The sequence below is a fragment of the Pholis gunnellus genome (genome assembly GCF_910591455.1).
Source record: "Pholis gunnellus genome assembly, chromosome: 14".
In the NCBI taxonomy this organism is placed as follows: Eukaryota; Metazoa; Chordata; class Actinopteri; order Perciformes; family Pholidae; genus Pholis; species Pholis gunnellus.
Window position 1 is genome coordinate 15,352,890 of NC_136541.1, and position 242,705 is coordinate 15,595,594.

General features: G+C 44.0%; 3 protein-coding genes across 5 annotated transcripts in view; all 3 read right to left on the minus strand.

Annotated features, from left to right (window-relative positions):
* ephb1 (EPH receptor B1) overlaps positions 1-60,701 on the minus strand; it is a gene marked incomplete at both ends in the record, with an annotated part of 137,100 nt that extends 76,399 nt beyond the window's left edge. Inside the window, 3 exons of one of the 2 annotated variants that reach the window (XM_079173575.1) lie at positions 1,051-1,732; positions 16,033-16,097; positions 60,641-60,701. In XM_079173575.1, coding sequence (XP_079029701.1) covers positions 1,051-1,732; positions 16,033-16,097; positions 60,641-60,701 — 808 coding nt within the window. Of the gene's footprint in view, positions 1-1,050; positions 1,733-16,032; positions 16,098-60,640 lie in introns of those variants that run through there. The other variant, XM_079173576.1, reaches the window with a different exon arrangement.
* Positions 60,702-74,312: 13,611 nt separating this feature from the next.
* gpc1b (glypican 1b) lies at positions 74,313-136,715 on the minus strand. Its single transcript, XM_079173159.1, has 11 exons — positions 136,612-136,715; positions 135,926-136,475; positions 101,919-102,077; positions 88,955-89,182; positions 88,544-88,707; positions 82,106-82,271; positions 81,796-81,926; positions 79,505-79,630; positions 79,040-79,173; positions 78,455-78,630; positions 74,313-77,945 (listed from the first exon to the last, which is right to left on the minus strand). Exons 2-11 carry the CDS (start codon positions 136,086-136,088, stop codon positions 77,740-77,742), a joined length of 1,653 nt encoding a protein of 550 aa, XP_079029285.1. The 5' UTR covers positions 136,089-136,475; positions 136,612-136,715; the 3' UTR covers positions 74,313-77,739.
* Positions 136,716-151,224: 14,509 nt separating this feature from the next.
* On the minus strand, positions 151,225-238,563 carry gpc5c (glypican 5c). Of its 2 annotated transcripts, XM_079172696.1 has the most exons (9): positions 238,146-238,563; positions 229,753-229,914; positions 216,160-216,863; positions 202,770-202,933; positions 201,502-201,558; positions 200,722-200,844; positions 179,951-180,071; positions 166,902-167,043; positions 151,225-151,607 (listed from the first exon to the last, which is right to left on the minus strand). In XM_079172696.1, the coding sequence occupies exons 1-9, from the start codon at positions 238,324-238,326 to the stop codon at positions 151,420-151,422; spliced, it is 1,842 nt and encodes a 613-aa protein (XP_079028822.1). In that variant the 5' UTR covers positions 238,327-238,563; the 3' UTR covers positions 151,225-151,419. The 2 variants fall into 2 exon arrangements, with proteins under 2 accessions (XP_079028822.1, XP_079028823.1); XM_079172697.1 differs by lacking the exon at positions 201,502-201,558.
* Between the last annotated feature and the right edge of the window lie 4,142 nt (positions 238,564-242,705).

Genomic DNA, 242,705 nt, shown 5'->3' on the forward strand with positions numbered 1-242,705 from the left:
TGTGATGAGATGAGATGGCAAAGTTAGATGTGAAATGAAAACTTCCAGTAATGAGCTAACGGAAGGCAAGCAACCTTTACCTCGTCATTTTCATTTGATAGTCATTCCACCTTAGCCACGGAGTGAGTGAGAGTGTGTGTGTGTGTGTGTGTGTGTGTGTGTGTGTGTGTGTGTGTGTGTGGGTGTGGGTGTGGGTGTGTTCTGCAATGTGAGAAGGATCCAGTTAGCGAAGTCGCACACAGTGTGCTTTGTAGATTATGTGGCACTCTCATATCGGTTTTTTGATCAGAGCAGATGTGCGTCAATCAATCTTATCTGGGCTCCACACACTCTCGAGCTAACCTCCAGAGGTAGGCCAACCAATACTGCGCCATACTGAGAGCCCTGAGCCACTCATATTATCATTAGACACCTTGAGCAAATTTTCTCTTTGTGTGTGTGTGTGTGTGTGTGTGTATGTGTGTGTGAATAACACGGTGCAGAGCGTAAAAGGTGCATTAGAGGACAGACAGAATAAGAGAGAGAGAAAGTGACAGCTTGCACTGAAAACCCAGATTAACCTCGTCTTTATGTGTGCGCCATTATCTATTCCTTAGAACTTAGTCTTCCGCACATCATGCTGAGGCAGAATCAAACCTCTCGCCATCTGTAAAGTAGGCTGCACAGAAGGCTGGCATTCGCTGCAGATTAAGAATCAATGCTAATATGCCTTTCGAGTACGCCGGAGGTGGATGTGATCAAGGAAGAGGTATGGCACATCATGCTCAGCAAAACGCATGAAACAAAATCAATTCAAACGTCGCAATGATGCGAAAAAACCTGTGATCCAAGGTACGCTGACGCCTTGTTATATGCAAGCCTAAAATAGCACAATTTCCTGTCACCTGTCTTCAATGAAGTGATTTGTTCTAGTATGAGTAGTCCCTCACTTAAAAACAAAAAAAGGGAGAATGATAAAAAGCGAAGAATTGCATCTATCAGAGGTGACACTCTCAAATAGCAACTAAAGGACGTTAATGACAAATGTATGTCGTTCTACTTATTACTTACCTCGGCATACGTTGCCATTGTCAGGTTCAAAGCCAGCCTTGCATGTGCAGCTACCGATGGGAACCATCCACTCTCCGTCTCCATTGCAGTACAGCTTTATGGGGACATCTACTTCCTCCGAGTTGGGAATGCAGATTCCTCTTGCAATTACCAGGGAGGTGCTCTCAGCCCCTGTCATGGTCTCTGGAAAGATGGCAAAGTTCTGGACCACACTCGGGCACTTCTTATAAAACACCCTGACTGACAGCAGAGACATGCAGGCGCCATAGTCCTGAAACGCCAGGTAGAAGCCATTTTTCGACAATGGACCAAAGCTCCGCACTTCTGTGTTGACCTTCATCAGGCGTCCGCCAAAGTCCACCTGCGAGAAGCTTTCATCCGCAGCAATGGTGTCCACCTTGAGGTAAGGGGCCTCCATCCAGAAGGCGGTGCCTTTGGTGGCAATGACAGCGTCCGTTTCGTAGTAATAGAGATTGAACGTCTCCTTGCATGAGCCGGGGACGTTGGGGATGGAGCTGCAGTCGCGCACGGTGAAGCGGATCTCCACGTAGATGCGCTGCGATCCCCGCCGGTCGATGAAGGTGGTGAGGAGCCAGTTGTTTTGACTGGGCTCGAAGACATTACACACCTGGTAGGTCCTGATTGTGTTAAGGTTTTCATCATAGCCACTCACCTCCTCCCACTGCAGAAAGAGAAGGAGAGATAAGAGTGCACATGGTTGATTAGTAATCAGTGGCGGTAAGGCTGTGGTGCTTTCTCATTTTTTGATAGAGAATGCTAATATTGGCTAAGCCACAGATCATTTTTACACATATCAGTAATCTCCCTAAGGCACTAACTTGGAGTCTACTTCCTGGATTAACAGAAGGGAATCAGCTGTGTCGAGCTGTGGGGTTTATTGAGCCATTGAGAATACACACATCCTTCTTTTTTGGAATTATAAACAATTCTTGAAGTGCAGCAACAACAAAAACACCACGTCTTGTTCTCTGAATACGCTCAACTGCTGCAGTACGTGTACTGCCACTGTGTAAACCCCGTAATTACTTTGGATGTGCTGCTATTCGCCATCGAGGCCGAAATAGGCGAGGCGCGCAGTCGATGCGTTACAAAATATGGTTTTGTAACTAATTCAAGATTATGCACTGTTGAATTACAATTAGAAAGATGGGCACTGCTACGTGGCAGCCACGAGCCGGTCTGATGGAAAGGCATTTGCCTGCAGACCGAACTGAAATACACTGCAGGCCATTTCTTGCAGGTGTGACCCAGAAAGTATGTTGGATGAGAATCAGAGGCTCCTTCGGGTATTAACTCAGTGCACAAAATCATGATGAAAATGTGCCATTACCATTTGGCTGGAATCAGTGCGAATCGGAAAGACAAATTACTGAAATGAAAACACGGTTGCCTAGAAGCTTGCTTTCAGATAAACATTTTTGAATACCTGTCCAGCTGCACAAAAGTTGGACAGGCTCTAATATATTCTAAATGTGATATTCTAATTTGTAAAGCTATTTTGATGTGTGACGTGTGTGTGTTACACTTTTGGCATACAGCTGTAGAGCAGACAGGAGGAAAAGAAATACAAAAGCAGAATGCATTACGACAGTCACATAAAAGCCACACTGACTTGAAATGAATATTTTGTGGAGCAGAGTGATTTGAAACAGGTTTTTTTTTTACATTTCCTCCTCAGATCACTTCCACTGTCTGTAATAATACCATTCTTTTTACTCCTATTTGAAGAGACAGCTTGGCACACAGATTTATTCCTCCGACCCCACCAATGCCACAAACAGCTGTAGGCCGGGAGGAGTTAATGAGGTCTATAGGTGTGTAGGAGGGCGTCCAGTTAGTTCACGTTTCTTGTGAGCATATATTTATTGGTGCTTCCTCCTCCTTCTGACCTTTAAAGCCTCAGCTGCCCAATCAGACCTAAAGGAGAGGTGAACACATCAACAGCCCCGACAACCGGTCAAACCACGGAAAGGCTTCTTCAGAGAATCTTGACAGATGAGTCAATAAAAACAACGTGAGACGAGAAACAGGGGATAGTGGGCCGTCAAATTTAGGGTTAGAAAATGAACCGAAAACAATTAAGATCATAAAACTATTTGGCCCGAGGAATACGTGGCAATATCTGGAGGAAAAAAAAACAAGAAGGTTTGGGTCAGGTGGGGGCAGGGAGAAGACGAGTGGAGAACAGTGACACCGCTGACATGATAAACGAGTTTACAGGAATCTGAGGTGCAAATTAAAGCCTTTTTCCACCGCTGCTCCCTCAGTGCCCACTCTGTTGTACTCTCCTCACCCTCTCCTCTCTTCCCCTTCTGTTCTCTCCCCTCGTCTCTGCTCTGTAATGACCATTCATCAGCATTACAGGAACCTGTCCCTTTCAGCACTGCCTGTTCATTAATACAGCTAGCCCTAGGCTCCTCTGCACCCGTCTGCTCCAGCCGAGGAGGGGGTCCTCACCGCCCCTCGTCTAGCCAAATGACCACCATCTTTCACGCCAAAGAGATGCCCGAGGCAAATCTGTCCAGATATTCATTGGCCCATATAATAATGAGCTGCAATTTTCTTTGTCTTTATTTCCTCCTCGGTAGATATTCGGTGTCACCATTGTGTCAAAGACAAGGAAAACTATTACAGGTGCATCAGTTACTTAGCAGAAATCAAACTTCCGCATCCCTCCAGCGCTTTGTATTCAGCTGCTATTTACGCTCGTGTGTGTGCACTCAGGGATTCGTGCTGTTCATAATTTGATGGTTTACCGACCACATATTGATTTGCTGGCCGTTGTTTTGCTGCTGAAGAGCTTGAGGCAACGCAACACATTTCTGCTTCTGTAGGTGCAAAACATTTGATTACTCTGAGTATTAACATCAGTGTGAAGTCTTAAGCATTGTTAGCATTCCTCCCTGTTTTAACAACATTGAAATGCGTGTGACACATGCATTTAAATAGCAAGGACACTATCCACGAAAAAGCAGCCACACGCCCTGCAGTCACATCAATACTGCCTAGGCTTCCTATTTCTACTTTTATTTCTTTGCTCTTCCTTGTACATCATTTAAATCAAATCTTTTTCCAGCACTTCTCCATGACATCTCTCTGACCTTGCCCAAGGAGAGGGAGAAGAGAAGGCATCATCACCTGTCACCTTACTGATAATGGAATTCCCTGGTCCTTGCATCCATTTGCTCTTCGAGGACTTGTGTTTAATATGACACTGTTAGTCCTGCACTGCGTATATTTAGTCCATGCAATGCGGACATAAGCGCAGATGTATGTTCGAGCCATGTATCATTCATATCGGCTCAAGATGAACAAGGTGTGGAAGACTGGAGACTGGAGTGTGATCTCTGTGTTCCAGAGTCCTCGTTTGTACTACTCCAACACATGTTCTCCCTGCTGTAGTTGTCGTTTAAGTTCAGATGATAAGAGATAATGGTCTCTGACAGGGAGGACACCACAGAGCGGTAGCGGATGTGGATTGCATCTTAATGAAATTTAAATAAAAAACAAAATGAATACAGTTGGTAGAGAGATGAGACGGATCAACATCACTTCCGAGAGTCTATTATGTGCCTTTATAAAGTCAGCTCTCTCCTAATCAGTTTTACTGTACACATTTCTACATCGCTATGTCTATTTTATCATTACCGATCTCACTGAACACAAACTTTCTTGCTGATGAAAGACCAGACACAAATTCAAAGCCTTTTTACACAACACTTATTTTTTACGCCAACCAAATGTACCCTTTGGCTCCACTCTAATAGCTTTACATTTGCCAGTAATATAGGAGACTCTCTTCCCTACCCCTGATTGTCAAGTGTGGCCATTGTGTGTGTCATTATGCCTTCACTGTTTTATGGGCAGTAGCGAGGAGATGGAGGAGCTATGGATTCACGGAGCACTTAATGTTTGTTTTAATGACCAGTCACAGCTAGCTGAGCTAGAAGCTGAGCAAGAAGAGAGGGCAGAGGAAAGAAAAGGACAGAGTGACGGATAAAAGAAAAACACAAGGAATCTAGTAGAATGGGGGTAATATATTCAGGCTGATGTTCCCCTTCGCACAGCCTCAGCTCGCTGCCATCAAGCCATCAATACTCTGCCCTCATAAAAGCCATTCATCACATTGATCTCCTGCCATTACCTTCAAAGGGTAAAATAACACAGAGCAGCTCGGATGGCCATAGTCTTGCTCTACCACAGGACCACAGCATCCAACAGTGAGCTCACGTAGGGATGTAACACCTGTGGACAATAATAGGAGAAATGGACTGGACTAATGCGTTATTTAGAGCAGGCATGGTGGCAACAGGACAGGAGCCACCAGCACACATGCTGTAATATTCCAGCCGAGCTTGATACAGATATAACAAAAGCTATGGAGAGGAGGTCTGGCCTGCGAATAGTACAAAAGCTTATATAGCCCATTACACCACGTTCATCTTTTGTTTTAGAAAAACAGACATTTTCAGAAACCTTTTTCGGACCTCAGAATTTGTACTTGCTTTTCAACTCAAGGAACCTAGATCCTAATGTAGTTATTGAGCCATACTTCCTATCCCCCAAAAGTCCCTGCTCTGGGGATTTTGCAGAGCTGACCATTGTATATTGGTCAAACGCAACTACATGGGTGCCAGTGGTATCAATGTTTCGATGCCGTCACTATTTGGGAGACTCTATTAAGTGTTGAACCTTTTTTTTTTTAGTTGTTGCCATTTTCCCCAATTTTGTTCGTGGGGCTCCATTTTTCCAGCAATTATTTGGTGTCATATAAACCAGCCAAAACTCTTGGCAGCCAATAGGTCTGGTTGTGGCTCAGGCTTAACTACACATACTCAAAGACGGTTCTTGACTACTTTAAGCTCATAAACTAATGGCAGTCAATTTACACGAGATGGAGAAAGAGAAGCATCTACTGGGCTGATCTGTCAGTCTACGGTCTGATTCTCAGTAGAGTCCCACTAACTCACTGCTTTTAAAATCCATCAGCACCAGTTAATACAGCTACATGCTCAGACATACTGAACACAGATGGACGACGAGCAGCTCAGAGCATTTCCCCATTAAAAGCTCCTCTGCCTAGAAAGGTCTACAAAATGCCATCGTAAATAGCAGATGATCGCCTGGAAATTGTTTCTTGAACGGCCAGCAAAACTCCCATTATTCAGTCTGATGATGGGCTTTTACAGCAGGACCCAAGGCAAGAGGTGTACTTAACAGTGGACAGCAATGGCCAAATGTAACTGCTCCACCACCATCATGTTCCCCTCAACTTTGTCCCAGACTACGCTCTGCTGGTGCAGTTTACACCTGAATGATGTGTTCCCTTTTCAGTTAAAGCACTCAACTTTGAGTTTATAGCCTTCAAAAGGTTGCTTCTTTTTTTGGGGGGGATCCCCAAAGAATTCCAGGACTAGATTGTATTTATATAGTTTTTCTGCCAATAGTACTATAGCTGGAATAAAATGGCTGGCACATTTGTGAACACTTTCTACCCAAGACTTGTCTGTTCATCTATCAATGCAGGACTAAAACATGTGGGTGGAGGCAAGCAGGAGATTGCTTTTCATACACCAAGCTTAGGATGAATATTTCAATAATGAACCTATTTGTTATTCATGGCAACACAACATTGTACTATGGCAGGGAAAGTATACCTTCATAGAATTCATTTTTTAAATAATTAAGCATGAATAAATCAGCATTTAAAGAGCTGGCTTTTGATAAAAGGAGAAAGGAAAAGAACAGGGAAGGGTGCACATGCAGGTGGAATTCACGTTGACATATTTGCAAAGGCCAAGGTCTCTGAAGGACGGTGGATTACAGCTGCACATGAAAAGCTGAGATAGGGATTGAACTCTTTATGCCCCCGCTGAAAGATGCTCATCTCATTTTGCAAAGCTCACCGCTGACGGTAGTCACAAGACAGTTTTTTTTCTTTACAGGGCTCCCTCTGGCTTAGTGGGAATATTTGCATTTCAACCTTTGCATCTGTTCTTTGAAGTCAAATGAATGGACATGTCATGTAGAGCAACAGTTGGTTTGCTTTGGCAACAATAACTGCAGCTACATTTACTCACGTCCTCTTACAAGCTTTGAGACACATGCTGGTCTTGTGAATTCACCTATTCTGAAAGCTACGCCTCCTCCTCCTCCTCACACACACACACACACACACACACACACACACACACACAATCAGACTTGGGCCTCTAAAATATGCAGCGGCATGATTGCTATTATCATTTCTGATCAGCTGTGTTATTGAATGAGGGCTGCTGTCAGACCAGTTGCATGGGAATGATTATTTTGCGCGGCATCTGTGGCCTAGTTCCGCCCGGCTGAATGTGATGGATGGGGAGGAAATGGTGATGTCTGAAACACTCCCAGTCCTGCCAGATCCCAGCCACTCTATAATTACAGTCCCACAGTTTGACTGAGCCCAAATAGAACTCCGTCCGTCTGCATCAGAATGAGACACACTGGAGATCTGCTCCCCGGCCACGCCCAGGTCCCCGATCAATACATTTAGTGAACTGAGGTGTTAGGCAAGCGAGATCATGTTGATGTTGCTAAGTATAAATAAAAACTATCCGAGGCTTTTTTTGCTTCATTGGGGCTTTTATACCAAATTTGTGTTTATAGCGAGTGTGAAATATGCCGTGTTGACACATTATGTGCAATTTCGTCTCCATGCTTCCAGAAGTCTTTGATATGCCTTTTTTTTTTCAGATCCTGTACGAGATGCACATAATGTGGCATCACGCTGCGCCATTCAAGTGAACAATCCACTCAGGCGCCCCACTACCCCACTCCTCTTTCCAACTTTTGTAATATCATTACGCTCGCTTTTTCAATTACGTGCTGGTTGCTTTGAAGCGCCAGTCGATCTGCTGAGCTAAAGATGTTTTTAGACTGAGCCGCCAGGGAACACATCCCTCACAGATATTGTCGTAGTAGTTGCTACTGTAGTTATTCAGTGAAGGCTTAGAATGAACACAAATGCTCTTTTTTTCCAGCCAAGAAGAATGACATTTAAATGTTAACCACAGGCAATTTAGCCTCATCATTCCTACAGAAGATTTAAAATATGAAGGTCTTATTATTAACGTAAACATAATTCACAGAGAATGATGGCGGTGGTGGAGCTTTTAAAAGGTTACTTTGTATGTATGTGGGTGGAAAAACCGAAACAAGTGACTTATACAGTAGCTGGTGTTTAAAATAGAAACAATGTCTACTGGACGACTTCTATTTCATCACTTCTTACCATTGAAACATCTGGCAATGAAAATGAATGACGATGGTTCTAACTCTAAATTAGAAATTCTACCTCCCATTTCACATATTGTTACATCTACATGAACATTTTCTACTACAGAAGTCATTCTAAGTGTCAGCAGACTCCAATTATTAATTTAACGTGGTAATTTGCGCAGGTCTTTACACAATTATCTTATAAGGCCCAAATGAGTGTGCCTAAAAATAAAAAGCTTCATCCACTTAACGATGCATTTAAAAGGGACAAAAACAAGGTAATGTAATTGTGTTGAAACAGAGAACTGTTTCCTGAAGACTTTTATTACAGGATGACCTGGTAACACCCACTCAAGTACCTTCACAGAAAGCATGCAGCTCACAATGCCTCAGCGGGGCTTTCAGTTTGCAGAGGCAACATTACCTGGAGTCGCCCTGTGTAAAAGAATCAACCTTATGGATCTGTTGTGGAGGATCATAAGGACGACTTAATGATTCATCACAACTGTGTGTCTATGTTGAAACTGGAGATGTGCCCACGCACCAGCAGGTATGCAAAGAGAAGAAAATGAAAATTCTAAAAGTGGATGACGAAGGGCAGGAGAGAGAAAAATTCACAGATGGAGCAGAATAAGAGTAAGAGTTTAAATAATTCAGAGTGGACGAGAGGTGTATAAATGATGAACAAAGATGGAGTGTATTAACAAGGGGTGAAGGGAGTGAAATAAATGCAGAAAGGGAGTGAAAGAGTGAAAGCTGTCGCTCTGCAGGATCCCTGGCCCCCTATGGCCCAAGGCGAGGCCATTTAGGGACAAACCATAAAGAACGTGTCAGCAGGGGACAGGAGAATGGCAAGGTATCAAGGCTTTCGGTTGCAAAGAGGCCCCAGCCTGTCTATGTGCGCATGTGTGTATGTGTATAAAAATCCTTCAAAGCAGGACACCTGACAGCCCTATATCCTCCAGACACAAAGACATGGAGAGGGAGTGAGGGTGAGGGATGTTGGTTAGGTAAATATAGAGCAAAAAGGCAGTCTTAGCTTTGAGACTGACGAGCTGGAGTAAAGAAAAGCAGGATATAAAAAAAAAAGGACACGGAAAAAGTCGGTGAGGGTGAAATAAATGGAGGATTTCTGCCAGCTCTGTAGGGCTGCCGAAATAGCAGGTACTACAGGTACCGCAGCAGAAACACAATCACTCCCACACACATAAGTCAGCCTCCAGCCACTCCTTCGCACTCCTCCGAATTCATGCCAAATTAAAGATAGACTCATTTCCTCCATTCTTTTTTTGCCCTAGTTCTATCACTTTGTTCTTTTATTCATCTCTGACGCAAAATCTGTCCTTGGCTCCTAATACATCCAAGAGAATTCTTGTGTGTGAAATATGGAGGGGAAATCCACGGGAAGGAAATAAATATTTGAGGTCGTCACATGTTATCTCATTTTCAAAGAGGCGAGTAAAAAAAATGCGGAAAAGAAAAGGTTAAAAAGAAATGATGATGATGAAGCCTGATTTAGCTTGTGACTATATTCTGTTTGTGTTGCACACATACTGTAATGGTCTGCTCTGTATGTAGATGCTGCTGTGAATGAAATCCAACAAAAATACAAATGTTCAGAGCTAAAATATGATATGGGAGTGGTTCTACACACAGATTAACAAAATTACATAGGCATACAAACAGACACACACACACACCCAAACACAGAGCCACACATGCACAAACACACTCACACACACACACACACACACACACACACACACACACACACACACACACACACAGGACAGAAAGCCGTGGTTGCATTGTGATCTAAGTGATTCGTTACTATTCTGATCTTCATCCTGAGCAGAGATGTCCGTGTCTGAAGTCCAGGCAAATTTTGCAGTCTGGCTTCACTCCTAAATCACACTCAATAACCATGGAGGCAAAATGAAACAGGTCTCACTGATATGACAATGACAGTGTGTACGTGCTTGCCTGGATATAGTTTAAACTTCCCTTTAACCGTACAGTAATTCCTGAAGAGTTTACAGGGAGTTATGTATTAATATGTGAATATATGCATGTGCTAAATTCTCACATACACACTTTATACATGTGTGCAGTTTCCATCCGTCTGTGTGTGTGTGTGTGTGTGTGTGCATGTAATGAAGGCACTCTTCTCACCTGGCCGCTGAAGCGCAGCCAGCATGACTCACTGTCGTTTTTCTCCTCTCATTCCATTTCAGCTCGAACTCTGCAGGTTCAGAGTTCACCTCCATCCCTCTCCCTCTCCCTCTCCCTCTCCCTCTCTCCCTCTCCCTCTCTCTCTCTTTGTGACTCCATCTCTCCGACTCTTATTATCTACTTCCAATCAGCCTCTTTCTCCCTACTCTCCACCTTTCGCTCTTTTTTTTTTTTTCTTCTTCACTTTCCTCATTTTACTTTTCCCTCCCATGTTCCCTGATGCCCGTTGCCTGCCTGCCTGTCTGTCTGTCACGATATGAATAATTGAGGTGTATTGAGTCGGGTCAGCAGATGGGGAGATGGCTGTTAAGGATCTATCTGTGCTCTTTAGGAATCGCTGAGTGTATGCTGACACCTGTCCAGTCAAGGCCCACAGGAGCTTTGCTTAAGCCAAGGCCGGACCCACCCCAAAAAACACCTATCCAGCAACACCTGCTCTTATGCACGCTCACATATGCCGGTGGAGATATGCAACGGCGAACTCAGGCACTTGAAATATGCGCGAGCACACACAAGTCCTCATGTGGAAATACAAGGGAGTGTAAATACTAACAAACATGTCAGGGTGAGATCCATTCTGTCTCCTTCCCTTATTTTGCACCTGCTTCAACCAAATGACAGGGGGATTTCTCCAAAATCTCATCATCTTTCTGCTGGCGTCTCACTCCACTAGCCGTTTCCTGTCCGTTGTGTCCCCCAGCATTTATCCTCCACACCCCTCCTCCCTCTGCTCACTTAGCTGACTCTTTACCCCTCTTCTCCCCAAGCCCCTTATAACCACACCAACCTGCTCTATTTCTACATGCTTGACAGCACCCACAGCCTCTGACGGCGCAGCCCCTGCCACCCCGCTGACCCCTCAACCCCCCCCCCCCCCCTCTCTCACCGAACTCTGTCTATGACCTCTCAGAGTCACATGCGTTAACCCAAGCTCTCTTCCACAGGCACACCCACAGCTGGATGTTGCAGTTCTACAGGGTTGCCTTTTTTCTCTCACTCCAGTTTCTCCATATCCCCGTCCCTCCTCACACCCCTTTGCTGATCCTGGAACCCTTTTCAGCTCCTCCGCCATTACTCCCGTTTTTCTTCTTCTCCCAGCTCCTCTCATCCCTCACTCTCTTCCTCACTCCTCACTCCCCTAATCCCGTCCGCTCCCTCTCAAAACGAAAGCATTTTTTTTAATCTCAATCCCCATTTATCAAAATGAAGGAAAAGCATCAAGATTTTCTTTCTATTTTCCTACAGTTTCGATCACCATCAACATTTTTGTGGGTTTTTCAGGGAACATTCTCCAGTTACAACAGGGGTCTTATTAAGTTGTCGTCACTGCTTATAATGGCAAAGAAGGGAGAAAAGCTCGTAGAAAATGTGACAGCAGAGACATAAAGAATAATATATTGGAGCATATGGGCTAAACGCTGGCTCTTCATGGTATATGACTGTGCCTTTATGGTTCTAGTATCTCTATATTTCCCTGTGGTATACCATAGTGATACAGGCTAGTTAACATTACGAGCCTCACAGCGTCTCGAAGCATTTCTATCCTGCTCTTCGAAACACATAGTCCTGCTCTTCTGCTGTTCTTCATTCCCACTTTTCCCTCCTTTCCTCATAAAATTCCCTTAAAGGATTGTAATACGAGACCCAGATTTGTCGCCTTCCTTATTTGCTTCTCTGCAGTGTCTATGCTCACATCATGCACACAGGAAACCAGATTACTGTGAGGAATCAAGCAGGAAATCAGATAACACAATTACAAATTTTGACAGCTATAAAACTCACATTGAATTGGCGAGTAATCAGATTTCTGCCTGTGCACTACCATGTCTAGAGAGATATTGTTTAATTGTATTTAAATTAACATGGTATGTAGGGAATGGTGTTTGGACTGTTAAGCAATGGCTCTGTAGTGGGAGCACTTATTTTGTCATGTTCTATACACCCAACATAAAATTCTCTTTTGCAAACTAAATTATGCAATGGTTCAACTTTTTAATTGCTCTAAGTTATACTTCAAGACCGACCCTGGATTTAATCATTTTGGTTCAAAGGATGAGCTGTTTCGTTATTTTTGCAGATATTTCTTTTCACCTCGCTGTAGGACTTTTTATGTGGTCTTCATCATGCCCATGTACACATATAAAAACCCTTTAGAAATCTGTATACATGACAAGGAAATCATTATTTTCCTAGAATAAATAGGTTGCGTTAAAGGGGACACATCATGAACAGGTTCAGTGCTTTTGGGTATCTGGAGTGCCTACCAAGCCACAAACTATGAAATAAGACAACCCGGTCAGTTTTTGTGGGCTGCCTGGATCTAAAAGCACGTGATTCAACAAGCCATTCAGATTTTGCTGCCCTTCCTATGTCACATGCAGCTCATTAGAATATAGAATACATATTAGAATATACGTGAGTATCTCCGCAAAGGTGCACCAAGAGGAGACTAGGACTTTTCTAAAGGGGGTCCTAAAGAGATAGGCGCTAAAATGGAGCGTTCAGACAGACAGAATGAATATTAAAGCATCAAAATGTTTTCTAGTAGAAAGTTAAAATGAGCATATCTGTCCCCTTTAACTTATCTTCTTTTAAATCGGTTAACCTGATGAAGAAACCCAGGTTTGAGTGTCTTTATTTATTATTTCTTACCTATTTAATTTGTCATAAAGTCGTAAAGATGTGCGTAAGACAGCGTCAGAGAGAGACAGAGAGAGAACGAGAGGACTGACTCACAAGGATGGAGGTCAAACAGAAACAGAGAAACATATACATTGGAGGTGAAAGTCCACAGAGGGGAAAGAAAGAATATATCCAACTGAAATGCAACAATAAAAGCTGGAGCAAGAGAGCACATATCATAATTTTGTTTCTATCTGTTTTCCTTCTGAGCCCTCCTCTCTAGCAGATGCTATCACAAGGGTGTGCATTCGCATACTGTCGCTCCATTATACATTCATGTGGCCAACCCTAATATGTCCTCGTGTTTACACCACTGGAACTAATGATGCTGCTTCTGCAATCCTTCAAAATTAACCCTTCTGGTCAGCCACACACAAACACACACACACACCTCTTATGAACTCCTGAAGGAGAAGTTACTGAAGGAAAATTAATGAGATGTATCGAATAGCACAGGGACAACACTAGTGTGTGTGTGCCTTTTCTCCTGTTGTGTGCGTTAGAGAGGCATTTATCAGGTTCGCAAGGAGATCAGTTGACCATATAGATACTGGCTATACCAACAAATACACATGATCAATGAAATAAGCATGTGTAGTCATACAAGTACTGTACATTATGTATCTTTACATTGACACCGCCATAGGGCTACAGTCATTCTTATGAGATTTACCTTCAGCTGACCATTACATTAAATACCTACGCTGAGATGGAATACACATGTCAAATATATCTGATTATCGATTAAATACTGGATTTCCAAATCGGGGGGGGGGGGGGCTCATGGAAATGATCAGATATTGCAGGTTTGAAATAATTACATATTTGAATCTCACGCAACAGAAAAATCCACCAATTAAAAACCTGCAGAATGCTGTGTGTGTATTGAAGTGCACATATGTGTGTGTGTGAGACAGTGTGCATTTCTATGCACCATGCTGCATCACTCACACACTACCAGTAAGGTCAAGGCAGCCGTGTAAAAGTGGTACGTTCTTCCAGTGAGCGGTATGAGTGTATTCTCCCTACAGAGGGTCTCGCTGCCTAAAACCTTTACACCAGGAGTATCTTAAAAAACTATGCTCAACACAGACAGGAGGCTCTGTGTGCCTGGAGGCTTGCTGAACTGAACAGGCTCTGGTGGAAATACCACCGGAGAAGTCTCTACTCAGTGGGTCTTAAATGGATATTCTCTCGTCACGGAGAAAAGGATGTGACAGTGTGAGGCTGATCCATGGGGGGAAAGAATATGTATTTATTATATATCTATTCCATTGCATATTATGTAAGTGCGTAACTGTCGACCCAACTGATCCTTTCACAGTAGTCAGGGTGAACAGCACCGGGGTGTAAGACCAACATGCCCCTAAAGAAGAAACTCAGAATCTCCGGGTTTGGTGCAAAGACTGATGTTGCGCAAAAAAGTGTGGAATTCTTAAAAGAGCAAAGAAATGAAACGATTCAAAGGCCACTAAACAATTCATTTGCGGTGAGGTGACAAGCTATGCATCCTCACTATAACAAAGTACGACTTTTGAAATCAAAATACAATTTAACATTCATTTTAACCATTGGTTGGCTCACCTGCAACATACTCGGTTGCTTAACTTTAAGTTTTCTTCTGGTGAGGACAGTCTGCTCACAAGCTCCTCATCTTATCTTAAATTGAATCCAGTTGTATTTCGATACAGTGAAATAAAAATGCATTTAAAGTAGTTCCCTTACTGATTCTAGAAAACTATGTAACTATATTTGGTATGTAGCATGTATCTATATATCTTCATTAGGATGAATGTTATTCATACAAGCAACACAGGAGCAGACATAAGCAAGACCTCCGCCGCTGTAAGATCCTGTTAGGATTCTGCACCCACACACACACGCACACTTACGTACATAAAATGAACACACAAGGTTATTCCAGGGTCCAGGTTGTTTTAGTTAGTACTCCTTTAGGGAGAGAAGAAAAAGCGTGGACTGCCACACTCTCCAATGTTTAAACAGAGCCAAAGCTCTGTTCAAAAGCAATAAAAGCCTCATTTACACGTGTGTAAAATGCCTCATAAAGACCCAAAGACCCAGAAAATGCAGGAAACAGTGATTGTCTGTTCTGGATGACTCCTGCAAGATCCATGCTATCAATGTTGGTCTATGGAGCTTTTCATTGAATTATAGAATTACAGCACAGAGAACAAGGCCTTAGAATTATCTTTAAGCCCATTAGTGTAATAGGGCAATCATACGTCTGATAGTGTGATTCTTTCAGGGAAAAAAAACGAACACTGTCCCCATTCTGATGACTTTGCACTTTCCTCCTTTTAACTCCTTTTATGTGCATGAAACTACCGGAAAGTTGAAAATAGTTCCCCTAAAATCTGTAAAAGCCCTGAGCGCTTCCATCCTCTTAGCTCCTCCTTCCCCGTTTCATCCTAATACCTTCACTGCCCTGCATAAATGTATCATTACAGTATCATTATGTCTATGGTATCCCCCCAGCCTCCATTTACAGGGACTTAGGTACTGTGTCTGGGGCTTACGTGGAGCCATTATATCATTAAGTCATTATGAGCTGGGACAGAGAGAAAATAATACCCATAATAGGAGCTTCATTGGGCACTACTTAAGTCTATACTCCCATCCTGCCTGCCTTCCTGTCTATTTGTCTGGCTGACCGTAGATCTCTATGCGCACACTGGGTTTCTTTCTCCCAACAGAAAGAGTTTGAACAGAAACGTCTGAAACCATTTTTTTTCAGTCAGGATGCGTATGTGTTGACAGTAACTGACTCACCCCAGAATTAGGATACGCCGTCCAGCCCAGTTCAGCTGTGGCCACCCGAGTGTCCATCACGGTCTCTGCATAGAAGAAAGAAAAAGAGAGGAAGAGAGAGACAAAGACAGCGGTTAGCCTCAGAAGAGCTATTTTGAGTATCATTCCACAGAGTTGAACCGCATTCAAGCCCCAGCGATCACTTGACACAATCATTGATGAACAGAGAGGAGATGAATCTTTCAGAGCGTTTCATCCATCTCCCCGAGACTTCTGGTAAGACAAGAGACATGGAAACAAAGCTTTGGCACTTTGCTGGAAGGAATGTCTGAGAGCCTCTGTCATGCTGTTAAATGCTGAGCTTTGTATTGTGTTCTCTCTGTGACAGCCTGAAACTACACTATGTGCATCCTGCCTTTGTTTGTGTGAGTGCATGCATTTTGCACGGTGTGCAGTCATTTGTGGGAAAAACAAAAAAAACGAGTGGATATTTTTGTATGTCTGTGTGCACATGAGAAACACTGTGTGGGTTTTTCATGTGGTTGTGTGTGAGTGCTGCACTTTGTCACATTGTTAACGCAAAGGAAGCGGCTTCCCAGACGCAGAGGGAGCCCTCCAAGGCGAGGCCATTGCTGAAAAAAAACTGAAAAATAGTTTTGCCCTGTACTCTTGAGTCAGTTCTTCTAAACCCACAGCAACGTACTACATTTCCAAAGCATGCAGTGTGAGCGAGAGCTTTAATGAGAAGACGTCTCGAGTTTTCTGCATAAAATCTCAAGATGCACCAATATACCGTGTAGGTATATAACCCACTGGCTGCAAACAAAAATGAGACGATGAAATGCTACGACCTCAAAAAGGAAAATTTGCCATAGGGGAAGAGTTCAGAGGAGATTTTAGTTTGTCTACCACATTTTGGACTTGCATTACACAAGGTATCTTATAGTCCCATACCTATGAAATATAAGACAAAGATTGCCTCTAGCTAATCCGCAGTGACACACCGCAGACAAATAATTCTGGCAGCTCACCCAAGACGTTTGTCAGCCCCGTTTTGATTAATATCTGCCTTGTTGGCACACTGACATCTTGAAACCCGATATACCTCCAGGAAAGAAGAGAGAAGCATGACAGTTATTATGAACCTGTCTCTCTCTCTCACACACACACACACACACACACACACACACACACAGATCTATAGAGTGATGGACTGGGTGAGATGTTGGCCTTAGCAGTGTAATGATAGATTCATAATTTCCCCAGTAACAGATAGTTTATTATCTGGCCTAACCCTTCCATCTTACAGAGAGGGAACCGGGGCATGTTTCATGTTTTTCATGAGCAACTGCGGTTGCTGCGTCTTTGGCTTGGCCATCTTCCACTGTCACAGCACAAGGTTGGCTAGCAACTCACACGCGCGTTGTCGATAAGGGAGACGTCTCACTCTGACTGAATGCAAAGACGTAACCAGCAGACGCTGTCCTCGTTCAAGAAGAGGTTGCAGCCCTCTCAGCACCCTCCCTTTACCCACTCCTCCACAGGAAGCACAAACCCCGCAGCTGTTGCTTATTTGGAATCTGACTGAACTTGCAGTGATTCAGAAATCATTCCAAATGATGGAGCACTCAAAGAACCGTCTTCTGCAGTTCAAGTGGTCTTGGTAAAAAAAAAAACAAGTACACGATGAGTGACAAGGCACCAGTAGGAAAGAAAAAGGCCTTTCATTCTCAATCTCTACTTAGTGGAAGAAACTGTCCTCAGACATGAAACCAATTAGCCCAGGTAATTCAGCTGCACACACAAGCCTCTCACACAGATACACATTAACCCACACACAAGCTGTACGCACACACACACACACACACACTCACTCACATTCACCAGCCAACACAGAGAGCAATTTTCTGTGTACACCTACGGTGACAGCCTTGTTCACACCCGGCTTCCATCAGAGTATTTCAATTTCCCTAAGATCAGCCTTGTCTTGTCTAGTTTCCACAGCCAGCCAGCCAGCCAGCTCCAGCCCGCCTGCCTGCCCGCCTGCATGACTTGCTGTCAGCTGGGGAGATAGGAGCATGAAACAGCCCTCAGCGCCAGCCAGCGTTGTGGGGACTGCCAACCCTTTCTCAGGGGAAATCACAGAAGCTTTAGTCAAATCACACAGGCATTGGTTGGCCATTTCCCATTTCCTTTTAAAAAGGAATGGATGGGGTGAAGGAGGCACAAGATGGTGTAGGAAGGAGACAAAAAAAAAGGTCAAAAGTCCATGGGAGGGGGATGGGTGACTGCGTGACCTAATGTCTACCATTAGCAGAATATCAGAGTAGCAGATGAGTAAATGGAGTATGCTAAGTGGTTATTAGCAACAGGGTGGGGCTCACACAGCCGTCATGCTGTAGCTCGCGCACCTGTCTGCCGCTGGCACTCGGGATTTGGAAAGTGTCCCTTGTGTACGTGTGTGCGTGTGCATTTTAAATGACCTGTTTTTTGGACCACTCATCCATTTAATCATAAGTGGATTTGAAGAGTTTTATTTTAAAACGAGTAACCCGCGTTGATTAGAAAAGACGGCTCTTTCAAAATTACAAGAGGTTTAGTTTATTATTGAAATTATAATTCATCCTATGACCTGGGCTTGGGAAACAATTAGGTTTCTATATAAAGAAAGGGTACAGAAACAAAATATTATGTTTATATTATTGGGATTCGACATTTCTGTTTGGGTAACTGTACATTTAAAAGCATTTTAAGACACCTATTTCCTCGTGTCATCTCTCGTCGCTGTATGTGGGTTCCAGTAGCTAAACGCTGGGTTACTCCTCAGCTTAAGACCATAAAACCCTCGTAAAAACTATTAGTCCTCCTTTCCATGGCTCCTGATTCTGATCGCAGTTATATCTGACCGGACCTCCCGTTACCCTCTTTCAGTTTTTACCAAGTCATTTGGAAGACAAGGAAAGACAACAGCTCGCTGTAGTCCCTCATGTTTGGAGGGTAGCCCAGAGTGTTTTCTCCTGCATTTATATTCTGCTATGTCAGCTCCACCTGCAAGCGCCAATAAATTAAACACAGCCAGGTTCACTAGCAGTTCAGTCTGTGGGAAAATTATTAATATAGAGAGCCTAATGTTGGCTATGTCATAAATCAATTGGAAAACAATAGCTTGTAGTTGTCAGGGTAGCTTGCCTTGAATGGATTCAAAGAGCCGCAAGGCTAGGGGATGTATTGAGTACATTGCAGAATATTAGTTACTCTAAAACCTACAGCGAAAGTGGGTTGGCTCATTGTGTAAGGCTCACTCAAGCTGATACATTACCAGCGTACCAGTCAAAAAATCCAGAAGTCTCAAGCCGAGCCAACACAAAGGCTCGACCGAAGGCCTACAACTTCCAATGCCAGAAAGCACAGCTCCTTCTCATTAGTAGCAAGTGGTAGATCAATACCAAATGGTAGTCTGTTTCCACAGATACAAAGGGAGGGAGGGAGGGAGAGAAAAGAGGGAGCGAGAGAGACTGCATTAAACATTGATGGGGCCTTGCGCTACAGATCGATAAAGGCAGCCCTCTTCACACAATTACACGTCAGCAAGCAGTCACATGATACATCACGGACACATGGATGCTCGCATTTGGGCCAAAGAACATCTATAGAAATAGAAATAAAGAGCAGCATGTCTAGATTGGCCAATCTCTCCATCCTCTATGAGTCTTTACGTACGACTTGTATTCTATGGGTTGCAAGTGAGAACGGCAACATGTTTGGGTGATTGTATGGCTGCTGGTCGATAGAACATGTGCTGAAGCGCCTCTCTGAAGCTCCTTAGTCAATATGGCAAAACAATTCTCTGCAGATTTCCCTTCCCAACCCATTGCACATTTTTTCCATTCATCTGACCTTTAACCCCCCCCCCCCCCCTTCTCTCTCTCTCTCTCTCCTCCCCCTCTTCTATGTCCTCCTGTTCAAGGATGCTGGCACACTTTGTAATTCAACGAGACAATCATGTCCAGATGCTGGATGCAAGGCTGAGAGGGGCTTGTCTTTGAGATTGTAGCAACAAACTGAAATAAGATCCAAAGGGCCTTGAACGACATTATTTAAGAGGGGTTTATCTTTTCTCCGCAACTGATTCAAGATGGGAGGACCAAGAGAGGGAGATACGGAAGGGAATGGACAGGCAGAAGGAGAGACAGAGATGATAAACCGAAAGACGAAATCAGCGGGATTGAAATGAGCACTTAACAATGATGAAGCCCCACGGTAGCCTGCTGAGCCTGGCATCTTAATACAGGGGCTGAAAACAAAGTGACAAACAAACATGAGAAAAGGCTGCTGCGTCTCCAAACTAATCAGCCGTCCACTCGAGGGATTTATGAATAAAAAGGGAACATTTTTGACAGAGCGAAGTGTTTTCGAAACAAATCGGGTGGAAATTTGTCACACAGACAGACACTGTTCACTCACTTCAACTTGGGAAATCGCCCAAAAGAGATTGTTTATTGATGGATAAGATCGGCTCAAGTCCAACATGGTCAAGAGCATTGAGCTGATTTGAAAACGGCAACTGGGTTTATGGCACAGCACTGCTTCAGGGTGAAAATCATATGAAAGAAGTGATGCCTTTGATTGAGTCACCGTGTTCAACAGAGAAGACGATCCTTGCGAACATAGATGTGAGACTTTTATAATCCGCGTCGCACCAAAGCTGTGTCACTCATACTGAAGGCTTTTTCGCTTTAAATAGGAGATACAGAACAGTCAACAGAAATACATCAAAAGAAATACGTTACGTGTATGTCTCCCTGAAGACAGCAATGACAATGTGGCTGATTTGAAAATTGAACAGAAAATAATCTGCCAACCTCGAAGACATTAGCTGGGAGTGATGGGATACACAAGTCCCGCTTCGGTGAGCCACAGACAGAATAAATGAGCAGGCTCACAAATCACAGATCGCACACACACACACACACACACACACACAAATGTATTAACAGTGTTCTAAACTCGCTCTGGCTGAGTGAAAATAAAATTTTCGGCATGAAAGAAGACCGGGTCTCGGGGACAACAGAACAAGCAGAGAGATGAGAGGAGATACAGAAGAGGGGGACTCACAGAAGCCAAAGTGAGATCAGCAGCAGATGTTAGGAAGAATGCCTGGCAAGACAGAAAAATGATTATACATGCAGCATCTGCAGAACCTGATGAAATTATCCTGTCATCACAGCAAGGTGACATTCTCTTGGCCTGACACATCTGGGCTGCCACGTCGCATAAAAGTTAAGATTCAACCTTGCGGCACTGGGTGAGCAGCCACACTCTCTTTCGCCACTATTACCGGCTTGTAAAAGAGTCGCTTTGGAAGGGAAGCAGGAAAAGCCAGAGGCTGGGTTCGGCAAACACAAGACAGGGACACAACCAACGCACACCCAGAGGTTGGTGACAACAGACTTACGCATCTAATCACTTCCGCGTGGTCAGTCACTCATTCAGCTATAGGCCTGAGACTGAAACAGCACATTTTGTACATAATGTGCCCCCCCCCCCCACACACACACACACACACACACACACACACACCTTACACCTCTCCATCTCTCTCTCCTTCTCCCTCATTCTCTCTCTCCCCTTCCCTCTCCTGGTCAGGGGAGAGAGGTTAGGCACATCATTTGCATACATTAACATTGCATTAGCAGACAGAGTGATCTTTAGAAACCAGGCTGCCGGTGAGTGTCATCTTTAATTCATCATAACCCCACCACCCACCCTCCTCTCGCTCTCTCTTTACCTCCACCTTCTTCTTCTCCTCCCTCTTTCCTCTCCCACGCATCCATCCCTCTACCTCCCTCACTCTCTCTCCCCCCTTAATCCCAGTGCATCCTTTCTCCTCCTCGTCTCTGCGTGCCTCTTCTATTTACTGCCGTCTTTCATCTCCTTCACTCCCCCCCCCCCCCCGTCAATTTTTTTGCCTTCTCTCTTCCTTTCCTTCCCCTTATCTTTCTTTATCTCTGCCTCCTGTTAATGACAGGCTACGGGGGGGGTTGATTTCTCTTCATATTTGAGCTCTATGCAGGAGAAGAAGGAGAAGGGACACACCCCAAAAAACACACAAACACTCCTTGTGAGCATCGGTCTGGGAGGCGGAAAAGAGGATCTCTAGGCTTCATACGGGGATCTCTGATGTGACACATTGGCCTGTGCTTATTCCAAAATAAATCTCCCAATCAAAAACTCTATCTCTTCTTCTAATGCTTGCAAATTACAAGTCATTTTCTAGCTCACTGGATGTAAAGGAGAATGAAAGCAATGTTCTTCTATATTGTAACCATTACCAGAGACCGAGATAGGAAGAATCTAACCAAGAATTAGTCCCATCCTATGGGTCAATTAAAACTAACAGCCTAATTACTTTTAGCGTAAGTGCAAAAGACTTTCAATTAATCCTCCTTCTATACAAAATAAGAAGGCAATAAGGAGCAACGATGGATAATAGCTAAACTACATAATGGTAGGGCTGTAGAGTTTATGTGAGCTAACCAAAATATTTCATAACGTGTATCAGTTTCAGGCCAAATAGTAGGGATATTAACGCCTCCGTGAAAAGGTTAAATTATATCAACATAATCTGGTGAACCACAGTGTTCAGCATTCTGACAAAAGATATACCATTTCAAATGTCTCGTTTTCCCTCTGCTCATGACGCACACAGCAGAAATATGATCGCCCCTCATGTAGACCTTTGGAGTGAGTCTGGCAGTGATGACACCGCTTGGGGAATTCTGCAGTTACTTTAGTAGACCGTCATTTAATGCATCCTCGTAGGGACCAATCAAAAGCAAACATTTTTTGTTGCTGTCCCCCACACCCCCTACGGTGAAGATAATGCTTCTCACCATCCTTTTGCAAAGGAAAGCAGACAACGTTGCATGTGTTTACACATATACAGCACAGAAAAGAACATTCATTATTTGTATCCGCACTGACATGCAGCTCATTGACAGCTCATTTGTGAAGAAGTGCTAATTTTAGAAAATGTGAACATAAAATGTCTCTTTGTTGGAAAAAATGTGTCTACGTGGGGAAAAAAATGAGTATATGTTATCTTACTATGCAAGGTTAATGCTTACATACACACTTATTGGACTGCCAAACACGTAGTGCAGAGAAACTCAATATGAAACCATTTATACCTTCCAGTAATGAGCCCGGGATCGGCTAAGGCTTGCTGTAGCAGCAGACCAGCAGCAGTGACCAAGCAATAATCCAGATGGAAGCAGCGCTAGCCTCCCACAACCATCACAATACTCATTACTGCTGATATTACCTCTGCCAGCCTGTCTGCTTTTAAGAAACCTAGCAATTTGCTGCAGTAAAATGAGGTAATTACAACTCTTATCAGGCTCCTCACCTTACAAAACAGAATCCAGGGAGAGGGAGACGACTCCCCAATGGTTCACTGGCTGTAGAACAAGGCTTTGGCTGGCTTCCCAATCACTCAGCCACACCCACCCACTGTCATTCATTCTCTTTGCGACTCCTCCCACTCCCCTTTCTTTCCAATAAATGCGTTAAAAGCTGAAATTTGATCACTTTAATGACACGACGAAAAGAATTTCTCAATTAATGCCCCAAATTAAAAGCGCAGAGTGGGTGACGTGAACCATAAGGGACCAAGGAGTATCATTTTACAGCGCAACAACTGTGCCAAAAAAACGCTCCCCTGCTCCCACAGAGGTGAATAAGAAAATGACTGATAAACTCTGTTTTTGTTGGAGAGCTACCATGGAAGGGGCAAAAATGGCAATGTAATTTAACCTTTTCCCATAAGGAGAATGGCTTTATAATGAAAGTCTATCCACTATAGGTTTGACATTTCTAAACTTCACAAATGAAAGCTAAGGTTTAGCCATGACTTGGCCCTATCATCACTTCTGCTGGCTAGAGACACAAGAAGGCTGACGGAGAAGAACTGTGCGCGTGTCGCGCTGGGATTGTGTGAGGCTGACATTTAGAAGTATAAGCTATAGCTAATGGGCTATACGCGGGGCTGAGTTAAAGCATCTTTGTTTATCAACCAGACCAGGAAATAGAGCTGAGTGCACACAATGATGTCACTCGATTAGCTCCCACTGCAGTCCTTCACTCTAATTAAGACAGTAGGAATAGTCATTAGCGCAAGCCGTGTGTGAGTACGCATGCTGTTGAAGAGCGAGGGGTGAAGGATCACAAAACCAAGTGCAAAAAAAAATAGAGAGAAATAAAGGAATCAATAAAGTGAATGTCAAATATGTGCACAGCGTGTCTGACGGCATCTCGCCGCGACTCGCCTGGTTGCATTTCATGGCAAAGAAATAGAACTGACTGTCCTTTTCTTTCACACAATTGAACTGAGACAATATGTGGAGCCAGTATGGAGCAAAGAGAGAAGCCGAGAGCGATAGAGAGATAAAGTAAAAGAGAAGGACAGGACTGAGATAGAGGGAGAGGGAGAGGGAAGAAGGTCTGTAGCTCTATAAAGCAGAGATATGGAGGGATTAATCAGAGAGACACTGCGATGGAGAGGGCATCATGTGGCAGCGGCCTGCGTTATCTTATACAGAAATGGATCTAACCTTAGCTGAACGCAAAGAGTCACATCATTTCCTCGAAGCCACCTGACCCCATTTCTGTCCTGCCGCTTGAACGTACAAAAAGATACACTCTGCTCCATGTGTGGCACTTGCAATATTTATGAACAGTAAAACAGGAACAAAACTGTCTCGCACTCACACGAACATGAACATCACGCCAACAGCAGGAGAAAAAGGAAGGCACAGAGGGATAAAAGAAAGTCTCACGTGTGCATGCACAAAAAGAAAGGCACGAGGTATATATGCATGCTCACAAGAGCCATCAAACACAGCGCAGCGCAGCTGCACCTCCTATATCAACTCCATTGGGACACCCTCAGAGTCCGGCTGAACTTTGGGTGGCATTGATCAGGGCCGTAGAAAAAAACAATAACTTGATACGGATTAACCTCTGTCCCTGCTAGTTTCTCCTCAGGAATAAGGCAATGCACCCCTGGAAAGTAATAAAGAAGACTGTGTTCAAGGGGTAGAGGCAAACACAGAGCTATATATCCAATCTCATTAAACGCTGTTGTTAACCATGTCTGGATGCATCCAGAATAATCCCCCCATCGGCAGAGATGGGGGGGGACAAGATGGAGCCTTGGACGGTTTGATGCCGTGCTCTCTCCCTCCATCTCATCTGTGGCAGTAAAAGAACAACCTTCAACCACCTTGAACCCACTGGAGCTGAATTTCAATAAAAGTCAAATTATCACCCGCGCCCATGGGGCTCGGGGAAAGGCACTAAGCCCGAATTGACTGTGCGTATAAGACGATTTAACAGTCATATGGAAGTGTGAGCGAGTCAATCATATGACGCACGTCTATTTCTCACTTGGGAGGAAATCTCAGCGGTGAGCAGCGGTTAGTGTACCCTGTCGAGAGAAGGTGCCACTGGGATGGATCGCTGATTGTTTTCCATGAGAGTGAGCGCGCGTGTGTGTGTGTGTGTGTGTGTGTGTGTGTGTGTGTGTGTGTGCGGGCCAGCACTTGCATGTGCGTGAATGCACATATGCGAACATGCGATTGGGAAAGTGTTATTCAATTTAGCTGCCGTTCTCCCTTGACCGGCGTAGTGAGATCCAGGTAATTGATGCCTCAGTTCGGTATTCCCCAACCACGTGCTCTTCACCATGAGGGACATTGCTGGCTAAGCCGGTGTGAATGAGAGGAAACGCGTGGTGTGATCTCACTCCCTTAACTGCGAATGAGGTGTTCTTCTGGGATCTCGTTAGTGCAGCTCCACCACACACATAAGCGCCACTTCACCAACAACACACACACACACACACACACATAAGCGGCGAATACATCCCAGGAGTCTGGCTAAACTATTGGCGACCGCAGACATTCTTAAGGTGAGATCACCTCTCATTCCTCGCAATCTATCTCCATAAAAAAAAAAAAATGTCTGTGGCCTCTCAAATGCCTCCGAGCAAACACAATGCTTCCATTAAAAGCAAACACTAAATCCACCTTCTTGCAGCATGTGCTCTAATGCCTGGGGAAGTCTATATATTTTTGGAGATGGGCTTTGTTTTTCCTCCGGGGCTTTGCTGGTCCTGCATACAGCAGTGGGGAATAACAGATAGAAAATAGTCCTGCGGCTAAAAGAGAAACTTTCAGCAGAGGATCTTGACCTTCTAGCATCAGGCTGACAGCGGCGGGTGAGACTCTCCAATAAGAATCTATAACAAGAGAGAAGGAAGGAAAGAGAGATAATTTTTACCTCTGGGGAGAAAGAGACAGACCTTTTTTGAGTATATTTGTCTGGAGGACTTCTATCCTGCAGTGAAAAACAGTACATGCCCTCTATGCTTTTCAGCACTTCTTTAGAGTTGGGGAATGGAAACCGTAAAAAGCGGAAACAGGCTGATGGGTTTGGTTTCCAGGAGGAGTTTGTGTTTGATGTCCCTCCATTTGATGCTGCTGTTTTTATTTCCCACCATCAAACTGCCCACTCTTTTCCTTTGCTTCCTCTTTTTAATCAGTCCTTTGTTCTCTTTATCTCTCTGGCTCTCTTCTTTCTCAGAGACAGTCTGCTGGGAGAGCAAATGTCATTTCACACACATTTCATTCGGTCTGCTTTGCCACAGGGAGGGTGTGGGTGATCTTCATCTCGTGCCGGTGCCACCCACCCACCCACACTGTATCTGACCTCATCTGATTTGGCATCCAGGATGCCCGGGCGCTTGATCCCTGGCCCGGTGCGCAGCCCAAAATGTCACAGCTGTCCAGTGACACTAGAGGGGAGCGCTAACATCAGCCATCCCCCCCCCCGGCCCTTTCTGCTCTCTCGACAATAGCTGTGCCGGTACTAGCTGTCATCTTTGAGGAAACATCCACCACACACACACACTTCTCTTTTTCCCCCCCCTTTTTTTTTTTAACCTGACATTTTGAATCTTCCGATCCCTCTGTTGACGGCTGATGTAACGGAGACAACATGGGTGGATCAGAGGGCGAGCCTCTGGATGCAGTAAGACAGCCTGTGGTTACCCTCTCAGTTAAAGAAGTGCCAGCCAGAGGAAAGCAGAGAGCTTCCAGGCATCGCTGTACTCGCGCAGCCCCGCCAGATGAGGCCGTTTGCTGGCGTGATGTGAGGCGTGCTCCCGAAAGTCAAAGTGCGACACTCCGCTCGCTGCTCGACAACGGTGAAGCTAAAGAGCTGAGGCGCCTCGTTAAATATGTAGTGCCGCCGACCCACTTCAAGCTGTTCCTTTACTTCACGCGTAAGAAGCTGTGGCAGACAAACACTCGCTCGCTGCTCACTTTGCTCACTCTTGAGACACACACACACACACACACACACACGCATCCACACGAATGCACAAATACAAGCAGATTACACAGCTGTAAAAGCTGCTCCACGCTGGTAAAGTATTTTTCCAGTTGTATGTCACTGAGTTAGAATAGATGCAGGTGTCTGTCCTGTGTGGGCGCGAGTATTTGCTGCTGGTGTAAATAGCTCTGATGGGAGACACAAGTGGTTCGCAGGTGTTTGGAGAGAACAGCACCCCATCAGGACCTACTGTATTTCAGATGAAATGGCAGGAGTGTCTGCGTTGGCGGGAATAACACCTTTGGGTGTGTTGTGTAGGAGAAATTGTATGCAATACTTCGTATTTGTTTGAAGCCGCTCGGAGGGCAAAGCGAGGATTTACTGCACTTCTGTGTGCCAAACCGTTGAGACAATCGTTATGTAAAACTAAGGCGGTGTTGTCAAGCTGATGCAGTGAACTCCACCCTGTCCTCATGTAAGTTGGGCACTGAAGAAATTCAAAAAAACACTCAGCTCATGAGGATTTAACAATTGTTACGCATATGATTATTCACATAGATATGAATACACAGAAGGAGACACATTTTGCAGCATATTAATATCTTTCATTTGCACATTTTACATAAATTGGACCATTGTTATGTCAACAATGGTAATGATTCATGCGGATCTTGAATAGGTTGAAAAAGCCTCTGGGGCAGTAGATACTAAAAGCTTCCACTGATAATCAACGGCTAAGATCACTTCTCTTCGATGCAATTTATCTAAGTTAATAAAGAATATGGCAGGGCTGTTACTTTTTCCAAAAAAGAAGTGTGAAAATCGACATAGTATATGTTCAAATTCATTGAGTTAAGCCACACACAGCCTAATCTGCTGCAGAATTAACCTCTTCCACTCCTTGCTAACTGTCAGGCTGTAGCAGTCTCAGTTTTAGAGCCACATAAAGGTTCTGGTATCATATTATCTGATGAAAATAGGTTTTATACCCAGGAGTCTCCCCTTTACAGACATGTCCACTTTATGCTTATGCAGTTCGGGGAAAAAATAATTTAAAAATAATTGTCTGCAGTATATATATATATATATATATATATATATATTTTTTTTTTTTTTCCCCTATTCTAAAAATGGTGGTTAAGGGGTCCCTTAACAGAAGTGCTTGCCATCCAATTGTCAAAAATGCAATTCTTGTAGAGATCTGCAAATGTCAGAGTTATTGGCCATAATTATCCATTCATTACAGTTCGTTAATTTTTCTTGATATTGTGTTGGTAAAGAGAACAACAATAGCCTAGTTGATGCAGCAAGGCATGAAACAGAAATACAAGAGGGAGCATTTAAAATGCACTGACAGTGCACTGACATTTTAAATGCTCCCTGATGTATTTCAAGGCAAGGCCTGTTGCACTTTTACACAGCGAATTTTGATTTTGAACACATCAGTACTGATTGAATCTGTTTTTTTCCTCCCGGTAGCTCGAGTTTCAAATAAAACGCCCTAATGCATCTAGGCGATATCAGACTAAGAGATGCTGGTAGGAAACTAACCTACACATACGGTAACTGCAGTATGTGTATGCCAAAATACTGATGAGCGATTGAAAAACAAAACACAATGTACCTTTAGTCATAAGCTCAGTACATACGGCACTTATATAAATGCAATAAAGCACAAAACCCTGAGTGCGACGGTGGAAAGAACAAAGATTTTACACGCTATTATAAAAGGCAATATTCCAAATGTTTGCCAGTATACACAGTACATTTCATGAAATGCTTTTTGCCCAGGCTTACGTGTATGCTCAGCAAATACGACTGCCATTTCATGAAGTGTTTGTTATCTGCGGTTGTGCAGTTATTATGCAGATGGGTGTTGGAATGACTCCCGGAGAGTTTTCACACACTACCTCTCCTCTTTTCTCTTCCCCAGGAGTGCTGTTAGCCTGTGTGTCCCCTGACAGCTCGCTCCACATAATGACGCTGACAGCCCAAAACAAACACAGGTACCAAACATAGACAAAAAAAAAAGAAAAGAAAGTAGAACCAGAGGAGATGAAGGAACGAGGCGGGCAACTCGCAATCTTCGGCAAGACCCATGGCTACTGCTGTGGTGGCTGCGACTGGCTCGGGTAGACTATTGGTCACTGCTTTTTTTTCCCCCTCCCTTTTTGCATCCCCATCCCACTTTTTTTCTCTGCTCAGCTGTACACAGATGCCGTTGGTCATGGTCTCTGTAAAGTCATCGGGCAATGGTAAGATAATGCACTGTGCCATCTCTTCTTTCTTACCCTATTACCCCCTTCTTTCTCTCTGTCCCTCTCTCTTCCTCTCCCCAGGTGTGCTGGGGCTACGTGATGAACAGAGCCACAGTGTCCGCCGCCTCTAATGGGGATGTTATGCAGGAGGCGGGCAGAAGTGCTCGCATCAGGTTCGTAAATCACAAACTCCTGGAGAGAGAGTCGCTGCATGGCCTCACTGCTCCACTAACCATGCAACAGAAATGCACATATAAATGGAGAGGGGGGGGGGGAGCTCCACGTACACACACACACACACGCACATATGCAAACACATATGGAGGATTTGCATACTTAGACAGATGAATACATATATAAACACACACACTCAAATGCACATCTTGCACATGGGCTGCTACTGCACAGCCCATTTCCCTGATCTCCAGTGCGTAGTCAATGTTTGCCATGTAACTACTGGGACACAATTCACCTACACATGTCCGGTGATAGCACCTCTGCCAACAGGACAGTGTGCTACACCAGCGCTTGTGTCAATGTGATTGAAGTTTGACAGAGCAGTTAAAGCATTATTAGCGCTCCCCGTCACAGCCCAGCACACACAGGGGCCTGCCGGTGCCACAGGTGAGGTAAACACAGGCCCCATTTAGCATATTGCCCATCAGTCAACACGACAGGCAAAGGAGATAAAGAAATGCACACCCACTGTGAGTGGGAAAACAAGCACTCCGGCCTGGCCCGTCTCACAAGGAGGGCTATATGAAGGTATTTTGCCTGATGTGTGCACAGGCAACCCACACACACACACTAACCCACAGACATTCCCACCCGCACACATAAAAATACCAAGCAAAGATGCGTGTATGCGCGCACACACACAGGTTGATGACAGAAGAGGCATTATCTGAAGTAAAATCTCTCCAGGAGATGCCTCACATAGCTAATTGACTGTGATGAGCCAGAGCCAGCACGACTTGATGCTTTCTTTTATCCTTTCTTATTTATCCCTGAATTTCCACTTTATCTGCACAAAGATAATCTGGAGGAATCCACAAAATTGGGTATTTCTCCTGTGTGATTTATAAACCCCAAATCCTTGAAAAGATCCCTAACTGCTGATGCATGGCTTATTACTACAAATATGCTAAGCTGAAAAATCCGGGGTGAGGAATTAGATTTATTGTCTGCCTCGAACATATCGCTTCACAACAACATGCTCCATTTGACACTTGGGATGATACAAGTGAAAGAAAATGTCAACTCTTAGTTTCGAGTGGGGAGGGGGGACTTGTCAGTAAAGGTACGAGCAACACGTATAGGAGTTAGCACACACCAACAATGGTAGGCTCTTAATAGTTAGCGTGCTGCCAAAAGGCAGGGGGCCATGATGTGGCAACAGGGGCTTAGCCAACAGAGCTGTTTGGACTAGAAACAGACAGCTGGCACAGTGGTAGGGAGACCCGTTTAAATGCTCTCTCCTCAGGAGGCCGTGAACCAAGTTGACCTTCGCAGACTCAGTCAAATGTAGACATAAATATACAAATATACACTAACAGCGGTGTTCTTAAGTAAATGGCAAACAGCAGCAGCCTTTTGGTTGCATTGTGCTTTTCATTGAGCCGCAATGGCAGACAAGAAGGATGTTTGAAAAAAATAAACAATAAAAAAAGAAGAGAGGTAGGTTAAGGAAACAATGGAGTGAGACAGGCTGACAGCAATTGATACAGCAGACAAATAGCAGACAGCACGCAAACTCTCACAGCAATGTTTACACGGTCTGCTGGTATTTGCCTTGCATCTTTGAAATGGCATGAAACAACCTTTATCCAACGCGATTCTTCCCTGAAGATAATGGATTGTGAACACAAAACCTCCTCCTCAAACCTCGTCGTCTGCCCCTTCCTCACTTCCCATCATTAACAGACACACACACACACACAGAAGCGCAGACACAGCAGACAGAGACAGACACACACACACACACACCTCTGTCAACACTCCCCGAGGCAGTAGTGTTAATTCCTCCCAGCCTATTCTCAGTCACACATGGCCGGGAAGGCAGTCGCCAGCGGAGCCTCACTGCTAGATTAACCTTTGCTCTCGCCACAGATCTGTTTTTCAGTGGGACCGGCAGTCGGACAGGGGCCACTGCTGGCAGATAGTAACTCATTGTCAGAACACTGTCAGCGCTGCATTAGTGGCTTTTGAAGCGAGGGACTGTTGACGTGGGCAGGGTGCCAGCCAAGAGGAAAAGCAGGCCCACCGCCCCACACAGCCACTCAACCTGACCTTTCCCCTCAGGATGTGGGGAGCGGGTGGAAGAGTGTGTGTCGCTGTGTGTATACCTGCGTGGCGGCGGAGAGTTAAAGTGTTTTCTCTGTGCTCGAGCAAGTGTGTATTTTGGCTGCTGATAGATCCCAATGCAAAAGAAAGAAAAACAATGCTGGCATTTTCTGGCCATTTCTCTCAATTTCTCACTGGTGCACAATGTGCGATTCTGTTTCCCCCTGTTCCCCCTTGTGGTCTGTGTTACATTTACCAGAGGAAAAGGTCACATGTCACAGTGAATGTAATGAGCATACTCTGGAGAAATACAGCCACTTGGACTCGAGCTGCACTGTTAAAACAGTAGAAAGTACTTCGAAATTAAGAAAACCTCAAGTACAAAAACTGAACTTGGATTTAATTTAACCCTTTTATTCTTCACACACCTCTGCAGAATTACGTGTGGAACCAAAGGTTTTCACACAGGCTTCAGTTAGTATCTGCGGTTGATCCAACTGTTTGACCCACATGTGCAGCTGCAGAACTATGCAAGTGAGTAAAAACATAAAGAATCAATTGGCTGTGAAGTATTTGTTTTGCTGTAAAAATCAATACTAAATGCCTTTGACAATTATCATTGGAATACACTTACAACACTCACTGGTCTACATTCTTACTTACAGCATTTCACTTAAGTCGAGTGTTGTGTTGCAGTAATGGAGAAACAAATTGCTTCGACTTTCAAACACGTCTTTCAACTTAATTGACTAGAACAGACTTCACCGAGTGGAGAGAGGGAGCGAGACACAATGAGAGGGTGATATATGTGCGATAAAGAGACAACGTGATAGAGCTGCTCAACTGCTTTGCCTCAATTTTGATAAGATATTGGCCCTTTAACCAAGCTGCCGCAGCAAAGGTGCTGTGGTCAACAAAGTCCCTGCAAGCGAAGAATGGTCAGGGCCCTGTGAGCATTCCGGTTCCACTTGCAACAGCTACACAAAACCTTATAAATGGCTTATAATACGGCGGAGGGAGGAGGAGGATGAAGGGGTAGGGGGGCCGGAGTGGGAGCAGCCGCCAGCAGCTTTGTACCTCATTGTGTGGTTTGAATAACACGGAACGGCGAGATAGCTCCAAACAAAAGCGGAACAGGAAAAAGGCCATTGGAGAGTTCCTTTCAACAGCCCCGTGTCGCGCTCGTTCTCTCCCACCCCTCCACCCACCCCCATGTCACACAGGTGAGTCTTCCTTGCTCCGCTGCTAACCAAGTGAAAAGCCATTCCTGCCAAGGGGATGTTCCCAGGTGGGTAATGTACTCTTTACAGCACTTTATTCTCAATAAAAGCAGGCGGGTGCTGCAGAGTCATGGAGCCGAGCTGCTCTTAACAACAGGCCCAGCCCAGGAACTGAGCAGGCAGGATGTGGGAGTTGTCAGGCTGGCGGAGAGAAGGCTGGGACTTAAAAAGCGATTTGGGTTTTAATGAAGCGCTGATGAATGGGTCTCAGACCGCGGCAGCTACAACTCAAAGCCCAGGCGGAGACACGTACCTTGCAGGGATGAGAGCGGCTCACTGCTGGTTCACAGCAGGGTCACAGTACCTTTCCTACCTCTTAAAACTAGACAGACATGACACATATTGTCTAAACTGTGGTTTGTAAAGCAGCAAAAAGGGGGTTTAGTTTTTGTTGTTCAGAGTATAGTTTAGTCTGGAGGAGAGGCCAGAGTGCGCGTCTGAACATATATGTGCAAGAGTGGGTGGGGGGAGTATATTGTGTGTGCGTGTAAAACCCAGGCATGCAGTCAAAAAGCACATTAAATGTTCGGATTGATATGTCAGACCCAGTGAACAAGATCACATAAAACCCTGACCAAGACCTCAGGCCCATTCCACATTACCAAGAATATAGGAAAGTCAAAGCTCATTTTGTTTATTATGCTTCTTGAGTTACGGCATCTTTCATAGTCTTACCAATAAAAACGTCACAACATTGCCCTTAGTCTTATACAGCCACGTACAATGAATTTTCCACTTTTGCTGAGAGTAGCTGTGCACACTGTAAATATGTGGAGGCAGAGGAAATGCCCATTTTATGACAGCATATCCACAGAGTTAAGTGTCTGAATTTGTCTCCGATTTGAACACGAGGGTACATGGGTAACAAGATCAAATCCATCACTGGGTGGCCTTGCCAAATGCAACTTGTAAAACCTGTAAACTCATCAGCTAAAAAAGCTACTGTAATGAAGTAAGACATAAAACAGAAACAACTGCCTCACTGCTTCAAATCCTAATGGATTTTTGAGGAGTGGATTTAGGTACTTTTCCACTTTTGTTGGAATTACTGTACTCCTAAATAAAATGTCCCAGTGAGGAACTTGGTTGTTACCATTCGGCATTATAGCCCATTGGTTTGAGGAATTAACTTCAATGTCTACAATCATAGTATTGCCACTTTTAAGGCTTAATTTTGCTCAGCTGCCTCACTGCCCCCTTGATATCAGCTGTGAGCCATGCAGATTAACACTGTACACAATATAGGCAGCCAGGGAGCTCTTTAGAAAGAAGTGGCATGAATTGATCTCAACAGCAAATCAACAGCAAACAGCTAACTGTAGCTTCCGGGACATTGAGTGTCAAGAAGAGGCCAAAGCTTCCATGTGTAAAATGTACAAAAGAAATAGTGGAGGAACAGTAGACATGGAGAATATTTTTATTCTGTTATGTAACGTGATTTACTTGTGAAATGAACAAGTGGGAAGCCACAAGAGACCGCTAGCAAGAAAAACAAGTTTGCCACTTGGCTGAATTACTTATAGCAAAAAGAAAAAAAAAACACAAAACAATAAAATTGTAGTTTTTTCATGATCGGCTCATGCCTCAGCTGTGATGAAAATAGCAAGAAGGGTGCTGGGAACCCTGTATCAACTGTAAGTGCAATAGTTTTGCCAAAATTATTTTTTTACTTTCCAGGCAGCACGTTTTGTTTAATTTAAATACTATTTAATGAAGTTCAGAGACTCCTCCACAGCTGCAGGTTTTTATTACTTTATTTTATTATATTGTGTTAGTGAAGTTGACAGACAAGTCTGGATTTCTCCACAGCACATCCATAACTGTATGTTATGCATATTATGCAAAGACACACACACACACACACACAGACACACACACAAATACACACTCATGCACTTACTTGCATGAAACTTTCCAGTTTTCCCTTTTAATCATAAGCTACCATATGTCTCCTTTCTGGAGATCCCCTGCGGCCTCGCTCCCAGTCAGGCAGCAGAGCTTTTGGGGAGTCCACCTGTGATGGTTCCAAAATAAATCCAGCAAGCATCTCGGCTGAAGGCGCTGAAAACCTCTCCGCTTGTTTTTTTTTTACAGTGGCCTAAAGCCAATACTGAGAGTCAAGCTCGGTTCAGAGAAGATGCAGAGGACAGCCTCACGAATACTTACGCCTTGGTAATTAAACGTTTATTTTTGCCCATCGCAGCTTCGCAGACTGAAACATACATACACGCCTCTGTCTAAAGGACAGAGCAGACTGGCAAGCAGAAGGAAGGTAGATTGCACCAAGGCTATCAGAGATTAGAGCACAAACCTTGGACACTTTTACTGTGCAGCACCTGTGCCAGCAGCAACACACATCTGCCTTGCATCTGCTCATTACGGGTGATTAGCGAGATGATATGGTGTATTCTCCACCTTCTAAATGCTACCCTGCAGTAAAAGTACCTGGTGTCTCTCTACATTATAAACATCACTTACCTAAAACATACCATTTAGAAGTAAGGGGTCTTCAAAAGATAAAGTGTGCGGAAGAATCATGTTCCCATCTGTCCTGGTGTGCTTTAAAACAACAAAAAGCAAACATATCTTCTTCTTGTTTCTTTTCCAAACTCCTGGGTGGGCTTACAAATAACCTGTCAGACATTACACCTACATCACAGCAGAGATGACCCAACAGGCAGAAAAGCACACACAGGACTGACTCAATAGTCAGCCCACATACCTACGGAAGATGGCATGCCAGGAAACAGCTCCTAGTTTCAGCATTAAAGTGCAAATATGCTAAGCTCCAAACATTATGTATATAGATATATAGATATACATCTATATATCTATATAGATAAAAAATGTATTCAAAAAGTCATGTTTCTGATTCCAGCTTCTTAAATGTGAATATTCTCTGGTTTCTTTACCCCTCTGTGACAGCAAACTGAATACCTTTGAGTTGTGGACACATGATGACGTCATCTTGGTCTTTGGTGAACACTAATAGACATTTATTACCATATTCAGACATTTTGCAGACCAAACAACCAATAAATTAATCGAGAAAATTGTGTTTTGGTGACAGGACAGAGAAAGACAAAGCGATGGTGGCAAATAGCTGAAAAGTCGAAATGTCAAATTCAGTACAATTAAATACATTTAGGGGGCGTGTAAGTGTGCACTAAGGAGACAAAAGCAAACTCTATCAGGGTTCCTGAGGACAGTGAGAATAAACCCTATTAACATAACCATTTACAACAACAAAATAGAACGCATGAGATGAGATATGAACTCATAGGACTCCAAATTGAGAGTCACAGACAACCAATGGCGGGTAATTTGCAAATAATATCAGTAATTGAAGCAATTAACTTTGTTTTGTTGTGGAAAGGAAACCGTTTAGACACTCATAAACACACGCACACACACACACACACACACACACACACACACACACACTTACTCTCAGACACAAACACAGCTACAGCTTCCCAGTGTGTCTTTTATTTAAATACTTGTAGTGCAGGTCTGATACAACACAATGCCGTAATGCTAAAATCAGCATTGCATGCATACAGTGGGTACTGACAAGAGTCCATTTATTATTCACATTACTAATAATTAAAGTGTGTTAAAAGGCATTCCAAAAAAATCACTGTAGTCTCTCTCATTTCAACAGTGTACCAGATGGTGGTCCTCTCACTCCTTTGTTAACACATTTTTCTTTTGTGTTATTTTTGTGTCTGCTATACCTCAGTCTACACAACAGACAGATGACGCCTCGGACACAAAGCGGGCAAAAAGCATCCGCCCCTCTATTCTCCGCAAAGGCTGCTCAGATAACTAGCTCGCAGTCTTTCATGCAGTGACGCAAAATCTCTGCCCAGTCTTTTCAGGGTGCATTTTTCAACACACCTGCTGAGATGGGAAGGCCTACCAGCACAACAATGCGAATGAATTCAGTTCGAATGAATTCTGCTGCGAGACTAAGGGAAGTGGTTGTTTGAAAGCCTTAAGTTATGCATGTGTTTGTCATGGAGGAGTTGCTAGCTTTCCAAAAATAGCTGGCAGTGACAGCACCATTTGTGTCTGCTGTTTTCATGTTGTCTTTTCAAAAGTGAGCGGAATAGAGAAGAGGGAAATGTGTACAAAGTATAATATTCTACAAATATGAATTATATAATGTGTATACAAGGCATCTTTTCCTGGTGTATCTATTATTTAACCGTGTTGGTCTATTAGCCCTTATTCAGGTAATGAAAAGAGTTGTTATGTTATACTTATATTTGAACGGAAGTCCAAATATAATACCAGTGGATAGATGAAGTAGCACCACACAGAGGCAACGAACCACACTGACTGTTATTATAAATATCATCATCCTGATGAAAAGTCCTGCTTTTATCTCACAGTGAGGGAGATCCTCTCCCGTGGGCGTTCAATAGAAATTATCATTGCAGGATACATCTCTAGATGTGAGCAGCTCATGTAGTGCTGCATCACAGACAGGAGGGCAGTTTTACTTACCAGTCTCATTACGTGTGAGCAACACTCAATGAAAGAGATTGGAGACAATTGGAGACGACTCTGCAAATAAAGCCCCCGGACCTCATGTGTTAAGGTTCAGCTTTCAAGGTACATTGTTTAGGTAGCTTGTTCGCATAGCATTTGTTTCCACTGCATTTCATGACGGGCATTCTGACCATTTTGTTGAGCTATCCGAATCCTGAGCAGACTGCTGGGAGAAATTGTCTTTTGAGTTTTTGGAAGTTAAAGAAGGTGCGTGGACAGCGCCTAATCTGCTGATCAATAAGAGGATTTCACTTCATACAAAAGACTGCTCATCTGCATTCACCACAGCAGCCGGGGGAAGAATCCTGCAGAGGTTTCCGGAATACTATCTCTCTATCCCTGTGTTCTTTTCCAGCCCTGCCTTTTCTCCATGTTCACCTTTCGTCTGTTAATCCCCGTCTTTCATGCCAACAGGAATGGGCGGATTAGAGCTGGGAAAGTATTCACACAGCACACAAACCTCTCGCACTCTGGCTACATATCCTATCTCCAACCCACACTCTCTTCAGCAGATTGTCTGCGTGTATGCGCGCGAGAGTACACTGCATGTGCACAGGGTATGCTAACCCCTATTGGACTACCATGTAGGTGTGGGATGCGTGTGGGTGGTACAGTGCTTTACAACGTAGTATAAATTAGGCTGAACAGTCCATCACTACTTCCTCTAATCCTGTTTAAATTAGCTTCTTCTAGAGAGATGCTCAATACACACACACACTGTATACACAGACATGTTCTTTGTCTTTTTTTCTCTATCTCCCTCTCTCTCACACACACACACACACACACACACACACACACACACACACGCTCCACCACAGCTGAATCTTTTGAGCAACTTTGGATAAACACACCTGTTCAGAGCAGACCTGTCTGTCTTAACCACAGTTTTTGTGGAGTTAGCTTTTAATCCTTTTCACTCTCCCCTGTCATTCTTGGGCTTCCTTCATCTGTGGGCCTAGCTAAACCAGACCAGTCACGAACACCCACACACACACACACACACACTCACTCAAGCTCTCACTCACTCAAGCTGAGCCTTTGAGGGACTGAAACAGCAAATAAAGCAGTCTTTCACAGATGACGTGCAAAGACTGGCAGCATCTAATAAAACGGCATTAGATGGTCCAATCTGTCCAATCCATTTAGGGCCGATGCCTCCGCATTCCTTCTCATTGCAGATGGTTTGAGATATGGATTCATTTTCAGATCTCCTGCTGAGGCAAGCACTGCGCAAGAGGAGGATGACCCTCCCTCTCAGGTCACATGCTCGTCACATGCTTGATCAAACACACATTTATTCTGGGGTTGGAGTGGGTGCTATTTCCACCAGCCATTAGTAGTTGTTTAACACTCCAAAATGGCCACCTAACATTTTGAGACCTCAAAGCTTTCAGTGGTCTGGTGAACGATGGGTGCTCTTAAAAGGCACTTAAATCCGCAGACCTTGACACAAATAAACAAGTTCATGTCCATACACACAAAGGCCATTCAATTTTCAGTGTTAGCCACGCAGCAATAAAAAATGGACAAACAAGGCTCCACCACTCTTAACAACATCCAGAATAAAAATATTGAATAAGAGTACAACCCATTCGGGATGAAAGAGCAACACGGTCGCCATCACCAGCACATTTGCGGAAAGAGCAACCACAGCAGGACGAGGCGATCATGCCACGGAGAGCAAGAGGGTATGCAGGCTTCCATTCCAACCGCAGACCCGCACTCGGTTATTTCTGCTCATTACACGGCTCGGTGGAATCATCTGGTGCAGTCGTAGATGGTTGCCTATCTGTGATCTATAGTCTGCTACGGATCCTCAATGACTGAGTAGAGAGCAAGCCCATACTGCACAGCCCCAAATGATGGTTTTGCATTATGTGTCAAGGCGATGCAAGACGGAGCAACATTTAATTAACATTTCTAATTGTGCCTTGAAGGCTGCCTCGATTTAGTGGCGGCTTCATCCGCAGCTGATTACGTCGCAATGATGAGGTAAATGGTGCTGGATATTTGGCTGCTTGGCAAACAATGAGCTCGAGGACGCTGTAGGGTCTGTTGTAGCCCCTGGCAACCCCATATTCAGACGTGAATTAATAGGGGCTGTGTTTAAGTGTGTGATTATTTACATTACAACCTGCGAGTGCGACCTTGACAAAGCCACGCGCTTTATGTGGTGAGCCATGCTCGACTTCGTCAGTTTATTCGACACAGGCTACTTATTTCTGTCCTTCAACGATTGACTTTTAGAGTTGCTGCCCACAACCGCGAGAGGGATTATTCAGGGTAGGGGTACATTCTGGAGTCGTACTGTCTGTATTTAATAGCACCACTTCTATCAGACTGCCACGGTAGATTGAGTCATATTGTAAGTCCCAGGGCCAGTTAGTGGTTCTGTGCGTTAGCCTGGACTTTCTGCTAGATAAAAAAGAAAAAGAAAAAAAGGACACAGAGTTGTTGAGCCACTCATTCGGAGGAAATTCAAGCAAGCCTTCCGTATAGAAAATCATGAGTTGTGCACCAGTCAAAAGCAAACACACACACTAGGAAAGGCACATTGGCGCCCAACACACTCAGCCCGTATTATTCTGCCTCACTGAGCTCACTTGACTCTCTGCCAGTGTAACTGTAAAAGGCACCCCCCCCTCCCCTTCCCTGCTTCTGTCTACACTCCTGTCCTGACTTTCCCTTCCTTGCTCCATCCTTCTCTCCTATTCCCCCCCCCCCATCTTCAATTCCAGTCCTTTCTCCCATTTCAAAATAAACACTGCGACCCTGAAACAAATGAGGGACATATAAATGGGCTCTTGGTTTATTGTTAACAAATGGTCCACAACATAGCAAAGCATTCATTAGGACACAGCAAGGAGCAGCCGTTTATAATGGCCAGTGGAGAAGATGGAATTGGTAGAGCAAAGATAACAGCTGTAAGATAACAAAGACAAACCTGATAACACAGAATGAGTCAGAGAGGCACCCAGAGATCTGAAAGCCATTAACTCTAGTGCTGGCTGAGAGGAATCGGGTCTGTGATGGCCTATTTCTGTAGGCTCTATATCTCATCAGGGGCTATCACCCCAGACTGTTGTGTGATTTATTTGCCCTCAAAGTCCCTTCCTCTTTTTTTTTTTTTTTTTTTTTTAATCAAGTCTGTGCATGTGTAAGCCCAGAAGTACAAGCCCGCTCCATCTAGCTGTTCCATCAGCCAAAGACCTCGAGCCCAGGTGTCATGGAGACGGTGCTCCAATGGCTCCCTCGACACTTGTGATGTGATGGTGGAACAGGAAGAGGAAATAGTTTTGCTCTACATTCCCCTCGCATATAGAACTACTTTTAATCTTAGCCACAACATTGCTGTGACTCAGAAATTTCTGGGTTACCAATCCATGTCATGCTATTGAAACCGTTTCACAGTAGTCCATTCAGTATGCACTGCAGGCCAGCTAGTAGGGTATGGAATCTGCACGCAGCCAAAGACTTTATAATGAGACCTCGAGCCGCAGCTTTCTCAGGCAGGTACTCTATTGATAACATATTATGCTGACAGGGGACCATTGATGATGCTACAAGGGCATGCGCACAAAAGGGCCACCCTGACTGGATCATCCACGTTTGTGCTACATGTTGAATCAGAAGTGTCAAATGATTTGAGCTCATTGAAACCTGATATTCAATAGAAGATTCAATTAAAAAAAAAAAAGTGAAATAATTGTATGTAATTTGATATTTTGCGATCACCTCTCTGTCGCCACATATGCACTCACACAACTGAAGAGCATGGCACTTGGCAGATGAGGAAACCTGGGGTTAATGTCCGCCTGTCCTCAGGTCTCAACTCTGAGGCAGGAAATGAGCTGCTGTGTCCACCAATCACTTTAGATAATGGAGAGATTTATTAGAACGGAGCTGATGCTGCTGTGCCAAGTCTAATTAATTTTCCTGTGTGTGTGTGTGTGTGTGTGTGTGTGTGTGTCTGTGTGTGTCTGTGTGTGTGTGTGAGTGTGAGAGAGAGAGAGAGCGAGCAGGAGAAAGAAAAAAGAAAAATTCGGTGTGAATAAATGTGAATGAAAGACTGTCTGTGTCCAAACATAAGTATTCCAAAATAGCCTCATGGATACCATTGGTTTTGTTGAAAGCATGTAGGTTTGTACTCCATTTGCTGCGAGACAATGTTAAACATGTGGGCTTGGCAAGCCAGAAAAACTATAGATCAGACAGCGAGGCCCAGCCAGATGGCCCCGGCCAAGCAGCCCTCCTCTCTGTCAACCTCATCACTAATTAGGACTTTTGCACTGGGCCTCATGTGTCTGTGTGCACAAGTTTAAGAGCTTCCTAAATGAGAACGGAGATTAGTGAGGTGCTAGTTGAAACTGCAGTGCTGCAGCTTCTGCTGAACCCTCACAACTATAGTAAATGTTTAAAGTGCGACAGGCGTAGCCGGCCAAACAGATGACTGCATCTTGAATGTTTTCGGCGAATGAGAGTGTCACTCTCTGAACTTTTAGTTGTTTCACTTATTTCTATGGAAACATAAACCCATCAGTTTCAGAGCTACATTCATTCTTTGGTCCAAGTTCATCTTAAAAACTACCATGCCAATAAAGCCCCATTGAACTGAGTATAATTATCACACCACTACTTCTATGCTTGAACATAATGAACAGGTTTATGCAGCTTTAGAAAACAACAAAACCCAAGTGGGTCTATCTAAAGAAAAAAGTCCTCTATATATACACTCGGAAAGAACCTCAGACCCAAAAAGTCCCACATCCCCCCTGCTACCTTTATAACAGCTATTCAATGAGAATGGCATTGCCTCATTTCCTCTCTGCTAAATCACTGCCCTCAATTTCTCCATGGGTGACCAGTTCTCTTCTCCCATCAATCTCAACTTCTGCCACCACTTATGTCTTACCCCCCTATTTTAGATCAAGATGCTCTTGGTTTCTCAATTACTCGAACCCTCCTTCCTTTCCCCACACCACCATCTCACTATTTCGCTCTCTGCTCTGTTGCCGAACGAGCCTGGAACCACAGCATGGCTGACAGCGGGGGGAATGTGTTGAGGTTTTACCGAATGGTTTAGCATGCAGTCAGAAACGCCCAGACGGGCACCCGGCCAACAAGCTTGTTTTATTTGCAATAATGGCTTCCTCTTAACAAAATATCTGTTGGCGGAGGCAGTTGATGTCTGTGGCTGTGTGTGAGGGAAATTTATATATGTCAAACATGAGCGGCTATAACTTGTAACTGTGATCATTTAACCTGCTCATCATAGATCTTGTATTATGTGTGTGTGTGTGAGTGATTGTTTTTTGATACTCTGCTACCCCTCACAATACATCTTCTATAATGGCTGGGTGACTGGGCAGCCCCCCCCCCCCCCCCCCCCCCCCTCGTCTAGTAGGTGGGGTGGCGTAAATCAGAGTTGATTTGGCTTCCTGCCACAGATGTGTCAGCTCACCCTGTCCAATGAGGATTCAACAAATAGCATTCCACGTCAGTCACATCACACTCCATAGATCTTCCGGATGTCTACAGCAGGCCTATCCCCCTGCCTTTTTCAGACGGACTCACCCAGACTACTGCTAGTGCCCCCCGACATGTCCCTCCTATGGATTTGTTGCAATACCATGTCATCTCTCTTCCTTTGGCCCCTCAAATAGGCCTGTCAAGATAATTTCCACTGCATCAAAAAGCCCAGAAGGCTACAGTCAGCGGGAGTGAGAGGGAAAGCCTTCAGTACAAAGGCTGGAATGGAATCAGATGACATGGAATATACTGGGTTCAAAATCTCATTGTGGTGCAAGAACATAGGGATAGATCTCTGTTCATTCATGTGCAGCTCAAATACATGTAGCAGGAGATGGGGAGGAAAACATGAGAAACAGTGGGACACACTGAGAATCCCTTTTTTTTCTTCCTCCAAAACATACCTGCTATTCTCATGTCTCAGCTGTTTTTTGAGGGGCAAGCAAGGCATTGGTCCCAGTTGTGAGTGATGGCGAGTCTGTGCATGTGTGCTTCCTGCCATGTCTGCCTGCTGTGTGTAATTTCTCCGGGACCATGACAGAGAAGCAGCTGGACAAAGTGTGCAATGACAGAGCGCGTCTGCGTTCGCGCCGCTGTTCTCTTCCTGCCTCTTGCAGTAGGACAAGCAGATTGATGCTACAGCAGCGAGCACTATTTCGCTAGCATGTCAGGTCACTAGCTGCACTCTGTGCGCCTCAGGAGAGAGCAACAGAAGAACACGGTTCCCCCTTTGTCGATGTCCTCGTCTGCCTTGTTCGTATTCTCTTGCCGAAGGATTTTCCTTCTCCTCGGGTTAACAAGTTTTACAAAGTGACACTCGCCATCTAAAACGTTTGCCTGCCTGCAGACAGACTTTTTCCTCTAGTGTCCAAGTCTGAAGACAACAGCAGACAGTGCACCTCGCTGAAACACGAGAGACTGCATGGGCTCTTTGTATCGTGCCTAAATGTAAACACTGGAGACAAAAGTCACTGTGGAAAATAATTTGCATCGTTGATGTAGCCACCGCAAAAGGCCATTTGGTTTAGAGAGATCTCATTATCAAACGCAACTTTGTTGTTGGAGGATCTATGAACATCAAAAGAATCCAACACTGTGATATGAGAAACCCGAATAAACTAACATGCACACACACACACACACACACACACACGCCAACGATGGCGACAGTGCAGAACATCTGTGATCAGCATTAGTCAGATGGATCTCCTTGAATACGCATGAAAATCTAGTAGACAGCGACAAAGGCAAGACTGCACAGAAAGCAAGAGAGAGAGAAAAAGGGGCAACAGAGATCGGGGATGTAACCAATAGTTTTTCTACTCCCAATGCTGCATGGCTCCGTTTTGTAATTTACTTACAAGGGCAAGGCAGCGCAACTGAGAACATGAATAGTTTCAGCAACTGCCTGAGCGAGAGGGATATTAGAGTGAGAGGAAGGAGAAGAGATGGAGCTCAGAATAAATGGGGAGGGGAGGAAAAATGAGAGAGGCAGACTGGGGAACTCATTAACTTCTCTTTAATAAAGCCCAAGTCACATGGGAACCCTTTCATTCCTTCATCTAGCTAGTCACACACACACACACAAAAGGCACACAATACACTCTAGTGCTACATTGATCACGTCCAGATTACCACACACATTCGCACATCTCCACAATCACTTGACTCACATTAAAAATCACAAACCTACAGACCTTCAATAGTGATGGGATGTCCCTGACAAACCTTTGTGACTCTAAAGTTACTGCAGATCTACAGTGCTGACAATAACCTCTCCACCACTTTATTCTGTGACTAAATTACTGAAGTGCAGACCGTGAAGACGGTGAATGTAATGTTTTGTAGTCTCAATGGGACTCAGTGCCATCAAGAAAGTTGATATCTTAAAGCAACAGCACAGCTTTTGAGGAACACTGCAAATATGAAGGAGAAGCAAAACATTTTCCAGCACTTTTCTATGTGCAAGCCGTCTTCAAAAGACAGAAAAATGGAAAAGTATTTCTCTGATGAATATTGAAAACGGGCCCAGTACCAGATTCCCTTTCTGTCGTTCTCATTTGTTGGATAAGTACGCTCTGACTTGGAGGCACAGGAGCGAGACTAGAATGGTTGGATGCTATAGGGAAGGAAAGTAGGGATTGTAGAATTGAGGCTTCTTCTATATCTGAACATCCATGCCTTCCCCAGGGGCCAGACAGCGAGGCTAATTTAAGAAGCGTGGGCCCTGTCAGCTGCCATTTGCATGCGCGCTGACAGACACGCACAAACACACAAGTGGGCACAACTATCCGAAAACACACATGGCGCGCAAATGCACTCGCTACACAAGGCAAATTCCAGAAATGCGGGCAACTGTCAGAAGTCATCATCCGCAAGTGCAAAGCCAACCAACATGTTACACAACCTGACGTTCTAATGGGTGGAGGCAGAGGGATACAGACAGACACACACAGAGAGAGAGACAAAGAGAAAGAGAAAGAGAGAGAAACAAAGAGAAAGAGAGAGAGACAGAGAGAGAGAGGAAGATTTATTGATTAACGCTGAATAGCAACACATCAAAATGAAACAAAAAGTAAATTGCATGTATGTACTTAACATGGCAACCCATTAATCCATGGCATTGTGTGAAGCAGATGACCCCTTTGCCATGTGAAGGTGTGTTAATCACATCAGTGAGTGTATGGGTTTTCAGGAATAAAGAAACATAACACAAAAAGTAACACAAGCGATGAGCAATCTTGCAGGTTTCGTCGCACGTTTCTATGCAAGATGAGTCCAATTGAAATTGTGTTCAATCCGTGACCGTAATCTCTGTATACAGCATGTACGAGTACTTTTTGGCCAGTTCATGCTTTTTTGAGAGATGACTCTGTGTGTGTGTGTGTGTGTGTGTGTGTGTGTGTGTGTGTGTGTGTGTGTGTGTGTGTGTGTGAGCAACGTCAATCAAAAGAAACAAGTAGAGTAGTGGCCAAACATGAACCCAGACCACACACACACACACACACACACACACACACACACACTCTGTTCCATCACCCTACATAAAATTAAGCGAACGCACAAACACTAGAGACATAATATTCAATTACCGATACCATTAATGCACATTACTGACTTTGCTTCTTCCCGGAGTCTTTGTGCTTTCTCGCCTCAGGTTTCCATGGACCGTGTTTATATCTGGACCCTGGTCCTCCCTCCCACCGTGGCCCTGCTGACTCCCACTGCTAATAACATTTTTATTATTACTCACATTACTATTCTATATTAACGATACCATTAACGCACATTACTGACTTTGCTTCTTCACCAGAGTCTCTGTGCTTTCTCGCCTCGCAGGTTTCCGTGGATCCTGGTTATAGCTGGACCCTGGTCTGGCCTCCTGCCGTGGTTCTGTCATATGCATTGAATGTGTTGTAACTCTGTTATGTTGTTCATTCTGTACACATGACATCTATTGCGCTTCTGTCCATCATGGGAGAGGGATCCCTCCTCTGTTGCTCTCCCTAAGGTCTCTTCCTCTTTTCTCCCCGTTAAAGGGTTTTCGGGGGGAGTTTTTCCTGTTCCGATGTGAGGGTTCCGGGACAAGAGGATGTCACATGTGTACAAATTGTAAAGCCCTCTGAGGCAAATTTGTAATTTCTGATTTTGGGCTATACAAAAATAAATTGAATTGAATTGAATATGAGGAATCTTTTTTCTTTACTGTTCCCTTACTCAAATGATCACACCCAGGTGTTCTGTGATCAAGAGGGATTTCAAAAGCAGGGACTTGCAATTGCCAGTCTCAAGGGGCGACCGCCGGCCTACCAGAGACACCGATTCCCTGTCCGCCTCAATGGGCGGCCGACCATTTTGTGTAACATCAGTTCTTCACCACAGAGATCAAAGCGACTATTAAACTGCGATCAAATAATTCTAACAAACACAGCAAACTGGCTGCCACCTAAGGAATCCTTATACTGCCAGCAGTCGTGCAATAAGGTTTCTCGGTAATCGTGTGCAGGAATTCATTCTCCCTAGATACTGTGTGACATTCCTCAAGCAGATTTCCATCTCAGCGCCACTGTGTGCATGATCGCTCATTCACTCATATGATACAACTTAAGGGTTTGGCACTGAAATACATTAGCATTTTAGAATATATTAGCATACCCATAGGGAGCTGTGGTAGCATTGATTACAAGTAACCACATGCATTTAGATGCTGCTCTGCCTCCGATCACACACACACAATATGCCAACGCTACACCCTGCCCAACCCCCTTGCACACACACACACACACACACACACACACACACACACACACACACCTTTTCTTGGTGAAGCAGTCCCATCCCTGCTGCGAAGCAGGTGCCGTAACATGATTCTACCTCCCTCCATGCTGACACACATGCATGCACACCGACACACACACACACACACACACACACACACACACACACACACACACACACACACACAATGACATGCACGCACATACACGTGTCTTCAAAGACAGAGCTGTGAAGCAGAGGTGACAGGTCCCTGGTTCCATGCCATCCTCAGCAAATGTAGTGCTAATTGGTATTCCCCCACTGTTATCGAGTAGAGTGCCTCCAACATGGCGTCCATATGGACCCCAAGATGGAGTCATCTCCCGCACACTAGAGGATCATGGGAAGAGAAAACAATTAAAAACATGTTTCTGTTCAATTGTCAAGCGAATGTTAGGCAAACTTTTGAAATGTTGCAAAAAAACAAATGCAAATTTGCCGCGTTTCAATATGATGAGGTTGTCATTCAACAGGATATTGGTTTGCCATGCTCATGGTCCTCACATGTCCACGATGACAGAACGATATTCAATCATGCAACACCTGTTGTGAATTTCGAGCCATTTTCTCTTTTTCTTCTACCTTCTCTAGGTTTCAATACATTGTTGTAGCCTATCAAAAAAAGAAACAACCTGCTAGCGTAAGTCTGATTTTGTGTTCTTGTGGTTGAATGCAAATCTGTCTATTTGCCGATGGTTTGGTTTAAAAACCGAATGAAATAGGAAGAGCCAGAGAACGTGAACACAGTGATTTGTAAGCTGTGCGATAAACAAATCGGGACTTAGAATGGAAACACCACAAATCTCCATCTTAAAACTCACCATGCAACAGAATAGGTCTGCCACCGACTCCGTCCACAAAGAGCAGCCGGACAAAAACTGTGATAGCAACAGAATAGGGAAAAAAAATGGTTTGGAAACCGGAAACAGAACGGGTCAACTACCCTTTGTGTATTCAGCTTCAACTCATGAACTCGTACAGTATTTGGCAGCTGGGCACAGGCACATGTAGACGGTTTAGTATGACAGCTGATTAGAGAGATGAGAGATGTGACTGTGACACCTCTAATGATCTCTTCATCAGATTGACGGGCTAGGCAAGGCTCCAATTCACACATTTTGCACTTCACAGAATGTCGCGCACATACAGCAAAGAGGGTCAGCATGTCAGACACACACACACACACCACACACAGACACACTAATACGCCACACACACAGCTCCGCTGAATGTTAGAAAAATACTATTTGCTTTCATAAATCCCTCCTGTGACTTCCAGAATATTCCGCTATTATGTAGGCCCTAGCAGGGCTATTTCCTCCCCCAGTTAGCCTGTCATCAGGGGCATTGTACTCAATTGTCTGGGAGCGAGCCCAAATGGGGCCCTTTCAGGGATATTTTCAGGTACTTTCATGGAAGAATGGAGAGGATATTCGTATCACATTTCAGTTTTTCTATTGCTGAGCTAACACAGTTTTGGACAACACACAAACACACCTGCATTGACACATACACAGACACGCACTCGCAAACACACACCGGCACTTCCGTCAGTGACCCAAACGAGCGAGTCAAGTGCATTCCAGCTCCCAGCGATTTCCTCCATCTTCTCCCAACAGACAGGATCCCATTACAAGCGCCTGGCTGCTATCTCCCACAAAAGGCAGCAGGAAACATTGTAATACGCATTGCAAAAGGGAATGTCCTAAACATTTCCATAAGACATCTACAATTCTGGGACAGATGTACTAAACGTACAACATAAGCATTGGCGACCATCTCATTTGATTGACCTGCTTTACTAAACAAGGGCAAACTGATCAGTCCGGATTTCTTAAAGGAACTGGCGTGCTGGGGGCAAGCTCCTTTAATTGCACTCTCGCTGATCCACCTCATGATTATTGGCAATCATCTGTCAATTAGCAATGTGCTGATGTCACCAAGATGTGAAAGGCAAAACAATCAGGGGGTGTTAGAATAGAAATGGTTGTCCATATTAATGACCCAATCAACTGTCCAGCTCGCACAGAGGACCCTGTGTGTTTGTGTGTGTGTGTGTGTGTGTGTGTGTGTGTGTGTGTGTGTGTGTGTGTGTGTGTGTGTATGGTCCTGTAACTAATCTCCAGTGTGACTGTAGCAATCACAGCATAGCAGGCCTGTCAACACCGCTTCATGTCTACACTGCTCAGTAGTTTCTGGGGCTGCTAAACAGGATACATATGCCACTCAAAACGACCTTGACTGGAACACACTTAACCGCTCCTTCAATAGCCCCCTTACCAACCATCACCCCAGTGAGGTGCCCAATTTATTTGAGTCGTATTGAATCGTAAAAGACTGTTCATGTGATACAACCGCATTCTGGTAATTGCTCTATTAAAATAATCTGTCCTTTGGAAGGTGCTGGATGTAGATCCAAAAGAATATCACAATATGGCAATATTTGACATGCATTTTAAATAGCAATCGTTATTCTATTATGTTGTTTAAACTTTGAATATCCATGCAGTGATATACTTTTAAGTTGTTTTGTAGTTATACATGCTAATATTGAGGCATTGTTCTACATGAGGCAAACCCCTTTGTTCGCCCGGTTAAATGTTCACAAAAAGCAAAAGACGCACAGGAGATGACAAATCATCCTTATATCCACCAAACGCAATCAATCCATCAGACAGACTCTTGCCTCTCAAATAAACAGAGGATGGTTGCTTACGACTTCTGTCATTGCCTCCCCATGCCGTGATCCATGATATGATCGCAACGCTCATACGTCTTGGACGATTCACAATCAATCTTCGGAGTCAAGGCAACAGACAGAGAGTCACAGAGAGAAAGAGCGAGAGGGAGATTCTTGTTTGCTTTTTGTCTTTTCTGCTTTTTCAGAAACACCATCACCATCCATCATGCTTTATCTTTTAGAAGCTGCCGCGTGATGTTTATCAAAGGAAGTAGAATTTCAAAGCATCACCCGAGCCTCAAATTGATTGAAAACACGTGCACAAATTCAAGTCACTCACCGCGCTTTCTCTACGTTTTTAACTGTCAATAATAGCAGATAGAAGGTGTCCTCTTTCAGCCAATCATTGCCAGGTGTCTGAAAGCCCTTTTAGAGCTGGCTGAGTGATTTTTTATTTTTTTTTATAACATGCTAACACAAGTACACACAGACACACTTCACGGACTCCCACAGTGACCTTGTCAGGAGTTATAAGCGTCACATGAACAGAGCATTCGCACACGTGTCTCTTGGGTTGGGTTAGGTAAGTCCACATATCAAGTAGCCTCCATAAATCTGAAAATGGACGGTGTATTTTGGGACTGTTCGAGAAGTAAAAGCACATTTCGAGACTGGGAAGATTTATGTTTTCAAACCTTGAAAGTACAGTAAACACGGCTGGCACCAGGTGGGCTGTTAAGATGTTAATGGAGCTCTTTTATTCATTGGCACACACACACACACAAACACACACACACACACACACACACACTACTTCCCACACTTTATGAAAAAAAGCAGAAGTATCAATACATAGTCACACATACCTGTAGGTGCAAACACACAGAAGCATTTCTCACCATTTCATTAGATGGAAAAACAAAGAAGACGACCTTAGAAGCGTGCGTTTGCAAATCACAGCGGCCTAACGCAGTCACGCACAGCTCTTAAAAAATATACAAATACAAGGCATTGCTCCTTCAACGCCCATACCTGTTTAGTGTTGACTGAGGAAGGACGGACAAAAGCTTTTACATGGAAAACAAAAGCCAGGGAGACTGTCACACAATAGCAAATCCCTGCATGACTCTGCATGGCCAGCTGCTTTTGTCGGGATCTCCGTTTTGTGAATGGTAGTACACAGCATTGACATAAACACAGGTTGGAACATGACACATCTACCTGAAACGGTTGGGAGGAACTGAGTAATTTGCTTCATAGAGATAGAGATCAGTCTTGTTTACAGTGTCTCTGAAATTCACATCTCTCAATAGGCTATTGAAATCTTACATACAAACAATATACTCATAATAAACTGTCGTTTGGGCTCATCCTCGGCATTAAGTCTTAACGTGTTCACATTTTGTGAGAACCTGAAGAGGTAATGAATTGAAGTGGAGAGAACAGAAAAGGACGATTGAAGATGACCATTTCAATAAATGACACACTTTAGCCACGCCTTGCTACGGCTCAGCCGTGTTTTGATTAAATCATGAATCAACGTTGTGTGACGGACAACGTTTGCACAGGACATCATAGTAAGAGACAGTTTTCTTACGTTAGGGACTTTTTTTACATTAGGTCATTTTTAAACCTCACACAAACTTGCAGAAGCAAATTATCGAAAAGATAAGACAGGCGAAGGTAAACGATTCTTAGAACTAAATAGAACCAGACACACACATAATTATGTAATTATGTGTGAGAATTGAGCACAATAGACACATACAGTACACACACACCACAGTCTTCATGTCAAGTTAGGCCTTTAGACATCATTCATCATTTATTACGCCTGTAGTGGAAATCCCAGGCTGTGCCGGCGTGCATTCAGATAGAATAGAATTCATGATAAAAGAGGCGCGCATTAGATATTATGCATTAATAATCTCTCATCTCGTATATGTCAAGGCTGCATCCTTTGATATTGTCTGGATTTCCTCGAAAAACTGATGCGAGGCAGTTGTAAAACACAGCCAAGAAAACCGCTGTACAATTACATTCAGCTCGGCTTAGCGGGAACGTTTGTCATCTTGACATATCATCAGCCGAGTGCAGCCGCACGGCCGCAGCGGAAAACTTCTGCATTTGAACGAGCACATCTGTTCATTCACGTCCACATTCCGCTCCACTTTATCGAGAACTACCTGAGCGCGTGCCATATGCGCGTACAGTGTATTCTCGCAGTTCATTTCCCGAGCTCTCAGAAACGGGCTGACTCCACCCAGACATCAGTGTCAATCTGATGAGTGGGTGTCTAACAGTGTGTGAAGCTCACATCAAAGACACGTCGCTTTAAATGCCTGGCCTGGGGAGAAAGCGGGGAGGGGAGAGACTTCATAGGAATAAAGGATGAGGAGGGAGGCAACAATTGGGGGTTTGAATTTTACACTGTTCAGCGAGCCCCATCGCAGAAGAGGTTTGGGTTTGGACTGTATGACCGAGAACGCTATGCTAACTAGCTCAATCAAGACTTTGTAGATTTAGCGGCGACCTTAACAAACGAGCTCACACTAACAGCACATAGCACAGGCTATGACTCAAACAATCTCTACATCATTCATTATAGCTACGGTTTTTATTCCCAACAGACATCCAAGGACTCTCACGAAGATGCGCGCAGGCATACACACTCTAAAGGGCTGGATGGGCTTAAGGGTTAGCAGCCAGAGCCACCAGCCTCCTCATTAGCACAAATAAGATCTGAGGCAGATACAGGCCCATCCTTCTCTCCCCTCGGTCTCTTTTTTCCTCTTCGCCTCTGTTCTCTTACACAAATGAGTCCTTATCCTTGTCCTCTAGCTCGCCTCTAACAAAAAGAGTTGCACATACAGCCTTAAAAGGACAACACAAAAGGGAGGAATGCTATACCGTCTCTATGCGGGAAATGTTTTACTTGATTTATTTGATGCATCTGCTAGAAATACATGCTCAATAATATAAGGCAAGGTTTATCACCTAAGTGTGTTTGGTTGTGGTGTGACCCTCAGGTTGTATTGCATTGAAATGAGTCCCCTTGGCCCTTACCGTCATAACTATTCATGAGGGGACGGCGAGGTCAACAGGCCAACATGGGCTGGGATCAGTTTGTCATGAATATAATAAAAATGCACATTTAGGAGAATGTATTCAGTAATATTGAATATTAGATAACAGAATCGGACATCTTGAATAATTCCCATGCCGGATTTCCATTTGCTGTTCTACTGCTTTCTTTTTGCCTGAATACACAGAACAGAACTTGAAAGCCAAACAAACCACCTTTGGTTTTTTTTAGGGAAATGTCTCTTTCACCCCATCAGTTTTCTAGTTGTACTCTAGCGAGCCAGGCCACTGTTGCTAGATGGAGACACTGTCCACTCATCTCCCCCATTACCATCTATGCTTCAAATCAATCGTTAATAACCTCCAAAAAGCTCTCTTCTTCAAGCTAGAGAAGTGGACAGCACAGGACAGGCAGACATTTGCCTGGCAGAAGGATTCAGTGTTATGCAGGGTGAAAACTGCCCTCCCACTATTGCTACTTATTGGCCCATCAGTGTCCCTCTCAGAAGCGACCATTCCATTTTGCACTGCGCCGGCACTTCATTTCTCTCCACCACACAATTTTCATTTCTCATAACGCAGACACGCCGCGGTGAGACATAAAAAAAAAAATTCATGCACAATTTCTCTCTATCTGCCCCCTCTCTTGCCAAGAAGCCAATGCTTAATAAGAGATTACATTTATGGTGAGGAGAGGGGCAGGGGAATGGTGAAATATGTCCACATGTCCTGAACCTGGGAGAGGCAATGGCTCTAACTCATTAATAATGGGACAGGCCCCAGGCCCAAGCCCTTAGCTCTCCATCTCTACTCATTTCCTCTCCACACATCAAAGCTGTGTGTGTGTGTATGGCTGCCTATGTGTGAGTGCTGAGGCTCTTGTAGACGCATATCTGTGCTTGTGTGTGTGTGTGTGTGCTTGTCAGTCCCTATGAGAAACAGCCTGTGGAGGAGTCGGCTTTTATTTAATCAGAAGTGGAGCAGCTTCCACCACCATCCGTAATTTCAGCCCTATTAATGTTCTGCCTTTAATTCCTCTGAGCACTGGAGACGCAGCATCCTCTGGGCTGCTGATTCACTTAAAATTCAAAAAGTACCACAAAGTTGTTGTTTTTTCTTCCCTTTACGGTAGCAACTTCACATATTGGATATTTAGACTCCAGAAGCAAGGAATTTGTTGTATAAACACAGCGTGTGGTGTACACCGTGAGCTAAATTGGTATTCTTATCAGTTTGATTGGGGACTTTAAAAGGTTTCCCACACATCGAAAGTCGTAGCACCACTCTACCTGCCTCCTCCCACTCCTTAGTCAGCCTTTGCCCCGCAGCCTTCCTGCCTGCAGCCCTTAAGCCTGAGCCGATGGGCTTAAAAGTCAAATGAAATCATTCTGGGGTTGACTCAAAAACAGATCTCATTATAACAATCATAAATGAAGCCCTTTGTTCCTACAAGCCCACAACCCCAGCAGTCTCTTAACCCCTTTCCTGTTCCTGCCAATGCTGCGTCTATTACCTCTTCAGAAACAGACTCATATTTCACTTCTTTCCCCTTGTATGTCCCCTATAATGCTTCATATATGCATCTGTTTTCCACTAAAAAAAAAATGCGGGGGTAAGAGGCAGGTGAGGGAGGGAGGAGGGGATAAAAGAGGGAGAGAAGCCGCTTGAAACAACCAATTATTCCCGGGCAGGAAGGTTCGGGAGAGGAGGTGGGTGAGAAGGGGGTGTAGCTTGCGACTCTCAGATTTAATTAAAATTCATTGGGGAAAAAAATAACAATCTAGAAGGCAAGGAGAAGTGGCCAGGAAGTCGAATCAAAAACAGGCCTTTGTGGATCTGGCCGAGGCCAATTCAGGGAGGGTTGCGGTGGACAGGGGCTTAAAGGACCGTGGGGTGGAAGAGGCTGCGAGCATAGAGGCCCCCAGGAACCAGGCTGCGTGAACACTGGGAAATAAGACTTGATTAATCAATGCTTTCTCTTCTCGCCAACAACAAATATCGAAGAGGCTCCCGTTTCTTGCTGACTGAACAACGGTCACCCAATCTCTAGGACAGGTGATAATGGAGGGGAAAAAGCCTGAGAGACAGAAAAAGAATGAGAAAAGCGCATTTTTCACACCACCATCCTTGAGTGGTGGGAACGCTGGGTCACTGCTCCCAATCAATTACTCGTATTGCCATTTTCCACTAGGCGTGGCTCGGCGGTTTATGTCTAAGTTTGTGCTCTTGTGCACATTAAGCCACGATGAGTATCTCTGTGTGTGTGTGTGTGTGTGCGTGTGTGTGTTTCTGTGTGTTTGCCATCTGAGAGAACTGGCTTTACCAGGAAACAGATGACTCGCACAGTTTGAGGTTGAACTGTGTCCCGAGCGTCAACGCTTTCACTCCTGTGCTCTAATGTGTTTCGTATGTTGCTGATGCAGTGGGTCCGCTGATCCCCGAGATTGGACTGATAAGTCCCCACAGTCAGTCACCTGCTCTGATAAGGGCCGAAGCACCGAGCAAGACGGGCGGAACCTAACACTGCTGATAGCATCTCCTCGGCAAATCCCAGGACACGGGAATGTGTGGAAGACACAGGAGGACAACATGGTAGAGAACACAAAATATACACTCGGCGAGAGAGAGAAAACAAGACCGAGAAGAGAGGCTGGAACGGACGCACATACAGTACAACACAAGCTGCTCTCCTCCTCTCCTCCTCTCCTCCTCTCCTCCTCTCCTCTCTCTACTCGTTCTCACAAAAATGTGCACATGCATACCAGCCCCCAACCTGCATCCACCATCTGGCCTTCCCAAGGCTCAGATGTCTCTGGGGTAAGGTGAGCAGTGAGGGGGACTTTGTGTGATCGTATGCGTTATGTGCATGTGTGTGTGTGTGTGTGTGTGTGTGTGTGTGTGTGTGTGTGTGTGTGTGTGTGTGTGTGTGTGTGTGTGTGTGTGTGCATGAGAGAGAGAGAAAAAGAGAGATTGAGAATTCAGCGATACTGTCCAACAGAACGTACGCACCACAGTACACTGCAATATGTGGAAAAGAACCTGCACAGACCACAGATTATTGCTACATTGTCTCGTTGACCGCATGCGAGCACAACACTTTCACATTAAAAGGCAGTGCAACGCATTTACAGCACTGCAGGTACATGAGCTGCAGGCAGGGGTTTTCACTAGGGGTCGTCATAGCTGAGTAGGCCGCGTAAGCACACCTTAACACCGACTAGCCTTTTTCACTGTGGACAAAATAAAGCCTCCATTATGGGATGAGGCCACGTCTGCTGCCCCTGCCTGCCATAATGGCTTTAGCACTCTACTGACGACACAGGCACCCAAACGTACAATACACACACTGCGGTAGAAGGAAAAAAAAGTGGAAATTGAATTCTACTTCAGGTTGTCCCAGATCAGCAGTAGGGCCCCGTGGTCAAAATACACTTGTACACTCATGTGAGCGCTCACACACACACACACACACAATCCTTCATGTCTTTTCAGTACTACCACTTCGGCGCGTGGGCCTGTGTTGCACTTACATTTTCATTCTTCTCTTTTCTAACCATTTGAAATAAGAGAGCAGGGGAAAACACATCCATTAGAGACTCAACAGGACTCTTTTCACAGACTGCCTCCTCTGCACAGCTGGTGAGCTTACATGGACGCGCAACTCATAGAGCAGTGAAGAATTCATAACTCAGCACTGAATTAGTCTCGCAAAGTCAATCTTATCACTACGTGCTGAGTTTTCAATACTAGATTTAAGTCTGTGTGGCGATCCATGTCGGACCATCCTGAGCACCTGCAGTGTGTTCCGATGATGATGGGACTTGCCCCTCAGAAAAACAACAAAACATTTTGAACTTGATGTGGAATATATCAAATGAAGGAGGATATTATTCAAAATGATTTTACAATTCCAGCTTCCAGCTGCCCTGCTAGAAAAAACAGAATACCAATAATGTGATACTTTATGAACCGAGGAGTCTGATTGTGACCTCGCCCACAGTGGGGTCAGAGCACTGGCTCAGCGATGAGACAGTGCCTCTGGAGATGAGTCAGCGTGTTGCTCAAGGACACTTCAGCAGGGCAGCCAGTCTCTCACTCGGATGGAGGCTGGAACTTGCTCTTCAACACTAAGTCCTCTAACCTTTCAAATCAATATTCCACTCTCACGCTGACACTCCTTATTAATGTATACCAACGACGTGCGGTTCTGACCTCCATGACTATTATCTGATACTGAAGCAATCATTAATATTGTTTATTCAGGAAGCTACAATATCCTACATTGCATCCCATCGGCCCCTGAGGATGAAGCATTTAGTACAGCACAAGTACTTAACACAACATCCTAAAGGACTGGTTACAGCACATTAGTAGTGATCTGCATGGGACTCTATAGTATCAGACAGCTGAGACAGCCCAGGGATCGTTTTCTTCCGCGGCCTTGTTCAAATTGCAAGTCACTCATTTGTAAAACACAAAAACTCTATCTTTTCTGAAACTCGCTGACCTCCCTCCGTCGGCCTCTCATCTTTTTTTATCTGCCTCCCTACCCAGGTCTACCTTCCAACCGCTGTTTCATCCCTCCCCCAAACCCCTTCCCTCCGTTCCTCTAACCTCCACCACCCAGTTCCAGGTTAAATGCGCGGGCTTATCTAGGTCTAATTGGTTTAAGGGCAAAAAGAAATAAGCAATGGCTCAGTAAGTAGGGGAGAATTACTGCTGCTGCTGGCAAGAACCATCCGCACACCACGAAGAGAGGGAGAGGGAGTAGACGAGGAGCGCGGAGAGACAAGAGAGGAATGGGGGAGATTAGTGACGAGAATTGTGGAAGACAGAGCAGGATGAAGAAATGAATGGGGAAAGGGAGGTGTAGAAATAAGTAGGCAGAGGGAAGATGATGGGGGAAATGTAGAGAGAAGACAAATGAGGGTGAATCAGAGAGCTGCACATGCTTCTCTTTCTATTGGCATGCAAATCCCCATCTTCCCTCTCCTCCTCTCCGTTAGCCCTTTGCTTTCGGTCTGACTGCCCCTCCAATAACTTGTCGGCGAATGCACTTTTGTTTGCAGATATCATGACTTCATGTGTGAGGGATTTTGTGCCAGCGTGTGTGTGTGTGTGTGTGTGTGTGTGTGTGTGTGTGTGTGTGTGTGTGTGCGCGCGCGCTGGCTAGCTGTGCCTAGAGTTTAAATCCAACAACTTTGAAGTCCTATAATTAACTTTACACTCAAACTGTTTTGGTCCATCACCGCATAAACACGCATCTTTACACTCGCCACCGCGTATTTAAGCTTCAATTCTCCATCTCGTTTTTTTCTGTTGCCGCCCATCTATCCAGTCATCCCCCGAGTTCGTCAGGTCATCAATTATGTGTGGGGTGTTTACTGTGAGTGTAAGCATGTGTAAGGAGGTCAAACAATTTGTTCATTTCATGGCAAGTATGTGTCCATATGGTCACGGCTGCTCCTTACTATAAAGTAACAAGCGCGCGCGCACACACACACACAGATCGCTGACACTTTGTGATTATCGGCTGATTTGGGCTCCTAATCAGATTAAGGGTGACTGGAGAGGCAGGGATAATGTGGTCAATGGCTCCACTCTCTGTCACACACACACCCAAACACACACACACACACACACACACACACACACACACAATAAAAGCAACAGATTGGAGTTCAGATCAGTGCAGATTTTAACCAGCCCATGGGACAACCTCCTTTCAATTAGCGACCCAAACAAGGAAATCACTTTCATCCTTGTTACCGAGGTAACTCATGGGCCATCTCTCTGGCCATCTGTTTCTTTCTGATCCCATCTTTAAGAGGAGAAATCCCACACCCCTTTCCTCGCAGGGACACATCTTTCCTCCCTCCCGTCCTCCACTCGTCTCCCCGGATTGACATTCCTGTCTTCATTTCACACAGGGTAAACATTTGAACCTCAAAATATCCATCCTCACAAAAGGGTAGCAATTTAGGCCTGGGCTGGGTATCCATATGGCTGTGTTGAAATGTGACGAGGACAAACAAGAAAGCCACCGCCGAATTACAGAGCAGAGGCGAGGCTGAGAGCAGCGGCGGAGCAGCAGAGTTGTAAATGATTAAAGAGGAAAGCTGCATGTGAAAACTCATTTTATGTGTGCTTCTGATTTACTTATTTATGCCACAGGGAGGGGGCACATACAGCCGTGGGAAGCCGCTGTGTTCCTCTGTATGTTTTATTGGAGAGTGTGAGCTACTGTACAATAAAAAGGAGAAAAGAAACTATATATCCATGATGCTGCCGGGATATCCATCCATCAGCCAACGTCTGAGGCTACAGCCAGTGTTTCGGTCCCCAGGGTCCCACAGCGGAAATGAAAAACATGTTTAACTGACGGGATATTAGCCTATAGTGGCATTGCCGCTTGTTCAGATAGAGCGTGCACAAGAAAGAAATGAGGAAATAGGAGGAGATGCACAAACACAAGAAGTGAGAGAAAGGGAATGGAGATTGATGGAGAAAAAAAACATAAAGGGGACAGTCTGAGAAAAGGGGGTTGAGGCTGAGTGTTTGTTGCTGTTCTTTTTGTTTGTTGTTTAATAGAGTGGTTGATTTCCAAAGATAATAAAAGAGAATTGTACGGCTTCATTAAATCCAGGTTACAGGGAGACTTCTAAATCAGTGCAATCCACAATCTAAGAGAGTTTTTCTCAGCAGTTTAAAATGCCACTGAATGCTGCTCAGGGGCTTCTGGAAATAGTGTTTCATCGGGAGCATTGGAGGTTTGACAGGCTCATAAAATGTAGCCTTCGTTTCCCCACTGTGGAAAAGTAATTGCTCATGGAATAATGCAAATTTCAAATAACAATATCTATAGAGGAGACTCTTCCTGTTCTGCACTCCTGATGTATAGAACGAGGAAGACTTCAGAGTGAGAGAAACACAGCCACTGATAAACTATCGTATGCGATTAAACACATTTTAAAGTCATGTTCTTCACGTGGACCAGCGACACCAGTGACGAGCAGCGGAGTGGGAGGACTGGCGCGCCGAAATAAAGGGATTACCACGGCGATCTGCTGCGATCCACGTGTATTGACATCCCTGTATCCCTATGCCCAGCGGCGCAGCGCTGCCCAACAGAAGAAGAAAACGTTTGCAAGCATCCCCCCCCCAAAAAAAAACGGCGCGTCTTGGAGAGGAGCATTTCAAAACAAGATCTACAACAAGCATTAATCCCAATCTTTTTTAATTACCTTCCATCGCGGAGGATGTGGTGACCAGCACGCATAAAAGCGCAAACAAATCCACTGTCATGGCAGAAAAGGTAGTCTCCACGGCCTGTCCCCAAATTACCAAGACGCACGGCGCGCGTCAAAAAAGACTCCCTCAGTTGTCAGAGCGGTAGTCCAGCAGATAGCCTGTGTTGTGAGTCACATTTCAAGCCGTAGTAAACAATGTGTGACAATCAGCGCCGGGGAAGAGCGGAGTGTAGGGGCTGAGGGGTGCGAGGAGCAGGGGGGGTAGGGGGGGGGGGCTGGAGAGGGGGGAGAAGGAGGTGTGTGTGTGTGTGGGGGGGGGGGGGGGGGGCCTGCTCACAGCCCCATTAGAGCGCTGGGGCCAATCAACGGCCCAGAGCTGAAACTCGCTAGCCAATCACCGGCCCCACCGCTCCGCCCACCTCGCATTGTCAAAACACAAAACTTTTCCTTGACCTATTTGAGGCGGCGTCCGCTTCACCGAAGGGAAATACCGCCACCACTTGGGTGACTTCCGCTACTGCAGAGCAAGCGCGCACGGAGCCAAGTCCATTCCCCACGGGAGACGATCTAAACGACTGTGTGCTGGTCCAGTGGCCTGTCAGCCTGTGGTTCACGATAATGCTGCTGTTGAACAATTGATCAGGCTCCCATATGGCCTGTTCACTTTCCCTATTGAAAGTGTGTGCTGCAAGTGAATATCATCCCGAACTAAGACATCAAAATCAAATTTTACTCTATTTTCATTACTAAAAAGGACCGTTTGCCAACTCCCACACCCCACCCTGTTAACGCCATACATTTTAGACAAATGTCTGAAGTAGCCCATTACACGGTCTGGCCCCCCCTCTCTCTCTCTCCCGTTATGCTCCCACGAGTGCAAACATCATTTGCGGTGAGGATGTTCTTTAATAGCGTTAGTGAATCCAACTGCACATCCTAATGATATTAAACAGGCATTGCACATCAGCCCCCCCCCCCATCCTTGCCCCCGTCACCCCTTTTGTGTGCACGTGTGCTTCAACAGATGGTACACACAATGAGCAATTCCCCTCAGGGACACAGAGGGCCGAGGTCTGCCTGAGCAGTAGAAGGGGGCAGTTGCCGCCCTGTGGCCCAGAAACATACACCTTACCCGGGCTAGATATGCCCCCCCCCCCCCCCCCCCCCACCAGTCCCTGGAGCTGAAGAATTGGGATGGGGTTGTTAATCTACAGCCTGAGTAGACCTGGTTTTTACCCGGGGCCACTGGATGGCCTAATACTTCACTGCTGTCTCTTCTCAGCATACTGGCCCAGATACTTTTTACCTGCTTGGGTTGAACAGTCTGGTTTTCCAAATATGATGTAGCTTATAAAATGAGAGCCTATATCTTATTGCACAGTTGGTGCAATAAGCCCATTATTATCTTATTGCACAGTTAGTGCAATAAGATATAGAAGCAGTGGCAGAAGCCACACTTCCCCCTTCAACAAGCCCGAACTGTATTCTTACTGCATCTATCTTTTGTGTTCCTTTGCGATTCAACTCCTAACCTTTGCGATGACAAAAATCAAACACCTTATAAATCAAAAGTGACTCACTGAATAAATGGTTGTGTCCAACCGTGGCAAAGGCCAGCAGATGAACTGGGGCAGACACAGTGCTTCAGGAGCATCAGGCAGCGTGAAAGTATGCTGATGAGAGCATTTGTCATTTTTAATGGCGTGGCGAGGAGTGGCGCTGTAGTGTGACACGGGACAGTACAGCGCAGCGTGTCCCCCGGTGCTGGCTGGACGCTTATTTTTCACCAGGTCCAGTCGTCATAACCTATGACTCCACGGGTCTTCTTCAAATACAGGAGCAGCACATTGCAATCAGTCCCTGTTTGCTGTCCACACCCTGTGGAGGGGTGGGGTGGGGGGAGGAAGGAAGAGTACGAGGGGAGGTAGGAACAATAGTGCTGCTGCTGTAGCACATCCTCCCTTACAATACACACATGCGGATACAATGCTACAAACGTGCGTGCAGCCGCTCAGCCACACAGCACTCAGATAATGATCCACACAAAGCCACACAAGCACTTGCCTACTTCAGCTCGAGAGCCTCAGCCCAACACCAGCACTGAGCCCAAAAACATTGTAGAGAGCCTCTCATTCTCTCTGTGGCCTGATTTCTTCTGTGTGGTTAAGCCTGCAAGTGCAGCATCCCAGTTCTATTATCTTTGCTCCATTCTTTTGTTCAAGACCAGATTCCAGACAAAATAAAAAAAAGGCAACCTCTCCAGGCGGTCCTCTGACTTCTGTTTGATTTTAATGTTTTTCATTCTCTGCATTCTGTGAGTTGACCCTAAAGTTATTGCGCTTTTGACCTGTAAACATCCAACTGGTATCTTCCTCTCCTTGACCAATGTGCCATGACCTTTACATTTCTCCTCTCGGTCTCCTGTTTCCTGATTCCTGTTCAGCTGCTGGAAAAAATTCTGTTTTTCAGTGGAGTCAGGCAGGAAATACAAAACAACATAAAGAACAGAGAGTACCTGTCGCACACAAGGAAGACATTTTAGGATGAAAAGATGGCATGCATTTTATGGAAACAGCATGTGTTTACTTCACTGCATACTTATTATTTAGATATGTGATATGCAGACTACAGGAGGGCGACATAGTTGGTGACAGTAGGGATTCGCACCAAGAAGAACTGGGTGATTATAATAGCACAGAATGTGAAAGGCAGAAACAGACACAGGGAAAGAGATAGGTGTGACCCAGAGACCACGGGAGCTGGAAAGATTTGTCCGGTGATGAATATGAATGCATGAAAATGAAATGCCTAAGTCAATATGGAGACAGTGCAGGGACCCAGGTGACAGAGGAGCGTAGTGCTACCCCCACCCCGGGGGGCTGGACTGGTTATTAGACTGGGCTTCAGCTTCATCCATCTTCAGGAGTCTGGGCACCGGCCATTGACAATATGAGTGCCGAGCTAGGGCTGAATACAGATGTGCTCTGGACCGGTGTTCCCCAAACAGAGGGTCAGGACTCACGAGTGAGTCCCAGCCACAGTCGTATTTTCTGGGTCGCGGCTCAAGAGGGGCGATGGAAGATATGTTGGTTGCTGGGCGGGGGTTTTAAAAGGCTGTACAGGCGAAGGCCAGCCTCTTTGCCTGTGCTGTGTTTCATACTGCACAGTATAACTCCAAAGACAATGTTCTTCAGTGAACTAAAAGTGTAATACGGCTGTGAAAAACCCAACCAGTCCCATTCAATCAGCCATCCATAAAAAAAATAAAAAGTTTGAAGGTTAGTGTTACGCTTGTGGTCTCACATAGGAAATAAAGAGTTTTCAAGAGCAGAACAACTCTCTGACAGTAGGTCAGACAGAGAGACAGGGCAGGAGCTAAATACAGCACTCTCATTAATCTGCCAATGATGCCAAGACTGATGGCGCCTGTCCCCTGCTATCAGCACACACTTCAGAGACATTCATTGCACTTCTCTGACACGGAGCGACACGCAGAAAAGACACTTCTGTCGACACAAAGACAGGCACTCGGCCCTATACGCGAGCAGACATGGAAGTACCTATTTCCAATATTCTGTTAGCACATACAGAACAGGTTTCATGAATGTTTGTGTTTCTGTATGGGGAAGCGAGAGAGAGAGAGAGAGAAGAGGGATTACACTCCAGCTCTCCTTGCAGCATTCTTTGCTTTAAGTATCGCAGTCTGATTAATAAGTCGTTAGCTCACGTTCATCCTATTCAAGATTCAGGCTCTTTAGTTATCACAGTAACACAATGAGGAGATTCTGCTCGCCATTGAATGAGTAAGAGCATCATTATAGCTTGCCCTTCGTCAAGTGTGCGCGTGCGAGGATGAGAGAGAGAGAGAATGGCTGGGAGTTCAGGCCATGTTCCTCCTTGTATTTACTCTTTTGCGCGCGTGTGCGTGCATCATCATCACCATGTGCAAACTCGCATGTGGCGCGGCTGACTCAAACGGAGAGTGATGGATAATAGAGTGGTGCCTCCCTCCTCCTCAGTCACTCTGCTCTGTCAGCTGCCATAGGGTTTTTCTGTTGCAGACGATGTTCTGGCAGCGAGCACCCAATCTATCTCTCTAAAAAGGTGCCACCGGTCCCGAAAAAAAATCAGAATGGAAGACACACAAAACATAAAAACCCTGCTAAATCCAACATCATCCAAAACCATGCACTAATTTACTGATTAATTATTCTTTACTTGATGGGCATGGTGATTAGGATGTATTCATTTCCTGTGATTGGGGATCTCTAATCACAGAAGAGGTTAATGGGGTTCTCTTGGAGCATTTAAGAAAGCTTCCTATTAACCATGTGGCCTTAGCCCCAATCCGGTGTTATACACCTTTCAATTTATGCACCAACCTTTTTCCACCCACTTCAGAAGAGGCGCTTTGACAAAAAGCATTTGACACATGGCAAATTGTTTTTTGTATCCCTGAGCATGTTTATCATGGGTTAGTTGAGCGGAGAGGCTCATAAAAGTAGTTTCCTGGCTAGAAAAAGAGACATTTAGGAGGTGGACTTGTTAATGAGAAAAAACAAAACTAGCCTGACAGCTCATCACTTCATGTCAGCTCCCAGTGACAGCCTATCCCACTCATTCTCCGTCTCGTTGTTTGTTTCGCAGGGACATCATCAGAATTCATCCCTCCGTCTTCTCCGACCCGTCTTTTTTTTTTTTTCTCTCCCCTCCCCTGGCCTGTGACAGATAGTTCAGTACAATCTATCAACCTCAGCCTAGCTCAGTCAGGGCCATTGCTTTGTTGAGCCACGTATGGACAGAACGCACACACACACACACACACACACACACACAACAGCCCACATCCCCGAGTCCGTCACGCTAAATGGGATAAACATCTGGCGGTGGAGGGGGAGAGAAAAACGGAGGTCAAATCAATCTGCCCTGTGTCTGCCGTACACTGATCCCCTGTCAGAGGCTGACCTCTGCAAAACCCAGCAAATGAAACTCCAGTGCTGCATTTGAATACAAAGAGTGCAGCACTTCAGTTCGTGAGACGGATGAACTCACCGGTGGACTGAAATGTCTGTTCAGGTGATCATTTTAACTTTACAGCTAATCGTGTAATAACCCTTTAAATATGTTAGTCTTCTCACTGTTAGTTAAGTAATACCATTGTCTTCTTTCTTCAATAAACACTAATACTAACTACTATGGGTGGGAATAACCAAAGGCCCCACGATACGATGTTATCATGATTGTCTCATCTGTTCACTCAGTTTATCTCACTTCAATTATTTGAAATTTCAGCAAAATGGTTTCGTCAGTCAAGCAGACAAATCGACTAACACTGTAATGAAAACTTGTCATAAATGTTGCATCATGAAGTGTTTGTATTAGAGTCTACAGATTCCAATCATGCTGAGTTTACCCATGACCACACCAGGAAAAAAAACCTAAGCATCCTCTTGTGGACTGAAAAAAACTATTGTTACCAAAAGATTTAGTTTGCCATTAGGGACGTCACAATATGAAATTGTGATATCATATTCGTGATTATTAACCAGAATACTTCTAATAGGCCTATAGCCAATGAACTAAAATGTATTTTGTAATCAACCATTTCCTTTTACTTTAAGTTGTCAAAAACACACGCTGCTTCGAGCTATTGCGAGGAAGTTCCTAATTCTGTGCCAAATATTTATTCATGTCAAACAACTTGATTTATTTTAGTTTTTCACCAAAACTACATTTTACAAGATCACATTAGAACACATCGTCCAACACTAATGTTCACTGAGTGGAGCTTCTAGAAGCCCTTTAAAAAAAAAAAAAATTCTAATTCATTCATTCATTATATGAGACTGAATAATATAATTTGAGATCCATTTGTTTTGCAATTTTGCATAGCCTTCAATTGCTCTGCCAGTTGTTTGTGATTACCTTTTTTTTTTTTAATTCTTTGTTGCGATTTTGTTTTTCATATTTAGTTTTCCAGTTTGTGGTTTTATACCGCACCACAAGCTAACTAATTTCTAATTAAAAAGGATCCCTTTAGTTTTGGTTACATTTCACGTAAGATGCCACACACACACACACACACACACACACACACACACCTCAATGGTTCAGGATGTGATGGGGGCTGTGACAGCAGAAAAAAACAAAAGGATTCATAAAAAGAATGCACAAGCCATCAATAAATGTCACAATAGCGGTGCTCAAAGCTTTATCCTTGGAGGACGGAAAGTGTAAAATGACACTTGGCCGTGGGACAACAATGCACTTGGACATTTGTTATTTAGATAATAACCACATCGACACAGCAGTTATAGTCATGCACACATGCAGACAAACAATAGCGCAGAGTTAACACACTGACCTTCTGATATTAACATTGACCTTTGAAAGCTATCTCTTCTCCCAGCATGCATCATCAGATCAATAAACATTGTTGCCAGGTGATGCTTGAAGCATTATCGGCCTGTTGCAGGCTCAATTACAGGCCACACACACACACACACAGTCATTCATACGCACACAAAACGTTAACAAAGCCCATGTCAAATCGTAAATGTCAAAACCTTGTTCTGCACACAGAATGTCTGTTGTATTAGTCATTACTACTGTAATACACACTCTCAAAACACTTTGACTCAGCATTGACTTGCTGACCATTACTAATTGTTAATCAGCATTTTGTGTTATGTGGTTAGAAGCAATGAGCACAAGTGAGAAAGCAATTAACATTTCCAATTCCATCGCTCTCACTGTGTCACTCTTTTACATTTTACCGTGTGTGCCTTATTTCTCTCCTTTCGCCCTCTCATTCTGAGTCTACACCTCTACCACATGAATGCAGGTATAGCCCAGTCATCTGCTGTCATCTCCTTATCCAATGAGAAGCAGAGCCCATTACCTCACAGTTTCCCAGTCAATGATTTCTCATTTAGCCCAAACTCCCCAGATCCTCAGCTCATTGAGGGCTTGATAGATGACCTGTCAAATATGCGTGTGTGTGTGTGTGTGTGTGTGTGTGTGTGTGAGAGAGAGAGAGTGTGGAGAGCTTGCCCAGGGCACGAGACAGGTGCAATGAGAAAACAGATTTAAAGCACCACTGGGCGAGAGTCCCCCAGCACTCTCATTCCTAAAAAGTTTAAATCTTTCACAGTGACGGCATCTTCTTAAAGTGCTCAATCTGTTTATTTTGTTTTGCAAAGAAGAAATTGAATGAATAATACAAAGCTTTTGGTAACATTTTTAAATCATCTACTTTATGGAATGTTTCTTTAATGCACACACAATCAGTGACCTGGTATCGCTCTTGTCCATGTGTTAATGTCAGTGCATTATTCCCACTGTGGGCTTGCAGTAGCATGTCAAGCAGAGCAGTCGCACTGGAAAAAAAAGGGACAAAAATGAATATGCTCTATGTCAGTATTCATACGGGGGAAAAAAAAAAGATTGATTTTATTCAACCCCAAAGCATTTCACAGAGGACATGGAAGACCTGCACAAAGCTGGAAAAGAAAATGAAATCATGAGACAGCCCGACGACGTCTTGGCATAACAAAAAGGTGTTAAAGTTATTTTTGTGAGGTCTAATGGTCAGTGGCATTCCAAAGTCGCACGTTGACTGATGCCTTTTAGCACACTTGTTTATTCATTTCCTATTAGTACAAAACATGGTATCGTATTTCTTGTACACAATAATAGTAATGACAGTATATAGAATAGTGCATACTTAATACAATTATGTACGATATTGTGAGCCTGCTGGAGAAAACACGTGAAGCTCTGCCTTTGTACAATTTCCACTATCACTAAACTGAGCACACTTCTACAATGTCATTAGTGCTGGTGGGCACGAAGAAAGCCCAATTCACTGTAATACAGGAACAAATACTTTGTTGATGCCACATAAATCCTGATCACACAATCATGCTTTAGCAGGGAGGGGGTAACCCTGAAACTGTGTGCGCCACAGAGACCACAAGAAGCATCATATAGCCTTTACTTGGGTCTATATGAGATATATGACTACATTGCAGCAGTTCACCATCCTAAGGGCTTACAGGACTTCACATAAGGGATTGTCCTCTTCTTTTGTCCTCCACCAAGATAGACGGAGTGACAAGTTCAGCAGACCGACCTCTCTCCACAGCTCCAGCCATTCCCAGCTGAACTCCTGGAGCAACATGACAACATAGAAGGCCACGGGGTCAGAGGTTCTTATGGATCGGTTGAGGTCACAGTAGACAGCGTGAGTCCCCGTGGGTTGCTCAAACGTCAGCTGGATTCGCAAAATGTGTCACGAGGAATCGTTAGAAGCTGCTGGAGAAGTGTCGACACCGAAGAATTTGTGCTTTTTTTTCTCCCCCTCATGTGTGCAGCATGAGAAAGGTATGCCTGTTGTTAAAGCACTGTCTGCCACTCTTCCCAGCAATGAGCGAAAACACATCCTGTGGCGCCACACAACACTCGACTCACTGCTGGGATCAGCCATGCTGTTGTGCCACAGCGCCACCTGGCCAATCAAGGCGCGCCACTGCAACTAGACGTGGCCACACTTTGGCATTATGAAGCTTACCTTTGGAAGGCTGATGATAATGGAACATGCACCAAAAACAGTGTGCGGCAAAAACAAGGCATTTTCAATGTGGAAAGTATATCATATTTTATTGTATTGCCTATGTGAAGTTATTTCTTTTTTACACCTAAATTAGTTTTTTGAGGCTGAATTATCTTTAAAAGTAGGATTTCATTCAGACATTTCAGTAATCAGGTCACACTCTTTAATTAGCTATTAAACATTTTGCAAGCTAACATTTTGTATCCTTAGTCTGACACAAATAACATGATATTCAAAAAATAAATACATATACATATAATATGTATACAATTTGTTGTCTTTCATTTCTAGATCGACAATATAACGTCTTACACCTGATGTGATGTTTAACGTCTATCAATGCTGGCATGTGTGGGGTGCTAACACTGTAAGATATTGTGTGCCCTCCTCTATTGTTTCACAGTGGCACACACTCAGCTGCTTCTCAGCCATCATTGTTTTGTAATTGTTTACACCTGTGCTTTCCCCCCCGTTATGTTTATCTCACCAACGCCAATGATATGCAATGTGCCAACAAAATGCGTAGAAGAATGAACCAAACGTTTATTTTTCAATTGTTATTGTTTATTGCTTCATGAACTACACAGTAAATACATGATGTATTCAAGGTTGCAAATTAACTCTAAACATCAAATATCAGATGAAATAACCTACAATAAACACATCTGTATCAATAACCTAGATAATTAACAAAGACACAGGTAAATAAAACTAAATCTACGGTTTAAACACACTTATAGTGCCATCTAGTGGAATACATGGTAAACACTTTTACTCTGCGTCTCCTTATACAGTCTTTGCTCTTTTCACTCAAGCGACAGCACAATATGGTGGAAAATTAAATACCAGTGCTAACAGCAACAACTCTGCACACACAACAATTTAATTAAACCATATTACTAACTGTATTGCATCAAACAATACACAGATTAATCGAAAACTAACTCTTGCTGTGTACATGGCGAAATTAATATTAAAATGCATGTAGTCAACTGTTGCGAACATATTTCCATCGGCCCACGTTTATTTATTTAGATTTATTTGTTTCTTCTAACGTTACCCTGGTATGTGCTTGCGTCATAGACTAACAGTTTTCTTGCACGCGCTCATTCTATCGCCTTGACTTTTATTTTGATATATTCTTACTTCCGTACCTGTCTTGCTTTACGTCCTTCTTCAAAAGAAAAAACAAAAGAGGGATTTGCAAAAATGTATAAAATGTATGCCAATTGGGAGACATTAAATAAGTGTGAAGTCCTACTTCAAAATAAAAGCATACACAATGATGGGTAGTACAGAAGAGAGTTAACGTGTCTTACCTTGACATGCTGCGGTTCATGTCTGTTTGTGTCTGCAGTTCTACGGACACAAGTACCTGAAAAAGATCTTCATGTGTTGACTAAATACAAAATAAACCTCTTTCGTTTCTTCTTCTCTGTTTCCATTAGCGGCCTGGAGGCTGATCCACCGCCACCTACTGGAGCAGAAATTGCTGCTGCAGATAAATACAACTGACAATATCTCTTTTGAAAAAAATAAGCAAATTAATAAAAACTCAGCTGCTTCTGTTGCTGTTTAACAAAGGCCTGCAGTGCTCCCTGCTGCGTGGGTATGACAGGATGGGCACAATTCTTCTTCTTCCTCTACAATATACTGTAGATCTGTTTATCTGTGTGTTCTGACCAGCCCCTGCTCCTTTTAGATGCTGGGGCTTTGAGGCTTGAGAGGAAGATAACGTTCTGAAGTTTCTTGAGAGTGATGTAGTGTCATCGCTTGATAGAGCCGTCCCATCACCCTTCTGTCAGCAGCAATCACTTTGAACTGTGAGTGAACTTTGTATGATATCATGTCTCTGTTCAGTTGTATTTCTGTCTTCCAGGAACAATGCTTCCAAGAGACTACAGCCTCATGTGCTTTATAGAGTAAAGTTATCCTAAATATGTGAAACATCTGGAGAATTAGCTTTGGTCAGTGATCCATCACATGTTTTCTCCTGGAGTGCTGTAAATAGCAACAACAATCTGAAGTGCACAGTTGTGGGATTACGTAAATTGAAGAATAATACATACTTTTTCATTTTGTGGATGTTGTTTTAATGAACAGTTTGGATCTAGTCATTTGTCCTGAATCGTTCTCCCTTCAGCCTTATTTGGTGGAACCACTCTCAGGGTTCCAGCATTAATAACATCTGACCTCCATGAAAAAGGTCTACAAGTCCGCCAACTGTTCAACATGAACTACAACCATGGTACAGATGTTCTGGTGCCAAGGACATCTCATTTAACTGTCTCAATACTCCACTTATATTTGTACTTATTTGTATTCAGTCTGAGGTCAATATGCATGTAGCAAACGCCGTGGTAGGCATTCATATCAGCAGCTACAGTAAGTAAGAATGTGTGTGGTAAAACCAAGCTGTTAAAGTTTTTAAGATGTCTGTGTCTCGTAATATTTGCTTGTTGTAACTGCAGTGATTAAACACACTTTGATTGGACACACTAAGCACACCCCTTGGGAAATCACCAGAAGCGTTTCTAAACGAGAAAAACAAAACAACAACCACAAAACCAGTGCAGGCCCCAAATCAACAGAAGTCAAGTAAGAAAAGCAACAATTAAGATGGTAGACAATTGTAATTTTAACAATGCAGTCATTCAAATAAAAGCCACATTTAAACAATAATATAAACCGAGCTAAAAAGTCAGTCAAATTCAGAAACCTCATCTGCTTGCATCTTTTTTACAGACCAAAGCCAGCATCACTAAACCGTTCCTGACAGGTCTACATAGTAGGTGCAGGAACTCGAACCACTCGACAGACACGAGGGTTTAGCTGGTATTACCGTTAGTTATACTTCACAATAAATGTAATAATAAGTACAACAATATATGCATTTAAATCTGTTTTTTTTCTTGTCATGTGTGTCCCTATCGTAATATCTATTTCATGTGTCCATCACTCTCATTTTGAACCATCAAATTCTTTCTTAAATGTACCGAGACCCTTTCCCCACTGGGGGGCAGCATGTGCATCTGCTCTGCGCAAGCTGAGGGAGAACTGCGAGCTATTTTGTAGTTTGACCCAATCTCATATTCAGTCATCTGACAGAGGCAATGATGTGAATCCCTTGATCTCAAATGTAAGTACCGATGTGAAATTATATAACAGCTCAGCTCCATAATGGAGAGAGAAAATCGGAGAGGGGAGCAGCAGGCTTTAGTTCAATTACAAGGCAGATCAAAGAGTGACAAAAAAGGTGACAGAATATGTCTGGTGAGCCAAAAGGCAAAAAGGAGTGAGGCGCACATTTGCAGCCATGTAGGGAGATTTAAATGGAGAACAGCCTCTGCCAGTTCTTTGAGCTGAACTTCCAGATTTGACACTGATGTTAAAAAATTACAGGGGATCTCACTCTTGGAATTGTTTGGGGCATTTTGATGTGAAAACCTGGATGCATTGTTTCTGTAATCCACATAGATGGGATGAAGCAACTAAGACAATAGGATAACTGCTTCAAATACCATGTTTATTTGTTTATTCTATCAAACATTCCAGCGATGAAAGATTAGGTAGGTTTACTATGGCACCTGCTGCCCAGGAGAGAATAAGACAGAAAGAAAAGGTTCTGCACTGCTCCAGGGATTTATTTTGAAACTATTCCAGCGACCCAAAGAGTTGCTGTCATACTGGAATGGAAGTGTATTTAAAATTTTATACAGCACATCATATTTGAATGTGTTTTTCTGAGATATTAAATGAACCGTCCTGGTAGCACAAGCCATGACGGACCCCGGAAGGCAAAGGCAGATCAGGATGAATTAAATTGAGGAGATTATATTGACAAGTGTTTCGCCCTGTTGAGGTGATATTTCAAATACGGAGACCATGTAAGGGGTTTGCGAAGCGGTCGCTCACGAGAGTGCTGGGAACCAAAAGGGCAAGCTGAAAGCTAAACGGAGGAGAAAAACTTGGGTGCAGTTGTGTGTGCTGGTGAGCGAGGGGGGGGGGGGGGGGGAGGTGAAAAGCTTCAGACGTAATCGATAGCTGACAATGTGAGCGTGTCTCCTCCCCGCTTGTGTTCACAGAAGCAGCTGCTGAGGGAAGGGGGACTGCAGAGAGATGAATAATCATTTCAGTGAAATTGAATTAATACAATTGTCTCACTGTAGGGAGAGAATCGCACCCCGGCACTGAGTAGAAATATGTGAAGTACCAGATTGATTATAAAAACTCCGTGAGAGCTGGGATTGTGAAATTTATTCGGACACAGTTTGCCTTCAAATTTGCCCACGGTGTGACATCAAACAGACGCTGGTGTGAAGAAGGTCGACCTATACAAGGACAGACTCTGTGTATTTTAGCCCAGCTGAGAGGCGGACAGGTTGGCACTTGAGAGTCACTGTGACATCCTTTAATATTCATAATCCTGGTTAAAGAGTGCTGCGCTGACTCAACTGCATGTTACATTTGTTTCACTCCTATCATTTGTCGCCTTGTGACGGACACAGACACGTCGCAGCTCTGCACGAGGACCATAAAGTCCTTTAGCTCCTGTTCCCATACCGGAATCACTGTGTACACAGCAGAGCTCGATGTGAAGCGGGGCATTTCAGTCTCCCAAAGGATCATGGTCAAGTACGTACACCTTGTTAAAACCAACCTGAGGAGGGGGGGGGAGATCATCCCATTGTCTACACACAGAAACTAGACAAAGCACTTAGTGTTCTCTGAACATGTGGCAATTTTTTTTCTTCTTCCTGTGTGACAACACCAGACAACAGCTGTCACCTCTGACATCATCACTGGAGTGCATTGGCCCTATTGAGGTGGCAGGGTGCCCTGATGCGCTCTGGGAAACAATTTGGGCAGATGTTATGCGCAAAAAACTTCATTTTCCTTTTTCTCTTTTCCTAAGAAAAGATACATTGTGCAGGAATTTAGAACCTTGTTACGGGATAAAACAATCTATATATATATATATTTCATTTTCTCTGACAAAAACACACACACAAACAAACACACCGACCATTAAAGAAACAGTACACAGGCATGTTGAAAATCTTACAATGTATATAATTGACACAAGATTTCAGGTACAACAGCAAATGAGACATTTGTATTTTTCATCCTCTTTCTGGCATCTATCTCCACCATAAGCACAAACTCTCCATAGATTTCTGAAAACAACAAAAACCAAAGTACATAAAAACAAGAGAATTAAAAGGACTTTTTTTTTCCTCATATATTGGCACCTTTAAGAAATGACTCTCGTATTCAACTCAGTGTAGAATAAAGCCTTCTTTGAATGGTGGTATAACCAGCTTTGCATTTTTGCCACCTTAATGAATGAGAGCAGGATTGAGGTGCGCAAGCTGATTTGAGATCAGCACTCTGGGCAAATCTTCTCCCCTGCCTCCTCTCACTCACAGGGGCTTTGTTTTTTACACTGTTTCACCACAGTTGAACAGGAGACGTCTTGCTGGGCCAGATCTATCTGCATACACACATCCCCCAATCAATAGTCGTTTCTGGAAGGTGTTGACTCGCGCATCGATCGACCATCTTGTGATGTCTTTGTGCAGACAATGCCATTTATTGGCCTCATAAAAGTGCAGGTTTTATAAAAGGGAGGGGGACTTTGAGCAACAAATTAATGAGATCAAAAGGTGGAAGAGGAGAGAAGGGAAGGGAGGGGGGGGGTGGGGGTTGTGCAAATTTCAGCCGATGACATTGTGAGACAGTCATTGAAACTGAAGTTGTGAGTCGTAGTCGTCTTTGAATTGGAATGTCACCATCACAGTTGGAGTCATTTCTCATTCTTTACCGGGCTTAATGTGGACTTTCATATCCATTTTCATATTTTATTCTGGAGGGTCACAAAAAGAAGACCCATGCGGTGCTCTTGCTAATTGTTCTTTGTTCAAAATATGTATCCCCCCCCCCCCTACTGGACCATCTAATATTGTATCTCACTTTCAGAAATCGAAAAAATGGACCCCAACCCTAGACGAAGTGTCAAAGGCAGTCACAGGCAGATTCTTTTCACCGGGAACTAACGGAAGGAAAGACACTCGCACACAGACACTAAGCATTCATTAACTAAGCATGTCAAAAACAGGAAAATATCTCCAAAGTGACATGTCAGGTAACACTCATGACTACAGCCTCACCCATTTTACAGAGCAGTAATTAACCAAGAATCTAACAGATGCGCTTCTCATCCTTTGACAGAGCCGCCAACAACTTAATTGGATCTGCAGTATTATCAACTGTAAGAGGCATATTTTGATTTTTCATGAAATGAATAAAACCTATATGCACCTACCATTTGATAATACCAGTGTACAACTGAAGCAATTGTGTATTTTAAAACATGTGTCCATTTACACATATATACAATACTTTTACAATACCGACAAGCAGAGATACCTCAATCAGATCGGGAGTTATTACGGTGGCAGCTGGAACATCTGGAAAAATGACCTAAAAATGACCTAAATTAACGTTTTATTGCTGACAGTTGAATCGCACTAAATCAGACAATGCTAGTCCAATATATTTCAATATATTTAATTTCCGTGCCTCCATCGTCCGACCATCTTCTCCTCTATATCAATCAAAGATAAATCCACACGTTCACACACACACACACACACACACACATACATATATAAGCGTCTTCCCATCGCCCTGCACACAGCGTTCCTAAATGAGAGCTTTGACATGTCTGTGAATTAAAATGTGGTATGTGTTTCCTCGTCAGGAGCAGCCTTTACACTGTGTTCCCACAACATTCCCAGTAAGCTTGACACATAATGAAGCACTGTGTCATTGTCATATTGGCCTGGCACCACGTAGAAGCATGAGGAACGCTTTAAAGGTCATTATGACTGATGGGCGGGGAGAAGGGTAGCGGTACTAGGGGTTGGGAATTCAGAGGCACTGATAGAGAAAAGTTGCAGAAAAATGGAAGGCAGATATGGATACCCTATGACGGATGATGAATGAAAACAAGAGTTATAGCATACAATGATCCGGCTCTTATAAAATGTTCATACTTAATTGGCTATTTTCTTGCAAGAAAACAGCAAAGAGGAAACAGAAATATGTACACTGCGGTGTCTGCCGTTGAAATAGTGGGACGATACAAAGACGTGCATGGTGTGGCTTTTACCGTGATATGGGTCATTGCAGCGATTAGACAAAAACACATTATATTGCAAGTTGCAATTATGATGCTAATCACAGCAGCACTGGGGCTTTGAAGAGAGCATAAAAAACACATTATTTTTTTTGCTCTGCTGTGCACATGAAATAGAGAAAAAAAAAAGGAAAAAGAAAGCGGTGCTACATGACAGCGGTGCTTCTGCTTGTGCTTTCTGTGTACATTTCTGTTCCGCTACACGCTTCTAAAGTCACGAACTGTCAATCCTTTGCTGTGAAGGCGATCTTAAACCGACACCCCCCCATTCCGCATACGGTGCTCTATAGTGGGAAGCTGCTGTCATCTGAGACCTGGCCCGGCCCAGCATGCATTTTGCTTACACCAGACTCTCGAGTTGATCCTACACGGACAGCAGGGGTCTGGAGAGAGAGTGAGATCTGCCCCAGCATGGGGAGGAAAAGGGGGGCGGGGGAGGCGGGGGGGGTGTAGGGATGAGTGGATGGATGGAGTGGCGGACGGTGTCACGTTACTCCCACATTAGACGATCGTGTTGGTGTGAATGTGATCACGGCTTTTATTACAGCTCACATGATGAAATGGCAAAAAGTGCTGACGCTCGCATCCTCGCTGTGAGAGAGAGAGTGTGTGTGTGTGTGTGTGTGTATGTGTGTGTGTGTGTGTAGGTGAAATGGTATTGTGAAGCTTAATGCATTAAGAGGTCTGCTGGGTCGTGCTGTCCAGATCACCCCCCTTTAAAAGTCATCAATATCGTATTTCATTTTAGTTTGTGGTTTGTGTAGATTGGGGAGTGATTAAAGCACTCTGGGGTCCGTTGTGAGTTATCGATAAATAAATGATTCTACTGAACATAGGTGCTGTTTTTAAAGGAGCGGAATTACAAATCTGAGTGCCGCTGCAAAGCCCATTCTCCCTCTCCCCATGGTGTCAACACCAACATACTGTTAGCCATATAGTCTTACACATGTTTTAGGTACAGATATAATCTCAGAAAACCCAAACACCAGAAATAAAACATTAGAAGATGCGAAAAGACCAGCTCTAATGGTGTCATAATATAGCAAGAAATAAAATAAAAGAGCAGAACCCAAACACTTATGAATACTCGTAAATCCATTTAGTTCTAATCCAAAACCAACACGAAGTCCATCCAAGTGATTTTTTTGTTGTTGTTTCCTTTTACTTATTTAGTTTTGGCAAAGTAACTAACTCCCAACATCTCCTCCCCCCCACTTTCAGACTCTCCCCGACCTCCGTGTCCCAAACTCAGTCCCAGTTGGTAGATTCCTCCGTCAATTATCGCCGGAGCAGCAAAATGAGCAGTGGAAGCAGGTAAATGGTGATGCAGGGGAGGTTCTGGCCGGTGCTGGAGCTTTTTACCTTCTTGTTTTCTGGAGGGTTAGGATAGAATATGGGTCGGTCGGTGACGGGGACAAGGCGCGGGCCACGGGAACACATATTGTCGGCGCACATGCCGCTTCCTGAACCGCTGACATCATCGCCTATAGACAGAGGTTAGGACATGAATTTAACGGTTCGACATGCATGCAAAGTCACAAATGGGGTTGCTTATGTATTCCTAGAATTAACATATTAAGACCACTGCAACACACTCATAAATATTAAACTACCAGCAAGAAATATGAGGTTCACTGCCCTGGTGCTGGCCCCAGAAAATGGATGTGAATTTTAATGCCAGCATCACCTTGTGTTACTTGCATTACGTGGTATGAAATATCACCTCAATAATTCAAAAAGGCACATCGATTTAGGCCATGCATTTTTATACTGACATCTTATTCCAAACATACTGCTTTTGCCCTTTTGCTGGAGTTCCTACCAGCTAAGATAGAAGTGTGCTGTCTCCTCAGATAAACAGAAACAGAGTTACTTCCTATAATCTGCACCTTGTTAAAAAAAAGCTTCTAATTATCAGAAATTCATCCGGAATGTGAAGTTTCCTGTGAATGCTCTTGAGAAACGTCTGAGCTGTGATGGTAAAAGTACTCACTGGTGTCCTGAAAGTCCACATCCTGGCCGTTGAGAGCATTCCTCAGGCGGTGCGTCATGATCTTCAGCTGCATTATCTGCTGGCGTATTGTCATGTCTGGTTTGGTGATGTCGATTTCCACTTCAGGGTTGTTGATCTGGCTGGCAAGGCCATCGCCCATCACCTCGGGAAGGTACCTGGCACACATGAACATTTCATTACACAACGTCTGGAATTTTGCAGCTTCTCACCACAGTTAATGGGACGCAGTGAAACCTTCGCTGAACAGTGGACACTGTGGCCAGAAGTGGCATTGGCAGGATAAAGGCACATTGATTTCCCTTCATTTCCCATGATTCAGTGGAGTTGCTTTAGCGGCATCACTTTAAGGGGACCAGAATGACAGCGGCAACCTTTGCACCTATACTGTAAAATGCTAGCCGCTAACACAAGAGGAAAGTACTACTCATTCAACAGTTCAACAGCACCTCATAGTGCCCATTATACTGTGCATTAAACATCCCCATTTTGAAAGATATCTTGTCAATTCTTTTACTTTTATATCTTATATTGAACTACATTTCTTCATGGGTTTTTGTGCCTTACCTAGCACGATTCATGCCGTTCCAACACTTATCCTCGGCCCCTGTTCCAGTGGCGACTCTGTCACTGCAGAGAATGCTTGGGAGAGAAACCCAGTACGGCTGCATGTCCCTCAGTCTCGCGGTTACATCAGACACCTTGGGCAGAGCAAATTCATGAGCTTTTATACTTTGTTCAAAATCACAGAATGATGGTGCACTCAAACAGGAGAGTAAGAAAAAAAACTCCTGCTTCCTCAGTAAAAGAACTGCAGTGCTCAGTCATATGACTCATCCATCCATCCAAGCATTCATTCTCATCTAATCACCCCATAGTTGTCTGTGTAAAGGTGAAATGAACAGAAAAAAAGGGTTTAATTGCCCATGATGAGCAATGGCTCTTGCCTCATAAACTGTCACTATGAATGGGCCAGACTAAGCCATCAGAGAGCAACAGCAAGGACGCAGACTCAGACAGGTAAATACTCACCAGTTTGTACATTGTGTTAGAGCTGGTTTCCAACCTGTCCTCCACCGTAACCTTCCCTCTCTTCATGTCATCGACTCCCGTGCTGCTGGCTCCTCCCTCTCTGATGTTGCCACATGCCTGGAACAACTGGGGCAAAGAGGAAGTGAAGGAAAGACGATTGATGAACAAAACGTGGAGAGAGGATATACGCGAGTTAACCAAAGGGTCATATGAGGAAATGAAGTTCAATTTTGACAAAAATTGTTTATACTTTTCTCAGCGTTCAAAACAATGCAAGTCCCAAATCAGATCTCTGTGCTTTATCATCTAATTCATCTTCAGAGTAACTTGAAATGAAAGGCTTCAGAGTTCAGACTCTATCTATAAAGTTTATTTTCCTTCCGTGTGCAGTTCTTATTGGTGTTGGTGTTAACTAGACTAAAATGTAATGATGCTGAAACCAGCGCTCTGAATATAAATCTATGAACCCGTTCTCTTAGTGCATCAGCACAACAATGTGTTTGTTATACACGACTGCCTTTGAGAATACAAGTCTCTACCTTTGAAAGCCAACAGCCACAAGTGTGCTGGTTATTTGCATGACCCCAAGAGTCAATCACAGCATCGCTGCGGCAGAATGATTCACAGCTCAGAAAGCACTTGTCCCTATGGGGCTTACAATTTATAAATGGAGCCCAGGGAATACAGAAAGACTCCAGTCAATCTGTCACCCAATCTGGCCTGCTTAGAGGAGCCTCAAGCCTTTGAACCTTCACACATAACTAAAAATTAATCCTGTCTTAAGATTCCCGTCATGTTTGTCAGCATAACTCCTTGGTGTTGTGTTCACAGCGGATTGAATAATGGACATAAAAACACGGCACTGACGCTGTTAAAACAGAGTAGTGGCAAACGGACCTCAAACGCATTTACTCATGCAGAGTGCAGTGTCTGTATTTGGTACGTTTTATGGGGAAAGTACATACAGTAACACAACATATGGCTTTTTGATGTCATCAGATTATGTAAATAGGGGATAATCTGCCCTACGCAGTGTCTACCTTAATAGCAGACTGTAGACATGAACTGACTTCCACGGGATCAACACAGCACTTTCCCCGAGAGATGAAGATCAGAGGCTGAAGCTGTGTGTGATTACCATATTGAACCAGGTCAGAGGCAGTCCGCCAGGCTACGGCTCACCTCAAGCCTGACAGGCTCTTTCACAGCAAACCAGCACAGAGGAAGCTTTGTCTTTCTTCTCACCATCTACACTGTTTTCCACCTTCACCAAACAACCCAGTCAGATTTGTATTGCTGCCAGTGCCCTTTAAGGATCATATAAAAACTGTTGCTCGAACACCATTAAACAGGGAAGTAAATGCTCGGCCTGCAGGATCGGTCATGACTCACATCCTTTTGTTTTCAACCTAGTATATGAAGTATTGCAACAACAAATCAATGTAGCGGATATAGGGTAGCATAGTGAGAGTGGACCCAGTCTCTGAACGGATGGATCGATGGTATGTGTATCATTTTACACAAAGATGTGTTACTTCCTCACTACTACTTCTATTGCTTAGCCAAGTGAAACGGCTTTCTCTTTAACATTAAAGTCATGACTAGATAAGCAGCAGTCAGCTGATTTGGGTGTGCTTTGAACAGATTTGATTGACAGCCGCCTGGCTTCATAAGCAAACAAGGACACAACTGTCATCTCTTTTTGATTCCAATACTGCTAGATTCTGATTGGTGGGTGGAAGTGCGTCACATCACATTTTTTTTCACCCAAAGAGTCCGACTTACTTCAAACCACTGAGTAAAGCACAAACACAAACACAAAATACAGAAATCTCTCTTGTGCAAAAGATAGAACAGTTCTAACTTTGGCTGAATGTATGTGTGTTTTTGTAGGAACACCTGGCTCCTAGAAATAGGCAAAAAGCCTTCAGGGTCTTTTAAAATATAGTGCCAACCATTTTATGGATATGTTTGCAAATCTGACTTTGATTTACTTCCATCAAGCAAGAAAGATCTACCAGTATTGACGTCTAACTAGAGATGAGAAGTGTCCATGCCATGAAGTTGCCATTCACTGGCTGATGGACGTTCTCAACTGTAGCTGGAACACTGTATGTTCCAAAGATGTTGAGGGTTACAGGCCTGCACAGCGCTCTAGTTTGTGTCTTTAACCAAAATAAAAGAATTCACAAGTCACGTCGTTTTCATGAACTCTTCATTGACTTCTGTGCAGTAAAAACAGTTTGGTCAGCAGTAAACGGCTGTATGTGTGTACCAGTGTGTGCTCTGACCTTGCTGTTGGTGGTTTCTATATTCTCCATCATGGTAGCCATGGCGTCCGATATGCGACTGGGGAGGGAGAGGAACATGCTATCTACACCAGATGTGCCATGAAAGCTTCCAGCCACCTGCATCATTGTTTCTACAAAGATGGGGAAGTACAGTTAGCGTACAGAAAGTGTGAAATGTTTAACATGCTGTACACTGGGCAGAACGAGTCCGCTGTATTCATTGCACAAAGTAACATCATGTGTCGGGCGAACCTCAGTGCAAACATAGGGCTGAATTGGATGCATGTGTCAATGTGTGCACGGCCCCCACCTGCCAGATGCCTCCACTCGGTGTTGAGGTCGGCCTGGTTGGCCAGACAGCCCTTCATGACGTTGCTGCAGTAGTTGGCACAAGGTCTGGCAGAGGCCATGCCACGGCAGTGGGGACAGTAAGTCATCCTCATCATGGCCCGCAGGCACTCCTGGCTCAGCTGCACCTGGGGTAGGGCACAGACAAAAATACACATACAGCACCTGGATGAAAACTGTTTCATTAAGCATACATGATCTAATAGTCTAAAAGTTAAAAAACGACAGCAGCAGTTGATCAAACTGTACATTTGACCACTTTCACAGTTAAGAGCCCTGCTGCTACTGTACAGGATAATGAAATATATGATGCACAGTGCACACAAGTCTTATATTTCTATAGCCAGACAATGACAGTCGCAGAACTGTGGGAGGTCACCTCCCTTTTTTGACCTTTTTCTCAGTTTGCGCCATTCAGCACAGTTTCCTTGGAAACCACCAGTTTTCTTTCCGTTTCACATGCGATGAAAAGGCCCTGACATTCATACTAGTATTCTCATACAAGTATTCTCAGTCCCTTACACCTTCCCGCTTCTTCCATTTCACTCTGTATCCCACAAGGCTGTTCCCCCAGGAAAGGGCCCTGGTGCGTGAAAAAGTAAAACTGGGTTAATACCAGTAAGCTCTGTTCACAAGAGAGTACAGCTATGCATACAAAACCTCAGGAAGTGTGTGTGTCTGCGTGAGAGAGAGAGAGAGAATGAGAGCGAGAGAGAGAGAGAGAGAGAGAGAGAGGTGGATCGAGCCCAGCTACGCATACAAAGCTCCTCTAAGCTGACATCTGGGCCATCTTGATGCTTTTCCTGGAAACAGTTCTTCCAACAGGAAAGTTACAGTTAACACCGGCTTTTAACAAATATACAGCGGGATTAGGACAACAATGGGGCTCGGGTGAGAAAACAAATGATAGATACTTTGAACACCCTGCAGACCTGTCAGTAGTTCAGTGAAGATAGCCTGCTCGACATAAATGGACATAGACGTGATCACTCTCAGACCACTTTGTGATCCACACTTTCTCACGCTTTAAATACAGTATTTCATCAGTTCTTGTGTTGGAAATGTAATATTTTAAAGTTTCAAACAACTTTCATTGTGTTCTGTTTTTAGTCTATTTTCCTTGGCTGTATCCAATGACTATTTATGGCTGTATCAACCCAATTTCCCCACAAGGATAATTCAAATTGAATATAATCCTATTTGATCCACACAAGGCAAAAGCAATTTATTTTGACTCTGTTTCAAAATCAAATTAAATCTAAAACCACATTAGAAAAAATATATAATGAGCCAAAATTAGTAAATGGATCTCTGATGTATGAAAGAGATCAATAGAAGTAGGTCATTATTGCCAGTTGCACAAGGAGGACAGTATAAAGTGAAATAAGTGACACAGAAAAGCAATAACCACATTCCCAGGCTTAATCTCAAGTCATATGAGACATGAGTCAGATCCTCACTCCTGCCCTCCTTTTCTCCCCTCCTCCCATCCTTACCCCACCGCTCATTAGCCAGAGATGAGTCAGACGAATGCTTCTTTGGTGAGAGAGAAGAGTGACGGTAGGGAGCGTGCAGGGATGAGCGAAGCAAAAGACTGAAAACCAGAGAGATGGGGGAATGTTTAAAAAGCTACGAGACTCACCGAGGGCGTTGGCAGGGGAGTAAAAAAAAAAAACCTTAGGGTGGTGTTAATGAAATACTTATTAAGGACAGACATGAATCTTGTTTCTGTTACATCATCCATACAGTGTTAATGCCGGGAGTCCCGGGTCGGGCACAACAGACACAAAACAGAATGTAACACTTCCATGGTGCTAATTGGAGGTTGCTGTTGACAACTTCCTCTGTATTGTTGGAGCCGCGGCGCACCAGGCACTGCGAAGGAGGGACCATCAAATTAGAAACAGCAATAAGACTCACATGACCAAGGCTGCACCTAAGGATTATTTTCATTATCTATCAAACGTTTGATTATTTTTCTCATAAACTGAGAAAGACAAATTATTAAAATGCCCATCTCAATTAGCCAGAGCACAAGGGGCCGTCCTGAAATTGTTAAACCAACTGACAGAGATGTAAAATAGGAAAAAAAGGAGCAAATCCTAATTTTTAAGAAACTAGACGAATTTATCGAGCAAAATTGCCAAAACATGCAGTGTAGATATGTTGCTTGATAAATTGATTAATTAGTTAATCGAGACTGTTACAGATACATTTTTAGACGATCAACTGAGCAATTTATCAAATAACTGCTTCAACACGTATAGAGGCACAAGCACACACATTTATACACAGTACACACACACACACTCTCTGACGTGATATAAATCCTCTCATCCAGAAATATCAATAGAAAGTTTTAGGTTTGAAATATTCTCTTTGATGTTTGCACGTTCAGCTCATTGCCACGTCTGCGTTACATTTTAAACACCCATACCCTTTCCTGCCTCTGCCCTCGCTTTCACAACATGCTCGCCGCACCTGTCAGTATCTTCTATAATGCTCATGGCCATCCTGCGCCGGGCTCTTCTGTCTCTCTCTCTCCCTCCCTCTCTCTGCTTGTCTTTCCTTTGTAATTACTAGGGATATATGAGCGACCTCTCCCCCTTGTGTTACAGAGCGAGACAATCCAGACTCCTTGCCTCCAGAGTGAGCCATGTGGCGCGTGGCCTACTTCCTCCACTCCCCTACCCAAGGGAATAAAAAAAGTCCGGAAAAAGTTAAGGACACAGCAACTGGTGCTGCTCGGAGCGAAGCAAGGGAAGAATTAATACCGAACCAGAAAGAAAGAAACTGCATCTTACAGTTGAGGTTTCTCTCACATTCCGCGCATCTTGGTCTTATTCCCAGCCCCCCTTTCAGGATACTCTTTCATCACCTTTCACTACACTTCCATTTTTTCCATCGCTAAAACAACTAAAACATAGTAGGGAATCATGTTGTGTTTCTTCTGAGTTTGTACCAAACACAGACGCTTCCTTGGGAGACAAGGGAAGCAATTAATAGCAAAAATAATTGTATTCTAACCAGCTTCACACTCTACCATTGTGATACCTCCCTGAGCAGCGTGTGGCAAACATCCTCAGTCGCTGGTCCCTTTAAGTGGCGATACATAGCTAAAAATAGGAGCGGTTGTCTCGTTAGAGCCCAATCAATCCAAGGTAGAATTACAGCAGAGAGGAGGGGAAAGCTAAGCTCCAAGTTAGTATACCAAGCTATTCACAGTGAAAGGAGACAGAGGACAGTGCGGGGCACAGCTCTGGGAAATATCAACAGAAATGTTTCAGCACATAAGTATGAGCAGAAGAATAGCGACAAGAGAGGACGCTGGAGTTTGTCACAGCCTTTTTTTTCCTCTCTCACTATTTCTCACTGTCTCATGTGTTCCCATCACAGCACAGTGCAGTTCCAATCTGAATAAGTACGAGCACAGTGCTGATTATGTACGGGGGGAAGACAAGCAACACAGACTGACACGCAAATTATGAATTTGAAACTGAACAGTTGGTTGGAGTCTGAACTTGTTTCAGTCAAATTGCACCAACAGGCCTTGACTCGACTCAAAGAACAACTAGCTATTCTGTCTCATTGCACAGTTCAATGGTCCTTACTTGGAAAATCCCATTAACAGAGATTGACCAAATGTGTCCATAGCGACTACTCTCTTGATACAGTGTGCTTCTTGCCTTCCCTCTTAAGACTTTCGATGAGTGTGTGCCCAGCCCATGACCTTATTCTGAGTGGCAGCGCTCCGGTGCCCTGGTATTAGCGCAGGGATGACATTTTGTAATTTTGTAAAAGCTGTGCTAATTATGAACACGTATCCCCGAGCCAGCCTTGTTAAATTGAACACATCGCTCACTGTCCTTCAGCACCAACAAAATGGCATCGGTCAGGAAATGTGTATGGAGAAGTAGCCACACAGGGGAAATGTTCATCACCGTTGGAGGGAAATGAGGGCATGATGAGGTGTGTGTGTGTGTGTGTGTGTGTTTCCGTAACATTATGCCCTTGAGTGGAGCATGAGTGTTTGTCCAGGAGAGTTGCTTATCAGTTGCAGAGATCACAAGCTATTCTGGCTGGTCCAAGGGTACACAAATCATGAGCAGCAATTCCAACACAGCACGCTGCCCATGCTAATTGCGATCCTTACTTCCCTGTCTGCTGGCTTGAGTCAAAGTTAAGTAGTAACTGTGTGTAGCTCCGTTAGACTAGCTGCATCCCTTAGCTCCGGGTCAGGCTGTTTTAGTTGTCACTGTCACTCCCTGAGTCTAATTATTCACCAGCTTCCTGCTACGCCAGACTAGCTGTGCTCATGGTTATTCCTGATTTTACTCCCCTGTGGCTACGGATGGGCTACTGCTGCGAGCAGCCACTTAATTGAGACATCCTCTGGTCCCTTTGTGTAGGTGTAGGTGTAGGTGTAGAGACGTTGCACCTATTTTCTGGGCCAGAGGTAGACAGAAAGAGAGAGAGAGAGAGAGAGAGATATGCTATAGGCCAAGCTGTCTCACTCTGATGCAAGCAAACGGTACAGTCTGTGCCACCCACAGTGCTAGTCTGAGCACATAGAAGCGTGCAAGGGAGAAGGATCATATACATTCGTTCTTTGACATGCAACCAAATGTGTGGCTTTGTAGTCATGTAGTAGCACCACAGCCGATAATGTCATTATGTATTCATTTATTTTCTCTTGATCTTTGTCTCTTCATGCTCACACACAGTCTGACCTTGTGATATTTTCTTCAGATAATACTGTAATATTCATCTCTGAAGCAGCATTGTTTTCTGAAAGAATTGAGTATATTTCTCATGGGGGCCACTGCTCTCAGCACCCTGCTTGCCAAGTTTCTGACGGGAGATATTTTTCAGCGGTGCATCAGTATTGGCCACCTTCCCTTTCAGGAGCTGACATTATTTCTCAGTCTTGCTCTGATCTTAACCTTACTCTTGTCTTATACACAGAGGGGACCATTTCTCTTGGGAGGTATTAACCCTCCCCGCGGCCCAGCGAGACATTTTTCAGCGTGGAGCTGACATTAACTGTTGTTGCAGGGGCTGATCGTCTGAGCCGGGGGCCATACTTTATGGAGCCTCTCGTTTCCAGCAACATTGATCTGCCACTGCTTTATACTATGTGCACGGACTGGTAAAAACCTGCCTGTGTGTATGTGTGTGTGTGTGTGTTTGAGTGTTCGCATAAAGAAGGGGCAATGGTGTTCACTAACAAGAGAGGAATACAGACCACTCAACACAAGAATACCAATGAACATGTGGGGGGAGCAGAGAATATTAGCTTTGCGGCAGATTAGACACCAGAAAAAAAGGTTTGCGAGGCAATTAGACACTTTCATCCCACGGACCCACGGTGACACATTTTAAATATCCTGGAAAGTTCCATATACAGTTTTATCCTTGATGTTACCCCTTGAAGTCCCTAAGTGACACATATGGAACATCCTGGTGAAGTCATGTGACAGTGAGTTCATTTGTGTACCGATGACATCACTTCCAAAATGGCTGCCTGGCTGGTCAGCAAATTTGGCAGAACTAGCTCATTTCAAAAAGCTTATTTTTGTTGCTTACGGTAAGTTTCAACACATTTGACAATTCTGATGCTTTCATAACATGTCCTACATCTAAACTGTTCTAACCATATTTCACAAACAAATGTATCAAACTTTAAAAGTTAAGAAAATATTGTTGTGACAGATATGTCACATCAGGCTTTTTTAAAACAAATTGTCTCAGAAAAACCAATGTGACATATTTGTCACAATAAGAAAAATACTAATTAGCCGATCAATTGATTTAACTGCTTCAATAATTTGTAATTAAAATATGTTCTTTTGTTGAATTCAAAAGACATTTTAATTAGAAAAATCTAATTGATGAACTTATTAGTCAGTAAATAAAACACACAAACAGACTACATTTAACTATCCAATTTTGGTCCCATTTCAAATTAATTAAATTATTTCTTTTGCAGTGTGGTCTAGAATGAACGATACAGTGTCATCCAAGGAGCAGACATTTTTGTCTTGTAAAACAAATCTTTTTGGTTAAATCTAACCATAAAAGTTACAATTTGTATATGTGTTGTGGATATGCAAATAAAAAGGCATATCTTTGTTAACAAGCAAAAAATGTACGTATACCCCCAATGTGACATATATGTAACATTTCAGATCTTTGGCACTAGGGGGTAGCATTTAAAAAATATTTTCAGAAATGTGTTCCATGTGGTCTGTTTTATATCCCCTATAACTTTCCTTTAAGGAAAAATGGGCTTGGGTTCTTATGGGTTAAGGGAAGGAAAACTAATTGCAGTCACTGGACGGAGGGGATACCATTCAAAATGAAAAGGGGAGAAAATGGGAGAGTAAAGCTTGGGTTTTACCTGGGACACTTTGCGCACCACCTCCCCACTGATCACCAGTCCCTGAACAAAGGAACGTGCTGCCACAAATGTGCGCGTGACCATCGTCTTCATCACACGGGGTGTTTCTCCGAAGGGCCGTAGTGTCTCTATCTGCTTGGACACGCACTCCAGGTAGTCCTCACCTGCAAGCAGCATACACATCCATTAACATCGTCATCGAAGTAGAGAAGACATCTAAAGATTGTGCTTAAATAGAATATAAAGTAATCTCAAAAATCTTTACGAGGTCAAGAAATAGGATATTACCATTGACAGTCAGAGCCATCTGCTCTTTATCACCTTATGTTTGCACTGGTCTCAGGCAATAAACCTGTGTTATGAAGCAGCGCTTGGTTGTTAGTTGGTGTTCTACAGAGAAGCTGGTTGTACCTATGTTATACTGCTTGTTTGCCTGGAAGAAGAGCTTCTCCAGCAGCCTGGCCCAGAATTCGTTCAGCACCTCCTCCAGGTTGACATTGGAGCCTCGGTAGTAGTGCCTCAAATCCGTGTACAGGTCAGAGAAGACCTGGGAATTCTGGGAGTATACTAAGCCCCAATCTGCAGTGAAAGTCTCCTGTAGACTATTCGCAGAGCGGTTCAGCATCTCCAGGAAGTAACCTAAAAACAAATATAGACATAGTTTATGGTTTAAATCTCATGTTTACACTTTCGGCAACCACACACTGGGCAATGTTATTTTGTTCAGTGCCATATTTATTCCTCTTCACATTTTCATCCTGACCCACTGTATATGTAGTGTGTGCTGCTCGATATAGAGTTATTAACGAAGATGTGTCGGCCTTTCAGGGCTATGAAGCTGTCTGGAATATTCCCAGTAAACTATTACCGTAAAAACTTTTTTTTACACAATTTCCCTCTTATTCTTAACGCCTTGTGCTGCATACCAACACTTGCCTCGCACTGTCAGTGAACCTAAAGCTGAAGTATGTGTGAGTGTACCTCTAGGGGATGTCAGAGAATTGACAGCGCTTCATGGTGCAGTATATACTGCTCCGAGTGAGGATTCAGAGATATAGGGTTCAGACAGAGCTAGGCAGGCAGACAGACAAGCAGGAAGGCAGACTGTCAGCATTGGGGGGAAGAAAAAAAAGATGAAGAAAGTTGAAGTCAGACTGAGACAAGAACTAAAAGAGTAAATGGAAACAGGAACGTAAACTGCAAATCCAAACCGTATACTAATGTTTTGTCCCGATCATTTACATTTACATTCATGAGGGGGACAGGATATTACACACATCTAATGCAATAGGATACAACTCCACTAATATCTAAAGCCTCAAAAAAAAAAAAAAAAACAGTGTCTACAGTGCAGAAATTGAACATTTTAAGGTTAAGAAACTTTATTTGATTGCATTAGATTGCAGCTAAAACTGGTGATTCACCAGTGGTTGAGTTTCAGTCAAGGTGCATATACACTCACACATCGAGTTTGTTTTCATGAATCCCAGCTATTCTGTGGCTAGTGGCATAAACATTTTTTCATCCGTCTTGTGTGTAAACAATGTTTATAAATGAGGCCCGTGTTCTGCCAAGTGTGTGGCAGCAACAACAACACTGTCCCCGAACCATGCATCCATTCACAGCCAACATTTGCTCTGCATCTCCACGTACACAATGGGTTCAAACCAGGTGCATGTGTGTGTGTCTGTCTGTGTGTGTGTGTGTGTATACGTTTGTGCTGCAGGGAGATGGGAAACTGGAGTGTGCGGCAGTGTTTACTTTGTAGGTGTCTTATCTCTGCATGCCACCGCCCCTGATAGGGAGGAGACGTGAAAAGGGGTGAGGTTGTGGCCTCCACAGGGGACACCTCGCCTGGAGCATATTCCCCTAACGAAGCGTTTTTTAAAGACATCATAACACACACACACACACACACACACACACACACACACACACACACACACACAATCCAGCATATTTAAATAAAATACAAACACACCCCGTCTTCTAACAGTTTCCCTGACGACAACATATGGAAAAACCAAGTCGAGTTATACAGGAGCAAAAACTCCCAACACCCACACGCGCAGGGCCTGAAGACATTCACAGCACTTGGAGTTACATAACATTTTAATATGCTAAGCTCATCCTGACCCATCTGCGTGGCATTATCTAAGCAGTGGCCTTGTTGGATACTATATCTCTGTTCCTCTTCCCCACTCATGAATAAACACCAACCGGCCTGCTTCACCGCTGCAGTTATTTGCTGCTTTCTTCTGGCATTTTCATAGACTCCCGAGCTAAAAGCTCTACTTTCATTGGAGCCTTTGATTTGAAAAGATGTGTTTAGCTATGAGTTTTATCCAACTTTGTTTTGGTTTGAAAAGCTCTACCCCCTGACACATCAGGTCAAGTTCCTGTCTCCTACAATCACATTCTATTTCAGCGGCAACTGCCCTTTGACGTTTCCCTCAGTTGGGTTCATGCCCAGAACAATATCAGTGTATATTATTTCTAAACCAGAGTCACGGTGATGGCTCAGTTTAATGCACTCAATGTACAATGAGCTCTGGGCATAGATGTTTGCCTCTAAGGGGTTCAAAAATATCTCTACGAATCAAATGAAAAGGCCTTTAGCTGTATTAAGCTGAAAACCTGTGACTGTTCTTCCTCCCCGGTGTGATATAGGCAAATCATCATTTCATTTTTCAGGTTTAGGATTGTATTTTAATGATATGTGGCCGTTATATTGTGTTACTGAATGTCTAAATTATATTTTAAAACTATGGAATAAACAAACCAAACCAAGTAAGTATTTCCTACTGTGAGATGACAAACATGGTGGGGGATCAGGTTCAAAGTGTGTGTTATATATTCTATAAATAAATAAGAATAAAGCAAGACAAGTCCATTTGCTAAAAGGCAGAAACGGCTGATGTAAATGTTTTAAACATGATAGAGAAATCCTCCTCGGTAAGCTGCTCATTATAGCTATAAACCTCAGAATGCACAGCAAATGGCAACTTAATGAACGGTGGTGTATCGCCTACGTCTTTGTGTGTGACGTGAATTGTTTCTTATATTACGTTGCTTGCTGAGATAAATGCTTCTGACATGAAGCGGCCGTACGTCTCTCTGGACTTCCAAAGCTGGATGACACATCATTCCCCTGTTTCCTGACCTTCTGCCACTCAAACTATCTGGACACACAGCTCTGGGCCAGCCTCAAAGAACCAGGAGAGCTGCATTTATGAAGCACACGCATTTGTGCAAGCCAACACACAAAAACATACTTCCAGGAGTCAGCGGAAAAGCACATGCACACACATGTGTGCACAGAGAAACCAACTTCAAAGTGACAGCAGATTCATGTGCGCACACAAACAAACACACACACACACACACACACTATGCAGGGTACACAGTGGCAGTTAGTCAGACAGACAGACAGACAGACAGGGAGCTGCTGTGACTGGTGCAGCTTTGCTTTTAATCCCCATTAGAATTCATTCCTGCTGTGTACTGTCAGCCAGACTGTAAAAATGCCTAAAGTCTGGTTTACCAAAATGAGTTTCAGCAGAAATAGTTTTTTTCGGGTGATGGAGTGAAGTTGTTTTCCCCATTAAATGATTTATCCTCATTTCTGTTTCCTATCTTTACGTGGTTGGGGCATATTTCTAAGCGCTCTGTGATCGCCACACGTGGAGGGCAGATCTTGGTAAATGGTATCATGCTGTCCAGTTCTCCTCTGCCCTTCAGCTCAAGTGAATAATGATCATCATTAGTATGACACAAAGCCCCCTTGTGCACGTGTGTGTGCATGAGCTTTTGTGCGTGGAGATGACCTTTCTCATTCTTCATCTGCTGGTGTCTCCACGATACGGTGGAGCTACAAACTCATCCCTTCCCTCGCCCCTCCTTCCTGTTAATCTCTCCAGCAATCTTCCATCATCCCATGAAGCCTAACCTCCACCTTCGCTCCCCCAGCGTCTGCTCTCCAGGGGAGGAGCCATGGGAGAGGAAGCCTTAATGCTTATGTAGGTGTGTTTGTACTACCTTTCAGTGTAGTAGTCACAAGGAGACTTAATCACTCCTCAATGTATACATTTAAAGTCATAACTAAACCTGAATATAAGTGATGTCAGATAGTTGTGAGGATTGATTATTGATATTTTTCTAGCTACTGTATCTTTCCCGCTAAATCTCTGTCATTTAGAATTGCTACAGGTTACTTAAGTCATTTGATCCAAATATTGTTATAAAATAGGTATAAAAATAGATATAAATGATTGTTATTGACATTTTTTTAATCTATGTTATCCAACCATTGTCTGTCCTCAAGGCATTTTCTGTACGATATGTGCAGCGTATGACATCCTCTGTGTCCACCAAACTGATTCCAACAGTCAACAGAGCAGAACTGGGCTAAAATTAATTATTGTCCTGTCACAAGTTTATTGTGACACTATAATCTCGTCATGATAACATCCTCCCAGTCTGTTGTCAGACTTAATAACAATCATTAAAGAAAGTTGTGTTCAAAAACGAGCAACATGCGCTACTGAGTTTGGTCTGATGCAATGCATTAGAGTGGAACAAAAATGTATTGTTTTGCACATCAGTTTGAGTGTTTTCTTTGCACCTGATTGGCAATATTGTGTCATATATGAATATTGGAGAATATCCTTTTGATATCGTGGAAACACTTCAGGCGTTTGCTCAGCTGCTTAACAGAGACCAACCACATTGACTAAATACTCTCATAATTACCAGCCGTTTCTTTCTTTAATGCGACGGTAGATTAGGAACATCTCTCTCGCCACCCTCTCCCTCTAACACATTCTGCCTTTCCCTCCTTCTCTTCTCTCACACACTTAGAATAAGCTAAGTCAAGCATGTGTGTAGTAATGACTTTCTTCCTGCGGTGAGAGGGGAGTTAATGATTTCATTTGTAATCACTTTGAGCTTCACATCCAGGCCACCTTGACATGTCAGAGGCTTATATTAACTCTATTCCTACGTCCACTTATCCCACTGCCTCTCTACCTAATTAAACACACATATTTAAGTGTACACACAAACCCTCACAAACCTTGGAAATACTCTAGTACTGCACCGTCTTTTACCCTCTCTTGGTCTTATGTCAATCAATACGGTGCTTGAAACCAGATAAGTCGCCTCTACCTCCACGTGCCCTCTGTCTCCCTGGTGTCTCTCCATCTTCAGCCCCCCCCCCCTCCCCCCCTCGCTCTGTCCCCCGTGTCAAGTCGTGTTATTGACAAGAGATTCGGAGTAACACAGAGGTAGCATTGATGTTCCTCCAACTGCCAATCACTCTTGCTGAGGGCTTGGACTGATCCAGAGTTACTTTCTCACACAAAGGTATTAACCGGCCGAGGCTTGTGCTACTCATTCCAGGATAATCCAGATTCAGGGTTCTCATACAGAGGGCTTAGCGGGTCTGGCAACATTTGCCACTGTCTACTAAAGTTGCAACTAACACCAGCTGATTGAATAATCTGATGTAATACGGGTTGGTGATTAAGCAATCACAGGCTGACAAGAAATCCCTGAATCTTTCACAACTTAGCCCACCTAACTCTCTGGTCTCCCGAGAACCATTTAGTTTTTGTTTCCTCCAAATTGGCAGTTAGCATTATCTTGCATGTGCAGGAACTGCTTCAAAGCACACGGGACCATATGCTGGAGGACTGAAAAAAACGTTGTCAAATATACAATCCAAATTCTGGGAAGAGCTCGGTTTTTTTTGCAGGAGAAGGACACTTCCCACAAATGAAAGTAGATTTTGACACGAACGCTTAAGCATACTGAAGATTCATACACTTACTAACCTACAATTAATGACCTTATGCAGAAAACTCGTTGAGAAACATGTCAGCTCAACGGAGTTTTGGCAGTGTGCCCGAGACCGACATGGGAGAATTAGATAGAGAAGGAAGATTAGTGAACGAATGAGAGGGAGTAAGACAGGAAAAAGCAGCAATTGTATATCTCTTTCATATCTGACAGCCTTAATTCTATTTGTCCATTTTGCAAGTGCTGAATGATCATATTAACCGGTTGGTTCTTTCGCAGGGAGGAGCGAGGCAGAGAGACAGAGAGCAAAAGATGAGACACATGCCAAGAGGAGGAGGAGAAAAACAGGTGTCATTGGTGCATAAAAAAATAAAACTAGTACAGTACCTCTGCCAAGCCTGTACACTCCTCTAAATTTGTTTTTTTTAATGATGGAACATTTTAAGCTGCATCTGGATCTGATCTGCAACAAAATACACAATCATGTTGATTGTGTGGTGGCTGCCATGACTTTTGGGGAATATCCAAATCCTGTCTGGGAACATCAGGTGTTTGTACAAGAATAAATTGTGCAACATTCGCGTGACTACTGAGTTACAGCCATTTAACTTCATCATGTTGCCACCTGTAAGCTAAATGCCGTCACATTTTTCCGGTTGGCTTGAACTGACACCTGCACTTGGTATAAAGTACACAATGTATTCAAGGGGCATTTCGGCCATGCATGAATCGTGGAACTGGTGAACGGTTTGGCATAAAAATGACAATTGCTGAAAACAATTGTTTGCCTATACAGATGTAACCAATATAAATATAACTCTTCAAGCAAGGAATCCTGTTTCCATAGCATCCCTCATTAAGGAATTATCAATCAAAATTTGATCTGTTTTATAAAAAGGCTATTATAACTACTTTCCCCAAAACAATCTGAAACATCTCCTGTACATTTGAAGTAACTTGATCTTCAAGAGAAGGAAAGAAAGGGAGACTGGCAGAGCTGTAATATTGCAGGCACAGCCAGGCTAGTCTGTACTCTGTATCCCACCCATTGTCTCGTCAGCAGGCCCCACATGGTTTTGTGATCTCTACTTTTTCTACCAGGAGCACTCCCCAGGATCCTCAGCCTTTCCCTTTGTTAGTTCCCCCACCTGTGCAAGGACAATGAAAAAAATGAACACAACAGGCACAAAACAAATACTGCTGTCCTGGGCGCCCTGAATGTACAAAAGATGACATGGGAGCAGTTAGACTGTTTATGTGTCAGTCTGACTCTCCATCAATAACAACACTTATCACACACATACTGTGCCCCAAGAACCCTGCAAGCCCCTTAGCCAGCATTTAGATGCTATTAAAAGCTCGCTCATAATAAACACGCCGACACATCAGATAATGCATGTAATTTACCAACAGGCTCTCTGTGGAAGCTTTTATTCCACTCTCTCTCCTCTGACTTTCCCTTTCTAGCAGTATGCACCATTTACCCATGCCCGTTTCATTTTCTATCCATCTGGTTCTCTTTTTCAGCTGCTTGTTTCCTCCCAAACTCCATACTGTTCCTTACCCTCACTATCATTTAGTTCTCCTTTTCCCTCTCATCTCATCTTACTTTCCACTGCTAACCATCCGTTCTAACACCCAATTCCTCTTTCCTTTTTCCCGCCGTCTTGTTTTTTTTCTCTCTTTCATTTTATCCATCCAAGGCACCGTCGCTCCTGGTGAGTAATGTGTTTGGCATAATTAGGCCAGTGTACTCCAGGTCCCTGCCGACGTGATTTGCATGAAGATAAAATGAGCCAATCAAGCACCACAATGGGAGCAGATGTCCTTGTCTCTCATGACATCATCAGAGGTGACCCTGAAAGCAGGAAATTAGAGGATGGGTGGCGGGAGGTGGGAGTGAATCAAATCTGTTGCTTGATTGTAGGAATACTGCAGTACAGACTGTGCCACCAGTGTCCAATCTAAGGAAGCACAGGTTTAGTGATGTGGAGGGGGAAATCAGTATTGGGTACAACTAGCTAAAACTAAAGCCACAGTATCATTTTCCACGTCCGTGAGTACGCAAAGGTCCGCTAGGATCTGCCTGATGCAAATTTCGTCATCAGCGGTTGTGTCGCCGGCAACGTGTTGTGACCACTACGCTACGAGTGGCAGCGTTGGGATCTACTGAGCATGTAGTGGACAGCATAAACTGAACTACTATGAGGACTGTGGTGTCTGTAGCTGTACGCGTATGCGTCCCTTTGGGAGTATAACCGTGTTTTAATGCAATCAAATACAACAGCCCGCAATTAGTCTCACCGTATAGCGTTATGAAGGGCGTCCTTTTGGTGGCTGTAGTTTGTGGCGCTGTTAAATTATTCTGCCTTATTCTGAGGGGTGTTTCTAAAATGTTGTCCGTGCCATGTGTAGACTTCAGTGTATCGGATCTCAACTACATATTGAAATGTTGTCACATACTCAAATGCATTCCAGTTTTAACCTAGAAATGCATGGCTTTTCACTTGAAAAATTACCAAATTCTCATATGGATTGCATTACAGTGTTTTCTCTGTATCAGAACTCCCGATGAGCTGCCAGACTATTCACTGAAAAGAATACAGCAGGGCTGCCGCTTGCTATCAGCTGCTGGCGATACAGACTTGTCCTTTGATCCAAGTTTAGGGCCCGTTTCCTAAATCTGATAGGATACAATTGAGAGTGCTTGATGTCATACTCGTGGATTGCTCCCCCTCATTCTGTCTCCCCGGGAGGAGATGAATTACTTAACAGTCCAGCGGGGAGATGTTCGGAGCTCTACTTAAATGAATAAATAAGCGAGTCCTGCTTGGTCATCTAGAAATGGGAGTACCCATAAACCGGCCAATCTTCAAATCAGATTAAGCTCTATGACCACTGATCTGCCTTGAAATGAAATGGGCTGGAAAACACTGGCCAATAAGTATTTGGCTGCTCATAAATACTGTGTGCCAGTGCATGAATGTGCATGTGTGTGTGTGTGTGTGTGTTGAAGATTCAAGACCTGAGTTAAGAGTTGGGATGCACCAATCCGACTTATTCAGGCCCGGTACAGATACCGATACCTGGGCTCTGTGTATTGGCTGATACCGAGTACTGATCCTGTACCAGTGTTTGATTAATGTATGTCTCACGGACCGCAATCCAATATCAGTATCGCTATAGGTGCCTCTCTAGGTAAGAATTACGTTTCTTTGACCCGCGCTCTCTTTTTTCCAAATATTCATCCATTTAGTAAAAAACAGCAAGAAACGAAACGCTGGAATTGTCTTAATAAATCATTTGATGTATTAAACGTCCCCAAGATATTACATTATACATCTAATAGTTAAGTCAATTGTCTTCAGCCCTTCTCTGATTTCTCTATTTCAGCCATATACACATTTAAAACAAGAGGTCAGGCACAGTTATAATGTTGTAGGAGCTATCTACTTGATTTTAGTATTTAGTTATTTGATTCATAAGTAGTATTGTTTGATTATTCTAGATCTTTGCTTTTTTATGTTAGATTTGTTGATGTATTAAGAAAGCTTGTTCTTTTGATAATCACTGGGGTGGACTTATGGTATTTTAGAGCAGGAGAGGAGTTCCTGTGTTCATACGTATGGACAATGCATTCTTTTGCCTGCGTAGACCACAAACCCATGGTGCGTCAATGGGCCTTTGATTTATGTTTGCTTTTGGATTTATCGGCCACTACAAAAGCATTAGGAATTGTTTCTTAACATCAAAGGACTGAGGAAATCAAATAGAAGCAGAGAAAAAATGCTGTCCCAATTTAACCTTTTTGTCCAATCAAGGCACAGACACGAGCCTGGTGTTCGGAGGATCTTAAGTTTTGTAAGAAGTGAGATCAGGACAGCAGTATGCAGCTGTATGTAGAACCCTTCAGGGCCAAGGAGTCCCTCACATACTGTGCAAACCAAATCTGAAATGTGAAAGATAACAGCTATGACTTTTGTGAATGATATTATCTTTTCTTTTGATCTTGGTATTATATAGACTAAATAAGTATTCTTTTGTACAAAGTAAAAACATGTGCTTTTGCATGAAGCTATATGTGGCAGCAGTACAAGTGAACACACACACACACACACACACACAGACACACAGACAGTGAATCAGATGCTAGTGATGGCACCATTAGGCCAAACACCACCTGCCAGTCTGTCTAACACACCTGGTTGCTATCTAACACGCAGCTCCCTTTGGTGCCATCACTCTCTGTGTCCTCTCTGACCTTTTCCCTCTCACTTTCACATGTAACCCCATCTCTCTTTCTCCGTTCATCCCTTTCACTCTCTCTCTCTAGCTACCACTCTTCATTTCCACCAGTATATCTCTTACCTTCTCCCTTGCTCTGACGACATGTCCCCTTTTCTCTGGATCTTTTATCCTTCCATCCGTCTCAGTTTCATTCTGTCCCCTCCTCCCCCTCCTTTTTTCCTCCTCTGCATTATACGCTGTATATTTGTTTAACATGATATTCCATTTAGTTTGTACCTCTCTGCACAGAATGAATGAAAGTGAAGAGATTGGGAGTGCAAACCACGGACACACATGCTGTATACAAACACCCATCAAATCTCGACTGTGACACACACTAAATCACAAGCTTACAAACATGTGCAAACAAACACACATTGGCATGCTCACATATATACAGTGTAGGCTACACACTCGCAGGCCCAGAGCCAGCTGTATGTGAGCATGCTGGTCCTCTAATCTGTGGCTTGGTTGGGGCTTCTTCCAAAGTCCCTGGACCTAAAAAGTCCAAGACTGCCTGGAACAGTAACACCCTACACTTAGCCACATGGCGCTAGCTAGCCCACACCCTGCTAAACACAGCCAGATGTGCAGGGACTGGCAGCATGGTACAATGTCACTGAACTCGCTTTCAGCCATAAAAAAAAAAAACGTAAAGAAATTCTGCTCTGGACGTGGTTAGGAATCATCAGCCTCACTTAATATGTTTATAAGATTCAACAACCAAACTACTTCTGAAATGGTTAAACCCTGAAACAGAAGTACATCATCTTTGACTTTTTCCCTTTTCCACAGCTAAGGATAACAAAAGGATGTCTTTTGTAACAATGGGTGGATCCTCACAAAATTTCGCCGATCATGTGGCAGCAAATGTAACACGTTATGGTCCAATTAACCCCAGTCTATGGCTCAGCTCTTGCCTTCCGAGGACACCGTCAACAACAGATGGTTTTAAGACCTCAAGGTCTCAGCACACATATATTTCTCTCCTCCCTCTGTCAGCTCTGCCATCCCCGTCTGATGCTGATTGGGGTGAGATAAGGGGACACAAGAAACAGGGACTTTAGGCGGTAGATTTACCGTCTCCCGGTCGTATGCCTCCGCCAACCAGTCAAGTAGCAGTTTACATCCATGTCTTATAATACTGTATATGCAGTGAAGACTTTGAAGAGATTCAATAAAAGGTATTAAGTGTAATTTTTATGGCGAAATGGAAGTTATGACTACATTGAGATGTATGATTCCAGGGAATAACTTCCAGTGACTGTTGTCTTTACTTGGAGACTTGGTGGGCGTGCCGCCTGGCTGGTGGCATCAAGGCTTGGAAGCCAGCGACTCAACGCGCTGTTAAGGAAGGCTAGCTAGGTGATCATGTTGGAACTGGACAGTGATGGAGGCAGTCATGAAGGGGAGGATGAGGGAAAAAAGTCAAAATGGAGGTTTGTCCCTTTGTGGATGTTTGTGCCTGAATTTGAAGAAATTCCCTTGAGGAGTTCCAAAGATATCAGGTTCATTAGAATGGAATGGACGGACGAGCAACACACAGAACATAAACTCTGAGCACACAGGAACACAAAACAGCTACAAATGACTTCATTCTGAGGCAACGCAAGTTACCATGATGGTGTTGTGTGTCTCTGTGTGTGTCTCTGTGTATTGAACTACGCGTTTTTTGGATTTACATCATTAGAATGTTTAGAGGTTGGAGCTGAATGCCTGAAAGTGTGTGTCTGTAGTCTGTGTTGTTTACAGGCACGCTGTGCTAAATGAGGTGTTTTCCTGAGAAATTGTGAAAGCTCAAGAATTGTAGGATGACATAAACTAACATGGAGATAATGTGTATGTCCTGGCCAGGTTTGTGTGTGTGTGTGTGTGTGTGTGTGTGTGTGTGTGTGTCTGTGTGTTTATGTTTGTACTTGGCAGGGTGACTGTATCGCTTTGGCACAGCCAACCGCCCCCTGAGTGATAGGGCGGGACTATGAGAAAGTAAGACAGCGATAGAAGAAGAGTAAAGAAATGTCACTCTGCCACTAATCACTGTAATCTGAAAAGGTCAGGCTAACTAGCCAAACTCAGAGCCCCGGCTGACAGATCCATTGTCACCGACTGGCCGAGGGGGAACAAGCGGAGCACAGAGACACCCTTCTATTAACTGGAGCAGGTCATTAGACACAAATAATTGCCTTGGTGCGCCAATGTGCTAAGATTGAAAATCCCTCTCTCCTCTCTCTCCTTCTTTGTCTCTCTCATTCGTCTTCACCCACACTCGGAGCGCTGCAAATAAGTCCTGCAATGCTTCAGTTCGTATTATTAAGCGCTAAAACAATACTTTGCTATGGTGCAGAGTAGATTTAATCATTCAGACTCTTGCTCTACATACGTTATCACAACACTAGAAAATGTTAACATCATTTAAAATAGAAACTGCAATGTGTTATGAGACACAGCCGCTAAATGACGGTCCGCCTCCGGAGATGTTGCCTGCTCTCCTCTCTCTCTCTCCTGCAGTAGTCGTATGTTAGATTAAATGAAAATATGAGTTGTTTTTCTTGTTTCCACTTTGAATTTAATCCAATAAACAGACTATCAAAGCGTCCAGGGACCGGAGCTCTGTAAAGCTGCACTCAATTGCTCTTCCTCAACGACCGGATGTGTGTCTTAATGAACTGAATTTGAATTATGGGAACAGAATGTGCATGTAGAGTTGAGGGTCAAATACAGTTACAGAGCAACTGAATTCATATTCATAATATTACATTTAGTTTCAAGTTCATTGGAAACGAATAAATTCATTTTCAAATGATGTGATTCAATTTTGTTTTTATTTAATCAATCAAGTTCAGAAGTTCAAATATAAATGATTTGAATTCAGTTTCTATTGACACTTATTTCTGCCCATAATAAAGCCTTATTTGAGGAATATATGTATCAAGTCCTCTCAAGTATTGACTTGGCATTCTGACAACACCACTGCAAGGCATTACCAGCCTCTGCTGTTGAAACGTGACAGTAGATCAATGTTCTTCATCAATCAGTGGACTTTATGATAAAACTTATCTCTTACACTTCTTGTCAGACTGTGTGTCGGTGTATGTCTGCACTTTTGTGTGGGCTGGGTATGTGAAATAAGAACAGCACAGCCGGAAAGACAATGGTACTGTTCTATCAACACTGACACAAAAAAGACAACCAGAAACTGTGTCCTTGTACAGTATATGTCAAAAAGTTTGACTCCCTCCGTCTCATTCCCTCACTCAGTCACACACTTATCGTGAATACACAGACTCACCATCGAAGGCCTTGTACTGTCCAGTGAGTGAGGTCTGTAAGGATCGGCCGGCCTCTTTGAGTAGTCCCTCCATCTCCCTGCGGCTCAGCGTGGCCAAGCTGTCCTCCATGCCACTGGTGCAGCAGGTGTAACCCTGGGGGCAGATGCGCAGGTGCTCCCCTAGAAGGAGGACAGGTGGATGCAGAGGAGGAGAAAGGATAGGGACAAAAAAAAAAACATGGCATTATCAATTACAGGTTCCATCAATTCAGTCAGCACTCAACAAAACTGAGATTGATAGTTCCTATGTTGCTGCTGTACAAAATACTCCGCGCTGAACATGAACATGAGCGGGAGAATTAGCAGCAGTGGCTGTTTTTATGGCCTTAAAACCAGCCTGTTGGCAGTCGAGGTGGAAGGCGCTGAATGTGTCCGCCCGCCTGATTACCTGGCAAGATGTGGAGAACTCTGTGGAAATGGGAGCACTGGAGCAGGAGTACAGCATCATCTCCCATGCAATTTTAATGAGCATTCCTGACACACATTGACGTGCATGCATTTGAAAACACGTGCCTGCACAGACAGACACACACAGATACAGAAACTCAGGCGAGTGTAAAGGATCTGTGAGCTCGGATTGTGCGTGTGAGTATACACACACGCAAATAAACACCATGTGAAAGAATTTAAACAAGGGCTGTCAAAGTCGGTTAAAACGGCAGTCAAGCTGCAGCTGAAATGAAAAAAAAATGAAATTACATAAGACGGAAACACTATTTTCCACATCAACGCAACTAACAACACATAATATGAATCCAATGGGAAACACAGAAGCTCACAAGGATTGTGAAAATAAGGCACTATGTAGAGCAGGGCACAACGAATCACATTGAGGCGTGGTGGGAAAGAGGAAAGAAGGATTCTGTTGGCCTTCTAAAGTCACTAAAGTCACTTCTTTCTTTAATTTAATTAAAGCTTCTGATGCACGCACAGAGACAAAAGAGTACGGACAAACATCAAAACGGCTGTAGCAAGTATGCAGATAGGATGGCAACCATGTTTTGGGCCTTTTTGCTCTCGTGCTGTTGTTCATATGAGGGAGTAAGCTTGAATAAATATTAAGGAGCATTTAATTGTTGTGTCCCCCTAGGCCTTCCCCACAGCCATAAAACACACACACACACATTTTTTCTTTTGCTCCGGGTTGATTTCTCTACTCCATTTAACCAAATGTCCATCACACAGTTGATAAGAATTTCTTAAACGACGGAGGATTAATGCCGCTAACCCCGACTATCAGAATCATATGTGATCATAGGATGCCTGCTTCAAATAGGAGTGCCACATTTACAGGTGATAAGACGAACAGTTTGTGTGACTGAGTAGTCCATAGTCTGTATTACAGAAGCTAACATCTCCTTTGTTATTTGATATCAGCGTGCCACTGGTTGCACTTTGCGTTAAGCAGTGTTTATAGATAGAGTGCAGGTTGTAGTATTTCCATCCTGATTGTGTTACTCCCTCCATGGAAGAAACACCTAACTGAATCTCACTGAGTCCACCCTCCCACCCAAAGGCCCTGCAGTGACGAGCATTCTAACTCTGTTGGTTCACTCAAACATACGCACACACACAGACCCTAAACGTAACCATCATGTCTGGTTTGTCTCATCTTGTGAATAATTAGGGAATAAGGCCACTTACAGCATTTTGATCAGCATCTAACTTGGAATTATTTTTGGATTTTTCTATTTTCTGCTTTTCAGTGTCACAGCCATGACAAATCTTTATATGGGGGTGTCCAGGCCATTGTCATACATTTAAAAAGAAATTAACACAGTGACTAAACCTATCGTTGCTGCAACATTTTAAACTTTTCAGGTTTAGATTTAGAATAAATACACATCAAAGAAAATGTACATATATGTCTGCAACATACTAAACACACAATGCTTTCTCATGTACAGTAAAGCATTGCAAGAACTTTGGCCCTGTTCTCTCCTTTATTAATAGAATGAATAGGCTTAGGTCTAAGCCTCAATTTAATCATCAAAGCTTTGCAGTTTACACATTCTAATATTGTGACTGGGAAGTCTCGACATTGTTTACTGTATGTCTGCATCATTGTCCCAAAAGTGTGCTTTACATAGCCTGCACAAAGGCATATACAAACGCAGTGGACACACATACGTACAGGATTAATGATTTAATGTCCCTCATGCTGTTATTAACATGCACCTGGTAAAGCTTCCGCTGAGGGGTAAGTCTGAAGGCACAGTGCCGCCATCGATAAGATTGATCCCCATCCCTTTCATCATTAATGGCGTGCGTGGGCTCAACGATTACAAGCATGCATTTCAGCCTCGTTCACTGTAGTTGTAGGCTAAGATAATCACTGCTGCGTAGCCCCTTTGCGATCTCAGCTGTACTTTACACGTACTTCACTGATCATATGCCAACAAAGTTTCCGCAACTTTCCTTTAAGTGCCTCATCTTGACCGAGAGAAGCAATTAAAGGCGATTTTCCTCTTTGAAAGCGAATAGTGGAGGACGGGCTGCCTGGATGGGAGGAGAAGGTGACATTGAGCATCTCTCAGCACCCTCTCACTGGTCATGCTGTCACCCATCCACACGCCAAGGGAGAGAGAGAGAGAGAGAGAGAGAGAGTTTGTGGACCTGGAGAAGGGCACTTGTGCGCAAGTCTGTGTGATTCGTGCGCGTCGGTGAGAGGACGAAGACATTGAATGAGGGGGTGAGAGAGTGACGACGAGAGTACAAAGAAATGGAAAAAGGGAGAGGCAGGATAGGAAGAGTGAGAGAGAAGCTTGATGGAGGAACGGCATACAGCGCTATCAGGGGTCAGCAGCTATCCGTCAGCCCCTGGGACAACCGTTTAAATGCCTGGGACTGGTTTTAGTGTCCATGTGTATTACGGGCCTGTGGCCATTTCTTCCAGTGCGATCTGCTCGCTGCCTGCCATTTGAAGGACATCTGTGCAAAGAATACACACTTAAAAAGCACAACACGCTCACACACACACACACACAAACATGGATAGTAAGAGGTGTGAGGCTTCCACGTGCAGCCAGGCAGGAACAGCCTCTTCAGAGGGTCCATTTCATATATTAATAAAAATGTAGTGGTTTTCTCTGTAACACTCACAACATCTGCTGATTGGACACGCACATGTGCAGTTTTAAACACACACGCAACGCAAGGTCCTGGACACACATCTGCCGCACAGCAGAAAAGGTCACCTGTAAAAGAGCATCGCGTTTCCAGTTGACTAACCTAACAGTCGGATAATGTTACAAACAGGGCAGTCCCCTCCATTTGACTCAGTAAACTGCAGTGTGTGTGTGTGTGTGTGTGTGTGTGGGTGTGTGTGTGTTGGTGTAAATCTGTGTGTGTTTCTATTTGGGTGAGAGCAACAGTAAGCCACTTTCGATCAAGTGTAGAGGAAATGTATCCTTAACAACCAGACATAGCTCTCGCTTTTACACTTACACTCGTTCATTATCTCCCTCTCTCTTTCACACACACACACACACACACACACACACACAAACACACGTTCAGTCTAATAGCCGGAGGATACTAGAGTAATCAGCAGAGGAGGCCAGCTCAATCTGGAGAGGAGCTGTTTTAGTGGGAGGCTCCAACAGAGGCATCTAAAGGGCCATAACAGAGAGCGCCGCTAATGCTAATGCTTGAGACGTCCAATTTTCTGTGCTTACAATACCAGACATCCTATTTTCTGCTCTTAGAGATAGCTAAAAAAAACATGTTTTCTTTACATACCACAAGACCACTCCTCGTACATTAGAGGGTTACTCTTGCCTTAACCAATTTCCAGCCTGCTCTCGCCATTTCCTGTCTCTATTGTTTCTGCAGTCTGGATAAACTTCACGGAATGCATGATGAACTTTGAAAAGTACGGTCATCATAATAGTGCTGTTCATGTCTCGCAAGAGACGGTGAAGTGCAGAGTTTAAACTGCGCAGGTGGCGCACAGAGATGAAACAAAATCCACACAAACAAGATCTGCTCAAAATTAAATGATCTATTCAAAATTATTCAAATTGGCAGAGTAGGTGTTCTGCATTAATCAGCCACTTTCTGGGAAGCCAATCAGCACGGAGGATAACAAGCCAATTATCTGGCCTCTCCTAAAATTACACACATGCATAAGCCACCCACCCACCCAACAATTAATGTGTGCGTGGGGGCAAAATTAGGGAAACTATTCACCTCCATAACAGTCGCCCACCGTTTCTCTCCTTTTTCTTTTGATGGACACGGCTGCTTAATGGTGAGCAATTCCCGAACCATTAGCTTATCACTGTTCACCAGGGAGGAAGGCTCCTATTAAACAGTAATCTGGGAAGGCAGAATAGGGTCGTGCACACTGTGATAAAGCATGGGAGAGACTGACAGTCAGCAGCTTTTAGAGATGGTGGGAAACGCAGAGAGAGGAGAGGGCAACAGGAAATTAAGAATGACTCAAAGCCAAAAGCGTCTCCGTCATTTGTCTGGGAGTCTGTGAACTAAACAGCAGAAGTCAAAATGCTGGCCTTGTTCAGGCATGTCGCCATCGCTGTGTCACTATTTAGTGTAAAGGTTTCTTTCTTTCTGGTCCAGGGGTACTAAAAAACAAGATAAGAAAAAATAAACACCGTCTCACAACATAATGCGCGGCCATTGTAGCCGTTTATTTTGTCCTTTCAGACAATTTCCCGCCTGTGACGAGTTTTGAAGCTACATTAGTTCCGTCAATTCAGGAAAATGTTAACCTGTGCAGGTGTTATGCTGATTGAGCAGGGCAATTCAGACTTTGACTATTCAGTGTGTTCATGGAGGGTTTTCAGCATGCCTCCATGTGTGCACAGCTTATTCAAAACCTCAGTTTCTTTGTCCTTCACGTTGGTACGGTGGAAAATTGGAATATAGAATATTCTTTTTTTTTGTCATTGTGCCTTAAAGCACAGTGTGTATTTAATTCATTGTTAAGATGACAACAATTACCACTGTGGCACAACAGTTAACACTAAAGTTGAAAAAAAAAAATGATCTTGTCTGTTTTTGCACTGAGTTTGCACACAGCTCAAGTAGACCGGAGACTCAGAGAAAATGCCCATTGCTCATAGGTGTGACTGTCTATATGTAAACATTGTCTAGCCTGTTAGACCTATCTATGGACACATATGACTTATTTTTTGATCTGCTCTTTCTTGCATTCTACACCCTGACTACTGTGTGTTAACTGTTCTTGGGTTCGACATTGGGCCAAAGATTGTGAGGATAAAAGAGATTTTTACCTGGAGTTAACCAGTGTATTGAATTCTGCTTAATCTTGCTCTACAAATACATTTTTTTTAAACTAAGCACACAACCTGAACTCGGCCCGACCAGCAAACCAAGACTAGCATTGTAGTAGCATTTTATTAATAAGACCACCGTCGTATTAATAAAGAAGACAGGAATTAATGCTAGACTTCACAGTGAACCTAACTAGCCAACAGCTCTGGCTGTATTTTTGCATTCTGACACTGCTGTCACTAAAGCTTTGGAGAAGTATGCATAGAGGAATTTAGGGCGCATTACATGTTAACAGTTGGCAAATCTCCATACTTTTACTGAGGCACATTTGACAAAATGGCATAACTGCGACCACGCTCATATGCTGACACACATAACGAATGGCTCCTGGTTAAGATTGCCGTTGCATAACTGACACTGTTTCAAACCAGTGTACAGTGTGTGTGTGTGTGTGTGTGTGTGTGTGTGTGTGTGTGTGTGTGTGTGTGTGTGTGTGTGTGTGTGTGTGTTTGCACGTGCACACATGCTGTGGGATCTGAGAGATTAGCAGCCTAATCCAGTCATTGATGAGAGTGTGTGTGCGTGTGTGAGTCCACAGCGAGGTGGATTATTGCCAGTGCCAAGGAAAACACCCATGGACACCAGGAATCACGCACAGGCTCACACACCCACACTTGAGCAGTGGATTAGGGTTTAAACAGGTGAAAAGTAACAGGGCTATTTGGCAACTGAGCTTTACATGTCTCATCCACCAACTGTGCACACTGACATTACACAAACAAATGCTTAATACAGGCTGAATAAGAGCTACCACCCTCCTAACTATCACACACACACACACACACAGAGCGACCTACGGGCGACCCAGGCTTTAACCTAGACCCTCAATGCTCACCAGTCTGGTAATGTGAGCCAACCAGAAAGTCACATAAATAGCTTCCTCGAGCCAGACGAGGCGGCGGCCGCACAACACATTAATAACACATAACTACTGAGGCCGGCTGATCTCCATGCTGCCTTCTTCAAGCGCCCACATTTTCTAACTGACTACCTGAGCGGCCAGTGAATATTGCTCTCAACTGTCACCCGAAACAAGATGCTCACGTGACTTGAATCAGACTCATTTTAATGGGCTGGAATGACTAAAGGGATGATGTAATGATGTGGGTCATGGAGAGAAGATTACTTGGTTAGAGTTAAATAGCTCTGGCTGTGATTAACTCAGTGGTCAGTCTGTGTTAACAAATGGAGCAGAGAAAAATAGGGGAAGCAGAGTATAGCAAAGGACAGGACGGGATGAGATGGGATGTTGCCCCTACATATGTTTATGACCACCTAAGAGTTTGTTTAATTTGACCATAACTGTGTGCTCATGTTAATGCACAGTTCAGTTTTCTGTTGCCCTCCTATCCTAAAGGAAAAATACAACACGTATATTGCCATGTTAAAGAAATGCTAATACAATTATTCAGCTCCTTAATCAGTCTCATTCAGAAGGTGCGACCTTTCAAAGTAAAAACCAAATAGCTTCAGTATGAGGAACCCAAAAGTGACTACAATTATGATGAATTGTGTCCCTGTTTATATCATCTGCCATAGTAACAGATGTGAACCAGATGCTGGAACGTCAGACTGGAGAACAACAGTGAAAGTGTCATTGTTTACATACTGAAATGGATTAGCGACTGCAATTACCAACGTTAGAAGAGAGAAAGAGATTGTGAGTGGGCGAGCAAGAGAGACGACCTAAACCAAAACTTCATTATGTTCCTCGTTTGGAGGCCCTATACGTGCAACATTAAACGACGATGCAACATTTGCGCGGGGACAAAAGCTGTGGGATCTGAAGATGGATTACAACAGCTTTTTCAAATGAGGAAGCTGTCGCCCCAATAAAGATGTTTGACTGCCCACTCTGGTAAGACAGACACAGAGTGACATGGACACACACGAATGCGCACAACTGCATTTACTCTTCGTCCCACCTCCTTCTCCTTCCGGCTCAGAATAAACACTGAGTGTGAGAGCCAGCTGCTTTGAATGTTGGAAGGCCTGTCCCATTCACTTAGCAGGTACAGTCACAGTGCTGTCAAAGGAGGCTGATGTGGTTTTGTAGCTTCCCAACCCGGCCTGCCTACTTGCCCGTTCATGTCCTGGCCTTTTTCAGTGTCATCTCCACTCTTTTCATTCCATTCCCACCATTTCTTTTTTTTTTGTTCACTTGTCTGTTGACTGACATTAATTCAGACTGACCTGAAATGCAGCAGAATGTAATTTAGTCAGACTTAACAAGAATAACACATCCAACAAAATACTGCACAGACACACACTGTAGTTACACCCAATAACCCACCCTGCCTGTCACAGGCATGTCTTAACTTGAGCTCGTCTGTGTTTTTACTGACTTGCCGAATCTCCCAAAAAAAAAAAAAAGGGAGACGGAGTGGAAAAAGTCAGTGAAACAGTTACTCTGAAGAAAGTTATCCTGCTGTTGTGTATCTGAACCATATCTTAGACATACTGTATTGTAGGCCATCTCAAAATAAAAGGGCCAGAGAGCTGACCTCATTTCTGCGTGTGGAAGAATGTGGAGTGTTGGTTTGGAGTGTGTGTGTGTTTGCGTGTGTGTGTGTGTTTGTGTGGGTGTGAGTTTTCCACTGACGATCCGGCGATGGTCTTTGACAGGAAGCGTCAACAGTTGACACACATGAGGCAGAACATCCTGTCACATGACGTGGACGTGGGCGCTCCTGCCTCCCGTGTAACCGCATGTGACGAAGTCTACAAAACCTCATGGAGATGGAGGGAGGATGAGGAGTGAACGACAGAAGCCCTTTTCACATGATAAACCTGTAACATTGCTGACTTCAAACATCCATGAGACAGTCAGACTTTTTGACATTGAAAGTTTTCTCACGGAGGAAAAACTGTCGGGAATAGATTCGCAGCAGGCCGAATTGCCAAAATAATGACAGCATAAAAAAAGAGCATTGTCTGTTCTCAGAGTTTGCCTAATTGAGGAATTTATTTCAGTTTTTTTATGTTTATCTCTCCAGTTTGATTGCTGACCATTGCTGGCGGTGGGGAAAAGCCCCCCCCCCCCTCCCCCTCAGCTCCCCACTATTCTGTCAACGCTCCACATGAATTTAAAATTGTACCAATCGAGCATTCAACAGCTATTTAGCAGCTAAAGAGCCACATAGCTTAGACATGTTTCAAGGTCCTGACTAGACAAATTACCAGAGCAATATTTGCGGAAAAGCTGCGACGAGTTCCTTTTCAAGACTGATGTTGACATGTAAAATTGCCCCAATTGTATGCGTGAAAGGGGTGAGACAGCCAAAGAAAAGGAGAGCCGGTACAGCACAGATCCTGTGCCTGTTTGCAGGTATTTGTGCGAGAGCTCATGCCTTGACTCCTACAAGTGTGCGAGCTTCCCTTTGAGGCAGGGCTGTCTCCTGACGGTGAAAGAACAAACAAAGGAGCCAGTTCAACTCCGCCTTGTGCTGCTGAGAGGTGGAGAGGCTGATAGATAGAAGCTGACCTGCTGTTGTCAGAGCCTGTCAAAGCAACAAGAGCTCCGAACACATTCAGCCGGGACTGAGTCAGAGACACGGACACGGAGGCTGGTGGGTGATACAGCTGAGAGAGACACGTACGTAGGAGAGAAATGTGAAGGTGAGCAGATAAAAGAGCCGGGGCGGTGTGAAGGAAAAAGCAGAGAGGATGAAATGCTTTCACAGAGGAACCAAAGATACACTAAGAAAGATAAAGAGAGAACAAACCCTGGGAAGGGTAAAGAAGGGGAAAGGGTTTGGAACCGAATGATTTAGTGACCGTCAACTATTTTCACTATGAATTCAACCGGCTATAATCCATATTTACCTAGTGAGCGTTATAGCAAATGTCAGTATTTTGCTTCACTCTTATTGCTCTCTTAAAACTCTACAGGCATGAAAAGGCTTAAACCCCGCGGTGCTCTACCTGCTCAGCACCAAACAGCAGAAAAAAGTGACAAAAAAGCAAAAGGTAACTTTTATTCCTGCTAAACTTGCACAAATAAATAGGTTTTAAGTATTTCTATATTCTCACTGACTTGAGGAATAACAAGCTCAAGTTATACAAAACTGGCTGTAATACCATATGTACATAAACATAACATAGACCTAGGTTTGGTGCCTTTATATTTCACAGAAAAACAATTAAAAATATATATTTTTTTGTGCAATTTGTTAAGAAATTCCACAATAATGCTTGACACGGCTTCGACTTGGTGTACAGGATGACTGGTTCTCAATTCAGAAGATGAGATCTTGATTCTTAAATTAATCGATCCCCCCCCCCCCCCCCCCCCCCCCCACCACCCTAATGGACACCACATGAAATCCCCATTACTACTTTCCAATCCCTAAAGTCATGTCTTAAGATTGCTAACTTTGCCTGAGAAGCAGCCACAAAAGTGTTCAATATTATACTGAAACATGAGCATGCAAGTCTCTTTTAAGCCTTAAATATCAAATATACAACATCCTGCCGGATGATTTAACAACTGGTTGTAACATTTCAATCTAATACCTTTCTGCCAGTTCATAAACTAATGAATACAACTTTCCCGCAGTATTGCAACAGAGTTGCAGGCACAGCTGTTACCTGCCAAGACCTTTGACTCGCTCAGGCTCATCTCCTTGTTCTCACACTCATTGACACACGATGAATTCCTGAAATTGCACAATGCACAATAAACAGAAAGGTGCATTTTATGCACTGTGCAAAATCACATTCTTAACCTGCGAATCTCATAGTTTGCATTTACGAAATACAGAGTAATAGATTGACTGGTCGTGCGCAATTATCTCTTTATAGAGGGTTGTAGGGACTATTAAACATTAATAATAATAATAATGATAATTAAACCACTTAGACCTCCTACATTTACAAGCTGTCGGCTAAGATTGATGCTCCTAGCTTCCACTCCACAGAAAGCATGAACAGTCTGTTCTCACTCTCAATCTTTGGATAGAAATGAACAGAAATCCTTTTTTAATAGAAGACAAATGACACATTTGATGGAGGACTTGGACGTAATTCTACTATTTAATGTTTTTTCTCTCTGCTGTCACAGTACAAAGGGCCTCATAAAAGGCCGTCAATCAGCAGCTCTCAACCCACAAGCACACACCCATGCCACTCCCATCGAATCGTTTTCCAAGCCAGATAGAGAGGTCGTCGAATCCTCAATCCGATCTTCCACAATCCTCAATAATGAGTCAGATACGTTTTAAGCGTTGGATGATCTGATCATAGTTCGGTGCTTATGTGACTATGACTGACACTCTCTGCCTCGGTCATAAGATCAAAGCACAGACAAGTCTCTCAGTCCATCCCATAGTTCATGCCCCCCCCCCCCCCTTCCTTCCTTTGCCTCTGGGAATTTTGCCAGGGAATCTAGGCCTCCAAAGAGCAGATCCACACTTGCCCAGATCCTCAAACGCTGGCATGTTTTATTTATGACTGGGGCTAGACATCACTCGTTACCTTGGAGGGTTTTCACTTATCTGTGTGATTTTGTCATTTGTCTAAAATCACGATAAGTGGTATCATCATCTGTCATTAAGTGGCATTATTGGTTTGATGGCGTTAAATTGCACAACCTACTGGTTACGTAGTCGGGCCGCCTCGACTGTATGTACCCTCCCTGACTTTAAGCTTTGAAATTACAAATCTAGCTGAAGTCTGACCAATCAGCAAAGCACCAACAGCAGCACTTTAATCAGTGAGCCAAAAAGACAGAGCTTTGTATTCCACTGTGTGTGTTCCTGTTAACTGACAATCAGACGCATTATGGCTTTGGGCTTCAATGATCGTTCTCAAACGACCGCTCGTAAGTCCCGTAACCAGTGAGTCATATTAGAAGCCAGATCTGAAACAGGGGCTGACATGGGAACTAACGCAGTACAAGCAAAGCCCTGTTTTTGCGACGTTGTGTGTGCATGGTGTGCGTGCCAAGCTGTCTATTTTGAAGTCAGGTCAGAACAAGCTAGCCCTTCAGGCCTCACTTAGTCACTGTGAGTCAGTGAAATGTCTTGACAACAGACAGATAGACACGGCTAACTGACAGCCAGGCCGAGAGACTGAAAGGCAAACAAACAGAAACATGAAAGCCACACGGCAAATGGGCAGCAAGACAACAGGGTGGAAGACAGTTTCAGGATGAGCAGTCAGGTAGGCAGGCAACAGACAAAGACTGATGGAGAAGATAGTCAGCACATACGCAAACCAGTGGAAAGAAACAGGACTGTCAAGACGAAGATAAAGATGCTGAGAGAATGTCGCAACTATTAAGTCTGTGGTTTCTGTTTTGCTCCTCGCCTCCAACCAGCCTGTTCTCTCTGCTAACCTCAGTGAATCGCCAAGAAACATCACAGAGCGCCATTCGCCGCAGTAGCTCATTTCAGAAAACCAGGCCACCACATCATTGTTCTATGTAGGCCACCATCGCCGATGTCACACACTTCCGCTGCTTGATGCAAAACAGCATGGGCCTTGACCGTTTACAAATAATGACTGAAGAACCACAACCCCCCAGCTGTGCCTGCGCTTGTTCGAAAAAAAAAAAAGGGGCTTGATGATGGGAAGCTGAGTCACCTTCAGGATGTTAGTGGTGCACCAAAAACGGTGAAGTAAAGGTTGGTATTTTTAAACTAGAGATACAAAGCAAAGCATTATTTATTTGTTGGTATTTAAATGTGAAAAAAGACTTATTCACAGGGAATAAATGTCGGCATCATGCTACAAAGTACGAAATCCTTTCGCCTACTCTTTAATAACTCAATGCTAACGAACATTACAAAGTTGCATTCCGTTACACGGCGCATACAGACAAACAGTGCGTCATCATTACTCCACAACCCTGTGTGATAACCACAACCTAGTTCTAGCCTGAAGGTACATTGGCTAAATGCCTGCCTAACAGAGACAGCAAAGACCGAGACGGATAACTGCATACTTACAACCTAGATGGTTACTTTTAACCCAGCTTTAGATCTATTAAAATGGGCGGTGGTCCGTCTAGTCCTACATGTCAGCATTTATATTAGGCGCACTCCAAATTAGATATATGGTTGTTGTAATTCTTGTAATCAATTCTTGTGTGTTTTTGGGAGTGTGCATGCAATAAGCAAGGACTGTTGATCATCTCAAAACAAAAAGGTTTATCTGTGATGTATATAGAAACGGAAAGATTGCATAATGAAAACTACAGCCCAAAATGATTTGAACGTCATATTAAAGTACCAGAAAGTGTACACGTTGACTATACTGGCTGCAGAGTTTGCACAGAAGTATAGATTTAACAAATGCTTTCACGGTGGCTGAATATTCTTTGACTGGAACGAACAGTGAAGTCCTTTCCTGGAAGAAGGTTCATTTGGACTAGGTCAGACTGGACCACTTGACCTCTATCAAACTAGGAGATAGAAAACAAACATAAAAGAAGACTGTCACACATTTCACTATTGACACCGGTGAATTTGTCATGGGTTAGCACTTGTTAGCGTGACAGTGCAAGGCTGACTGGTCACACAATGACCCCTCAGGCTCTGGAACAAGCTTAATGATTTTAAAAAATCATTAGTTCTCTCTCCGCTGTCAGGGACAGTGGAAAGATTATGTGCAGTTTGAGAATTTATGTTTTCGTGCAGCACAGTCGAAGCATTCTTCACAGATAGATCAGCTAGAACCACAGCAAATTACTCCTCACCATAGCTGCAGGGGAAATTACATCCAGAAGAGTTTGGAACTGATGTACAACTCTAAAAGGTCAGACTGGACTGTAACAGTCAGAGGCAGAGAAGAAGATATGGACTACACTCCAGACTGTATGATTTATGATTTACATATAGTCTGGGAAATATTGTTGGAAACTGAAAATCAGAGATGTGTACACATTACAGATATATTACTGTTATTTGGCTGTGATATTAAATGATTTCCCTTAAGAACTCTGGTATTAAGACTTTCACAGGCCGTCCTTTAGGCCTTTAGAATTTAAAATCTTGGCATATTGCCCATGTGGGAGCAGCTTTATTACAGCGCTCTGACAGGTAGCTGCTCAAGATGTGTAGAGGAATGTTTGTGTCTTTCACTCGCTATGCCTCTGTCTAATATGCCTTTCAGTCCAGGCCTGAAAGAGGGCTTTTCATACTGTAGGTTCTTAGAAAAAGAAAACCTCAACGCTTGTCAAGTCTTCCCTGCTGAACTCGGAAATGCGGCAGTTCTTTGCCTCCTTGCCTTTACTCGTATTATCCTCTCTGTCTCTGTCGTTCTCACATTCCTCCACTCACTCACACTGTCATTCACTCTATTAATGTTTTCCTCTCAGAGCTCATGCGCCTGTTGACATGAAGGTTTCAGATGTTTTCCCGTCGCTTGTCAAAGTTTCTTGGTTCTCTGCCTAGCGATGCTTTAAACATGGAGCTGGAAACTCCGTCTGGCTCCTTTCAGTTTCTTTTATCCACACGTTTTGTACGTTTTTCATCAGTTTTACAAACATCTCTCTTTCGGGGGAGTTTCTTCTTTGTCAAGATTTCCAACTGTCTCTTCTTTCCAAATTTGACTCGTCCTTCTTGTTATCAGTCATCAAAACCTTTCCGCCTGCAGTGTTATATCTGAGAAACTGTGTTCAGTCTACAGACTACGTTTGGTCTGATGAGAAACAGTGATTCACCATTTGGTGCACAACAAAAAAAGGAAAAAGGAAATAATGGTGTGCTGATGGCTCCAGTGCACTAGCAGTTGTGTTAGGACCCTTGACATTTAGATTTTAGCTTGAAGTCAAAGTTTAAATCATTTTTAATTGTAGCGGATGATTGCTGAACTCAACCCGCTGCCCTTTAAAAAGCCGCCACATAACCATCAAATTAGCAAACATAGTCAGCCATGTAAGCACGAGTGTTAGGTGAGCTGACATATAACTTCAACAAGCATGGGTCAAATTTAGAGAGGCAGGAATCTTATCATCTCATCTTGCCAACACATTAAATTAAAATGTCCTTCTCTGTGGTGCTGTCCAAATATTAAAAAAAAAGGGAATAGACTTCCCCCCCCCCCCCCCCCCCCGAGCTGCTGAAATGCACCAGAGTGAGTTGGACAAAGCTTCTCCACTGTCCTCCCTCGCTGGAAACAGTCATTAGAAAGAGCTGGCCTGTGCTGAAAGGCTAGATGGTTATCCTCCCAGAGTGAGATGAAGGCAAAAGAGAAGGAGGGAGAAAGAGAGCTGAGAGGGAGGCCACAGGGAGACAGATAGGGCACTGGCTTTTGCTGAAAGGGTAGATGGTTATCCCTCCAAACAGGGAGGGAGGAGAAGTTGAGAGTCGAAAAAAGAAATTTGAGAATTTACACACAGAGTGTGGGTGCAGGGAGAAAGAAAGAGAGAGAGAGGGATAGACAATGACACAGAGAGAAGGACTGAAGAGAGCTCTGTGGTTATCTTTACTACTCCTCTGAGACGCTGGGTCTTATCTGCTGTCCAGACGCCAGTCAACAACAGGCACAGGACGACTTGGAGTCAGCAGCACCACTGCACAACCACCAGGCTAATGCTACGAGCTAAAGAGACCTTTATTCACTTAATCAGTCGTGGACACTTATCGGTTCGATTCTAAATCTGTTCATTCTACACATACATATTCCAAGACACAAGACTGGCATCATTTTCTTCTTTGTTACCGTCACCATAACCACAATAATTACTTTTAATATACAGACGATTTGGTCCGTATCAGATTGCCTATTCATACAACATGTTTTTCTATTTCATTTAAAGGAATAGTTCAACATTTTTGGGAAATATGCTTATTGGCTTTCTCGCTGAGACTTAGATGAGAACGTTGATATCACTCTCATGTCTTTACGGAAAATCTAACACTGCTGACAGCTGCCAATTAGCTTAGCGTCTTGCAAAGACAGGACACAGGGAGAAACAGCTGGCCTGTGTCTGCCCCATAGTATAACTACCCAATCTATTGCTCACTGTTTAACACGTTATATCTATTCATATTATATTTATTTACTCTGCACAAAAAACAAAGAGTAAAAATAAAAGAGCTGTCACAGTTGCCTCACAGGGATGACAAGCCTCCAGGAAGTTACTGTGGCTAGCAAGGAAATCGCCCATTATAGTCTGAGCCAGGATTTCTGTTCCCCCTATAGTTTCCAGTCTAACTGACTTCTGGTGGTAGCTTAATTTAGCATATAACTCTCAGAAAAACATCATTTGATGCTGTTGAATAGAAGTAAGAATATTAAACTAAGTATGGAGATTCTTAAATATTCAGAGTGTTGTAAAGAGGAATCACTTTTTTAAATCTGCACAAAGATGCTAAAACTGGAGTAATGTGCTCTCTTTTACTTGATTTGGTCCAAACTCTGGCAGCTGCATTGTGTACGAGCTAAAGTCCAGTGTCACGACTTGAACTTTAATGCCGCTGCAAAGTATATGAATACCTCTGAACCCCTTTGAACTGAAATACATCGTACTCTCCAAATGATCCTCCACCATATTATTCACAAGGAATGCAGTCGATTGTTCTGCAGCTCCTCCTGCGGGATAGGTTTCCAGCAGCTGCTCTTCCCACTCCTCCTCATCCAGCTGTGCGAAGGTGTTAAATGCTCTGAGGAGGACCTGAATACATGGACTCAAACCAGCACTTGCCTGACATCATGTAGCCTTTCCCTACATCACCGCCACCTACAAAGCTCACCATTGTGTGGGCCGGGCCAGCCCGTGCCCCCCCCCCCCCCCCCACACACACACAAGGCCTGTCACACCACCCAGATCCCTCAGCCGTGGCATCAGTCATCGGGCAAAAGAGCACTTTTAATTACCTTCAAATCTGTCAGCTGCCACTGAGCCGTGTCAGATCATGTCCCATTTGATCTTTATGGGGATTCAACCCATAAAATTACAAGTGAAATAAAAAGCCAACATAAAGAAAAAACTAGCAGATATTTGCACAAATAGACGCCATAAGATAGAAGTCCCCTTTCATCCGTGACATGCACACCTTTGAGCAGATATACAACAGGTGTGTGTGTTTATGTATGTGTCAGAGGCTTTGTGTACAGTAAGCTTCTGAGCTACATGTCCTGACTAGAGAGGAATGGCTCCATTCTCTGAAACTTTAAAAGGAAGAAAAAGCCCAAAAATATTAACCTGTTTTTACAACTTCTGAACTATAATCTGCTTAAATGTTAAGATTTTGTTTTGATTCATGAATGAAGACCATATATGGTGAAATGTTGATTATGGACAAATAGTTACAGTAATCAAAGCAAGTCTGGGCTGCTACTGTATGATGATAGCAGATATACAAGCTTGAGTTTATACTTGCTGTGACAGATTTGAGGGTGGAAACAAGCTTTGACAGTAAAATATCCGTCTTTTGTGCTTCAAATGCAACTACAGGGAACGGTACATGCCTCCATTAACTTTTAATGTACGGTTGTGTGCTCCTAATATTAACCTTAATGTACAAATGTATTTTTATTACCCCCCCCCCCCCCTGTCACTGGAGGTGAAAATATATTAAAGTGAGCTTAGAAACAACTTTTTCTCCTAATTACCTACCTGTCTCCTTGGTTGAGATTCAAGCCACAAGCAAAAAAAGAGAACCTCATCTCAACTCAGAGAGAAACAATGGCTACCTAACAGCTGGCTGAACAAAAAAACAAAAATCCAGCGTATTTTCCCCTGCAGTGTTTAAAAACAAAACAAAAAAAGAGAAAGGAGAAAGAGATGGGGTGTTCCTTTTGCAGCAGAACAGCCTTATTTCAGAGAGTAAAGACGCTGAACATCAAAGCCTGCTTTGGGCTAGATACAGGGGGAAAAGAAGAAGAAAAAAGGTGGAGGCAGCAAGAACTTACAGCCAGTATACCGAAAATCTCAGCATAGGAAAAAAAGAAAAGAAAGAGAAGGCCCTTTTACTTCAGAGAAAGGAACATGAAGCTGACGGAGTCTTGTTAAGGCGGCTGTCTCCAGACAGCACGATAGGTTCCCCTTACGGACTACAATAATAACTGCAGGGGTAGTCGCCATGCAGTTAACTGCCGGGGCCGATGTCTGTTTCACCAAACACTGCTGCAGAGCACGACCAAGTGTAACAGGCTGGTTTAACTACAAGGACAGACCTGCTCGTAAAAACAGGTATCTGCTCCATGTTGTTTCCACACACACACACACATACTGGTTACTACATACAGACCGCAGAAACACCTAGAGGTACAATAAAAAAATCCTAAACTGCGACAGAGTCTGTTTGCTAAACAAAGCAGAGACAATATAATTCTGACAAGAAGACAGACGAGCCTCGGAAGCGTCTTCAAGAGCACACACGGAGGCACAACTCACGGCCTCGAATTGCATTCGTCCATTTCCTCTTTCCCAGCCGGAAAAATCCTGAAAAGCTCACAGGTTCGGATGCCAGGAATTAACAGGGCATGCTGGGAGACCAGAGTTGTGTTTGTGGACGGGCTATGAGTGTGCCAATCCCAGGGAACTCAATTAGGGGAGATAGGGATCTAATCTGTGAGTAAACAGTCAATGGCTAGAGCAGAGCTGCAGTTTCCTTGGCTTTCTATTTTTTTCTTGCTCCGTTTATCTGTTGTTTGCCAACTCAGCTACCCAGAAAGAGGAGATCTTGAGGAGGGTACTCTACTTCCTGTCTAGAATCAACAGAATTGAACACCAGACTTCTGACCCCCTGCTGGATTTGCAATAAATGTCTTGATGTCGCTAACTAATTGTGCAAATCCATTTACTGATACTGATATGATAGAGAGCAAACAGTATGAGGACTTGAATTGGACCAACAAACAAAAAAAGTAATAATTCCTTTAAACTACAGTTTCAATTTGATCAACTAGCTTTACCATGTCCAAAATGTATGTGTGGAGTAATCATTTCTGATACTGATACCAGTAACGCGAGTCTGTGCAAAGATCTGTGCAAAGATCCGACATCACGGTATCATATCATTTATCAGCTCAGTTAATGCACTGCACATGTGCAGACTAGCATTACACTGGTTAAACACAATTTAACAGAGGTTGTTAGCGTTAGCTGTTAGAAAAATGTAGCTTAAAGCTGTTAATGGAGTTACATTATAAAGCGCCATTCAGTAAAAATGAGTATTGGGGCAGAATAAATTATAATGTTATGATGTGTCCAAATGCAGTCTTGTAAAATAAATTTTTTTGCAAGAAAGTTAAATAAATACAGAGGTTTGAAGGATATGTTTTCACAGCAATATAAAATAGACATTAGAGAGGGAATTAGGCTTATGACCAGTATAACGTCTTTTTTATTATCAAATTTAATTATTCAGCATTTAGCCTCTTTGGTAAATTAATTACACTTAAAATACGAGGGCAGGGAGGTGAGGAGAGAGTCTGTAAGCATAACCTCTTCCATTATTTTAGAAAAACGAGCCAATAACCCTGAGTTATTTGTTAAGAGCGATAAGAGAGATAGAGAAAGACAAGTACCTCAGTGTTTGGCTCCTTTTTTGCTCTCAGCATTAAAAATGACACGGTACTTTCTCTGACAATCACACCACACAAACGCATAAAGAAGACTGTCGTATGCAGCAGAGCATTGGTCAAAAACAACTTCTGCTCTGGGGGAAATTAGTGAAACTAAATGGCGCAAAGACAGTTACTGCTTAGGGATGCTGTACATGCTAAACAAACTGTAAAGTGGCACATTATCCATTTGTTTTGCACACTGGTAATAATCAGACACGAGGGACAAAATTAGAACAGCCGGTCTAAAATCATTTGAAACGGCAAGACTCCCCTCATGACTCATGACACCCATCCCGGTAAGTTGAAATAAAATAATAATCACATCACAATGGGAGCGCGAGTACGGTCTATGGAGAAGAGTATTTATAGCAGTGTAATGGTGCATTAGGCACTGTGTTTCCAAGAGAGAAGGGGGCCAAAGCTACAATTTGCAAAATGGGTGATGTGGGAGATGGGACCAGTTAAAGCCGCCTTCTCCAACAACTGCTGCATGTCATTTAGCAAAGAGTTGGTAGGCCTGCCACACAGAATAACTCCATGCCGGTTTGAGGGACGCAAACTGAGAGAGCAAGAGAGCAAAGTGCTTTCAGAAAAGGTAACAATATGGTGTAGGGTGAGGGGGGGGGGGGGGGGGGGGGGCTGGTATTTCAGCTTGACAGTGAACGCACCTCATCTGAAGGGCTGAAGTGCTTTCCTATCACAATGGAGCAATGTCCTTGGAGGGTTGTCTGAGATACATTTAGCATCATGGTGCTTTAGAGAGAAAGTGTGACGACTGTAATATTCATCAATGCTAGACGAAGTGCAAAATTCTATTTGCACTACTGTACAATACGTTTGTACACATACAGTATGTTCACACATATTTATCAGCAAATTTGACCCTTGCTGACATGGGCGGATGACAAAATGGGTCCTAGGATCCAAAAGGTATTGGGCTGGAACAACTATAGCTGATTGTCAGAAAATTATTTGGCAACAATTCTGACAGACAAAAAAAAGTGAAATGTTAATATCTTTAGGTTTTGGACTGTTGGTCAACAAAACAAGCAATTAGAGGAGCAAACCTTGGGTTTGTGGAACTTGTAATTGGTCTTCAGGAATTTTACAGACAAAGTTATTATTTTCAAAAATGATTCAAGAAACTAATCAAAGACGAATAAATTATTAAACATTGGGGTATTAATTAGTTGCAGCACTAAATATGTATAAATTCGGCAAATCGGCAAGTTTGTGATCAGCAAATGTTCATTCATTTTCTTTTTATTGACTGATTCCTTGACTTCTCATTTCAGCCCTTATACAGAATACTTCAAAAACACCATACACTGCATACCACACAAATACAAATATGTTTTCATGCAACCCATATTGGCAACATAATGTCACCACACAACCGTCTCAGAGAGCAGCAAAACATACAGCAAACTACTCATTTTCATCTTCTTGACATGTTTTCTGGAAGCCTATGTTATTGGTTTGATCACGCTAGAGAGGGGTCAAAGTACATGGAATGGGAAACAGAGGACCAACAAGTTTAAGTGTGTGTGTTTGCCACAGTGTGCCGCTCCAGAGGTCATCTCACCCTTCAGCTCTTCAGCAGACGATGGCGTATATACGATTAAAGCTCCCATCACCTCACTGCCACAGACCTGCCATGGCCCTGCAGGTGCACGTCTCTGCCTCACAGAGCGATTCAGACGAGCTAAGTGCTAAGTCTCATGCGTCCCGCTCCTCCTCATCCACCCAGCAGACACTGCCAATAATATGATTGTGAGCTCATTCGGCTGCCAAAGATAAAGATATAATAATCAAGTCAGTTATAAGTAAGTGAGGAGAGGGATATGTTTGGAGAAGCAATTTGTGATTGACTTTAATTTAACGAGTACGCCGCAATGGTGCATACTCGAATAAACACGCGCACACACACACACACACACACACACACACACAGATTTATGTGTTGTTTGAATGACCTGAGTCGAAGCCGTCAGAGGAGACAGTAGAATTGTCTCTGTGTCTGAGGCATAAACAGCGGCTACTGACGTCACCCAAAATCAACGGGGCCAGGGCCTGAGAAAGACAGCCAGCCAATTTATACAACAATGTGAAGAAAAAAAAAGAGGGGCTTTGTGATGAGCGCGACAGCTGTGCTTCATCACGGGAACGAAGCCAAGAGAGATGTGAAGGGACACAGAAGGCCCGAAAGAAGGTGAAGAAAGCTCGGGAGAGGAGGAGAGAGCTTGAGGGGAAAGAGGAAGATGGGATGAGACTGGAGAAAGGGAACAAAGTCTCAGCTCTCAAACTCGTATATCTCAAACACTGAGAGGCTGAAAAAAGGGGATGGCAGATTTAAGAAGAGAGGGGCTGTTGCAGGGAGAGTTCATCCCAGTGAGAGAAAACTCTCTCGACAAAACACCCCAATATGAAACATCAAAGCGTTGATGCTTCTCTGTGCATCACCACCACGTTGCAAAGAGGGGGAACATTTGCCAGAGCCAAGACAGTAGGTTGTTGTTCCCCTTTACCAACTTTCAACAGGAACAATATGCAGTGCTTTACTTGTCTTACCTCTATTACATGGACAAAATCATCAATTATATAGAAGCTACAGAATGAGAGACCTGAAAGCTTTTTTTAAATATCATTACTTTTTAAAATCGTAATCTCAAGTTTCAAAATAAAACAAACACATTTTCGCTGCGGGAGAATATCGTGCACTAACAGATCCTCCTGTGAAGAGACGCACCAGATCCTCTTTCCTTGGTTCAGTCCATCCTGTCCTCTAACCTGACATGTTCATCAGTAGAGGCCACATGACAGACCGGAGCCATTCATCCTGAGCCTCGCACACTCTCCTCTGCGCAGCAGAATTTGTGATTCAATTTGACTGAGTGTTGCCCGGGGCCCCCCAGGGCTGGAGCCCAGGCTACTGGGGAAGAAGGGTGTATGAGAGCAAGGACACGCAGGAGGCGAGCGGTGAAAACAGGGGCCCCACTTCTGCTGCTGCACAGCTCGAGGAAGCCATTTAGTCACATTGTGTAGAAGTGCGTTACTAGTTTATACGATGACGCAGACATACAGTACAAAAATACCTGGGCGAGATGAAAATTGATTTTGAACATGCCACACAAAGTGTGACGTTTAAGTACTGTGCAATGAAAAATAATGACAAGGGAGCTGAGACATAATGTGTTGTTGACGGTATGAAACAGAAGCGGGCAAAGTTGCTCCTGGTTTTTAAGCCCCACTCAACAATTCTGTCTCTCACTTGATCTCAGCAGGAAGGTAGCAGAAGCAATGAAATATTCAAATAGAATGCTTTTAGTTTAAAACCAGAGCCCGGCCCAAAATAGAGAAGAAAGATGAGACACAGGACCATCTCCGATACGAAGCTCAATGTTACAATCACTAAAATGAAAGACACTGGATGAATACTGTAACATCCAAACACACAAGCATCCCTCAGGCCCAAAACAATCCTTCTAATCTGACACTGTGGAGTCAGGGATTCCAGGTCGAATGCATTGCCGCTACAGATGCTGCACTTACTGGATCACCTTGTGCACGTGTATAAGGTGTGCAGACATGCGCTGTCTTATGGTGACCATCATACTACAGATCTGCTCTCTGCGTTGTTGTTCAGTCAGCTGAGGGTTTCTGCGGTCAACGTTTGGAGGACGTTCACAATAAACGCTTTCATTTTTCCTCACCGGATATTGCCAAACCGACCTTGACGGAGGCACTTAGCGTCAAACTAATACATTAAATAAAATTCCATATTAGTGTACCATAGCTCTGTGATTGGCATCCTGCTCAGCAGCTCCCAGTATATGTACGTACAATGTGTGCTACATGTAGTCTTGCCCAAAACAGCAGGTTGTTGCTCTAAATTGCATTTTTTTTTAGTCACCTTGTCTGGTGGAATAACACTTGAATAAACAAATCATAAACATTATGTAAAACACGTCTCATGTGAGCTCTTATCAAAATATGCACGCAGAAACCGAGTCGTGCATTGGAGTAAAGCGAGACACTCACACAGATGAACAACATCTTTACGTATATACATTCACATGCACGTGCAACACACTCACACACACACATACTGTACAAAAAACACATTATACGCTTTGGAAACACACAAGGTAGCCAGCCATGCGCTAAGCTTGAGTTGACAGAGTTCATTTGGAAGATGTAAAATATTTATGAGAGAAGACTCTGCAGGGGAGGAAGAAGAGATGAAAATAGTGAGGGAGCAACGGAGAGAAAGCAAATAACGAGACGAATGAAACGATGACGAGCGGGCCCCGACTGAAACGCCCCGTTACGGCTGAGCGGAAGAAAATGCGAGCTAAATAAGTCATTGTCATTTCAAGTTCATTAGCTCGCCGCGTGCCATCTCCTCCTGGGAGGAAGGAGAGAGGGGAAAGGTCAAATTTGTACAGGAGCAAAAAAAGACTTCGGAGCTCTTGTACAATAGAATGAAAACTCATATTGAACATTGCTTTGTGAGTTTTAAGCTCGTGTTTTTACACAAGAAAAAACGCCATAAGCAAGGCTATGTGAAATTCTGTCAATTACTACAATACAAATGTGGAGCCAATGTATCAAGAAATGTTAAGTTTCAATCCAAATCTTATCAGTTGACACATTTTCTTGTCCAACTCTTCCTTTCCACTCTTTTTCCATCTTTTTTGGGTAGACAGCTTAACTGGTTCAGATGCCAGGTGTATGTGGAGGACATGATGCTACATATAGGACGTACAGAAGTGATGTCTATAGATGGTCTCCAGAAACTTTCCCTCAAAACCGCACAAACGAACTAGAACTATAATAAGTGAAAGGGGCTGCTAAAGGGAGTGGAGAGAGGAATGTGGAAAAAAAAATACTTTAAGTCAATATGGATTTGGTTAATAAAAAGCTCATCCTGGACCAGCAAACAGGATGACAATTGACAGTAATTACATATTCCCCCCCTGTAATTATGAGCTTTTTTTAATGTCCCCCTTTTCCTCGTTCGGCCTGAGTAAGCCTCTGGTCATTCTCGCCTCTCCATCTTCAGACAGTCACTCCACCAGATCTAAATAGTCCAGCGTGGTCAAGCCAAATAAGCAAACCACCATGATGTACATGGGGCTTTCCTCGGCCACAAATAACGCTCGAGAAATGATGTCACGTAAAAACCAGATCTTACCATCTAATTAAAGAAAAATGTGCTTTGGAAAGCAGAAAAATCCGACGGGAGACGAGAGTTGGAGTGGACTCAGAGAGAACTGAGGGGAAAGCCGCTTCACCACAAACTGGGAGAGGGAGATATAAAGAGGCTGCAGTGCACAGCTAGAACAACCCATTTGGGTATTCTGGTTGCTAGAAGAACTAATGTTATGGGGGAGCAAAGATCTCTGCAGTTTAAGCCAAACGTACCAGATGGAGAGGGAGAGATGCAGTCGAATCGCAGAGCACTAAAGAAAACTCTGCTCGCTTGGCCTCCAGGAAGCCAACAAAACAACACACAGATTTCACTGTAATTACATTCAAACTCAGAGCAAAGGAAGTCGGGGGACTGTTAAAGTGAGTGTAAGAAAATGGATTCCGACAGGAAGAGTTTAAAGAAATCTGACAGTATCTTTGGCTTCTAAAGGCAAAGTTTTTAGAAGTGATTTATCTTATTCTCACACGTCTCTTCCAAAGCCCAGAAGACCGAGGAGTCCCGGGTTGCCATCATGTCTAGCGCCAATTAATGAAGGTTTAGAATTTAGAATTGGATTCTTGAGAAATACGACTTTATTGTGAAGGCTATAAAATGTGTGGTAAAATTAGATCACAAAAATATGGAGTCATAAAATTCACAGACAAGTACCAGAAACAAACTAGCTTTTTTTTTCATTCGAAAACATCTGTGAGCACGCAGCATAAATTGCACATGAAAAATAAATGAATTCACAACTTCCTCTGCAGGAGTAGATAGAATGAGAGATAAAGCCTCACAGGCAAAAACGACTTACGGGGAGAGAAAGACGGGAGAAAATAATTACGATAATGGAAACGAGTGTTAAACAGTTTATCTCAATGATTAGAAAAAAAAGCCCATCAGGAAAAAAAAAAGCCCAGTAGGAACAAAGCTAAATAACCATCGTGTGCAGTCACTTGCCTGGAGCAGCTTAAAAATGAAATTCCTCCAAAATGACCAACTTAAAAAGCCCAAATAAAGAACCGTCAGAGAGCGGCAAGACTTGATAGAGATGAGGCAGAAAGTGGCAACTGTTCTGCATCCCAAGTGTGGAAACATGCTTCGAGTTTGGAAGAGTATTTTTGCTGAATAATGTTGCTGCCTTCGGGGGGTAGAGGAGGGGAAACGAGACAAAGAAGATATTCACGGGTCTTGAAACACCTGGGACGTCTGCCTCACACCCGCATGCAGAAACACATACGGCAACAGAAGGCTCGGTGACTTTGCAGTCCAGCTTTTGTGCTGCTACTCCTGCAGATGTGAGCTATGGTGTTTTTTAATTTAAAAAAAAAAAGAAAAAAAACCTGCATGTGGAAGAAAGGGCCACTGTTGAACAGAGCGGGACAGAAATGATTGCTTATCAAAGGGAAGTGTGTAGTTGAGGGATATGTGTACCACTGCGCCTGTGTGTCCTATCTTTATTAAATCGGCATTGTGTGCACCGTGGCATCTGAGCAGCAAGTTGCCGGACACACATTTCAGGCATTCAACAGTTAGAAGGCAACCTTACTGATTTCATCATCTACTCCGATCTTTTTATATACAGGCCCAATCTACCAGCTCTTCAATTCCTATTCGTTCTTTTTTTTATATATTTGAGCGATAGAAGCCTGAAGGTTGTCTCCATCAGAGATTATCCATCTATTTTGGGAATTATATTTGGAGTCGAGAATTGGATCAGAACTGGTGGAAGGGCACACACTGTAAGTGCGGGCTTCACAAAAGACGGTGGTGAGCAAAATGTAGCCACTATTTCAAACGATGGAGGAAATGACTGTATTTTCATACAGTGTTTCCACGTCATAGTGCCCCACAATCAGCTGATCCTAGCACATAGATTGAATACAGAAGAAAGATTTGCCCATTATTTAATTAGGCGATTGAAGGAACATTAACCCAGAACTACTTTAACAATCGATTCATCACCAATTTGTCAAGCAAATATGCAGAATATGTGTTGATTCTCTTGAATAAGAGAATTTTGAGCATGCTGAATGTGTTGCCATAGTGCCACAGGAGCGAAAACACGGGTCCACACAGCTGCAGACAGTGCGTGTGTGCGTGTTGGTGTAGGGCGTGTCGCCCTGTGCAGTCCATACTGCGAGCCCTCACTTAATATGGTAGTGGGCGTCCTGCTTTGGGTCGGCACCATCTGTCAAGCAGCAGGAGGGCAAGCGGAGAGGTAGCTGGACCCGAAGCGACGCCACACCGAGAGCTAGAGCCAGTTTCCTGTCACTTCAAATACCCACCTAGTCCACAGAAAGCACTGCTGGAGGGGACATGAGCCATTCTGCCACGGCACACGTAGGCATTTACATAACTGACGAAAGGGCAAAACAAAAACAAACGCCAGCAATCGTGCGCGGGCACGCGCTTCGCACACAACGACAGCAAATGGAGAGGAAGCGGTTTAATAATATTCTTGCCATGTCTTTAGAAGTCATGCAGAGTCCACACACACACACACACACACACACAAATTAATACTCTCTCATTTGCTTATGGTGACATTCGGCACACACACACAGACAGTGAAGGCTCTTGTAGTGATGAGGGAATAATTCTCCTTTTGACACAACCAATTCCTCCGAAGACAAGTCATAAGCCCCCCACCTCCACCTCCACCTCCACCACCACCACCACCACCACCACACACACACACACACACACACACACACGCCTGTTGCAATGAAACTGCAAACCCCTGTGGTGACATAAAAAGACTGGCCTATGCGGTCATCTGTGTGTGTCTCTCTCTGTTTGTGTGTTTGTGTGTGTGTGTGTGTGTGTGTGTGTGTGTGTGCTTGCCAAGGGAAGGCTGTATGTGTGAACTCCTACTCTCACATTAGACAAGTGACACGGAACAAAAGACACGAGGAGCGCAGCAAGAGAGAAAAAGAGGGGGGGGGGGGCAGCAGCTGAAGTGCATGCTGGTCAGAGAAGAGGCAGCTGACACTTGTCAAGGTAGTGCATTATATCCTAAAAAGCAATCTCTGTTGGACCTCAATTTCCTACCCTTTTAGACCCTGAGGTAAATTGCAGTCGATTTTTTTTCTTTTTAAATAAGTCAAACTGAATGCGGGGGGAAAAGTGACATGTGTGTCAGCTCTTACGTCTTTCCGTCCAAAAATGAGTCAATGTAATTATTTGACTATTTACTCGACTGTGTGAAGGAAATGGGACTGTCACATTTAACCTTATATCGTCCGCCCAAAAATGACTCTGATTAAGTTAAGAGGACTACTTCATGTCCTGTGCTTTGACGGGTACGTGAGAAATGGTTTCTCCGTCCTTGGTCACACACTTTTGCAGAGTTCGGAGCAGCTAAACATGTTTGGACACACTGTCCTCCAGATTTTCATGTTTCTAACAGCCCCCCCCCCCCCCCCCCCCCCCTCCAAATATTTAAAAGATGACGTAGTGAAATGCAGCGCAGGAAAGCTTTAAACCATTTTTAACTCCATCTTTTCCCTTCTTCTCGGTTCTTTGGGTTGTTCTTTTTCCCCACATATAGCCCGTCACAGGGCGGAGCAGGGACTAGCGAAACCTGGCAGGCCAGGCCAGCCCAAGTCACAGTCAGCAGACCATGGGCCCTCTCTCCCCCTCTCTCTCTCCCCCTCTCTCTCTCTCCCTCTCTATGGTGAACATCAAACACACTGTGGTCTGTTTCATGCTCCTCGCAGCCCATTATGGCTTAATGCTTCAAGAGGCTTCTTACTGACTTCAGCATTTTAACAATTCCAGCATATTCAGTTGGTAGGAAAACACGTACACACAAAGAGACACTCACAAACACACACACACACACAGATACTGTACGCACAAACAGGCACAGACAGGAGCCCAGATGCAGGGATTCACACACTGTAAACTGCAGCAGAGTTATGAGCCTGCACACTGTGTTACAGAAACAACTGTTGCTGTTGCTTTAATCTGTGTGTAGAGGACGGCCAACAGATGTGTGGGGCTTCCTGCTGACGTTAACCTTCAAATAGGCCTTGACGCGCTTATCTCCAAGGCGGCTAATGAGTTCCGTTCACGAGGCGGCAATATGGAATTCAGTGCGATCAGTTAGCTGTCCACCGTATGGAGAATAAGAACACCACATCAGCGGAGATATCAATGGGCTGGAGATACGGCTACTGTCCAGAACGGCTACGATGACGACAAGCTTAACACACACACACACACACACAAACACTTCTTATGGTAATGTTTGGTCTGGCCCTTTATCTGTCTACGGCTCTTTATAAAAATATATATGTAACATTGCTGGTTTATGTGTTTAAGTGTGCTTTTGTCAGTGTGCAATTTAGAGATGTTGTTAATGCTTTTAGAGTGTTGCTGGATATGCATTCAATCATCCATGCAGCTGGTATGAATACACAACATGCTGTGACTGACGTTGTTCGATGACTTGTTCTGTCGCATATGGAGTACTGCTGAGTAATTTGGTAAAGTGCAGCTGAGAAAAAAAAACACTTCAAATTGCACAGAACAGAGCAGCCAGACTGGTCTGTCATTGTTCCCGCCGTGCTGATGTGTGTGAGATGCATAACTCTGGAGGCTACATTAAAGTCGAGTCTTCTGTTATTTATGTCATTTTGAATAGCACACCGAACTTCTTTTGTAAAAAAACTAGTGTACACAGTTTTATGTCATACTTGTAGGTATAATATGTATCAAGTGAGCAATGGTCATCTGGTGGTGTCAACTGTTCTTTATACATCTTCTCCTGCTTGGGAAATGCTCCCCACCACCATCAGACACACCAAAAGTAGATTTTATTTCATTAATACACATTGTATAAATCTCACATGGATAATAAATACAAATGTTTGTTTTGGAATCTTTTTTCTTTTGTTTTTACTAATATTATTATTTAATTGCTGTGTATCTGTGACAATGTTGTTCCTGTTTCCATTGTAGGCCATCATTTTTTAATGAGTCATTTCTCATATTTTCTGCTCCTTACATGTGGCTTGTTTTGTCTTTTCTTTTTTTTTTTAATGACACTGTTTGGTTTTAACTTGTTTTAATGTAGTTTCTGTGTGAAGCTCAGGAAGACTAGCGACCACTCTGTGGAAACTAATAGGGATCCAAATAAAGAATAAATGAATTAAAATGAGTGTCTCTTCTTTGCAACTGTGAGGGTTTTGTGTTTCTTTGTCCATAACAGATGATAATTAAGTGACTAACCTATAAAGGTCATGTATGTATTTACCTTGTTCTGGTGAATGCAGTACTTTGATGTAACAGCATTTAATTCAGGCTCATGTCATGTTGGAAGTGTTCTTTTGGTGTCCGAACTACTGAGACTTCCTTTTACATAAAAATGACCCAGGCAGGGTGTCCTGGTGCCTCTGGGTTTTTTAAGCTGACCATGTAATTGGAACATGACAGGTTCAAGGCCAGTTGGGTTTCTGGTTTTTTTCCCAACATGCCTCACTGAACTGGGACACCAATTAAGTCTCAATGCCTGCTGCTATGAAGTGTTGGTTCGTTATCGAAGTGCACAGGCAAAGAACCTAACTATTTAGCTCGGTGACACCGTTAACAGTGAATGTTAGTACGAACAGGTTCGTAAACAATTGAGAACAATGAACAGATTATTTTACAATCATAACTGGCATGAGAGTACATTGCTGAGGGGACAAGAATGAGGGGCCACCGCAGGTCAAGCAGCCTCACGGGGGGGACTGGAGGGTCTTAAGCTAACAGCAACTGGTGGAAGACACAGCGATACTGTATAAGTATGTCCACAGAGATTAAGGGCTTAAACACATACAACATTGTACGTGGTCTACATTTTGGACTATGAACACTCTAGTAGATGGGTGCTCTGGGTTGCAGCTCATGCAGATTCTGAGAGTTGGGTGCTTTTATACCAATGAGATTGAAATACAATATCTCCTCCATATTTTTTGCTGTTTTGTTGTTGGTTTTGCGGCCTCTCCCTGGCCAGCTTAGTTTTATTCTGGCATTGGACCCCGATCTCCATTTAACCTCTGGCTGGAAAGTGGCGTAGGGGACAGCAAGCACACTAGCCGCTATTATCTTATCATTACCCACAGTCAATTAGGTAAGAGAGTGGCCCGGGGGGAGAATTTCCTACCCAGTGCACGAAAACTCATGCTCTGTTTTAGCTACAACGCTACTTTGTACATTTAATGACTTGTAAAAAAAAAAAAAGCTGCTGTGATTCCCATACTTTTTTCACTGTTGGCTACCATAGTGATCAGCCCATATTTCCAGCCACAAGCCAGTCTTTAGTCAATAACAGTTCCTAGCAGGCCTGGTGAGCAACAACCCCACTGTATCATTTGCCAAACACTGGTTAGAGATGACACTTCAGAGCACTGAGCGACCCACAGTCGGCCTGTAGCAACCGGCAATCAACAACAACACAAATACAGCACGGGAAAAGCCAATGCCATACCAGAATGTTACCAGCCTTCCTCCAGATGTCTCGTGCAGCTTGTGTCTTTGTTTAGGCGTATATGTCATAGAGCATCTCACACTCATTGGCTGCCAGCTGTTTTCAAAGAGCGCCTGGCGCCTCTCTCTTTAAGAGCCGATGAGAGAGAGAAACAGAGGAATGAGGAGTGTCATCCCCCTGATAAGTCTTCGCGGCCGTAATGGTGGAGTGGGACAGGGAGGAGACAGGTGAGCCCACGGAGAATGGAAATATCCATTTTGGATAAATACCGACAAGAAAAAGCTTGTTTCCAAAAAATAACTTCATTGGACAGAGTTACACTAGCATCATCACATTCGTTTTGATTACTTGCGAACCATCACTTCTCATTTCTGCTCAACTGATGCTGTTCCCACGGCCCAGTAAACACAGCTTTAACACAATATCAAACAGCTCACCCTTAACTCAATAGCTTGCTTGTGCTTGGCTTTCTACGGCAAATTACTTAACGACAGGGGACTATCCGAGTTGTTATATGAGGCGCATCAATGTGAAAGCAATATCTAGGAGTCTTCTTTCACTGTTGACTGAGCATAATTAAACAGGGACCGGGATGTGGGATGTGTACCTCACACGTTCATAAAAGTACCTCATTCAAATGTAAAGAGCAGCGGTGTACAAGTAAAAAGTACATCTTCAAAAAACAAACTCTAATAACTAATAACTTTAAAGGCCATATTATACTTGCAGACCGTGTCTAGACTTTATCTGCATATGATTCCATGTTTGATTATATACGTGTTGTGCATCTAAAAAGCAAACTTTAATATCGTGCAGGAGTATAGTCGCTACTTTGTGTGCCGAGGCCTTGTGTCTCGTTTATTGAGGCAGTAGCATTGAAATGGATTTGAAAGAGCTGCGACCGGACATCATTTCTACAGCTGGGATGCGGTTGTCTCTCAATGTTCTCCTCCCAGACTAAATGGAGGTGATGTTCTCAGCATGTGACCTTGAGTCAGGCCCAGCCTCCACATTAAGTTGATCAAGCCCTGGTGTCTCACAAGAAAACATCATTCTGCAAATATCAAGCGTAAATGAAAGCTTTCATATTTGACTAAGTCGTTCAATATGCCAGGCTGGAGCGGATGAGCGTTTATTTATGCTTGGGAGCCAAGAGACGGGGACACAGGGAGTAAGATTGTCAAAGCCAAATCTCCCCTTTCCTCCATCCCCCTTTTTTGTCTCACATCCATCCACGTCTGCGTCTCTTTTTCTCGCCTTTCGGTTCTCTATCTATCACTTCCTGGCACTCGGGGTCTGTCTCACTCCCTTATTTTCTCTCTTATTGAGAATGCATTGACCCCAGACTTAAGTAAGCTCCACATCATTGATTGAAGCAAGAGGAATAGGTGGTGTCATGACAAGACAGATTTTATCTATAAAGCTTTATGGATTACAGACATTTGGAGGAAAAGGGGATTTCGAAAGGCGCCGGAGCTGGCGCTAATTCTGTCAAATGACTTATTCAGTATGGCCAATCAATTAAATTAGAAGTGTCCAGTTACTACTTGGCCCTCACTGCCTTATGATGTATGGCGTCATGACATGAGCTAACAGTTTCATCACATTACCGCCCCACCCTCTAATCTCATAATCTCTCCTATCCTATCAGTGCAATCACTGGGAAAGATCTACTGAACGTTCTGGCATCGGATATCATGTTCCTCATGAGCTTAATGCTCCATCTTTATGCATCTTAAAGGCGTCTCTAGATGGTCACGAAGAAACACCTACAATCTGAGCGTTATATACGTACACGCTATTTCTGTCAAGACACAATGCTCTTCCCGCAGCCGTGCTGTGCTGCGTGAGAGAGCCAATATGCTTTCAGAAAATAGAGCCGTTTCTACCTTAGAAGTGAGTGACCTTTAGGTGAATACCGCAGAAAGTCACCCTTGTATGTCTCAGAGCCATTCGGCCGGTGCTAATGGACAAACATCTCTGTCTTCACAGGGGAGAAGAGTTTATCTACTGTCACAGTAGTGAAGCACTCTGTGGAAAATGAATTGGACAAAATAGAGAAGGTGGCTGACGCAGTCTGGAGGGGCTTTTTCGAGGAAAAGGGTATGTTATCAGATTGGGAGGGACTGTGGCTGTGTTACAGGGAGAACCACTGTACACAACCACGCTCATTTCATGTTGGTAAAGTATGCAGATCACTTTAAATATTAGGGTTGTACTTTCTGTTTCTTTGCTTTTGGAGAAATAGTTCTTCGCATTCATTAATTTGACAGTTTTGGGGCAATAAATAAAATACGCAAGTTCAGATCTAATTTCTATATTTCCTTTGAATCTGTGCACAGGAGAGTGGTTGTGTAAGCAAGCACGCACGGCCACAGTCTCGTGTCTTGTCCATGCATGTACGATGCTGTAACTGTAGAACCTGAAATTGCAGTAAACTGTGTGTGTGTGCGTGTTCATGTGTGTGAAAGCATTGCACTGAATTCCAGAGGAGGCACACGTGTAATCATCTGAACTGCGGAGGGGCTTGTGACCGTCTGACATCAGACCACGAATGACACAGTGAGCAACATCATATTTGTGCGGTTACAGCACACGGTCAAGTGACTGTCAGGCCTTCTATAGGGAAGAATTATGCACACAAAGAACATACAGGTTTTAAAGAAGAGGATAGATTAGGGAGGGTAGCAGCTTAGTTTTGAGTTAAAGGGAGACTGAAAAAACGAGAAGACAGAAAGTGAGGTGCTGCTCCTGCATCTGTTTCTAAAAATGTCAAGTGTGGGGGAATTTGAGGGGACATTTCTCATCAGGGATCAAAAAAGCCAGAGTGTATGTGACATGTCTGTACTGTCTTAATAATGTATTTTCAAAGCAGTGTTTCATCTCGAGAAACAGCCGAGAGCTAGAGCTCCCTTCCTTTTACCATGTGACTGGAAATGCGTGTGACTACAGGTTTAAAAGGTATAAAGATAGAAACTGGGTTTGCTCACTCGCACAACAAAGCAATACATAAAAATACATCCTTTTTAAGTTCCTGGGAAACAAAACATATTTTGAAGTAACAGTTTGAGGCAGTGTGCAAACTGCATTGTGTGCTGTTTGTGAACCAAATGCACAAACATTTCTACAAGATAGGTCAGACCTACACACCAACACTTACACACACAAAAAAAATGGTGCTATACTGCAGGTGCGACTTTGGCCCCAAAATAGACTAACATTCCTTGGGGGACTTGCAGAGAGATTATGGTTCTCAGTGGCATTGAGTTTATACTGTAGCAGCTGTATGGGGCTTCGCAAGTGTGCTCGACACTTTATGGCATGATTTAAACAAAATGTTGTGCTAGATTCGGACAGGTAGATGACCCTGAAAGTGCGTTTGGGCTCAGGAGTATTGGTCCAAAGAAATAGTGCCCACACCATGACCGCAACACACGCATTTCGAAGGGAGCTTACCTGATATTTCGGACTGAGGGACACCATCCAGAGCGAATCCCTTCCCGCTATAAAACTGCCTGATATCCGAACAACTCCGAGCTTTGCTGGTCCCTTTGTCCCCATAGGCTGGTGCCGTTAGAGAGCACACTGCCAAAGCCGCTACGATGAAGGAATCCATCATGTGGACTAAAGTCAAGTGCAAATCCGACCGAGAGGCGAAGCGGCTGTGTTGAGTCCTGAACGGAGCAGGAGACTCCCAGTAAGTGGCCGCGTGTCAAACGGGGCTACCGAGTGCTGCTGTGCGTAAAATATCCTCCACCTCCCTGTGTCCCTCCTGCGCTTTGAGTGCGTCTGCCGAGTCTGTGGCTGCTCTCCGCGCACTGCCGCACGGCACAGGAGCGACTCTTCACAGCGCAGAGGTCCCGTCTCTCCCCTCTCCTTCTGTAGGGCCGATGTGGACAGGACAAATAGCTTTGTTATTCTTCCCAAACGACTGAATCTCCTCACGCTGTGCCCAGGATGAGTGCAGTTCTCCTGTCTCCACTGTTGTTGTTTTTTTGTAGTTCACCTAGACAGGGAGAGAAGCAAGAGATGAAAATAATTAGGTTACGCGTTTGCAGCTGAGATCATTTAGGTTGTGTCAAGAAAATTGCACGGTATTGCGCTGACGCTGAGCAGCGAAGGTTCTGTCGCCGCACGCCTACCGGCTATGACGGGCCGGGAGGGATCCGAGTAAGGAGGTGCGCACAGGCGGCAGCTATCGCAGCTCGTTCCCGGCTCAGGATATTCTGAACGATGCTATGCCCGCGCTGCCACTCTGTGGTATGAGGAGGAGGCGAGAGAGGGAGAGGGGGAGAGAGAGAGAGAGAGGGGGGGGGGAGAGAGAGAGGTGCGTGTGCGTGTGTGTGTGTGAGAGAGAGGGAGAGCGTATACGAGGTCTCGTGTTCCTGCTCCGTTTCATTCCGTCTCATCTAAATATTATTTTTAGACGTTTCAGAATAACATTACTAACAGGTTTGAGTCGTGGGTTTAGGTTTGGAAACGTCTGTCATGTTGATGTCGTCTGTGTGCGGAGGCCCGCTGTAGCCTATGTGGTCTTTCATAAGGTGGTCTGGTTCTCAGTGAAAGAATGTGCTCTACGCGTCCCGACAGCGGGATCTCCACCAGCCAGGTGTCACAGGTGAACTGTGGGCGGGCCCTCGACCCCAGGCACCCACGCGCACACCCAACATATAGGTCCTCTCCTCCGCTTCGCAGAGGGGGCTGCATGCATGGGCCGTCATCACTCCTCGAAGGGGCAATTTGACGACAAGCCAATACATGCCCGGTGCGGTTGCCAGTTTACTTGTCACCTGCTGAATGCCTTCATTATTCGAGTTTCTGTAGGTGTATTTGAACTACGCTCACCTTCAGTATGACGTTTACAGGTGTGTTTCTGTCTTCTACATAGCTACAATAACTGCCCTCTTTTTATAAGGATGTTTGCCTTATTGGCTCTGTTTGACGAGATCTATTTATATTTCTTCTTACATCACGAAAGGAAATGCTTTGTTTAAAAAGCAGGCTGCATTTTATACATACTTGGGATTTTTCTGTTCATACATTACTTCTAATAGGATCATAGGTTCCAGAGTCCAGATCCAGTAAGTCCAGGGCTATGTCATGCTGAATGGCTGCAACATGTCCATAACTAATGTGTTTTTTCCTCCTCCTTTTGTAGTGTGACGAACAAGTTCACTCAGTTCAGGTTCGAACCCTCTTCCTGGTAACAGCTGTGTTTAAAGGTCTTATGTTGATTACACTTTGGATATTGCACTTGTATCATGAATGCAAGGCTCGTGCGACCTCTAATAATCATGCATATGAACACACATATTCAGAAGTTCAGGTAAAAAGGGTTCCATGTTTCATGTGACATTAGCAACCCACAAGAGACTCTGTGGTGTAGACCTTATATCCTGGATAGTTGTGTAGAGACATCCAGCTCACTCACTTAAAATACTCTGTTTAGTCATCTCACTGTGTGAAATTGAATCAGACTGTGTTTGAGAGTGTCACTCCTGTGGGAGAGGCTTTTTAAGGATTGTTTGCGGAAGGAGATGCCATCGCACATTATCGCAGTGACACATGGAAAAACTCCAGTGCAGCCTGAAATAACCAGCCGTCACTCGACCAGACAGACAGACAAATGTAAGAAGCAGAGGACAGAAACGAGAAAAGACAAGAGAGAGGGCGCAAGCCACATGGCAAGAACAGTCATTTCCTACCTCGCAATCATTCTTTATATGAAGGCAGACATTGTTTATGAATACATTAGGAAATGTTACTCTATAATTAGTCCGTTCCACATGACTGGATGAGTCCAAACAAAGAGGACAGCATCTCACATATCACTAACAGACAAATGGCGACACCCGCTCTCCGTTATTACAGCTCTGAAACGAGCAGGCATGAATTACACCTTCGCTCTGCGATGTCAAGTGTCTCGCTCATTTGCATCCCGTGCATGTGCGCTCGGGCAAATCTGGCACAACCCCGTCGCAGTTCCTCTGCCGAAAGTTGAGAATTGTGTAATGGTGCCACACGGCAGACGGAAACCACTTCGGTTTCCTTGTTGCTGTGGGGGAACATCGGCCAGTTAGACACATGTGGCCAGAGGTTAATAAGTCTAATGGCCTCAAAGTGTGTGTGTGTAATGAAATGTCTGTCGGTATTATAAATGGGTTCGTGTACCTATGACCATTGTGTGTAGGCTACGTGTGTCTGTGCACATTTCTTCTGTGTCAGAGGCAGTTAGTGTGCGTGTGTGTGTGTGCGTAAGTTTATGTGTCTGTCTGTGTCTCACATGTGGCCATAGGTCGCCAGTGCTGCTGGAGAAACTGATTGGCCCTCCACTGTCTGGTGCGGAGATCATGTAATTAACGCTCAGTAAAGCCACAGAACAGCCATGTTTTCTCCAGCCCGCCTCCCATTGAAGTTTTATGGGGCTCTGACCATGAAAGGCCTTCTAATGAGGAGCAGGATGCTGAGGGAAGTGGGGGAGACGGGAGAGAGCGAAAAGAGGGGAGGCAGAATGGTAGCAAAGGGAGAGGAGAGTGCGGGGTGAGAGGCCGTACAACTAAGCAACTGTCAGTTTAGTGTACACATGCAGTAATTATGTGGCCAGCGTTTTCGGGGCGTGATGAGGTTTTCTAGTGAAAATGACATTCTAGAAATACTACAGATGTTTTACCACTCCTTTCAGGCAAAAACACTCAACGTAGAACGATGGAAGAACATGTCAATATAACACAGGCCTATCTTTCTCAATATTCCATTAACTTTACACATCTGTGGGATCATGCACACTACAAATGTGTATGTTTAATAATAATGAAAGAATTATCAAAAAGTCTGCTCCTCCTGCTCCGGTTTGGTCACCACAGCAGGCCTTCACATGCAAAGACTCGTGTTCCTCTGGTACGGACTACAGCAGTGACAGCCTCTGCTGTTGGTTAATAAGTAGTGTAAGCCTAACTTTTAGGTTGCTGTGCAAATTGAAATGTGTGATCTGACGATAGCTATTACTGCCCCTCCTTTGATTACCTCCATCCGCAGCTGTCTGCCATGTTCGTATTCACAGAGTGTGACTCCCACCGGCACAGAATTGTTACAAATGTCGATCCACAGTGACGTGGTTATGACTCCCACTGCTCTTCTTGGCAGGACCGCTCTGCATAGCGGGCTGACGCAGAGGCGACTGGTTTAGGTCATGCATTGATCAACAGTAGTTAAGGTCAGGAGAGTCACATAATGTGCAAACAAACACACATGTGGGCCACTTTTGCCTGCAGTCTGCCTTACAAAATAATCAGAATGACTTATTAAACCAATTCTGCAAAAAAAGAATTAACGCATTGATTGCTGTGTTTATATTCTTTGAACGCGCCAGGAGATGTATGCAAACTCACATTTTACCCTTCATCAGTAGTATATTTCTCAGGTGAAAATATTCATAAGACAAACTCAGCAGGATTGCAACACTCAAATGTAGCGCTGGCTGATTAATTGCTGATTGCGCCGATTCACTGCTGTCAAACTAGAGAGCTCAGTGTTTTCTAAATTTATCTCTGTTTCTGTGCAATCAGAATCATTTGGAAACCTGCTGCTGTATTAAATATTGTTACAGCGAACAGTACACCTTTCCCAAGCCGCCGGAATGCCTTTATCGTGAAGCAGCTACAGGAAACGTTGAAGGACTGGAAACCTATTGAATACGAATGAATCCACATCTAGATTTGGACAATGTAGGTGCAGATGCTAACAAATGGATGATGTCATTCTTGCCATATACTGTGAAGCTATTTGACATGAGAGCATTCTGCCTGTGTTCAGCTATGTTTCCATGTGATTTCTTATACAGACACGCTGTATATGGAGACATGCCGTCTCATCCCTCTATTGAAACTCATGTAACCATATGACAATGGAGCAAACACACACACACACACACAAACACACACACACACACAGTGATGCAGGGAGGGGGCAGCAGGATTGGCCAGCTTACAAGGCCCACTGCCGGGCATCAGCAGGGTTTCTATGTAAATATCAGTGTGCCGTTTCAAGAGATGTAATCAGCCTTTAGAGGGAGATCATTGTGTCCTCTGCCTAAAACCAGTCTCATCCTGGGCTCTTACAGATAGCATTGATTCTGCCTCTTTTTCTGGGTTTTAATGTCAACCATTAGCCTGAGATCAGCACATTCACCGGAGTGCTCGAGTGTGTACACATTACTCACCGGGTCCATCTATTCCCCTTCTCGTTTATTGTCTCTTTTTCTTCAGTCCGTTTCGTTACTATTATCCCTCTCGCACACGCACTCTCTTCTTTCTCCCTCTTCCCACCCTGGCCTCGTGAGAACATATGGACATGCCTTCATTGCTACTGTTCAAACGCAGTCATGCGTAAAACTTCCAATTCAGAGTTGTTTTTCTTAACGACTGCCTTCCCTTCTTGCCTGTCCCTGCCTGTTTGCCGTTTGAAGATGCTACATCTTCCCTTGATCCCATTTACCCAGTGTCTGTCTGTGCAAACACAGCCTCCACAAACAGCAGATCTGCATATCTCCACACGCATAGCCCTCCCCAGCTGCCAGAGACAGATGATGACAGAAAAAGGCGACATTTTGATGGTTGGCGCAAAAGGGAAGACAGATATTATTGTCAAGGAAAATGAGAAATAGCGAGGGGAAATTGGGGGGAGCTTATGAGGCAAGATAAGGAGGGAGGGAATATGATGATGGATGACATAGGGAGCATGGCAGAGAAGTGAGTTTGGGGGGGGAAAAGTAGCAGGGAGGGATTATTCATTCAAAGTGGAAACGATCCTTGAAATCTTGGGGTCGTTCTTGCAAGCAGGTGCGGTCGTGGATGAGAAACGCCCCATGTGGTGAGTTGCGTTGTCCTTTTGTGTGTTTCTTTGGGCATCCTGGCGCCTTTTCTGTTGAGCATTCGGCGTACATTCCAGTCTTCTCCAAGCATGGGCGCAGCAGGAGAAGAAGAACTCTAAAGGTACATCTTACAATATAATGAACTCCCAAAACACCCCAAACTACTTCCTAAGAAATGAAGAGGAGGAGAGGAGTGCATGAAATCTAATCAAGACACAACTGAAATCTGAATGGCCACTGAATGCAGTGTTTTATTATTTATTAATTTACAGTAGCTTATGTAATCACTGATATATCCTGCATGTAGACTTATCAAGGCTAACCTTCATCTTTAACCTTATCTCTGTCTCCAACATACAATGGTGGACCGTACCATGCTGTCCTCATATAAATATCCCCCGCCCACCCTCTATTTGTCATATGTCTTAGAGGATAAATTAACCACTCTCCTCGTCGGCCTCTTGCTGTGAAAACTCATAAACTCCTGGGAAGCAATGACAAAACCGAAAGACTAAGAGGACCTCTTATGACCGACTCTCATGCCGGTAATTGTTTGCTGAGCACCAATACGTATAGCCATATAATCATGACAATCATGTGGTAAGTTCCATGTCCTGTGCTGCAAAAATAATACGTTTGGTGGAAAATATTTTCCTGAGAGCAACCTGACAGTGACCTTGATGTTATAACAGGAATTAAAACACTTAAACTGGCCTCAAGTCGAATCTGAATTTGTATGCATGCGAGTGGTCCAGAGTCAACTAACCTCAACTTTCTTCAGGTTTTTTTCTGTGTGGTTCTGAGGCCGATCTTCCTCCAGATTGGCAGCGTCTCCCTTCAAGTGGACCTTGGAAACAGTGGGAGGCCACGTCTCTGTGTGGTTCTCAGCCCCCTATGAGGCGACGTTCATTATTTTCCCACTGACACTTTAGAATATCCACACATTCCTTCAACATTCCTCAGCCCTCCCCTGTACAGAGGCACTTTCATCACATTACTCCTCCTCCTCACACTTCTCCGATTTGTTTTTAATGAGAGAGACTGTATGAAAAGTGTAACGCATCAGGGCTGGCTCCGTTTGATCACCAGACACAAATACATTAAGTGACTCCGAGTATTAATTCTTACCGCTGATATAAACTGCCAGCTTTCACAAGCTGTTATAAACAACCCACTTTTGAGAGCTGCCCAGCTTTGGTACTGACATGTTTTTTGGTCTGAAGCCTTTTCCGTCGGCCCTCTCAGATCAGAGTGAAGCTGCTAAATGGGGAATTTACGGATGGTTCTCTCGGCACTCCCCTCATATGGCGCTGTAAACTGGATTATAAAACAAATCATGCCTGTAAATCTGTCGGCGAAGAAACAGTCCGTCTTCGGTCGGGTTTCCAAATGAAGCTGTAATGCCGTGCGTACATTTCCTGCAATGCAAAGTGGGAAAAATGGCACGCTGCATGCTCATTGATGTAAAAGACCCTCTTGACTGGTGCATTATTTACAGCAGCAAATGTGACAAGGGTGTGCGCGGCATGTACGTGTAACGATAAGTGGTGCATGTTTGACAAGGTGCCTGTAGTCCGTTGCTTTTTTTTCTGGGGACATAAGAAAGGAAAGGGCTGTAATCATTATATTCAAAGACTATTTGGAAGCAGCATTCGATTAGAGTGCCTGGACAAAGTCTCCAACACACACATTTACTCAAATAACATTCCCATTCCTGTCGGATCTTTATCCGGTCAAACTATTTTCCGTTTTAGTATTTTGAATAAATTTGTAGATCGGAGTCTTTGGAGACTTTTTTTCCCCCTAATAAGGGCATCAAAATTCAGGTCAAGTTGAATACATTGTATTAAAAATTGACTTGCACATGATATCAGCACAGCATTCGTGCTATTGCTTTTTTGTGCAAAATCTATTCTACACCATTCACATCCTGCTGCCCGAGCAAGTATTGAACAGCAGACATTTTAACTTATAATTAACTTATAAAAGAAGTCAAGCACAGGTTTAATTTACAACATTATCAATGGCTCCATTGCATTTAAGTAGAATATGAACTAGAAGTATGAACTTCAAGAAGTAAAACCATGACACTGTTACAATAGCATTACTTAGTAACCAGTTACCGATACTGGTATAATATGACAAATTCCGTAATTGCAGTTATTAAGTCCTGTAACGTTAACGTTACTTTGGAAATTTAAGGGTCGGCATGTCTGTGGTCTTACCCGTAGATGGATGCATGTCTGGCATAAGTTTGGTCTTCTGTGTTGAGGAGAGACCCGCCCGGGTAACTTCACGTTAGCTTGGTGCAGAGTCTTCGGCTAGCTGTTGATGCAATACCTCCAGAAACCTGGAGGATGCATGCTCGTTAAAACCACAATGTCTGCTTTTTTTCTACAGAATATGTGATGTGCGGATGTGAAGCCGTGCTGGGTAGCACAAATATTACCCAGCATATATAAATGATGTAACTAATCATTTGTCAATGAGTAATCCGTGAGAGGTAATCATTTTGGTTTTTAAAGGAACCAACTGGTTACCTTTTTGTGTCAAAACATGTGTAAGATATGGTGGAAATTGTCCAAGCATGTTTGGACTTAAACTTTCAACAAAGAAATGTAGTTATTTATTTCCAAAACAGCAACTATAAACCGTTTAATTGCATAAATGTCCCCGGTGTATGACATTTGCATCATTATCAGTAAGGCATTCGGGAAATGTGTGGCAATTTAAAGTGGTGTTGAACCTTACACTATATATTACATATCATACTTCTTTCATACCATAGTTGCTAATATACGTGTTTGATAATGTCTGAATTAAGAAATCATTGCGCAGGAAGTGAGAAAAGTAGCTGCTGTAACAAGCTCACTGGCTACCATGTAAACCACTTAACATGGCAAACATCACATTTTTAGAAGCTTGCTGCTTTGACCCCAACGCCTCTCATTCTCACCCCACTCCCTTTACTCAAAGCATAGCTAACAACCACTGTAGAAATACCTGAGAATATGCCTGCACAGTCATGTCTTATCCAGGTTGTACTGTGCCAGATCAACAGTCAAAATAAATGAAATGGACTTTTGTTGGCCCAACAGTCAACCAGCAATGTGTTTTCACTGTCGTCAATGTAATCCTAATCCCGTCTGGTATGAGGGAGGGAGGATGTATGTTATATGTATGAGGGTGAAGGCCTAGTGGCCCTGCAACATTGATTTTTCTTCTCTCATCATGACCTGCAGCATTGGACAGCAGCAGGCGTCTCTGAATCCGTAATCGGAGCTAATCAATGATGCTCCTCTCTACCAGCACCCTCATTCATCCCGTGTCACACACATGTGGTCGACATGCTCGCGTACAAATACACCGACGAATTAGTGAGTTAACATTGTTGTAACATTCATGTTAGTATAACACACTGATGTCAGGCATCCAGATGACAAATGCAAAATCCCAGACAGGACGAAGGGAAGTATGAAATAATAAAAAGGTTATAAAAAGTGTAAAAATAAGACACAGAGAACTAATACAATAGTCATATAGGAGAATGTGTGAATTCTGTTGCAGCCTGATAGAGATAGAAAGAAAAGGAGAGAGCGGCGGAGAGAGAGTTGGAAAGGTGGAATGGCACCCAAGGGAGCCATGGAACATTCACACCAGTGCTCATCCATCTCCAGGACATGAGGAAGGAGGCTGTCTGTAGCATGCCAAACAGAGGGAGCCTGACAAAGAATTCACCATGAGATGCTGGCCAGCCTTGAACATGTGTGACACACACACACACACACACACACACACACACACACACACACACACCAATGCAGACCGCAGTAGTCTAATTGGAATGGGGGCTCATACTAGTGGGGCCACATTTCTCTCCGGCTGGGCATTGTCATTTGGCGACATAGTTAATCTGTTTTCCTAACAGGCAGACTTTCACGGTGACTAACCTGTCCGGGCCCCTCTGCATAGCCGCATTAAGACGCAATACGTTCTAATGACAACTCGTGCTCAGCCAGCACTTGTGTTTCTGTCACGGGCCAGGAAATAACTCTGAGGTCTTTTGTGTGCAATGTGTATGACTGTTTGTGCCAAGTGCACGTTGCATACATCTGTAGACATCATGTCAATGTGGACGTTATTGTTGGTCAGAAAGTCTTACTAATAAGTGTAGTAATATGAAATCAGACAAGCACAATGCTGTTCCTTGTGGCAGGAAACATAACTACGCAGCGAGTATGAACAGACAGACGGGTGTCTTTTGAAACTGGGCAAAGTTTAATGGAAAGAGTTATTTTTACTTCTGCAAACAACCTGTATTAGTTTGTACAAAATACGGAGTTGGCAAATGAGGAGACATTATTGCTCTTCAAGCAACAGCTTGTTGTACTGGCTTCGCTACAGTCATATCCTCTACGGTTGAAAGATACAGGGTATGTGTAGCGCTTTAAATTCTGCTTTATCCAAGTTGCTTTCTTTCTTCTCTCTCATGCTTGAGTCATGGTCAGGGACACATAGGAGTACAGTGTATGGTAGGCAGTAAAGTCCAGAATACCTCATCACCTTTGGGGCCTGCTCAGAGCGGTTAGAAAAGGATCCATGCCAGACGCCCAGTCCTCTGGCTCGTGGTGTGGAGGTTCATGTCTGCAGGATAAATTGGGATTCTAAGATTATAGCACAGCTGAAAGGCTGTTCTGCATTTTTGCGTTCATATTCGGTGCTGTTCATACACATCCAGCATGACTTGCCAGAGGGAGCTGTCTACTGAGTGTAGGAGGACTTTTGCAAACTTTTACTATTCTTGGTATGCATGGATGTTTTGTCCTGCACATGCCTCCTTCTGTTTATATGCCAGTCATCAGTCAGCAACAAAATGTTGTGCATTGCCCCCACATTTGTTTTCCAGAAAGAAAATGACAACAACCTTATGGTAGCTGACAGGAGGGTAACACCTCCCAACACTGTTTACCTGCCCTCTGCTAGCAGCAGTGCATGATGGGAAACAGATCTGACAAGTGAGGCCAATCAGTGAGTAGGAGGAATCCAGCACAAGTTCTTGCGTTAGAGATTTGATTTCTGACACTGTTGCTAAGGCTCCCCTTGATGGTTGAAAATGTGTTTAATTGGACCGAATTAGTCAGCTCAAGAGCTCATTGAGCATAATGCTAATTGGCCGACGGAGCAGGGTGACAGAGGGAGAATTGGCAGTGACAGCTTCTGTTATCCTGTTGTTCGGGCATGGGGAGTTCTGCGCAGAGGGGAATGGATACAATTGACAATTTGAAACTCAAGACGGAGAGCTGTGGTTAATAGGAGCCGCAGGTCCCCCTTCGTTTCCCCTCTACCTCACCCAATTGTTCATCTTTGAAAAGCTATTTCCAGTGCCTCCCTCCTCCTGATTCAAGCTTGTCTCTCTGATCCCCAGGCTGAAAAGGTAAGACAATCCGGGGAGGGGGGGGGGGGGGGGGTGTGATCCTGCACTGCTGTCACCCTGCTACCGCACAATCAGGTTGACTTTAGGGAAGATCTGTTAGAAAGTGCAGTCATTCATCTTGAGGCGTTTTTCATGGTGTGCGATGCAACTGATCTCTCTGGATGTGTGAATTAGCATTAGATCTGCTCCTTACCAATGAAGACAAATGTGTGTGTGAGCGGGTGTATAAGAGTAGACTTGGCCAAGCCAGTGGGACAGAAGCGCTGATGTGTGCTACCGTTTAAAATAGCCCAGACAGACAGCTGAGCAGCTGTGACCTCAGGTCCCCGGAACTCTGTTACACTCAGTGACCACACTGCTCCTTGCAATGTGTATGTGTGTGTGTGTGTGTGTGTGTGTGTGTATGTCTGTACCTACAGTAGGATACACTAAATCATCCATACCCTTTTTCCCATCACACTGTCTTTAGAAAGCTAACTTCAGAGAAAAGGCACGGATAAAAGTAATTTTCAGACTAATTCACTTTCAGTGTCTGAGTTTCATCCCATTATTGTCCGTATTTTAAATTCATCCATGGCTTTCCGCGTCAGTCACCGGAGGTTATTAAAGGACGACAGACGGCTTTGTTGTTGTTTTTTTCAGGCGGGGACAATGCAGTCCAATTACAGTGCAGGCAAAGAGGAGGCACGATATCCTTGGACTGGCCACTCTCCCTGCTCTCGTCTGCAGCCAGCCAGACACTCGGTTTCACAGCAACAAGCATGAAATAGGCAAGGATCAAATACAGACTGCGTGCAATTGGAAGAGTGGAACTGTGGGACGGGGTGTGTGCGAATGAGATCACCGGTGTGTCTTTGTGATGATTCTGGTGTTCACAAAAGTGTATGTGTGTGTGGGAGAGACAAAGAGAGTGAGAGGGAGCTCATGGACATTGTGCGCTTTCGCCAGGAAAGTGCTATTAGTTATGTGCTCCCCGGCTGATGGCTAAAACAGTGGGAGGTGTGGTGAGACTCGGAGGGCCACTGTCGCCTGAAACATTGCCATCAAATGCCTTTATAATCACTGTGGAGGGGGAAAAAAAGACCAGTGTTACCCTGAAGACCAATTATAAGCTATACTGCAAAAAATGTTGCTTCTGTCCCATTGTATGGTTTTATGACGCCTCTGGCTTTGCCTGGTGATGCTAAAATAATCCATCAAACGTGACACCTACTTTAGGCCATAACGTCACTCTACTTGAATCTCATTGTGGGCATTCTAGCAGTTTATGCACCACCCCGCCAACTTGTTTCTGTTCTCACTAGCAGTGGCTGTCTTCGTGCTTGCTTTGTGTCTAAATGTGTCCAACAGTAGCTGAGCTAGGCTAACAGTGATGCTAGCACTGCAGCTGACAGCACAGAGTAATTCAGGGAAATGATAGCCCATGAATAGACAAAAGTTTCCCCCCCTACAGGAGCAGCCAACGGGTCAGCGAGCAAACGGTCACTGTCGACACTGCTGTCATCACGGCTGACTGTCCTTTCCAGTAGCAAACCTTTTCCTGTCTTCTGCACTCTCACACTCCCCTCCGCCTCTATTCCTGGTGCAACCACGGACCGATATGTTTAGCAAGAGGCTTCCTGGATGCAAATAGAGAAGGTCAGGCTGAGACGGCTTGGCCTGCCTACCCCCTCATAACTCACAGTCCAGTATGGTCAATGAAACAGTGGTGTGTTCTCAGGGACAGGAAGCAATGCAATCATAGTTACTAAGTATTGGTTTTGAAGTATAGCTCAACATTTTGGGAAGATATAATACTCACCTTTTTTGAGTGTTACATGAATAGACTCTCACGTCTGTGAGCTATCTATGGAGCAGAGGGCCAGGAGGCGATTAGCTTAGCATACGGACTGGAGGCAGAGTGAAACAGATAGCCTGGGTCTCTCTGGTTCAAAAATACACTTTGTAGTACCATCCAATGCGGCAGGCAAATTTGTTCCTCAAATCAGATTTATCAGACAGACTGTCGGCACTGTAATCTGCAAGTGATGAATTCAGATTCGTGTGTCAAGACATTGCCAACCTATCCCCATGAGTTGCTAACGTTGGTGTCAGTAACTACGTAACTTCGCCGTTGACGCGTCTTTCCAACGCGAAAGCATCTGTCCTCTCGTGCTGTGAAATCGCGGTGCAGGACTCCACCGTCGCACCAGACAAAAGTCAGCGATGGAGCCGACTGTCAGCATGGAATCTTTAAGAGCCTGCACACCTACACCTGTCAATCAAGCACAGTCTGTCCTACACAGTCCTAGGAAGAGGACTATTCACGAAAAAAAAGTATGTGCGATAGGTGTGCAGGGCCTTTATAAACATATTTTCCAAGCAGTCTGTTGTGACTGATACTCTATAAAGAAGAGGCTATCAAGACAAGCAAAAAAAAGAAAAGCAGAGCACCTTTAATCGAGCTCAGCTATCCGGTATTGTACTGATCCAAAAGAGAGGAAATGAGACACAGAACAAATGGCGAGTGACTTAAAATATGTACATTTATACACATGCGAGGGTAAAGGACCGTAAGTGATCGGTGGGTGCAATGAACGACAGTCATGAACAAAACTTACATGGAGGAAATCATATGAACTAAACAAATGTGGTTACAGAACACATGGTGTGACACAGTAAACGGCTAAAATCTCCGTTCTCCATTAACTGCAACGCTTTAATGTATAATTGTATGTATATGCAAGTAGTTAAGCGGGTCATCCTTCTTCCACTTTTAGGCAGAGCCAATGGTGAGTTACTTTTCAACAGGGAGAGGAAGACTTGTTTACAATACAGGCTTGTTAATGGAAGAGGTATTTCACTGCACATGTAAGTGTATAGACCTATTTAGCTTAGATGCTGCATCTGCATTTTAGGCGTAATCAGGTTTAATACCGTATTTGCATAGCATTGACCAAACATTCATCCTCATTCACACAGGTACTTTTCCACACCAGTACATAAACCATCCTCATCTACACAAGAGAGACAACAGGTATACAGAGGAAGCCATTGTAGCAGTCGCACAGTTTCTTTGTTGAACTTCCCCATGAGGAATCATTTAAAACAAAGAAGGATTTGCTTTTATTCTGATGGGATTCAAAGGAATGGTCTGCTTAAGAGTGAGTGAAGAGGCATTAGAGCTTATTTGGCAAAATGTATGACAAATTCATGAAAAGGGACTTGCATAAGGGCTACCACTATACTGGACAATGGATGCACCCAACTTTGTAAAAATAAACATTCGACATGTCTTTATGTGTGTGTGTGCTGAATCTGCTTGTGATGAATCTGCAGCCCAACTTTCCTTATGATTTCAAGTACCAAGCCATCATTTGAGTGAGGAAGATAAAACATGATGTCCCGTAAGATGTACTGAAAAAGGCAAACGCTTTTGAGAGTTTTTGAGGCTTCCCGGAGAAAGGACTGATCCTACCATAATAATTATGATAACTTGGTAGGTCATACATGCGTTAATGTGCAATTCAACGAGCAAACACACAAAAGTGGATGCACAATAAACATTAGTAAAATCAACAATGTACAGGCTTTGTTCAAACACCCAAAATGTATCCATGTATGTCAATGGCTTGAATTTGAAAAATGATGTGCATTCCTGCTTTATTCTTTTACAGAAATTAAATCTCTATAGTTGTTTTTTATATGTAGTATGGAGCAGACAAGCACAGTCCATTCATAGCAAAGGGAAAAGAAAAGATAACGCCATTCAGCTCAATCAGTTAAGAGCTTTTTGTTGAATCAGAACCTCATACACTCCATCAAATCTTTCCACTTATATACAGTTACATACTATACACACCTAGTTTCTCTGCACAATGTGTTCAGCCGTGCCAGTGCTCTACCTGTGAACTCATTACATTCTAATCCCCGCCAGGGTACACAGTCATTAGAGTCCATCAAATCTGCTGTTCTGGGCCAGGCTCCTGGGATCGATCTATCAATCTATCATGCATTCCTTAATCCTCGAAAAAGAAAATGAGTAGAGTTTTCAAATGAGCTGAATTCTTCTGCATGACTGGCAAATGGTGCAGTGGCCGCGATGAGTCTTTTTTCTTTTTTTGTTTAGCCTCAAAGGATAAGTAAAAGCCAACTGCAGAAAAAGAAGATGGCTGTATTTGTACTGTTCATGGGTAAACGTGTACGTGAGTCTGTAAATGTGTAAGCGCTTTTAAGTAAAGGTCCCGTTCTAAGCAAAGGGTATGTTTGTGTGCGAGCGGTGGGGCTGCGCTGGTGTCTGTACACGCAAACGTCTAGCACCGAAACAGCCTAGAAGAAGCGGCCTAATCTTTTGTAGGTGAGCGTGCATAAGATTAGCTTGTGAAAACCACCACATTGGTGATGCTGCAAGACGACAGGTTCCTGCAAGAGCCCCCCCCCCCCCCCCCCCCCCCCATCTACAGTCTCCTACAACGTTGTTCCTCTTCTCTTCCACTCCTTGTCTTGCTTGCCAGTTCATTTTGTCCAGCATTACCATCCGTCCAAGTACGTTGAGGACAGGAGTAAGGATGCTGTGCATGATATGTAAATTATATGAGAGTCTCTGTGCATGTGTGTGGTTCCTAGAAAGGGGGGGGCGTTGGGGGATTCACGGAGGGTGCGCTGGCATCAGAACAGGGTCCACTGCAGGCAAAGTGCAGCAAAGAGCAGTGCAAGGCTCCAGGGCCGTGGCCAGCTGGCGGACGGCGAGCCCCCTATCACCTTCACTGAGGGGGGCTTGGGAGGGTTCTCATGTGGGCTGTCACTGCCGGGCTGTCTCTCAATGGACTTTCCTTCACTTGAGGCGTCTGTATGTGCTGTAAGAGACAGGGAGAGGGGAAGAGAGAAGCAGACAGAGATGAATGGTTTGGCTCGTCACTGTAATCATGATAATCCTCTTTAATGTTCGGAGTCCTTTGGGCTTGTAAAACTGTATATAAGGGGCTTATCATCATCCAATCACCATTCCCACCATCTCATCTCGAGGGGTTTCAAAAACAATCAGACATGAACAATTATGTACGATTATGTCTGTTACATTTCAAAGAGAGTTCATTTTGCAAATCAGAAGAAGCATAGCGGTGGGCGTTTGAGTCGAAAGCGCCAATAATTTATTTTGAAGAGTGCTTCGAAACGCTTTAAAAACGCATTTACGGCGCCACATTATTACTGTTCAGCATCCAATGCACGTTTATATATGTGTTCGACCACGTTGTACACAGCACACACGTGCCGCCGTACACCGTGTTTATCTGCCCCATGGGACACGGTGAAATAAAAACCGAACTCCCACCGGCGTCATTATCATCACACACATGTCACGATGGAGGACTGCCTGGGTGTCTAATCTCCAGCAGCAGATGATGGACAGCCCGAACTGTGTCATTACTGCCAATCAGAGATAAATCAGGGTGATGAGGGCAGGGCGGACATTAAGCACTCATTTTAATCACAGTCCCCGGAAAACACACACATGGAGTTATACACACAAACGCCTTTTCTGCTGACATCGGGTGAAATCCGTTCCTTAAAGTGGACTTCACTCATGTCTCTACACCCCACTGCTCTCCCAGCCTCTCGAGAACTTCATCATCACCCCTGGCACTGAACGCAACTCCCCCTCTTTATCTCACTCCCCTCTAGGGTGTGACATTGTGTTGATGTCTCTAAAATCCAAAAGGAAATGACTCCTTCTGCTCATTACCCATCCTTCTTCCCACTCCTCTTCACAGGATCCCAGCCCTGCCCAGCTATATACATCAATGAGACAGATTAGCACCCTCAGCACAGCAAAGTGCACCGCACACTCTCTGTTGCCAATAAAGTTGACCTGCATGACTAAAACCTGTGTCGTACATGTAGTGCGAGCCCCATGTGTAGGATTTACAGGCTCTCTCTGCAGGGCTTGTGTGAGTTCCTAGAGGGGGACGGGATGAAATACGGAAAGAATCAAATAGAGACAGAGGTGAACGATAACGTGGCCGTGTGTTATGATTAGCTAGTTATCGCGAGTACCGACAGTGCCAAAGCCCAGTGTCAAAAAACGTCTCTTTAAGTTGTCACAGTCACAAAAACAGGCCACGTTTGCAAATCCCACCAGTGTGTGTAAAAACGATCTGTTTAGAATGCAGTTGTCTAATTAAATAGCTACTGCTTCTCCCGCGTGGTGACTTGACAGCCAGGTGTGTGTGTGTGTGTGTGAAGTTGTCAGATATTACAACCATATCAAAAATACAAACCATGAAAATGTATAGCACTCCGCGCAAGAATTTTGAATACCTAACCGAATCCCTTCTTCACCAACATTGAAGTACAAAATGTATTGCTCTTTCAAAGCTGTCACCCGATAAGATTCTTTTTTTTTCTTTCACACCTGGCATGATCCTAATGTGTAATTTTAAGAATACGTTCGTCTGTAAAAACGCACATCAGCCCATCCCAATTGTGCACTTGGGTTTGCATGCGTGCATGTGTATGCCTGTGTGAATAGGGCTAGGCAGGGCTCTAGACAGAGGAGTGCGTTCCGAGCCAATGGTTTTTGTTGTTCCGTAGACAATAGACAAAGACATCATTTATCTCAAATCAGACTGCTGCTTGTTTTCCATTGTTTCAATGGAAATGGGCTGCATCTCATCTGGGATATGTCAGAAAACAGCATTTGAATGGGCCAACACAACACCAACAGCACTCTAGTGCAGGCTGACCAACTGGCTAATTAATGAAGCAGGTCTTTGCCAGAACAGCCAATCACGGCATAGCACTGCCAACTTTTTTTTTTTTTTTTTCATATGTAAAGGTAGAACTTGTGGAATGCATGGTGTTGGAATGCTTTGAGATCTTTGGAAATAAATTGGATGCAATAAAGTGAAGTTACAACACTGACAGTCAATACCCATTAAACTAATCATCCAACTAGGTCCATTTTATGGCAAAGTCAAACGAGATAATTGTGTAGAGTGCTGCCAGCTGGGAGGGGCATAAAAGAGAAGAAATAAAAGAGATATCTGTGTAATTTACCTCATGTCTCAGTTACTTTCAAATGCCAATTCATCAGTTAATAAACCACAGCTCACAGAACACCACACATACCCTAAAGAAGTACTCCACGATGAGATGGGGGAGATTACACTTTAAGATATATTTATCATTTTGTACAGAACATGTAGGTAATGCAATAATGCATTGTGTCATATTTGTCTTGGAAAAATAACACAGCATCTTTAAAGGTTCTCTATACGACATAGGGAGCTGTAATCCGAACTTCTGTGTGCTTTGTAAACGTAGCCGATTCAGCCGTGCAAATATTGCAAAACCAGTGAGTTCTGTTTTTCATGATTTGTTTGCCATATCACCCAGCAATAGTTGAAAAAAATGGAATTGTTAAAGTTATAAAACGGAACATTAGAAGCAGTAGAAACTTGACAAAAAGAGTATGGTATTGCATTAAGTCTTCATTTAGGAGGTACAAAGAAAGGAAAAACCAGAAGGGCAGGAGGATCATGGAATGTGATGTTGTCGTCACAATGAGACAATGTTAGCAGTTAAGCTTCATAAACTGGCTCATGTGTAAATCCCCCAAATCTGGTGGTGGTGGTGGGAGGGAGTCAAAGATGACAGAGAGGGTTAGAGGAGGAAAACAGTTAGTTTGCCTTTTCAGTGAGTGAGAGGATGAAGATCCATCGTCACTTACAGTATATCAAGGCAGATGGAATCATTCACCCCCGGCGACGTCAAGGCTACGCGATGGCACATCAACATGCTTCTCCCATAACAATAACAACAGTCAATTACATATGTTCCCCCACCAGTTAAAGACAAATTTATAATAGGAGAGAAATAGTGACAGAGATAAACAGGGTGCCCGAAAGCCGAGAGACGAACCGAACCGGAGTGCTAAGAGGTCTGTCAAGACGACAGACCTTAACGTCTGGGAAGTGTGTGAATATGTGTGCGTGGACCCTATTCTAGTACAAAGAATAGAGTGTGGTCCCATTTGCCATTAAAGCCTGCAGCGAGCAGGGTCAAGGAGAGGAAGAGGATCATGTCACTATGAACATCTGAACATCCAATCTGAGATATATATACTGCAGTAACTACACATACAGCACAAACACAGCTCAACCCCGGCCTGTAGATTGTTAAAGAGGGATGTTCTGTCTTCTGACACCTCGTTGACCTCTGTGTTGGCCGTGAGTGTGAGAAATGGTTCTGAGTGTCCTCTGCCACTAATGCCTCTCCAGATGGGCAGATTGTGTGGAGCCTCCATTTCCCATTGGCCAAGGAGCAACAACAGCTGCTTCTAACAAGCCCGTCCACAGCACTGAAGACGAGGTGGACCTCTGGCCAAGATGGAGGGAAGGGAGGGGAGTGAGAGAGGAAGGGAGGAATAGGGGTTGGAAGGTGAGTGGGAGGAATCACGAACGGCGTTGGCCATCGCGTCTTTGGAAGAATTCGGAGTGACAGAAAATAGCATGAAGGTTATTTGGGCAACCTTGTCAGTTTTCTACTGCTACTCTCCTCTCTCTCTCTCTCTCTCTCTCTCTCTCTCTCTCTCTCTTTCCTTCTCTCCTCTTCTGTGTTTCTCTTGGTTAGCCAGCACACTGCTGCCGCACAGATTAAACCGTCAACCAATCCTCCCTCTGTCTTCAACTGATAGGATTGAATCTCTCTTTTCCTCAACATGTCATACATGCTGAAGACAATAATATACGCACAGACAACACAATATACATGCAGGCACAAAAGCATACTTATACGCTCATTGGGAGGAGCAGTACAGGGGCCAATAGTTTATTAAGGGATACATTAGATGAGTTAACCAAGGAAACTGTGGTCCATCAGTGTTGTGTGCGTTTGTGTGTGACTGCTGTGCTGCGCAAGCTTGCATGGGACTCTTGGGTTGAACACTGGCTGCAGAGCTGTAATCCAGTGAGGAAAGCTGCTACTGTATGGTGGGGCTTTGCAAGTTGCCACACTATCTACACTACACTACACTATACAGTCATTACAAACCTAAATCTGTGGTCCACTCAAGTCAACTGACAATACATCCCAAACTGAGATGCCCGTCTGCTCTCACACTCCTACAGCAGAGATCACATCACCCCAGTCCTTCAATACCTCCACTGGCTCCCCCATACAGCAAAGACTCAAGATTCTCCTCATTACATACAAAGCTCTTCACAACACTAAATCCCTTTATACCTTTCAGACCTTCTGCATCGACACGCTCCCATCCGCAACCTCAGATCCGTTGATGCAAACCTCCTTACCCCCCCCGTACTCTGTCCAAGCATTGGACCTGGGGGGACAGGGCCTTCTCCATTGCTGCCCCCTCCCTCTGGAACTCTCTCCCCCAACACCTCAGACATTCTCCGTCACTCTCCACTTTCAAAACTGCACTTAAAACTCACCTATTCAAATCAGCTTTTAACCTGTGATGCTAGTTATGTTTGTTTTTGTGCTGTTCCTTACTGCTTTTTCATCTCTTTTGTTCGTATTGTAATTGCTTCTTTTGTTTCCGTTTCCACCATGTAAAGTGCCTTTGAGTACCCTTTTTAAAGCGCCATACAAATAAAATGTTATTGTTATTATCGTGTTCATTTTTTTTTCTATTTCACTGACTCAAAATCGGCCCAGAACTGTGATGAAGCGACTCCGTTTAATTGCACTGTAACATACTGCTGTGCAGTGTGACTTAACCACCCACCTACGTTAGGTGAATAGAAGACTTTGACCCGTTTATCATATGCCTGAAAGCACCGGTGGCAGTTTTCACTCTTCTGCCTGCTGTGTACAATTACAGAGACGGTCAGAAAGGTGGAGGTTTGATTTATGGCACATCGAGGGAGTGTGGTGTAGGTCAGTAACTTCCTCCGCACACTCTCATTCTCACCATCTTCCTCTCTCCCTGCCTTGACCTTCAGGGTCTTCTCCCCGCTAAGCGGTTGATGGGAGACCGGAGCGGGGTTGTAAAGCAGCTCAGGGGCCCGCGTTTTGACAAGGCCACTGGATTTGCCTCGCAGCGATGTTTCATTAAGAGAGTTGACCTTTGACATTTTCTTTCTTTTTACCACTCACACCGGCAGACACATAAATGTAAGCATGGACATGCAGGTGCACAAAGATTTACGCATGCCCATGGTGCATGCACATACACTGACGGACGTGCTGTTTGAAATTAGCAGCGGGACGTTATGTGATTGGCGAGTCGCCCCTCTCCACATTGTGTGCTTGGTTCCGGCATGACTTCAAGACTTGTGTGCATGAGCAACTGTTCCTCCCCTGTGGCAGCTCTGCCAAGCGGCTGAATTATGACACTGTTGATTTGCTAGATCAATGCTTATTTGCTGTAAAACTAGATCTTTATACAATAGCCAATATGTCTGTGAAGCGCAGGAGCCAGCTCACCGTTTTTTCAAATTCAGGGAAGTCAGTAGAAATGATTTGTACCATTACTCTCCGTCATTAACAGGGACAGAGCATTTTTCCTCTGATCCAACCTGATGTGTGACCTTTGCAGATATTTGCTACCTGCCATCCATCCCTTTGAGAGCAAGAGGCTCTCTGTTTCCCAACGGGAAGACCGAGAGAAGACACAGATGCGGGACAATTTTCCTCTACTCCCTTTTAGTACAAGCACATATTTTAAAGACATTGTAAAGCTTTATGATCGTAGATTTTCCCCTAACAATTTCATACACTTATGCCACTTTGTGTAGATACAATAAGCTGTGTTGCTGGCCCTGATCTGGGCTTTAATGAGTTATACAATACTCATACATAGAGGATTTAAACAGTGGCCATTCTTACTCCTTGATTGAATGCATTTTCCCACAACACAACACTTGAATGCATGAGGAGTGCACACCAAGGCTATACAAGTCCCTTCTTATTCTTTGTTAAAGCCGGCATTACAAGGACACAGAGCTATCAGTCAGCCTCCAATCAGACCTTTGGACACCGATAAAAGGCCGATGCCGCTCTTGGAGGCTATGGATCATGGGTGTTCAGGCATTGTTTGGTAGAGCTGGAGAATGCTAAAAACCCTTCTGGGTCACTTTGTTTTTTTTCAAGTCTCGCACACACTCACAGACATTCACCTTTCTAAGCAGTCTCTCAACATTTTCCTTATCTCCTTTCACACACACTTTCTCACAAAGAGGGCTAAGGTTGGAGGGTGGGGAGAAGGGGAGGATGCATTCACACAGTTCATTACTAGCCATCCATCTCTGTGCTGTTTTTGTCCACGACTCGCTCTTTATGTGGTGCCATGTCAGACAGGGGCTCCTTGCCCTGTCAAACTAATCTCCCTATTGCGTATTCTGAGCAACACACACACACACACACACACACACACACACACACGCACACACACACAAACTAATTTCTCTGGGAACTGTCCCTCTGGTTCACAGGCAACCTATATAGGGCTTGGTACAGGGTCTCCAACGGGGCCACTCATGGGGTTAAAAGGAGCAAAAATACAGGGGCACCAGTGGGGTACACATTAGCCTGCAGCTAACCTAGCAACGGGCATAGCAGCATGGCAACTCCAGAGCAGGGATAAGTGCAATGGAATCTGCCCAGTGCGATTCTTGGCTGTGCTAGACTATTAAGCTCCTTGGCAAGATTAAGATTTACTCCCCTATAGACACACACAAACACATACACGCAGAAACAAATAGGCGAAAGAGGCCCTGGGAGGACAGTGACCTCCACCAGTCAATGTGACAAGAGTCTCGAGATGGAGGGGGAATCCTGAGGAGAAAAGCAGCCTCTATGCAAGAGAGCAAGTTAAAGGCCCAGTACAAACCCCAAAGTCTGACACACAGGATGCACCACATTCCCCCAGCAGAACACTGATTTTGGCCGATATAGGCGCTCGGTCGCACACAAACACACACACACCTAACACTGCACCTGCGTGCACTCGAACACCAGATGCTTCGCCGCATCGGCAGTTGTCGGGTCGTCCTTGCAGACGGAGAAGCGTGAAAGACGCAGAGACAAACTCGCGTTCACACTCTTTCGCTCTTTCGCGCACACACACACACACACACACACACACACACTTCATAGCCATCCATTATAGTCAACGGGAAGCGCATATCAAGTAGCAGTCAAGAGACGCTGTCACCGCGCGTGTGTGTCTCCTGACGTAGCATTTCACACATGGATCCCTCCGTTGCCTGCTGGAATCAGCCAAGCAGTACAGAAGTCTCAAGCTGGATGCTTTCCCCCGTTTCTCTCTCTGATATTGTGTGAGGTCTTGCCTTGAGCAATCAAGATGGATTCTTGATGACACGTTCAAACCCATTCAGGGCTTGCTGGTGATGTTCAAGTGACACTTAAGGCCGTAACGGCGGAAGTAGGGAAAAGAGGCTTTGGTGTGCGTAAACTGTCTTTTGGATGCTACCCGCTCAGTGACACCATGTAGCAGCAGCACTGCCCACACGAAAAAGTTAAATACAGAGAATGGAATGCAGTCTTGTGTTGCTCCATGTGACTGGCCTCCTCTGAATTAAACTGATCTAAGTGATACTTGCCTTTTCAACTTCAAAGTCAGAAATCTGTGTGGGATAGGGAAAAAAAGTTGTGATGTTATAAATGTTTGATTTTGAGGGGGCGAGTCCAATACTTTGATGTAATCTCATGGTTGCGTAACCGACTGCAGTTTTAGAATCAAATTGCTCAGAACGATGCATAAGTGTATACGTCTTCTGTCAGTGGCCCATCCCGTCTGATCTGTAATCAGCTGAAGCAGTGAAAGGTCAGCCCCCTTCCAGTCCTCCGGCCTGACAGTCTGTCCCAGGTTCAGCTCTAATTGCCACATCAATTATGGATAAGGGAGAGGGGCTTTGTCGCTCTCAACACTGGTCAATAGGATAGGCCTTTAATGAAGGGACTAGTCCTGCATGCATAGCGCATTGATGCATACACATATATATATACAGCCACACACAGACTCGCACTGCAGGTAGTCGATGCTAATTGGCTCATTGCTACCAACCTCCATTATCTGACCATTCGTGCAATGCTAATGCACCTCCGCCATCTGAAACAGATACTCTGATCGAGGGTTTGCTTTAAAACCAAAGTTTGCATCTTTTTAGTTTGAGATAGAAGAACCTGTCTGGGAAAGTCCCTCCCCAACTCCTTCCATGCTTTCTCTCCTAGTCTGTATTTCCCCCTGCATACCAGGCTGAGCTGAGACAAAAAGGATCAGACTCATCCCTGCTTATCCTTCTACTGTATTTTTCAATATCAGTGGAATGTCTGCCTTTATTTGTTCAGTGCTGTGTTACAGAAGGAATGTCAGTTTCTGTGTTAGTAGCCAGGGCTAGGCTCCAGGCGAGTCAGGAAAGTCAAGCAGGTCACTCACGCAACTCAGCTCCCACCCCCATCCTCCCACCCATTCCCCATTCCAACCCCCAGCAGAGAAGCCCAGATACGGGCATTAAGCCCAAAGAACCTAGGGCCATCACTGAGTCGCTCAGCTGTGGGTCTGCCTGTTTAAATATTTCCAAAATGAATTGAGTCCTGATTAAATCAGTCCCAATGACAACCCAAAGGTTTGGTCGAAGCCTGACTGGGGGCCCGGGGTGGAAGGGTGGTGTGCAAAAGTGTTTTGCACACAATAACATACAAGTCATAGCCATTGAATTTGCAGCTTTTAATAAAGAACACTTTATGAGTCTGGACACCATCTTTAAAATGCCATTTACTGCTTGGAAACCTCCACATGCTGTAAGGATTTCTTGTTATATTAGTGAAAAACAGCTACTTCTGTGCTAGTGTAGTTAAGACTTTTATGTGGCTACGGTATCAGACCAGAGTCTCCAGCATTCCTTACTCCTTTGCTGGTAAAGTTCATAGCAACCATACAAAATCTATTTTCACTAACTTCCGAGGCAGTAACTCCCACCACTTCCTTTAGTTTATAACCTGTTGCCACACCAGAGATCCTTAGTGTTTCCAAACGCCCCAAAGGTGTGCTGGAGAGGTTCAATCATAAAGGCCTCACTGATACTGCTTAGAAAGGAAATGATGATGCTGGCTAATGAGAACCACTCTCCTCTGATGACCACGCGCCTAGGGAGCCCTTCAAGCTAATATGCTCTCAAAGTGCCATAAAAACCACAGGGCAGAAAATGCCAAGTAAGGAAGAAAAAGTAGATCACTGAAAAGAAAGGTGGAAGATGGTATAAAACGGGATGGATGTGCGCAGCAGGAAAAGGGAGACGGTTGATCACAATTGCGAATATGTACAATAAAAATGTGCTATACAGTGATTATAATAAAACTGAATATCTTGTTGGGTACTTTAAGTGCGAACAAATGGGTTTGGGCACATATTAGTCTAAAGGATTATTCCTCTATTACTTCTGTTTGGAGAATGTCTTTACCCATATTAATTTCTCTAAATCATTCACAGATTCGGCCGAGACACGTGTTGAGAAAATTACGCAACGTCACACAGGACAAATAGATGACTCTGCATATCTGAGTGAAAATGTGACTCACTCCTCCCACATCCATCCGCAAACCAGACCATCTTCCTGTCCAGCAAAGCCGTCTCTGATCCTCGTGTTCCTTCTTCTCCAACCCTACGCTGCCCTGCGGAGCTCTCTCTCCGCTCCTTGAGCTCCAGATGAAAGGCTGAGGGAAATGGCAGTCCTACTGGGTAATATCCGCACCGGGACAAAGCCAATACATCTGCTGGCCAGCCGGCCTCTACGCACGCCAGTCCCAAGGGGACCCGGCTCAGTCCAGGACCGAGGATGGGAAGATCAAGGGGTTGGGATTGGTTCGACCCAACCTGGCAGGGTACACAAGCACCAAATCCCTCACCCACCCTCTTAACTCCTGTCTCTCACGGTAGATTGAATCATAGGTCTGTATGTTGCAATCGTCCTCTCTGAACCGAAGCCCTTAACATCACATTCTCATGTTAGCCGTACTTCCAGGCCTCTTGTTACATCTTGTACTGTCGAATCCCGTCCTAATGCTCTACGGTATTACCCCCTCTATTGTCGTAACTGTCTCAAACATTTTCTTTCACCTCTACCTCTCACCTCGTGTCCTCTCCCAGACCCCAATTTCGCTGCACATCGCCCTTAATCTCCGCTCGTCTCTCCGTCCGTGCAACTTTTCGAACATGAAAGGCAGGTGTGTGCTGTGTCCAGGGCAACAGCAGGCTGTAGTGGGCTTGGGGCCGATCCAGTGTAATCCGGCTAACGCTGGTGTAGGTTGGCCATATCCTGCCCAAGCAGCCGTGCATTTCAGGAATGCTCTTCCCCTGCCAGGGTGAACAGCTGCCACACACCTTTATGGCCTTTTCGGCTTTGGAGAGAAGTTCTCTCCGGGCCTTTGACATTCAGGTGCAAAGACACCAGCAAGCCATGAACGTCATGAGGCATATACAGTATGTTAAATCAAGGTCATTAGCTATACCAGTGGTTCTCAACCTTTATTCAGTGATGTACCTCCTGTGAAATATTTTTTCAGCCAAGTACCCCCTAACCAGCGCAAAGCATTTTTGGTTGAAAAAAAGATCATCAGTGTCTGATTTACTGTCAACACTGAAGATTGCATTGTTTAGGATAATGAAATTGAATAGCCTACTGAATATAAAATTCAGTTTACACTTATATTTTATTGAATATATATTAAATAACTATTTTTCAAGGATTTTTGAATGGATGCTAATTTTAAATCTCACGTACCCCATGGAGTACCCCATGGAGCCTTCACGTACCACCAGGGGTACACGTACCCCCATTTGAGAACCACTGATCTATACAATACTATGCAGTCCTTTTGAACAGCCAAGTGGTAGACTGGAGTTCTCTACAGGAGTGTTTTATACAACTGTGCATAGCAGAATATAAACTGCATATTACAAAGGACATTGATAGATGGGGAGAGCAGATTTTGCACCGCTGCCCTTCAGCCTTAAATTCAAAATCTGCTGATTGGAGCCTTCTCATGCCATACAAACCCACTTCTTTAAATGAAGTTTTGAATGTATGTGTGTGTGTGTGTGTGTGTGTGTCCGCTCGTATAGTATATAGAGGAGAAATTCACAACTTACATTACACTCCATTTTCTTACAAAATAATTCCATAAAACTAGCAGCTGTGAATTTAAAATAGCATTCAGTTTACTTTCCCTTGCGGTCAGGTTTACACACACCCACACACACACACACACACACACACACACACACACACACACACACACACACACACACACTTAGAGCCAGCTGTTTCCTTGGGGTGTGCAATGAGAAACAAGGAAATGTAATATATTTGTCCGTCTGCTCAGGAATAACAGAAGAACACTGATCGACTGGTAAATCTTTCCCTCTTGTCATATCTAGACAATTATATTCGTTGACAGGATGGCAAAGCACAACAATCATCACCAGTGGCTTCCTGCTAACGGAGAGGTTTGGCCACTGGAGTGAAGAGTGTGTGAGCGACGCCGGAGGTGTCTTCACTTTCTTGATGAGCTCACAAGTGTGCCTGACAGATGGTGTTTGTTACCAAAAGAGAGTTGTACTTTTGTGACTGTGCGATTCACACTTCTTCGCAGCGCATCCCTCCAGCTCCATCGCAGGAAGTGTTTAGCCATGCATCTACTTCTCTTCCTCCTCTGAGATGGTTGACCTGTTTGTGTTTATGACTCCTCCCACCTTTGTCAGGCAGATTGCCTCAACAAGCAGCACTAACAATACAGGAGGAGCAGTGCCGAATCCTTTTAAATCTCCCACGTTCCATTCGTAACTCTTTCCTGATCCGAAAGGTTTCACAAAAACCAAAAGCAAACTTTTACTATGTATCCACTTTCAGTAACAGAAAATAAAATAACATCTCTTCTCTTCGGTCTGTTTTCTCAGATCCGCACAAAAGGCCAGAAGAGAAAAGACTGCGCCTACTCTGCCAGATACTCGGATAAGGCTGCTGGGCTCTTGGAAGCAGACAGACAAATAAAGCACTGATCTACCTTTTGATGCACAGACGTTTGGAGTCTCCTCTCTCTTCCTAATGGAGAGATAGTGGTCTAAAGTGCCACTGTGGGTCTTTCAGACATTAATACGTTAATGAGCTAGCTACAAATGAATAGCTCCTTTGGAAGGAGCAGCCTTAAGTGTTCCCGGGCTAATAGAGTTAATAAGCCATAGTCACGCCACAAAATGCACCACAGACGAGACTCTCATTGCTGCAGGGGGAAGAGGGATGATACGGTTCATTAAAGATTCACTGATTTATTCTCCTGTTCATGGCCGTGGTCATGGCCGTTCGTACATGACTAGGCCTTGTTTAGTTGGCGCACAAAGTACACTAGCATGTCTCCAGGCAAGAGGAGCAGGGTTTGAACCGCGATCAAACAGGCATGAATGACATCATGCAATCCGACTGCAAAATAATGGGACTTTTACAACTCTTGTCTGGAGTTTTTTTGCCCATTTGGGATCCCTTATTTAGCCGGACCGTGTCAAATATTAACAATGTGCTCATTTTTCATATGGTTGCCTACTTAGATAGTGTGCGTATGTAGAAGCCTCTGCATTGTTAAACGTGCTTTCAGTATGCACGAGGCTACACGCATGCATCCTATCTCCTTAGTAAGACTTGCAGAAGTTCCATCACATGTGAGTGATGACGGAGACGGAGAGTCTGTTCTCTGCTGATTAGCGCTGTTCATTAGCTCGGTAATGAAGTCTCTCTGAGCACAACAGTGGGTGGTCGTGCCCCCTTTTAACATGGACCTTGGGAGCTCCGCCACAGCTAAACAGAAGCAAACAAGTACACAGACAGATGGGAGGTAAAATATGCCTCTTGGCCCTATAACTCATTCCAGCCTCACTCAGCTAATGAATTCCAATTTACAGTTGCCAAAGTTGATGTTTGGAGAATCAATAACAGTTTAACCAATATTTGCAAAGTCATAAGAGAATGAGAGACATTTGGATTCGTTTTTTTTTAAAGATGACTTCCCCTTCAATATAATGTAAATCCCATTGAGATGCCAGTTAGAGAAAACAAAGGAGTGTGTGAGTACAGCATGCGACTGAAAAATGGAATATAGAATGCTTATTACCATAGTCGTTATCTACCAGAAAGCTTTGGAAACTGCAGCAGCCGAGTTCAAAAAGCCAGGCTTGGCTGGTGTAAATGAATTACATGCCAAGCGTGAACCAGGCAGCACAGGACAAGTGTTGCCCACCTCTTGGCATCCGTCAGAGAAGTGAATGTCTGTCTATAGTCAGGGTTGTCTAATACTAAGGCAATGCAGTAATTTGTCTTCATAGATCCCAATAAGCCAATCACACCTTTCCAAGAAGCATGAATTTATTACTGGATGACAAATATTCTTTTGGAGGCTAAAGGACAGTCGTACAGGCAACGGGGCTCACCAGGATATGGATTTATACTTTGAGCACAGACTAATGGGTTTTGTTCTGTAAATCTCAGACAGTGGTCTTGATTGATTATCCCCCGGTGTTGGGATACTGCCGCTGCTGTCAGAGCTCTAAGAAATGCTGGTATGTTTTATCCACATCGCAACAAGGAGCAGGGCAGCAAGGACCTGTTCAGAGCTGTGTGGAACACAGAATGTAATGGCTATTGATTGGTGTATTAGCTACATTGTGGTGTGGATAGCCTTCTCGCTACCCTTTGGTAAAACTAGACCTGTAGTTTTAAGATATGCTGACTGAGTATTATTTTTTCACATTGCAGTAGCTAATACCTCATGATAGGATTCTAGTTATTGGTTCCAAAACAGTTTAAATCATTTGAATTGTCTATTGCTGTTTTTAATTTACTTGTAGTACTAAATTCCACTGCAAGTAGTCAAGTAAAACTGCATCGGGCATAATGCATGTTACATAAGTAAAATGTAGATTTCCTATTTAGCATGTTCCAAGTGAAATGAATACGTAACACAGGATTAGAACTTGAACATTTTTAATTTCACTGCCTTTAAAGTGTAGAAAATATAAAGGCCAGTGTTGACTTCATGGTGGCCAAAGAAAGGCTGTTAAAAACGTTCATAGACGTACACCAATACCTTTTGAGTCTGGTGATCAATACTCACAATGGAGAAAATTTCCAAGATGTTTTGTTTGACAATAGTCAAAATGCCATTTAAATGATGGGGCAGGAATTAGTTGATGCTGTGACACAAGTAACGCAAGAAGGATAAATGGTTTGTCGGTATGTGAAAAGGCTGCCTTTTGGATCTTTTTATTTTGGGGCATTGTTACCTTTATTTTCATAACTGAGAGTGGAAATGTGACAGGCAACGAAGAGAAAAACAGCACTAATGACATGCAACAAAGGTTCTCCAGCAAATTCCAAATGGGGTCGTTGTGATTACATGGTCTTAAACACTTAGGCCAATTGTATTAAATCGGGTAATCATCCAAAGGCACCTGATAAGGAATTTAGTTAGCCCTCAGTGGAAAATGTGCTTGTGTGCATTTGTGTTGGACTGAGTAAACACGGTGCATGTTACGCGTGGAGAGACTGCTGAATCAGTATCTGGCATTTCTGCAGTCTTGCAGAGTAATTGGGGAAGCCAAAGAGGCTCGGTTTACTCCAGGTGGGATCTTATCACCGGGCCACTCTTTATTGTGGCTGCCTGTCTGCTTGCTTGGACATGTAAAAATGTCATAACTCTCATAGCGAGCTGAGCACCTGCTGCTATTGTATGCATGTATGAGTGGACATTTTCTCCTCCATGTTGCTCCCTACTCCCTCCATGCTAGCAAGACAAATGATTCACAGCCAACAACTTTGTTTCACTGTGTAGGTGTAAACAAGCAACATGATAATTAGGGATGCTTAACAAGAAGCTTCTGCAGGAGATCAGATCATTCTCATTAACGCCGACACAAGCCCCAACACCTCCTCACTGCCTGTGTGTGTGTGCTTGAACAGCTATCTTTGTGAGGACCAATTTGAGTTTTAGACCTTTAGAGGGAGGACATTTTGGCTGGTCCTCACTTTGGGGAAGACCTTCAATGCCAACAATTTTGAAAAATGAATAGAAGAAAATGTGAGTGTTTGTGCATGTGGACGTGGGCAAGTATTACTTACAGGTCTGGTCTTGACCGTCTCCTGAGGCTTGACATCCATCTTCATCATCACAGTCTGTGGTGCTGCCCTCCTCTATTTCCCCACTGCCCAGCTCATCCCAGGCCTCCATCTGGCCCAGTTTTGGAAACCTCTCCTGGGTCTCCTGAACCGCAAAACACAGTAATAGGAGGTTTATCACACACTGGTTTATGTTGAATGTCAATGTTGCTATGTTTACAGCACTGGTCCTCAAGACTTCTTCAGTTATCATGTATAACTCCGTAGGTCACACAGACAAACTGAAATGCAAATGCGATAGACATTTGCATAGCAAGTTATAGATCTGGCCGGGTGTTTCCCAGTGGGAAGTTATGGCTCTGTATGTATGTGTGTCCTGCTGTGACATATCAATCCCTGTAAATGTCAGCGAGGGCCCAACAGATGGTGGTGTGTGGAGCAGTGTACAGTGAGGGCCCTGGGTGGTAAGATGACGCTTTGCATTTAATTACAAGCACATTTTAAGAGGAGCATTGATTACAAGGTTGAAAAAGAGTTTTTATACTTTACTTACCGAAGTTTACGGGAAAACAAATAAATTACACAATACTGTAACACGGGTCACCTTTTCGGTGTGCGGTTTATTTGAATGGCAACTACAAAGTCTTTTCACTTCACTCTTGCATTTGACTGTAATCAACACGTGGACCTATAGAAACCATATCACGCCGTGCAATAACACTGTTCTGCATGAAGACTTTCCCCGCCTGCAGCGTGGAGGACCACTCCTCGCGATGTTCGCCCCTCTCAGCATGGGGCCAACTAATTGGACCACCTGCCGGCCTTTCCTGCTGTCAAGGTGGTCTTTGTTCCATCGCACCATGTCGGACAAGAAGCTCGCATGACTCAACAACAAATGATCCTTTTGGAGCATGAGGCTAAGAAAGTGGCGTGAATACCAGATTTGTAGAACATGTGGAACTGTAGAGACAAACACTGTCTGCTCATTTTGTCCATGCCTTAGGTTGGATACATGCGCACAAACACTATTAAACATTCATGAGAAAGCTGACAAGATCAATCCTGGTACACAGCTGACCTTCATGTGGAGGCAGCAACCACTAAAGACATGTTGAGAGGTGGGTGTGAGGAATGGGGGTGGGGTTTTGGGGTGTTGAGGGATGACTAACATCCTTTCCATTGACACGTGAGTCTGCCCGTCACTCAACACACCTGACAGCAAAGGTGACATTCAACCAGTTGTCTTCTGAGCCTTCAACACCCCCAAAAGAAACGTTTCATGATCACTGTGTGTAAGTTACAATCCTTAAACAAGGCTAACATACTTTGCTTTGAGTTAAATGTTCAGCTGGTATAATGTTTACCTTGGTAAATATCATAGTTTAGCACGTAAGCGTTTGCTAAATAGCACTAACAGCCGAAGCTGATTGTATTATGCCATTAGTTTTGCCAGTGTTTGGTCATAAACCGAGGCATTGGGCGAATTTGAATTTTGACCTGATTTTACCAGCGTAAAATGAAAGGTGAGGGGAGCACCGAAGTTAGGATACATCATCTGGGGACCACAACTATCTGTACCTGTATGTCAAGGCAATCCATCCAATATTTGTCATGAAATTTCAAACAAACCCAAAGATATCCTCCACTTGGTGGTACGAGAGGAAAAGTTAGGGGATCACCAAAGTCACAAAGGTTGATCCTCTGAGAACCAAGAACATGTGTAGAAAAGACCATGGTGATTCATTCAGTCGTTGATGAGATACTTAACTCTAGACCTATCTCGGAGAGAATATTTGAAAAAATATAAACCCAGACAGTCAAGGCCTTAAACTGACAAGTAGAAATAATGAGTACCCCACACAAAACTTGGCCAGTGTTGACGTGTGAATGTTTGATTGTCAGTGGTAATTATGCGGCAGTTCAACTGGTGTCAAAGTCATCAGAAAAGCAGTCATGAATATATTTGTATTCTTTCTGTCATCCTTACCAGAGCAGTGATAACCATTATCTGCAAGCGAGAGGAGACGAGACGGATCCTGACACAAGCGGGTACTTTTGTAACTCATTACATCAGTCGCGCATTCCGGTTTTAGTTAATGTGAAAGCGCCCCCTCTCTCACACTCAGGCCTGAGTGAGTGAAATAAGTGCTACTGTGAAATGAGTCTTGTACAACCATAACAGAAGGCCGGGCTTAATGAAACTGGAGAGGGCCCTTTAGTGGAAGAAACTAAAACATATTACTTATGCTCACCGCAGCAAAAAAGAAAAAGAAAAAAGCCATTGACAATAGCTGGAGAGCTCAGATTTCATAGATGGACAGTTAGGTACAAGAGGATTACTTAGAAGGCATGAGAACAATACTACATGCTGGTTACAGTAGTGCATTTTATAGTTATGGATTGGCTCACATTACAACCTGTTGACAGGCTCTTTGTGTGTCCTGCACTTGCTCTGCCTGTTTTGAAGCTGCAATGTGATCTGTGCTAGAAGGAGGATACAACTTTGGTTTGGGGACACACTACAAATCCTCGCTTTGTGAACTATATGAAGTACAACAAGTAATGTGCAAAAACAGTTATCTAAAATGTAAGTATCCATTCACTGCATCAATCCAAATATTTCAGCAGAAGCCTGCAAGGGAAAGATAAGTAATAATGGAGGATAGACAGCCAGAGAGAAGACATCTTCCTTGGTTCTGAACAGCAACCATGATTGACCTTTTTTATTATGTAAAGCAACTAAATATATGCAATGAGTTTAAGAGGAAATGCTCTGCTGAACAGTACAATGTGTGTACTAACACCATCCAGATAACCGTTTGGGTATTGAGCTAATAACCGTGCCGTTCAGGGGACGTTTAACACAATGCTGCTTGGCCCAGCTGTCCTTAAAGCATGTTAATTAGAGAAGGAATCAATTAAGGCGTCGTCGCTGTGGAAACCACACTCGGGCCGTTGTAGAATTGCTGGATGGCTGCTGTCCAATGCAGCTTGTTTTGACTATGTCAGGACTGCAAAACTGCCAGAGTTGTTTTTTGTTATTTCTCTCTGTTCAAATTTCAACTCTATTGTGGTCTTTTCAGAAGTAACACACAGGAAACCTAACTGTGGTATTCCCACAGCATAGTGGAGAAGCAAATGTCTAATTTGTCTATGAGCTAAAGGAAGAGAGATAGGCTACATATATATTATTATATATATTCCAATATGAATTCTTAAACAGTGTTGAATGCATAATGTGCAGTGAATATTCTCTCTGCCAGCTGCTTTTTGATTGACTGTTGCTGCACTGAGGACTAACTCTGGGTTTCAATGTGTGCCTTGACTGTGTTTCTCTAATTGACTTTTTTTCCCCCCAGATTCAATGCTGAGCTGTGCAAGTTAATTTCAAATACAAAATGCAATGTATGTAAGGTAAATGTGAAGAAGTGGGCAGAATATTTGAATAAAAGCAGACGTCTCCTGTGCCTTTAACCCTCCAGGGACAGATGTCTTCGTTCTCACATGACTCTGCCTTCTCTCACTCTGTCATGTAAAACAATGCTCACTGTCACTAGGCTGGTGCATTAGGTAGAGCTTTGCTGTATCAGAACAGGCTATTGATAGAGAGAACAAGCTTTAGAATAAAATAAACGCGTAAGCTCTTAAAGGAGAACTGCGTCCATTTTCTAAATTCATACATGTTATTCTAAGACAGTCCAAAAAAAAAAAATACGAAACATGAACAACTCTCTCCCGAATCCAAAAACTTGGGTGCTTAAACTCTGCTTAAAAGTGTGGAACTGCTCCATAGACAATTAACTGGGAGAGATGACACTGAGAGCACTCAGGGGGGATGTTCTGAGTATATGGGTACATTTTCTGTTTCACAACTGAGAAAACTACCACAGAATAAAGCTCATTTGGTAATATACCATGGCATTGTGGGATATTTAATGCCAGCAGTGGTTGCATACTGGAATATTTCAACGGATATAGTATGCTAATCGTGTTATATGGGTCTCATACTAAGGTTTCTGACAGTTAGTATGTTAGTATGGAATTTGGGACACACCCACAGTCTATTAAGCAGCTCCAGACTCTTTACTTGATCACATCACAAGTTTGAGACTAACTTCTCTGTCATGAGAGTAGCTCATGTTCACAAGTATTGATTGAACTTTCTTCAGTATTAATTTTTGGTATAAATAACATATTGGAATTCTTAATTTAGGTGGTTTTCCCCTTTAAAGGTTAATTAAGCTATTTCCTTACCTTTTAGAAAACCGCTCTGAACTTAACTTAGTTGAAGCGTAGTAAGTTCTTTAAAATATGATGTACATAGGCATGCTGGTGAACTGTATTTTACCTGTTTAATTGACGTCTTCATCATCCCAAAAGACCTGTTTCTGCTGTAGGCTACAGTAAGTCGAGTGGAAGAGAGTTGATTTTATGATACACTGTTTGTCCTCCTGAATAAATATCATTGGCAGGTATAAAGTGAGACACAGAAATCTGACATTTCAGATCATCCGAACATTTCACATCCACTGACAACACGAGAACTGAATCAAGAAGAATAAGGGGAATGTGAGAGTGTGGGAGTGTTGCAACTTCGGCTCAACTTCTGACTAAGGTTGGCAACTGCATGTGCCAGGTAAAACAAACAAGATAGTGACAGACTGACAAGAAGGAAAGAAAGACAGACACAAGCAGAGAAGGGGGGGGGGATATAAAAAAGGAGTAATACTAAACTCGGACCGGAAGACTGAGCTTGTAGTTGTGCAAACAGGTGAGGGGGCTGAGGTTGGAAGAGATTTCATATTATTCTGGAATCCAAAGATAAATCAGTCATTCCTATAAGGCTTTGAATAAAATCCCCCAAATCATGAAATATTTGCTAGTTCTCCTCTCACTCTGCCAACTCATTCCTCTCTCTCTTTCATTTCAAAAGAATTCTTCGGTTATAGGATGATGGGGCAGGTTTGAGAGCATCACAAGCTGAATTCCTGCATGTATTTGAGTCCATCCTGGTCACACGAAAATCAGTACTGCCAGCAGAAACCAATCACCTTCTGAAAGAGCTTGGAAAAGAGACAAGGCTGAAAGATCGTATGTGTGTGTGTGTGTGTGTGTGCAGCTTAACCAGGAAGCTACTGTGGAGGAACGTTCCAGTTTTATGTGGAAACAGAAAATCTGATTATGAAATGTAAAAATGTGAAATGTGGTCAACAGGGATGGGATATGAATACTGCAACTGTCGCAGTCGTTGCATAAGCGTGTCTGTGCCCGCGTCTGTGAATGTGCATTATGTGGGATACTGCTGTCAAACTAGTGAGCTGGGATCGTAAGTCACAACCTTTGTGTGTAACAGTATCACCTCATTGAGGCCAGTCGTGGTAAAACTGCATATGTGGACGGGGAAAAAGGAGATGGGAAGGAAAGCCTGGAGGAGACTGAAGGAAAACGTGTCTAAAGGTCTGCTGAAGGAAGTCCTCCCTACTTTTAAATCAACATACTCTCCATTCTCTCACTTACTGTACAGGGTCATAATGCTTTTGTGTAAAAGCAAACATCAGCCGAGAGACAGAGTAAGCATGAACTGTATCTATGTGTATCAGTATAGCTGCAATTCTCTGCAATGTGTAATTCCTGAGTATGGGCGTGACGGTGTGAGAGAGTGAGAGAGAGAGAGAGAGAGAGAGGGAGAGAGAGAGAGACTTCCAGGAAAAGGGACAGGCAGCAAACAAAAGTATCTGTAGATAACAGCACTGCTCAGCCATCCATATCTGCTGATTCTGGAACAGATATGATGTATTGTTTGTGTGGATTAATGGACGTCATGGCCAACCAGTTTCCAGACAGTTCTTAATTACATACACTTCTACTGGAAGATTGAGCAAGTTTGGGACTGGACAGTAATAGTAGTTTCAGAGTCTGGACTGCAAGCAACAAACCTGCATTGCCATCCAAAACATGGAAAAGGGAACTGATTCAAAAGTGAATTTAAAATCAGAGGCGTAACAAGTGAGCCAAGTGCTTTTTTGTCCTTTCCCATGGTCAAAGACGAAGCCAATAAAAACCCTTCAACCAAAGCGGACAGACAGATCTTTTGCCTTGTTGCCTTTTAGATGAGAAATCCATATTGCTCTGTAGACGATGAAAAGATGAAGTTTAATTCTCAACAGATCACTGACCACCACCAGCTCACAAACACACAGACTTCATTCAGTTATCCTATTCAGACAACATATAAGCTCATTAACATATGCTAACTATTAACATATGTGTAGACACACGCAATCTATGACCACATGCACCTCTGCAAAGGCCACACAAACCTAACATGTCAAAAATGTCTGAGTTCACTTAACAATAACATGTACCATCAAAATCTGCCAGATCTTCGGGTAAAATGACAGAATGGTAATGTAAAGTTTGGTTATAATTGCAAAATGCAGGTTGTAAATCATTTAAAGGAGTGTTGAAAGAAACTGTTTAAAATGTATGACTGTTTGTTTAAGCAGAAATGTTCTTGGACAAAGGCTGCAAAGATGTGTCTTGAACCAAGGAATGCAGTAAAACTCTGCTTCTTCATCTCAAAAACAAAAACAGTGGCCATATGGTTGTGTTTTCAGCAACAAAAAACAGTTCTGACTAGTTTAGTTTTTCTGGGGCCAATGACCTAAATTTAAATTGGATTTCATGAAATCTGGGAATCTGCTTGTACTTTTTGAAAATAAACGATGACATTTCCCACGAGCTCTGAGTAATTCGTTGACATTTTTACAGACAAAGGCAAAAGTTTCACACTCCTGCACTGCAAGCTAGTGCAAGCTAGTGCAAGTCGATTCTCTTGCTAACCGTTAGTGACACTTTATTGGCGATGACCTCATGTAACCCTCATGAGTCAATCACAGCAACACACTGTGGCGTTGGGCTGTCACGCCCTGCTCCTGTCAGGCACCGACTCAGGCAGATAGTGTTTGTGTTATGTATGTACGTGTGAATAAACTGGCTTTCGTTGGGCTAATGACAGATATCTTGTTTAAATTGTTTGACAGTTTGAGTGACATCAGCAGTTTTCTCAGAGCATGTTCCAACAGCTACCTGCTAAAGACTGTGTTGTATGAGATGTGAGGGTAAACAGATAGTGAAGACTGCTGCTGCTGTGTTGATAGGAAGCAAAAGCCTTTCAGACTACCAGCTAGGCTACAGAAGTCCTTCTATGGCAGCAGCACAAAAAGATTGATCCATCCGTCCATTCATCCATCCGTCCATTCATCCATCCATCCATCCATCCATCCATCCATCCATCCATCTATCTATCCGTCTATCCATCCATTCATCTATCCATTCATCTATCCATCCATCCGTTTATCTGTCCATCTATCCATCCCTTTATCCATCCATCCATTTGTCTGTCAATCCATCCATCCATCCATCCATCCATCCATCCATCTATCCGTCTATCCATCCATTCATCCATCCATCCATCCATCCATCTATCCGTCTATCCATCCATCCATCCATCCATCCATTCATCTATCCATCCATCCATCTATCCGTCCATCCATCCATCCATCCATCCATCCGTTTATCTGTCCATCCATTCATCCATCCATGTCTGTCAATCCGTCCATCCATCAAAAACTGGACAAAAAAAAAAGATTTTCAGATTTACTGTGATACATATAGTACATTTACTTGTTATAAAGGGTACGGTGAAGAAGTCACAGTGAGTAAAATGTTTGCTTTGTGGACATTTTGTTATTTCAACATACACAAAAAAAGTTAAAGAATGTATATGACGCTTACGGTAGTTGTGTAAAAAGAAATCTAACTTCTGAGAAGTGCTTTCATATTTATACAATATTGGTATGGTAAAGGTTGATCAAGAATTCAACTGAAATTGAATTTAATTGAATCAAACTGGGAGTTTTAGAATAAAAGGTAATTAATTTCAGGAACCCAGTGCCAATGTACAGCTCGAACTGAAAACTTTAACAAATGCACATCGTATCACATTGAAATGGGGGATTTCCATAATGTTGTGCCAGTAATAGCAATGGGTCCCATACTTTGTCCACACGACAAGAATCACTGTCTGCATGGAACTGATACCCATTGGCAGAGTAAATATGACCCAATGTGGAAAAACAGTCGCCGTTCACTGTATTTTTATGAGCTTTGCATCTAATTATGACGGTAATGTTATGCTGAAGTTAAGAGTCTGGGTTCACGAAGTCTGGTTGCCAAGCTAACAAGAGAGCCCTGGGCGGTGAGACTTGTTGCTGTATCGTTGCCACAGCAGCAGCAAAGAGCAGCAGAGCTCCTGTGAAGGCCAGCTCCACCGTCTTCTTCAAGTGGAAAGAATCTGTCCCCTCCCTGTGACGGGCTGCCAGCTCAGCCCGAGCTCTTTCTTCATCCCTGGACTCCACTAACTCTCGAAAGCTCAAACACTTTCTGACTGCTGCAGGCATTGCTCAAAACATAAAAGAGACACATTCTGTGAAGGCATGCAGAAGTCACAAAACCAACTTTTTGGTTTCTCATACTTTTCAGAAGGGAACATAAAACGTGTATTTTGTTTGTGGTCTTCTAAAGAGCATGCACAAACCGTCCTCACTAACTCATTCTGAGTCGCTGCAGTAGCTGATGGATCCGAGGATCGACTGGATCCGCAGAGGGGATGTGCTGAGTGTGTGTTAAACACGAGTGAGGCATCTATGATGTGGAACCTGGCCGGGCCACTGGCCAAACCAGACAGCAAAGCCGCAATCGATCTCATCAATCACACATACAACTGGCCTCGCTCTGGTGGATTTTTATGCTCGAGTCTTTTCCGACTCTCCATCCACCACAGCTTTCACCATTTCTTATGATGCTGTCTGCGAGCGAGTATGTGCGTGTGGAAGTCCGACAGAAGAATTGAGACAAAAATAAAGCGTGACAATGAATGTCCAGGTTTTTTTCTTCTTTTTTCCTCCTGCACTGCGTGTTGCCACCGACTTTTCATTTACCGGAGTGCAAATTGACAAACTGACAAATGATCTGGCCTCAGTAATCGCATGGAAACAGATAGACCATTGTGAAAAAGATCCCCACCCAAAAACAGCTGGACGGATGGCCGGGAATCAAAAATCCACTCTGAAACATTTATTGTCCACGTTAGTCATATTTACAGGCAGCGCGAAAGAGAGCGAGAAAGAGGATAGTCAGAGGAGATACACCGGGGAGGAACATAACTTGGGCCTACTCACTTAATGGACCGTTTTATAGGAGGTCAAGAGATTAGGCTTGTCCTGTGTGCTTTTTTGTGTGCTAATACCATACTTTTATATATTGGATTCTACATGGTGATGTGTTGATCCAAAAGTGCAACTGTGTAGGATTCCTCTTTCTTCTTCCACTTTGAGAAACCTGCCTACCACATGTTGTGGATGTCTGTGAATCAAACGTTATAGTGCATATAAACACACACACACACACACATTTGCAGCTCTGAGTGCTTTAAGCATTCAGATTTAAGAAACCCATGCCATGGGTAGATGAGGGGTTTGTGACACATCAGCAGCAGTTTCCCAATCCTCTTAGTGCCACAGTGCTCTGGGTCTAACTACTCTCCACTAGGTAAAAATATAGCCGTCTTAACCTCACTAATCCCGGAAATGGAGGTTATTCAAAGTTGGGAAAAAACTCAGATTAGGGATTCATTGAAATACCTGCAATACCTTTAAGGTATTACTTTAAGCAAAAAATAACAATCCAAACTAGCTCCAAGGATGAAAGAACAAACATCCAGAGACACATAATTGTACTTCTGACACTGATACAAAATTCCAAACTTAACCTCAAATAGATCCATTTGTATTAGTCTTCACTACTTCAAAGGACTAACTTCTCAAAAATGTCCTCGCTGTGAACGTCTGAAACTCAAAGCGATTTTCGAAGGATAAAAGTACAGCAACACACACAGAGAACCAAAATGAACAACCGTTGAGACGTTAATGTGATTAGTCCATGGGAAACATCTCAATAACAATGTTCCTTCCTGTTAAGCCTTTTCTTGCAGCCAAGGTCAGGTTTTTTTAGACTCAGTTGCGGGTTACCCGTCTTTGAAATAGTCCTGTAGTTTAATAACAACAGATCAGATGTTCAAAGTAACACACTTATTTAAAGATGTAATCAGGAACACTTTACCGGCTCTTTCTACCAACTCGCCATTACGTATCAGCAAGGGCTTGAAGGTTTTGCCGATTAAAACCAAGCACTTTACCGCTACCTCAACGGCCGCTAAGATTTCAAGCGTTCGAAATAGGCAGAGCCAAGCCTGGCTTTGTATATTTGCTGGTATTGCTCCATAATCCCAGTCCCCCCTCAACTACCTACTGTGTGCAATGCACTTCTCAAGAATCAGAGGGAATAGATGTGCAGCATTGCAACAATGAGGGGTCTTTTCTGGCCCACTAAGCCAAAAACTGCTACTCTCATTAATCCACACTGGATCCACACAGTGATTGCTAATTAGTAATTGTCATCCACTTGTCAATATTGTTTAAGCTTAACATAACCAACACATTATGCAGCTCATGTCCACAATCACTGAGCTAAGTCAGTGCCAAGCTATCGAGTCAAACGTAAACCGTATGGATCAACAATGCTTTATATACGTAAACTGCTCCCTCTTGATTGAACTGCAATTAACTTTACAGCCTAAAAAGCAACAAGGGCGTCCAATAAAGTTTGCATTTTGGAGAGGGAACCAGATGGGCTTGCCAAAATCAATTTGAATAGGAACGTCTTTTGTGAACTGACTCGCCCACCTGGAAGTGTCTTATATAACGGTCCTGTCTCCAAACATCTGTTGAGGGCTCTGTAGTGAAGATGAAGAGAGCTGTTTATCCTCACTACAGAGCGACAAGTGATGACCTTGTTTGCTCGAAAAAAGTAGACCACAAGACAGGTGACATCATTATGCTGATATTTGCCATGCGGCTTGTATTCAGGCATTCGTAACAGGATTGTGATTTCCACCCACTTCAATAATGTTAAAATAACAATTATCTAACTGAATATTTGACTAAAGGCCAGGTGGGAAAGAGAGATAATGACATTTGGATTTTAATTAACAACTGGTCAGTTAAAAAGTAGTTTAAAGAAGAGGCAGTTAAACCTGTCGCAGGCTTTTTTGAGACAGAAAGGTATTAGCCCATCACAGGTGTTGGCGGAGGATCTAATACCTGAACAAAGCCACTTTGATCGATGTGAATCGTTTTGGACAGGATTAGTAGTAGTCACAGGTGAGTGCCAATAGTTAAAATGTTTAAATTCAGAAATGAACTAGATTTTAAAAGGTGCTCAATACAAAATTCCGAGCATATCTGTTGCCTCCACACCGCTCTTAATGTGGCCATGTGCTGAGCCGGTGGCTTGCAGCTAACAGGGCTAACAGCGCTAACAGTGGTGGGGCACGTTCACGTGCACTAACATGCACTACAAGGCACGCGAGGTGGCCGAAAACACAGAGAAGCTCAGATCATAACGCTCACAGATGGGGAGTGACTTCATCCTCTCCACATTACTCTAATATATCTTTACATTATAAATAGTTTCTTGATGCTATATTGATGCTCTGAATATCTATAAAGAGAAACTTTAAGCAAACTTCTTGCAAAGAAAGTGTGTGCATGTAGATGTGCGCACACACACGGCTAAATATATCCCTGCGCTTGGTTTAACTGTTCTGGATGTACCTTGGAAAGCCTGCCACATTATGCAGTTAAACACTCTGTGATCCTTCGCTCTTATCTGGCACAAACGCAAAGCTCAGCCAAGCTCTGCTGCCTGGTCTAGAATGAAGGTAGGCCTTTCAACCCAGTAAATGTCAACAGGACACCCGCTCGACTCTGCATAGTTGCCATGACAACAGGGCACCTGACAGCCACCGTGCACAATGGGGTGTTGTGGTCGGACCGAAATGATCTTGAGCTGTCAGTGGCAGACAGGTGGACGGGCTGGCTGGGAGATATATACGTGAGATACGAGACACACGTAAACGGAGACGGAAAGTAAATGAATGGGTGTGAGAGTAAAGATGGAAGGGGATAAAGGAGGAAGGGTGCACATAATGATGAAGAATTATCACGATGTGAAGGTGGAAGATTAGCGAAACAGAAAAGTGACAATGACGTTTTCTGGGTGTATTAAACACTTTAGCAATCAAATAGGTGCATTAAGGGGAAATACAGGGGAAAGAAAGAAGGATAAAGAGATGCCCGGTGTACTATCTGTGGACAATTTTTCGGGGCAACAAAAGGGGCAGACAGGCAGAGGGGAACCGAATCCTGGTCCGTTTGTCTCCTCTAATGGCCTCTAGGGACTGTGTGAAATGGCCCTTTTCTTCCTGGTCCTTTTCAGCCCTAAACCCCATCTACATGACAAACAGTGTCACTTTGAAGCTGCTTGTGTCATCTCTGCCTATCTGTCACTCATTCCTGACCTTTTGCTCCCGCCTCACATCTTTCTTTTTATTTTTTTTCTTTCCACAGTAAATCACTTTTTTTTTTCTTTTTTTTTTGGCACCGATTCCCTTTCACCCTTTATCCTTTTCATTTATCTTTGATATCTGCCTCTGCGCTCAAAGTCTTTGGATTTGAGAAAAATGGCAATGTCATTTCAGCACTTCTGTCAGTAAATTATATTGTTTGAGGCATACTAATTAGACAAAGGCCCAATCATTTAAGACTTCAGTGTTTTTGACTACATAATACTTTGGTTGACTAATCATTTTTGACCTGGTGCCAGTTTTAATACTATAAACAATTTTTCTCATACAAATTAAGACTCTTGATGTTTTATTAATCTGACTGACTCTTGTTGTCCCTGCTGACATATACAGTAATTGTAGCTAGCCCCTTTGGCATTAAGTGATGTATCAGATTATGTATGACATGGATGACTTCAGAAGCCTGTAATCTTTACATGAATATACATATGTGTACAAAAGTACATGTTACATATTTAAATGTATTGATGACATATGTCTTCATGCTGTGCAATGCCCATCCTACCTGGTTGAAGAGCTCCAACCTCTCCTTGACTTCAGCCAGTGTAGGGTTTGGGCTGCGAACTTTGACCTCCGGGTTTTGCCTCTGGGCGTGTAGACCATTTCCAACAACTCTGCCAGTATAGCTGTGATAAAAAGAGAGGGGAGAGTCACATATTTATAGACAAAACTGGGTGTCAAATAGAGGCAGATATCCAGTTAGTTTTCGTAAGACTGACAAGAAGTGGTTTCTTGACAAAACACCAGCCATGTTCTGATGTTTTTTTGCTTTATTCCACTTGTTAACATGCAGTAGTGTATGTTTTTGGTATTGTGGGATTCTTTATTGTTGTAACAAAGTGTAATTATACTATATCGAGGACCACAGTGGAAACTACACTGCAGACCTCCGCCAAGGTCAATCGGCTCCAAAATGTAGTGGGTTCTTCTTTGGCTCATGCTATACTTTTCCACCAAGTTTCATGAAAATTGGGCCAGTAATTTTTCCTTAATCCTGCTGACAAACACACCAACAAACCGAACCAAAAACATAACCTCCTTGGCGGAGGTAATATATCTTGGACTTGCTTGAAAAATAAGATGAGATTTCCTGTCAAATAAACTAAACTAAAATCAAATGTTTGTTTGCAATTCAGTTTATCATGAAGTCAATGTCTGCATTTAGAAACTTGCCAACTGTACCGCGGCATTTTCACAACGTAAACTCAAAACCATTAGGGCCTCATTTGTCAAAGGCAAAAAAACAGAGAACATGTTGCACGGTAAACATTAAAAGCTCCATTATGCAATAACTTTCGCATCAAATGTGGTCAAAAGACCCTTGATGCAGCTTTTATGTTCTTGTGTGATTGAAAACATTTCAAATAAAAATATGACTGAGCACGGCCTAGTAAAAATGAAATTGAGACACATGGTGAGCTGGACCCTTTAATCCCTGGCATGCTCCGTGGGCCTGCAGCTCGGCGGGGATTATAGCTGTTGATTTTGTCAGAGCTGTTGTTGAGCTGATGTCAGTGAGGCTAACACTTCCAGCAGCTGATCCGACGTAGAGGGGAAGACTTTTAATTTAGTACAATGGACACAAAAGTTGTTTTTGGCTGAAATATAAAAGTATCATCACAAATCAAAGCGCGGTTAAGACTCCGGAATGCTTTGATTTCAGGTTTTATAGATTTTCCGGTAAAATTCTTTCAATCATGGAATGGATTACATTGCTGTTTATTGTTTCGAATTGATATTTGAAGAAACGGTACAGTCAGATCCAGCTTTGTGTTTATAGAAGTAACAAACACACACACACACACACACACACACACACACTCACACAATCACTCACAGACACAGAGCCATAGTCACTTATTTCCCATAAAGCATTCAGAAATTCAGCACAATTATTTATTATTTCTTTATACTATTCTCTCTGTTAAAGGCCATTGAAAAGTACCACTGTTAATCAACAGTTATTAATAAAATAACGGGACGAGTAGGTTAACTCGATATTCTAATCCATTAAATTAGGTTAAAGATTAAAGGTTAATATCTTTATAACCTACAGTCAAATTCACTGATTATAGCCACCAGTATATTTTCATTGACAGCTTGTGACTGCTAGAACAGTGATTAGTGAGTAGAAACATCACAGAAACTACTTACTTCTGATTTTAAGGAAATTATAAGAGAAGTGCTGAGACATTACAACCTTTAGAAGTTACAGAAAGACTTATATTAATATTAATAACAAAACACACTCACCTTCTTTGAACGGTTTTTTACAGTAATACTGCTCTAGAAACACACACATTCTCTCATCCTCCTCTTAATCCAGTCTCATCCAAACATTGAGACTCCCTGAGGTTAAAGATATAAGCCATTTGTATCAGATGATGATGATCATATCTTTTTGGCTACCACATAAAAGCCTAAAGCGTCATATATGTGAGGGTCAGATACACAGACTTTTAAAGCTTTGCCTTTAACGCACAAGGTTTATTGTGTGTCATTATACTATTATCTATATTAATAACAGAATCATATGTTGATGCTAATCTTCCACAAGACGAATAACGTGTGCTGAAATCAAATCGAATGATTCTTCCACAGGCAGTACAAGGCTGATGAAGTCATTATGGACGGTGTAAGCGAATGTGTATATGTGGACGTCTTTACGGGCATTTGCATGTATTAGTATGTGGTTGTGCATGCGCACACTTATACATAAGCATTGTGAATATGAGTGAAGGTAATCATAAAAGTGCTGAACTTGACAATCTCTTGGCCCGTGATCTAAGCAATGTCGTCTCAATGAGGTCTGTGCTCCCTCCACTTTGCTGAAATGGCACTTTACCGATCGGGCCCATAAAAATGCAAAAATGTCTCTCTTAACCCTCTGCTGGTGCACATAACTTTACATCCCCTTCTTGTTGATTTCCTCTTCCTCCTTCAAATTGCTTTTTTCTCTTTAGTGTATTTGCAAAGTGGATACCCCCCCTTAACCCTTCCTTGAGCCTAACACACACACACACACACACACACAAACCGCTCTCTGCTTTGATGACAATTGAAGCTCATAATTGCCAGAGGCTCTGAATCTTCTCTTGTCAAGATGGAAACAATCGATTGCTTTCGGACTTTCAACTTCCCCTCACTGACAAAAATGATAAACTGACGAATCAAACAGCTCCCCAAGCAGTGGGTGGAAATGTGGGGGCCTGTGTGTGTGTGTTAGGCAGCATATGCGTATCTGTCTCCAGGCTTGGCTCGGGATAACAGTGTTGGCGCGGAAATGAGCTCATCAGATGGGACGCTAATGAAAGGGAAGTGTCAGGGCGAGCTTGGCAGCGTGTTAGTCGGCCTGGAACGTTTCACTTCAGGCTATGTTTGATATCATGTAGGGGACGGGACGACTGACACGGCAGGACATCCCGCAGCAGATTACCTTGATAGACAGACAATCAATGCCGCTAATGTCTGGGACGTATCTGGAGCAGACATCTGATGCAATGATAAGATTCCAGCTAATGGCAATAACGTTCTGTTTCAAAATAGTTGACTCACTATAGTCTCATGTCCAAATTAATTAAAGTGTGACTGTGAACATAGAGCTGGAAGACGGTGTAAGAAGAAAAAAAAAAGACTGCGGCAGCTGAATGATGTCTCTGTGAATAACAGCTTTCTGCGATCAACAGTCCGTACTCTCCTCTGGCGGTCTCAAATGTTCAACCTCAACAAACAAACCGACTACCTACACATGCATGGCGTCTGACTCATGGCTCTCTGACTCCTTTCTGTGGAATTGACTCATTCCCCTGTGAATGCCCAATTGATGCGCTGTCCTAAAGGCAGCTTTTGTCTGTTCTCGTCTTTCTCTCCGCCTGGAGCGCAGACCGGCGGCGACCTCCACTCCCCGACGCTGACCCCGAACTGAACTGTTGTGATCTTTTTTTTATTTTTTTTTTGAAAGGCCTGCAGGAATGCTCGTGGACTGTGAGGCAGAGAAGCAAAAAAGGCAATATTCATCTTTCAAGGTATACAGGGAGATAACAAAAGAAGAAAAAGAATACGGATGCATTTTGAGTGCATTCATGTGACTGAACTCTCCGGTGTATAATGGTGTAAACAAAGCTAGGATATAACATTTCAAGGATGTTTATTACATGTGATTATAGGTATAGAGAAGGTTGGTTGTAGCCAGAGTGAGGGGGGCATCTAGTAGATTGGCCTTGGGTTAAGAAGATTCTGGTTGTCTTTCATCGGTGCTCAGTTCTAACTGGAAGGTTTAACGAGCCCACTCACCAGGGATTCAATTAGCTAGATGTTTTCTTCTCTCTGTTTTCTCTCAGGTAAGGTCTCATCTTGCCATACATTGCTTTTTTTTCTCTGTGAAACTCATTACAGCTCTCCGCGCTCTTATGGCTTGTTCACATTTCCCTTTGAAGCAAACATAGCACACAACAAACAACAAACACTTGACTCAATCTTTCTCATCCAGCTGAACCTTTTCAGTGTAAATTAGTTTTTATTTTAGTTTAACATACAGCGCCATGATCACTGGAGACAATAATCATAAACATACAGCAGGTAGGCCTGTTGGTTTGCATAATATCTAATTGCTTAATTGCATTCATACCACAAGCTGTCAGCAGAGATCTTTGCCAGGATCCCAATGGTTAATGAGATTATGCACTCGTATCTGGCAGGGAAGAGAACTGGTTGTGCATCATCTCTGAGCTGATTAAAGGCAGTTCTGTTGATATTTTTGATGCGCTTTCAAAATTCGCATCTGGACTAAAAAGCTCACCAAGGTTACATGGCGTGCTCGGGGCTTGACATTTTGTGCCAGGAATTTCAAGTGCACTGTTTATCTGGCTCGTTGCTTCTGTAATTAGAATCAATACTCATCTCGTACCAGCTCAAAAAAGCAGCACATTTCATGAAATCCTCGAGTTTATTAGATTCATTATCAACCGCCCGATGCGGTGTATCGATAGGATAATATCATTGAGTAACATAGACATAAACTGAGCAATTATTGAGAATCATCTCTGAAGCAATTCAATTAAATCTTGCAGACACTTATATTATTTCCCTTTGAATGTACAGTAAAGACGGAACTGTACAGGTTGTAGGGGATATGTCCTCAAGGTGGCATTACAATTAAAAAGCATGATTTTTAATACAAAAAAAGGCCTTCTGTGCCATGTAACTGAACTACCACTGACTGACAATACAAGCCTTACTTCTTAACAACGTAATCTTCAATTCATTCAGTGCAGTACTGAAAGCTTTATATTTGTTTGACTAATTGGACTAAAGTGCGTTCTGCATATCCTGAACATACGACCTGAGACATCTTTGGAGGTCGCATATCCACATGCAAATTGATTTAGATAAACGATTCCTCTGGAACAAACATCAGGCTGAATCACAGCAAAACTGAGGAGAGCACACGTGTCAATGAGTCATGATGAAGAGGAGATGAGATTGCTTTCATCTGAGTGAGTGTGTGTGTTTTTGTGGCGGCGGGTGGTGCCATTCCAGCTGCGGAGGGCATTGGATTAGAGCTGGTGGGGCTGCTGTCAGGGTAAACAGCAAATTGTTGGTTCATCATGATTAATAAAGCCTCTCCCCAACCTCCCGCCCATTGTGGATGTACAAGATTGAACATGTGTTGAGTCCTGGGATTATTAATACACATTGGGGCATGCCAGCTGCAGCTTTTTATCTTCAAGGCTTTGGTTCTCTTTGTGACATCTTTCGTGACATTTATTTTTTGCTGCTACTCACAAAAAATCTCACATTCACGCAGCGTCCCCGTTACACTTCTGATGTCTGATCTAGCAAAGTGGCAATTAACACAACACCATCATTACACTTGCAACTAAAAGAGCTTTTTTCACTTAAAACACGCAGCGATAAAGTAGCAATAAAATGTAACTGCTGAAATGTACTAATATCTTTATTTAAACAAATACTCATTTCACATATCCACAGTGGTAGATTCCACTCTACTCACCATAACGCTACGCTCATGAAATTGTAAAATATAGCATTACAACGCTCTCTTCCTGGAACGAGAGGACCTGAAGTCACGAGTGACTCCAGTAGTGAGAGCGAGGGAGGGGCTGAGTGGATGTCTGCAGCCAGCTAACTTTACGAGCGGGGCTTGGACATGTCGAAATACTCTGAACAGGAGGTTTTGTTCTGAAAGGCCAGTCTGTTCTCACACGCTGTGTGACATTAGCAGCCAGTCACTGTACCAACACTGCGCTCGTGAACGTGCAATTATAAAGCCGCTTCGCAAACGTTTAATCAACATGACATATGTGCACATGTGCAAACACGTTTGAATGTTTCGCAAGCCGGTGCCCCTTAATGCAATGTGAAAACACACACACACACACACACACACACACACACACACATACACATACACACACACACGGCGCACTCAGACTTACCACAAACTCTTGTGGTAGGCCTGAGTTTATCGTACGTTCCCAACGATAAACACAATGAAAATAAATATTTCAAACATCGAGCTATATACAAAATTAAGCACCAGCAAGATCTTTGGCCGTTCTTAAAGGCGATGTCCAAACTGAAGAGGTGAAGCGTGCTGTGCTTTAAAGACAACTTTATTGGAGGGGAAATACTCAAGTCATAAAATGTGCAAGGAGAAACGGCAACAGATTGCGAGAGGGCATCTGCAGGGCAGGCAAAGCTCTAAACAGTGTGCTTTTCTTTCTATGCTCTATTTCTTTCCCTCCCCTCCACCTAGCATTTTGTGTTGCAAAGTCCAACCGAGAGGCCATGTCTTCACTTCAAGACATCTCTCTTCTTCCCCTTGATTTCTGTGCCCACTACCGCACTCTCTCTTTGTTCTCGTTGCCGTCTTTTGTAACCCAGCTGGTAACCACATGAACACGCCGAGCGCCACCAGTAGCTGCAGTCACATGGAAGTCTCAGCAGTATACCTGAGCCATGCAGGCTTGGCTTCATTTTTACTCACGCTCTGTTCACAACAGCGCTGTGTTTTTCCCTCTCGCTGTCTGCCTCCTCCTATCTGTTGACTTCACCTCTTGTTCGTGCCAGCTGACAGCGTGGGGATTTGGAAAATAAAAAGTTCTATGGCCGGTATTGTCCCGGTGAGACAGCAACCTGCCGGATGATGAGAAACACTGAGAGACATTGTGGATAACGAGGCCGACTTTGAGAAAAGTTGTTTCAAGTTCAACTACTAGAACCCCCCCCCCCCCCCCCCCCCCCCAAAAAAAGGCTGGTAAATTTTTCTTTTGACTGTAGTTTCAGGCAATGAGACAAATTATTTGTCAAAAGAATTTGTGAAGCTCCCAGTTCCTCTTATTCTGTGGACGTGGCCGGTAGCCCAGTGGGCCCTCTGTCATGCTTCTTTGAAGCCTGGCAAGCTTCTGTATTGGATGATGAGTCAGACATGTAGGCAGAGTCAGGGAGGGTCGGAAATATAAAGCAGCACAGGCACAGCTGTGATGTTGGCAACTCCATAACAAGATCAAGAACTTGAGTCAGCTGCTGAAACCCAGCAAATCTCATCTCTCTTGTTTTGAAGTAGGTTGGAAGCTGTTTTGATGATTTCATCCTGACTAGCTGCTCCCTGGGTTTGGGAAGTGTCTGCATGACTAATCATGAGATGACATGAAACTCTTTAAACTTGTTTTGCCTACATAATCCTTCATCTTCGGTTCACCCGCCCTTGTCCTTCTCTAGAAGTGAATGCTGATGTCGATGATTGCCTCGAACTTACAGTATGTTACATAGAGCAGTGGTTCCCAACAATTTTGACCTTTGACCCCTTAAAACAAAGCAATTGTCTGCTTGCAACGCCTTGTTGCAGATTGCATACATCTACCAGTTGCAACCAGTTCAACCAAACAGTGCCTTTTCTTTCAAAGTAATTTGCAAAAAAAAAGTTGCAAATAAAAATTCTGAAAAAAAGCTGCTAAACTAATAACTCATTTTGTTTAGCCGTTGTTCTACTCTCACATCCTATCATATTGCGACCACTTTGGGGGTCCTGGCCCCCTAGGTTGGGAACCAACCACCTAGAGTAAGTGCAGTAAGTGCAGAAGACATTTCTCTTAACTCTTAATGATGGGGCTTCACGCTCAAACACAAACAGTCCACAGGCTGCATCCAACTCCGGTTACGCTAACGGCGGGGTTATGTCATTTCAGCTGAGATGAAACATTTTTGTCCGGGACGTTTGCATTAATGAATCTTCACAGTTTTTGTCTTGGACTTCACCTGAGGCGCGGCACCTGTGCTGAGCCGGCCGTATATCTGTCTTTGTGGCGCTGCAGAACCAGTGAAATATGGCTGTTTATGGCTGTGTGGTTGGGTTGGAATTACACACCACTGTGTTGGGCTCAACTGCTTTGCCGCTTCTTAAGAGGTCCCAGGGTGATTTTACCAAGACCAGGCTGGTTTATTGAGTGGCTGCACTGTAACGGCTATATGGTTGAAGGTATAACGGCTCAAATTACTCACGGCTATTACGCAGGGAAAGCCTGTCCTCTACAGTCCAATAAAATGTGTTACTGCACTTATGAATAGCTGCCTTCATGCAGTATGTTTGTTTTCTGTATCCTTTTTTTAATGCTATCAAATACACATATATGCTCAGGTCAAGTATCCAATCAATATCGCTCCTCCACCCTGTTTTTAATATGCCTATCAACTGCCAACGCATATCTCTTTCACTGAGCACTCCTGAGGGGAATATAGCTTTCATGCACAATCATTACATTCAGATTTCCTTTCATTTGTGTCATGCACATTTCCCTCTGTCTTACAGTGACCAGAGCGCCATGTGGTGAAGCAAAGCGGCCTGTCTGAATGTTTGCTTGTCTCTGTGTTTGTCAGCGCGGTGGCATGGTAGCTGATGGCTGGATGTGTGTCGTCAGCTTGTTCGGGGAGGGGGGGATGGAGATGAAAGCTGACCCCGGTGCCCTCTGGGCCAGTAGACCATGGCGTGGGTGAGAGTTGTGGCCCATTGCTAATAGCAGGCTGGAGCTCTCTTTAGAATTGGGATTTCCAAAATGCTCAGTGCCAAATTAATATAAAAACAAAAACTGCTGCTGAATTTCCAGAGGGAGATTTGGTTTTGGGTGCGCACCGCTGACCGAGGTAACATTTGCGCAAACAGTTTAAATTCAGAAGTTGTTTGTGGTAGGCAACAGGCCCAGCTGAAGGCTACCTCAACAAGCACTCTGTCTTGTGGGCTACGGCTCAGCCCAAGTCTGGTCCTGCCTTGGTATGCTCTCTAGGTCACTGTGACCTGGGCCGACGCTGAGGAGAGAGCAGGAACAGAGACCGAGCAAGAGGCAGGGCAGTGAGATTAAAGAGGGCCAAACAGAGATGGGAAAAAAATGATCTATGACTCGGCATAGTGATTAGCCTAGCATGCGAATACACTTACGGTTATAATCACATACTGTGATTACCTCATGGCCAGGAGGCGTTTGATACTCATCATCAGGGCTATAATTCTACTCGTCTATTTTCTATTTCCGTCTTCAGGCTGGGGCGATGTCTACAATATCTAGTTTGGCTCATCATTAGCCCATTATAGGCCTACACACAGCCACGCATGTTTCATTTCAATGCTACTCCAGGCTAATGAACAAGTATCGATTTATCTAACAATCATGGTAAAGAGCTGAATTAATTCAGTGTAAGTGACTCACTCTTGCCAACAAACTGCTCTTCCACCCGCTATCTTCCTTACATTCTCTCTCTCACACACACACATACACACACACACACACACACTCAAACACACACTCTCGCTCTCTTCTTCTCATCACTGCGGCGGTGTAAACAAATCCTGACATGAGCAAATCAAACGTTGCAGCACGGTGTAATGTATATACCCTCCTACTCTCTGTACAAAGCCACCAGATCCAAGACTGAGTTCTGCCTCCAAACACTGACATAATGATGAAGGGATAAGATACTTCCTCATGCAGGAAGAAAATCACAAACTATAAATGACTGTAATTGGACTACATTTCAGGATAGTACAAGGACAATACCTTCAGACTTGGTTGCTGGTCCGACGGGAGCAAAATATGCTTCCACACTGCGCCCGTGTGGCTAATACTGTGTACTGAAAAGCCATCGACATCGTCTTGAGTTTGAGAGCCATCAGGCGAATATACTTTGAACATCATAAGGTCATGTTAAGCTTGTATCTTAAGTGTAAGATATGGTTCTCATGGCTTACAGGGGAAATCTTTGTGATTAGTCTCCTGCAAAAACTTGACTGTTCAAACCGTCTAAATTAAGAAAGCCGAGATCACTAAACCTCCCTGATAATCTCAGTCTGTCACAATATCATTCAGGGGGTTTTGGCAGTTCCGTGCATCACTTGTAGCATTGCAACTAGTCGCAGTTGAGGACGCACTGACTTTTGACCAGTTAAACACATTTTTCAACAATTTGCTGAACATGGATGTAATTCACCTCAACTCAAATCAGTTCCCACTGGTGGGCCTCAGAGCGCCACCTGGTGAGCTGCTGAGGTACTGCCCAATGGGTAGAATTAAGAACACGTGTTTTAATAATTTACAAAGCTAGTTATTTGTAAAACCAAATCTACTGCAGAATAGAAATAATTAAAAGAAAAAAGTATAGTATTCAAAAAGCATAATTACAATGACCATCACATTTGAATATCACCACACCAATCATGACACATCCTCAGGTTTTACACTGTAAGCTAGCCACTGAAATTGTTCCTCACAACTTTAACGTTAAGCTAATTAAATCCACTTTCTTCATAGGAAGTGTGGGGACGCAGATACCCTCGCTCCCTCTCCACAACTACAAATCAATGTGACTACTTGGTTACATGAAAGTGAAACAGATTACGAAATGAAGAGCTTCTTTCTCTGGTGCTAGAAACAGACAGAGACACATACGACATGGCTATAGCGTTCAAAGCTTTATGTGCAAGCTTTAATAGGTGGCAGTTATATAGATTACAGCTGTAATTGGCCCGTGGTTTGCTTTGAGGACATTCCCAGGCCTGTCCCGACTGTGTCTGTCACTGGGTGTAACTGATCCCCACCTCTCTGTGTCGCCTGCTCCGATCTACCAGCAGACTTACTGCAGGCTGACTCAACAGACCACACAGACTTCTGGGAAAAGATCATGCGGCCCCATTAGATTGGCGGAACAAGAACAAGTCATGTCCGCCTTGCCCCACACCCGCAAATCACATGCAGGCAAGCATCATTTCCTGACAAAGACTCATGTGCATATGCTCCCCACACACTCACACGCCTCTATGAATTCCTCACAAACATGCACAAACAGCCTCCTCTGTGTTTGAATCCACAGATTTAACTACACAGGCGTATTTAAAAAAAGGTTAAATACAAATTTTAATATCCCAAGTTAGAAGAGGATGTGTTATTTTCTGCCACTCTGCAATAACCGTGGCTGACAGTGAATCCATTGCCAGAGCTGAATTTAATTAGAGGATGCAGCTGCCCTATGTATTAATTTAAATCTAGCGGTGGTTAATCCTTTCAGACCTAAGCCCAAAAGTGTCCGTCTTGGCCTACATATCATTTTTTAGCATAACTGCAGCTTTCAGTGTATGCAGATTAGCCAAATCTACAGCACCTACACATAACTTTAGCTTAAAGAAGTCAAGTTGGCAAGATTCTAGAAATAATTCACAGATTTCCATCCCACACCAGCACAAGATATAGAGTTTGCTCAACGCAAAACGGTGTGGCATCAATTTCACTTATTTGCACTCATTTCTCAAATCCATTTTGAAACCTCTTGTCTTGTGTAAATAGATGAAGCATAAACCTACTTCAATGCAACTTGTTCCCCAGTAGATGGCGGCATTAGCCAATTTCTACAAAGTTTCACCAACTGGTCGCTTTCAACTTTAGTGCCTGTTTGTTTTAGGGACAAAGGGGATAAGTGGTGTACGTAAGAGAAAGTGACAGAGAAGGGAAGACAGATGGGGACTGCCCCCCGACTGAAATGTGATTACAGAGACACTACAGAAGGGAGGAGGGAAATAGGAGAGAGGAAGAGAGCAAGAGAGATATTACAAGACCTAGAGCGTTGAAGCTACACCCCCCCCCCCCCCTTCCCCTTCCAGCCACATGCCCACATGCCGAGGAGGGCATGGATAACTGAGGTTAGAGGTCTGGGGGGAGCTGGAGGGGCAGTTGGTGTGTGGAAGGCAGACAAGGGCAGGCAGGGGCAGAGCCAAGAGAGTAAACTTTGCCCCGGAGCACAGACGGGTGGAGCAGACCGTGATCCTCTGGTGTGGTACGACCACCTGTTTGTCTGTCTGTCTGATCCGGGCCAGGATGGCGTGATCTAGTGCTTAGGGGCTGACAGCTCCAGTGTAAACTAAAACACCAGTCAAGCGGTTCACCGTGCATAAGACTAAATATACCGCTCGTCATGACATTGTGTGCTTCCACACAAATGTGTACGTTCTGGCTGGTTTGGGCATTTCACAGATTGACTTAGAGCAGAGTGTAAGAAGTGTATCGTAAACACGGACGAACGCGGAAAGAGGGAGGCGTGATGTCACATCTGGACTGCACTGTATATGCCGCCCGTGTAAGCAAAAGAGCACTCAAGTGCAAACAGTCCAGTTTCAACTCAAACATCGAGTACATTTGACTCGAGGCAACAAACATACACAGGCATCCACATACTCAGACATACCCGCACAGAGAGTAGAGAGGGCTTGCGAGGGTGTTGAGTGAGCGGGGTCAGGGGTCAGACTCTCTGCTGCTGCAAAGGGCACACACACACCCATCCTCTGCTAGGAACACATGCGCACTCTCAGACAGTCATGCAGTGCATCTATTATGCTTGTATTCAATCAGAATATCGGCATTCCCCCCCCCGAACACTCACGCACAAGTAGAAAATAGTCCCCAGGCGCTCAGTGAGATGGACATTTGAGAGCATATTGTAGATGGAGAGATATGGAGGCAGCTTAACTACAGCTACTTGACACCAGAATAACATATATAGGATTATAGACGGCAAGATTGTGCAAACTTCTGTTAAGGTTAAGGAAAGGAGAGAGTGACTGTATCGCAGGCAGAGAGAAGAAGGGCAAAGGTCAGCCATCCAAATGAAGTCAAGCAGATGGTTGCATTGACAAACGCATTGCCAAAATGGCTTTCTTGGCAGAAGTCCCAGTCATTAGTATCATGTTTTTTCGCGATCGGGCATATCTGTCAATCAGCCACGGATTGGAAACTGGACACATCATCACAAGTCTGGGGTTTTGGGTTAAGAGGCTCGGACCATAACTGAGCAAATGTGTCCCTAGAGTGCAGAGTCACTGACAGTGTCACTTTTTATAGATTAGCCCCTCCCTCCCTGGCATTTTATGCTCTTTACCCGTTCCAATACATTACAAAGCATTTGTAATTTTGCCAGGCCTCTCATCTAAAGGGATTATATACGGAGCTGGTGATAGTTTGAGGCTATAGAAAAGTCACATTCTTGTAGAACTACTTATGTTGGTGTCCTTGTCATCACCTCCAAGAAACGCCATCAACCATTTTTAGCTTCCCTGCTGTCATTTTCCCGTATTTTTTTTTTTAGCTGTAATTTCTGGTTCAAATCTGAAATTACATTTGTTTGACTCAAAAGCACTTTCCACATATGGAATACTGCTCTCCATTGCCTTCCCCGTACAAAACCACAACAATAAATCTCACAGTGAAACATTTCATAAACAGGTTATTGTCTTCATGAACTGTCCAAATAGGGTTTGTGCTTCTCTCTCTGTCACTCAAATACACACACACACACACTGCAAAATGCAAGCCTTCACATCCCATCAATGACTGGATTCTCATCTTGTATTTATCCGGTACCTTATATAATGTACACTCATGCTCTGTCAGTTCACCGACACTTCAGGAAACTACCTGTTGTGATGAGATGCTGAGCTGCTCTGGCCTCAAACACACAGGGGTACTTTCCCTCCGTTCTCCAGCTCTTCCGTGCGGAGGCCGCATTCCCAGCACCACTCAGGGGGCTCCAGTGAGCGAGCCACGACACCAAACCCACCCGGAATTCTAGGAACGTTTTCCCCGTGGTTTCAGGTTACCACACACACACTGAGCACAGATCACAGGCACACACACACACACACACCCTCCACAGTAGTGTACTGTACTTTTGTTGTTTGTACAGAGTTGGTCTCTCCTCCCGTGCCTGTCATTCATTTTCATTTTAAACTCACATACTTGTCCGCTGGGTCGGACAACAACTTGGACTCGAACGCTTAAAACTGGCAATTGGATTCAAACCAGACTTGTTTGGAATCTCACTCCGATGGTAAATACCACACACTGAAAACCTAAACTGGTACACACATTCACGCTGAAACTCTACAGGGAATCTTGCCGATGCTCGCCACGGGCCCCAAAGATTCTGACTTTTAGGTATACACATTGCATCGCACGAAAACTCGGACAAAAAGCTGCACTCAATCAAGCTCTAACTGACATTAGCAAAGTCTGCTGTATCCCCCAGGAAAAAGGATAACGCTGTCCCTAAAAATAGTCATTACAGAGAGAGGTTCAGCCTCTGAAAGTCAGGCATGATCATGCTGTGTGGGCGTTGATGTGTCTTGGGTGTGTGAATGTGTTGGGGTGTAGAGTGTGGCACACAGAAATACATGATGGTCTATGAGGCCATAATCCCGTGTCACCGCGGCTATAGTATGATGGATCAAAACCCAGGTTTGAAAGTGGCTTTCCTCTTCCTTTGAAGAGTGTTGAAATGCACACCGAACTGACTGAGTCAGTAAGTGTGTATTTGTGATATTTGTGTTAAAAGTCAGATTTATGAAGCCTTTCTCACACCGTGGGATGTTTAACCTGAGAACCACATTTCTTCTTTGTGTTGACAATTCACAACTGCAGCAAGAGGCAAATGTGTGGTTTCCTTTTGTCAGGCACATTGAATCAAATTCCCCCTCTTAGAAATTACAATCACAAGAGATTTGATGTATATTGCAACCTCATTTTGTATGTTTATAAAAACAAAGAAGCAGAAATTAAACTGAAAGTCGGAAATAGGAACCAGACTGTTGACACAGGCAGAGACAGCTCCAGCATTACGACACCGTGATAAGCAGCGCGGAGCGTGTGCCGAGCACTTTCGTTGCATAGCTGTGGTGTCTCTAAAGAGCAATTTTATGACACAAGATAAAAAACTGTCTCTAAAATCTAGGGTTTCGTCCTGGAAGGCCTCATCGTCGACTGTTCTGTTCCACACGTAATATTTCTGGCGGTGTGGCGTTCATGTGCGCTGTTGCGTGTAATCAGTGGTGCCGGCATCATTTGGGGTTTTGTCCTTTGTTCGCTTGCGCGGTGCGTCAGAAATTCGTGTCAAACTAAAATACAAAAAGTGCTCGAGAGGCAAACACAAACCTCCCGAACGCACGCGGACCACACCGACCGCTATTGGCTGCCACCCAGACACGCAAACAGTGAGGACTTCAAACAGGCTCATAGAGGCAATTAAGTCCCAAAGACAGAGGGCTCTCCTAAAGCCACTGCTTCCTGCTGCCACTGACCTACATCCCTCATCCATCAGTGCATCTCTCCTTCTACCCATTGTTTTCACATCCACACTTCCTTTCCCCCTCCCCAGCACGTCCATCCCTCTCTTTCTCGTCCTCCTCTCCTGCTATGAGTTTGATGCCTTGCCAGTGGGCAAGCGCAGAGGTTAGTGGGTGCACTTTGTCTACCTCGCCCAGTAGGAACTGCTCCAGTAAAACATGCCGGTCTATTGTGGCATTTTAATTATATTAGCTCAACCCACTCCACCGGCTGGACACACAACAGAAGGGGGAGGCAGTAAAACCGTGTCTCTTCTGTAAAAGTGACGAGGACGAGACTGAAAGGAGTTGGAAGGACATTGCCCAAACATACAATGAGGCACAAGGCCCACCGTAAAACTTAAACTTGAGGAGGCCGAAACACATAAACACGCTTCACTCAGAGGCACGTTGAGGTCCCACGTTGGCTTGGATTGTATAATGAGGCCAAGAAAATCCCCCCCCCCCCCCCCCCCCCCCCCCCCCCATATTCTCGTGTGCACAGCAACAGATCTATAAAAACCATAACTCCAAACTCTGGCAATCCAGAGACAGAATAAATAACGCACAGTTACTGCAATATGATCACTGTTGTTTTCTTTTTCTCTCACTTGCGCACACACACACACACACACACAACACAAGGATGCAGGCCCAAAGAGAGACAAGTCTAAGCAATGTAGTAATGTAGAGCGGGTCATGCCGAGGTCCCAGGCATCAGCCCAGGGTTATGGGAAAGGGATGGGCCACCGAATCGGAGCTAAGGAGAGATAGGGAAAAAAAGGGATTGTGGGAGGGAGAGAGGAAGGACTGAGAGGTCTGACGCAGACGCCAAATGCAAATGGCAGAGGTGAAAGGGTAGGTTGAAGCAGGAGGAAAAAAGGATATGAAGTCAGTGCATGTATTTCAACACCCCATTATTTGTCAACTGTTCTCATGACTCCACTGTGCCACCACTCCATCATGTCTCTCCTAATGTCTACATGGAAAAAAAGAATACACAGACTTGTACACACTGTGACTTCTGCCCATAGACGTGCATACGCAGCACACGCAGGCTCTGAGCAGGGAATGTCCTTCCTCTGCATAGTAATTAATTTATTGCCCCCCTCTGCTGGAGTTTCATTATCCAATTCCTTTTTCGTTTTTTTCCGAACTGAGCTCCTCTGACCCAAGAGACCAACACGGAGACGGCAGCGAAGGGGAAAAAGGAAATAAAACTCTGACTTGATGGGACTGGAAGAAGGAGAGAAAGTGAGAAAGAGTGAGAGGGGTGAGGGCCTTGCCCGGCGCAGCGCTCTCCCTGCTTCTCCCTGCTTCTCCCTGCTTCTCCCTGCAATAACACAATGGATTCCAGATGTCAAAATGATAAACAAACAGATTGTCATAACCCTATAAAAATGCAAGGCATTCAGAAGCACTCACACTGCCATATTGTCTGTCGGTCCATCCCCCTTGAGCCAATCCAAAACTTAACAATCATCCCTGAAGTATAGTGATGAGTTATGAGTTCTCCTTTTCTGACTGGAGAACGCACACACACATCTGCACATGCCCTACACGCTGGCGTGTGCTTACACCCGCAGCATTATGATCTCTGACTTACTTGGCTGGAGGAAGATTGTTTCTTTCCCTCTCTGCAGACTGTACACTCTGCCTATATATGCTGTGTGAATCATCTCAAAACAAAGTGAATCCCAAAAGAGTTTGTGGGTCAGAGAAATGCTGATGCAGCGTCAAAGTCGAAATCTAAGTCATTTCCGAACACATGCAGTGTATGCAGAGTTAGGCGGTTCAAACCGGCCAAGTGGCCGTGGATGTGCCCGGATGCGTCTGTGCCATCTAAATCTATAGCTGGCACACCCAGCAGTATCATAATGCATGAGTAGCAGAACCTTCCATGAGCGCCGGCCAAACAGTCAACTACACGTTTAAGTCCAGCCAGCTACTTTATTACGTTCAATTTTTGATCTAATAAAGTTGCTTTCATCCGTTGCATTTCGCTTTGCGTGTACATTTTTCGATTCACGAGCCTCACCTTCAAAACATGCAAGCATGATGATAGAGATCTGTCTGTATCAGTACCGCCCCCACATGCTCTGTAGAAATGTGTGTGTGAGAGGTTGTGTCCTGTCGAGTAGCATGCGGAGACTCGTCTTTAGTTTTTGACAAATATTAGCAAAATGACTGATGACGAAACACTGTGAGGATTGCATTGATTGCACAGACAGAGGACATCTTCTGAAAGTGTCCATTCTTAATTACAAAAGTTATAATCATCCAGGAATAGGCATGGTTTTAAATATGAATAACTATTTAAAAACATTGTGGGCTAAAACGCACAAGAAGCCTAATTCTCCTTTTCAAAAAATCTTTGCAAAATTGTGCACTTACAGCAGGTGTGAATACTTTATACTTGAAAACTATCTGGATTTGCAATGTTACCCTCGATTCACCATCCATACCCAATTATTTTGGGTTCGTTTATGTCTGGGAGGAATTTAACAAGAACTTGTTGTCTAATTAAACCCTCATTGAAGTTACCTCCTCATGTGTTTTCAGTCAAGGGACTAATAAAGTCCTTATGATGCCATAACTTCGGCTATACAGCCTGCAGCAAGTGTGTGTGTCGAAAAAGAGAACAGTGATGGTAATTACAGTGGAATGATAACAGTGTAGAAAGATGCAATGAATTACCAACGTTTGTGATAAGACCATTACAATAGCTGTCCAATAACCTAATCTAAATGAAGAACGCGGGTCATTTTGATTGATCTTATCTTTCCGGAAAAGATGGTGCAAAGTATTCACACATGTGACGCTGCAAATGTTCAGAGATGTTTGAACGCATGCCAACACGCATTTTTAGTCGCAAGTACAACTGTTTGCCCCTCGCTCGCCCCTCATGTCATCAGACGCTGAATGAAGAGAGGAAGGGAATTTCAATCCCCAATGCCTTTCATGTACTTTGAAGTATTACAACACACAAGGGTGGGTGTGTGTGTGTGTATGTTTGTGTGTGTGTTCTCACATGTGGACGTGTGCACCCTTGCCTGAGCGCTGTATGATTGTGTCTGAACGAATAAGCTCTCCAGCTGTTGAATAGCATATGGATCCTGTGTGGATTGACATGTGAGTGTGTTTTGCCTTTGTGTGTCTATGTGGTCCTGTGTGTGGGGAAAACCCACAGAGCCCTCAGAGGCTTTGTGTGCCCACCACACAGGAAGTCAGACGATGACGCGCGCTGACGCCAGAGCAGCTGAGCATGTTCCGACGATACTATTGGTGTCTTCTTCACACGCTTTGTTCTCATCGCTCGTCATATTTTTCTCACCATCCACCCTTCTCTCATCTGCTGTGCTGCTCTCGAGCAACTTTTCCCAGGCATGGTGCGGTCAGTGGCAGTAGCAGCGGCGGCGATGTCCAAGTCTTTCCCATGCAGCCTCATAGGAGGGTCTTTGTTCCCCCTCCAGGCTTTGGGGGTCCCCACGGCAGGGCTGTGCCCCACTCCGCTGACTCCACAATGGGTCTTTATGCTGCCAAGGCCCTCCACCCCCACATCACTCTATCATGCTATGCTTCCCTCATCAGGGGCACAGGGAGGCACAAGGGGCACCACGGCACCAAAGCGCCTTCCCTTTTCATGCCCTGTCCGGTCCCTCTCTCTCTCTCTCTCTCTCTCTCTCTCTCTCTCTCTCTCTCTCTCTCTCTCTCTTGAATACATGCCAGCAGAGTCAGATACAGTGTAAGAGGTTTGCTGAATATCCGAGCGGTTTATGAGTGGTGCCAAATGTCTCAGTCGGGTACTCTTTTCTCATTCAGCCGAAGAACACTTGACACCACAAGCAAAGGCCTGGCTCTCACCAAGGGAGTGTGTGATAACACACCGTTACAACCCATTAGCACTGTCGAAAAAGTGGCACACACTCACTTACACACAAACAGGGTGCAGAAATAAAGAACTGCTTTTTGAAAACCGACAAAGAAGCCGTATCTCGACAAGACTGGAGATTTCTTGTGTTCTAGGGCGCTGACTGGTTGCCTCGCCCTCCGTTTACTAGCCCACATGCTCCCGATCATGGACCTAGCACACACGGGCTGGCTGCCTACTGTACTTTGTGTGCTGACACAATGCGACAGGCCCCTGATGAATGCGTGTTCTGCTCAACATGTCTCAGTGCGCTGGCAGATCCTCTGCAGTGATGAAGGGAAGGAGAGTACCGAGCCAGGACATGAAGAGAAGAGAAGAACATTCTGAAAGCTAACTGCTTCTAAGCTAATTAAAGCCTAACTTATTCATGAACATTGCTTTTGCCAACCACTGAGTTTAATCAAAGGGTCTTTTTTTTTCGGAATCAGAGACATCTGTTCATGTGCCTAATGTTTTCCCATGTACTCACGTAAAGCATAATGTATGGCTTAATCAAGCAAAACGGACACGGGCCAAAGGATCTGACAAACTCTCAGGGCGGATCGCGGGGAAAAAGGCATCCCCGGATCCTCCGTTTTTTCCTCTGAAAGGGCCAATGCCGGCAGTGCCAAGAGCTGAGGTTGCCATGGTAACGGGAGCCACTTTAGGGCCACCGCAGGAGAAGGAGAGCATAACCTTGTCATAATTGTGGACCGAGCTTCTTGGAGGGTTTAAGAAACGGATCCAGCAGGGGGAATCAGTTACAGACTCGCATTGGCTCAGTCATCTGCATCAATTCTCTGTTCTTCTCATGCGGACTGAGAAAGCACAGAACCATAACCACACACACACACACACACACACACACAGAGACAGACAGAGACAGAGAGTAAGTACTGCAGTCTCTGAGAGATGCACCCAAAACCATAAGCAAGAAAAGAGTTCTAGGGCCACACCTATAAATCAGCACAACATAAAAAACCTCATGAACATGAGAAAGAGAATGGAGTGGGAAAAGGGAGAAAGGCACAGATAGCAGCTCATCAACATAATACACAGGAGAGTGTAGCAACTATTTGTTCTGCCTGCATTCACTCAATGTGGAGATGGATTTAATGGCTTCCTTATTTCCCCATTGATTAACAACAGCCAGCCACACTGGCTCACAGACTGACATTATCTAACACAAGCACACAAACAAATATGCAGAGGGTTTGTTACTTTTTTCAGAAATCTGAATGTATTAATAACTTGTACTTTTCCAAGCAAGGTATTCGAGTAAATCAATATCGTGGGGAATCTGGATGACCCGTTTGAAAGGATGCATACAAGTCAGCGTCTCCTCATTTAGAGAAAATGAAAGTTCGCAAGTGCTGCCAAAAGAAATGTTTTTATGCAACAACTGGCCATGGCAAAGTAACAAGACACAAAAAGTTGCCTCATCCCAAAGAATAAACTGCTGTCACTGCAGCGCAAGTCGAAATACCAAAATCAATCTTCGCTGGTCTTTTTAAAGCTGAAAAGAAAATCGATTTCGGACGTACAAGTCAATAAAGAGCCAGCTGAAGAAAAAATCCAAAGTGAGTAAAAGGAAGTTACATCAGTAATGTGATTGCCCAGGAGAGAATGATCTTTGTGTGTCAAGTATTTACTTTCCACAATCTCAAGTTTACGGTGAATGGAGGGGTTAAAGGACTGCACACTTTACTCTTACCTCTCCACCACGTCGTCTCCACTCCAGCACATGGAGTCGTCCACTACGTTCTCCCCTTCGCACAGCATCTCTGGCAGCGCGGCAAAGAAAGACTTGTAGCGCTGCAGGTACATCAAGAACTCCCTAAGGGAAAAAAAGACACAGAGCGATTTTAAAACAGGCCACAAGTCAGATTAGAAATATACTGAGAAAGAGATAGAAATACAATATCTATATATATACAATATAAATGTGTTGTGTGATTGTGGCCTCGAATTTGGTGTGGTTGCTGGACACGCTACTCGGTACTTTGGTACCATACCACCAACCGTATCTGCATTCCATTCAACAATACATTCATGTGATAAATACACGTGGCGATATTGATGGCGGCAGAAAAATGAGCGGCTTTGAATGTGACCACTTCCCTGTGTCAGCACATTTTTCTCGATTATGCTGTGCCGTACAGTGCTCGCTTCATCGGATCCGCTGACACATGTTGTCGATATAAACGCTGTCATCGCCAGCAAAACAATGACATAACATTGATGCCACCCATGAAGCAGAGCAAAAATCGCGGGGGGGGGGTCATGGGAGGTCATGTGCTGAGTCAGGAGACCGTGTTCGAGAACCACAGGCGACATGAACGCGGATTGGTTTTTGTGAGACATGAAAAATGTATCGGTCGCCCAAAAGACAATCAACAGTGATGAAATGTGACAGGTATGTATGCGAGTCCCAATATGAGAGAGTGTGTGTGAGAGAGGGAGAGAGTAATACGTCCCCCGGGTTCATGCTTACCTAGAGAGTGTTCTCAGACTATGTTTATTGTTCTTGGAGGGTTTCAGGGGGAACGAGCTGGGAATGATGGGAGTTGGAGTCCAGGGGAGATTGTTGCAAGCAAGGAGGATGCGGGGACATGAAAGGTGGGGCGTGAGAGAAGGACAAAAAGAAACAAAAGGATGACAAGACAAGACACATGGGGAGGAGGGAGAAAAAGATAGTCAGTCGACCCTGGAAGAGAGTTATTAATCATGCACATGCAGAGACTAGCCACACCACTCATGAATCAATAACCCTTTCTCCCCACACCGCACCAACAATGAAACAGATATACTGTAGGTATGTAATGTATATGTTAAGTCAATAAACAAACACCCAAGCAAACATCTGCACATGTGCAAACACAGTTACATATTCAAAAGGGGCGCCAAAGAAAGTTCTGCTGAGCTCCTACATTCACATTTTTCCCCATTAAAGCGAAATATAAATGTTGCTTTACTGTGTCACGTTTCATATTTTTCAGCGGCACAATGTTCTCCCTTTACTACGGCGGGTGCCGCCGCGTCTCTGAAGTGGCCAGCGCTATCATGTGCTCTGGTCAGGGCTGGCAGCAGGCTCGGGGAGCTGTATTGTGTTGCCATGAATGGTGGTGGCAGTGCCAGGCCAGACCTGTCAGCTATGGCTGGCATCAGCGCAGTGATTCATGGTTTGGGGCAAGGTCAGGCAGGCAACGCTGCGGGTGTGTGTGTGTGTGTGTTTTCGTCTGTGGTGCTATTTAAGCTCAGGCCCTGCTGGTGTGCGGAGTTGGTGGTATGGCCGTCTGGGTAAACAGGAAATTGTTGGTCCGTCGCGATTAAGCTCCCCCACACCTCCCTCTCTCCTGGCACATCAGTGCCAGCTGCTGTGGGCACAGAATGGCTGCCTCAGAGGCCAGGTGGAGGGCATGGACTTTAGTGCCAGGCATTACATTTACATACTATGTGTGCGTGGGTGTGTGTTGGGCCCAATTAACCATATGAAGAAAAGAGAAGTGATGGCAGCTGTGAACAGAACAAACAATGGCCAACAACCCCAGGCTCTGTCATACAGACCTGACCAGTGTTCATTTCATTTAAATTGACTTTTCATCCAGCAGACCATTTAGCAGTCTAACTCATTTAACAAGCACAAATAAATCTGCAGCCGAAAAACAATTAGCATTTTGCCATTCTGATTTACAACAGGCGACATCAAACTTTGGAAAGTGACTGAATATAATCCTCATTCAGTTCAATGCTTTGTCTTACCTCCTCAAGTGGGCCAACTGCCCCAGCCACTGCTCTGGTAGAGGTTGGGACGGGGCAGCAGATGGAGGAAGAGAGGAGGAGGTCACGGTCGAGGTTGTGACCTCTGGGCTGGTGGGTTGCATGCTTGTAGTCTCCCTGGTAGACAGGCCACACACCTTGTCCACCTGTGGGGAGGATAGAGCAAACAGACACACACCTGTTGAGCTCAGGAAAACATATAACAGCAGGGGTGGAGCTGCAGGGGGACTTCCATAAAACCACCAATTGACACCTGCGCAGTTGAAAGCATATAAACTAAAATAAGTTATTCAAAGTAACCACATTTTTAGTTTTTTTTGCCTCTCCAGAGTGATGATGTTATCAATTTGAAATGAGGAATGACTGCACTGCAGTTGAATGCTTGTGGGTTGAAGAGAGGCGAAAAGAATTATGGGGCAGAGAGAAGTTGGGAGTTTAACAGCACAACATGGGAAAATGGTGGGCGTGACGTGAAGCGAGGGGACGTGATGAAAGAAAATGCCGTGATGAGTGAGTTATGGCCGTGGAGGGCTGACAGTGAATGTAAAACATTCCACTACCTCATGGAGGTGAGCGTGCGCACGGTTGGCAGCGATGGCCAGTGTCTCCGGTGGCTATTAAAGCCAGCAGCGGTGACAGCGGGGTCACGGGAATGAAGGGGGCATGTGCTTGAAAACCAAGAGATGTAAAATCGATGACATCTCATTGGCTTAAAAGCCTGCGGCCGGTGTTATTAAGTGGTCCTCAATTAGCCAGAGAGACGGAGCGTAATGGCTCTTGTACGTACACACCGGACTGAGTACAGGACTAAGTGATATTTAGCAGCACCACTTATCCATCACTGATTCAGAAAAGGAATCCGTACAGTAAGACGCAGCGAGAATTAGTAGTGATTTTTTTCATACGTACTGTACAGTGTGCACAAGAACAGATGGATGGCCATATTGCTTCCTTGACTAAGAATACTTTTAATAATTCACTGTTTTGAGCTGTTTTCTATAAAATCGCATTTTTATAGTGCAATTTTCAAGTCTTTTGTAGGTACGCAGAACAGAGTGCATACAGCAAGTGACAATAAACAAAAGAGCAGGAATTGGTCGGGCTACAGACAGTCTATACAAACCTATTAAGCAATACAGTGGTCGACTCGGGATGCTAATCCTGCTGATCTGTGCTGCACATCCCCTACTAGCAAACACCTCAAAGCAATTATGTAAACTTACCTCACACAGCAATGCGAGTGTTAAGGGCAGACCGTGTGGGGGGGGGGGCAAAAACAATGGAATGCACAAACAGATAGAAAAACTTAATTTGGGCAGGAACTGGCAAGCATCTGTGTTTAAATGGTTGTCTGAAGGAGTGTGTCTGTCCACATGCTGGGAAGAGTTTGGATAAGCAAGTCTGGAAGCAGCTGAAATATGTGTTAACGGTCACAAAATGTGTCTTGCCAGCGTGCTAAAAATACACTTTCCCTCCGGGGGTGAGGCAGGTCAGCTATCTTGTGGGCCTTATAGATGGGAGTTTAAATGGAGGTTTTCACATAGCAGGCAGCTATTCCCGGGGCAGTGGAATTGTCAATGGATCAGGAGGCGCTTTCATAACCAGCAGCATAACCACGTCACCTGAACATTTTTCATCTTCGTTGCACTCTTCACTTTCTGGCCTTTCTCTCACCACATTCTCAGTCCTAAATTCTCTCTGAAGGCAGACGTTGGGCACGGAGAAGGTTGTTTTATTGCATTAACCTTAACTCCCTCCAGACCAATAAAACATGCTCACATGTGGTAGGGCGGCCCACAGCCACACATGGCCATGGCCATAGCCACACACACACACACACACACACACACACACACACACACACACACACACACACATGCAATAATGCCACACACACATTACATTGTGACGGCGAGAAAAGACAGAACATAGCAACTGTTTTAGCCTATGGAGCCCTCTCAACATACTAAGTCACATGCTATTTGCATGTGCTGCATGTACTGTCTGCACAACATGACGTAATCAGACATTCATTAGAACAATTGTACATTTAAAACCTGTGAAATGGGTTGTTTATTGAAATGAGGTTTGCCAAATTAAGAGTGTCTGAGCAAGGGTAATAGCAAACAAGGATATTCTAACATTTACAGTTCAGTGTATGTTTTGTTGATTAGGCCAGGGCTTTCAACATTGCATTATTAACACTGGCAAGTAGGCTAGCGTTTGTGGCAACAAAAACAAAGTGACTCAGTTAAAAGTCTGATAATTCCAAGAAGCAGCGAAGCTATAAATGTCAAAGCTGATTCATTTAACAGTGTAAGCATGCAACATTAAGTACTCAGCCAATATTTCAGACTGAATTGAACCATATGCCTCTTCATTTATTGAGCAAAATACATTTCTATGACATCAATTCCAGAGATTCAAAACCAATATTTGAGACAACATACAGTCCCATGAGATCATTTCCAGGCGACAGCGTTTGGGAGGTCTGTGCGTCCGTTTGTATGAACGTGGTGAAGCTGGCAAGGAGCAGGAGAGATGGGCAGGTGAAGTGAAATGTGTGAATGTTGTGTAAAAGCGTTTTGAGTAGTCGGAAGACTATAAGGCGCTATAGAAGTCCTTTTACAATTTACCATTACTAGTTAGTAATAATAGTTATTGGTAAGATACAAATAGTTTAAAAGAGCAGGAACGTACTTACTGGCTGTACATTAAGTTTTAATTACATGTTATGACGCTTAAGTTGATTGGTTCAATTCAGGACATGAAAAACATCCAAAAAAGGTCAAAGAGCTTCAGGTTATCATTTCTCTGCAGCAGTGAGAAATGGAGGATTAAGACAGGATCTAATCCCGCCATTGTGAACTTTTCAAAGAGGCAGACTGAACTTTTAAATCCAGTGCCATTTCTCACCTGCCTTTGCGTGACTCTTTGCTATTCTCCAAAGACCAAAAAATGTAAACATCCGTGTAAAATATGAACATCAAGAAGAGGTCACCCACAGTTCTGTTTGTATTACCCCAATATTTCTTAAAAACCAAACCACAGAGCTACTTTTGGAGAGAACGGAAAGGATTGAACCGAGGCCAACATTTCACAACAAAAAAACGCTGACGCAAAACATTCTTGTGCCTAACTAAGCATACGACAGCGTAAACAGAACACAAAGTCACCGTAGGGAAAATAAACAGCATCCTCGTTTATGGATCCTCTGGAGAAATGGAGAAGCGCTCTTATAGGTTGGATCTTGTCACCACATACCCCTCAGGGCCAATCAGACAACAGGTTGAACAATAACATGGGCTAGAACCTCTGCCATAAATCAATTATCTCCTGACCTGATGATGGCGTGAGAATGAAAATCCCATTCGGGCACAGCATGAGTACTTGGTTTTGCATGTGTGTGTGTGTGCGTGTGGTTGGGGGGGGGCGGGGGGAGCACCTGTTTGTCCTTGTTATACCTTCACAATTTCAGCTATTTTGCAGAGCATTCCTCATATGATTGCCCGAGGACAGAGTCTGATGGAGGGGGGGGGGGGGGGGGGGATCTTTTGGGGATGCGTGTAGTCCACATAGAAGGACTTCAGGGAAATACAAGGCATGTTTTCTATGTGTATTTGAGCCAGTGAAATTTGATTTCTACTGCTAGGCCCAGGACGGATCACTGTTTCTACAGCTACGTGTCTTTTACTGGTTTGCATACGAGTAGAATAGACATTATTCCACTCAAACCAAATCATTTATTTTGACCATAAGTGTGTGTAGCAGGATCCATTCCAACGTGTTCAGCTCAAAAGTGCCGTGTGTATCTGCGCCTTATGCACATATCATCGGCTCAGCGCTGGCCAAGCCCAGGGCCATCCCTCCTCTCGGGGAGTATTGGTTTACAGATAGCAGCGGTGGTCTTGTCTTCCCAGTTTATTTATCAAGGGATTACCCAGTAAAGCTGAGGGAACTTTCTCAGCCCCCCAGTCACCTCAGGCACATTGCATTGTGGGATGAAAAGGGCTTGTTTGGTCAGTGAAGAACCCCTCTCTTCCACTTTTACATAGTGTGTGTGTGCTAAATGTGCAGGCAATCTGCTCGCCTAATGCTACGCACTGTGGAACAGAAGCACATCTGTCAGCTCGGCCAAAGTGAGCAACGACTAAATGTTCTTTCTAGAGATCAGAAATTCATAACATCCAAGGTACAGAAAAGTCATCCTGAGACTGTGTTATATAACAGTTCCTGACCGTAGCTAAATCAACATCCACTTTTCAACCTATCTTTAGGGATTGTTTTTCATGTATCACAGTTATGACTCATAAGGGTCAATGGCCTGAATGGTCCGGAGAAATGCAGACCACTGGTTTGTGCCATTAGTTGTATTTTTGGAAATGAATCCCAGGAATTCGCTTCAAGATCATTGCTTGCACTGTCTCAGTGCTGTACATTTGTGTTAATGCATGCTTCAAGTGTACATTTTATCAATTCACAACGGCAAAAAGCTCATACTTGCATATTGTCTCCGTTTTCATTCACATCCTTGGGAAGAGCTCTCGGGACTGCTGCTTACATCCGTTATCCAAACCACAGTCCCTGTCATCTCAAGACATCTCATAACCGTGAAATATTCCCCCCCAAAAGTGTCAACAGTGCCCTGCTTCTATTTGGGTTTAGATACATGATGCACTGACAGAGTCAGAGAAGAGACATCACATAACACAGAAGTGCCTGTTTAGTACCAAGCTGGACCACCTTTACAGTAGGAATTTTATTCAACATGAATGTCACTGCTTTCCATGAGAGTTATGTAAAGTAACCAACGACGGAATGAAAGAGCAGAAAAGAGAGCAAACACAATTAGCTTTATTGGTATTTACTGCATTGCGGTTCCGAACTAAAGGAGTAAAAAAAAAGCAGAAGAAAAAATGCAATCAGTAGCCAAGTAGCGACATGAGTAGCGGTTCACATTCTGGTGGGCTCTCTATTCCACCGCACAGGAAGATGCTTGATACTTTGGCAACATAGTTGTTTATGGTGTTTTCTCCAAAGAAAACCCGAGGCATCACTTATGTTTCAAATGACTGGACTTTCTTGCCGTCGGGTATCTCGATAATTGTGTTTTTACAAGTAACAATTTCCATTTCTAATTGCGACACGTGAACACGCAGTAGAAAGGGAGGGCCTGCTACTCGCGAGGAGAAGGCTTTCCCGTTTCTATTTGCACAAAGTGCATTTTTCCTCATGTTAAAGTACGAGAAATCCTACTGTTGCCATGTTTATATGTATAGCAAGGTTTCAGCTCGATAAAAACACTTTGCCCCTTTATTTATGTATTAAGATGACTACCAGAATTCTGCAGGACTCGCAGTGTTGTGGTGGAGGCCTTGAGGTTAAGGAAGCAAGCTTGTGCCAGTGGACCAAACCCTGGACCATCTGGGAAATTCTGGGTGGGTTAAGGGAATAAGGAGGTCTCTCTCCTACCTCAGCAACACTATCAGGCTGTGTTTTATGTTTAACCACACAAAGAGACAGATGTAGGCTTCAAGGTGTTGAGTTTAATCAGACCATAATGACCTCAAACAGCGGTCAGCACGGGACTAGGGCAGGATAATTCAAATTTGTCATCTGTAATATAGACCGCAAGGTAACTGTACAGTCTACTTGGATATAATAACATGCCTGCGTTCCCAAAGATGTAAAGTGGTTTCGGGTGGAGGCTCACTGTAAACGACGAAGATTTTGCTGTGTGCAGAGCTGGTTATTCACATACATTTTAACACATACATTTTAACACATAAATTAAACGACGCGTTTCTTATTCATAGCTACATAAAATTCCATTCTTTCATGATGTATGGGTAGTGATTAGACCTGTTGATGACAGTATGTCTTGAGTGAAGGAGAGAAAGCAGCCGTGTGACTCAAGGATGATACAATAAAAGACGTGGGGAACCAGGTCTTTGTGTTCATGCACCCATTCAAGTTGGAGAGCAATGTTTCAGGTGATGAAAGCTTTAATCAGCCCCACGTCCTCTCTTTAGACGAGAAACGTTTTAGCTCTTACATACAGAATGAAATATATCTCTTGCAGCCTTGACATTTTTTAATGGAACTGCTCATCAATAACTCACTTGTGATTGAGTAAATATATTTTTTTATTATACGAGACTAAAAGTGGAAAATTCTTCTGTCAAGCACTGAGATTATACAATACATGATGCACAAGGTAACGGATGCCCTCATAAGTATCAGTTATGAATGACTAAAACTACTAACTGTTAACTAATAATGGTAAGCTGTGAACACTTTAAATAATTTAACAAATCCATCCATTAATTACTCATAACCGCTTATCCTATTCAGGGTCGAGGGGCAATTTAACTAATGCCATCCTTTCACATACACTGTACTTCAGTTCTTTTGGTTTGGAAAGATTAAAGCTGCTCACTACAAATTAGTCAAATTAAAGAAAAGCTGCATCACGGACAGATGTGTGGTCCTACGTATGAACTGGAAAAAACAAACAAGTTCCTAATCAACTCATAATTTACTGAATACAAAAGAATAAATGAATGTAAACATGATGTAGCCTGAAGATAATAATGTGTTGTAGCTTTAAATCAAAAACTAAAACGGTCTGAATAGACTATAAACACATTCAGCATTCAAAACGCCCCCCCGAGCCGCTCGTATAAGCGAATAGTGACAGTCTTCCACTTGGCCTTGAGCGAGTGAGTGTCGCTGATTTACAACATTACTCTTCCCCCCTTGGCTTCTTTTCTCTCTCTCTCCCCCCGCCAATTGTTCTTTGTCATCTATTTAAGTTCTCCCTTTATTCTTTCTAAATCACTTTGCCTCCATCTTTCTCGGCATGTCTTCACTCTGCATTCTCTGTCAATCAGACCCCTCCCCGTCTGTTTCTCACCCTCTTATCCGAATGATGTCAGTGCTAATTAAAGAGAGACTCAGTCCCTCGTATATCACGGGGAAAAGTCCTTGAGATTCCAATCGGGGGAGAAGAGAACATTGAATTTCACTCTCCACATTGGGGCTTGTTTACCCTGATTAAATCGCTCGCAGATGATCTAAAAAAATGAGAGGCCCCTTATAAATATGGGTGTCGCTTTGGAGTTTGTTTACAACGCTCGTCCATCCTCGTAAAACAAACTCGCGAGAATTACAGACGCAAAATGTGGCGACATGTCTCGGAGGGTTCAAGTGGTGTTGCACCGCAGAGATGGAGGGAAAAAAAGACAAGAGAGACAGAGGAAGTTCAAGTGAGTTCATCTCGTCTGTGTCTACGTTATGGTGGATCAAGACGCTCACAAGCGAAGAAAAGGAGCCGGCGGACAGAAGCTTTGAGAGTCCACGTGTCCATTTGAAGGCTTCCAGTGAACCCGCAACTACCACGAAAATCATAACACGGATTCGGGTTAACTTCACAGCAGCACCTGCCTGATGTTAGAACGCCAGCCAGCTCCCGTTTGAAGGTGCTGAAACAGAAGGCCAGTGTGCATCCAGGCATCAAGTGAGGATGTCGGGAATATGAGGACGCACAGGGGTTGGCAGGGGCTATTTCAAACATTAAAGGAGGGCTCACAGAAGAGGAAAAAGACCATGTGGTCGGGGGGTGCTGACGCAATGGTGGTATGAACACCACATTTAATCTAGATGAACCATTATCTAGAAACAAATGTTCAAAAAGAATCTGATCAACAATCCCAGAGATGTTTTTTTTCTTTTTTCCATGAACAAGTTGTGTGATACTGAAACTCCTTAAAGTGGACAGAAGCAATATTACAGACTGAGGTGTCCTGATTTACTAGATAACAGACAAGAGGCACAAACTCCTCGTCATGTCACGGCACGCTCTCCGTCACAATTTAAATTCACAGCTCAAATCAAACTCAGATTTTGATTCAGCCAGTGACAGACTGTGATCAGTGTGAGGAAGACTTATGGATACGAGCTTTGATATTTTTCAGTGTCATCAACGACAACATCAGCATATTTGTACTCTTGTCAACCCTATTTTGTCGTCTCCCTACCTCCCGTGTGAAACAGTCAATCTGAGAAGCAGACCGCATGCTCTGGAGGAAAGCCCCACATCTCTGTGAACATGTCATCACCTTATAATCAACTGCACATCTGAGAAATTACGTCATTTCTATAATTATATGATTCCACCAATCCCCAGTCATGGTTGACAGAGGAAAAATAATATACCAAGGACCACTGCTTCATGGTCACATCCAAATGTATTGGCCCAGCAATCAATCGGCATGGCGATTGCTCACTTTTACAACTTGCCCTTTTTTTTCAGAAATGCAGGATTTCGCTTGTGGTGTTGAGGGCTGCAGCGTATTATCAGCAGCAGCTAAAAGAGGGAAGAGGAGCTGGAAACGAGGCACAAGGGTGGCTGAGGAGAAGAGAGGCTGCCCCCCCCCCCCCCCCCCCTCCCTCCTCCCCCCCATCATTAGCTAATGGACTGCTGAGTAAGTCAGTCAGTCAGCTTGAGGGTTGGACGCCGTGCCAAAGGCGCACCCAACTCAGAAAGATGGGCTAAGCGTATAGATTGGCCATGAGCGCATTTTGCGTCGGCTCCATTCTGCTAACGGCCTCAAACATTAGATACAGAAAGCATACTTTGTGTAAAGGCTTGAGGCTGCGTAGCTAATCCTTTTAGATGAAGTGACCTCCAGAGGTGGGCTCAGCAGCTGATGTCAGAATGTATCTCAAGTACAAAATGTAAAACAGTTAATTCAATTACACATCACACTGCATGTCAACACAATGATACGATACGGGATTGATCTACGTTTAAACTGCAGGAATGCGATGTCCTTGAACTTTTCACAATGATAACCGGTAAGACGTTCGTAGCATTCAGCTAAGTAGTTTTGTCAGTAATTCTGGTTACTCTAGTTCCTCTGGTCTTCCTCACTTAAATCATCTGGGGAGAGCTCATTTAAACATTAACAGATTAATTAATCTATCTGTCAGGGCATGTAATGTCTTTAATTTAGCTCTTTATTAGCTCTTTATTACTGCTTGTAATCTTTATGTCGAATAGATTTAGTGGTCATTTATTTTATGCATACAGTTATGAATACTTCAATTTCCTTCCCCTTTATATTCATTTATTTACAGTTTCTTGAAAACATATTGGTAAACTGTGTATTTTCTACATTGCCCACAATGGCCTGACACAGTATTAACGGTGCGGCAGAAATATCTGGTGGTACACAGTGTGTACAGTATATTATCATATTGCGTCATATAAAACACAAGGTTGCAGAGATGGGATTGGGAAAGCAAAATAAAAAAGTTAGTTTTCACACCAATGATATTCCATCGTATTGTGGGATGGAGCAAAAGAATGTAAGCCCCTGCAGTCTGTTGAGGTGCCGCCGTGGTGAATGGAAAGCTTCCAGTCATGCAACTGGCCCTTGTTTCCATTATCTACAGGCCCAGGCTGCTATTATCATTCCTCCATAAGACTGTAATGAGAAGCTGGGGTAAAACCAACAAGCGGATAAGGTAGACCTGCATATAAACTGCTCTAATCTGGACCACGGCGACTATTTCCTCATAAACTGACTATGAAGCGCTCAGAGTGAATGAATGGGTGAGGGCGTGAAGGTGCGAGTGAACGCACGCTTCTGCGTGCTGCGATTTAAAGTCTACTCATCTTTGGCAAGCAGAAGACATAAAGTTCCCCTCTGGGTCATATGAGCCATATCATTTTTTTATGGCCGTGTCAATAAACAGCAGCCTGCGGCCTCTCCGGCACGGTTGAGGGAGAAACTCTAATGTGAATTCAACAGGGCAGCATTCAGAAGGAGAAAACCCTCACTGGGGGCTACCATTTGCACAGGGGCCCAATAAGAGCGGCCACTTTTACTGGATATTTTTCGCTTAATTGTGTCTACTCAACATAATCCAGGCCCCCCCCCCCCCCCCCTCATATATCCATAACAATAACCACTTCCCTCCGCCCCACGTTCACGCTCCATCTCAATAAGAGCAGGAATGTGTTCAAACAGAATCTATCCTCTTGCTGCCCCACATAACTATCAATGGCTGCCTTTCACGCTTACGCGCGCCGCTGGTATTGTCGCAGGGTGGGCCGCACATCCAGGCTCCTTGCAGGACTTCTAAAAACCTGATACCTGCACACGGTGTGGTGATGTGTGTGTGTGTGTGTATGTACAGTATATATATGTGTTATGACCCGGGTCCTAACCTATGACGTACTGCAGCATATAGTGCAGACTCTGTAGTCTGCAGCGCTCTAAGTGAGAGAGAGAGAGAGAGAGAGAGAGAGAGAGAGAGAGAGAGAGAGAGAGCAACCACAAAATGGTTTGGGATAATATCCCAGTGTAAAACCACACAGTCACAATAATTCCTTTAATAACAACTCTATATAATATTCGGACTCGGCAGAAAAACAGAGTTACTTCTTTGTTCTTGACTTCGCACAAGTGCAAGTAATAACAGTAGGTCAAGCAAGGTATGCACTTTGTTTGTGCACTTTTTTTTTTGTATGAAAATAATTAAAAAAGGTGTTTAAAATTGAGAATTCATCTGGGAGGGGGAGGGGGGGGGGAGGGGGTATACGGAGGTGTAAGGGTGAAGGCGGCTACGCTGACACAGTAGTTGTGCACTGGAGACTTAACGGTTTTCCTTGACAGGCCACCGCGGCTTTATGAAAACAGACTGCGATTTTAAAAGGGCCATAGGTTCCAGGTAATACATGCCAATAGAACTTGTGTGTTATTCTGTGTGTGGCTAAGTGTGTGTGTGTGCCTGAGCGCCTAAAGTGAATGAGTAAACGTGCGTGCTCATGTTTTTGCCCTCTAGCCTGCGTGAAGCATTGAGAGCGCAGCAAACGGGAGCCACCAGTGTCCGACTGGGGGCCACCTCCTTTTCCTGCAACAATTCTCTTTTTTTTGTTTTTTTTCAGCTGGCTGGATCTAGTTTGTATGGCCTAGCTGGAATCCTTTCAATTCCGTCCCATTTGTCCCCGCGCTGGGCTCCCTGCTACAGGCTTGCCTGTCACCCCATGAATACCAAGCAGGCACACACACACACACACACACACACATGTGTACGTACACACACGAAACACAAGCTGCGTCTCTCTCTCTCTGCATAGCTGTATTAGGTCAGTCTTTAAGCCTGGCAACCAACCCTTGTCTGTCTGCACATGCATGTGTGTGTGTGTACAGTAAGTGTCTACGCATTTGGATGTGTGTGTATGTGTGTGTGTTTAATGGGACCACACCAGTGCTTTGCATGTTGAAGGCCATGAACTACAAATTACTTACATTTTGATGTTACTGCCAACCACTTTCCGAATTGCATGTTTAAATATATATTTTTCCACCTTCCAGGCAGGCATTTGTTTTCAGTAATGAGTAACGTAAGGGAACTTGAAATTCTGTAATTGCATTACAGTTAGTCATACCAGGGGTTAGGTTGTCTGCTTGTTTGCTTGCCAGAAGTTGGATAGAGGGATGATGTCAGTTTTGTCTGGACCAGTGTGTAGGATTCAGGGGGATCTATTCGCAGAAAAGGACTATAATATTCAGAAATGTGTTTACCTGAGTGTTTAACCACCGGAAACTAAGAACTGTGTCCTCTTCATGTAGCCCGCCATATTGCACCGCCATGTTTCTATAGTAGCCCAGATCGGACAAACCAAACACTTGCTCTGGAGAGGGTCATTTGCATTTGTACGTTACCTAAAGGCCACCGTAGTTCTCCAACACGGTTGGAAAGGGGAGGGGTGAGGGGGCAAGTAATCACTAGTCTTTGAGACTAATTGACGAGTTCATTGGAAGACTGCACTGTATATTAAGTCAAAGTTGAATCATCTAACAGCTTGCACATGATGGCTTCTATAGTGTTGTCTTACAGTTTACTTCCGGTTCTGGAAACAGATTCAGTGTAGACTTGTCAACAAGTGGTCCCATTAAAGATTAGGGAACAGCTGCACCGTAAATAACATCTAAAGTATTGCTCTTCCTTTTTTCTGATCCCATATTCAACACAGTTCATCACAGAAAGTTCAACAGAGTAACTCGAGGTGTTGAAAGGATATTTAAAAATATCTGTAACCCGTCATGGAGAGAGGTGGGGATGAGGATAATGGAGACACAGACTGGGAGAATAAAATAAATAAATAACACACAGATCATTCCCACAACTCGCGAAAGTCAAGTCCAGCCACCTACTCAGAACTGCAAAGGGGCCCACGAAAAGGTAGTGGAGCTATGATGTCCAGAACTCTCCAGCTCGTGCCCAGGGGGAGAGACATGTGTAAGTGCTCTTATAGATTCATTTCAAAACACTGTATGTGCATGCACTGCATCCACAACCATGCCTGAAATTTAGCCGAGAGAGGGAGATGCAATGGGGACTGAATGCAAGTGATACAGTTGTTATGGTCCTCTTGATGATGCACATAAATCTCTGCTAATCACCTTCTGCTCCTCGGTGTATGACTCACGTTATCGTACACCCGCATGCACGACCCCACCTTACATAGAGGAAGAAGGGTATTGCTGAAAATGTGAAGATAGAGAACACGGTGTACTGTATTCACAGAACTAGTACTTGATGTACTATATATTACTTGTATGCAGGGATAAGTGTGAGACGGGGAAACTATTACAAAGATTTGATGTTGACTTTTACAGCCATCTCTAAATGGATTTTTTGTTTATTCTGTATAGTTGAACCTAAGGCTTGCTGTGAACGTAAGTTATATGAATCCAAGATACGTTGCTAAACAAAGCAGAATATGAACTCTAGATTTAGCTGTACTGTTCAGCTGTAGGAAATGTCTGGCAGTCATCCATGAAACCCTCTGTGTTGTGAACATCCAGCTCAAAATCCTATATAACATGAGGCATATGGTAATACTCACAGCATGCAAGTACTCAGTCCCCATTTTAACCACTACTTTTATTATTTTCATCATAGTCAATGAGGAATTCATAATATCCGCCCACAGTCAGGACCTAAACAATAACGGTGACTTTTAGCTGCCTTGCCATTTTGCCAAAATTAGTCCTTCTCTAGCCTGAGCTCAGCCTGCATTTCTTTGAAGGCGGCTCAACTCTTTTTTTGTAAAAATATTGTTTTTCTCTGAATAGTTTAAAACACTGTGCAAACATTAATGCCGTGTGCAGGATTCTTTGTTGCACCGGTGGAAAAAACTAGCTCATAACCCACAAGCAGCCCGCAAAACCTTTCCAATCAATACATTGAATATTGCCAAAGTACATGTATAAAACAAAGAGGTTAAACAAAAAAGGTTTGGAGGCCTTTTTGCACGTGCCATCAAAAGCTGCTGATCTAGTGCGTGACTTACTGTGGCTGTAATGAGCGGACCGTGGCGCTGTGCGTAGAGCAGGGCCTCGTTAACGTGCCCCCTGACCCCGAGCAGGGCTAGTTCCAGACTGTGGTGCCCGGCCATGGCGTGGGTTAGCTGCTCCAACAGGCTGGTGTACCGCCTCCAAGGCTGATCCAGCTCGGACACGCTGGCCAGGCAACCTCGCATCACGTTCAGACAGTAGCCCACGCAGGGCTTGATGAGCGTCAAGCCTCTACAGTGGGAGCAGTACACCATCTTCACCAGGCCCTTCACGCACTCTTTGCTCATGCCGACGTGTTCGGTGGCGTTCATCACTTCCAGACCCTCCTCCAGGGCCAGGCCCAGTTGTCTCCCGGCTCCCAGTGCCCCAGCCAGCTCCTGGGCCATGGCGGCCGGATGAGGCCCGAAGGGGTTGACGTCCTGCCTGATCATGCGGAGGCAGTCGTCCATTTCGCTGCCCATCGTCATGCTGCTTTCTAGCCCTGGATTGATGAGCCGCGTGTAGGCGAGCGGGAAGAGGTCGTTGAAAAAGTGGTGGATCGACGCCTCGACGGAGACGTTGGCCCCGCGGAGGTAGAGGGAGAGGGAGGAGAAGAGCTGGTTGACGTGGGGGAGGGCTTGGCGGGACACGGAGGAGTAGGTTCCCTCCAACAGAGAGCTCAGGTGGCCCTGAGAGAAGGATAGAAGGTACTGGAACATGTCTGCAAGGAGAGCAAAAGAGAAACACGGGAGATAAGAGATAGAAAAGACCCGGGCAGATGACATTTTATGTGAGAGGCATATTGAAAATCATTGATGACGTGAAATGAATGGGTAAGGCATCCGAAATGCAAACGCTTATCCAAACCCTGGATCTGAACCAATTAAAGCTTGGCTTGAGTGCATCAGTAAGTTGGGCTGAGAAACCAGCGTCAAGTTTCCCTATAATGCTGTTGGATATGATTGTGCATGAAGTCATCACCGCAATAAGTTTGTCTTAAGAAGACAGTCCCTGCCTGTCTACAGAAGGAGAGAGAGAGAGAGAGACAAAGACAGAGAGAAAGACAGAGTCAAATTAGAAACGATGAGAAAGACACACTGCATGGAATTAAAAAGAAAAATAGATCCACACAACAAATAGCTCCCGTTAGAAGGATTTTTATTGCTGTGTAACGTTTCAAGGACCAGGCTTTATATTTTATATGTATATGCTACCAGCATACATGCTTGTAAATGCATTATGGGTGTTTAGGATGGCGAGCATGGTGCTACACAGAAATTACACAGCAATAAGAAATTCTTCTTACGGGATCTATTTGGTGCACGGATGTATCTGTTTTGAACCCTGCTATGAGTCGCCAGCAACGGCAATCAGTTTTCTCTAGCAAACACTGTAAATTCCAGATTTTGCAGCGGTGTTTGACATGCCACCAGCCCACCGCACACACACACACACACCAGTCATCCAGTTCTTATGTCATTTCCTGGAGAGCAAGTGAAGTTGGAAAGCAATCAGTGATGTCAGTGCAGAGGCAGAGATTAGTGCCAATGAAGTGCCACTTCTTGCTAAGCAAGGTACTGTAACAGAGCAGAGAGACAGAACGACAGAGGGTAGAGCAAGGGCGGGGAGGAAAATAAATGGAATTTGGAAGAACTGTTTGACTCTCTTCCCTTGCCATTTTCTCTCCCATTTCTAGTCTACTAGAAAATGATGTAACTATTACTTTGATCAGAAATGATCCCTTAAAAACAGAAAAACGGGCGATTTTGCATATTACCAAGGGTCAACCTCCCGGTTTGAAAAGTGAAGCCGATGCAGAACTGCCTCAAACCTGTAGTTTGTTCTACTGGCCAGCAGGGTGGACTCGTCTGGTTGCAAAAAGAAGTCTAAAGTCTTTGAGAAAATGGCCCAATTTCTCACTCAATGTATTACCCTCAGTTAACATTTTATGCTCTCAATCGCTAGTTTCAAGCACAGACTGTATATAAGAAGTGGATGTAGTCACTGTGACGTCACCCATTAGCTTCTGTACTGCCGTTTTAAAGCCTTGTGTTCAGCACTTTGGCCGTCGCCGTGTTGTTTTTTTGAAGTGACACGGGAGGGCGGAGCTAAGTACAACCCAACGCTGAAGAGAGAAGAGATTTTAAAGTGACCAAAATGTTACGCCTAAATTTCATGATAATTGAAACACATTGTGAAAGGGGTTGAACGGGGTCGAAAACACGGACATACAAGTAAAAAAATGCCTTGTTGTGTTGGGTTTTACTTAGTTTTGTGTGTGTGTGCGTGTGTGTGTATGTAGTATGTGTGTGTATGTATGTAATATGTGTGTGAGTCCTCTGTCCTGGACACAACACTCTACTCTGGGGTGTGATGTCAGCTTAAAAGCATGACAGGACATGAAGGAGCAGTAGCAACTGTACAGAAATTGAGACAGGAGAGTGAGGGTGCCAACACCACCCCACCCCCACAACATACACACACACACACACACACACACACACACACACACACACACATCCATGAAATTAAAAAACTAAGGATAAGACCACAGTGTGTTACAATTCTGTATATGCTGACTGCCAACCAAATTTAGTTAATCATGTAGTTTTTTTTTTAAATATGCTTGCTTTACGTTAACACTAACATATTCATTCATAAAAGGACCTTTCGCGTAGTGAATCTATTTCAGCACAGTGATTGTTACCAAATGAGTGTGTGTGTGTGTGTGTGTTTGTGCCTGTGTGTGTGTGTACAGCCCCTCCCAGCACACAGACAGAAGGATAACAACAGTCATGTCCTCCTCAACAGCTGCACTAATATGACCGCTGTCTGTGACACACGGGGACTCCCCACCGGCCAGCAAAAGGCAGAACTCGTTTGCGATGCACCAGAAAGCTCCATCACCGTGATCAGAGCTGCTCCCGCACCACATAGCATTCAAAATTGCGGCCCATTAGCCGGGCTTTGGAGAGCGCGGCCGCGTGTGACGGAAATAAGGCCGACAGACACGGCAAGTAATGGTCTGTTAGGGATTACTACTGCAAAGTGAAGGGCGACAAGCTGCAGTCTGACTAGCAGTCAGAAGGAGTCACTAGAGACGGACCATGAAGAGCATGACAAACAGAAGAAAATGAAATTGCATTTGATTTGTCGAGAAGTGATAGTTTCAGTTCCACCTCGGTGTCTCCTCAGCCTGTGGGGCCCCAGAGTGGGTACCAGTGTGAGGTCTGAGGCCTGCTCGCCTGCCAGTCAGACATTTACACCACAAGATGTACCCACAGGCTAAGGTTACACGGCATTACATAATGTTATTATAAAGATGATCATGCTCAGAAATACCACGGTTTAATCTTACTCTCTGTGAGATGTGGTGGTGGTGGAGGGGGGGGGGGGGGGGGGGGGGGGGGGGGGGGGGGGAAACTAGACTACAAAAAAAAAGGAGGCAAATAAAAAGAAATTAAAAAGTTCTGTGTTATTCTTCTCCAGAGCACCATTACTGGATGCACATATTTCAAAGGGTTTCTGACGGGATCATAAAATCTTTAAGACATTCCGTACTTGTTAAAAAATTGTATTTTTATTTGCCAAGAGAGTGACACAGAGCGAGAACACGAAAGAGGAAAGAAAAAAAAAAAAGGTTGGGGGGGGGGGGGAGAGAGAGTGGGAGACCGCCAGGAAAAAAGGAATAAAAAGAAGCGACCGAAGAACCTTTGAACAAGGAAAAACAACTACTGTACAAGTGGACTCCACCTTGTGAACATGCTCGGACATCTGGATTCATTTGGCCTCTGGGTCCGGAGAACTTCCTTGTCTCTCCATGGCTGTAACTTCAAACACGTCTTCCTCTGAATATACTGAATGTAGGACAAGAGTCCACCTTTCGTCCTCTCCACACTTCCTCTGACAAACAAAAAAGCTGGATCCCCTGTTTCATTCATCAGTTATTTTCTGTTCTCCATCAAGTTCTCTCCCACACTCAAATGTATCCGGTTTCTCATTGTGTGATGAATCCAGAACAGTCGCTGTGGGGGTTTTTTTTTCTGCACTTTCCAGTACTGGGAAGCAGGGTGATAACAAAAAAAACAAGAAACCAGCAGCTTTTTAAGTCCTTAACTACCATCGCATGATAGTCAAATGAGTTTGATTGTTCTGGCTGACCACAGTGTCTGAATCTGGACTCGACACGCAGTCGTGGGTGGCTATCATTACCGTGTCACGTACACTCCCATCGGCAAGCCTCTTGGGAAATGAAGTCCTGATGGACTGAGGCTATGTTGCATGAAGCAATTCACTTTAATTTCCCACGGAAGTCCTAAAAAACTATGAAATTCAAACACGTAATTTGTCAAGCTAACTATACGGGACTAAATGAACAGGCCGGCTTCGTCTGCGGCGCTGATGTGACACACTCTCTGCTCGGAATAAACAAGGTGTCAAACGGATTAAAAAAGCAACAGCGTCAAAGCAGACGAGGCCTATGTATGAGTATGAATTACGACTTTGGGACGGGGTATTATACCATATCTTTCCACCAATGCTATGCCAAAGCCAAGTCTCTGAGATCACCGGGTCATAAGAACTTATTTCCACTTTACATCCTGCATGGCAACCCAGTGTTTTACTGGCACAATTAGTCACCATGGTGAAGCTTCCACAATAACGGAGTCAAAATAAGCGCGGCGGCAAGCTCTGTGATTTAAGTCTCCAGCTCTAGTGTTTTTTCGCCATTGCTACCCAGCGGCCCCCTGGTTTTCTCGGGCCACTCTCACACTGAGAGAGATGCACGTATGCGTGTGTGTGTGCTTAACTGAGAGAACCAGAGCATGGTATTTAAGTCCAAGGCAACAATGCTGGGTTACCGAATCTCAGCAGAGACATGTGGCACCAGGCGGCCATCATCAGATCAACATGGCAAGGGTGTCTACAAGGGTTGGACAAACAGATTGTACTGTGTGATTAGTAGTAGTCGTAGTTCTACAGCAGTAAGAGTGGTACTTGTTGCGATAGAAAGTTATTTGTTGATAAATATTTAAAGCCCGTGTGACTAACACTTAAAAATGTCCGACTTTTGGGCCTCTTTGTGGTGGTGGTATCAAAAAAGACACAAAGACACACTGGCCTTGTCTTATTCTCTCTCTCTCTCTCTCTCTCTCTCTCTCTCTCTCTCTATATATATATATATATATATATAGTATATATATATTCAAAAAATTAAAAAAAATTACATTGAAAGAATTTAAATTGATCATGTGTGGCCCTGGGACTTTTCCCGTCTTACACCAGTTGCATAAAACGAATTTACAGGGTTTGACTGTTTCTGTGTCCTAAGTAAGACCGCACCTTTTAACAAGTGGAAGTAAGAGTACATGTACAGTATGTCTGTATTTTTAAGTGCGTGCATGTCGGCCCGCGGAGGTGCGGCGGGCACATGTGCGTGCTCGAAGACGCGGGGTAATATTGTGATAAATGAGGTAGCAGACACTGTTCTCATACCAAGAGGCCGTGGGCCCCTTCCTATCTTGGCAATCAGTCCTTACTGGACCTCATCAGCCATTTTCTCAGGCGAAGCATTTTAATCCTGCCACAGGCTTGGGTTTCAGACAGGTCACCACACAGATATATGACACAGCGACACGTGTAGATTACATATCCTTGTTTTAATTAGTAGAAATACTGTACATAGGGCAAACTCACACCCGGCGCTGGTCATCTTTGGTTACAGGGGAGGGCTGCAATGTCATACAATCTCCCAGCCTCTAACCTTTCAGGCAACAGTTTAATGGGAATAAACTATTAATAAGTCAATGAATCAATCTGTTGATTAATAAGTCAATGAATCAATCTGTTGATTCCAAGGATGCACCGATCAGACTTTTTCCAGTCCCGATACGATACCTGGGCTTTGGATATTGGCCGATACCGAGCACCGATTCGATACCAGTGTTTAATTAATAAGCTGTACGTCTCACTGTGAGGAAGAGACTGGGATCATTCTTTTATGTGTAAGGCAACATCTGGCTTGACTTTCGCATTGCTTTCTTAACATTGTTAAACATAATGTAACTAATGAATATATATATATATATATATATATATATATATATATAAATGTGCTGGATTGTTATTTATTATAATAATGGCATCCGATAGCAGTTCAGCCTATAGTCACCGATACCCGATATCGGTATCGTGCATCTCCGGTCGATTCATCATACTTGTGGGGTAAAATCATACGTCTAACGTCTAAAGTGGGAGCATGACTCATCTGTCAGACAACAAGCGCAGACATGCTGTTCACGCAAACTTGACCGGCAAGAACTCCTGCCAAAAACACTGCGACTCCACAAGCCTAACCCCACACAAATTTTTGCAAACCCTGCCCCCCCCCCCCCCCAAATCCTAATTTGCTTGTCTTGCCCTATCAGGGGGCTAACAGGTGGGATAATGAGCTTGAGAGAGGGACATGAGGGGGAGTGTGAGGGGGAGTGTGTGTGTGTGTGTGTGTGTGTGTGTGTGTGTGTGTGTGTGTGCGCGTGCGTGTGTGTGTAAATTAAAAAGGACAGCCCAGCTATATCAAAACTCTGAAACATAAACAATTCCACAGATGCCAGGGGCGTTCGGGTGCACTAGGCTATAACGTGGCATGGGGGTAGGAGTGGCGGTGGAGATTGGGCAGGAGGGGAGGGGGGGGGCGGGGGGGTGATCACTGCTCTGGCCAAAGTAGGGAAACATGATCGAAGGCAGGGGAATGAGCGGACGAGAGAAGGACGGGGACAGAGGAGACAGAGCACGGGGGCTGAGGGAGGGAGGGTTGTTCAAATGGCTCATGCCATAAAGGGGAGATGTGGAAGGCAGACTGTTGACAGGCTGATGGACAGCACCTCTGGTCCTTGGCATTAAGGGGGCCACAGGCCTATAGCGACCCCCCATTGCTCTTATGTTTATTGGTGTGTAAATCACAGTGTCTCTTTTGATATAGTGTAGTGCTAAGGAGCAGCAGAGTGTCGAACACAGAAAAGTGTTTGCACTCATATAGAGCCACAACAAAACCAACAAGTAGGAGCGTTCTGACTCTTGAATGCAGCATTACTGCGCATGTACGTTCATACCCTTTTTCACATCTTACAATGACTGCTATGGTTAAATCCAGAGATTTAGTTGTGAAATATTGTTTTGATCTGCAGATTGGAGAAAAAAAAAGAAGAAAAGAATATGAATAAAAAGTAGACTCCAACTATTATTCTGACTGGAACATTAACAAGTGAATCTAAAAGAATGCAGGCGTTTTCTCCCAAACCAGGCTACATTGATGACTAACTGCCTGTGGTTTCGTGATGAATAAAAAAAGCCTTGTGAAGGTAATAAGCCGTTATATAAGTGGAAACTGAGAAAGAGACTGGGCACCAGGTTATCATGAAAAAGGGAAAGGAAAAGAAATATTTCAGCTTTATTATGAATCAAACATACGAAGGGTCACTTATGCATCGTTTCAATTATGAGCCAAAACTACATTTTGATAAAGCCTGAGCCATTATCCTTATGCCATTGAAAACAACACAAAAAAAACGCTTCAATCCATTTTGTGGGCTGAAATGCTAAATAATCAAGATAAACGTATAACAATATTGGTGAAGGACAAAGTCCATCATTAGTTCCAGAGTTTGCCGGTGACTGAGTTTGACTGCGTTGTGGTTGATTTAAGAGCAGACCCATGCCTGTTCATTTTGGCAGACGATACAGCAGATATCATAATCCATCACGGATCATACAAACAGGACACGGCTGGACAGGGTCAGAACTTTTCTTTTTGTCTGTTCCGTTTTTCTCTCATTTTCTTGTACCTCCTTCTCTGGAACACAACGGATGAACGACTGTGGGATCGGTGACTAGAGCCTGCCGTGGGGACTCCTTAATGGTGTGCTAGGAGCCATAGAGGCGAGGAGGAAGAAGGAGAGGAAGCAGAGGAGTGTCCGGCACAGGGCGTATAATGAGGAGAGAGGGCCGACTTGAACGAGGGGGAGTGATGAAGTGAGTCGGAGGTGAGAGACGGGAGACGGAGAGCCAACTCCCGGGCGTGCTTTGGGCCGAAAGTAACAGCGTGAGTCCCATAAACCTGTACGTCGCGGCGCTCATCCACTTATGCATCAGAAGCACATATTAACTACACACCCTGATCTCCCAAAGGCTCTCCCTCACAGACACGCAAGTCTGGCCAGTTTTCGGACGTGCACGCCCCCCTCTCCCTCACGCTCATGAACAACACTTCCACTATTACTCTCAGCATGACCTTATTTCCTTATTAAATCCTTTGCCTTGACAACATCGCATTCGTTAAAACTGCACAAAAAGGTAGATGTGTGACAATTACACCAAAAAGGGAAGGAGTCTGTCAATTCTGTTGGTTATGAGACATTTTATGATGACGATTTTTACTGCCAGCTGCTTTCCACAGAGATGCGTGCACACAAAGATCTATATCTCAAACTTACACACACACACACACTTTATGGCTTGTGGGATCATTCTGGGAAGGACGGGTGCAGCAGGCTCAGACAGGACACAGGAACAGGCCGGGCTGGACCAATCAGCGGCGGTAGAGCACAAATCCCATCAGCCAGGCAGACAGATTGTGTTCCAGAAAAGCCAAATTCTCTTGGACAGAGAACAAGCCCCGGGAGACGCGACTTTGTCTGATTACCAAGAAACTTCCATCAAGCTTATTGTGCTCATACGATCGCAGCGGAGACTGATGGAGCTTAGTCTACACCGAGAGCGCTTGTTGAGGCTAGCTGAAGGGCAGCATCGGAAATAGTGTTTGCAAAGTAGGGTCAGAAAGTCATCCCGTGAGGGAAGAGACGGTGTTGGCGAGAAATAAAGAGATATTTATCTCAGTTTCATTTCACGCCACGTCAAGTGATGTGCCGTGGTGGCTGGCGGCAAGCGGCAAGCTAATCTACACAGACCTCGTGTTTGTTTAGCCTTCAGGACGCAATGTTAGGGGAGCATGGGTGGTTGGTGAGGAAGAGCCAAATAACAACGACGTAGAAAAATGAGGGCAGACTTTCGGGGGCGAAGAAGAAGACGGAGATGTATTTTTGTGTTTATGGTGTATAATCTGCGGAGCGCACTCCGGCCGGGGTTAATTGTGAGACGTGAGGGTTCCCTGCAGCGCACATGTGCCCACCAAAGACCCAGCATGCTCTTGTTGAGCAACCGATGCTGGCCGAGCATGGACCACAGACAGAGAGAGAGACGGAGAGGGAGAAAGAGGGAGTGCAGCGGTACACAGTGAATATATACAGGGCAACAAACCTGTTTATTGCACATTCTTTAAAGGCACACACACACACACACACCTGATAGAACTATACTCAAACACACCTGTGCGCACTGAAGTTTTTCCTATAACCACAAGCCCTCCCTCCGCCTCATTTTTTCTGTTTCCGTCTCTCCAGGCCCAACTCCCTTCTTCTCTGGATTCTCACATATTCATGCTGATGTCGGGGGGCAGATGAAAAGCTGAGGTAATTAGGGAAGCTTTGAGTGTGACTTTATGACTGTGAGAGGCTTTGAGCTTTTCCCCCCTCCCCCCCCCCCCCCCCCCCCCCCCCCTTTCCCCAGCGAGTCCTGCAAATTCTGAGGAATACACATCCTGCCTTCATGTGTCATGTCTGCTCAGGAGACTCGAGAGGCGTAGATAAATCACAAACACGCTCAGGACACACACACACGTACACACTCAAATACGCAATATATTCACCCTCGTTATTAGGTCCATAAACACTTTCTACCTCCACCCTGTATGATTAAATGAGACGTGTCGGGATGGATTCCGGATATCCTCCCTAATTTGAGCATGAGCTCATGGTGCAGCGCGATGTCATCCTGTGTCCAAGCGACAGCCTCTAGAGCAATAACCCTGTCGGTCAAAACATCTGCACAGAAAAAAAAAAAAAAGAAATAACACGCAGACACGAAGTGAGAGAGAGAGAGAGAAGAAAACGATAATGATGTGAGAGAGGACGAGGCTAAAAAAAAAAAAGATCACAAGCAAAAATAAGTGAGAGATCGCAATATAGATAGAGGGATTTGTGTCTGATAAAAATAATGAAGACGAAGCCGCCGCAGCCGAGCCATTCATCGTCCCTATCACTGTGTTTTAGTAAGCATGCAGACACACGTGCCCACAAAAAAAAAAACACACATAAATCATCAGCATTTTCATAATGAAGACAGTTGCCTTTACGCAGGGTGTGCTGTGTAAGCCACCCAGGAAGATCGGCCCTGGCAGTGAAAGAGAAGACAGCGGAGGAATTTGCAAAACAGTTTCATCTGGGGTGGCTTACGAACAATAAGGCTTGAGGCTAGAAATCCTTGTCTGTCTCTCTGTGCCTAGAGGGATTGAGGAGGGGGGGGGGGGGGCCGTCGCTCCTTCTCAAATGAAACCCCGTCCCTCCCCATTGAAGGACACCTGAAACGTTCGATGCGCTGCACTTTCATCGATGATAGAGAGCTATCTAGGCCAGCAGAATACATCTCTCTGAAAAGTATTTGTCAACTCCCGCGAGGACAACTTGAGCCCCGAGGTGGTCATGGTGACTCGCCAGGGTGGTAAATATTGTACGTGCTCACGTCTTCGGGAACACATGTATGCACACACACACACACACACACACACACACACACACACACACACACACACACACACACACACACACACACACACACACACAGACACAGACTAATCAAAATGCTCGAACACCCACATTACACAGACACACACACGCACTCACACAAACACAGATGTCATGGCCTTTAGCTGTGGGCCAGGTCCCCCTCATATCGGTGACACTCGTGATCAAATGTGTCAGCGTTTTCTTGACATCTGCTCCCCAGCAGCGCGAGTATACTATACCCAGATATTTACTCATCACTCCCACCTGTCATGTGCACGCACACGCAAGCAAATTGGATTGCCTGCACAACAATTTGCCAACAAGCGGCCGCTGTTTGACTGAACAAGTCATTTATGTGAGGGCATATTGGAGCTAACTAAAAGCAAGGCTCCAGCTCCTCAGATCAACTAGTAGCAGAGCCAATCAGACATACAAAGATTCAAGTGACCGGTCCATCTGTTCGACTTTCTCTCGGCCAATCAGGAGGCCACAGAGAGGTGTCCAGCTACTAAGATTACTCCAGATTGGCGAGCGCGGTCCAGTGCTAAGCTGGCCGAGCTTGGGCTCTGTGGTTGACACCTACCAGTAGTCACTACCTATCAACATACGGCATGGATTAGGAGAATCAGCCTGTTTGCGTGTTGGGGTTGAGAGAGGAGATCTAAGGGGGGGGGGGGGGGGGGGGGGGGGGCTGGCTGTGTGGGTTTTAGGAAAGTTGAAAGGAGGGAAGATGAAGAAGAAGGTATGCTACGGGGAAGGGGGTTGTTATGCAAAAAGATGTAACCTGCTAGCGTGATTTAAGGCGTGGCAGTGGCAGGGTAAAAATGGACGGCTATCTCTGGAGAATCCCAAAAGATTATCGGTGCTGTACACTTTTGTTTTTTGCAGCCCACAATTGAACCGGTTCCTTCATATATTAATACAGTATCAGGAACGTTTTGCGGGAAAAAACTATTCTTTCAGAAATGTGGTCTGTGTTTATGGGGTCACACTCATGACATGGCAACTCCCACACATGACAAAGCACAGTAGGGCCTTTAGGCCTGTCAAAACAAAGGCAGGCCAAGGAAAACACTCACACACACGCACGCGGACACACTCCTTAAACACACACACCATCTCCTTTCGAATGGTCTCGTCCTTTTGGCTAAACTTTGTCCACCAGCGGGAGTGATTTGGAGCTGAGGAGCTACAGCGCAGACAGATCGGACTTTGTTTGAGTTGAACGACAGACAGATAGAAAGCTGTAGAGAAAACAGTGGCCACATCATGAGAGGGTTACCAAATAGATGATTAGCAACAGAAGAGCAGAGTTTTCCAGACAACTGGCTCAGCGGTGAACTGTATGTGGTGCAATTGGATAGATACTGTACGAACAAAAAAAAAAAAGGCGCAGGAGAAGAAAGCTGCCCACAAAACAATTTTCCACCATCCAGCGTGTGAATAACGGCACCGAGGGCATCGGCCAAAATCATATTCTCATTACTTCATGCGGTATATGAGCCACTTGCTACTTCACATTCCACTTGAGGCGCTCAGACAGCACAGAGACTGTCCTTAGAAGGCCTTGTAAATTGAGGGATGGTGACATCATCATTTTCGGCACCACCGTACTCCAGTTCCCATTGTTATTCCATTGTTATTTTTCCACCGTGGCCTTTTCTGGATATGTGGAACACCTGATCTTCGTTCTCCAGACGGGCTCAGACATAAGGTAAGAAGGGAAAGATCTTAACGATGATGAAAAGGACACATACCAGGAGCACGATTCAAACACGGCTACTTCTATTCATGTAACTGCTTGTAATGTTTGACGCCACTGGAATTGAATATGGCGGCGGTGTTCTAGAGCGTTAAACAGTATGTGACAGTAATATATACTGTCCAGATGACATTTAGAGTTCAAACACAACCGTAACCTTATTGTTTCCATGACTGTTCTACTAACCCGTTTCATTCTCTATTACATCATTTGTTCACATACCATGCGACATCCACATCCATCTTAAAGCGGGACTTAACCAACATGGCGTCCAAGCAGTCCATTGTCTTATAAAACTAATTGCATGGTACCAAAAATTCCTGTAACGCTTAAAAACTGTCCAAAGCAGGTCTCCTACCCTGTGGGATGGTGTTTGGAGGTTTTACGGGAGGGAGAACTTGGGTCTATTTCGGAAATTCTATAATTTGAAACGACACTGCAATCACTAGGGGAAGAGGAAGGACAAGCTTGGGCGACTAGTGCACGGCTTGATTCAGCTGGGCGTAGTACAAAACCCTTTGGCAGGCAAAAGACCCAGTCAAACAGGCTTTGTATCTACAGCAGGGCTTTGTTTATCCGGAACTCAGACATCTGAACTGACCAGGCTACCAAAGAGGCATTGCGACAAAAAAAATAAGAATACACCCAAAAATACAAACCAAGCAAACAAACAAAACAAATTACTGTGCATTCTTTCACTTCCCAAAACTACTGTGATTTGTTCAAGGGTTCCAGTAATTGTTTTGTCCTGAGAGCAGGATTCGATAATGACAAAGCAGACCATCATCCACCAAATGCTAGAGTCTGAGTAAAAGGCCTCTGTACCCTCTTTTTCCCCCCGCTTACCCTCAGTGATCCCTCTTCACAGCTCTTTTGCTGCCAAACCCACAGAAGAAGGGGGGGGGGGGGGGGGCCTGCCCAGTTCCTGACTGCACATTTGCCTGCACGCCAGCTTCCGTGGCCCTGGGGGAACTTTTTTTTCCCCACCAAACACTGGACAAATAAATATTCTTTGGAATAAAGAAAACAAGCGCAAATGTTTTTTAATTTTTTTTTATTGCTGCATTTGGATTCAAAACGGGCGCACAAGTTCAGGTTCAGGTCAGCATGAAGCTGGGTCAAGTTTTTTTTTTTAAAAGAGCCTGGCCCCCTCGAGTCCCAGCACTTACCCTGGAAGGCATCCGAGTGGCCGGAGATGAGGTGCTCCAGCTCGTAGCTGTAGGACTGAATGTTGTGGAGGGTTTCCCTTTTCACAGCCAGCTGGTAGCTCTCCTCCATCTTCCGGGTGCAGCACGAGGGACCCTGGTGCTTACAAACCAACAGATCCACATCTAGGAAAGTCAAGCAGAAACGGACTTACGATTAATTATCTTTTTGATTTGTCTGTCTTTTTTATTTTCAAGTCAGAGGCAACACATATCAGAAGCATATTAAAGGAAACGGAAGCTCAGGAGAAGTACGGTGTCTTTCGTTTGGATGGGATAAGATGACGTCTTTTATCCTGTGAGGCAGATATATGATTCTACACGGTGCTCTGCAAATATGTGTGAGTATATGTATAGTGTCCTGAGTATGCACATAGATAGACGGGCCGTAACTCCATTGGGAGACAGAGGAGCCACCATGGGAGGGTGAGAAAGTAAACCTAAGACCTGTCTCTGCTGAATACATAAATATCTTTGGCTCGTTCGATTGCACACGCCGTCAAAACATACATGTGTACATGCATGTCCCATAATAAAAATTTACTGTCACTTACACAAGCGCACACACACACACACACACACACACACACAGTAATCTGTATGAAATCACCTCTAGAACTAGACGGTCATTATAAGACTGCAGCTCAGGACAACCACATGAAGGCAATGACCTAACTGCAAACACTATGATCCAATGAACCGCTCAATCAGGCACAATTACATCAGCGGAAACCGAGTCCGCCCCGTCCTGCCAGTGTCACCTGCTCCTCACCCTCGCTACACATATAAACACTGTCATGACATCACCGGGACTGCTCACAATTAGCGTGGCCTATTGAAAAAAATGGTTCTTTCCCACACATTTTCCTTGCACAGGGACATTTCCATAATGCAAAAGCCTGATATGATAACTCATTTTACAGCGGGAGGGGGTCGGGCTGGACGGGGGGGGGGCTGGACGGGGTGGCTGGAGGCAGGTGTTGTAACCGGAGCCTAAAGCATGGCCTTAGGACAGACCGCAAGACCAGTGCCTCACTGTCCAAATCCCTCCATGAAACACAATAGGGTTGCATTCTCAATCCCTCTTTCCCTTTCTGCTGCCTCTCTCCCGTTTGCCTGGCATATCCCAGTGAGGCCTGGGTGTCTCTTAATTACCCAGCGAGGCTCCATTTGTTCCCATCCCAGAGCCAGGCGAGTGAAGTCATAACTGGCTGTCCTGCCCCTTACAGCTCATTATCTCCATCTCTGTAGCGGTTCCACTTTTTACGTTTGACACCGTGTCCCTGTCGACGCCGTTTCCCTGTTGACACTGTTCCTGTTTGTTTTTTGTGTGCGGAGGAATACCATACCCGTTTGTTTTACATCTGTACTCTCTCCTACCAGGCTTAATAGAGCTCTTTTTCAAATTTGATTGATGGGTGTGATATAAATGAGAAACCCAATCTGTTTTATTCATGACGTCTCCAAATGCAGAACCAAGAAAAGCAATTCAAGAACACAGTTCCACTCCTTTGTACTGGGCAAGTGCAACAACAAACCAGAAGTGCCTTTTCTAGAAGCTACAGTGTCCAACAATTAATGTTGTTCAAGTTTCCACAAACCACTAAAAAAAAAAGGAAGTTTGGTAATCACTCAATAAATACAAAGTGCACACACAAGGTGATTCATGAAACACATTACCTAAAAACGAGCTCAACCTGTCCTCTCAGGATAGAGATTAAGTCTTAATATGGAACACTTGGATAGAAATTCGTCTATTTCAATTAAATTCAATGAAAGTGTCATTTATTAGAGCCCAATACTTTCTGAACTTGGCTCTTGTAAAGCTGTAGGCTAGAAGGGAAACGCGTGCCACTTGTCAAATATCCGATGCCTGTTGAAGGCATGATGTACTGTCTTGATTCTGCTTTAATGTTGTTATTTCACCATATTTGGTGTGCGTCCTCTCCCCCCCCCCCCCCCTGTCCCTGACCCTTGTTCTCCTCCCCGGCTGGCTCTTTCTCTCCTTTGTGTTTGTGTGTTATCTGTGATATGAAACTAATATCCAGGGACTCACGGTGGAATCCGGCCTGGCCTCTCCGTCCCTTGCGAGTAGCTGCGTGGAGTAAGTGATACTCAGGGAGACTTTGGCTGTTAAAGCCACCACAGCAGTCGGGAGGACAGGCCGACTGTGTCACCAATATACCACGCCACGTTCTGGACTCATCAGAAGCCGTGTCACTATTTGTGTTGTCCGACGGCAAACATAATGCTGAGTCCACTTTAAAAAAAATCTTTTACAAACAGTATATATTTTAGTGGCGTCTGCCTGAAGGGTGAGCTAAAATATGTATCCAGGAGTCTTCCAAGGACTCTGAGAGTCATTGAAGTCTACAATGTAGGGCACATCTATTAATATCCGACTGCCTTGTTTATTATACTCCATGTACGTTTTCAGTATACACCGATCATACAACTTGTAAAAGGCATTGACTTCTCCTAAAACTTTCATTTGTTGAATGAAAATAAAGTATTTGAGGTGTTGAGGGTTTTAAAGGTCGTTTGATAACTACGTAAAACAAACAAATATCTGTGTAGATTATCTTCGTCAAAAATGTAGTAGGCAGTATCGGTTTTGAACATCTGGACAATTTTTCCCCATTGTTCTGTGCAAAACTACTCGAGCTCTGTCAAATTGCTCGGGGACCATGACTCAACAGCGGTTTTCGGGTCCTGGTTCAAATGTTTGATTGCATTGATTGTAATGGTCTCTGACTTGACTCAGGCTCAGAGTAGCTCGTTGCTTTTATGACATTCCTGCATGGATTTGGCTTCATGTCTGGATTCGTTATCGTACTGGGAAAACAACCCAAATTGTCAGTTGATTTTATTTGTTCTCCACTCTGCCATAAGGTTATTGAGTGTAGCGTCCGGTCCGAGCTAAGGGACCCTGTAGCTCCTTCACGCAGGTGTCATGGTGGCCTCTCTCACTTTCATTTTCAACACCATGCTGTAGTTTTTGCCAAGAAATGATCAAATTAATGGCTGGACCTGCACGGGCAGCTAGCTGTGCCAGTGAGGATTAAGGTGTGTCATTATGGTACAGTTCAAAATCAAATACTGTCCCTTTAAGCAATAACTTTTTTTCTGACGAGGTCACACTACCTGTGCCCACATTTTAGGTGCATTGGTCAAAATAACTGTGTTTTTAATATGCTGAAAACGTGAGAACAGATCAATGGCAGAATATGAGGGTCAGCACCTTTGTAGCAGCATTTGTTACAGTGATTTTATCTTATTTTACAAATTTCTAAGTTTCTCAAGAACTGTTATAACATGTTATTTTGTCTACAAGCTGTGGCTTTTAATCCGATTCCAAATAACAACTCTTGGCTTTAATGTGACTCGACATAGACTCCAATGGGCAAAGAGGACAGAACTCTACGGGTCCGTTGTAATTAGTGCCCAATGTGTGTGCCACTCATTCTGCCTGGCTAAACCGTAACACACTTTGCTCTCCAAATTGGACGTCAACTCTGAATCCTAATTCCCCTAATCGTCCTCAGGTGACAAATACCTCTGGAGCAATTTGCCGTATTAAAGTCATGGCTCGGGGGGGCTTGCCTTGTTAGCCACAATCCCTTCAGCGACACCTCAGTGCCCTTCATTGCACAAGTCAAAACTCCTAAAGCGGAGAAACTCCACCACTGTATAATTACCCCGCTAGCTCACATGCCATTCTCGATGTGCGGTGCTACAGTAACAGAGCTGAATGCAGCATACTGCAGAGAAGATGTTGAGTCGAAACTTTCCTTTTCAAACACTCCTGCACTCATGAAATGATTTATAAACTGCTCACGTCTCCTCAATACGGTATGGAAATTTTTGTTATGATTCGGAATGCGTTGATGACCGTGAGGGTTGCAGTTTCCTGATGCTGCTGTTTTGATATTTTTCGGAGAACAAGAATAACTTTGTTGGAGAGTGGGCAATTAATGCAGTTGCCCTTCTCCTGCCTCAGGAAGCCGGTTCCACTTTGAAGTTGCCAGATCCTCTGAACATACGGGATATTTACTCTATACAGATTTGCAGTGTTTTGGATGGACCGCGTTGAATGAAAACACACCTCAAAGGGTCTTTGCCGCATACCTGCATTTTTTTTGGGACAACCTTGAAACTCAACTGGAATGTTTAGCTTCCCCAGGCCCACGTATTGCCGACAGTGATTGGCACCGGGTCCAAAGCCACGCAAAGAGGGCAGAGGTTGGTCGGACAGAACTAGAGGAGAGAAGTGGAGGGCTGGTGGGCAGATAGATGCAGACCCGATGAAGCAGCGTCGTATCAGCGGGGTGCTCGGGCCTCGGACTGGCAGGGCAATTTTGTCAACATTCAAAATAATCTGTTGAACACTTCTCAGAAAGCTCCCCTCTCATGGAATACTTCTATCCCTAGAGTGCAAAAAAAAGGGTCCATCTTTTTCCAAACAGTAATATTATTGGAGAGGTACTGCAGAGGATATACTTGGCACTCTACTGACCTCAGCCTCTACCACGGTAGCAGGCCGGGAGGGTAAGGTAGCACGCAATCAACTGAAACGCAAGACAGACTTAAGGCTGAAATCCAATAAGAGATGCCGCGTAGAGACTAGAGACCGACACAGACGGAGTAATCAGCTTCAGACATTGGGCAATGCCGGTAAGGCTGGAGGGTTTTTGGGGTGGCCTGGAGAGAGAGAGAGAGAGAGAGAGCATCCGAGGTGCTTGTCAGTTCAATAAGCTGAAAAAGAAAAACACAGATGCTCAGTGATTTTAAGTGTGCATGGCGTACGGTAGGTGTGTGTGCACCATGTGCCTGCTCCCTCAGTGAGAAAGGGCGTTAAAAAAGAGAATCAAAATTAACTGCAGCCAATCAAAGAACCCACTGAACTCCGAGAGCTTGCCAAGGCTTTTGATGCTGTAGCTGGTTAAGGACGTGGCGACATGTGATAACGCACCGTGTTCCCCATTCCCTGGCTATTAACACATGACCCTGCTTGCCTTGTATTTCGAGATATGAGACACCTTCTCTTTCACTCTTAAAAGAGCTGTTGATGAATGAGTGTATCAGAGAATGGCAGTGGAGTAATAGGTTCAGCAAAGTGCTCCGTGTGTGGTATACGACACACACGATCAGAGAAGCCAAGCTCGATCAGATAGTTTTTAAACTTGAGCTGGAAAAATAGGTTGATCACATCTGAGGACATTATCTAAGGAGCCAGCTGGAGGATTAGTGCGTCCGTGAGCAGCACCGCTAGCTGCCTGCTTTCCAAAATGATCTATCTCTGAAGGGCTATATCAGCACCCTGCGGTAATCTCAATATGGAGCAGTTGGCTGCGTACCGCCGTACATAAGCGGTCGTAACTCTTTCAGAATAATCACAGGATAAGCAACTGCATGTCTGATTATCTAAGTTCCCTCGACGCTGAATCTGGCGCGGAGATAAAGTCGCTCTTTGTAAAGTGCGGCCCAGGGAACAAACATTTAATGCCTGGAAGGCAAATGCTTCTAGTCTGAAATGATTCAACACAAGGAAATAGAAATCTATCAAATTGGAAATAAATAACATTACGAGTAGGAATAAATTCAAACGGGACTTTTATTTGGAGTGAGAATAATTCTTTCATTGAGCTATTGCTACAGTTCTGTATTTTCCTACAGCTCTTGGTAATCTTAAGGCACTATCACTACGTGTTGCACTTCATGTTTTCGTAGGATACCAAAAAAAAAAAAAAGAAAGGTTAAATAAAATATCTGTAGCGTAGAATAGGATCATGTCCAATTGGCTGGCTCTAAAACTCCCTGCTGCCGCACTCCGGCGCTTAGCGAGAAATCAGTTCAGCACACACGAATGAAACGCAGCACTGTATCCGAAGAAAAACATCAGACTGTGAAAAGGGCTGAAGTTTTGCCACTTCAAATTTCAAGAGTTGCTTTTATTGGCATTTGATCTGAGAGCCGAAACAGAGTAGCATAATTGTGTACACACACACACACACACACACACACACACGCACACACACACACACACATATACACCACATCTCACACTCTCAACACCCCCCCCTTCCATTGGTCAGCGCTTTGAAGACAAGATTGCGCCTGACCCAAAACAACCTCTCTGGGACAAGTGCAAATAAAAACAAGAAATACGATAGAAGCCCTAAATGTACTGAAGCTACAGCCATGTTTGATTAGCTGCTGAGGGGACGGGACAGCAGAGTGCACAAATACGCAGTTCTGCACACCTTCTGAACAAACACAAATATTTATATCGATTAATAGTTCCGACCAAAGAGCCCTCATTTATGTATCTGGATCATACCTCCCACATTTTTACAAAAACGTAGATAGAGGGCCTCAGAAATAAGATACGGAGGTGGGGGAAGCCATTAAAAGGAAAAGACTATTGCATACCCTTCACACTCATACTGTATGAATGCTGCTATTTGCTCACTGTCAGATACAAAAGCTCATCAACAGCTGCGATTGCAGCCTGAAATTCTCACATTTAGCTCCTGCCAACGCTCTGCAGACAGTTAAAAGCCAAGGTCCTTCCGTTGTCTTTTAATAAGAGCGAACCCAAAAACTATACCGCGCGCGGTGAAATCGACGTCCTCTGTTGCTAGTAGTGACACCCCGCTAAACAAACATATCGAATGGTTTGGATGCATCTCTGGGTATGTTTCCCACTCAGCTGTCTGTCGCTCCTCTCCCTGTTAAAGCTTGCAGACTCAGACCGGGTGATACTTAAGCTGCCACCGACCCGCATGTGACACCATTGCTGCAAGGATTCCGGCCGGTCACATACTGTAGATAGCTGTGCACTCATCGACCGGCATGGGAGGATTTGCCAGGAAAAAACGCACTTAAATCTGAGACTAAAAGGACTCGCAATAAAGGAAAAGAGAGTTATAGGTTTAAAAGACTAAAAGTAAAGAAGAAAGGCTAGAGAACGTAATGATGGTGCACACTGAATAGCTCGATTTCTTGTGTTCATATGACAATTAAAATGGCCCCACGTTGGAGAAGCATGACATAATTAGTTGAAATTCATGGAGCCTCTTACTATGCTTGCAGAAAAATACTTTCAGGCAAACCTAGCATAGTTGAACCAAAGCCTAAACCCTCTCAAAATGCATTTTTCCTCCAAAAACAGATTTGGAACCAATGTTTATTCTCGTAAAATAACTTCTCCTCAGCGTGCGGGAGGAAAGCACACACACCACAAAACCTTCAAGGCATTTGAAGTTTCTTCCAAGCATCGCTCTGACGGACATCTGTCAAAAAAGACAATTGGGAGCTGTTGTCAGCAGAGGAGCCAAGAGTAAACTGTGGCCCCTGGGCTCAGGAGCGCGGACACTTCGGGGCCTTTGCCACCCCACGAAGCTAAAGAGGCCAAAAAGAGTTGGTTGGTGTCTGACTTCTGCAAGTCGATCTGAAGATTACAAATCAATCACTCGCTCCTGTGTGGACGCAGCATCTTAATCCACAGAGATTAAACCATGCGAGACCTTTGCATCACACTTTGCCTTGTTCTTGCTCAGAAACGGCCGTCTCAGCAATTTGCGAACGCGCAGGGCAAGCCTCACTCTGCAGAATAATTGTTTCATCTCTCCAAACAGCCCGCTTGCATGATAACTAAGCAGCAGAGTGGCACGTGAAAGCCGCAAATTGTGGAGAACATCAAGAGGCGCTGACCCTTTAAACCAGACGGATGAGATGTTGCCTTTCTGCTGGCTGTCTTGAGCATGTCATATTGCCCAGACCTGGACCATACCAATACACATGATACATGTTTTTTGACAATGGACCCGACATGATGCCTGGAATTTACTCAAAAAGGTACTGCCAAATACATAAGTATCATACAGACTTCACTTACTTTAAGATCATTTTAGAAACACATCATAACCAAAGAGCATTCCCCATACCCAACATCAGACGGATACTTAACGGTCCACTGTTTAGTCTCAACAACTAACAGGACTAATATGAGGAGAGACAAACATTTCTGCTCTGTCTCTCAGCCTTTCACTCTGTTTGCTGTCACTTGAGAGCAGCTTATGGGAGACGGACCCACGTGTGCTTTTGACAGAAGCACAGAATAGTTAAAAGCATTGGACATCAATTAAAAGACTGCTAGAGGTAGATTTTAATAACTTTTCAACAGATTTGCACATCTGATTGCTGAAATCTCTAACATTGTATTTCAAGCTAAATGTGTGACATGTGTCTGCGGATCCGCTAACGAACCGTGCACGTTTTTGCAGTGCGCTTTATCCAAAGTGCTCCTCACTGTTGAGGTGCCAAAAAAAAAAAAAAAGAACCCGCTGGCTCACCTCTGCCAGGTGTCTCCGGCACGCGGTGCGGCGGCCCGACCTGCCGCAGCTGGAAAGCGGTCCTCACTTCATGACAGCTGTACGCGTCCGCGCCGATCACGTTCACCGCAAGCACGAGCGCGGACAGAATCCATGCGGACCCGCAAGGAGAGTTTACGCGTGGGCACAATCCTCGGGACATTGCCGCATCTCCCACCAGGTATCCCCGTGGACAGCCTAGTAGCCTACTGTAGCCCCGAACTGCGTGAACTGTGTGATGCTGTTGGAGATATAGGCGGCACTCGAGCACAATGAAGCGGCGATGACTTCAAACATCTGACAATCGTTTCCGTCTGTTGTTGTTTTTTTTCACATTGTCGGTGGAGATGAGTGGGAGCAGCGCATCGCGGCAGAGGTTTTGGGGGTCTTCCCTCGGACAGAGGAGGAGTGGTGTGGGCTACAGCCAGTCCGTCCCGCGCGCAACACTTTCGCAGTGGTCGGCTGTCTGTATGTCTGCTTCCAAAAGCCTCGCGCGCGCACTCCCCTCCCTCTCTGTTTACTTCAGCTAAGTGCCCCCAACTAAAACACACTGCTACCCCTATAGGGACTTGCAGTGTCAGTAGCCTTATGGCAGCATGTGTAAACCCCGACACCTGAACATTTCCCCCTTTGGTGTTATTACAACAAACAAAAAGTAAATTCCCCTTAAATATTTTACCCACAGTATCATAACTGAAAGTTTGGTTGTGACTTATTTTGTGCCTTTATAGCAACAATTGAATATAAACCCAATGTTAAATCATTAAAATGTCATTTCAAAAAACCTCACTTTTACTCTAAACGTTTTTTTTCTTCTGTTTCTGTTTGTTGGTTTGTTGGTTTGATATTAACAGTGACTGCTACAAGAAGTAGGCATATAATACAAATGTTGAGAGGGCATCAAGTTGCTACATGGTTCTCCTTCTTCATATATCACGATTTAGGATGTAGAGTAAATGGATTGAAAAATACTTTTTTAAGGCAGATCATTGAATATGCATGCTGGTTGGGATGGGGTAAAACAGGACAGGATATTTCATTGTTTTTTCAGAGTCTGGTCATTGTGGAGTTGCAACACTCCTGTGCTTTACTTTGCCTTAACTGTATAGCCATTACTGCTATCTACTGGCGAAAAAGGGCTACTCAAATCATGATTTTTCTTTTCAGATTGATTTGCATGTCACATTATTACACTCCTTGTAAAGTGAAGAGTCAAGCTTTATAAACCAATTTGTATCATGTGTGGTGTGTCCCATAAGAGGTCTTGGAAGTTTAATATAAATTTAAAAAAAAGATCCAACTGTCATAGTGAGACATTCTTCAGATTTGGTGTTCAATAATTTAGATAACAAATGTAGACAATAAACCCAGAGAGAGGGCACTGTAGGGCACACCACCTGCAGATTATGACACTACAGCAGATATATTACCAACTAAGATTTATATATAAATGTACTCGGCCTACAAAAAAGTATTTTCCAACAAATAACTGTTTTCATTTGACCTGTTATTGTCATGCAGCATGTGTTTTCATGTGTTTACATGTGTCACATATTGAAGTGTTTTGCAATCATTTTGAAAGTGTATCGCCACATTTCCAATTGTCACTTCATACTGCAGTTGCTTTAAACATGTTATGTTAAAATACTGCCCTCTTCTGGACAGACACGGTACTACACCAGTAGTCAGTTGCGACCATAGACTGTATAGCTTGCAAGCTGCTTTATAATATAACTTTTTCAGAGCAGGCTGGAAAAAGCACAGGTGTATTTAATAACATTAGTGAGGGCTGTATTCCACTGAGGGGGTCCTGGTAATGTGCCTGCTGTAGTTAAGTTGCATTAGGTCAATATTTAATGTGATAGTAATTAGTGTATTGCCGTTGTAGTTGGGTTGTAGGCCTGCTATGGCAGAGATTTCCATTCCTACTGACCTATCAGGAACTACTTGAACAAAGAACCTCCCATGATGGCCTTCATAACACGCAACAACATAAGAAACAGCTGCTGACACAATAAATACATCGAGCTTTAACAGGGAAAAGACTGACTTAAGCACTCTGTGCTTCTTCCAGTGGTTCTGAGGCAAAAGCAGCTGGGCACCAGCTGGTCTCATAGAAATAAAGGAAGGGTGTGTTTTTTTTAATTACTATTTATTGGGCTTTTCTGACTTCATGATAGTAGCTGAAGCCAGGAAAGGACGAGAGAGAGAGAGAGAGACAGAGAGAGAGAGGGGACAACATGCAACATATGGCCACGGCCTCAGATTCAAACCCCGGCCGTGTCAGTAGCCTCAGTACATGTGGTGCCCACTCCACCAGCTGAGCTACCAGAGCGCCTCAAGAGTCTGAGTTTACAGGTCTCACGTTTGTCTAGTAGTCCAAGGGGTTACAACTGTGTAATCCGCGATGCCAGATCAGGCAAGTCTTGTGAGGACACCTGTAATACCTACAACACTAAACTAATAGTCTTTAAAAACGACATAGATGTTCTAAAGTTAAAACTGAGAGGCCTATATTCAGCAATAATGTCTCTAACAACTGTAAACTCGCTGTACTGCCTGCACCCATTGGCAAAACGTTTCTGTCTACTATTATAAGGCTTTCCAGTAGAGGATGCTCTTGAGCTAAGTATAGTGATCACAGATGTGATTCTGATTACACTGCAGAAGTAAAACATAGCATCAGATCATCTGGATGGGGAAGCCTATAGTGACTGAAATCTAGCCTCTGTAGAAAGGCCCAGAGCATGCTGTCAAGCTGTCTGTGTGGGTACCACATCCTCCCTGGCTAGTGTGGAGGCACCAGCAGCAATGGCTCATCCTGCTTGTTTTATTTAGCATCATTGAGATCAGCTGGGTCAAAGGCTATTATGCCAGATATAAGCTAATGGAGCAAGCAAAAGACTTACTAGGGGCAGGTCATGAAATGATTCTGAGGCAAAGCACAGCAAACTATTATTATTATTAATCAATGTAAGTACACATTTTATTTGTAGGTATTGGGCCAGATGTCTGCTTTTCTTGCCTATTAGCAAACCCAAAGCTATCTGGGAGGTGCGATGTGAGACAGCTGCTGGATGAGAGATCACACTTCTGCACAACACCGATGTGGAGACAGCATGGACGGTCAGTCAGAAGGGGCTGTGGCTGGCTAACTTGGTTTGAGAAAAGGATAGTTGAAAATCCCAACTAGGCGTGCAGCGAAAGTTGCTGTCAGATAAAACAGAGATGCGTCGCTCCAGCAGGACGAGTGAACATTTATACAATGTCTGGATAACAGTGACGTTAGCTAAAGCGAGAAGCTAACGTCACTGTGGTCTGTAGGCTCAAGAGGTTGTGGGTTCTGGCAGGTCGAGTGTTTTTATAAAAAAAAAAGATTGGTTCTGTTAGCTAACATGGCTTCATTCAAACTTATTAACGTTACTTTTGCAGCAAGAAGTAAAAAAAACAAACAACTATTTCATTAGCTCCTCTTGCTTGGTCGGTGTCATGTGCATGCCTTGTTGTGCAACGTCAATACAATATACAAACAAACAACCACACCCTAAGTGCTGTGCCAGCATCTGTGTCTTGCACTTTATACCGTGAAAAAAAAGGCTCCTTTTTCTTCTTGCATAAGTTATTTATGCCTATTTCTGTTGGCATAACTTTGATAAAGCTGATAATCACCTCTAACAGTAGTTGAATGGTTGGAGTTTTGTTCCCTCTACTCTGTTTTTTGCAAGTAGAGCTTAGTAGACATTTTGACTTGTGATAACAGGATATGCACAAGTGCAATTAATAACATTAACAATGGCTACATTCAAAAGTATGAGTGAGGCCAGCATGCACAATACCGGGGAAATCGCTAAGTGGAATGCAGCCATTAATATTAATAAATACACCTGTGCTTCTCTTGCTATGGCATGTCACAATGTCCGAAAGGAAGAAAGTCATCACTGATATAAGAAACCACAAGTCATCATCAAAGTCATTACTGTATACGTTAAATTGCCCACAGCAAATATTAACTTATTTACAAATGCAACAGCAATAAGATCAATAGCCACAATTATGTGTTTAGGGAAAGTTACAAATATTCAATGTACAGTAGCCTACAGTGTGTGTGTGTGTGTGTGTTTGCCTGTGTGTGTGTAGGTGTGTGTATGTGTGTGGGTGTTTTATTGTTATATTTTGCAACTAGGACCTGTGTTAGGATCCAACTATTTTAGGGGAAATGAAAAAAAACAGTGAGATCTTTCTTTCTGCAGAGAGATTTACAGGCTACAACAGACACTCCTGATCAGTGTCTCTGATGTGAAGAGAAACGATATTCGTTTGAATGTTGTGTGCCTGAAATACATGCAATTCAAGTGTTGGTGAACTTGGTCAGTAGATGGCACCAATAACCCTTTGAGAGTCCTCACTCAGACACCCTTGATGCTCATACAGGCAGGTTAAGTTTCCCTGTAGAAGTCCTCCTCGATTCATGGACGCCAGTGAAGACAGTCGAGCCTCCCCAGTTGTATTTCTTGAATACGTTTTAATACGTTTGAGGGCTGA

Bases quoted from the DNA above. Each gene is read 5' to 3' on its own strand.
- gpc1b (XM_079173159.1), bottom strand. From the start codon at position 136,088: ATGATGGATTCCTTCATCGTAGCGGCTTTGGCAGTGTGCTCTCTAACG. The intron at 82,272-88,543 runs GTAAAACCCAAG...GCCCTACCCCAG, and splicing joins TGGTGCGCAAAGTGTCCCAG to GTGCAGCTGAGCCAGGAGTG. The intron at 81,927-82,105 runs GTGGGGGCCGTG...CCATCTTTGTAG, and splicing joins CGAGTGGAGGCATCTGGCAG to AAACAATGATGCAGGTGGCT.
- gpc5c (XM_079172696.1), bottom strand. From the start codon at position 238,326: ATGTCCCGAGGATTGTGCCCACGCGTAAACTCTCCTTGCGGGTCCGCA. The intron at 229,915-238,145 runs GTGAGCCAGCGG...TGACTTTCCTAG, and splicing joins GCCGGAGACACCTGGCAGAG to ATGTGGATCTGTTGGTTTGT. The intron at 151,608-166,901 runs GTAAGTAATACT...TGTCTCTTACAG, and splicing joins AGACGGTCAAGACCAGACCT to CACATACAGACGCCTCAAGT.